The 288,358-nt window shown below is 39.9% G+C and overlaps 2 protein-coding genes across 4 annotated transcripts; both read right to left on the bottom strand.

Annotated features, from left to right (window-relative positions):
- Window positions 1-16,417: 16,417 nt before the first annotated feature.
- Window positions 16,418-23,104, bottom strand: C1H11orf87 (chromosome 1 C11orf87 homolog). 3 transcript variants are annotated; one of them, XM_038153787.1, is made up of 2 exons: window positions 23,084-23,104; window positions 16,418-22,297 (listed from the first exon to the last, which is right to left on the bottom strand). In XM_038153787.1, exon 2 carries the CDS (start codon window positions 22,147-22,149, stop codon window positions 21,673-21,675), a length of 477 nt encoding a protein of 158 aa, XP_038009715.1. In that variant the 5' UTR covers window positions 22,150-22,297; window positions 23,084-23,104; the 3' UTR covers window positions 16,418-21,672. The 3 variants fall into 3 exon arrangements, with proteins under 3 accessions (XP_038009715.1, XP_038009708.1, XP_038009699.1); XM_038153780.1 differs by lacking the exon at window positions 23,084-23,104 and adding an exon at window positions 22,973-23,079; XM_038153771.1 differs by lacking the exon at window positions 23,084-23,104 and adding an exon at window positions 22,652-22,793.
- Window positions 23,105-126,092: 102,988 nt separating this feature from the next.
- On the bottom strand, window positions 126,093-280,807 carry DDX10 (DEAD-box helicase 10). Its single transcript, XM_038163386.1, has 18 exons — window positions 280,569-280,807; window positions 276,188-276,248; window positions 275,821-275,951; window positions 274,033-274,191; window positions 273,458-273,578; window positions 272,140-272,329; window positions 270,003-270,129; window positions 268,557-268,719; window positions 267,203-267,287; window positions 254,580-254,681; window positions 247,762-247,849; window positions 242,040-242,128; window positions 233,389-233,863; window positions 182,338-182,451; window positions 180,001-180,162; window positions 166,229-166,285; window positions 136,032-136,165; window positions 126,093-126,782 (listed from the first exon to the last, which is right to left on the bottom strand). The coding sequence occupies exons 1-18, from the start codon at window positions 280,752-280,754 to the stop codon at window positions 126,593-126,595; spliced, it is 2,634 nt and encodes an 877-aa protein (XP_038019314.1). The 5' UTR covers window positions 280,755-280,807; the 3' UTR covers window positions 126,093-126,592.
- Between the last annotated feature and the right edge of the window lie 7,551 nt (window positions 280,808-288,358).

Raw genomic sequence — 288,358 nt, 5'->3', positions numbered from 1 at the left:
AATAGCAGGTGCAAATTGACCCTAAAATCTGAGTAAAACAGAATATCAAACAACTTGCAAAGTTTTTTAAAACTAGTTTATTTTACAAATCTGCTCAAGGTATATCTGATGATCTAGGTATACCTATTAGATTTTCATTTCAGGAGTATCCCTGCCACAGCTTCTGCCAATGCACTTCGTTCTCACTTCTTGTCTCATGCAAAGCTTGGGTGAAGCTCAGTAGGTGCAGACATAAGAAAGAAATTAAGTACCACACCACTCAGAGAAAGAATGGAGTTCTACGTAGTAAAATCAGAAAAAGAGTGTGTGTATTTTCCACATTTTAAAATAAGTTCATTTTGTAGTTTACTGTAGGTATTCTATATTATTTTTTACACTATTTTAAATTACTTTACCATGAGTATCTAGCTGTGTAGTTGAGTAACTTCCCTGATTATTACAAAAAAAATCACAACCAAGAAATGAAGTTCAGCTTTTCAATGTAAGGCATAGCAGATGCCAGGATTCTAGTGATGCCATGGTCCTTAGAAGCCAGGTGATGCACAGTTAATTTTTAGACAGTTACCAGGCAACAGTTGGGACTAACAGAAGGCCACGAACAACTTCTTAATTTTCTTTCCTGAATCTGAGCTGCTGGATTTATATTTCAACTATTTTTCCATCAGAGGTCTTAGCCATTGAAAAAAAGATCATGCAGTACATTGGTTAGATTAGATAAGTGATTTTCTTTCGCAGGTCTAAGTACTCAATAAATCTGTTCCTTTGTAAGTGTAATATAAAATTTCTCTTTCCATTTTCATGTGCTTAGAGCTAAGAAATTCTACCTGAAAGAAAGGAGTCAAGAAAAATCTCCGAGCCATTCTGTGATATTGCAAAAAATATAAGCCTGCGATTTTGCTTTTTGTTTGCATTTTCTTTTACCTGTCATTTCTGTCTTGACAGGTTTCCCAAACTGCTGCTATCAACCTTTCTAATAATTAACATTAAAACATGAATGATGGTTTAACACATAATGAAACATTCAGCTATGCTACAGTTTTTTCTAATTCTCCCCCTTGTTTTCACCAACAAACAACTGAGTTTGATATGCTTACAAAAGAGAAAAAATTGCATGTTTGCCTGAAGTAGGAGAGAACTCAACTTGAGGATCAAGATGTACTTTCCTCTATTATTGTTCTATAGTAGCACCAATTTGTCAAACTGTCTTTTACATGCCAAAAACCACACTTCTTACTCCAAGTCATCCAGAGTCTGACTCAACATACAGAAGAAAAAATTAAATAGGAACAAATGGAGGTTTCCTTCTATTTTAGCATTTCATGATTTTTAAAAATGATGTTTCATGCAATCTAATTGCTCTTGTGCTTTTAGTATATAATCATCATAATATCTCTCTCAGAGCACTGTCAACAACTGCAGATCCTCACCTGATGAAGTTTCTATATCCAGCAGTGTGATCTCATCTCTGAGAGGAACTGCATTAAACCACTGCCACAAAAAACTGTGAGCCCAGTGTTTCAGATGAAAGACATGAAAATCTATATCATTTTTCCTCTTGAGGAAAATGGAAGATAGGAACAAGGAAAGGCTCTAACTTCCCTACTTCACATACTGTGTATTACCACTCTGCTACGTGTCACTGTCTGCAGGTCCTCGGTATCGTTATTATTTATGACTGTTACTGCACTAGCTTCTACACATAAGCTACCCTGTTCAATTGCAAACCCAGTGTGTTCAGCACTGCAGGAACACAAAATATCACATTGTGAACTTGTGGGGTTGAGTCATTGCAAAGGACTTAGAGAGCCTGTACCTACCTCCCAGAGGTTCTTTGGAACGTTTCTGTCATTAGAGTCACTGTAAAGCATAACCTGCTGTACAATACATGGGTTGCTTGAAAAGCTTGAGTGCTACAATACATAGGAATTGGGTGCTTTGCTAGGCATCTTATTCAAAGCTAAGCTGAGATGATGCCTCTTACTCCAGTTTTCTGTAGCATCTGGCATTTTACAAAGATTGATCAACTACGCCTAACATTTCCCTTATATAGGGATGTGTTAGTAACTGACCCTATATGGGATGTGTGGGGACAAAACTGAAATAGGCAGTGGTTGAAAAAAATATTTTACTGCCTGGAAGTCAACACCCATGAAGCTGACCATGAGTCCTTGAAGATCAAGCTCTGACTTCATAACTGGTTTGAGCTGACCTAAATCTGGGCTGTTATTTAAAGGGATAGCTCTACCTTCTGCTCTCTGGCCCCAGCCACATTTTCTCACTTGTGCCAACACAAGATGTTGTGTGGATGTACAGAAGGTTGGATCAGGGTATCTACCTAACTGAAAATACAGAAAAAAAACCATTGGGCAGATGGTTTAGTCACCTCAAACGGACCATGGAACTGAACACTCAGGTTCATTGCCCTTGCATTCTGATTTGGAAGAGCTGCACTTGAGGTAGTTGGGGGAGAAAAAACTGAGAGGATTCTTAGCTCTGCTGTGCCTGTTCAACATGGGTTTGATGAGCAAAACCCTTACTGTGCACAGAGGGCTTGGGCTCTCCCTGCCAGAGTGGTCCAAAGCTCATGCACAGTGCACACTGGAGAGTTCCCTTGTGCACTCTCAGCAGGAGCACAGGCTCAAACTTGGCTAACAGCAGCAGTATAGGGGCCACTGGTTGCACATTGAAGTGGGGGAGAGGCCTGGGGTAAGCAGCCCTCCATCTTGGCTGGAATGGTAAAGAGATCCTTTTGCCTGCTCTACTCTTATGCTCTGTAAGTGCTTCCTCCTGCTCTGTAAGTGAGATGGTGTAGTTTTCTCACTTCTCCTGCTTCAGTCCATCAGCACTGAGGTGACACTCTGTCATCTGTTCTCAAGTAATCCATGCTTCCCATCACTCCCCACCTTCCTTCCTCTGGTACAAGTATTACAGATTTTCTCCTTTGCCACAAATACCCCCTAAGCTTCTACCTCTTCACTCCTTCTTACCAAGGCCCCACAAGCTTCTTTGCCTGGGGATGCTCAGCATTCTCCACCTCCAGGCCATGTTTTTAAACTGCCAAACTCAGTCAGGGCAAACCCACAGCACCCTCCAAATCCTTCTATCTATGTTGACTTGAATGTGCTCAAAATGCTTGCCATCATTTTGACTCAAACTCTAAATGGCCACCAAGAATGGAAGGGGTCTTCAGCCCCCCCATAAGTCACAAAGAAAGATGACAACTTGAATAAAACTTCTATGGAAAAAATAGCTTTGTCCTATTAAAGCAGATTTCAACTAATTGGAAGCAATACACTGTGGGGTTTTTAAAATAGTTTAACCAAAATGTTCCCCTTTGGCTATGTTTATCATTGAAACACAGCCATTTTATGAAACAAAAAGACAGCACTTGCCCTGGTTTGCAGCCAATATGCTGAAGGCTTCAGAAACAGTTTTATCATCATTTAAATCAAATGACAATGCTGAACATTTTAAGAAAACAAAGGGGTGCTATGTAGGACCCTTTCAGTGGCTGAGTCCCCTGACCAGTTCACAAAATTTTTTATACCCAAATGGATCTGAACTAGTTGGTTGTTTCTTTTGTTCTTATACTACTAAGGAAGGACAACAACTTGAAGGGGAAAAAAAAGATGTCATCGATCTTCAATTTTTTTTTCTCTTACTTGTATAGAATGCCAATGAATATATTTCATTTCTATCAGTCTTTTACACTCTATTGTGATAAGCATCTATTAGTTTTTGGAAGTGGTCATCTCTCTCCTCACAGTGCAGAGATGCAAAGCATCCTTCTTAGGACAGAGGCCATATTCACCTTTCCTAAATTGTAACATTTACTTAAGTTGCCTCCCATCTGAGCCTGAATCATCCTTCTGATGGTTATCTCCTTCCATTAACTACAAAGAAAACACAGGTCAAAAGCAATCAAAACAGAGATCTCACTGCAGCACTTCCTTAGGTAGGAGGCACCAGTGTCTGTGGGTACTCTCTTCGGGCTTTGTGCTCTTGTTTTTGTGTGCTTGTGTTAGGTAGTTGAGGCCTTGGAATTTGATGGTAAAATGGCAAAGTCTGAGTTGGGGGAAATATAAGGATCTAAGGGGTCTGGGAAATTATTTTCCGGCAGAAAAATCTTTTTTAAAATGTACTTGATGTTTATTCATCTTCAGAAGCCTTGGAAGCCATTCAGCGTCACCTACACACTAGGAAAGGATCTTATTCTTTTATTCCCAGTTGTAGCACTGATCATTTGTGTGACCTTGGACAGATAACTTCCCAATTCTATGTCCTGTTCACCCTTTATCTCTTCTGTCTGTTTAGATTATGGGCTTTCTGCTACAAGGACTGCAGTGTTATACGACAATAAAATGTGACAAGACGAATCTATGTCATGAAAACCAGGGTTCTTCCGAAGAATTGCCCTTTGCCAAGAGAGGATGTAGACACAGAAGGTTGGTTGGGAATGATCTCAGCAGTAACAGAACAAGAGTTAGAAGGAATTCAAGACTGAAAGCTCTCTGTGGCCTGAAGGTGACTTGGAGGCAAGGCAAACTTTGGGTAAAGGTACTGTAGAGGATTAGGGGCATGTATTGTACAACATCTCATAGAGTCCCAATGGAACCTATGCTACAGGACTAGGAAGCAATAAACACCTACTGATTTGCAGAGGAAAAGTCAAGAACTGAGGTCTTGTGAAGAGTGGCCATATTAAGCCTTCAGATTCAGTTAATGCTTTTAGAGCCTACCATGGGACACATCATGCATTCTGTGTGTGTGTCATGCACAGACTGAGGCATCATACCTGATCAGAGCAATTCCATTTACATTAAGAGTCTTTACACCTCTAGCATTACCCATTAAAGCAACACAAATCCAATTTTCAGTCCGGTCCCCTGAAATTCTGAAATGTCTTATTCTGAATAGTCTTATTCAGACTGGTTTTGGAGACCTAAATATCAGTGCCCACCTCTCATAATCTACAATAAAGTGAGATGATGCCACCAGTTTTCCTTTCCCTTCCCCTCCAAAGCTATGCAAAATCTATCACTTTTCTGGTGATCCAGACTTTGGAAATTCAGAAACTGAAATGAGAAATCATTTTTAAACCCTTCCAGGCTATCAGGAGCTGCACTGATCCCAGACTACAATAGGAAAGTCTTACAGCTGTGCTGACCAGCTCTGACAAGAGCCTGTAACACTTTACTCTGAAATTGCTTTCAGTTCCCCAGGGACAATTCCATAAAAGCTGAGTGCCATTTGCAAACACAGACTCTTTCATTGTCCTTGAAAAAGGCACATGGAAATACACCTCAAAACTTTATGAAGCACTACAGTTTGCTCACATTAATTTTTGAAAAATTTATGCATGGCATAAGAATGACCAAACGTGATAGGATGTGTGATCAGTGATTAATGAACTGCTCACCAATGAAAGATAGGTTCTTCATTCTGGTGCAGCAGAAGTCAGAGACACGGGCTTGATGAATTAATGATATTTCTTCCAGATCTGTTTTCTGTTATTGCATGGTCATAACACTCTATCATATATGGAAAACTCATGCATACAGAAAAATTCCATGAGCACTCACCCTCATAACAGTTGTCCTTTTAAAACGTTTTTTTTAAAGTGCCTGAAACAAGTTCACTTGTTTATCACTCAGATTTTAAATTTGGCAGTTAGTTTTATAATTTTACAGCTTGTCTTCATGAATAAGTTAATACCATGATCATCCAGAACCGTAGCTGCATTAACATTGTACTGAAATTCAGCAACTCAAGTTCTTGTCTTTTAGATTAGTTTTCCTGTAAAAATGATCTAAAAATCTCCTTGAATATGTTTCCTCCATTAACTGCCCACATTTCAAAAAAGACAATACAAAGTACTTGAATTTTAAACTGTCCAATTAATTTAATAGAAAAGCATGCTATTTCCTATTAATATTCTACATGCCTACCTTCTCTAATAAGCAATCCAAAGCACTGCAGGGGCAGTTAGGAAGAAGAAGCCTCGGTACACTGGATCCTTTGAAATGAGCAGATTATTCTGACATGCTCAAATTTTACATGATGCACTTAAAAGCTTGTTTGTAAGAAGCTTTCGGCACAGTGCTCAGTGAAACAGAAAAATTGTCATCAAAATTAGAATAAAACAGTAGTATTTAGCATTACATAAGAAACCATAATTATTGCATCAGCCTCTGGTTTTAATTACAATGTCTTTGCTAGAAGAAGCTTGTTGGCCATTTGCTCATCCTACCTGCATTTCTTCCCATCCCTGTCTCTACTGTGACTACCTTCACTTCTCTCCCTCTTCTTTCAGGCACACAATTTCATGGTGGCACAGATGCCACATGGCTAAAGCTTGCCCAAGCACTTCAGCATGCAATAATAATGCAAGTCAAGAAGGGAAATTGAACTTTAACCTTTCAAAGTTTCAAAAACTGTTCTTTGAAGCTGTAATTATATAATTTTTCCTAACATTGCTTCAATCACTGATTGCTGTGGGTGACCAAATGAAGTAGCAAGGAACAAAGGAAACAGGATCAGGGTAAAAAAATATGGCCTTGACACACTGGGTCCCATCTCTTCAACCCCTTATAACCACACAGTAATTATCCAGGTCAAAAGCAAGTACCAAACTCCTCTCCATGGCACAGATCCCAGAATACTCTCTACCACATTGTCAGCCTTAAGCTGCAGTTACACAGAGGAGCAAGTGTGTCACCAGTGACATAGAATAATTAGGGGGTGGGGAGGGGAAGGGGAAAGACTTGCTAGTGGCTAAATAGAACTGCTAGTCAGGCTTTAAGAGCTGTGCTGAATAGAACAAGGACAAAGAACTCTGACAATGTGATGGTCTCACCTAGAAAAAAAATTCCTCTCTGACCCCAATCTGGTAATCATTTTATTCACAAGTGCAGGACACGGTATGCCTAAAGAATGCCAGAGGAGATCAGTTCCCTTTGGACATAAATCCTGCTTATAGCTGTGATCAATGTCAAATGCATTAGAGAGAGACAAAAAGATTTTTTTAAAGCCCAAATATTCATCAAAGGAGAAACCTGGTGGTTCTTATGGAGTGCAGATAAGTGTTAGAAGTTCTAACATGGATTGATACAGCAGTAATGTATCACAAACACAGAGCCCACCAGGTCAGTTTCAGATCCCTCAGATGTCTCCAGAACCACTAGTAGATTATCTCCAGCAATCTCTCACAAACCTGATAGTGTCCCTCATTTTTTACTTCATACCTGCCTTACAGGACCTCTACTAATAATTAACATCTCTGCCTATGGTTACCAACAGATATTTTGTAAGGGACACTCAATGCTTCACTTCAGCCCAGGTAAATAAAGCCCCCCACAGTCTACCTACCTAGCACAACCCATTAGCTCTCAGAAGAAGTCGCACTGAAAAGAGAGCAGGACTCATGCAAACAATAAAATACTCTGTTTGGATTTCCATTCCAGGTCAGCAAATATGAAATTAATCCATGCTAGATAAGGAACCATCAGCCAAAAAAAGCTGATAAAAAACCATCCCAGCACAGCATTAGACACGATAGTTATTTTTCTGACTGGAGGGTTAATATTACAATAGACTGGGGAAGAATTTAAACTCAGCTGTCCAACATCAGAGGATTCTTTTCCACTGTTCAAGGCTGATGAATCTCTTCCAACATCTGAGGAGAAGCCAATGCATGTGAGTCCCAGGCACAAAAAGTCATCAGGTCCCCAAGGATTTCTGCTTAGGTTAAATAATTGATTTTACCTAGCTTTAAACTCTTCTTATTAACTGCAACTAAATAGCTTGGGAAATCTCACCCAGCTCAACAGTTCTTACAGCACCCATTCTCATTCTTGTCACCATTCTGCCAGGTGACCAATGCTAAAACATGAGGCCAAATAGAGCAGTACCAAAGCTTAATGAGTCAGTGGTGCTAGACCTCCACAGCGGATTCAAGACCAGGGCAACAGTGGGTGCAGAGGATTTGTTGGGAGGTGAATCTCAGAGATAAATAAGAAATCTGGAAACCCAAACTGGCCTTAAGCAGAATATCTGGACTTTTTCTTCATCCACACAAATGAGTCTCCTGGTATGGTACCAGATGTGCTGGCAGCTGGTTTCCAGCTAAAATATGCAGCAGCCAAAGTGAACTGACCAGAGACTTCAGTCTCCTGAGTTGTGAATGCATACCATCTGCATTCAGTTCACACTAAAATGTGTGGGTTTTTACATTTATAAGTGATTTACAGGCCAGTGTCACCATTACTCTGTGTCTTGGAGAACAACACATCATGTGTTTCTACATCCAAGTACAGAATAGTTTTGCCACTGCTGGTAACTCTGCAGCAGACGTACCACTTGTAAGCTGTGTCATTTGTGAGCAGTGACAAAATTGAGGGCACTCTCATTACAGAAAGGAATCTTTAAAAAAGCATATCACTGTCCCACAGATGACATTTACAAGTGTTTTGCTGTTTCTAGTGAGCAAAAAACATCACATATACTGGTAATATTGTCATGGAAATACACTGCTGCTGGAAAAGCAAAATGCAAGACAATACAGCCTCTTCCATGAGGCTTACAGCAATACGTCATCACACATGAGTTTCATGCCCAATAAATCCACTGGAAATTAAACACAGCTGACAGTATTTCAACAAGTGTTCTAATTCTCTCATAATCAAGTATATTAACAACACACCATATTCATTTTCAGTGGCTTCAGCTTCTCAGCCTCGCATATTAGAACAATTCAACACATCTGGGACTGAATTAATGTCACAGACAATTTCATACACTTAGAATGATCTTCTCACTTTGCATTACATAGAAGACAGTTCTCAGAGCCAATGGTCAGTATTACAACAGCCGGGGGCTCAGCCACTTAGGCCATGGGATTCACTTGGAGAAACCTGGTCCTGGGGGCTGGGGGGGTCCATCTGTTGGAGAAGGGGAAGAGCCTCTTTGTTCATAGACTTGCCAAGTTGGTGAAGAAGGCTTTAAATCAAGGTTAGAGGTCCCTTCCAAACTAAGTTATTCTATGAATACTCTCTCCCTTGTTTCAGTCACCCTTAGAACTGAAAACAGTTTTTGTTAATTAGAGGGGCATATCCTCTGTGTTTTTACAGCATCATTTTTGTGCGTGGTATATGTGAACATAATCACTACCCCACAGAGCTGATAGTTTAAATTGTGCAGATAGCAGACCACATCTTCATGAAATCATTATCGATAATAATAGGAAAAAAAGAAAGGCAGAGCAAGACAAAACCATGAGGAGTAAATACATCTGTTTTGCAATGGAATCTGGGATAGGATATGAGACAATACAAGGCTATAGCTGCTCTTTTAATAAGTCTATCAACTGTAATACAGAATTGGGTGGGGGTAGAGTAGGTTTTCACTAGATCAAATGCTGAGGAGATGTATATCCTACTTCCAGTAAAAGATCTGGACACTGCAACTTTTGAGTCTTGCCCCCTAATGCATTAATTAGGCTTCATCCAACAAAGGATTTATGTGGCTAAAGCAGGCAATGGTCCTAAAGGCCGACCCAAATTCCCACACCTAGTTGCTGCTTAACTCTGGACAAATTTAAGAATCACGATGATGCCTTATGTTTCCTAAGTACCCAGAGTTTGCTGCTCCTTCTTTCTTCCCATAACCATGAGACACTATCAGTGGCTCAGAGTTCATCAGGAAAGCAAAGCCTGGAAGGGGTTTTCCCACCATTTTTGCTTGTATTGTTCATTTCACAGCTTCCTTTTTACTTATCACTACACCCTGCCCTGCACAAAGGCTTTGACTCTTTCAGTAACTTCTACCTTTCCTCCAAAATGCAAGTGCTTTAGCTGTTTGAACCTGACCTGCACCCCTCAGGAGTTAGGAAGGAATTTCTGTATCCATCCATGAGGTTACCTGATGGAGCAGATATTGCAAGAGTACTAAATGCCTTTCTTCCAACTACTGAATTTCATTCCCATGAATCTATCTATACTAACACATCTCTTTTCTGGAACAGGTGACCATTTTCCTCCAGTTGATGCTCTTTTTCTCTCTGTACAACAAACTGTAAATGAAGAATGCAGATTCCTTGGGCTCATACAATTGTCAGGACAATTGCATTTAAACTTCAGGCTGTACATGTACACATCCTGCTGCTCTGTGACATTTCCAAAACCACACAGAGAGCTACTAGAGGACTTTTTAGAGCACTATGATCCTGTTTCTACCCAATAATTTGTTAAGTTTGGTCTTTGATCTATAGAAACGTTGTTTGTGAATCTCACAATATTTTTAGCTTATCACCAACCTTAATTGTAGTTTATAACCCTGAGTTAATTCACTAATATTCTCCTTCCTGAAATTGCCTTCTTTGCACACTTCTTAACCTTTCAGTTGATCTCTTGAAATGAAGTATGCAGGTGAGGAGACTGAAGTACTTTTTGAGGCAGCCTGTACCCTTATGCAGCTAACAGCTCTTGTCAAGTGCATTGCAAGACTTCTGTCAGTCAAATGTGTCATGCAGTAGTGAAGGTGTGCTATGAGAAAGCAAAGAGAAACCCTCACCTCTGGGAAATGCTAGCCTTGTATTTCCATAAAAGTATGGAAATTGTTTTCTTTCACTTGTCAGTTTCTGTGCAATATTTCAGCAAAATAAATATTTTCCTTTACAAAAAAAATATATTTCATGGTGAAAAATTTCTTTTTCAGGTCAATAGATTGAAGCCTAAAGGAAAGCGATAAAATCATCTTGTCCAATCTCCTGTAGAAATCCATCTGAGGAATGTCATTAACTAAAAACTTTGTGTCAGCCTTCTAACTTCTTTAAAAGTAATGACATTTCAGAGTAAGAGTTTGAATGACAAGAATCTGCCACAGCTTAATTATCTCTACTATCCATATTATACAGCATCAGCTACTGCACTGTCACATCAGGATATTCTATTCAATTCTGACCAATTAATTCCCATGAAAAACATCTTTCCATGTAGGATTGTGCACAAATCACCTTTCAGATTTTTCTTGGGTAAACAGAAAACAGATTGAGTTTTTTAGGTTCTCACTAGAAGGCATATTCTCTGCACTATCCTGTGGCTGTTTTGTGAATTATTTATCAAGTGAAAAAAATATGTCAACTTGCTTCAGTACTTTGTCTTGTTACTATCTGCATACCCTAGGAAACACTCATTGCTAAGCATGAATGTTATTCTCTTTCTCTTAGGGCAAATCAAAATGAAAATTCCTTCTGAGATGAGGCTGGAAGATAATTGTTTTGGTGCCACTTCCTTATCCTCTTATAAATATCCACAAGTTTCAATAACTGAGGATAATTTTTTTTTTTTTTACTAACACAAATGAAGCAGTTAGAAAAGAACAAATAACCCCAAACTTTTAGGAAAGCCTCATTAACCTGAAAGTTAAATGTTGGACTTCAAGAAGAGTCATCAGACCAAAACCTGTGTGAGAGAATTTGTATATGGATTATAAGCATACATACACATACATCTATATCTATGAATATATTTATACAAACACAAAAAAAATGGAGCCCATATTTGCCCTGTGTCTTTGTTGGCAGCTCACTAAGGCAGACATTTGAGCAGAGAAATATTTGGAGGCACAGCATAAGATTTTTTTGTTGTTGTTAAAGACATATTGGAGTAAGGGGGAAACTGTGAAGGGAGGCAAGGGTAAGCCTATAAAAATAGGTGGGGAACTTTTTGTGAGGCAAAATTCCATAGTGACTACAAACATCTCATTTATTTCAGCTGACACCTTCTGAGTAAGTACATGGTTGCATATGTAACACTTCCTTATAGTTTTCTCCCAGGACACAGTTTTGTTTGCACTCCCAGTGCTGTGAATTTATAACTGAGGCATCATTTGGGTTATTGTATGTCATAGGAACTGTATTCTCACAGATGGCTCACCTTCCTTGCCAGCTGTCTGTTCTTTTTACAGTGTCCTAATAACTACCGCATATGCTAACTTCATTCTGTATATTATAAAATATTGCCTTTAAGGGACAAATCTTGCATTTTCTGGCTATTTTTGTAATTACTGAAAAACTTACAAAAGCATGAATTGGATTCACCCAGCACTTGCAAGCTGGAAATCAGCTACCCCTCCTAAAAATGAATGCTTCTGGGCCACTGGACCTGAAGCAGTGGAAGAGGCAGGCAGGAGATGTGAATTACTGGATTATGTATTTCTGTTTATGACAGACTGTAGATAATTTTGCAGCTATATGCCTCCAGATCCCATTTTAGTCTTAGAAATCTATGATTCACCTTCTGAACAACTTTCACACAAACATCACAATTATCAAACAAACCCTTAATTTATTGCTTCAAATGATTTCAGCCTGGAAAACCAAAGGAAACAGACAATGCCTGGGGGGCTGAAGAAAGAGCGTGTAAACAGCACAGATGGGCTTCAGAGATATTGTTGAGCAGCATTGCCAAATCCAAACATTTCAAAACTCTGAGTCAGGCATCAAAAAAAGCCTTGAAATTTACTTACAATTCACGAGATGGGAAAAATAACTTCTTTCACTAATGCCTGCATTATAGTGCAGGCATATTCCCTGTCCAAGTGCCTGTCAGTTGTCCTCCCTCAGCAGTTTTTGGGTCCATTGGCTAATATCAACCATGTTTGAGGGAAGAGCAGAGAGCTGAATGTTGTTGCCTCCTTAGAATATAGGTGGGTGGCTGGGCTGGGGATCAAGAAGAGAAAGGCAGGATAACCGGGGGTTTGTTGGCACTGGCCAATTTGCCCTCATCTGTGCAGCTCAGCACATCCCACCTGAAAGCCAGGCAGGTCAGGATGGGAGCTGCAGACCTTGTGTGGAGCTGGACATACAGAGGAGCAATGGGATATTTGGGGAAATATGAAGGATCTCATTCAAAAGGCAGAGGAAGGATGCAAGCCAATGCAGCTTTATACCACAGGGTATGAAGAAAGCTGTGGCCATTGTGGCAGTGAGGTGTGCTAGAGCCCAAGAGCCAGCTGGAGCTCCACAGCCACAGAAGGCTATCAATATTTTAGTCCCAGATGTGCATGACAGGGATCAAAGCACACGGTCTCATTAGCCCTTCCTCACGCAACTGTTCTGCAGAGTTTAGTGCCCCTGCACCCCTTCCCAGGCTGTTGGATGCCTCCTCCACAGCACACCCAGAGGTTGTCTCTGCATTGTGATTCACTAGCTCATTTGACGCACATTCTTGCAGCTGTAACAAACTTGCTTCAGAGTAAAATAAGTTAGTGACGGTGAAGTAGTCTGAAAGAGTGGTAGAAGAGGGCAGGAGACAGGGAGGCAAATGGAAACCTCCTCATGCTGAGATGTTACTTGAGCCAAGGTACCGTGAAGTAAATCCTGGAGATATTCCTTAACAAACCACCAGTTCTAACCCAGCACAATCTTTGTTTCTGAAATGTGTGTTTTCCCCATGCCTTCCATGATGGGAGGTGAGTGTTTTCTCTTTGTTCTCCTGCTGACAGCTCATGCCATTGCAAGTTCACCAGCTCCACCAGCCTGAGGAAATCTGAATACCTCCTCCTGGCCCCCCACTGCAACAACCAGTGCACAGCAGCAGACAAGAAACACGGTTCTCTGATGGTGAAGTCCCCAGGCTATGAACACATAAAGATTCGTCAGCCTGGTGTCTTTCAGCAGCACACCTTTCTCACACGGATTACAGCATCCTGTTGCTTACTTTATTTTGATATTTTGAGTTTCTGTTTTCCAGAGCATTTGAAAAAACTTTTTGAAAAGACACAAAAGAGGCCTAACTGGAGCATAGCAATCTCAAGAGCTTCTCTGGAAGCTGTAAAAAGTTTTCACTTATAAAAGGCATTATGTACAGATCTGATACCAAGAGTTGTGTAATGCTGTTATGTTTTCTCACTTGCAAGTATAGGGGCTGAGGAATCTGCCCTTAGACCTGCAGTATGGCTACAGTGCTATGCAAACAGTCCTACTAACACCCGTCTGTCACACATCACCCACCTTTTCCACTCCTACACTAGGCTCATCCTCATCCCTTTATCTCGGGGAGAACTGACCTCAGAAAAGCTCTGTCAGATAGGTAGTGGCTCATAGTCAGCTCAGTTCCAGCAGCAGTACATAAATCCAAAATAACTCAAGCAGTGAGCAGAGATGTTTTGAACTTCCTTCATTGTAGACAGGCAAAAAGTCATGGCCATCTGAGGATTTAATAGGTATCTTGCTTTCAGTTTGGATGCAATCATTGTTTACAGACTTTTGCAGTGACCCCATATGATCACCGGGACTGTTGTCCTCCTTTATACATCATGTTTACCAGATTGAACAAGCTGAGAATTGTGCTGGAAGCGAAGGCTCCCCTATGCTACTGCTGAGGCCTGTTCAAAAGATTTAATAGAAACTCTATTTCTATAATGAAAACAAATGGACTTTAAAGAGTTTAACTGGAGTTCATAAACAAGTACAGGCTCACTGACAGCAGCAAAGTAAAAGGATGTGTCTAAAAGCATTCAAGACCATATGTAATGGGATGGATTGTGATAATCTGATTTAAAAGAAGAAAATGTGGACTGAGTGGCTAGCGATTACTAGACATTCAGTTGATCTTGTCTGTCTCACAGGTTTTACACATATTTGTATATTAATACTCATAACCATATCCTCTCCCTTATTTTGTCTCCTTTTTTACAGTAACTGATGCTTTTCCTTACAGTAGTGTTCCTGTAAATGATAGAAAGATAGAAATTATAGATATAAAAGAATGATGATTTCTCAGCAGCTCCAGCCTGTGGTCTTGGGTTGGCAGCTCAAGCAGGAAATGTGATGCTGTTCTAATGCCAGTAGACTATGCTGGGAATTGTGCTGGTATTTCTCAGGCTATTTTGAAGTCTAGCACTTTCTCAAAAACTTGTGTCTTGCTGCAGAGTGGTTGGGCGGTGGGTAAATGTATGACAAGCTGGACCAAGATGACAGCAAAGTCCTACAGAATCTTTGCAGAAATCAAACCAAGTGATGACTTACAGTGAGGAATTTCCTAATGTCAGACATAGGCTGAGATTACCCATTAGGAGGAAGAGACAAGCTGGCCAACATGGCCTATCCCTGATGGAAAGGGCAAACAGGCTCTCTAGTGGAAAGTCAGACAGCAGGATGCAACGAAAACAAAAGAAAAGTGAGCAAAAGCATGTCACATGTAGGTAATCCCATGTGAGCCTTCACTGTATGGACGGTGAGTGAAAAAACAGGAAAAATCCATGTGACCTAGAAATACTGAGAAATCAAGAGTCCGATGACACTGGCAAGGGATAGACAGCCAGCAGAGACTGAGACCTGGTATTTTCTTGGGCATAGTCAAGGCCCCACTGTATTCAAGGAGATTGTGTCATAAATTTCATTAGTGATGGGTTTACTCCCAAGAATTATCTTTTCCTATATTCCTATTACCTTAGTCAGCACTCTGTTTAAAACCATACAAAGCTGTTTTCTGCACTGAGAAAAGAAGTGCTATGTGTGATGAAATGGTAAAATAAACATTAGTTTTCTTGGCTCTCCTCCATAATACGTATTCCACTTCAAATTAAAAATTAAATTGAGCCTCTCGGTGTGACTGTTCAAGCATCTTGCCCAGCCATCCGCCTCCCAGCTGCACAGTGTGCCACTTGGATCTCTCTGCCAAGTGTAAGCACTTGAACAATCCAAGCCAGGTGATTACAGCATAAAGACTCTTCTAATTTGTATTATGCTCTGAGTATTCTTTTATGTAGATGATGCTCAATTTATTCATTCCAGGGCTGTATATTTGCAGGCTCCAACTCTGTTTAATAGATTAGTTACATTATTATATAAAGAGCTTGGAAGCCGAGAGCCTCACAATGTGAGTGACAGAGCCAGGAACAAAATTAAGGCACTCCTTTAGAATCCTAAATTCACCCCACAGCCCTTCCTGCTTTTACTATATTATAGAGCTAATATTTTCACCTTAAAAGCTACTATACTGTCCCCTTGTTTACAGCACTTCTAATCCCCTGGGATACCGTTTGAAAAGTTTTAACCTGTACTTGGTCACTGACTGTGTAGTAAGGAAAGGTAAAACCATAAAAGCAAAGCATGTGTTTTATGTAAGTCCTTTCTAAGATTTTAGATTAAAAATTTCCTTGATTGGAGGTGGTATGAGAAACAGAGGTAAAAGAATTACTGTGAAACAACAACAAAAAAGTCTACATTATTTCATTCTGCTATACAATGTCAAAATTTTTCCTGGTTTTATGTCTGTATTTTGCAGTATTTGCTTTAAAGTCTTTGTCCTCTTAGAAAAGTAAGATAATGAACAGATTATATTGCTCCATTTCAAGGAAGGAAACAACAAAGAAAAGCCAACTGGAACACCGTATTATATGAATAAAGGCAATATTTACTGACAGGGTTCTGATCCAAATATTTATTTATTTCCTAACTCATACAAAATCGATGCTTGTAGAGGTATTAGGTTAAAAGGGTTGGAAAATTAATTCTTCTAATTATCCACAGAGAACATATAGTACTGATGAAGCAATGAAAACCTCTTTGACTTGAATAAGAAATACATTACACATAATTTACAGAAATGAGATCTAGTGTCATAGAGAAAATGACATTTTAGAGCAACAGGATCAGCAAGGACAGCGATACTTGTCTCTGCTGTGGCTGGAACAGGTCGCCCTTCATCCAGGCCCATCCAGTGGAAGGGGAGGCTTCCCTTCTACAGCTCCACTCAGGAAAGCCAACTATTTCCACTGCCAGGCATTTCACCTGTTTGCTTGCCAGTCACCTCTCTCCTCAAGGCTCATACACCATCCAGTTCTTGCAAGATTGTAACACATTTTCTACACTAATGAATCTGGCTGGATTCAGACCAGAGACCTACATGTAAAAGACTAAAAACAGAAGGAGGCTCTGTTCTACTAGAAATTTATTTTGCAATCAGATGGAAAACTTGGCTTAGGGGAAAAAATGTTGGATACCCGAAAGAGATGAGTAAGTCAATCCTGGATAAAAGTAGTTCTAACTTTTAACACAAATGAAAGTGCTATTAAAGATTTGTATATGTGTCATGCCAAATTCTACAGAGATGAGAAATGTAATGAAACAGTATCTAAGTCATTATAAATTTTGCTATTTACACAAAAGAGGAAAAAGAATATTTCCTACATAATTTGTCATGTTTCCCTTCGTATCTTGCATACCTATTAAAATGTAGGGTTTCAAGTACCCATAGAAAAAATATGAACGTGCAGAGAGAATAACCACAAGAAAGGCAAAAAAAGCAACCAAATTCCATAACTGGATTTAAAATAATTCAGTCCTATATAAAGAGTCAAATCCTGTTCTTTTTTCTCCCTACATTAAAGTTGCACTGATATTCATAAGAACAGAAGAAAAAAAGCACAGTTGCTTCAAAACACTGGACACGGCTTTCCAGAAACAGGATAGCAATTACTCAGAAATGCTATGGAAAACATTAATCACAGAGTAACTTGCTATTTACATTAAAGATGCAGCCTCTAAAATTAATTTTAAATTTAAAAAAAAAGCTTTTTTTGTCATAGGACAGTTTTGCCAGTTTAACATGAAATCTCTGTTCTTTGCTTTTTGTCCAGCATTTCCTTTGAGATATATATCTATAAACTTACAGATATACATCTGAGAGAGATGTATCAAAAGTTAAAACATGTCTGGATGGAGAGCCCGGCAAATTTTATCTGAAGCTACATTTGTGGTAGACAAACTCCCAAAGAAAAAAATGCCGGAATGATATATTTGAATGAAATGACATTCCCTGTCCGTGATCCACGCAGGAACCTAAGGGCCTCAGTCCACAGAAGCAGAGCTAACAGTAGCAGTGCAGGTTCCCCAGTGCCACCAGGCTCCCTCGTGGGAGGCAGTGGTTTCCATCCCCGTGAAGACTGCTAGGACAGGAGCAGAGCAGGGTCAGCAGTGGTGATGTGGAGAGCTGCACCCTCCATGCGGGCTACAGATGGGATCCCAGTTCCTCGGCAGTTGGTGCCAGCCACTCCTGTCGATGCCAGCGGGAGCTGGATGAATCCCCAGGGCAGCAGCCAGCTCTGAGGACAGGAGTGCAGCAGCGAGGCATCGCTGATGCTCCAGTGCAGTCCCAGCATGGCCATCACATTGCCCATCAGCTCTGCTCTCACTAGGCTCTACAAAAGGAGTCACTGCTGCCGTGCTTCTTCCACGGAACAACGGCTGAACTGGACAGGAACTGTTGAGCCCCACAGCACTTCTTATTCTTACACATGCGGGATGCTAGTGGCCAACCAGTTCCAGTTCAGAACCAGGAGAATCCATCTGGAGGATTTGCCCCCTAACGGAGCGAAGTCAGTCTGTGCTTCCATCAGTCAGCACTCAGCTGCTCAGTCGTCACTGTCACTCGTTGAAACCAGTGCAAATTCACAGGAAAAAGAATGTCCGCATTGAGAGGGTAAAAATCCTTCCTCGTGTTCAAGAAAGGTACAAGCATTTACCCAGCATCTCTATCAAATATCGTATAAAAGGTTACACAAAAATATTTAAATATATGGATACAGATACATAGATATTACACTTGCATAAAATATGTATATTCAAAACCCTTTGGGCAGTTTCACATTTAGCTGAAAATGTATGCTTTAGAAATATGAACAATTTTCTACTCTTTTCTAGTTTAAGTAGGAGGGGAAAGAAGCATCAGCCTTATTAATACTGAATGCTAAGTGCAGAAGTTTAGCTGTAGCTGTAGGGTTTTGAAGCAATTGATTTGACAGAACCTCCAAGCATAAACTCTGTTTTAAAAATCCACATCTATTCCCTAGATTGCTTATTGTTTCATGAAAATTAAAACCTACGTGTCCTGTTTGTATCAGCTAGATCTCCTGAGACCGTTCAATTAAACCTCATAAGCCTGCTATACCTCAAGATAGGGCTGTGTACTGGGAATACGCATGAACCTTATTGCAGTAATTCTGTGTGATAATAGGAATTTACAACTTCTCATATCTTGTCTAATTTAACTTTAGAAATAAAAAACCTTAGATGACACCACAAGAAGCTCACAGTTCTGCAAAAATTAAAGTCAGTATGAAATTTTACTAATAGACCATATAATTTACACAGATTTACATAAATACAGAGATATTAAAATATTAAATCAAAGCTAATTAACAAAGGGTAGAGTTTTACATGATAATATTTTAACTCTAGTCACACTTTCGCAACTACTTTCAGTGGCATGAGATTATATAAATAATACGTATACCTGTATATCCATAATATATATATAAAGATATATATATATCTATCTCTCCATCCTTCTTTTTTTCTTCAAAAATAGGGCAATTTTATAACTGCAATGAGATGTGACAAGCAGTACACTTCTGGGGAATTATTGCATGCCTTGAGTGCATAAGGCAGAAGGAAGAGTGTCTGACTTCAGACACTAAAGAAGTGGAATCATCAACCAGAAATGCACTGGAGTGACTTGGAACATCTTATTGCTTTTATAAAACTTGAAATTATACACTGTTGGTTTGGGATGGGGTGGGGGGTGGTTTAAAGGCACAAAATAAAGGGGAAAGTAATACCTCTCTATTTAGTGGAGTTCAGCGGTCAGGAAGCTCAATTAGTGCTCACTGAACACTCCTCATTGTCCTAAATCTATTCCCTGTGGTGCAATACTGTGCCGCAGTTGCATAAGGAGGTTAAATACAAAAGTTCATGCATCCTTTATTAGGGGGAAACAAAACAAAGCCAATTTCCTTGCCCAGCAACAACGAAGTACCCATTATCAGCAAGAGCCAGCCGTGGCTCCCGCAAACACCCCTCGCTCAGTCGCACGCACGGCAGCTCTCCACACTAACCTCAGCGGGTGGAGCGGCTCCTTGGGCTCCCTGGTACAGCTCTTCCCTAAAACGATGGAGGCACGGGTCCAAACTTAACAGCAATTTCCCATCACACCAGGAAAGATCAGGAAGCGAGAAAACTGGGTGACAGAAATACTGCCCTGAAATCTCTGCATTTTGGGGGTATTATAGGAGTAGGGAGGACTTCTGCCACTCTCTTTCCCAGTTTTAAACTGGTTAATGACATTCACTCACAGATTACAGCTCCAGACCTCCTGGTCTACGTGTCTGGGATTTTTCAGTCAGCCACCCTGGCAGACAGAGCATGTCAGAGAAGACATACGAAGGATACAGATTATTAAAAACCGTGGGCTATTACTATATCCTCGAATCACTTTAAATGATGGAACAGAAATTAAAAAAAAAAAGAATAAATCCCTTGGGATCATTTTTTCTTTGCTGCAATTTTAGATGCTAGTATGCACAGTAGAGGGCTGCCTCTGCTACGATATCACACTATATGTTTCAAAGTTTGGATACGGCATGCTGTCAAGGCACCTTCAAGTAATGGTCATTGATTTGATCACTAAGCAAAGACCCATTTTCTGTAAACCACACTGCATTCCCCAACACACAGAGTACCGGCAGCCACTCACACCCGCCATCCAGAGTCAACACAACTCTCTGTGCTTGCTAGGGATAAACTACACCACTTCACAGCAGCCACTTCAAAAAGAAATATCTGCCAGGGTTTGGGAGAGGACGTTTTCAACGGAATTATTTGTTTCCCAAGAGAGGACATATGATAAAATTAAGTGTTGTCTGTCCCTAATTGTCTACGAGATTAGGAGGGTTGAAAATACACATCAGCCTAAAAAAGGAGATGCAAGATCTGTACTGCTGCAGGATTCCTTGCTGGAGACAAAGCTGTAAATGCAGGCATTCAGTGCAGGGTGCCTGGTGCAGAACTGGATTGTTTCAGGACCACCAGGAGGTACAAAGACAACCTCCCCTGGGAGGGCACAGGCAAGTTACTGCACATTACCCCTCCCTCACACACAGAACAGTACTGGGTTTGGGTTTCATGGTTCATGGCATGGGGAAGGGGGTGCTTTTTCAAGATGAAGGGAGCTGATGGGAGAGGAAAGCTCAGGCACCACTCTATGGAGACAGCTGACTCCATCCTCCAAACAGTGAGTGGGTCACTCAGTGCTGCAGCTGGGGGCACAGGGCCATGGGGTCGGAGGGTGCTTGCAGTTCAGCCTAACTAGGGATGGCCATTCCTACACCAAGCAATCTCCAGTTCTGGAAAGGAGTGAGGGGGTGGGACAGGAGCACAGATCCCAGCACAAAAGGAGAGACCACAGTGTACCACCAGTCTGCTCCGACAGAAGGGTCCCAAGGCACCCACCAGACCTGTCTCTCCCCCCACACCCCAACCCACACCATGTAACAATGACACAGGGCGCAGTGGGAATCCCAAGAGCAGTGGGAAACCTGCTGTACTTGGGGTAATAATGTCCAGAGAAAAGGGACCCCCTACCCCTGACCCTCTCGTGCAGGTGGATGACTTGATATTTAGTAGCTGTGTGCAGCTTCTTCTCCAGTAAAAGGATGCATCCTTTCCTCACACAGTCAATGAGAAACGCAATGTGATCTGTCATGCGCTTGGATCATGGGCTTGTTCGTTCGTTCGAATTAGCAATGTTTTCTTCTTCTTCGGGGACTAGAGTAATCACTCAGATATTTACAAACATCAATCAGTGCCTTCGTGAGGTCTCCCCCAAACCATCATGACAAAATCACCGTCTGCAGGAGCCCCACGCCAGCTGTGTCCAAACAAGCCTGTGGTTGCTGAGAGCTGGGGGCTGCCGAGGGAGAGGAGCGCTGGATCTCTGAGTCCTGGGGGGGTCTTCCCAGTCGGCTGTCTCTTCCTTGGGATGCCTCTCCCTGCACCAGTGTCCCAGGGTGCTGGCTGCTGCTATTGCTGCTGCGGGCACAGTGGTCCCGTTCATACTCCTCCTGAGCCTTTTGCATTTTCCGCTTCTTCATCTTCCTCTTGTGGATGTGGAAGGTGGTGAGGGAGAGGAGGATCAGGCAGAAGATGAGGGTGACCAGGACAATTAAAACCAGGGTGGATGAGAAGGACTGAAAGAGTTGACCCACTTGCGTGATGCAGGTGCTGCTGCTATTTAAGGTGGCAGATGTCCTGTTCAGAAGACAAGGCGGCAGGGACAGCCTCAACTCTTTGGAGAGCTTGGCACTCATTGAGGAGGCTACGGAAGATGAGGATCTTCCTCCCCTCTCTGAAGACGTCTAAATTTCAGTCGGTGTCGGGCTGCTGGCGGGCGCTTGCTGGAAATGCCCGGGATGCTGCCGGCTCAGCCTCTCGCTCGCTCTGAAGTGCCCGAGCAGCCTGCAAAGGGAGCCGGACACATCAGCGCCCCGAGGCACCCATCCTGCGCAGCTCCTCCCGCCCCAAACCCGGCTGCGGCAGCCTCCGCCCTGCGCCCCGCTCCGAGCGGCCCCGGCTCCCTGCCGGGGGGCGGCGGAAGGGTGCCGGGACGGGGCACCTCGCCGCCGCTCCGACTTCGCCAATTCCTCGGCACCCCGGGCAGCACCGCCCGGCCGCTCCCCCAACTAGTTGCCGCGGGAAGGAAGCGGCGGCCGGGTGTCAGAGCCCCGCGCCGCGGCGGCTCCGGGCTGCCGGAGCCGAGCGGGTCCTGCCCCGCCGTGCCGGAGCCGCCGCCCGCCCCGGACCCCCCGTTACCTGCGCGGCGAGGGAGCGCCCGGGCGCCGCGGGCGCTGGGGGCTGCGGCAGCGCGGAGTGAGCGCAGGAGCGGAGCCGCCGCCGCTTCGGGGAGCGCCGCCCGCAGCTGCAGCCGCCCCGGCCGCTGACGTCAGGGCCCGGCCCGCCGGCCGCCGCCCCGCACGGCCCCGCGGCAGCGGCACCGCCCGCGCCCCCGGCCCAACGCCGCCCGCCGCCCGGCCCCGCCGCTCCCGGGGCCGCGCAACGCCGGCCCTCGCTGCTCCCCTCCGCCGCCACGCTGAGAGCGGCCCGCAGCCCCCTCCCCAAAACAGCTGGACGTACCGCCATAGGCACCGGCTGCAGACGCGGCGCGGCCGGAGCGCCCGCACCGAGCCACCCCCGGCGCCTTCAGCCCGTGGCTGCCGTGTGCCCACCCGCCAGCCGCGTTCGCACCCGGTAGCGAGCCCCCGCCGGTACCGAAACCCCGTCCCTCCGCACAGCCCGTCCTTGCTCGGGGAGGCTGGTGTCAATCTGTGGGAGCGAAGCAATGCCAGGGACTCCTGGTGGGAATATGTGTAAAAACTTGCCTTACCGAGGCTAAGTGCATCGCAGGCGTTTTAGTCAAGAACAAAGGTATGAGCTGCCCATTAATGCACTTAAGCCAAAAACCGGATGATTTCTAAACATAAGAAAATCTGTTATTGGAAAAGTTCTTTCAGAAGTGCTAACAGGGCAGAAAAAAATAATTACCATTAGGATGGAGCTCTTCACATTTCCAAAAGGAAAAAACTGGTGTGGTAGTGTCTGGCAACACGGGACAAGATCTGATGGCCAGGAGGTTCCATTGGTTCCATGTTGTGTGCTCTAGACTAATCCATGTGCTGGAAGGAGAGCTGCTATAAAGCTCTCCTTTCTTCTCTATAAGGAGAAACAGAAAGTATCCATCCTTTCTAGTGGCTTAAAAGCCTGGAGGAAAATCTGTACAGGGTAAGCTGTGACATGAGTTGGAAAAGTCTTCAGTCAAGAACAAAGATCCGTTAGATCTGCTGACCCTGATAGCCAAGAACCTTTCACAGGGGTGGACAGACAGAAGCTTGCTAGCTGAGCATTTAAGCACTTTGCTGCTTCAAGGCAGATTTCTTCTGTACTGTCTTTTGTCTCTGATAAGTAAATGCACCACGGCTTGTGAAATTTGGCCAGGCACTGTTAACTCTGTGATTGTTCTGGAGAAAGATTTACACCGCACAGAATGAACTACATTCAAGATGGCTGGGGAAATCCCAATCATTTCCAACTTAATGCTTCCTCTAAAACCAGAGGAATAGGGGTTTCCATTACTCCTTCCCCTCCCCAGAATAATACAGCTTGATGCTGGATGGGTGCTGCAAGGAGAGGGAAGACGTTCCAGTACTGAGAGACAAGCCCTTACCCAGTCATTTGCCCACTGCTCCTCTCACTCATCTCCCTCAGGTGCAGAGCTGGTGTCATTGCTGAAACACCCCTCCCCATGCACTGGGATTGGACTCAGTGAGTGTTAAAAGTCCATTCCAACCCAAATTATTATATGATTCTATGATTGTCAGCTCAGCATTCCTTGCACACGTGTTGAACCCCTCTCTCACACACACACATCCATAGCCTCACTGGCATTCTGCCTGCACTTTTTTCCTTTCTCCTTGCCTTCCTCCAACATGCACGTCTGAGGTCTGCATTAATCAGTGCTTTATACTCGCTGCCTTAGAGGAGAAAACAACCACCACGGGCTGAAACAGCACATCAATCCTCAGGCCATTCCCTCTTTCCTCCTGCTATTCTTTGCAAAGCTGCAGCTGAATAGGGGGCTGGAAAACAGGGTGAGGGACATGGGGACCACTCATCATGGCCTGTGCCATGGAGGAGAACACTTCTGATCCCACACAGAAGCAACCAAGGTATAGACCAGTAGTGCTGTGCTCCCTGAGCAGGCTCCCCTGAATCCTTTAGCATAAACTGAAAGTGGGAAGAGGTTAGCATTTAATCCCAAAAGCATGTGTGAGTTTGTGAAGGTGCAGCAGTTGATCTGAGACTGCTGTTCAGAAGTTACCAGATGAATAGAAATAATTAATTTTAAAAAACACAAACAACACCGTAAGAATGGCTTTTTTGCACAGAAAACAGCATAAGGAGATATAATAAAGGTATGAAGATACCTTAGAATGTTAGCCCTGTTTATGGCAGAAATAAACAAATTTGGGATTGGATAAAGTTCAAAACCAAAGAATTTACTAACTTGAGATGTCTTTATTGCAAAGCTGAATAGCTAGGACTACTTATTTATTGCACTAGAATATATGACTGTGTCTTCAGGTTTTATGTGTTGGCAGAGGCAACACAAAGCTACTGCAAGTTAAATTTCCTTAAATAAATTAAAAATCCTTTGTGTACTAATTTTACCTGTTGTCAATTGCCTTCAATTATTCACATCATACCTTGCTTTTAGGATTAGAAAATAGTGAAAATGTGTCTTGTGTATTATTATGATAATTATACCAGTGTTTTTCCTAAACTGTAGAGAGTGAAAAATGCATTCAGGGAGTGGACAGTAGTGTAGACCTCAGAAAATGTTTAACTCCTTCCCTACTGTCCCAGCCCCTTCTCTGTGTGTTCATGTACAATTTTGCACTATTTCTGATTTAGCTAAAATGAATGAAAAGCAGGGATTGTTCTTGCTCTTTCTGGCAACTAATTTTACCATGTTTAACAAGAGGCAGAAAAGAAGCATTGTAAACTAAAAGGGAAATAACTCTGCCTGATTTTACACATACCTTGATATTCTGGTTCACATTGGCTGTGAGCCAAGCAAATGGAATGACCATGAGCAGAATACAAAAAGTTTCAGAAATCAAGGGGGGAAAACCTGTGCTGTTATTGTGCATTATTCCTTTGCTCTGATTAACTATTATAAATATATTTGAATATATAAATAAAAAATATCAGTGATGTGGTCATGAAAAACCCTTACTTTGTCTGGCATGAAAATAAAGGACATGATATCTTCAAAGAGTGCCCTCTTTCAAGAATAAATTGGTCATTAGTTATAGTGAATTCAAGCATACCATATAAACAGTATGACATTTATGGGGATTAGGTTTCTTGCTCAAACAGGATTGGCCACTGTGTGAGAGAGGACATTATACTAAGGAGATAGATTTTGAATTTTACAACAAGGTTTATACTCATTAGAACCTTGATAACTCCCAGTTTTCTCTTGATTCCCATTGTTAAGAAGCAGACAGCTTACATACTTCTAAATCCCACAAATGGACTTTCATACATGAATTTTTTTTAGTCTATAATTAGAAAAGTTCTTCTTGCAGATACTAATTCCTCAATCCCTGTATTACAAGGCCCTTTTTTCAGTAAGGCAGTTGCCTAATAAGATAACCTCTGTGAGCAAAGGCTGTTCAAGTAAGTAAAGGTTTGATGGTTCAGGCCCTTGCCTATTAATGACCCTTCTTGCAAAAAATTTATTGTCCCATCAGTGTTTAAATTTAGCACTTGATTGCATATAGAATAATGCATGATCCCTTTTTCACCAAGATTGATGTCATCATTTGCCAGCCAGACCAAGCACTCCATGAATGCCAATAACCCTGGTAATAATCTGCTATCTCCCCATGAGATTAAGGCCATCTATGTGGAAGTCTTCCAGGACTTTACATGCTCCCACTACAATAGGTGAAACCCAGTGATTTAAACATGGCTTGAAAACCTAGTACTGTAGATAGAATGGATTTTACTACAAAAATAAAATAATTAATTTTTGTTTCATATGCACTGGTAGGTGAGTTAAGATCCTGCAAAGATACTAGAGGTGTCCTTCAGAGATTCTGAGCTGGAATAGCTCTACTATGGCTGACAATTCTGCTTTCCTGGCTACCCAGCTCACAGATAGATGGTGCTTCTCACCCAGAAGCAGATACTCTTTTTCTTTCTTTCTCCCACACTATTTAGAAGAAGGTAGTCTGGGTGATATGGACTCACAATTATTTCAGTTTCAGGAGATGATTTTTTATGAAGCTTAAGGAAAATTTTACATATTCATTTTCTAGTCTTACTTTTGAAAAATATTCTTTTCTTGTTCTGGTAAAGAAGGAACCTCCCACATGTGATGGTGAGAATTTAAAAAAAGAAAAAAAAAAAGGATGCCTGTCATGCCAACTGAGGAAGGTTACTAGGCTTTGCTGAATTCAACAGGGTGTTAAATGGTACTAGGAGTAGAACATAGATCCAGACTATGAAGAAATAAGTAGACAACCTTGAGCTTGCCTGACCAAATACACAGATCTAATTATAACATCAGAATTCTAAAGCTGCACATGCGTACATTTACTAATGCAAAGTGGATCTGAGTAAAATTATTGAAAGGGAGGAAAGAAGGACAATATTTTAACTGTAACTATGCACTAAAAATTCACTAAAATTGACTTTATTCATTAGCCAATACATTTTAGAACAGCAGGGTCAGAGTAATGACCTTCCACATTTAATATTTTTGCTTTTCTTAACAGTTTACAGAGTTTTCAGGGAATTTAGAGGAACAGACTTAGATTATATTTTTAAATAGAGAGCATGGCTAGTGGTTGGTGAAACATCAACTAACTGTAGCGGCGGGTATCACCGAGAGAGAAAAAAGAAATTTTTACCGCTTAGTTGGAATGAGGTTTAAGCATAACAATCCACAATTTCAATCTGATCACATGTTAACAGACCCTCACATGCTTCCTCTAACACAGTTGGAATGCATTTCAGAGCCAATTCCATACCACAGTCACTCCAGCTTTTGCTATGGAATAAAGCACTTGTTCAGCCAAACCCTGTGACTGGGTCAGACCCAGCCCTGGAGGACGGTGGGCTCGTGCAGCCTCAAGCCTGCATCCCTTTGTGTGAGCCAGGGCACCCTGCCATCCCACCAGTGGGTGCTAAGGGGGAACCTCCAAGTGAGAGGAAGAAACAACCTCACTTTCCCTAGGTCATCCCATGGGCCAAAGGCAGAACAGTCCTCACATATGTTCATGTGATCCATCTGTATATTTACAGAGTGTAGAACAGCAACACTACGAAAGGGATGCAGGGTAACAGCCTGGCAGCTGCTGTCTGCAGACAGGAGGCTGGAAGTGAGGGGACTTGAATTTGGGTCTTTCAGATCCAGGCAGCACGTCTCAGCCTGAGACAGGAGAATTTCTTGTTCATTCCATGCACATAACAACCCTCCCGCTCCCCATAATGTCCTGGCTTTGTTCCAGGGAGGAAATCTAAGAAAGCTGGGAAAGCGTAATGGATGACAAAGCCATTTACCTCTAGCTCTACTAGAAAAAAATCCATGCTCAGTCAACTCCAGCTCACTGTGCTGTTCATCAGCACATCAGCAACGTACAAATTTTGCCCAGGGCCTTTGTGTATATATAGATATGTATATATATTATTTTTTTTTGTCAACTACTATGTGATGAAGGAAGGTAGCAGCACTCATTATTATTCTGCTCTGCTGTTATATCCTGGGCCCTGAACATCCAAGGGACCTTGATTTTATCCCCACTTTTCCACTATTGCAATAGTAGAAGAAATCCTGATACTAGCTTACCAGCTGCTGGAAATGCATTTTTCTTGCATTGTTGCATAGCTGAAAGTCTTTGTGGACAGCCTTGTTCTCTCAATTTGTCTGTCACCCTGCTTGTGGCCAGGATTTTAACCACTTCTCTTACAGAATTTTGAATTAAGTTTAGAAATTTTATTTAAAAATAAAATTAGTTTTTACTAGCTTTGTAGTACTTCAGCCTTTTTCTTCTGAGGCTGTAGTTTGAGGTGAGGAGTGAGAATATTAATTTTTAGTTGGAGTATCATCCCAGAAGTTCATAAGCACAAAATTTCTTCATGCCCATACCTTCTAAACTAGGACCAGAAATGTGACGGTCCTATTCCATGAGGTGCTGAGCCCTGCAGTCAAATCCAACCCAGGATACAAGCATCTGCTCACGGGAAAGGTAAAGTTAAGGATGTTAGTAACTGCCTCTTGGATTGGATCACACACCTTGCAGCAGCAGGTGCTTCTTCCCCTCCTTCCCAAAAACCCTTGTGGTAAACAGAGCTGCCCAAGGTGCAAAGCTGATGGCCTCTGCCATGGCAAGAGCCCTCCATGCTATGAGCTGCATGCTCACCTTGTAAAACAGAAAAGGCTCTGACAGACAGATGAGCTCAAGGTTTTCCCTCCGTTGTTCCTGGCATTTACCTGCTATCACGTACGATGTGCTTGTGAATAATCCTTTTGTACAAAAATAGCATTGTTTCAGAAGGGCTTATTTTACCAGGGGTAATCAGCAAGAAAGCAGTTGTTTACTGTGATTTCATTTTAAACTTGCTTCACCACTGTGTTTATTAGACTCTGCTGGAGAACCATGTAATCTTTTATTACCGGGCTCTTTGGTTTTCTCTCTGTATCTTTCTGCTAAGTTTTATTATACTCTTTGCCATGTCAAGTCTGAAATTAGACTGAAAACACATTGGGAAAGCAACCGAATGATCTGATTTTAATCAAGAGGTGCTCTGAGAGAACATAAAACTTTCTCCAAAATAAAATAAAACCAACTGGAGCATCTGGAAATAAGGAGAAAATATCAATGCAATAAACACTCAACAAAGTTGGCCAGTTTTTTTAAAGCTCTACAGGAACATGTTTGGATGTAGTAATGCCCTTGCATGATAGCAGGAGGCTGATTAGCTGTTTTGTACTCAAAAAAAGTATTGATACCATAACTTTTCTTTGTGTGCTTAGGTAAGACTATGCCAAGAAATCCTGTTTCCTACTTCTTCTGACCTTCACACTTCAGCAGTTAAAATTAGGTCTCTAAATAATTGCTATGATACAAATATTTTTTCCTTGCCTTGAGGAGCCCAGGAGTAAAGCTCAGCTAATCTACCTCTCACCACCTTTGTGGGTCACGCTGGAGAAACATCAGCGTAAAAAGGAAAAGCTTGGAAAGCAAAGGGAAAACTGAGTTGACAGAACAGGGAAGACTGAGTTTACAGGATGGGAAAAATCTGGCAAAAATTCATGTTTTTGTAGAAGAATGTGTTTTGTAGAACTAAGTGCAGGTGGAACATAGGAGGTACAGGGTAGAAGTGACAATCATAAATAGGTATTATTTGAGGAGAAACACAAAAGTGAGAAGAGAGATTTCAAGAAATTGAAATTGCATAACTGAAAATTATACAACATAAAAATATCATTTGTCATTTCAATCACAGGCCTATGCAGACATAGTGCTATATGTGGTTTCAGCTGCTCTAGTTAGAGAAATATGTAATAATTCTTATAAGAATACACATTTAAAAATTCCATAAACTGTGATAGCATGAAAAAACAGAGAAATGTTAGAGTGTTTCTCAGGTAGGCAGGTATCATCTGCCACTTTAAATCCTATCTCTGTCATATTTACTCCACAAGTTTGAGGAAGAGAAGGACATTTACCACAAAGTGTGTGTTAAAGTAGGGCATAAACTCTCAGGAACACGCACCAGGAGAAAAGAATGTCTCCCCTATGAGGGGAAATGTAGAGACACAGCTGATATGGACTAAAAAGCTGTATTATGTGAAGTTTTTTAGGAAAAGAATAATAGGGGGAAGGGAAGGGAAGGGAAGGGAAGGGAAGGGAAGGGAAGGGAAGGGAAGGGAAGGGAAGGGAAGGGATAGGCTGTAACTTGTCTAATAAAGTGATTGGGAGACATGGAGATCTGGTTTATGAGCAAATGAATAGGTCATTAGAGAAGAATTAATTAAAGATCGGAGTGTAAAGTGCCAACATGGCGTAGAACAGATGCTGGGAATTGTAACCTTGTCAGTACAGAAAACTATGAAAAAAATTGCACAGCTAGGTTCTCTTCTCCTTGGTTGTCAGGTGTAAAAAGACTGTACATGACTGCTGAATCCACAAAATACAGCATTCAAATCACCTTGAAAGAGATCTTGTTTGTTGAAATCAACAAGCATTTTTTGTTCTATAATTTGGGCAAGTTGAAGGGAGCAAACTGGGCTTTGTACTTTAATTTGAGGGATCTATTCCCTTTGGAAGATAGACCTTTAAGGCAGTATGTATTTCTATGATAATTCACCAAGAACCAAGTTTCGCACCTGAAGGTAAGCAGACCACTGACAGAGAACAAGACTTTTACAGTGTAGCTAAAGGAATGACAAGATATCCTGTTAGTTAAAAGAAGGAGGAGGAAAAGGAGAAGAATAATGAACAAGGAAGAAAAAGGGCAATACACTATTTCTAAACAATCATGTTGCAATATCGAGTGTCTTACACTTCTCTTATGGGAGGACCGTGCTTTCACTTCTCAGGGCATCTTCAGTTTCTCATAGGACTGCACCTTGTGGTCTTCTGAGTAACCACTCATGGAAATCTTTATTTTTTAATTCTATTTCTTACAACATCTGATGACAGAGAAACAAAGGAGTGGGGTGCTGTCAGTGGGATGTTTTGAAGCTAAGCCATTGTTTGAGCCAATGCAATAGTTAAATTGCCTTTCCAGATTAAAACAGTCCTGGAAAAGGAGAAAATGAGGTTAACTGTCTAGTTTCAACTGAACACATTTGTGTATTTCATACCAACTAAAATCTTCTGACTAAAAAAAATTGACAAATGGCTTTATCTTAATTTAGTAATTACATATGGTATTTTCACATTAAAAGAAAAGACTAATTAATAACAACTGTTGTTTGAAACCCAGCTATTTTACAAAAGTACATTTCTCCATAGATTTCCATCATGGTTTTTACTATGACTAGATTAGGACACAACATCAATACCTAAATACTTCATTGCTCGATAGACTAAGCTTCATTTGAGCTGTTCCAGTCTATTATTCAAATTGCATAATATTAAAATTTATTGATAGGTATTTAACTGGAAGATGACAGTATCTCTTGTTAGCTACTTAAACCGAGACCAGCAGCTGAAAAATATCAAAAAGAAAGCTATACAAACAAAAATCTTGCAAACCAAAGAATCATGCTTATTTGCTGAGACCTTACACTGAACAAAATCACTTCAACCCACAAATAACAATCATGTTAGTGAGTAATTAAAGCAAGGGACAAAGTCAGGACTACAATATTCTATTCTCAATTCAGCTACTGACTCACAGTGTGATTTTGCTCATTTACCACCTATAAAATGGAAGATGTGATAATGATAATGACAGGGATAATAATGCCTACATAAAAGAAGTGCTAGGAGCCTTAATGTTTGAAAAGAGCTTTGAGATAGGGCTGCTATATAAACACAGATTATAATTAACAAGGGACTGCAAGCTTGCACAACTGGTATGTTCTTTGGGCTTTCAGAAGCAAAGATAGGTGAACTCTGTATATCTGAGATACCATGAATCCTCTGTTGTAAGAGCTTATTTGGGAAATTATGTTTCACAGCTGCCATTACACGGTATTGGAGCCAGGCTTTTAAGAGGTCCTAACTATTTGCCAGTCATTAACACAAGAAACTTTAAAGGCAGTTCAAAATAATCTCATCACTGTGACTACTGGCTCCAGCTTGTCTTATTGTATTCTCTTCTTAGTAGATATGTGTAACAATGCATTTGTATGAAAGACAGCAGAACATGAGCACATGAACCTGGAGAAGAGGTTCAGTGCCTTAGTGAATGCTGAGTGCCTGAGGCATAGGTGAGCTTGGAGATTTTCTCATACTATAAATCCATGCTGCCAAAGTCTCTGAAAATGGTCAAACACAACCCCAACAATCATTTTCCTGACCAGTTCAGACATCTGCTCTGAGCACGGTGATATTCTTCTGTTGTTGAAAGCCTTTGAAAATAATAGGTTGTATTAGAACAGAAACCTAGAAAAAATATGAATAAGATACGTAGGAAAGGTGAAGTCTCCCTTGCTGAAAGGCAAATCAAACAGTAGCTTTGGAAAGATAATATACTCAACAAAAGTTAGAACAATAATGAGAAGCAGATGTATGGATTGTAGAATTTTGTAGAGCACAGCACAGTATCACTCTGTAAAACAAGTCAAAGGCATCTGCAAAGGTACATTGGTCTCTTTTTCTTATATAATCAATTAGATATTTTTAAGAAACTAAATCAGCTAAGAAAAAGAACAGTCTGTAAGTAATCTTTGTGTGCAAACAAATTATTCTTGCAGAGGAGCAGCAAAAACATCTTTTAATAGCTTGTTTTGTAAGGAAAAATTGTACAGGACTAGATTTGTGTAAGGCTAGCAGACTACAGGAATATTAGGCGATACTAAAGGGGTATTGTAGGTATACATTTTTCTGAAAGATATTCCAGTGCATAACATTACCAATCCATTTCTATTTTACCCCCAAAACATGGAATTCTCTCAGAATTTCATGAAATTAAAAATCTTCTAAATAAAGGCTATAAGAAAATGGTTTGACTCTTCTCAGCTAGTTATGTTTTATTATCAATAATTAGGCTACAATGTTAGAAGTCCCCATCAAGTCAATATCATGATATTTACAAGAGCACAATTTGATTAAAGGTAACAAAAAGGTAAAATGATTAAGCTAAGGCCACAGAGTCAGTGGCAGAAGAAGAGCAGCCCCTGGATTGCAACATTTGCAATGTACATATGGAGCATAAAGACAATGCTTCCAGCATAAGTTGGTAGGCCACTGCCAACTTGAAGAACTTAAAAAGCTGTAAATAACTTTCATCCAATCTAGCTGCCCTGCCATGTTAGCGTTCATTGCCCCACTTATCTCTGTTTAGCCACGTCTCTGGAGCTGCATCCTCCTCATTTCATATCTCCATTTTGTTATTTACCGTTTCAGAGTTGAAGAACAGTTAGCTGGTGACAGAAATAACCACAGGGTCCCAAGAAAAGTTATGGGGAAGAAAGAACAGGATGGGAACGAAACATGTCACTTAGTGTTGCAAGATTTCTTGCTGCTGAAAGACTTCATTTTGTGACAAAGAGTCCAGAAAACACTAACATCTCTGTGGAAGTGAAAAAAAACATAGAATGCTGCAGTTTTTCTCTTAAAACAAAATTGAATAAATGATCATGTGTCACTGAGTAAGAAAGATTGGGAGGAAATGCATTTCATGAAAATTCTCTTCTGTTGCTGCCTTTTAGTCTTTACTGAACATCTATCTGAAATGCTCGGCACCATTCTCAGCAATAGCCTAGATACTGCTTGTGTGAGGGTTGTTTTTCTGTCCTTAATTGAGCAGAAAGTATGGTGCATCTCTGATTTGTTAGTCACATTACTGGGGAGCAGGAACTTGGGAGAGATTTTGAGGACAACAAGTGGGATAAACCCAGACAGAACTGACATAAAACATGTCATGTAAAACACAAAACTTCTGTGGATGGAAAAGAGCCAATTGTGCTGTTGTACTAAACACAATGTTTGCCAGGATTTTTGCCTATGGAACACTGAGAACTATGAGGATCCCAAAGCCACAGTGATAAGAGCAACTACTCCCTTATTTGTACCCTTATTTGCAATGAGGGATCACATCATTTGCCCCTCAGAACCCCTTTGCCACCTTTTTTTTTCCTACATTAAAATAACTATGATGGGCATTGCTTGCAAAAAGAAGGAAATTGTTTCTTCTCTTTCAGAGATGTTCCAAAACCACAAAGAGCTGCAATGAAGGCTTTAGAGAATGTGGTTAGGCTGTGTCCAATGCTTGTTTCATGCTGTATTGATCCTGGCACTGCTCTTCTCAGCTTAGAAAATGGTAGATTTCCTATTTTTCAGCCTCATTTTGCCATGACCCTCCTGAGGGAAGCTGAGTAGGAGGCAGAGACGTGTGTGTCAATGGAGAGTGTTCATTTGTGAGAGTGGCTGGGCAGCATCCAAATGAGCAATATTTTATGATATTTTATATATTTTACTTTAAATATTTTATAATATTTTAATTTAAAATAGTCAGTATTTTATTTTTAAAAGCCTTACAGAAGATTCACTGCCTCTTCTTTCTATCCAGACTGATGCTCTCCTTTTGCCTTACCAGACCTCAGCCATTAATACTTATCTTGCTTTAAGCTTCATTCACTTTCTTCATATTTGTTTTGCTTCAAGTTTCATTCACATTCTTCCTAGTGTCCTCAGCAGGCAGCTGGCCTGCTTCCATCCTCTTTTTCAGTGTCAATCTCCCCAGGAGTTTCCAGGCCCTGTGTCTGATCCCAAGTCCCTGTAATGTGGATGGGAGAGCTTTGTAGGCTGGATGTGTCATGTGTCCATCACTGGATCTCACACACTTCAGTGGTGATCTCTCCATTCTGGAAATTTTGTATCTGACACACTTCAGATTTGGGCTGTAGAGAAATAAGGTCTTTGGTTTCAAGACAGTGGAGTCAGGAAGTGGGGAACACGATTCATGTAAATGGCATAAATGCACTCAAGAGAATCTCTACAGCTGAACAATGTATACATGGTATTTTGTGTATGGTTTGGTATAGGTGAAAAATGTCCTAAGGTTCAAGGAGAAGCACTGAAAGCATTAGCTACACAATTTCTAATTCCCATGGTGGCTGGCTGAAATATGTTCTTGGCTTCTTGTTGGGTATCAATGCCAGCTGCCTGGGGGGCTGCTGAGCCTCCAGTGCTGCTCTTGCACTTTTCATTACCATTGCCACCACGGAAAAACTATTTGGCATACTACTGCATAAGTGACTAAGGACTCCAAGAATGTTCACACATTTATTCTTCAAATCTAGCAACTTTCTTTATTGTGTGAAAACTAAAGCATTTCTCCTATTTTTAGCTCTTTGCAAATGTGTCCTGGGGATCTGTTCTGGCCCGGGCTTTTCTCCCTCAGTGACCCCCTCTGGCTTCTGAGTCATTGCCCTGCAACAATATCAAGATTTCAAATGAGCAAATGTTCTGGTTTCTCCATCTTTGGTTTGCACTGCCTGCTCATCCCTCATATCCTACACATAAGGCAGATTTCTCAGCATCTTCGACTTACTTCCTTTATGGATGGCATTTCTCAGGTTGTCAGTTCCACATCGTCTCCAAATCTGCACATCTTGTTCCACATTTCCTTCTGTAAGATAACCGCTACCTCCTATATATAGCAGAAACAGAACAGCTCAACATATTGCCACTTGTCACTCTTATCCCACTGTCTCTCTCTACCCCTCTGTCCCATTTGCCATCTCTGGTTTCTGTTAGCAAACCAACTGAGCATTTCATCACCAGTGTTCCTTTCTTAACCTTACAGATTACTCTGTCAGTGGGCACTGAAAGCTATCCAGAAGTCCTTGTGAAGGATGCCCACACATTCACCTCGTTTCATTCCCATTTTCTTCACTTGGGTAAGATGAGCCAACATGGACAAGTTTGAACTTCCTTTTTTCCTGCCTGTGCTGAAAGTCTCTAACTAAACTGTGCCTGTCCAAGTGTTCACTATTTGCCCCTCACCAGCTTTGCTGAGTCTTAGAACAAAAGCCAGAAAAAGCTTGTGTAGTTACCATTTCTTTTGATCTTTTTTTTTTTATTATTATTTTAGAAGCCTAAGTAGATATCTGTTCTCTAAGTGCAATAGGCTCAATCTTCAGCTGGCATCAGATCAATAGAGCTACACAGTTTTTAGCCCAGTAGAAGTTCTCTGCGTCTTCAGCTTCTAGTACACCTATCGCTGCATAATCTGAGATCTGTGAGCAGTTCATGTCACTTTAACAGGTACCACTTGTTACTGAGACACACATGCTCATGGCTGAGCTGAAATCCAACGTGCACCAGCTTCAGTTCTGTGAAGGTGGTTTAAGTTAACACATTTTTTCTCCTACAGCCAGGAAGGGCTAGGAGCATGCACCCACACACTTAAGAAGCCTCAGCATATGAGTGGTTATTTATTAAGTGGCAGGACCCAATCACTTTCAGTTAGTGCCAATATTTTAGAAGCAAACTATTCTCTCTTCTATTTCCATTGGGAAGGTCTGTACAAAGTGCCCTCTTGGAGGTTTCTTTGACTCTGGCTGTGTTTCTAATCCTTCAGACTTTTACTACGCAGGTTTCCTGAAGCACACATAGCAGACAGCAAAAATCTTCTGTTCTGCTTTGCTTTAAATATGCTCCTCTTGTACTGCTTTCTTAGTAAAACCTTCTACTTTTGGGTACTGGAAGATACACATGAACACCTCTCTCTGAAGTGTCAATGTCTATGCTTGACTGCGTTGAGGAGGTGACAGGAACAGGACAGATTTGCTTCCTTTTCTGTCTGCAAAGGTCAGAGATTCCACAGGTGATTGTCTATAGTGGAACTGCAGAGCACATCCACTGTGTGTTGATAAACACATTTACTTAGATTTCGTGGTTTTGCTTATTGTAGGTGAGCACTTACCTTCTCCCAATAACAGAGAACAGGATAGCACAGGAGCCCTCCTTCTCTGCACCTGCTCCCCCAGCAAGTCTGGAGGAAACTGCTTGGGAAACATTTTGACTGAACACATTTTGGATGCCCAGAGAATGTACGGGAAACAGGATCCTCTCCATGATGGATAGGCAAGTCAGACCATACCCCATGGCAGAGTGAGGCAGGGGGACACTTTTTTGGCCTCTCCAAATCTGACCTTGCTGGAGACAAACTTGGTTTGATGCCTCTCAGTGTGAGACCTGTCCACTCAAAGCAGAGCCTGAGCACCACCTCCAGATACAACAGAGGGACAAATGGTTGAACAAGCACCAGCTGTGCTCAGATCTGCATTTCCAGCAAGCTTAAGCTGTGGAGCACTTCTTGTATGCCCTGCTACAGGATTCTCACCTTCCTTGTTCTGGGAGTAATGTTAACTCACCTGGTAATACTCTTGTCAATGTTCTGATAGTAATTTTACCAGAAACCTTTCATCCTTGTTCTAGTCACCAGCTAAAACCAAAAATCTCTATTAGATTTCAGAGGTTTGATGGGATTTACTAGGAAATACAATCATGTCAGGAGACCATGCTACCTGATTTTCCCTACAGAATTTTTGGGATCTTCCCCTACACGTGTACACATGTGATCTCAGTTATCTCCATTTAAAGCCACTTCTGGAGGCTCTATATTAACTCACAGTCCTCTAGCTGTTTTCTTAATTGTTTGAATCAGTGTCCATATTTGTGGAGCCTAAAAAAAAAAAAGGCTTTTTTTTTGTTTTCACTTCTGAATATGATTTGGAAGTTATTTCCAAATGTTTGTTTTGTAAGCTGCTGTTATACACTCATCTTAAAACATATCCTATTTTATGCACTGTTGTTTATAACCTCTTTGGAAGCTGAAACTTCAATATATTTGCTGTATGTATTTCTTTCTGATGGTAAAATACATATTGTTTTATGATGCGAGGATTACTGACATCTGTTGGGCTCTAAGCAACTTAGCAAGATCAAAGGAAGATTCAGATTCTTATTTGCACAACAAGTATAGCCAGGGCTACAGCAGTTAATGCTAACAACATTAGCAGGGGGTATCTTAAATGTCATGTCTTTAAACAATCTAGCTTTCAGAGATTAGAATGATATCAAAAGTGTGGGCCATATAATCTGCCCACTGATAGCACTGATGTCTGAATCACATCTTCCCAGTTTTTGTGAGGATCCATCTAGTTTTCTCTCTGGAGAAAACCATACATGCAAAAACACAGTGTGAGCAACTTCTGCTCTTAACGCATTTGGCCCTCTACTCTGCAGCACAATCCACTTAGCTGCAAGTGGACAAATAGGGGCCAGAAAAAACTCCCAAGCAGACTTTCAGACTGAGGTAGGATCTGGGTATGACTCTGTATTTCACCTGTAAGATTATTTTGCAAGGGTATCTGTGGTTAATATGCGCTAAGGTAGCAAAGAGAGTTTTATTTCTGATTTGGAAGGAGCCCTTTGAACTGCCAATTGATAATGCAAAGGAAATGTTATAGCCAGTTAGTTAACTTCCTCCAACCTTCGTTTCAACGCAGGGGAACATATCTGTGTTTGATCAGCCAAAAATTACACACCCTGAGCTCAGATTCTGCTTTGATCTTCCTTTGATCATACACTTCCCAGGAAAAAGGAACTTACTTGCATTTACGGTTTGACTGCAGAACAAGGGAGCAGACACAATGAACAGGAGGCAGACAACACATTGTATTGATTCTAATTAGTAAGTAGTTCAGTTCAGATAAATATAAATATGTATGTATAAATGTATGTATATATACATGTATATATATACACACACATATATGTGTAAGTGGAAATAAACATATATAATTGAAAGACCATGAAGACAAAAAGGGGATATTTTCTAATATTTTTGAAATCCAGTGTTCTACTGTGCTTTGGTTTACAGTTAGTGGTATATTTAGAGAGTATTGTTGCAGTGGTTTCTTTTCTTAGTTGTATGCCTCATCTTTCCCACCTGAAGGTACAACTGAGCAAGATGTAAATTCACTTGTGGATGATCAAACATTGTAATGTGAAGTAAAGCCATCCCCTTCTCCATCCTAGATGAAGCTACTATTAAATGTGGCTTCTCAGCCTGGAGTTGTCTGTGAGCTCAGTAGTGGCCAACTGCATTTTTTGCAGTGATAGTCCTTATTTTATGGAACACTAGAAAGAAAAAAATAATTTAGGAATACAACAGTGTCTTCCTGGTTGGATGGTGAGGCAAATGAGAAGCCATGCTTCAGAGAACATCTGCCATGTCTAGAACCCAAACCGAAACACAGCATATTCACAGGCACATGACTCCAGCAGAGCCCTTGTCCTTTCCCAGCTGCAGCTTGCACAGCTGGGGACATCAGCGCAAAGCTCTTCTCAGCACTGTGGAGCAAGAGCAGCAACAAAATAGATGTCTAAGTTACTTATGCTGCAGGTCAGTGAATTAGTTAAAAACCTAGTTTTTCAAAGTAAATCTTGATTTTTCAGGTGAGTACACAGATGAGTCCATAACATCTCACACTAAGATTCTAGGACATGTAGCTCTGGATGAGCTTGCTCTCCAGGCAATATCCTAATATTTATTTCTCTTAGGAGAAGAGAATGATGTACTTCTTTATCCAAGTTCAAACCAGTTGAGGGAGTCAACTGTGCCCCTTAGATAACTTCACCTTCCTACCTCAAGGCAACCCAACTTTACTTTCTTAAATGTCAGGCTAATATCTTTCACCAGAAATGAGATTGTGTTTGCTGATACTTGTTAGTGGCCAAATGCACAGGGCAGCAGAGGAACGGAACAATGTGAGTATTGCTCTTGTGGAAATAAAACACAAAGTACTTTCAGAAGCATAATGTACCTTTCAAACTTAGACACAGCTGTAGAATTAGTCAGGAAGAAATTATGGGGCAATTCTAGCAGTGTTTAAACCACATATACCCTGATCATCTTCTGATACAGGCATACAGGCTTAAAATAGTTACCCTCTGGTAGAACATCCTTTGGGGACCTTTAATACTTCCTGACAAAAATCTGTTGGCCATCAGAAACTGAAAAAAAAAAAACCAAAAAACAAAAAACCAAAAACAAAAACAAACCAACCAACCAAAAAAAAAACCCCAAAAAACCCAATAAACCAAACCTAAGAAAACAAACATATGATACAATACATTCTTTCTGGATTCTCTTAAAGCTACTGTAACATTCCTCATAAATTATCTTGCAAAATCTTGAGATTTAGAAGCAGCAGTGATGGCCACATTCCACCACATCTCCTGCACCATCAAGTGGTTAGAATCACACACCACAGGTGTGCAGAGGTGCTAAGAGGAGAAGGAGACAGCCGTGCCTTTATCTGTCCTCCTTCTGCCAATGCTGAACAGAAAAGCAAATGTGGTACTGTCTCAGCATTCATAAAAGAATGAAGAAAGTTCTTACTAATTACAAAGATATACATTTAACTTCTAGTGCTGGAAAAAGACAAAAAACAATAGGAAAAGTCTTCTTAAGAAATAATCACTTCATTTGCAGAGAATAATGCAATGATGAGCAATAAGAGGCAGGATTTATAAAGAATAGATCTTGCCTGACAAAGACAATACTTTTTTAAGGAATTACCGAATCAATGGATGAGTGGAACAGAATAAATTTAATACTCTTGGATTCAAGCCATTTTTTAAACAATTGGTCTGATCATCCTCTGACTCAAAGCCAGGCAGCTACACTGACATAAAACTGGAGAGCATGAGAATGGAAGATTGACTCCAATGCTTCCCAAAATCATTCTTAAAAAGCTTGACTGAACTTGCTTGTGAAAAAAAATATCTCATTTGGTCCAAAGTCTGGAATGAAGAACCAAAACAAGGCTAACAAAGAAAATAACACCAGTTTATAGGGAGGACAGGTAAACATTTAAGGATCAGTGTTTGGTTTTGCCTGATATAATACTTCCAGTAATCACAGAATTACAGAACAATCTGAGTTGGAATGAGCTAGAAAGAGGCATAAACAACATATTAATAATATTCATAGGTGTTATGCTAAATTGAGAAGGGACAAGAAAAACAGAGGCCAACAACATGGGACAGAGAGATTACTTAGTAACAGGCCAAAACTAACAGAACAAGAATCACCTTGGAAAAATACCGTAAAGGACAGGCACTAGAGAATGGAAAATTAGCTTGGAAGATGATTTCTATCAGAGGAAGGTTCTTTGATGACAGAATGATGACAGGAATGTCATAAGGACTAAGAGGATAAAACCCAGCAAGTTTTACTTTCAAGCGTCAAAGAAATATGGTAGTAGAAAAGGTCAATGTAGCTTGTGCGTGTGTATGCAAAGATGCAGCAGCTAAGAGAAGCAAGAATCATTCTCTGCAAGACTGAGATGAAAAGTATAGGGAATAGTGCTTCATTTCTTGTGAGATTTTCACAGACTATAGGGCTGTTTAAAGAACCACAGCACAAATAAGAGCACTGAGAGGAGCTGGTGCCCAAGGAGTGATTAAATTAGAAATGCATAGATTGAGCAGTGACCAAGTATGTGACATTAACATTGAAAAGGTGCAATTAACAAGCAAGAAAAGAACAGAAATAGAGGCAGCAACAGGAACAAAAAGTCAGCAAGAACAGGTTTGCAAGAGAGACCCAGAGGACTTTTCTCTCTTTACTGATTTTACGATAGGTATAACAGACTTAACAGCTACACAGCCTGGGCTTGGCTAGAGATCCGTTCCAGACTTGATGTGCTGAATATTATTATTTCCCTTACTCTTTTGGACCTTGGGCTCAGTTCTCAGTGTCCTGCCTCTTGCTCTGATTGCCCTGGCCTTGTTCCCAATCAGGTCTCTCTTGGCATTAAACCAGATGTGCATATTCTTTGTTTGAGATACTATCCTATAACATGCAAGTCAGACCTCACTCCCATCAGGACATATTTCCACAGTACCTGGTTCCTTCCTACCAACATAGTACTTAGAATGGTTTCTGCATTGGTATTATTTTGAGATCTCAAGAGACTTGTCTGGATATTTCTCATGTAGTCCTAATTGAGATTCTCTCCAAGCCTATTCCCGGCACGAAAGAAGATGCAGAATTTGCAGGAAAAATTGTGTTCCTAATGAAATAAGGAATGAGAGTTTGGAGTGAAAAGAAAAGAGTGAAAAATCAGAATTATATTAAAATCTCTCAGAGAATACACTGGGGTAAAAGAGAAATTGTCCATAAGGAGGCCGCCTATGGAATGTTTGGCACAAGTCACTGAACATAAACATAGAAAAGATGACCAAAGCATCTAGATGGAGCCAAGGTTAAAGGAGACATAGAGAGTTTTCTAAAGGGTTAGGTCTATCATTGGTAGGTCATACAAAGAAAGATGAAGAAAATGCTTACTCCTCATCCTAAAATACCTGAACATTGTCTTATCTTACTCCCTCTGTCTCAAGACACAGCCTTTATGGTCACAGTACGCATGAAAGGTTAAAGATTTCTGCTGCAAAACCACAAGAAACTTCTCTTAAACATTTTTTCACTGGAAATATCTCCCTACATCCACAATCCTCCTTTTATAGAATGAATTTTAATAGGTATCTTTTTTCTTTTGTTCCTCCTGACTGCTTCAGCTTTATTGTGGCTTTGCCTCTGTTTTCATTTTCATGCTCTTTCCCTTCTACTGCATTATGAATTCTCATTTTACTTGCTGAAAGTTAGAGCTACTGTACATATATTTAGAATACATGGGGGTGTATGTGGATACAGATATTAATAGATACATAAGCATTACATAGCTCTCATTACTGTTCCAATATTATCAATTTTATTCACCATATGTCATGCTATGCAGTTCTCACCTTCACTAAATTTATATGGCTGTTTGCACATGGTCCATGAAAAACACATACAAACATCTAGTATTTCAGTATTCAGGATACCTTTTGATTATGTTTCTTGGCTCAAATGTGATACAAAGAACCTGGTAACAAAAGAATATCAGACTAATGTGACTGACATTTGCCCTGAAGAGGGAATTTTAGGATAACTAAAGCAGCATCAGCATAAAGCTGTTTTATCACATTTAAACAATGGGCAAAGACATCAGCATAGACAATCAGAAAACAGGTTACATCCTGTTCATCAAAGAGAATTCATGTTCATTTTCATTCCACAGCATTTGTCCTCATTTTTACATCAAAAGGCCAAGGAAAAAAACAGTCTAGTGCCATCCAGTACTTTATAAATCATAGCATTTGAATATTTTGTTCTGTATGAATGGCTGATGTACCTAAAACTAGCACATCTTTTTGTATTTTAAAACTTCATTTTACATGAAGACACTGGACAGAACACGGCATACTGCCATAATAGGCAGGAACTGATGTTTTAAGAATTCAGCTCTGCAGGTAACAAGAAGTTAAAAAGCAGGAATAAATTCCCTTTTGATATAATTCAAAATCTCACAGCCAGATACTATGTTTCATTTTGATCTCTATACACTGCACTTTCAGCTTCATTTTCTAAGGTATTATAATCATTCAGCCATTAATATTTCTCATCCCTTTCTAAACCTCACACCAGATAGAATCAGCCCCTGGGGAACATCTCCAGCAAAGGAGATGCTGTGGCAGCACAGAGCAAAGAGGTTTCCCCGTAGCACCATGCATGGTCGTAAAAGGAGGGAGGAACCAGCAGTTCTTAACCCACATCTTCCAGCAGCTGCATACACGTACCTTGCTCTGCAGGATACAATCACAGCCATGTATCACCCCCATTAGGATCCAGACTGCATCTCTCTGATTGTCATGGAGACTGTTTCAAAGTCTTGCCGTGCTCCAGCAGCAGCAGCAGCAGAGGACAATAGCACTTGGTCTTAAATGGCTGAAAAGAAAGCAACAAAGCACAGTGTAAAAGGGAAGGACCTGTGGCTGAAATAGATATGAGTACAGCAAGACACTCTTCCCACTGCTGCAGAGGGCTAGAGGTGTAGGTTAGAGCAACCTTCCAGAGGAGTATAGCTGTGCCTTCAAGATAAGCAGAGGAAGAGCGTTCTCAAGGATAGCACATTTTCCCTCCTTCTTTCTCCCCCTCAAGCTAAGTTGCTGGGGTGTTTAGATTAAATGTGTTAATTAGGAAACTATTTAGTTTATGAGGTCTTCTGCTTTTTCATTCCCGTGGGCACTGTAAACATACTGAGTTTTGGAGTAAGTGATATACAGTGTCTCGGAACGAGAGACAGGCAGAGGCACAGGCAAGTGCAAGGAATTAATAGAGTTGGTAGTTTGCAAGACCTGAGGCAAAGAAGTGATTTTCAGAAGAGTGAGGGGACAGTTTTGTGTCAAATAGCAAATTTGCTAAGAACTGCAACTTACGACCATCCATAAGCTATTTTTAAGTCGGGTCAGTTCTCTAGAAGAGATCGGAGTAAAAGGTACAACTGAGCAGCATAAAATGCAAGCAAACATAAAATGCAAAATTCAAATGCAAAACCAACTGGGTTTAATCCCATCTCAGAAAAAAAATCTTAAGACCAAACAGTCACTTTAAGTGTACTTAATAAAATAGACGTATAAACCTCTGAAAAATTGGTTGGTGACCTACCTGTCAAGATGTTCATATTACCAAAAAAAAAAGGTCACAGAATTTTTCCAAGGACTGAGCAAAGCATTATGGATAATTCTAAAGTTTTGATCTGAATCAGTGCTTTGAAAATGTGAAGGACACTAGGACTCACAAAAGGGGAGTAAAAGGTTACACTGAAATCAGAGAAATAGTAGAGCTAAAGATGCTTTAAAAGCTAAACTAGCTTCTTCCACTGCATTTAGAGCAAACTTGATGTAAGAAGCAGATCTGCTGTGGAACAAACCAGTACACTGGAAAATCATGCTCAGAGTAAAAATGAAATATTTTCCTTTGGAAAATGAAAAAGATGAGTCTAATAAGCATGATTGCAATGTCATGGTAATAAGCAAAGCAGGCTTCAAATCTCCTGGGAATATTCTAGGCAAAATTCTGCACCATGAACAAGAGTACAATTCTTTGGGCTGAGAAAATTCCTGTAACAGATCCTTTCTCGAGGAAGACATGGAGGAACAGGAGCATGAGATAAAACAATTGCTAATGTCTACCAAGAGAAAAAACACACAGAAATTATGAGAGTGACAACAGAGTGACGTTTCTAAGAAAAATGTTCAGATGAAGGCACCCTGCACAAACCCAACAGCTTTTCAAGCTTGCTTGGAAAAGCAGTTGACTGTGAGCAAAGTGAAAGGAAAAAAGTTGAAGAAAATTAATTTAGGTGCTATTTAGGAGTCTAGGAGCCACATGGATTTAGGAGCTGTTTGGGCCTCTCAGTTTGAGGTGCTGGAACAGCCTGCAAAGCAATCACTCTGCTCCTAGGGGCCAGTAGAACCAGCAGAACACCACCCACACCAGCACAAACTTTAGGTGATGATGCTGTACTGTGCCTGTGCTTATATGGAATGATTAATTCAGCTGAGAGAGAGGATTCCACCTAATGAACATACAGCTCATGATTAAGGTCCACTGCCTTGAGCAGGAACACTCCAGCTGGTATCTGCAGACTTCTGCTGGTTGCAGGACTACTGTGTTTTATTTGCACACAGAGGAAGAGTGTGAACTTGTAGGTAAGAAGCAGTTCTGGGGTGCTGAATTTTGCACTGTGCATTTTCCTTTCTCTGTGCTAGGTCAAGCAGCTGAAAGTAGGTTGTCATGTTTGAAAACTCAAAAACTCACTTATTTACCACTCTGCTGTACAGGTTTCCATCCCTGGGAGCAATGCCTGAGAGAAGACACTGCAGATCACAGAGTGTGATGGGCAGAAAAACCACTATATGTGAGGGTTAGGTTTTCCATGTGAGATATTTCATATAATTCTGAGGTAGATTTTTCACTTTGTGGGCCTCTTCCTAAGAGATCATTTTATATATACAACAGAACACAAATTCCCCTAATTTCTCTTGTATGTATGAGGTGCCCTGTAAAATAAGTATCAGTTACACAGCAAATTGCCTTTACTATACTGTGCACAACTCTTTTTTTAATCTAGTCAATTACCTGGCTTCATGTAGAGAAAATTAGCAATAGAATTATTTCCTCTGTCTCTCATGGGCAGAATTATACTGTCATTTACATGTCAGACACCTGTGGGGTGCCCAGGAATGCTGTGAAGCTTTCAATGCCTGTCTGTTCCCAAGAATTTTGACCCAAGCACAGAGCTGCAGCCATTTTCAGGAATAACACACCTCCCACATGGTCATAGCCTTCATTAACATGTAATATATAATGTTACAAGAAAAAAAAATTAATTTTATTCTCTCTATTCATAAAGCATAACTGCTCAGACAGAAAGAGATTATCAATAAAGATTTTGGCACCTCTTCTCTGGGGAAAGGGTAAGAGAATTGGGATTGTTCAGCCTGGAGAAGAGAAGGCTTTGGGGTGACTTGATTTGGCCTTCCAGTGCCCGAAGAGAGGCTGAGGAGGCTCTTCAGTGCCTGAAGAGAAGAAAGATGGAGAGAGACTATTTCCAAGGGCATGTAGTGACAGGAGAAGGAGGGTAGGTTTAATTAGATATTAGGAAGAAATTCTTTACTGTGAGGGTGAGGGTGGTGAGGCACTGGAACAGGGTGGCCAGAGAAGCTGTGGATGCCCCATCCCTGGAAGTGTTCAAGGCCAAGTTGAATGGAGCTCTGAGCAATGTCAGCTGGTGGAAGGTATTGCTGTCCACAGCAGTCAGGTTGGAGCTAGGTGATCTTTAAGGTCCCTTCCAATGCAAGCTGTGCTATGGTTCTATGATATAAAAACTCTGAAGGACAGCACAAGAAGGCTACTGGACATCAAACAAATCCATGTGAAGCAAATGTCATCAGCAAGATACTGAAAAAGACAATATAAGCTGATCAAAATGAGATTTGCAGATAAGCAGTGTGATAATGTGATCAGATGCACAAAATACTGAGGATTTTATGGGTTTTCCATTGAATTTTTCTGAGAAAATCAGCAAAAAAATCAGTTTTCTTATGCATTAAAATCTGTATTTTTGCAGCCACCACAAAGCTCAAACCCCACTTAACTCTGAGATTTCCTCAGACAAGGACAATATATGTCACTCAGTCACATTTCTGAGAAAAAAAAAATCTTAGCTTTATCCCCAATGTGAGCAGTTTTGAGCAAGCCCTCTCCAGGAGTTTACACATACCAGAGGTGCCTCTGCAGCCAAGCTAGGTCTGTGCAAGAGCTGCCTGCTCCTGGAGTTCTGGTGTGCTTACAGTGGCCAACACACACATTCCAGGAGAGGGAGATGACTGAATCAAGCGACAGGGATGCAGAAGGAGGTGCATTAATCTTCAGTCCAGAGAGATTCACAGGCCATTGTCCCCAAAAATGGAAGAGCTTTTAGAAGTTTTTCAGCACTGAAGGCAATTATAATTACATTCCTACCTCCAGCATGGTTTGGAAAGGGACTAATTGTCTGCTGTACTGCCTTGGGGTAATACAACAACAGCAAATAAACTTGAAGAATTCTGGTTTTCCTTTTTAGCATGCACCACACACACTGGCTGCTCAGGACTCATAGTAGAAGGTCTGCTGACTGACTCAGGAATCAGTGTTTTGTCTCCATAAAATATCCATGGCAAGTAAATATCACTGTCCATGTGCAGCAGATGTGCAATGTGAAGGCTGGCATAGCCCCACTGTGGTCAGCAAGGCTGGAGAAGGAAAGCAGAAACCCTCTTGAGCCAGGCCAGGCTGGGCACTGCTGCCTGGTGCTGGGGACAGATGCTCCCTCCCACTACAGCCAGGCTGTCCCTTTCCCTTACCTGGCCACTGCTGTGGGCATTGCACATTTCAACCTTGGCTCTGACAGATTGGTGGCGCTTGGTTTGGATGAGCAGGTCTGCAGAAGCAGACCTTCCTCTTTAGAGTTTGCACAGCAACTTCTTGAAAGCAAAACATAAAAACTGCTTTGCAAATTACTCACAGTAACTTTTTTCTTCTTCTTTTTTTTCTTTTTTTTAGTTCAGTTCTTGGCACATTTCACCTCTGTAATCCTGACAATATTTTTAAAACCCAGAGCTTTTGAGATTTCACTGCACACACCAACCCTTATCTTCTTCCCCCAAATAAACAGATTTATGATGAAACACAGCAGCTGTTAAAATGTTATGCACAATTAGCAATACTGGAAGCTTGTTTTCCACCATATTTCAAATCAATTGAGATACAGGGCAGGGCAGATTTCTAGGTTGTTAATAGCCCGGCTGCAGCACAAGGGGAAAAACTGTTATGATTCCTTCAGGTAGACTTTTTTTTAACTTTGGTTTTGCAGTGATCATCAGTGAAAATAAGATGTACGCTCTATGGTCTCTGTAACCTAATGCCATTAAATAAAGCACTGGAGCATGTTTTCATTATAAACTACTTTCGACTCTGGTCAGCTCTAGCTTGAAAATCACACAGAAAGTTAACTGAAAGACAGAAAAACAACAAAAGGATTAGTTAAGGAAAGATTTTAGGACTTTTTAATTTCTCTTGGGGAGAGATTAATAGTATCAGGACCTTCTGGGCAGCACTTCTGCTAGAGGGGACACATGGAAAGAGGCGCTGCTGGTAGGCAGCCCGCAGGCCACTTAGGATTTATTGCATAGGTCAAACCAAACTGTAAACACCACGAGACTAATAGGGAGACAGCTTAGGGCTGTGCAGCAGTGGTGTCTTGGTGTTGATTAGATTAATTCCTAAGTATGTGGGCTGCTGTTTTGAGCCAATTTTTTTCCTAAGGTGGAAGCCTGAAGAAAAAAATTTGAACACAGGGAAAAGCCATGTGTCCCAAAGCAAAAGAGGTGGTGAGAAGGTGTAAGCAGAGTGCAGATACAGAGGCTGCAGCCTCCCTCATTCTATATAATCAGGCAAGGGACTGTGTCCCAGAGCTGGAGCACTGCTGACAACCAGTGGGATCCTTCTCCCTACCACATAGCTGGCGGACATCCCCACCACACCTCCCAGGGGACACAGCAAGCTGAGCCATGGCCTGGGCTAGGGAGGTCTAATGTACACACCTTGAGGGGGGGTAAACAGTTTAAAGCAAGAAAACAAAGTCCCTTGATATAGTAGACATCCAGCCCAAAGTATGAAGCATTTTTTGGTGATAAATATTTTCATGATGTTTCAATTGGTGCTGAAACCAGAAGGAACTGGCATTGTGTGAGGGTGCTTAGATATGAACGATGACTAGCAGGGGTTTCTGGGGTTTCTGCTGGCCAGGGAAAATCCCTGGAATCTCCATCATCACTATCACTTGAAGGCAGCCACTGAGGCACCACACTGCCACAAGGCCATGCTGCTTAAGAGCATCTCTCGCATTTTCACATTTGTGTTTACTCCCACTGCAAAGAGGACTGATAGAGATGTGAAACATCTGTACAGCTCCCTAGCCCAAATGCATCACCGCCTCACTGAGCAGCAGGGCTGGCCAGTGCCCAGGGAAGGGGCCGAATTCAGACAAAGCCAGATGCCAAGCTCTGATGAAACACCCAAAGCTTGTACTTGAAAACATGCAAATTAAAAGTTCAATCTTCTTTCTAAGCTTTCCTCCCATTGCCTCTCTGGAAAAGCTCTCAGTCCACTGACAACTGTCACTTAATCTACTTCAGTAATTGCATTGATGTTCATTTCTGGCATTTGCAGCTTCTTGTGGCCATTGTTTGCTGCTGGCTTCACAGATTTATTTTTTTTTTCTCCCATTCATCTTTTTCCCTAGTTCCACTTCATAGTCACAGTCTGGCAGGACTTGTCTTTTCCAGACTCTGCCTTCACTTCCATCTTGTTCTTTATTATTTCACACCATCACAAATCCTGCATTTGCATCTTGCAGGCAATGAGATTGTTATGGATAACTGGCTTTGCTGCTCCACAGGCAGAACTTCTTTTAACTGCTCCTTTCTCCTTTTGTTCTGCCATGCAGATGACGTGGTTTTTAACACTGTCCTTCTAGACTTTATCACTGTGAATAAGAAAACTCTAGTTAGAGTTGAGGATTACCATGGTGACAGCTTTTTTACTAACCCATTTGGATTCAGGTTATCCTGGCAATTTTTGGCACATGTTAGTAAATCTATGCTGATGTTAATTACTTTTTTGTTGGGATATGTTTGAAAGTACAGCATCCATGGGGAAGTAAGGAAAATAATGTCCTTTCGTAGCAGCAAAAAATGCAGACTGGGATCTAGTTTTTAACAAATATGCTGCGGGGTGAACAAGCCATGGAGGCAGAAGTTCTGAGCTGATTTGCTGGCTGTGACACAAATTGTATAGACAAGATTTTTCTCTATTTGTATGTTAAATATTCCATTTCAAATAGAGATGGTGCTGGCAGGATTATGATCTAGACTGCTAGCATTATCACACCGAAAACACCAGTATTATCACACTTCATATCACCTGTTTTTTTCTTTACTGTGCCTCTCTTATATTCTGACAGCAGCAGGCCAAACATTTTAACATCTTCCTATTCAGTCAGCTGGGTTCATTTTGCAAGAAGATTGGTTGATACACTCTACAACTTCACACCAAAGATGTGTAGAAGCTCTAGCTACATGATGCCCAGCCTGAGGCCAGAAATAAATTGTCAGCTCTCTAATACAGCCCTTCTGTGGAAATCCCCAGCTGATCCTCTGCTGTCTTACCCCTCATCTCATCTGTACCTATCCCATTCCCTCTCGGTCACACCCATCTCTGGGAAGTTCCTGGTGCGACATGACCTCCCAGAAGCTCCGCTGTCATGTTGGTGTATACGTGACAATTCTTGGTCACAAAGCCAGTGTGAAGAATGCAAGGCCTTTAATCTGAGCCCCTCTACCACAGCAGGCCCAAGAGTGCCAGCGTACCTGTTTGTCTGTGTGGGATCTCTCTGCCTCAAGTAGAATGCTGAACACCACCTCTTTTGGGTCTCATTGTCCATGTTTTCTTTGTCAGGACATTAAAACCTGAGGTCTGTGCTCAAATCTGTCTGGAAGTGAAAGCAATGGTCCAAGGAATGAGAGTATCATACTGTCCATCAGATTTAATGTCCCCATGGAGATGACTTACATTTGCATCTCCTCTCAATATCTGAAACTGGTCTCAGGTGCCTGTTTCCCTCTGGCTTGTGCACCTTCTCCTCTATCCACTGCTGATAAAGTCAGCAAGTTTCCCTTCCTTATGCTGTGCCAGATGCAGTCACAGTTTACAAGCCCTCATTTACTCTAGAACAAAAAGACACTGTGGAATATTTTGGATTAGACAGAAATATGCCTTTCCCTGGATGTTATGATCACCTTGAAGATATTTATCTTTGCCAATTACCTTTGTGCATTTTGCCCTTTGACTTAGGATGGTGGGGAAAAAAATCCTCTGGGGTGAAATGAAAATAAATTGAAATAGTTTACAGATTTTTCTTTAACAGAATCTTAACAAGATCTTGCTTTACAAAATTTCTAAAGAGTCTTTCCATTATTTGATAATTGCAATTATAGTATGGAGATTGATTAGTTGTAGAAAAATAATTATACACCCAATTAAAGCAAATTGAAATAGACTGAAAATGTTGGCACCCATTCCTGCTGTCTCCAGTAGTAAGAATTAATTTGACCAGGATGGTTATATTACAAAAATGCTTGACTTTAGATTAAAAAACCCATGTAATTCATTTTTTGGCATTGCAACAATGAATTTTCTTGAAAGACTTAATTGTGGGGCAGAGCTGACTGGACAAAAGGCAATATATGATATCTGATTGCAAAAATCAATAGTTAAAAATAAAAGAGAATTGATAAATCCTCAGAAAGATCATTTGGCCCATTTGCATAGCTCAAAGATCTGCTGCTTAAATCTAGCAAGCAAGGCTGGACCTCAGGATGAAGCACTCTTCAGACCCCTAGAACAGGAAATCTTTATTAAAGGCACTGGCCCCCTAACACAGCAGTAGTTTTATGCAGGTGTGCTCAGGGCTGACACAAGAGATGTTATATGCATTAGCATTTGAGCCGGAAACGTGTGGTCTGATCAAAGTGTGCGGGAATTAAACAGAAAGATGCCAAAGAAATGTCAGTCAGACCACACACACCCCAACTCCAGAGTGCAGGAGTACAGTGTCTTAAATAGTAGCCCCTCTGACTGTGCCAAGAACCTTCTATCAGTTATGTGCCAGATCAAAGGACAGGAAAAGCACAAAGGTAAAATCCTTAACCCTCTCTCTCCTGGTTCTTGCCTTCAGCCATTATAAAGTACGACTCAATCTCATTGATATTCCCTATTGCAGATCACAGGGGTGCTGGGGGACAGAGCACCCTGGGCACAGCTTACCCATCCTGTTGACACCCAGGAGCCATGCAGTGACACGTGTCTCTGAGCTGCATGAGGTAAGTGACAAATACCCATTTTAGAGCTGGTATCTTTCAAAAGAAATCAGCATAAACCCCACCACTGCAGTGCAATCCAAAACAAATTACACTCTGACTGCAAGGCAGAAACAGCTTAAAATAAAGCAGTAAAGTAATATGCAGAGCTTGCCTGATGCAAACACCAGCAGTGGGCTTCACATTGAGAACCTAAACCCCTTCTCTCCTGCACAGAACCATGTGGCAGCTGAAGCAGCTTTTGACCCTTCCACCTTGCCATTTGCCACCAAACACCACTATTTGCTCACGCTCTTATCTTAATAAAGAAACCAAGAATAAGGTCCCAGCTGCTACTTGCCTTTCACACCTCCAACCTCCTTCTAAATAAGTATATACACACTTGAATCAAGGTTCCCTTTCTGTTAAACACCTTGGCAGAACTTAAAATACCCTCTTAAGAATATCCCTCTGGTTTACATTCTTCTCCTTCCATTATCAGATACAGAATCATGCAGCAGCTAGCTCTGCTACATGTTCCAGTTCAATGAATTTTAAAGGGCTTTGAGAGTAATGGGTGATTTGGCCCCAGTGACCTAGCTAAACTACAGATGCATAAAAAACAGCAGTGACCAAAGTACCAACAAAACAAGTGTATAATAACTACTTTCTACACTAAAACCAAATGTTATTTCAGCTCTGGTTTATCAGCAATTAAAATAAATTATTAGAGAAATTAATGAAGTATTCAAAGCTCCAATGTGTTGACAGACTTTGACTGAATTATTTTATTAGTTCATCACAAGCATGGCAAATAACACCTGCAAATTAGAGCTACTCTGGATTGCTAGGTGCAAGCAGAAAAAAAAATTGCAGAGATACATTAACTTATTAAAGTATGCTATTAAATGTCAAGGAGAATATTAAAAAATATTTAATTTTTTGAATAACTGTATTTGCTGAAGGGCATCAACATGATAACATTAGCGTTTTACACAAAATTCATCCTGCAATATAGTAGCTTTACCTCTAAAGCCTATTATAGCTCTACTCTCTAGGGCAGAGGCTGGAGAACTGCCATTTAATTGCCAGGGTTATAAATTAAAGGAGTGCTTGAGTCAGATGTCATCCAGAGCTTATAGACTGAGCAGAGTGGGTAGGAGATGCTGACAAGAAGCTTCCCAGTGGCTCTTCCAGCACTCTGAACATAATTAATTCTGCTGATCTTTTATGTGCATGTGCATTTGCATTGTATTTAAATTAAATACAGCTGTGTGCACTGAGCTGGGCAAAGCCTGGATAGCTAGGAAACAAAAAGCATGAAAGAAAAAGCAGCAATTCTTGTTTTTTGGCTATTGTTTAGCACATTACAGGGGAAATGTAAGTCTAACAGCTTACAGAGTGCTACAATTCCCCCAGGTGTTAAGAATTACGTTACAACCCAAAGCAGGGAATCATTTCTAGGAAATACGTGAAGACAGGATTGCCCAGCACATGGAAGTCAAAATCCTAATTGTCAGAAGCAAAACAGATCAAATTCCCTGCTAATGACAGAAATCATCCTGGAATGTCAGCTCTGTGTCTTGTAGCTACAGACAGGGAATAGTGACAAGCTGAAGGCATTGGTTGGAGCCCATCATATTCACCCACAGGAACCAGTTTATACATATTCAGCTGCCTGTTCCTATGATTTAAGCTGTTTGCTTGCATTTTTTTTCCTATCAAAAAATAAAGGAATAAGAGAGCACAGCACAGTCACCAGAGCCCCAGTTTTCTATTTACAGGTTACACTCAGAGAGGCAGTGTTAATAAACACAGCATTCCTGCTGCAGATGTCACCTCACCTTTCCCTTTTTACTTACACCCTTGTCATAACATGAGCTTTTCTCCTTCTTTTTTATAAAAGAAACAGTATTTTAATCTAACAAAGTACACAAATGGCAAGCTTAGGGATGGAAGTCAAGGTTTGTCAGTGGTGAGTGTTCAATGAGGCATCTGATTACAAGGCTGTTTGTTTCATTATGAAATCAAATGGTATAACAGCACCTAAGTCAGAAACCAAGGACATCTACCATTCATTTACTTCCATTTGTTTCCACACACTTCCATTTGTGTTGGGTGCTGGGTGGCCCTGTTCACAAGAGGAGCTTTGTTCCAGCAAGGCTGAAGGTTCCTTCGGAGACGGTTATTTTATGCTGAGAGTGCATCACCAGTGAGAGCAATTTGCCATTTCTTTCCCAATGTCATAATTGCAATTTTATTTCTGAGAGTCAAATACAAGATTTAAGAGCTTCCTTCCATTCAAGTTCACCTGGGCCACTTGCAGAAAACAGCCATAAATCAACATTTTTTTAAAATTCTGAATCATGCTGATGAGCAGTGACAAATTATATGAAAACATATAAAAAAAAAAATAAAAAATTCAGTATGGCTGGGGAAAAGCTGCCTCCACTTGCTACTAGGTTTGTGGGAATTGGATACAAAATAAAAACTGAACATGCACAGATTAACATGGTCACAAACTTAAAAATTATAGTATATTTTCATTAATCTGCATTTAAAAAAATGAAAAAACAAACCATCAGTAATTAACTAAACTCACATAAGTGCTAAGGACTATTTCCACAGGTCTCTGTCACTGCCACGTTCCTGTTTGCCACATGTAAATAGGAGGCATCTGCACTCAGGAGTGGCAAACACAACCCTGAGCTCTCAGGCTCCAGCAGAGGAGGTGGAGGAGACTCCAAGGAACTACTACGAGTCAGCACCTGACATTACGGATGGATAAATCCACCAAAGAGAAATATTGCAGAGCACAAGTTATGGTATTTCTCTTCAGAGATGAGACTCCATCTTTGCATCCGGAGTGATGTGTGGGAGATCAGGTATCACAACCTACAGAACCAAACTAAACTGTGGCAATGACATTCCCTATGGGAAAACAGCTCAACAACTGGGGCGCTGGTGACCAGGGGCAATGTCCTCTTTGGTCTGAAATATTCAAACCCTCAGATCCCGTCACGGGACAGCTCCAGACATTGTTCTGGGGTAGCCCATTTTGAGTACGATGGCATGAAAGTCCACACAGTGCCCAGGAGCTGTTGTTCCACGTGTGATGATACATCTCTGGTCATGTGGGGAAAAGTGCAGGTTTGCAAAAATAAAAATCAAGGACTTTCTACATAGCCAAGATTAAAAACTAAGGCCAGCAATGCTGATGCTTGCACTTCCTGATGGCCAGGGTAAGCTAGCACATAGCCAACTCTTCATTTCACCAATCCTAGGACAAAAAAAGACTGAAACATCTCCCAGTGTTTTCATACCCTTGTAAAGCTTGCCAGGGAAGGATTTGATCTGTGGCAGAACATCCTAAGTGACCTTCAGTTCACTAATGGCAGCTCTGGTTGCTTCTTCAAAGAGTGCAATGTTATAATCAGTACTAAAATTTACTGAGAAATATAAGCTATTTCCAAATGTAGTGAATGAAATAACTCAATAATTAAAAACAAGATGCAAGCAAATACAGTAATAGACAAAGGGTAAAGGCTACAGTTTCAGTCAATAATTCAGAAACAGCAGTTTTATCTCTTTCAGAAATTAAGCTAACCCATAGAAATTAGGAAAAGATGAGGGAATCCTGTCCTCCTTCATGAAAGTATGGGAAACCTTACAGTATCGCAAAATATGCAAAAATACTGAAAGCCTCATTTTTTCCATAACAACTAGAGGATATGAATTGTGGGAAATCAATGGTGCAGACAGTTAGAAAATTGAAGTTTCTGCACTGTGGCAGACAAAGAATCCTGGTTATATCAATCAAAGACAAAATCTAAGCACGAGGAAACCAGAAGGTGCTGAGGAAGCAAAGTTGCCGGAAGGATGTAACAGATGCTGAGTGGAGCAGCACCAGTATGCAGAGTTACCAATGAGACAAGGAGATTTCAAAAAGTTTAGCTGAGATAGCACTGGTGCTTAGTTGTGGGTAAATGGAATTTGACTAGCAAGTACTGATCAAAATTTTGCTGCTTTGTTGCAGGAGCTGGCAAGGATTATTCAAGCAAGCTCTGAGCTTGTGAATTGCCAAGATACACCATAGGATGCACACCCTACAGTCCCCCAGACACCCAAACCATGCTGCAGTAGTCCAGTCAAAACATTTCCCATAACTATAGGCACTGGTTGGAAGGGACCTTAAAGATCATCTATTTACAGCTTCCCTGCCACGTACAGGGGACACCTTCCACTACCTCCCTCCAATCTGGCCTTGAACGCTTCCAGGGATGGGCATCCATGACATCTGCTGAGCCCATGCAGATGTTTTGAGCAAACTGAGGGAAATTGCTCTGAATGGCTGCGAGCCAACATGCACTTTTTGTAGGCTCTGAAGCAGCCTTGATACATAGCCTGATACATTCACCCGTGGTAGGAGAGGTTCTAACATGCTCTAAAGCCTGCCAGATGCATCTCAGCTTCATCAGCCTCTCCAAGGCCAAGAGGGAGTAGGAGGGAATCTGGAGGGGGCGGATGGCACTGCTCTGCTGCCTCTGGCTCAGAATCAGGGCAGCTGGCACATGAATGCAAACCAGCTGCTATAGGATGAATGTATATGGATGCCTGCATATGGAAGCGTGCACACAAGTGGGATTTTGCTTATAGGATGAAAGCTATTTTGCTTCCCGTTATGACAAAATGTTTTTCTGCACACAAGACTATTACTTTTCACTTGTTGTTCACCATTTACCCATTTAAAAACTTCCAGTTCTCTAGTCAGGCAATAGAAGCACTGTGGCATAACAGCTCTGTAAAACCATATGAATAATGAATTGTTGAGGTTTACCAGACATCAGCAGGTTCCTCCAGACTACCAACCACATACAAATACCAACCACATTTGCAGAAATCCCTGCTGATTCAAAACTATTTTCAAATAGGAGCTGGCACATTCGTCAGATTTTATATTCCCAGTAAATAATTTATTCAGCTTCAGCATCTGGCAAACAACAGAAGAGAGTACTAAAAGTCAGCAAAAGGAAAAAGAACTGTAAAAGACTTTTTCTTTCTTTTCTTTTTTTTTTTCTTTTTTCTTTTTTTTTTTTTTTTTTTACTGGAAATAAGATGAAGCAACCAAAGAGACATTTGGTAGCCAAAAGATATTGTTACTTGCTGAAAGGTATTTGATTAACCAGCAATAATGATTTGCAATTCTATAGCATTTCTCACAAAATAACCACCAGAGAGAATTTTAATGAGCTTCATCTCTGGGCTGGCCACCAAACAAAAATGATGAACAGCTCAGTGGTGTTTTATCAGTCAAAGGAGGGATGCAGCTGGCAGAAGCAGGTTTAATTTCTGATTGAGAGAAATGACAGAGTTGAAACCTGAATTTATATTTTTACAGTGTTAGCTGTACAAGGTAACTCCAAGAATGCACCACTAAGTAAACTGTAGTCTATCCTCTATCTGTGCCCATTTTCTCTCTGTCCCGTTTAAGTACAAAAGTACAAACCCAAAAGTACAAGTAAAAGTTGCTAACTTTTTCAGTAAAAGCATCCTGGGCAAATCACTGAGGAATGGTTTTTGCTGCTGTCCTTATTAGACAGCATGAACATTAGCTGTGAACAAGTTCAGAATTTTCCTTGGGACTGAAATAAACCAGACCAGAAGGGGTTTAGAGGTCATCCAGCTCATCACAATGCACCAAGCAGGATTGGCTCTGTCTCTGCCTCTTGAAAGCCTCCAGTGATGAAGAAGCCCAGACCCCACAGCAGCCTTCTCCAGACTGCAGCAAGCCAAATGGGTAGCAAATGCAGTCTAACTTTCACTTAAATGTCCCTTGTTGGAATTTTAGGTAATTATTTCATCTTTGTAATGGATATGGATTGCATTCGACTGCCATTAGTGCAGTTCTGACTTACATATTTGAAGATTATTTGGCCTCACTTCAGTAACTTCTCTAATTCCTTTTATCCAACCTAGTTCTTCCAGCCTTGCCTCAGAATTCATGGGTTAAGATTTCAGGCATTTTATTACTTTCCCTTGCCTTCTTTGCAGCTGCTCCACTCTGACCTTGTAGAATGGTACTTGAAACAGGACACAGACATCAAAATGGAGCTGAGCAAAGTTTTTCTTCTTATGGCCTATGGCACTCTGTTTATATGTCATTGTTTGGTGTGAGCTGTTTTCTTGTAGTTTCAACAATATAATATTTTTCCACTCATTTAAGTTTAAATTAATATTGATGGATTGATTGATTGACTAATTGATTGCAAGAATGCAGGTTATCAGCATTCTTCACAGCTTGCTTTTCCACAGGGTCATTCTAATCAGTTTTTGAACAGAAATCCAGATGTACACACCTAAGAATATACAGCCCAGCCTGCCTCCCTCAACGCACAAAGTGATATTATAAAACTTTCTTATCAGATACATCTCAGCTGACATCATTAAAGGAACTCTTAAAGCACAGGCAATCAGAAGAACTGAAATATTCAGGTTAGCGAGTTGCAGAAATCTGCACACATAAACCTCATGTACAAGAGCTACTGAAACACTGTTCACTGAAAGAACTGGAAGTCTGAATAAGGAATGGAAGATTCAGACTGGCCTAGAACTGGCAGCACAATACAGTAGTGAGTAAAAAGTGGAACAAAAAAATTACAGATAATATGACAGTGAAATCATGTGAGCTGGTGAAAGAGCGGAAACCATCCTGCTTTTATTTTCCTCTCAGTCCAGCTCAAAAATAGCGGAAATTGCTACATGAAAATAACCGGTAATTATTTTAAGTGAAAAAGTATGCATAGCCAATGTCCATTCCCTAAAATGGCAATTTTCAGACAAGGTAAAGCAAAAAGTGAATGCACAGCGCATTTTCCAGGGTAGTAAAATTTTAGCTCAGTCAGCTTATTATAGACAAAAAAAAAAAAGGCATTAGGCAATGCTCTCACACTTCCAGTTCTGTTCTGTAATAAATGTCTTCCAAGGGAAGTGCATTAGCAAATTCTGTCATGTAATCCCAGCAAATAGCCCTGATAGGGATTTTTTGCGGAGGTGCCGGTACAGCCCTGGCAGCGAGCTGCTGATGCCCTCGAGGGCTCTTTGCTGTGGCTCTGCCAGGGCACTGCAGGAAACACTTGCATCTCATTGTTTGGGGGGTAGTGAGTGATGCAGAGTAATGAGACATGACACCGAATAAATTAATGGAATGAGATACAACAGGAAGAGTGGGACTGAGCCCTACAGACGAGACCTTTGTGTTGGTTAATCTGAACCTTTGATTTAATTAGATTTACGTACAATGACAGCAGGGCATGAGGGCACAGTCAATCTCTGAGCTGGTTTCTGGGAGACACTGCTCTCCCAAGATGAAATAAAATAATGTAAAAAGGTCTTTTATGTAGGGCATGTGGCAAGTTTCTTTATTGCACTTTTTATTACTATTTTATACACTGTTCCTGATAAGTACAGGGCCTCACTCTGGGAAGCAGTAGAGGACAACCCTCAACCCTGGAAGCAAGCAAGAATATCACCTTGATTTGTCAGAGACACACAAATAAAGATTTGACCCAATCATTATAGCGCTTAAAATAGACACTGGCATCAGGTTCAAAAGAGTGATGAGCAGTTGCATCTGTTCATCAGCCAGTGTAGCCTGGCCCTGGCTGTGCCTGGGGACAGTGGGGACATTTGCTGCCCGTGCTCAGACCACAGGTGACCAGCAGCTGCTAAAGGCAGCCCTTGCTACACAGCAGGCTGAAGCACTCCACTTTGGTGTTGTACTTCAAGCCCACACCAGGCACTGAAAGGTCTCACATGGGGTCAAACATTGCCCACCACACTTGAGTGGCCCTGAAAATCTGACAACTATTCCTTTTGTCCACTCCTTTTTCCTCACACAAGAATAAGGTGGCTACTGTGAATCGTGTTGCAATTCCCTTTTAACTTCTATTTAAAGAAAAGGTTTTAAGGATTAATGTTAACCCTTGCATTTTTGTGCAGAGCAAACAGACATCCCCACTGCACTGGTGGGAACTTGGAACAGCTCTGAGGCTGTCCCCACCTACCTTCTGGAGCTGAAATTCAGCACGTGGAGACTAAGCAGATGTGGTACCATGCCTGAAAAGTGATGGATAAAAGGAGATGCAAACAAACAATACCAGTTTATCACCATATCTTGATTGAAGTAATGTCAGAAACATCCTTCTTAATTGATTTGGAAATCCAAGTCAAAAACCATGCAATGACACTCTTGTTCATATAGGGTAGAAAAGAGCTTCTCTTCTGCTAAAGCTCCTTTGTGGTCTAGGTTGGACCCAGATCTAATACCCTACAATGGCACATTGCCAGCGTGCTCACCCATATTCCTCTGAGTAGAAGGAGGTTTGCCTCTCTACTGAGATGACCTTGGCCAGCTGTAGAGGTGGAAGAGAATGGGACTTGTGAAGTCAGCACAGGAAAAAGAGGCTAAAACCCAACACTATTCAGTTAAAGTCATCCTGGGACTGTAAGATGGAGGGAAAATCAAGAAGTCTTTGCCACCACTTGGGAGGTGTTTACATCCAGTGTGTATCTTCTTTCCTTACAGGAAAGGGAGCACATGGTCTATACATGAATCCAAACATATGTGGAGCCTTTGGATTTGACATTTTAGTTTGGATCTCTTCTTCATTTGCTCCTTACAATGCTCTTGAAACTACTGAGCTGAATCTGACAGGCTGGAATTTGGTCTTGCAAGTGGTGCATTTGATCCTTTCAGCTCATACCGTTCAAACCTTCACAGACAAATGCCTGTTCTCCCTCCCAAGACACCTTGCATGCAAGGCTTGTACCAAAGCGTAGTGCCTCGGGAGCATTTGAGCAGAACCTGTTTGCAGAAATGTGTCAGCAGGCAAGATTCACAGCTCCCACGTTACCCTGGTAAAGCTGATTTCTGAACTGTGGCACAGATTTCACATGAACCAACACATAAGACCATAACAGCCTGGACCCCAGACCTTCCCATCCCAAAGCAGGGCGGGTGAATTGCCCTTTTAATCTTTTCTGTGCACTCATCTCTACAGCAATCAAATATATTTTCTCCTTATTTTCTGAATAATCTTCAATTTATACAGGGTTTCTGCTCTTGCAGATCCCTGGGCTTTGTTGTTACTACTTAGCATGCCTAATGTTTTATTTCAGTTCATTATTCTCTGCTTAAATTTCTAGTATGTCTAGATCCCTTTGTAACATTTATCTCCATTTATTCTCTGGTCTCAATAACACTGCTACTTTCATTATCATGCAGCTTCCTCTCTCTTTAAGATCATTAAGGAAAATATTCAATGAAATTGGATCAAATAAAATCCCATAGAAGCTTCTCAATAATTGAATCCCTTTTGATTCATTAGAGCACACATTTTTATTTTCATATTATGCCATTGTCTTCATAGTAAAGTTAATCCAAACTATTTTTAACTGCAAAAATCCAGAACATACTGCATAAAATTATTCAAATCCAAATACCTTGCAATTGTTGCTGATTCATTAACTAATTTTACAACTTCTTAAAATTAAAGGAGATTGCAAGACTTCTGCATTGTAAACCCAGGTAACTACTTGTTCATAGGTCTATTATTGTCGAAATGTTTCATGAAAGCAATTAAGTTCCCATTTTCTGCCAGGTCTGGTTTTATCACCAAACAGAGACATCTAATTAGCATAGAGCAAGACAGATTCAATAATTTAGGAGGAATGTCATAACAAATCTTCATCACCCAGATTGCTATACCACACCCCTCACCGATGTCTCTGAGCACATCAGTAAAAGGATCTGTTCATTCATGTTTAAATCACAAAATGCAAATATGTCAGGATACTCATTGATGTTAATGTGAACTTGCAGCTCTGTAAAGAAAAATCACAGAATAAGCAAGTGCAGAAAAAGCCTCTGCACAAGCCAGAACACTCAAGCACATGTGCAATAGTGTCATAAAAAACCAAGTACCTGCTGCAAATGACAAAAGTGAAAAAGGGAAGAAAAAATAATTAGAAACCTAATGGCAAACAAACTTAATCAACAGCCAATGTAGTGTTGCAGAACATATGGTTGAAGTCTTCATTTCAGGCAAAATTGGAAGCATTCAGGCATCCTGACGTATTCTGCAAGTGTCTATCACTCAGAGATGTTCCCTGCTGCACTTCACAAGGGCCACCTAAGGGCCTTCTCAGTCCAGCTCATTTCAGCACCAGAGGCACCCCATTTCTTTTGCTATATGTGGCACCTCCCCACTGCCACACCAAGATGGCAAGAGAAGTATCCACTCCAGTGGCATCTCCCTAGCACTGCTGGGGCAAGAGAAGTGGAGACAGCAGTTGAGGTATCACATGCTTGGGGTCTGAAAGTCTGGCTAGGGCAAAAGAGGGGAGGAGATGGAGAAAAATAACTTGTCATGGTAAGAGAAAAAACTTTGGTCAGAGAAATGACTTTTTACATGGTAATTAATATGTTCTGTTAAAACAGTAACGCATTCTGTTTATACACCATATAAAAATAGTTTTGTATTATGAGACTTGGCCAGACCAAACATTTCTGTCATTCCCCATAGATCTCCATCCTTCCTGCTAGTCAAGACAGGAACTGTACATCAAAAGAGGATAGAAGTTCAAAAGGTAGCAGAGATCCTGGGAAGTTGGACAGGCATCCAGAATTGAGCAATTGAGGACTTCCCACAATATAAGGAACAGGAGTAATCAGGAAGAGATGAGATATGCATTCAGAGCTCTTTATCTTCCTGAAGATACTCTTTTCTGAAAATACATTTGTCCTAAACAACAAATACAACACTTTAAGGATGTTATTTGGTCACATAACTACTACTGTTGCCTGTGATGAAAAAGAATTGCACATTTGAATGTAAGTAAGTTTGACCTAATGAGGTAATCATGGGTTGATACAAATATGACTGCAACTCTGGGATGAGTTGAGGAAGAATTGCCTGGTTCTGTGGCCTGAAAGGAGAGAGCTGGAATAGGTGTGTCACATGGCCATCAGATGCAGTGCAATGTCATGCATTTACCCTTTGCTAGACAGATATTACTGTTATGGGCCAGAGGTTTACTCAGCTTCCCAATGAGACCTTGTGATGGCCTAAAGCATCTGGAGTCACTTAACCTTAGCATTAACTTCAGCAGTCCAGCTGTACCAAAAAAATAGAGACGAGTCCATATAAGAAGAAAGATCTTCTGTAGCATTTTTACTACTGCCTGGGCTGCTCAAAAACCAGCATGCCATAAGGTAGCATGACCCAGAAGAAGAGCCATGGGTTGTGTACAAATCACTCTGTGGATCCTTGCAGCTACAGGGTGCAGTACTGCAGAAAGCAAAACTAGCTAAACATTATCATCAGTACATGAACAGCCAAAATACCAGTGCAAGAGCCACAGCTCGTTACCTCTGTAAATTGCTGCTCCAGAGAAATATCACAGAGTAAGCATAAAAATAACTGATCATGGTTTTCCTGAGGTCACTCACTTGTATTGCCCTAGCACAGAGGAAAAAAGGAAAAAAAAAAAAAACATCTATTTGCAAATCCTCCAAAACACTGCACAGAATCATCTTTACAGTACCTGACTTGGTTATGACTGGAACCTAGCACAGAAATTCCAGCTTCCTAGCTGGATTTAGGTAGCAACACGATTTAGGTTCAAATGTATCAAGTAACAGTAGGAAAAGAGATGGACCTTATTTTTTTTTTAATTTAGATTTATGGCCAGGTTCTTTACTGTGCACTCTTAAAAAGAGGATACAAAGCAGAGGACAGATTTGTCTACTGGTTTTTCAGCAACACCTATTGTTGAAAAATTTATCTGAGTCCAGTTGAGACAGAGATAATTTGACTGTTCTTCCTCTCTATTTTAGCACATCAGATTTGACAGGACACGAGGAAATGGCCTCGAGGCATGCCAGGGTAAGTTTAGATTAGATATTAGAAATTTTTTTTCATGGAAATGGTTGTGAACCATTGTGACAAACTTCCCAGGGAATTGGTGGAGTCTCCATCCCTGGAGGTGTTAAAGAAATGTGTGAATATAGCACTTGAGTCCATGGTTTAATAGTGAATATGGTGGTAGTGCCCAATTGATGACTGGACTTGATGATCCTAAAGGTGTTTTCCAACATTAACAATTCTATGATTCTAAATTATGTTGGTGCCTAGATGCAGAACTGAAAACCACTGAGGTAAATGTATGGTTTTTTTCTTTTCCTGAAGTATTTCTATATCCAGCCTAATTTCAGAATTCTGGGGCGGTTGGATTTATTTTCTTTAAAACTACCTAATCTCTGTAAGACCTCTGGTAATTTTTGCAGGAAGATTCAGATATCTATTTCTCATTTCTATGTTTCCTTGCTTATCTGAAAACAAGAGACTTCTTAATGATCACAAAGTGCCCTTCCAGATCTAATGTAATAAAGACATCTCTCTTTCAGGAAAGGAGACACTTTTTCCTTTTCTCTTATCTAAATAGCCTCTCTAACATTTGTCTTTATTGAGTATTAGCTGCTCACAGTTGTCTCTCCATTCATTTCTCTCTCTAAAATCTGGTTAGGTATGCTCTCTATAGCTTGGTTGCCATTTCAATCACAGGGCCCAGTGGGCATGTTGTGTCAATACAGTGATATTTGCAGTCTTCTCTATCTGTGTGTGTTTTATTGAACAATTTGATACCAATTGCACAAGTTAGGCCTCCGTGCCTTATGAATGTTTTATTCTTCGTCCCCCACCAAGTGACATAACTTTGGGATTACAGAATGAACATATACAGACATTTTTGCCTCTCTTTTGCATTTCATTTCTAGTTGAACAAATAGGAGGAATAGTTCACTGAATACAGCAGTAAGAAAAGTGGTCTTTTGGAGGAGTTCCATTATTGGCACTGCCAAAACAATTCTGGGGATTTATCTGCCTTGCCCAAGGGCATGTGATGTAGAGGTCCTTGATTCAGTGGTCCTTGATCAAGCTAATTCCTAAAGCAAACCTCTAGAGCTGGCCCAGAATAACAATCATCCTCGACTGCCAGATCTCTGTTGCTGCGTGCTGTGCTGAGCAGCTGAAGGTGTGGCTGAAGTGTCCTGTCACACTTTCTCTGAGGGATTCCCATTCTCACACACGTCCTTATTCACAAGTAGGGAAACACATTTTTATTGTGATGGTGAGCAAGCACCAGCACAGGCTGTCCAGGGAGGTGGTAGAGTCTGCATCCTTGAGAACACACAAAAGCTAGACGACATGATCTTGAGCAACCAGCTTTACATGTCCCTGCTTGAACATGGGGGTTGGACTAGATGACCTTTGGAGGTCCATTCAACCCCAAACATTCCATGATTCATCGAAGAGCCAATAGTTATCAACTTTAGCATGAAGATAACTCCTCTCCAGGCTCTATGGGGTTGATGAACTAGATCTCCATCAACAGTAACAGGAGTCTAGATACCCTCCTGACACTGAGTCAGCAATATGAATGAATGTGTACCTTTGAATATGGAGCTGAAATTCAACTCATGTACCTCAGCTGTGTGTCACTGAGATAGTGACAATACATTGTCCCTTTCTGACAAAAGTGTTGTTAGAGAAAAATGTTTAGTACTGGAAGAGCTGTATCACTGCTAAAGAAGCTCATGACATTTACCTAACATTAGCTGAAGTCCCATCATTTCTAACTAATTCTGAACAATTGAGGGTGAACACTTCATCAAATACAGATACGCAAAGCCAATATATGCAAGTTTTGGTGTGAGCTGGAACAGCTGTAACACTACTTCCACGATGTCATTTAGAAAGGGTTAAGAGAAGCTGAATCTTATCTAAAACCAGACAGAGTGTGACTAATGCAGACAAGCCACACTTGGGATCTCAGCCAGGTGGAGTGAGTCCATGGGAGGCTTCAAAATGCAGTTTCGTGAGCATTGGTGTGCAGCCTGAGCAAGTCTTGTGGCAGGGAGTAAAGGAGTGCTATCTCCTTTTTTTTTCTTTTACATTTGATGAAAGACAAGGCTTCTCCAAAGCTTAATATTGCTCTGTTAATTAACTAATATATGAGCAGATGTTAACTGCTTCAGAAGTGCCAAACATTTCTGTTGTTATTCACTTCAGAATCAGATGTGTCTAGATGGTTTTTTTTCAGAGCAACGGGCAGGGATTGAATGCTTGGAGGTGCAACTGTAACTGGCTTGAACTGCAGCTATGTGGTGAAATCTCCATACCAGGCTTCAAAAGTTGCCCTCAAGGCAGAGCTGTATTCTGCCACTTCTGTGTGTATAGAAAAGACAGCACTCACAGAGTGCTGCAGAATATGGACCACTGCTAATTAATGCTGCCTCATTAATCTCATCCAGCTGAGAAAAGGGACTGGTTCCTATCCCATTTTCAAGTGATCATAGAATCATAGAATGATTTAGCTTGGAAAAGACCTCTAAAATCATTGAGTCCAACCATAAGTCTGATACTGCCCGGTGCAACATCTACACATCTTTTAAATACCTCCTGGGATGTGACTCCGCCACTTCCTTGCGCAGCCTATTCCTGTTCTTGACAATGTTTTCCATGGAGAAATTTTTCCTGATGTCCAATCTAAACCTCTCCTGGCACAATTTCAAGTCGTTTTGTCTTGTTGCCTGGAAGAAGAGACCGATACCGACCCCCCCCAGCTACACCCTCCCTTCAGACACTTGCAGAGACTGATGAGGTCCCCCTGGGCCTCCTTGTCTCCAGGCTGAACACCCCCAGCTCCCTCAGCTGCTCCTCACAGCACTTGTGCTCCAGACCCTTCCCCAGCTCCGTTGCCCTTCTCTGGACACGCTCCAGCCCCTCAATGTCTCTCTTACAGTGAGGGGCCCAGAACTGAGCACAGGATTGCAGGTGTGGCCTCACCAGTGCTGAGTACAGGGGGACGGTCACTGCCCTGCTCCTGCTGGCCACACCCTGGCTGATCCAGGCTGTTGGCCTGCAGTAAAAGTCATCAAAAGGGGACTAAAGACACAGAGTTTGAAAGTCTGTGACTGATGTAAGCTGAAGCCCCAGAATCAAATGGAAGTCACAGAAAAATGAAAATCTAAATCTTACTGAATAGATGAAAGGAAGAAAACTTTGAAGCATCACACTAACAGGGCTGCATTTTGTAAATTGCTGTCAGTTTGGTCTGAAAGGATTAGGGCTGATTTCTCGCTTCAAGTGATGACAGTACCACAGAGCTACATTTTGTTGGATGATTTCTGAAAAATATCTTTCCCTCTAATCAAGCACTGCCATAAACAGCAGTCTCTGACCTACCACTTCTACAGTTTGAATACAGATCTCCACATACACATCTGAAATGCCATGTGATATTTACCTAATTTCTTATTCTATTATAAAATATTCTGCATGAAAAAAAAAAAAAGAGCATCTAAATGACCAAGCAGGCAGTAACCTGGCACAAAGTGATCTGCTACAGCTCCCTCATCCCTTGACTTCTTCTGGTTGTGCTGCTGAGGGACTAAATGTCAAATGTGATTTTTGATAGGCAACTACCCAAAGTGCCCTACAAAGTTTATAACTCCAATGCAGAGAAGCTTTCAAATCAATGCAAGTCCTGCTGTTCCACTCCCACAGGCTATGTACTTGCAGCATGGGATAAACCAAGCAGCAGTAGATGCATTTGGGTTGGGACCTGCAATTAAAACCCAGTTTCTTTAAAAAGTACAGTAGTAGTGACTTCATGACATGAGCTGTGCCTCTTTCCAAAAGGAGAGATAAAAGCAGGTTCTAATTAAAGTCTCCTCTTTCTTAAATATGCTGTATCACTCTGTGGTAGTTGCACTGCTCAGAATCCAAAAGGAATACATGAATTCTGCCTAATAAAGTTTTCCCTTTGGATCTTCTTAAACTGTGTTTGGGCTTCTGTAAAACCCCAGTTTGTAATTCAGGAACTTGCTGTGTGTCACTACTCTCTCCATATCTTTGCAAAGCACTTGTGCACCTTCTGATGATCCACACAGCCTGCAATAAATCCAGAGGTGCATGAGGAACAACCCTAGGCCTAAAACACTATTGAATACACTGGAACATAAAGAATTTACTCAGAGATTCAGTCATAATTTTTTTTTACTAGTTGATCCAACCAAGGAGGCAAAAAAGGAAAAAATAAATCATTTCACAAATGTTTTTGGGACACTACAATAAAAAAGTCTTACTTTTTTATTCTATTGCTACAATAAAAAACAAACAAAAACCAAACCAAAACTACCCATGAACAAACAAATCCCAGTTCACATGTCAATTCCAGTGAGTAAAAAAGTTAATGCTGCATTTGACTCTCCTAACTCACAAAGCAGCTGCCAAATTGACTCCAGAGGCTGGTCCAGACATGGCGCAAAAAAGAGCCCTGACTAATGGAGCCCGTCAATTCCCAGTCAAGACTTTCCCTTGTCTACCATCAGTTCCAGAATATGATTGTTATAATCCCAACTGCCAAAATGCTCTGGAACTCTTAAAGCTGTGTCCAGAGATTTGCAAGTATTTTTTATCCTGCTGCAAAATGCAGAAGATAAATGACCCTTCTGAGCTCCTCTAATAACATTTTCCCTCTGACCTTTAATCAGCAAAAGATGCTCAACTTAACACTCTTTTTTCCAATTTAAGAATCTGAAGTGGTTTTAGGGAATGTCGCCCAGATATGTATTTGAAATGCAGGGTGCAGAGGTGTTCAGGAAAGCTCAGTATGGCATATGCAAGATCCCAAGACAGTATCACATTTTTTATGGAGTAAGCATCGTATTAATGAAATCTTGAGAGACATCTTGTGTTACCCACAATAGAACATAACCCAGCTTTCCACAAGCCTAGGGAAGAGAAAGCTGTTTGGTACTCAGTGTTTTTTATAAAATCTGGACTAATAAAAGTCAGCCTTTAATCCAAATTTTTGGGATTTACTTTATGTTACAGTAGAACCAAAATGTAATAGTTACTAACGAAACCCCCAAGACAAGTCAATTCTTGCCTTTAGGCAAGAAGAAAAGTTCTCTTTTTAAAGAAACTTTGGAATTATTACCATATAACTATTGGCTGTGAGTGAAGCTACTGGGAATCTGCTGCTGGAGGCAGAGACCTCTGTCAGGAGCACGAGGCATTGAGTTGTGCTGGCTGCTGGTTTATTTCCCAGTAGAATTTAATCCTTAAAGCTCTCTTTTGCCAAACACCTGCGCATCCAAATGACCACTTTTATATCATCTTCCCCCATTCCCTCAACAGCCACGGATCCCTCAGCCTTGCCCTTCTAAACCTCAGTGGAGCTGATTGGGGCACAAAATCCCAGGTAAGCTTTATGAAAGAATAACAGCAACACCAACAAGAACTCCTGATGAATGCCTGAAATAAATTGAAATGGTGTCTCTCCTGACCTCTAATATTTTATATTTGTCATGCTACTCCTGAACTTTCAATCCTAGAGTCAAATCCAGTCCTGATCAGATAGCATAGGTATTGGACTTACCTGACTTAAGCTCTCAGAAAGAGCACTAACCATATGCCACAGAGACACATTCTGGTTCCACCTCACTGCTTTTTCAGAAATTGTTCTTCTAAATCACCTGGATCCTCTTGCTCCAGTGACTCCCCAACCTTTCTGAACTTGCCATAGCTTATGGTGATCCATCATCACTTGCTGGACCCCACAAGGTGCAACCAAACAAACTGTGAGGTATCACAGATGTATCACCCTGAAATAATCCTCTCCCACCTCTTTTGTTATCACCCAGACCAAATGCCCGAGCACCACAGTTCTTGCTCTGGATCAGACTTCTCTTACTGAGGCTGACTGTTTGTGCCAAAGTTCTCCCCAGATGTCTCCAAGCCAATAATGAGAAATATCATCATTTTCTCACCTTATTCTTAAACTCAAAATCATTAGTTCTTCTGCAAACCTTAGCCTAATTGTTGGCAATCAGTCATCCCTATTAAGTAGTGCCAGGAAATGTTCCCAAGCAGTGGAACTGAATTTGAACTGTTAATCTGTTACAGTGCTCCTTGAGAAAATTTTGCTTCAGGTCATCTAGAAACTTCCCAAATATTCCCTGGTACAGTACAGTCAGCAACTGGCCGCCCTGTGCTGGACGGGTGAGAATTTAATGCCGTGGATATGGACCACCCCCTACCGGGACATATTCCAGGCATGTTTCATTTCCTTACACAGACATAACCCCAGGGTCTTCCACAGAAAATTAGATGAGATTCAAAAGTAAACATAGGAGAAGCCATTTGGGGTAAAACAAAAGAAGGAGAAAATATTGGTGATGAGATCCTCACCAGAAATACCATCCCTTTTCCATCCACAAAGGCAGTTACCCAAGATCCCTCAGCATCATACTATGAGAAGCAAGTTCACCACTAAGATGCAAACTATCTTAAGTTGAAAATTAACACCTTGAACTTCATCCAGAACCAAACTGAAAGCCAGGAAGATTCAAAAGCATAAATGCTACCAAGTCCCCTGAGGAAAGCACAGCCGAGCTGGGAAGCAGCAGCTTCATTCCCCAGGCAGAACACATTGCAAGGATTGAAACCTTGCAGAGCACTTGCAAGGACTGAAAAGGGCACTGCCTGGATCACTGCAGCATTGCTTGCATCTAAAAAAAAAAGTGACAATTCTGTAGATAAGAACAGGTAGAAGAATGGATGGGGCCTGTTCAGTTCTGGCTTTGATAGAGGAACTGACACTCACTTACATAATTTATTTTCTATTTTTGTCCACAAGAAATTTTAATTTCACCTAAGTTAGAAGTATCAATATGATCTCTCTTTCCCCATAGGGAAGCCTGTCTTGTGGCTCTATCCCTTCCTCAAGGAAGAGGAGGGGTACGCCTCTTCCCAGCTTGCTGGTCAGAGCTCATGCTGGATGAGTGGCTACAGTGATAGACAGTGGTCATTGGAGAGGTGTGAAAATAGTGGGTGTCAGGCTGGGTCCCCAAATGCAGTGCTAGTAGGCCCTCAGCTTTGTACTGCCATGGTTGGGGGCTTAGCTGGCAAGCAGCAATTCTGCATCCACTCGGCAAACTCTGCAGCCATGGTCTCCTCACCATCCTGAATTGTAAACTGTGAATCATAACCCACATTGCCTCACTACCTAAAGAAACCAAATCAAACCTTCTTTCTGCAATATTCATGATGTCACTGTGGAACTCACCGGCACAGAACACTCTGAAGGCTGAAGGGTTGAGCAAGTGTGAGAATTCCAGGATGATCAGTAACTCATGGCCATTAAACTCAGCAGTATGCATGGCACCTTACCACACCATATGGACAGGACCATATCCAGAAAGTCCAAAACCGGAGTGCTGGGATCAGGGTGGTACTTGAGGGCAGTGATCATTCTTACCTGCTTCATCCAAGCATGCACTGCTGGCTCTTGGTGGAGACAGTGTCCTGAGCAAGATGGTCCTGAGGCAGCAAGGCCATTGCTTTGGTAAGAACTGGGATGTGCCACTGTGTACATGGAAAGGGCCTGGTACAAAGGAGGACTGACAATACCCACAGGAAGCACTAAGGCTTACAGAGTGTCATCCAAACATTTTTCCATGAGTTGTTTGAGAAAGAGAGCAACCCTTTCTCTCCTTGACTATTTGAAAGGCATCCAGATGTCAGATCTTTTGCTAAGTAATAGCAAAAACAGTCAATAGGTATAGCCAAGAAGCTGTTCAGAGATGGTCTTCCTATTGGAGTTGGGTGAATGTGCACTCACAATATGAAATTTGCTCTGTGTTGCAGCACTGCAGCAAACTCAATCCACTTTCCTGCTCCAAAGAGTAACTGATGAGGGCTATGGAATGGTACAGGACTGCAGAGGGCTTGAGTTTTCTCAGTGAGATAAACAACTAGAAGGTGCTTCACAAATGAAATGCCCTTTGATTCCAGCCTCCTGACTCATAATCCTCTGCAAGCGCAGTCTGCTCAACAGCCTGCTCTGCTGACTTGCTTGTGTCTTCCCCACGGACACTCCAGAGTCCAGCAGCCTTGCACATGTCAGAGGGTCCTTCTGCACCTAGCTTACCCCAGCAACAGAAGAAGGGGCATGTGGACACGGGCTGCCAGAGAGCACAGCGGTCTCACTTTAACTTTTGTTAAAGGGCACCATTCATATGGCTGACTATGACAGGACAAAAATTTGAGAAATGAAGAAGTATGCCTTGTCACAGAAGTAAGCTTGACACAGGCCAGTACTCCCCAAGAGTTAAAGATGTTACCCATCTAACTCCTGAACATCATACTTTATGGCACCTAATTTTGACAATTACAGCAAAGAATGTAAAGAAAAAGTCTGAACGAAGGGGACCAGAATATTGTAGATAAAATGAAAAACTAATCACTTTTACCAAATGGGCCCAGTTACTGCATGTTAACACTTCAGGCCCTGGTTTGATTTGCTGAAATTTCAAGCACTTAACCTCTTGTGATGCACAAACTATTTCATTAACTTCTTACTAACAAGGCATAACAAATTCATTTAAGTAGGCAAATTAAAAGAGGAAAGACCATGGCTGCATCTAAGCTGGACAGTCAGCTGCTTTCACCTAATCTCCTATTTCCAGGCCATTTTCTAGTTCCCTTTTAACCCAAAAGGTGTAAAATAAAATATTTTTCAAAACACTCTACCAAGAAAAACACTTTCTAGTTACCTAAGCTTGCTTAAGCTGCCAAGGACTGTGAGAGACACCTAGATCCAGTACCGACTGCTGTCAGTTTATGACCTTTCCTTGACTTCAGGCAGGCTTCAGGCAGAAGGTAGTGTTCTTTCTCAAAAAAAATATGGATCCTCTGGGGGGAAGAAGGGCTACAGAAAGTGTTTTGAAAAGAGAACTGAAACAGACCTGTGCAGGGCTGTACGAGCTCTGAGCTCTGGGGCATTTTCTCTTACATGTAAATAGTTTTTGAAGTGCATTTATCAGAATAAAAAAAGCAGATATCTGAAGGTTTCTGGCATCTTAAAGTCCCAGCTGTTTACAAACAAACAAAAGAAAGGAAAAGAATAAACCAGTCATCATTGTTCCAACATTAACCTGGAAGCAGCAGAAACTTCCTTTTCACCCATGGTACCATCAGAATACATAACATCCCACCATTAAAACAAGACTGATGATACTTTTCTAGGTTAATAACCAGAGCAGGAATGATGAAAATAGTCTCCAAAAGAAGCTAAAGATGGCAGACAGGCCTCCATTGTAGTTTGAGGAAACAGAAAAATGGTAGGGGACAAAAGTATGTTTCCTGGGCACAGGAAAGGTCACTTTCATTAGAACTGGCCATTAGCCACAAGTCCATCCAAATGTAACATGTGGAGAGTCCTTGAGGTCTGAGGGATAATCAAATTATTTTTAGAAGTACGACAAGATACGAAAGAAAATTCTCCTTATTAAGGTCTGCAACTGGATCCCTAACTGAAGGAAAACAGGGACAGCTGGAGGATAATAGCAATCCTCTAAAAGACAAGAGATAAGGAACATTTGCTCTCAGGGACCTGAGTGAAAAAAGACCTGTCTGTGAATGGACATAAAATATTAATATTCCCATATCTAAGTTCTTCTAGACAATAGAAGAAATAAAGAGCAAACCTTGAACAAACAAGAGTTTTGCAACAGCTGTTCTGTGAAATTTAAAACCCGATTTCACAGCATGTCATGATTCACAGGATGCCTCTTCACTATTGCACTTCCCGAGAGGAAGCACAACACAGAGCCCTGGAGACTGTGACACCACCAGTCCCCAGGCAGAAAGGACTAGATTTCAGTGCACTGATTGTCTGTTGGTTGCCTGCTAGCTTCTTTTTGTTTCCCCATGTCATTTTAATTCTGTCTGTAATCTGTGTACATATTACACTTAAGTGGCCAGATCAACAGGGACTTCAGCAAGCCACTGAACACGCTTCCCAAAAAGGCTAATGCACCCCTTGACACTTTGCTGATGCAGACTTTGCCTGTGTGCCATGTTTTCTCATGGTGGCTATCTTCCCTTGGAGAGGAGAATAACTGGAACTTACAGCAATTTTAGCAACTGGATATATAAAGGAATATAATTCCTCATGATAGATGTCTGCCACTAGCATCATACTGTATGAAACTGTTCCAAACAAAGCCAAAACAAGCTTCATTTTGGAAGCAAGAGCTATGTATTGTTTGGAAGGCTCTTCCTTGTCTGCTGTAATGATGAGGAGACACCTTTCCTATTTTAGCTTGATTTTCCTCCTGGCCCATTTATATATCTTCAGTTCTCACGTGATTTTGTCTGTTTTCAGAATATCCTTGCTCTTCCCACCAGCATTTTCACAGACAGCAGCTGCATCACCTCCAGCCTCCATTTAGCTAAGCTAAACAAGGGAAGCTCCTTTATTTTTTTTTCTGATATGACAAGCTCTTCCTTCTCTTGTTACACACAGTAATTCTTCTCCTGACCTTTTCCAGTCCAAAGGCAGAGCTGCACATGTGGTCCCAGACACACTCTGGAGAAGACCTTGCAATGAATCTTACCATCTCTCCACTTTTACATACCTGCAGTGCTGCTAGCATCACAATTGGATCAGTCAATACACCAAGAAGTTTCCTCTGGAAAAGAAGCCCAATCCTCAGCTCACAGAACAGTTGGCTCAGGTGGCTCCCCCTTCCTGCTGCCTATTGAAGGGACTCAAGCAGGACACACAGAGCAAAACCATTTGTATGAGGAATTAAGATGCAGCCTTAATACTATATAGCTAAAGCTAAAATGGATAGCTGGACATCAGGCCTGTGTTATCTACGTGCAGCAAAGTCCACATTGCCAAATTTTTCTGAGTCCTTCTCTATTCAACCTGAGGTTTGATGCGCACCCAAATCTGCTGACGTTTCTCTCCCGGCAGAGAGATGCCCAGCTACTGAGCATTTTTGGAGATACTGACTAAATTTGAAGCCACACAGGTGAAGATTTTTCCAGGTGTGCTGCAAGATTTGCAGTGCATTTGTTCTGACAGTAGAGAACAAAACCGTGATAAAGCATCGATGTCTGGGTGAGCCTGCAAATACACCTAAAAGACAGCAGCGTCCCAGCTGATGTGAGTCACTGCACATCCACAGACACTCCTCAGCACTTGCCTACAGCTTGGTGAAAGTCTTATAACAGTGCACATGTCCTTCCTTTTGCAGTGTGATGGAGAACCTAATAGAACTTGTTGGCAGAAGTTTGAGTCATCAAAGATATGGAGAAGACTGAAGCTCGGCTGCAGCGGGAATCAAGTGTTCCCTGTGCAGGAGAACCACACACTTGGGTAGGCACAGCAGGGCAGATGAACTGGAAGGGAGATGAAACTCAATGTCAGACATCCCATCAAACTCCCTGTGCTGCCTGCAAAAACGTGCTGCAGTAAAGAGCTGCAGACCTTGCAGATGTGCAAAGCTCTTCCCAGACTATTTGAGAGGAGGCAAAAGCCATTGGATTTGGCCAAGGGATGAATCTGAACGCATCAAAAGAACAAGGAAGAAAGGCCTGGTGCGTCTCAAGCACACCTAGCTGAGGAACCTGTCATCAAGAGCAAGGCTGGAGAATGCCTGGGACTGAGCTGTGCCTGCATGAGGGTGAGTGAGGAGAGCAGCTCCCAAAAGGAACAGTGAGTCAGTCTCAGCAGCTCTCCAGTGGCTTTACTTCACAAGGGGTACAGCAATGCCAAGCCAATCTCAGGTGACAGAGAATATTTCATCAGCAGATACCCAGAATGCTGTACGATAGAGATCCCTGACATGTAAGACATTCTCCTGTTCTAAAAAGAGAAGTGCACAAGCAGCAATACAGGAGCCAAAGCCAAATGATCAGCCAGGAACAATTGTACTCATAAAACTTGTACTCATCATGAGAACTGGGAGGCAAGGGCTATAAGCAACCAGTACCATGAAGAGGAAGCCCTATATGCAGCATGCTCCCTAGGCATTAATCAATACTCAAGCACCTGGGACTGAAGCTATTTACTTATTTATTTTACAGCTTTACAAAATTGTTCTAAAGTGCTTCTCTTTGCCTTCTATTTTCCCACAGATGATTCAATATAAATTATAGTAATTATGTATGGTGAAGAGAGTAATTTGCTTTAACAATTGTGTGTAGTTTAATTGTTATCAGTTTCATGAGATTTCTGTCCTGTCCAATTGTCCACATAGCTTGAATGATCTGTACATCACGGATGTGTGGATATAGAGATTATGCTCAAAGGATAAATTTTCCATATGCATTCTACTCAATTTGACTTGGAGCTTTGGAACCAAACTGAATTTTCTGGAGGAATTAGAAAGAAGAGGTGCTGGAAAATACTTTCTAGAGGCAGGCAACAATAGAGAGAAAAAAACCTGTAACTTATCCTCATAACATTCTCACATAACAGACAATCAACAGAGGTCAAAAATGCCACCACTGATTTCTATCTTTAACAAAAATGACAGGAAAAGAAGAATTTTAGCTGAAATTTTCTAAGGTGTGCAAGACCACTTACCAACACAACTTTCTGGAGCTGGAGTTAGAGATTTTCAGCAAGGCATTTGGAAAAGAACCTAAACCATTCATCTCCCATTGTAATGCCTTAAATGGGACTCTAAAGAAATATAAGAAAGGCTCAGTTTAAAGCTAATTTAAACGTGTTTTGTATTTTTAGGCACCATCTCCAGGGCTCTCACCCCATTGAGTCCCACCAGAACAGAAATGTTACAGTACATATGACTGGTTTTGCTCAAGTTTCTACTGTGGCTAAGCCAGTTAAAATACAGAAGATCTGCATGTCCTTATGCATTTGGATTCCTCATTTCCTCTATGTCCTCACAATCCCTTTTTAGTAATGTCATACAGATGTGAGTTCAGAGATCAACAATTTCACTTCTTAGCATTCACTTGTCCCTTAAGGAAACAGAAACTGGAGGAAGCCAAAGAGAACCTCTGTATTTGAGTGCTCCTCACTGAGGACTGAAGGACCCCCACTTCATGAAGATACTGCATTATAGCATTTATTTTCCAGTAACTTCTAGCAGCTGTTTTTAAAAAGTTTGATTTTGCTACTTTTTTTTTTTTTTTTTTTTTGTCCCTGCTGCCTGGAAAGTTGATAGCAAATGTGATTGCTGTGATGTATACATAATACCTTTTGACTTCAACTCTTCAGTTATTATGACAAGCATAAGTCCAGCTATTATTGTGTGACCATGGCCTTTTGCAATAAATATTTCTTCTTTCTCTGTGGTGCTTAAATCTCCCCTTCATACACTGCATACATTTTTTAGATAGAACTTTCAGCCTACCCTGCAGGATTGGAACTCTAGGACCCCTCTCATCCCTGTGACACCTCTCTGCACTCTGAATTCATCTCCTATGAATCACTCAAGCACAGATCAGCTGAGGTGGGAAAGCCTTTACAGAGGTCAGCTAGTCCAATCCCCTGCTCAAAGTAGGGTCACCTGGACTGGGTTACTGAAAACTATGCCTGGGTTGGTTTTGAATATGTGCAAGCATGGAGACTCCACAAACTCTCTGGGAAACCTGTTTCAGTGCTCAGTCACTATCAAAGGAAAAAATGTTCCTTTTCATGTTTAGATGGAATTTCATGTTTCAGTTTGTGCCCATTGCCTCTTGTCCCACCACTAGGACACCACTAAGAAAAGCCTGGGTCCATCTTCTTTACTCCTCTCATCGTATATACATTGAATAAATCCCCCTGAGCTTTCTCAGGCTGAACAGTCCCAGTTCTCTCTGCCTTTCCCCATATATCAGACACTCCAAGCATTTAATAATTTTCATGGTCCTTCAATAGACTTGCTCCAGCATGTCCACTATTGCCTCTCTTGTACTGGGGAGCCCAGAACTGGACACAGCACTCCAGGTGTCTGCTAAGACTGAGCAGGAGGGAGGGATCAACACCCTGCTTAATGCAGCCTGGGATGCTAGAGCTGGGATGGGTGTTTCTGGCATACCTCATGGAATGGCACTGATGCTCTCCTAGCACCACTCCTGACAGCTAGCCTAGTTGAACAACCTTTTCCCAGACACATAATTATGGATACTTACAGCAACTCTGACCTGCCAATTCCTTCAGAAGCTTTTCCTCCTCTGTCATTTACAGCTGCTAAGATCCCAGTTTGTAATAAAGGTTTTGTTATTAGATAGCAAGTACCTGACCTTTCATTTTGTACTGTTAAATTTCAGTCCCTTTCAATTATTGCAGTCCTCAAGGTCACCCAGTTCTTTCTGAAGATGGTTTGAATATCTCACATTTGTCCAACACATAACCTTTCTCTTTGTAAGTTCTGATTACCTTTTATAAGTCTCTCTAGTTGGAAAGCCTCTGAAGTATTACATTCTTTATTCATTTTCCTGCCCTTTTTAAAACTTTTATTATTTCTCCTTTGTCGTTCATCTTACCTGCAGTTATGCACCCTGGCAAAGCCCTCCATCATCCTCTGATATCGAGAGGACTGCTTGGCACCACCCATTAATTTTCCACTCACTAGGAACAAGGTGTATGCACCTTGCAGCAGGAATAACCTAGGTAGGTACTGGAGGTACTTCCAAAATTACCGACCTAGATCAAACCAAACTTTCAGTCTGGGCTGTTGAAACCACTTAAGAATCATTCTTGTGCTTATGGTGTAGAGTAAGTTCAAAACTAAGGCAGGTAGCTGCTATTTACATGTGAAATGCTAGCATGGTTCTATCAATGTAAGATGTAGCATTTAAACTACACGCTGTGCTTGCCAGAGATCTTCACTGAGCTACAAATGATGACTGAGTGACTTCCTAAGGTCTTACAAATAAATCAGAGCCTAAAACCTCTATATACAGAATGGACAATGTTGTCTGCCATGGATATATTATTGCTAATGGATTGCAGCTGTGATTTCTTTCCTTCCTTTGAGAACCTCTTCAACTGATTTAGACATCAGTATGTAGGACATGCGCAGGCCAAATAAAAAAAAATAACATTCATAACAAAATGCTGGTTAGATTATTTATCAAACTTAAAGACAATTCAAAACCTTTTAAAATCTTAATTATTTACAATTTAATTCTTTGTCTCGGGCAATAACATGTCTAGATATTGGATAATATGATAAACACCATATATGCTCTTCAGGAGTGGGGCCAAATGCAAGGACAATTGTTACAAGCTATACATTTTTAGCAATTGAGAGGAATGTGGCATAGCCTTGCTCTACATAGTTTGCATGTGAGCCTTAAAGCATTGCAGTATGGTTTTGTCTCTTTAAACTTATTTGTAGCTCTGTGGTCAACTTGGGAAAGTAATCTTTCATTAAGTAGTTGGTAGATATTTTTTTTTCTCCAATTTTCCATCTTTAAACATTTTTTGAAAAACTGAAAGGCCTTTAACTCAAAAACATATTGAAGTATCAATGTATGAAAACACATTTGAGTTTTGAATAGTTATCAATAGCCAGTAAAGTAAATCAAGACTTCTAAATTAAAATGGAAAAGTATTAACCTTGAGAGCCTTTTTAGGGAAAAATAAAACAGCATAAAGGGCAACATTTGCTTAGTTCTATAAAATCTGAAGACAGATTTTTAAGCACTCGGGAATCTTACAGTCTGTCCACACTGAAAACAGCTCTGTTTCTCCTGCAAAAAAACCCATAACTTTGCCTTTTAGGTTACATTTCTGATTTTATGAGTACTCAAAGAATAAAGCAGAAGAAAGATGTGGCCCTGTTAATTGTTTTAGAAGGAACCCTACTCAATCAAGCAGCCTGTGAGCATTAAACACTATCAGCCATTACCAGGTGGCCAAGGGGCAGATTAAGGGCTGGCTGGCAATTGTCTCACTCCACAGGGGCTGGCCACCAGAAACCCTCCATTAACTCCTACACTAGGAGAAGTGATTAAATATGCAAGACGTGGTGAAATGAGGAGCGGGTAAAGCTGCTCTTGTGGCAGCGTGCTCAGCACAGCCAGGCAGCAGCGTGCAGCCTGCCCGAGGTGGGGAGCAGAGAAGACACCTGGTCTGTCAGCGCAGCCCAGGGCAGTAGAAGGAGGGTGCCACCAGAGAGCAAACTAGAGGTGAAGAGACTGAAGAGAGAGTAGGAAACCAACCAAGGGAAAGTAAGGGAGGAAGGGTGCTCAGAGACCCTCCTGATCTTGCAGGGTTGCTGTTTCTCCTTGGGCCAGTGCCACCAGGCTACCTCTTGCTCCGGGAGCGTCTCCTCCACGGCGCTGTTTGGTACCACCCTCAGCCCACCTTCCGCCCAAGCCCAGATGCCGTAATATAAAAATGCCTTACCACCAAATGAAGAGCAGGAGGGCTTCTTGCGCGCTCAATCCAGAGAGGTTTATTGAGGGAGGCAATGAAGAGTAGCAGGGACACAGCCTTCCCTGAAGGGGAGCAGAGGCAAAAAGGCCCCAACCCTGGCAGGGGTCCGGGTATATATACTCAGGGAGGTAGGCGGGGTTTGGGGCGGAGCTAGGGCGGGGTAACACAACACGAACCAATAGGAAAAGGAGGTAGGGGTGGTTCCAACCTAGGGACCAATGGGGAACAGAGAAGCAAGGAACCTTCTAGAACAGGGGAGTGGGGAGTGGGTGACTGACATGGTGATTGACACGGTGATTGACATGGGAGCTTGCATAACACACATGTTGTCTCCCAAGGCATTCCCAAACTTTCTTCTTTCAGGCCGCCTCCCACATGATCTGGGGGAAGACCTCCCTGGAAAGTCTTTAGAAAGGCCACATTTGGGGAAAAAACAGTTTAACAAAACCAAACCAAAGGAGAAAAGAATAAATGAACTTGAAATTATCTGGTCACCTCTGTGAACACCCATACCTGCAGTACCCCAGCACCAGCACCAGGAACATTGCAGATAGTCCCATTCTCAGCAAATGGGAGGTACAGGAGGTTGGTTGTAAGAAAAGGGAAAAACAGAGTCTGGCATTTACCTTGACATGTCATGAGATGAGAATGTACTTACGGGTTGCTACCATCCTGCAGCTGACACACAGAAACATGATCACAAGTAATTTGCAGTGATCATGTATTTCACTTTTTTTTTCTTGGTACAGAATCACAGGATGGGTAAGGCAGGAAGAGGTGTCAGGGGGTTATCTGGTACAATCTCCCTGTTCAAGCAAGGTCATCCTAAAGTACATTGCACACATGGCATCCAAACAGCTCTTGAATATCTCCAGTGAGGGAGACTCCACAACTTCTCTGGGCAATCTGTTCCAGTGTTCAGTCACCTGCATAGTAATGAAGTTCCTCCTCATGTTCAGCTGGAACTTCTGTGCATCAGTTTCTACCCATTCCCCCTTGTCCTATTGCTTGGCACCAGTGAGAAGAGCCTGGCTCCATCCCTTGGCACCCACCCTGTAGATACTTCTAGATGTTGATGAGGTCCCTTCTCAGCCATCTCTTCTCAAGGCTGAACAGGCCCAGCTCCCTCAGCTTTTTCTTATAAGAGAGATGCTCCAGTCCCTTCATCATCTTTGTTGCACTCTGCGGGGCCTGCTCCAGGAGCTCCATGTCTCTCTTGTCCTGAGGAGTCCAGAACTGGATACAGCACTCTGGACAAGCTGACAAGAGATGAGGTCACCTGGTGATGTTCTAGCAGCTAGCATCACAAAAAAGAAGCACAGTAAGGCCTGGAAGGACTCATCCCAAACTGCAGATAGTATGAGCTTGGAGCAGACTACAACAGAGAGGAGTCCAGTATGTAGAAAGCAGTCGTGGCCATCTTTTAGGAAGTGAAGGAATCAGGACAGATCCAACTCACGTGAAAGTGACAAAAATACCATCTCCTTGAAAGAGCTGAAAAAGGACACTACTGGGATAGCAGTGTCAAGTACGGAAGAGGCAGCCACCCTCACAGCAAATCTACTTTATCACAAAAACAGCACTTCAGTGACTGGCTTCACAAAGAGCTGCTGGAGCAAAATTGTTCCAGTGGGGAACAAATGCAAACAAAACAACGCAGATCATTCTGGGACCAAAGAGGAACAGTTTTCCTTTGACCCTGAAAGCCAGAAGTTTGATCAACATGTGCACAACACCACAGATTACTAATAATGACTGCAACAGGTATCAAATCTCCTGAGAATATTCTTTGGTGAAGTCTGGCTCCTTTACCAGCAAGATTTCAGTACATCACCTCATAGTTACAAAATACCATTAAAAAGAAAAGAAAAGTCTTGTAACAGATTCTTTCTCACATAATGCTAAAGAGAAGGGAGAATTGAGAACAGAAACACATGATATTATAACAGTCAGCAAAGGTCATGAGAGAAAGATGAAATTATGATTCAAGTGAAACTTCTAAGAAAATAGGTGTCATCAGGCCAGTCTGCACAGGAACAACAAGCTCCCTGCCACATTTATTAATTTGGGGTTAGAAAAGCAGCTCTGTGTGAATAATGAGCATAGCTAGAATTGATTAATTGACCTCAGGAAATTTTAATTCTTAAGGAAACAGTGGACAGAAAAGATTATAAGGGCATTTTGTGCAAAAAACCCAATCCAACAACAACAAAAGCCAACAGTCGAACAAATTAAAAAAAAACCAAGAAAACACGTACTTTTCTAGCCTTACATGAATTCAGGAAACAGGACACGTGTTTGGAATTTGCTGCATTTGTTTAAAAGTGCAAGGAGCTGCTGATAATTTGTGGTACTCCTCATGGAGTCTGGCAGAAATTGGCAACTGATTTGTTTGAGCAGAGCAAAGCTCTGTGCAGTGATAGCTGGTTATTACTGTCATTTTTTACCAAGTAATTCAGCTAAGCTTCACATTATCCAGCATAGTAGTGAATGACATAATGCAATATTTGCCAAACTTCTGATGAGCTTGTTTTGAACACAGTACAAGACACTTCCAAGACTGCAGAGGATCATGCTTCATACAGAAGTTGCAATCTATATCAAATGCCTAAGCAAAATCAGATGTAAAAAGCCAAGAACAAGAGTCCCAAAAGAGCCAGTCATAGGGTTCAAAATCTTCACATATGCATGTTGAAGAGGATTTTGAACTGTGTTCATCTTCAATGGAACCAGCTGAGCACAAGTCTGTAGTGGGTACAGCCCCTTTCAGTTTTCCAAGGAGCAGTACTGTCCATCAGAAACACTTAAATGTTGACTACAGCCCCAAATTCCACTTCTACAGAGTTTCTGGCCAATATAAGCTTGGAGATCACACAACCACACTCATATGCTGAAAATTTCATGCCTCCCCTCTGACCAGACATGTCTTAATCACAGAAAGCACCCTCTACCCCCCTCCCATTAATTGAACAGGTCAGTGAAAACAACTGCAATATTAATTGCACAAATTGAAAAACACACAATCATAGAATGGCTTGGGTTGGAAGGAACCTTAAAAGCCATCTAGTTCCAACCCCCCCTGCTGTGGACAGCAACACCTTCCACTAGACCGCAGTATTCAGAGCCCCATCCAACCTGGCCTTGGATACTTCCAGAGACGGGGCATCCCCGGCTTCTTTGGGCAATCTGTTCTAGTGCCTCACCACCCTCACAGTAAAGAATTTCTTCCTAATATCTACAATAACTTTTTCAGTTAGTGTAACACTATCTTTTTTTCAGTTTAAAGCCATTTCCCCTTGTCCTGTCACTACATGCTCTTGTAAATAGCCTCTCACCATCTTTCTTGTAGCCTCCCTTCAGGTACTGGAAAGCCACAGTCACCCTGAAGCCTTCTCTTTTGCAAATGAAGCTGCAAAGGTAAAGCCACCTTGCAGAATAATATTTTAGTTACTATGTTATATGGTCTCATGGACTATGCTGTATGTGCTAAATTCATTCTAGATGAAGCTGATGTGGGTTGGAAGATAGTGTTTGTTCTTGAAATTTGAGTATATCAAGGCCAAAGTGAAGGCATAACAGTGAGCAGGCTTAACAGCCAGCAGAGAGAAGATCCCCATTACCAGATGAGCATCCATGCAAGGATTGAGCACCCCTTCATCAGGCCTTTCCCACAGCTCAGCATATGAGCATATTAATTACATACATTAACAGGGATGTGTTATTGAGAAGTGCCTAGCACAAGGGAAGTACTGGCATTTGTCAGTGTTTCGTTAATTTTCTTTAACAGAAGAAGCACCAGAAGTGAGTCGTTTTCTGCCCTACTCACGCTGCACCAGGTGTGGTGTGAAAGCAGAGCAAGCAGCTTTCTTTATTTTGGTTACACAGCTATGAAAAGAGAGTAGCTCAGTTGGTCAGAGCATGATGTTACTAGTGCAAATCCTCCTTTAGTTTAAAACCACTTGTCCTACCACTACAGGCCCAGCTGAAAAGCCTGTCCCCATCTTTCTTATAAGCCTCCTTTAGGAAGTGGAAGGTTGCTTTGGGGTCTCCTCAGAGCTGTCTCTTCTCCAGCCTGAACAGCCCCAGGTCTCTCAGCCTGTCTTCACTGGAAAGATGCTCCAGCTCTCTGATCATCTTTGCAGCCTCCTTTGGACTCACTCCAAGGGATGCACATCTTTCCTCTGCTGGGACTCCAGAGCTGATGCAGCATTGCAGGTGGGTCTGAGCAGAGCAGAGCAGAGGGACAGAATCCCTTCTCTATTCGCCACACTGCTTTGGATGCAGCCCAGGACACCATTGGCTTTCTGGGCTGTGAGAGCACATTGACAGCTCATGTCCAGCTTTATCATGTCATCACTGAGGTACAGATTATCAGAGCCAAGCCATCTATTGCAAGGATTATGGCACTATTTATTACTCAATGAAAAATTTAAAAAAAAAATTAAAAAAAAGAGAGAAGAAAAAATGAACTTTTTTTTTTTTTCAAAAATACCTCCAAATCACCCCAGAGCAAAGGTAAGCTGTCACACAAGCCTTAAAAAATGAGCTCACACAGTGCTCAGTTTCAAAAGCTAGGCCATCTTTTAGCCTATAGACACATCAGCATTAACAGTAGGGAAAGGAGAATTGTACCAAAAGGAACAGAGATCCAAAGAGGCTTAAGCCAAAAACCTTGCAGGACTGCCAGCAGGGAGACTGTCTCAAAAAGAACCTCCTTGCTGAAGATGAATAGTGATAACTTCATGTATTTATCAGGTTAATCCTCTTTCAATAACTGAGCAGTGGGTGGGCATATATTTCATTGAAATGGCAAAGGCTTTCGCCTACCATAAACCAAAAATGCAAACATGAATATGAAAGGCCATGAATTATGCACTCTGCTGTCTTTGATCATCAAGTAGGAGGAGAGCTTTAAAAATTACATTCAGGAATCAGCTCATTACCAGAACACCTCAACATCACAAGCATCACGTAGGAGTTGATCTCATACTTGATCAAAAGCTGATTTGTTGCCTGCCTTTACAGTAAATACTTGCAACATATCAACCTATCTATAAGATGTGCACATTTCTCAGTAATCAGCTACAAAGAATAGCTTATCCATACCTATAGAAAAAAACCCTCCAAATTAACAAGTAAGTTTTGGATTAATAAAAGAAAAATTATTTTGCATTTACTGATTAAGAAATAAAGAGACAGAAGAGCTACTGCCTGCTGGTAGTGATCTCAGTGCAGGAATCCTTCTACCATACCTCAACCACCCACATGAAGCCATGCTAACCCTTGCTTGGATCGTCCTTTGTAAAGCAAAGAGTCATCTCTTGGGCCAGCCATTGCTCTAGCACCATGCTGTCAGGTTGGGGGTTTTTGTGCAGTCAATTCAGCCAGCACCAGGAGGCTTCTTCACTTGCCAGTGGAAACACACCATTACACAGAGGTAGCTGTTTGCAAATGCAGTTGGAGGAGAAAACCAAATGTCATATAGCCTCTCACTTTAGTCTTGTACCTGAAGACCCATGATTCCCCTCATCACTCACCTGGGGTGTTCCCTACATGCAGCCTCATGGTCCCCAGGGAAATCCACTGTGTTGACACTGGTGCCACAACCACTGCCCACCTCCCTTCTCTCTCACCACTGCAAACTGTGATGAGGGAGGAAGCCTGTGAGCTTCCAAGCACTAAAGCATCCTGCCAAATCTGCTGACTTCACCGACAGCCATGGTCATTTACTCAATAATTCACTAAATGCATCAGGTGGGCAACAGGACCATACATCAGCTCCAGCTGTCAGCTTCCTGCACTGATTGTCCCCAGTGAGCTGCCAGGCTCCCGTGCTCCTTCTACATTTGTGTCTGCAGGCTCCTGCACAGGGTCAGTCTCAGACCTACACATGGGGGAACCATCAGTCACTGGAAAAGCAGCAAGGCTCTGACATTCACATAGAAACAGGCAATTTCAGTGAGCCAGCAACACAGACACGACAGCCTGTGCCCACATTATTTAGAGTTGAGAAGGGCCTGCCTGCCAGTCTTGGTGCTGGGCAGCAGCTGCCAACTTCTCACTCACACATGGGGCTCTTTAGATGCAATATTTAGATGTAGATGTAATAATGTTTTTCACCTTTTGTAAGCAGGTGAATCACTTTCTATTTAAAGGTGAGAGATCTCTTTTATTTTATACCTCTGAGCTTTCAAGTGTTTTTCTTCTCTAGAATAGGAATCAGTGAGGGTTGAGGACAAGCAGAAGCTTGCCAGAGAGGCACTGCCCCAGACAGCATTGAACCCCATGGAGGGAAAAGGCATCGGGCCTCACTGCCCAGCTCAGCTGCAGGACAGACATGGTGCAGGAAGAGCCAAAGAATGGGAATTTCATGGAGAACAGGCAGCTGCTGCAACAGGGCAAATCACATTGTTTCTTGCATACTCTGTGCAAATGCCAGACATCACGGTTCTGCAGCTGACTGGCTTCTGCCTGTGATGAACAAAAAACTGAGTTTCCATGGGACTCTGCCAGTTCTTTTCCCAAATGATGCTCTGCCTTCTTCCCTCTCCAGACTCTGGAAAAAGTAGATGCAGGCAGCCCTGAGCACTGTGGTGGGTTTCAGGTAGGAGAGGAAAAGAGGAATAGATGAGCTGGCTCATTTTGGGGACCTGGCTGAGTACAGCTGTTAGAAAAGGACTCATTCAGTTCAATCTTCTCATTGTGGGAGTGTTGAGACAGAGGGAGGTGTGTGGGCTGAGGGGATTTATGAGGGTGGTGCTTGCAAGCTGGGAAGACAGCAGCCCGCCAGTGTCTGTACATGGAAACTGTGTATGGTGGAAGGCATGACAACTAACTTGAAGTTACTAGTTAGAACAACAAAGAAGACAAAGGGCAGATAATATCTTTGTTTAGACTTCTACCTACTGTGATCAAAACACTCCCACTTCTCACACCCCAACAGCAGAGCCCCCAGGCCTTCCATACAGCCCTCTGCAGCCTTCTGCAAAGCTCTGCTCCCCAGATCCAGCCCTGCCTTTGCCCTGCCCTGTGAAAGCCCTGCAGCCCAAGCAATGCCTTATGTGTCCCTGACCATGCTTCTACAAGGAAACATATTCCAGAAGAAAGCTCTGCCATACATGTGTGTGGCAAGAAGTGAGGGAGGAAGAGGAAGATCTTCTTTGAGGTTGTGCTTGATGAAAGCACATGGAAGAGATGGAGGAGAAAACGCCCTCTTAAACTTCTCCCTCTTGCTATGCACAAACATGCCATCTATCTCCACAGCCTGAGGAATGAGAGAGTAAGAAAAACTGAGGGACAAAAAACACAAATAGAGAAGATTTCTGAGCCTAAGAGCAGCACATTCAAGTGGACCAATTGGGAATAAGGGATTTTTAACATCTGGAAATTGTTTAGATCACAGAAGGAACACCATAAAATGTCTAGGTTAGAGACAATAAAAAAACAGGATGAGAGAAGTCACTCTATTTCTTACATCTGAGAAAACTGTTCATATATGGTCCAAGTCGAGCACTTTCTCCACCAGGAAACTGTAGAACCCAAAAACATTGATACATTTAAAACTGGCTGAATAAGTGCAGAAGAAAAATGTACGCAGGGGTTTTAATACTAAATGTGCCACCTTTGGTTCCTTCTGTTCTTCAGCTACAGATTGCTGCATCTGGGGACTTAGAGACAGTATCACTACATGTTTGACCTCTTCTCCTGCTCTTGTTATTGATCAATGTCAGATACAGGTCTTGATCTGAACAGAGCTTTGCCTGACCTGGCCCAGGATCAGACAAGATCTTGGAAAATCCAGTGTGGAAATTCCAATCTTGGAAAATCCCCAGCAGATCAGACAAGATCTTGGAAAATCCGGTATGTTCCTCTTTCTGCTCTTCCTCCTCGTTTTGCTCTAACCAAGGTAACTTTCCACCAGAATATATTTGGAAGTGATAGATCAGTATGATGTCAATTTGGACAAAATGGCTGATTGATGTGCTTGTCAAATGCCAGGGGATTAACTCATTTGTGATAAATGTTAGGGCAAAAACGCAGGGTCTCAGATGAGAAAACCAGGTCATTGTTCCAGACACAGAGTACAGAGCAGCATGGTCACAGCTCTGTGACCATTCCACAACCAAAGCAGCTCAAAAGCAGAGCACCATAGAGAAAAGCACAGATGTAAAATGACAGAGAAACCCCACCAACATTTTTGCAAAAGCCTATTCAGAAGTGTGAGGAGAATGGGATGTAAAAGAGCCTCCACTTTCATAATGCTAACAAGCCAGTTCTCCAATACATCTGCACTGGACTAAATACAGGGACTCTCTCTTTGAAATAATAAATTAGCTAATTAAAAAAAGGTTGGCTTCATCTGCCATGATCTTTGCCCTGCTGTTCTGAAGGAGAAGCCAGCCTCATAAGGAAGCAGGCAGGGAACCTGCCACATTCCCTCCAGGACACAGACAATGCATTGGCATTACTACCATGATCCCACAGCCTCACGAGGGCTTCAGGGCTATAGGCAAGGTTTCACTGTGACAGAAAGCTGATCTGCCACTAATGATGTGAAACACAGCAACAAAGTTTGGTCCATGACAGAGAAATATTTCAATATATACTCCTCATCAGAAGCAAAGAACAAGAACACTATTAACTAAAAAGGAAGATATAACCCTTCTGCCCTTGACTGACAAAACTGCTGGATGTACCCCTAGGCAACCACTTGGATATTGTCTTTGGAGTTGGTAATTTCCACGGGAAAAATTAATTCTGTTTACTCCTTAAAAATGTCATTATAAGTGTTAATTTGTACATCTCCTGGGCTGTATTTTCATCTGCATATTGCACTGAAAAGTCTCTACAATAATGGCACAAGCCTAATGACAGGAGACTATTAAATGAGGCAGCCCTCCATGGAATATAAACTTCCTTAAACAATTATTTCAATCCCACCAAGCAAGTTTGTCTCTTTGGGGGAAATATGCTTTTGCTGGAAAGAAGGCCTGCAAGACCAATGTTCTAAGGCCCAGAGCTGCTCCACAGGCCCACGGCAAGTGGACGGTGTTGCTCTGTGCCTCTCCCAGTAGCCATGGCTTGCAAACATCCCTCTCTCCCTGCAGCACTCCATTGGCCTACCAGGAGTTCCTCTGAGCCCCTTCCAAACAGTCACCAAATGCTGACACACCAGTGGAGGAATGAGCTGAAATATCACTGCAAACTCAAATTCATTTAATTTAGTTGCAGAGAGAAATTCAACAAGGCTTTCTGTAGTCATCACAGGCTGAGACAACAACATCTCAAGGTTCCTAAATAATGTATTAAAATCAGAAGAGTTAGGTTTCCCTTTAGTTTCTGTGGTTCTTTTGTCAGCATTTAACATTGCAGATCACAGCTCCTCTCTTTTCAGCCATGGAAGGTGCATTGTAGGATTTTCACACAGAAAGGACTGTTCAAAGTTGTTCCAGGACAGACAGACAGATGTTCTGCTAGGTGCTCTGGTGAGACCCTGCAGCAGAGGCATCATCCCCTGGTGTGATGCCAGTTTGGCCCTCTGGGACATGAGGGGCTTTTAGCATGACTGGAATGTACTCCATGTGCTGCCTTTGTGCTCAAGGTGGGTTTCTGACAAATACACACCAAGAAGCAGCAACTTCCCTGAGACTGGCCATCAAAAATAACTCAGGCAGCATTATGTGTTTTGATGCACCATTCCTGTACCCATGTGTGGGTTACAAGTAGGAATATCATTTTTTGCCCTGGTCCCAGTCATATCTTGTTAGATCAAAGCTGAGATCACTTACCTTAGTTCCAGTGCCAGCTACTGTGGCCTTATGTTTTCTGGTTTGCCTTCTCATTGGTCCTTTCACTTCAGCTCAACGTGAGCAGGGTAATTCCATTCGCTTTTCCCATAAGATGATGAATTTTCACACTACTGCAGCAACATCTAAGAAGTGTCCTTAACTAGTCCTTATCCCCAAGAGAAGTGGTCATCTTCTTGGGCAGCTATGAGCATTCTTAATTTCCTCAAAGTAAGCACAACCAACCCAAACTTGTGCAGACATGACTGTCCTTCATGGGTGTCATAACTGGAGTTTTCCACCTTGGTAATATCTTCCAGTGTACTGGCACTTTTGTTCTGGGGAGGTTAATAGGGGTCATCACCAGGCAGTGGCAACAAAGAGGACAACAGCCAGCACAGGATCCAGAGACAGGTCTGTGGAGAGTGGGCCGACCCCATAATGTCAGTAAATCATTTTTCAGAACAGCAGTTTCTCCCTGGCCAACATCACTTCCTATTTATCATGACTTGCTCAGCCCAGAGGAACAGACAGCCACCTGGAGTCTCTTGGCTGTTGCTAGAGCTTATTACTGGATGCACATCAGAAACAGTTTAATCTCCTCAAAAAACAAGACCTAGGATTAATGTGGTGTGGGTTTATTTTTAGGCTCCACTTTCCATCAAGAAGCCCTTGCCTGTAGTGACAGAAATTATGTAGACATCCTTTTGGTTTCAGTGATCATATGTATGTGTGTAGCTGTATTTTTAAATAAAATCAGTTTAAAAACTCTTGGCGCTGATTGTTTTCTTGGAGGGTAATTTGTCCCTGCATAATTGCGTCTTCTCGATGAATGGCAGCAGGTTGATGCAAACAAACCTTGCTGCCTCAAGGCTCTCGAGGCCCCAGCACTGCTGTCTCTGCAGGTCTATACATCCCAGGTTTTTCTGCAGAGGCCTGTAGTAACACACAATTTATTGATCTGCAAATAGCTCAGAAATTCAAATTACAACCATTGCAGTGGAAAAAAAAAAAAACAAAACCAAAAACCAACCCATGAAGTTCTCTTTAACTCCTGTGCTAAAAGAAAAATCGTGAAGTTTAGTAGGAGAGAGGTGCCTGCTGAAGAGATGCCTGCCTTCTTTTGTGTTTGTTGAATATGACTTTCCATGCCATATTTCATCATGAGCAATGATGGCCGATTTATGAAAACTGCAGAGAAGTTTGAATATTTCCTTGCATTCCTGGCAAGTTCTGACACAGGCAGAATTTCTTGTTTTACTGAGGAGGTAATGCCACAAATAACCAAAAAGGACAGGGAGGACTGGCCTTGTACTTCAGGGGTTGGGTAATCACAAAAATAATCAGCAACAAAAACCAAACCAAACCAAACCAAACAACACCATGGACAAGTCAATAAATAAGTAATACTCAGGTGCCCAGCCAGTTGCCTGTAGTGCCTGAGCATCTGCTCAGGGCTGTGCTGGTCCCCAGACGTCTGTCCAGGACAGAGTCCCTGCTGTGCACCTCAACCAGAAAAATGAATCTCTGGGCAGGAGATGGAGCATTGGGCAGGCAGACCTGAGGCTGTGGATGAGCTCCCATGAGCCATTACAAACCATATCACTTTGCAAATTGTGGCACAACACACCCCTTGTTTTTGCCTTTTCTAGCATACAGCAAGGTATATAATAAGACAAACTAATTTCTCCTCCATTCCCTAAATCCTTAATTTCTACACTGCACACTGATTTAGAGACTGAGCAAGCTTCATCCACCAGATATTAATGAGGCCCTCATCACATATTGCTGCCGTATTTCCAGGTGTTCTAGGAGGCCAGTGAAATACCAGAAGCCACAGAGAACAGAGTACAAAAGGCTTCATGACCTTGGTTTTCATCCCTTAGTATCACTTCACCATAAACTCAGTATTCCCCTTTAGAGAGCAGATGTTTTAACATTGATTTGCAATATTGAGTTGTATTTATCCCGAAGGTCACAAAACAAATAAATTCAGGAAGATGAGTTGATACAGAAAGACAGTTAAGTTATCCTATTTGGAACCAGAGTAGAAACAGGAAAATTGTTTTACTTTTATGTTGAAATAATATTTCTGTCACAGTCTGGTTAATACCACCCTTCTCCTTCCTGCTGCCAGGGCTCCCCTGGATGAAGAAGAGTGGGGACCATTACTCCATCCTGCTCTTCAAGAAGCAAGCTGTAGATATCCCAGGGGGGATCTGCCAGCCTTCCTTTCACAGGAGCATACTACTTGATTGATAGGGAGTATGGGTCCATGAATAAGGGCATCAATGTGGGAAAGGATCTGGTATTATTCTTATCTGTGAGGTGGTAACATGCACCTTGCTTGTTAGAGGTTGTTAGAGCCTCTAACTCCCCTCTCATACTTTGCTCTGTGTCCCACACAGATCCTACTTACGCATCAAAGACAGCAAAAATAGTGGTCATGACCTACATCTCCAGTCCTCATGCTTTTTCTTCCTGTTAAATTCGTGTTTCCTTTCCTCCTGAGCAGCTGCCTCTAATCTTGTTCTCTGCTGCTACCTGCATGTCCTGAGGCTCAGCTTCACTCTTACATCTGCATCTCTCCATTGTCTTCCAAAGCCTTTTCTTCTGGATCAGATATTAATCTAAATTGTGTATTCCAAAATGGTGGACTTGAACTCAGGGAGGGACAGAGAGAGAAAGTGGGAGAAAGAAAAAGAAAAGAAAGAAGGGGATATGCACAAGACCTGAGGCTCATCACAGCCCATCTCCATGTGCATGTTTCTTCCAGAGGCATTTATTCTTTGCAACTGATGGTTTCATTTTTTTTGCATAAAGTGCTGTGCAGTATTATGGCATTATGGAATTAATAATGAATAATGCAATCTCTCACCTTCCCACTGGAATAAAATCATCATTTGATTTGTGAATAATTTACTTGAACTCCCACTAAAAGACTTCTGTCAGAGATTGAACATTTTTTTTTTTAATTATTAGTGGTTCTTCCCATTAAAATAAATAAAACAGTAAGTTGAATTTCTAAATGACTTAGTGTTATTCAGAGACAAGTGCAGAGCAAGTTATTTGATGAGGTTGGTAATCACAAATAAATTAATCAAATTTTATTCTTATAAATTATAAACATTTTCTAGAGAACACACCAGAAATATCTTAAATAAGAGCTTTAAGATCATAGAACAGCAGAGACTTCTTTTCCTTCTCTCTGACATTTCTTATATTGGAAAATGTTACTTACCAAAGGATCCAGATTCATTCCATTATAAGGTGAATGGATGTTTCTATTTCATCTCAGCCGTGTTGAATGAGATGTGGAGTCCTCATTCAAGCCACAGCAGCTGCAGCTGGACACGTCTGTTCCTTCCCTCTTCCTCCAGGCAAATTGCCAGGAATTTGCTGTTTGGACATGTGATTTCTTTTTTCTTCTCTTTTTCTTCTCTCAATAATATAAATTTAAGTTGTAAATTTTACATGATAAAATTCTCAGGTCAGTAAGCAAATCAGTTCAATTAGGTACTTCCAGCTGGAAACAACAAAGAAGTGGTGATAGAAGAGCTGCAAGTAACCAGAGATGTTTAGGAGAAGAGTGTGGCAATATGTTATAATTTTGATAAGCTGAAGAAACAGTCTGAAATTAATAATGTTCATTAGGATAAATATAAATCTGTTCATGTCAGAAAACTTTTTCCTGGATGCAGAACGACTAATACTATTAAGAGATCTCCAGAAATGTACTGCCAAGCTCTATTGGTAGTGTTCTCATGAGGATGATGTTGAGATAGCAGGAAACAGCTACATAATCTGATCAGAGTTTTCATAAATTACCTGTTAAAAAATAACTTTAAGTCTTCCCTGAACAGCAGAAGAAAGGCCACTTGCCTCACTAGTTTTCATTCTCCTTTATCTTGTCCCAGAGTGCTATAAAATCCACAGTAATTAAGTTTAAGTCCTATAATTGAGGATCTTGAAGGAGGATATATGAGAGAGTATAAGCAGCCATAACTCTGGTGCCACCACTGTGACAGTCACAGGCAAAGAGGAGCCAGAAAGAGAGCACAGTGTGATTCTCCAAAAACCTTGTATGATCTCCAAATCCCTTGGACACCTGTCAAACAACAAACACATGTGGCAAAACATGCCTGCTCCTATCTGAGCCCCATCTCCAGTCATACAGAGTCTATTGCAAATAGAGCAAAGACCTTTTCCTCCCAAATAGATGACAGCTTCTGGCTGAGCTGGAGTAAGCCAAAACAAATCACTTAGGGATAAGAAGTGCAGTAAATACACCAACACTTGGCTCGCCTCACCGAGCACTCACAGGGAGAGGGGAAAGGTGGGGGGTGTGATCCTTCTGTACACTGAAGTCTTCTGGTTGCCCTTCTGCATAGTTTTGTGCAATTTTCCTGTTCAAGCCCATTCTTTTAACCCTCCAAAATTAATTGTGAAAATATGTACATGTTGTCCTCCTTCTAGGAAAAAGACATTCTGTAGTCTCATCGCAGCCAAAAAAAGGTCTCAATTCAAAACCTACATCCAGCCAGGCAAGGGCTCCTAAAGGCTGGTTTGTTTTATACTTCATTAGTCAGGTTCAGTCAGGGGACTTCTACAGATGTGGCTCAGGGAGGACTCTGTGGTCTCTGCCGGAGGCTGATTTGACACCACCTACAGCAGAGAGCTCTGATTCCCTTCATCTCCTGTGTTAGACCTGTCCCAGTCCAGTGCTCTTTGCTTTGGTCCTCAAGGTCTTTTCCACAAGCAGCCACATCTCTCCTCCTACACAGACCCCATGTGCCAACCACCACTCCATCGGATGCTGGCAGCTGCCCCTGGCCTACACCTCACCTGGGTTTCCCTGGCTAAGGAATCCTCCATCTCTGCAGAGCTCCTCAGGGGCCCATGAGCTGCCTCTCTCTCTTCTGAGTTTGTCTAAGAGCAACCAAGAGGTTAAAAACTTTTCATAGACGTGTGAAGAAGCAAACATCAAGGTGGGTAGGATAGCTGCAGAAATTTTGTCCCCCAGAGAGGAAGGTTTGTTTGGAAGGGGCTAAGCCTTTCCTAAAATACCCAAGAGACTTCAAATATGACTTTCAAATTTTTATTAATCATATACTTTTCAAAGGTTTTCCAGAAATATGTAGAAGTACTTTTTCTTAGTGGTGATTTCTTCTCTGCAAAATCATAACAACATCACAAATCATTTCAACAGTCTGAAAGATTATTTTTTTAAAGTAGAAAATAAAGTTTTCCCTACGCTTATAACTTCAAAAGCAACAGTTTATACATCCAGAGAGACACAGCTTAAGCTAAAAACCAGGTACTAATGTGTACTCAAGACCCTGTAAAATCAGAATATAATAGAAATTCAAGTGGCAATGTTACTGCATCAATCAAATATTAGTGCTAGTGACCCTCTTTTTCCCAGAGGGCTTGACACTTCAGATCTGAAAAAGTTTATGAAAAGATCACAGGGATAAATCTGGAAATATATTTAAACTGTGGAAGAACAGCAATTTAAATTATGATAATATGACCTATTAAAGAAAGAAATTAAAATTTCCCAATTGATTATGTTAAAAGAAGCTCAATTCCACAAGGGCTTGAAACACCAGTTATGTCTCAGTTTTGAAGAGGTGGAGAGAATATGGATATCTTTTCCATGACTATTCTCTGGCTATTTACAGAAGTGATCCTGTGGCTGTCAACCTTCTCTGATTTTCAGACCCCTAAAAATTTACAGCAGAGTGTCCCGTGAAAGAAAACACAAAGCTGCTCACAAGAGGCTTGTTTACTTTCACAGACGTGTCAGAAACAGTTTTTGGGAATTAAGGCTTTAAGGAGCAGTAGTCCAGCCCTGCTGAGGACAGACGCTGCTTCAATGCTGAAGTAGCTGGCTGTCAGCTCTTGGCATGCCCAAAGTGTCACCTGTATTTGGATTTGTACTCACATTCAGGCACAGGTCCTGGTGAGCCCGTGAGTGGGAGGAGAAGCTCATCACCAGCAGATGTAATTAGCAGAATGCTTCACCCATAGGAACAGCTTAATGGCAGGATACGGCAGCATGTGCTACAGGGAAACTTTTGCTAAGGAAAGGACAAAGGCAGTAAAAGGGAATGGGCCAGTCTGTGCTATAGCAGGACTGAACTGAGGGACCATACTGCCAGATTTTCTCTAGACACTCATTCAAGTTCCCATAAATCAATGTTTCTTTGGAGAGGGATGTCCATCTGTCCTGTGCTTCCTGCTCTGCTCCTGACAGCTTGGCCCGTCGTTGGCACCTCCTCTTTCCCTTCACCCTCTGCTGATGGATGGAGAAGTACAGCGCAGCCAACAGCCTCAGGCAGCCTCTTAATCTCACCTGAGCAATTAGTTCTACTTCATATAAGCAGATAAATATTTCATTCTCTCCCTGGCACAAGGTAGCAGAGGCAAGGGCCTGCCATGAGGGGATGGTGGGACTCAAGCCTTTCTTTCACCTGCTAATTCCACTCTCAGACACAGTGTCAGTTTGGCCCTTCTCCTCCCAAACTGCTAATTGTTTTAGATGCTGTCTTCATGAGTTTTTACACAAACTAAGTTGTATTTACTTGTGAAATTCTAAAACTTCCATACTACTCACAAACCAGAATTTTTACATTCTGGCCAGCAAAGTCAAATCTTCTGCTGCAGGGACCAGGACAAGCAAGGAGATTTTGTCACCATTGTTATCCCTGATATTCACCATCCCTTTTTAGGATCACCTCATGCATTTATAGCAGCATGACACCACTGAGGACATATTGTCATGTTCGTGTCATATTCTTCACTGAGGCAGGACATATGCCAATCATTCTTCACCTCTCTTTTACAAAGAACAGGTAGAAAGCAGGAGTTACAATTCTCTTCTCTTCACTTTCACAGTTTCCTGAAACTTTTTGCTTATTGTTGTAATTTTAAATATTGCATGATCATCTAAGCACTCGAAAACCAGAACTAGAAGGTTACATAGACATTAAACAAGTAACAAATACATTAATGATTCAGACTAGGGAAAGTTGTTCAAAACTTGTCCTTTAACTGAATAAACACGTGTAGAAGGCATGCTCCTGCTGGAAAGAGTGTCGATTTCCATAGCACTGGATATCAGCTGTGTCCTGTGTGCCCCCAAATTAATGTATCCATTGGCATATGACTAGAAATTACAAGAGTAGGCCTGCACTGCAGAAAAGAAAAGGGTTATGTAAAGAATTAAATCAGTATGACTCATCCTGAACATTGGGTTTGAAGAATGTTAATAGTAGTATTGAGTATAAAGCTGGCTGTTACAGTTAAGATTGCACTTGGAATTTCCATTATAAATCCTATTTTCGAGGGTTTATAACTTGGCTGTAGTATAAATTCAATCACAGCTGAAACTCAACATCCAGAGTCTCATCACTGGAAGCAAAAGGTTTTTTAGAGAAAAATCCTTCTGGTTGTTTGAGGTCAAGGGAAATAAAAAAAAAATTAAAAAAACAGTGGAATCATTAAGGGAGAGTTGACGCTTTTTCTGCCCTCCAGTAAATTACAAATGACCTCTGTATTTAAACTCAGGATTTCACAGGTCATTAATTCAGAATGGAGAATGCTACCTCCGTGTGTATGGAAATACAATTAATTAAAAACACTTGATCTGTTACCTTGAAATATCTACTAGGAGGCACATTCAGCAACTTTTTCAAAGTTTCAGTAGAAGTTTTGACATTCAGAGTACCAAATTTCAAAATCGGCATTAACTGAAGAGCTTCCATCAATTTCTGAGCTACTAATGATGCCACATATCAAGCATGGAGCTGCCTCCAAGTACTTTTGGCAAAGTCATCCTGTTGGCACTAGGATGGATCCCAGAGAGGCAGGCAAACAATCCAGACTTCACAAGTCAGCTCAGGTACATTCATGTGTCAAACTCTGGCTGCACCAGAAGCTTCCTGTGACCCCCATCCTTTCTATGTAAGTTGATGTTGGTGTGTAACCCCAGCCAGGAACCAAGCCCCACTTGCTCCCCTGCCAGCAAGATCAGGGAGAAGATCAGGAGAGTAAAAGCAAGAGAACTCATGGGTTGAAATAAAGACAGTGTAAAAGGGAAAACAGAAGCCATGCATGCAAGCAAATCAAAACAAGGGATTTGACTGACTGCGGGCAGTCAGGTGTTCAGCCATCCTCAGGAGAGCAGGGACCCATCACACACAATGGTTACCTGAGGAGACAAACATCATCACTCCAAATGTTTCCCCCTTCCTCTTTCTTCCCCCCACTTTATGCACAGAGCATGATGTCAGATGATCTGGAATGTCCTTTGATCAGCTGGGGTCACCTCTCCTGGCTGTGTCCCCTCCCAACCTCACGAGCACCCCCAGCCCCCTCCCCAGCATGGCAGTACAAAAGCAGAAAAGGCCTTGGCTCTGTGTAAGCCCTGCTCAGCACTAACAAAAAATCTCTGTGTTATCAGCCCTCTGCTCAGCACAAATCCAAACCACAGCCCCACACCAGCCACTGTGAAGGAAACTAACTGTACCCCAGCCAAAACCAGCAGGTTTGACAAGACCTGCTCAGGTGCTTAAGCAGTAATTTAGACATGGTCAGTGTCTCCTGGATGTGAAACAACAGAACACATCCCAAGGGGTCTCTTGCTCAAGCCATCTGGACTCTTACTCCCTTCCCCTCCCCTCATTTCACGCAGCCTTTAATAATAAGCATTTCAGCCATTTGTCAAGAGTGCATTTTCAGTTCCATAATCACACACTTTCTCTACTTTAGTTGAGAAAAGACCACCGCTCCCACCAACTTCCTCAAGATACACCTTTGAGCTAGTCTTTCACTGAAGTCTGTTTCTACCCACCTTATATGCAAGGCAAAGTGCAGGGATCCATTAAAAACCAAACATGTACCAGTTCAGGCCAGCAGAGAGGGAAAAACTCTGCCCAAAGGGGTGGTATTAAATCAGAGAAGTCACTTGTGTGTTTGTAAAAGCGGGATCATGAGAGGTATCTGAGGCTCCAAGCATTTCTAAAAGGACCGGAGGCTTGGGAAGGACAGTGCTGGCAAGGCCAGAAGGGTGACACTGTGCTGCAGGATGTGGCACTGTGCAAGGAAACCCAGGCTAGGTCTGGAACAGGTTTCCCACCAGCCAGTGATTAGTGGGGCTCCCAAACAGCTCAGCAGCTCTGGCCTGTGGATGGGCTCACCACTGGCTGGTCCTGCTTGCAATGCAAAGCACTTCCATGTGCCACTGTACAAATTATCTACTTTGGAAAGAAAAAAAAAGAAGAAAAATGTTCACATTGGCATCAGGCTTGCCTTAGGTGAGCTACTTTCATTTCAGATCAAACTATTTAATCATTCCTTCTCACACCTTGAGCATCAATAGCAGTGGTTTGGAGGGTTAGTAGCACTTTAATGGTGTACTGTGCAACCTAATTGGAAGCTTCTAATTGAGTGTTTCCAAATGGAAGGAATTAATTGCATCTATGAAAATTTGATAGGGGTCTTGTCAGGTGTCCATCTAGATTGAAAGTATTTTCCCAGAGCTGCTGAGTTAATAAGTTTCTTAATTTCATTGAGGGAGATTTTGTTTCATTACCTTTCCTCACTCACATATTTCTAGACTTGTCAAAACAACTCCACCTGAATATCAGAACACCTCGATGCTTCTCACACATAACTCCTACAAGGACCCTGATCGCAGGCCCTTGAGACAAAACCTACAAACCTCCCCAGTAGTGGTTCTGATCTTCAAATTCACAAGGTGTTTTCTTCCTGGCTTTTTCCCCTTCAGGTGAAATAAGATTTGGCTAATGAGCAATGCTTACCATTGTCCACTGGAACCACAGGGTTCAGGTGGTGGAAATGGCTGCTTGGCCCCCTGCAGGGACAGTCTCAGGACCTGGAATGGTTGGCATTTGGCAGGCTGCATCACAGCTCTGATTTTTCTCTCTGTTTGGAATGATTTCAAACCACTCAAAATCTATTTGTTTGGGGTTTTTTTCCCCCCTGCATTGAAACAGTGTTGAGGAGTGTTCAGTGGGTTCTACAACATATGACAGCACGGCAGAGCCAGTGCATCACTTCACCTCCTATTTGGTAGGCAATATTTCTGCCCATACATCATGAAACAGTGCAATAAAGCAGAAGGGTCCCATCCTGCAACATCAGAAGAGTCTATCTGACTGAAACTTAATGATCCCTTTAAAAAACTAGTGATGAGGAAGACATATGAGGGGTAGTTTATGAGAAAATTGAGGAGCCCACTGCAAAACTTGTATTGCTGGCAATATAGTGAAGGACTGCAGTACTCTCTCCTTGCATTGGAGACAATAAATACAGACAAGCAGAAAATATTTTTCCTCAGTGTCTGTGCCAGTAAAAGATACTGGCTTAGGCATTTGCTCCCCCCTCAAAACACAGGAGCTGGGAGCTTTGCAGCCTTTCTGAAATTTAAGAACAGGATGTCAAGGTCAACCATACAGTGCAACATTGACTTCAGAGCAGGGCAAAGAGGAGAGGGGAAAGCACAGCTGCCAAGGACAAGCAAGGGCTTAAGAGCAGCAGAGACCAGGTTCAGAAAATAATCCAGAGACCTGATTACATTGGTTGGACCAAATTGTGGTTTCAACATTCAAGAGACAACACTGATAGCTGCCCTGAGGCTGGGGAGGTGGAAGAGTCTCCAGGATGAGTGGAGAACAGGTGAAAAAAATGGTTTTAGCCCAAAATCTAAGCACTCTACAGTGGGAAAAAATGCGTGGGAAAGCCAGGGTTTAGGAATATAAATCCAATATCCTGACTTTTGACCAAGGACCATAACCATTAGCAACACTAGCACTGCCAGATGGAGGAAAAAAGGTTCTGTTTGGGCCCCTACTTCTCTAGAAATACCTTTCTAAAGCCAAAGGAGAGGGACAAAGGAGGGGTTGGGTGTCTTTTGACTCTGAAGGGAAATACGGGTCTGAACAAAATGTACAAATAAGACTTTGCAAAGTGACAGCAAAGTTAAGTCACTGGTCATCAGTAGGTAAAATAGATTCATGATCAAAACTAGGGTGAACTATTTCTGCTTACTTAGGATCACAGTCCATTATTCCTATAAGGTGGAATCAAGGCCTGGCAAATGCCTCATACACAACTGTTTTGACTCATGTAATAATACACAAGATATTATAAACAGAGAAGCTAATTTGCTGAACAATCTTGTCCCCATGTCACAGAGATTCGAGTGACAGAGCAGAGAAGGACATCAGAGACAGTCAAATGGACAGAAGTGCATTCATGGGTGTTTAGGAGCAAAACTGCCTTGTTTTCTTTAAATTCAAACTGGCACAAGCCCACTGCTGGGACTGGACTTCCTCCATCTTAAAATAGAAGGGGAAATCTACAGGAAGTAAACACATGCACTGAGCCACAAGGAGAGATGGGAATCTCCTAATGATTTTCCAGATTAGAAAAGGTGCAGCTCAGCAAAAAGCAAGCATCAAAATTAGCTCCAGCTTGGCACAGAGCCAAGAGGTACCACTGCCTGCAGTGGATGAAGCTGGGGAGCCACATGGAGGAGTGACAGACAGTGCAAGAGCTGGTTCGCGACCTGTTGGGCCAGGGACATCCAGAGGTGCTGAGTTGGTAGACAGAAAACAGAGAAATGTCTTTGCTTGGGTAGAGGAACACTTCTACACCAAAACATCTAAAAGGGAGGCCTTGCATATCCTCCTCAGAACATTTGGCTTGGTAGCATATTTGGTCACTTCGTTGCTGGTCCTCCTCTGGTCATGGAGCTGCTTGGTGACAAAGCAGGTTCCCAATCCTCAGTGGGGTGAAAGAGTGTCATCTTCTGAACCGAGCCACACACACGATCCTTTTCAAATTAATTATGGTGGCAACACGTGTGGAGTACAGTGTACAGTGCTAATCAACATAAACAACACTGTCAAAATAAAAGAAGGAACAATTGACTGAGTTCTTAACTTATTTTTAAAAGAAATCAGGAAACTGTTTATTTTTTAAGCTTGGATACTTTGATTCTACTGTAATTGTATTGTAATTGTACAATAATTGATGCATTGTACAATTTTTCTAAGCAGAAACATTTAATTTTTTTTTAATTAACAGAAAAGATGGTTTCAAAGGACTTAAAAGACACATTGTTTTAAGGGTGAGCAAACAAAAATAAAAATGTTGAAACCCTTGTACCTAAAACTTTGTGGCAGGAAGTCAGCCATCTATTTAGGTAGTTGTGAAACAAAATACTTTGCAATTGTACGCTCCATGATTAATCTATCTGTGATAGAAGAGAAAGGAAAACGCATGTTACACCAGAAAAAATAAAATTATTTAAATCAATGGCTGCTATAGCACATAAATTGCCACATTCTGGTGGCCTGCCCCCACCATCTTTGCTGTCCTGTAGAAATGCATGTACCTTAGTGATACACTGGATAAGTGCCATAATAGAGAAACAGGAAATTTCCCCCATAATATTTAATTGCATAAGGGTATTTTAAACAGAAAACATCACTATCCTTTTTCTATCTGTGAAAAATGTGAAGCTATTCCAAACAAGGGGAAGTAAAATTTAATTAAGCCTAATTCAGATCTATTCCCTATCTCCCAGTGGAAAAGCCTTATCTACAAGTGCCCAGCTGCCAGGCTTGCTGAGAGGGGCATATTCAGGGTGGTTCATGTCAAGCAGACATTGCATTAACGTATAGAGCATTCATATAGCCAAAACAGGAACCCAGATCTTTCAAGTGAAAATACAAGTGTCACTGGCATTCACTTGTGTGCTCTCTCATCCCATGAGTTTTTCATGCACAGGACAAAAACCCCCCATTGATTATGAAGATAAATAGACCAAGTTTCATCAGGCAAGGATAAGTTTGGCCTTGGTTCTCTGCAGAACAGAAAGAGCATCTCATCCCACATACTGGGTTGTAAAATAAAGTAAAAAATTGATCTCTTCCCCTTTTATTTTTGCAGTAGTAGCCTTCAGGAAAAGCTATCAACTGTAAATCCAGACTGATAAATGTGCTTCCCTTAGCTCTGAGGAAAGATCTAAACCCCAGAGAAGGCAACAATTTAAAACATGTCCCCATCTGAAGGGACCTTTGTTAAGTGGCAAAGCTACTGCCTGTTCAGCATGCTGCCTCCTGCTCCTGCCCATCCATGCTTCAATCTTCCCCTACACCTTGCAGACAGACAGGACCCTGACCTGGGGCTCTGGAGTGAGCTGCCAAAGCATAGCGAGTAAAACCACAAAACACACAAAAACATCATGGCACACAAGTCCTTTTTTGGACAGCGATTCTTGCCTTAAGGATCACACACACTGCACCTCAGGTCATCAGCCCCATGAGACCTGGGTGGAGCAGTCCAAGGGCACAGGACACCCCTCTGACCAGCCAGCCTGCAGGTCTGCAGGGCACAGCTGGGCTCCTACACTTTGTGACTCATCCCCTTGGGCTTCATCTTCTACACAGTGCAGCACTGATTCTTCAGTCAAGGCCTCTTCTACAAACAGATCAGCGTTCCAGTCACAATACCAGGAAGTGACACTGGGAGGATCAAAAGAGGGAAATTCTTAATAATCTCTCCTTAATCACGTGCCTTCTCAAAACTCTCTGCCTTCTACATCACTTCAAGATCTTAAGCCTATAAAAGTGTATGTATGTAACAGAAGCACAGAGCCTTACCTACTTCTCATTATAAAACTTGTCTTTTTTTTGTCTTCTTTCTATGATGTGTAATGCTCTCACCCCTCTTCACATGTCTAGATTAGAGTATAAGGTCTCTAGTACAAGGTATAGCTGTTGTTTGTTTGTTTGTTTGCACTCTGAAGGGACTAGCACATTTTTGTTTCTTTATAAATAAATGACAGACAATGAACTTCACCTCACATATCCTAACTTTGATAACATTCCAGCTAACTTTACAAAGGCACTCTACATAGTAAGCATTACAGTATCTGGACCAGAACAGTAGTGCAAGTACCAGTTTGACTAATGAATTTAAGCTGAGTTTATGGAGGTATTCATTCAAATTTATTCATTCAATTTGTGGTAACAAATCCTTAATTATTATTGTCTGTTGATTACTCTTGCATCCTCTTTCTTTCTATCCTTGGACATTCTGCAATAATCAAGAGCATTAAAAACATGCCAACTGGTCATTTCTAAGGCACTACAAAAAATTGCTCTCACTGAAAAGATAGGTTTCTACAGAAATCATGAGCATTTGCATTTATAGAAACAAAGCTTTGATCAATATTCAATACGAAAACTGCGAATACATTTTGTACCTTGTGGGAATTCCTAAAGGTCTGAAGGGAAAAATTCAGCAGATAGCCTCCTATGGGAGGCTTGTAGATTAGAGAGACAACTTCACTGGGCACAATACTCATTAGACAGATTTTAAATTCATTTCACATAGCATCATTCCAACATTTAAGTGTTTATATAGGATCTAACCGGGACAAAATACACTCTTACATTGACTGTGAATCTCTCAGCTCCTTTAAGTTTATTTTGCTGTCTGTCCACTAAGGACCTCTGTCTCTGACAGGTTCCATCACGTGTTTGTTCACTTGCATTCAGAGGTGATCTCTGCTTTCTCATTATCCTGCCTGATCTACTCTATTCGATTCAGCTGCAGCTGAGTGTCTACAGCTGAGCCTACTGCAGACCTCGCTCAAGAGCCACAGATGTTCTCTAGATCTTCCTGGGATACCCTGGCTGCATTGCAAGGAAATTCAGTAAAGTAGGACTCAAACTGGACAATAGAATTGACCCTGTCCTGGCACAGCAGCCTCTGTCAATCCTGTACAAAGCTCTGCCCTGGAGCGGCACTGACTCAACCTCGTCCAAAGAGCACAATATACTTGCACAATAATATATCCCAACACAGTAATATAACCCAGCCAAGTACAAACAACATAATGGAGCTGGTTGAAAAATTTGTTTGGTATTTTATGGCATTTTTTACCCATTTTATTTGTTCACCCTGCCAGAAGCTATAGGTGGCCTAAAGCCATTAGAACAAGATGTTCAGGACACAATGTATAAGGCAGGAGAACAAGAGCAATTTATTTCATATCTAAACCAGGACAAATAATTCAGTGTAACATAGAGGAACAAGGAGAGACACATTTATAAGCATCCTGGGGATTTCCTTTGCAAAGCCCTTTCTGCAGTTACTTTGCCTGCTACCAGCATGTCACCCTTCCTGAGAGGCAGCCAGGCTTGTCCTGCCACCTGAAGGCTTGGAGTGTGGAGCATCATTGTCTGAGGTGAGAGCTGGGGACATCCCCCTTTGCATTCCCACTTCACATCCCACACAGTCTCCGTGCAGCACTGGAGGCACAAGGGACACGAGCAGAGAGCATGGTCCCTGCAGCCACTGCAGGGATGCCAGTGGGAGGCAGGAGAAGGCTTGCCTGTATCCTCCTGTGGAGGCTGAGGGATCTGATGGAGGCAATCACAGCAGCACATCTGATTCCACCAAAAGGGTGGAGTAGGAGTAATTGGAGTTGAGTTTATCTTGCATCCCCTGCTCAGCATTTCAGGATAAGACCTTGAACTTCACTTTGCTACTCTGTCTGAGCAGCACTTCGGACTTATCCAGAGGATTTGCCAACCCACAAAACACATTGCACCAGAGAGGAGGAACACAGCGGGACCTGGAAAGCACAAAGATGGGGTATAAAAACCAACTGCTTAGGGGACCAGTCTGTCACTCCTAATTCCTCAACCATTTTAATGTCTTGGTGTGACACCGGAACGCACCCAAAGCTGCTCAGGTTACAACTGCCTTCTTCCTCTTTCATAGCATTTCAATTAAATGCAGGTGTATTAAAGAAAAAGGGAGTTTGACATGGTTTTCAAAGGGCCCCTAAACTCACAGGAGTTATTGAAATTGAAAGGATATTTTGAGTCACCTCTCCTTGTTTAATTGCCTATTCAGACAGATGCTTTCATTGTCTCATTTGTGCCAACATTGAGATTGAACTTAAGATTCACATCTCATAACTCCTAATTTTATCACATTAGGGTTCAAACAAGTTACAGCAGCCAGACCCTTTCCAAATCATAGCCCCTAGGACTCCTTTATGAATTGGGTTAAAAAAGACCTTTGATACTTTCCTAATAGATGGCCTTCATTATTTACAGATTTCAGAATGACAAAAAAGATTCACTGCAGAGCTAAAGCAAGCTGACAGGCTAAGCAAGCTGACTTTTGAGGTGCATTAATAGATAAGGAGACATTGCAGTACAATAGATTTTAAATATTTCTGCAGCTCTACTCTTCAACATTTTTTAGCACATGGAGAATTTACTGCCCTCCTCTGCTGGAATTTTGATCAAAAAGAGGGTATCTTCTGGTGCAATTCCTTTTCCCATGTGTTCCAGACTTGGTCTACAGTGGAGGTGTTTTAAAATAATTTAGAAGGATAAACAGGAATTTTCTGAAAATGTCTCTTCTTCTGATGGCTAACAAGGCAAGAACAACGGGGGCCTCGCAGGACTATTTTCTATTGAAACCCAGTGTGTGTCACATCCAGTCACAACCCACTGCTCTTTTGATATGACACAATATGCTGTCCAATGGACTGAGAGCAAATACTGGACCACAAGTTGGGGGACATTTTTCCTGCTTTTTCCATCAGGAGTTAAACAAGCAAGGAGGCCAGTGGCTGATTCCATGCTACCAAGGGTTACCCATTTCTCTGGTCATCAGCTATAATTAACTGTGCAGTTATACAGTTTGCTGTTTTATGCTTCCTGGCAGACTAACATCTTTTTATCTGGAGCAGAGGGTGCAAAGTGGGAAATTTAACTGCAGAGACTTTTGTCAAACAGTTGTGATTTCTTCTATATGCACAGTCTTTGGGATATAGTAAATCCAGTTTTTTCTCCACGTAAACCAGAGAATAAATGTAACCAATGCCATCTCTTCTGGTGCTTATGCACCAAAATTAGAGTTGGTAACCAAAAGCTGAAGAGGGATCTTTACTTCATTAGCACCTGGAAACCTCAGCCAAAGTGCATGTGCCTCATGTGAGTGAGGTCCTCACCAAACAAATAAATAAACCTCAGTCTTCAAGCATGCACAGCTTAGACAGCCTGGACAGTGAACAGAAGGTAGACTGGGACCAAAAAGTGCATGGCAAATACTTTCTATTTCATTATACCTCCACCAGACTCTCTGTTTGCTCCTGTTGTACTGATTTCTTGCTCATTAAACATGAAGAATATAATTTTAAAACATGTCCCTTTATCTAAGGTTCCCAAGACCCATTTATAAAGGGGATTCTTTAAATACTTGTGGCAGACAGCTGTTTGCCCAGGTCACTGAGACACTTTGAGCATTTCTACCCAGACACTTACCTAACCCAAGAGGTGCCACACTGACATTGCAGCCTTCCTCTACTTCACCCTACTGCTGGCCCTCAGGCTTTGATCAGAGAAGACCGGGCTCAGGTGCACAGCACCACAATTATCACCAGACAAATCCAGCTGAGAGCTGCTAACCACAGAGGAGACCATCCGAATCCTGCTGGGGGCCACAAGGGTTGGTGGTAACCTGGGGTGTGGAGGGCTGCAGCAAAACCAGAAGTGATGCTCAGACAGCTCAGGCTCTTGCTCACCTTCCCTTGCCTTACTGGAGCAGGGCTCCTCTCACCTGGGGAGAACACTTCTCAGACAATACCTCCTCTGAAATAGTCTTTGGCACTATTTTTCCTGGACACTTGATTACTCCTGTTTACCCACCAGCACAGTAAGGAGTTGTGTTAAGCCCCATTGCCTAACACATTTTTTAGTGCAATACCCTTATGGCCTTGCACCCTTCTACTATTTTAATGCCCAAAAGATATCAGGGCAGAGCACCAACACAAAACATAAAGATCCTAGCAGGGCAACAGAAGCTGACTAGACAGAAGCTGAATAACCCTGGAGCCCTTTTTACTGCTTCTGTAGGAGAAACCAAGCAAACTGTTCCTCATCCATCCCCTTTGTGCCATTACACAGGCAGCCTGGCTCACCAGAACGGGTCACATTTACGCCTTTGCAGTCATGCTCTAAAAACTTGGGCACCACTGTGTCTAAAAAGTGGGGAAAGAAACCTGTTAGGTCCTTGTGCATAAAGACAGCTGTAGGATGAAATGGTTAAGTGAACTACAGCCACTCTGTGGAGCATTTATGATAATCAGGAGGGGGTCTACCTCTGCTCTGAAGTTGCATAGTGGTTGTTATTGTCACAGGCACATGCAGTGGGAACAGGGGGATAAAAGTACACATAACCTCCATTTCCCATTGCTCTCCATGCCTCAGGAATCCTCAGAGAGCTGCCATGCACTGTGCTTTGCAGGAATCAAAAGAGCTATCTCGTTCTTAACCTACGTGCCACAGCTTGGCTCTTGCATACATCATGGCCTTATCTGTCTCCTTGTATAAGGACAGAGATAACATCCTCCTCCAGCTCATCAGCACCAGTGTGTCCCCAGATAAATTAACTACAGCAACCACTTTTGGTTTTCTCAAACAAATTAAGATTTTGTTCTTAAACTAGGCTAAAGGAAGAACATGTACAACATAGGGACAGAGAGATTATGGGCTTCATTCTCAGGCTGCTTATTGCTGCTCTGCTCCAATGTCGTTTCAAAGGATTTTCTCTCCATTTCCAACAACATGACAGTGATCAGAATCTCAATGTGTCCCAGTTCTCCTCCTGGAGAAGGTCAATGAGCTTCTGTCCTAACCTCTGCTACACAAGAAAGAAGATGATGCTTCACTCCTGTGATGATAAATCGTTCCTATAGAGTCATTCAGGGTTTGATCCTTAGAGTCAGAGCTGGCATTAATTTCCTCAGATACAGAGCATGACCCTTACCCTTAGTTGTGCAAACATGAGACCTCTATATAGTAGAGATGATGCAATGGTTAAGTATTTGAAATTCACTTCTAAATAAGGCTGCCTAAAGCTTAAAAATTGCCATGCTTTCCTGTTAGTTCAATAGCATAAGGAATGCTCCTGGGTTAAATGGAGTGCTTTGTGTCACTAGATAAGCAAAATATTTATGGACACTGTTATCCTGGAGAGCTGAGGTCACTGCTCACTGCACTGTCCTGTTGTTATGAGGTGGTTTTCACTTCTCTCTTTGTATGCTTTTGCCTGCTGCCTTCCTTGAGCAGTGAGGCTGGGCAATCTCCATCCTTGGAGATGTCTGAAACTCAACTGGACTGAGCAACCTAACCTAACTGGAACCCCTTCAAGAAGGGGATAGGACTGGCTGATCTCCAGAGGCCCCATTAAATTTTTCTGTGATTTGTTCACAAGCATGTGGAACAAGAGTTGCCAGTTCTTTAATTTGTCAACGCTCAACTAACTGGTCATTTATTGACCCCAAAGTCAGGTAGTTTTCTTCTGCTGTCTCAATGTCATGGGTGTAAGAACAAAAAGGTAAATGAAAGAGTTTTTTCAGGGTATACACACTGCACAGTACATGAAGCAAACAATACGTATCAGTTTTACTGACATTAAAAACAATAAGGCTCATAGAAGCAAGAAAATTACGGACTATGAAAATGGATTCCATCTGCCAAACCAAATAATTTTGTTGGACATATTACCTGCAGCACTAGACACTGTTCCCAGTTTTGCCAAAAGGCAAAACTTCACCTGAGCCACAGCCCTGGGTCAGCACTGTGGAAAGTACCATGGGTTGATCTGTAAAAGACAATCTTCCTCCAGGTGAATGCTGAGCTACAAATGATAGAATGCTATGAGCCCTGCATTATAGTTTCCACTTTTGCAGAGCTGTCCTATGTCTCCTTGTACTCAGATTGATTCACCTCAGCTAACTTCAGATATCTAAATTTAGTCACCTATTTTTCCAGGCTCTACCTGTACCAAATGGAGAGTGAAACACCTTCAGATTCCTCCCTCAGCTTGGCTGAATTTTCCCACTGATGGTGCCTACCTCTCACCCTTCACCTCCTCATTTCTGCTCTGGGTATGGGAGGTGTGTGCTAACCCTGCCCATTGTGTTTGCAGCCCCCTGTACTGGTCACTTCTTGTCCAGTTTCAGTGTGGCACACAGAGGAGCCTTTGTCCTTGGCTGGACACAGCAGGCACACAGCACTGCCATGACCACGAGCAGTGACCAGACCCACAGCACTGTCAACTCTGTCAGCAACAGCACAAACCCCCAGGAGAAGCACCAGAGACCCAGCAAGAAGAGGAGGCACACACCCAGCATCCCACAGCTCCTGGGCCTGCACGCTTGTGCTGTAGAAGTGAGAGCTAGCTAAAGCTTTACTGGCAAAAGGACTGGTCTAATTCTATTTTATGTTCAATTACTTTGCTCTCAAAAAAAAAAAAAAAAGAGAGAGAAAATGCTGGAGTAGAAGACATTTTGATGTTCAGCCTGAAATGGTGCTTTATCATAAATTCCCTGCACAGTACCAGAAATGTGGGATCTGCACTTTGAATAAATATTTAACACCTAAAATGGGGACTCCAATTTTGATCAGGGACCACACTTGGGAATAAATTGTCATTGCTTTTAAATTGCTGCAGTTTAGCTATAGCAGGTTATATACAGCTGTTATATAAAGCTATATACAAGGAACCGTTTCTAATGCCACCACACCAGGAGCAGAGTATGAGTTACACAACACTTAAACTGAGACACTCTGTCCAAGAGAAACCATATTGCTCACTCTGGGATTTCACACTGGACATTTATATCCTGGGTAAGAAAATGGAAATACATATTTTTATGGAAATACATACTTGTATTCTTGTATTCTTATTCAAACAGAACATAAAAATGTACAAAGTATTTTTAAAGCCAAATTACAATGGAATTGCCTTAACTGTTCTGTTTCTCTGAAAAACCCAAACATATCCACAATAGTATGGGGTTTCAAATGTTCCAATTAATCCACTGCTTTTAATTGAGGATATGCCAAAGTAGCCATAGTGTTTATCATTTAAAGAGCTCTGGCAACTGGCAATGAATACCAACATCATGGTCACTGACTCTGGGTCCTTTCATGACAGTAACTCCCAAAAAAACCTCCTTTCAAACTCTCTTACACACGTGTGAAAATAACCAGTGGGAGGGAAAAAAACAAAACAACTATGATGTTGCATCAAAACAAGTGTTGTGCATCACAGAACTCCTACATGTGTTGGCAGTCCTACCTCCCAACCTGCCCCAGCACCATTTCTCCTGGAAAACTTCAAGAAGGAGAGAAAGAAATGAGTAAACATACTTCTCTCTCTCTCCTAACAGAAAACAGGCACTAACTGAGGGCACAGTGCTACTTGATGCCTAGCAGCTCAGGAGTGACAGAAATCCCTCAAGACATTTCCAGAGAGGGAGATGGAGGCATGATTTAGTCCACCTGCCCCCATTCCAGGGACAGAGCCCCACAGCACCCAAAGCCACCTCACTGGGACTGGCTGGGGCACCCTGCTCACCTCCAGGCTCTGCTCTGGCAGAGGCTTCCTGTGAGTCCCATCAGCCAAGGAGGATGGAGCCATTTGGGAGTGCCACTGGTACCATATTCCAGCTCAGGGGCTACAAGCATAAGAGGAGCCCTAGGTCTCGGAGGACTTTGGAAAGGCACTGAGAAGCTAAAAAGCTTTTCATCTCCAGGCCGAAAAGGAGGAAACTCCACAGGTTACCCACACCAGGAACTTGTCAAAGCTGGATGGCTGTAAGTCTGTGCTCATGGTCACATGGGAAGCCACTGGGAAAGGAATGATAGTATCGGCTTCATGAGGATTTACCAAAAGAGAGCATTGCCAGGAAAAAACATAAATCCAGTTTCACAAACAAATTCCTTGCCCAGACAAAGAGAACCAAAATCTTTTCTTAATGGCTTTTTGCTGTTGGGCAGAAGCAGAAAATCTTTCTGTAAATATTGAGGAGATTCTCTCTCCTCTTGCAGCTGCTCAATTGTGACGAGATTACATGTGAGAGGGAGAAGAGGTTAAGTATTAGCAGCAACTAAGGAGCAATGTCTCAGGAGGATGCTGCAGCTACCTGTATGGGACTGATCCAGTGGTTGGTGATGTCCTGTGCAAGACAGTTCTGCTCTTTCAGACTCCCTCTCCAACAGCAGCTCCTGGAGGCACAACTGGAATTCATCAAAATCAACAGGGCTACAGCAGAAGCAATCCTGAAATGAAGATAAACTCAGCTCCTAGGAAGGTAACCAAGCTTGCAGGAGCCAGTGAGCACTTCCTTTGGTGCCTGCTAAGCACCAGGGTGTGACCTTATTAGAGTAGTAAGAGATGCAGAAGATCACCCTGGGAGCCTGGAATTACCTTCTGCAGGTAAGCTGACTGGGAACTGAGACACTCATCCAGGATCAGAGACACTTGCAGGCTCTCCAGTCTGCTCCAGGCGCTGTTTGCCCCAGCACAGGAGCAAGGCACGATGGTACAAAATGGAATGAAGGAATCCCAGCAAAGCTGGCATGGTGCACAGTACAGGGGTGTCCCAGGGAGCAGAGGAAGCGCGGGCAGTGGCCAGGATGCTGCAGGCAGGCACTGACAGCTGGGCAGAGGCAGCTGCTGCACAGGCAGAGCTCCAGCGACTGCAGACACTGACAGAGCTCTGCAGAGCACAAAGCTCATCCAAAGGCAGGTGGAAAGAAATAAGAACAGGAATCAATTACAGAAAAACAGATAGAGCTCATACCTGCCACAAATGAAAGAAAATTGGAAAACAGTCACAGCCTTCAATAGTAATAAAAAGCAAATGGTTTGGTCTCTGGATGAGAGGCTGAGAGCAGACCTTGCAGAAGCACACAAGGATAAGGCAGGTCTGCTTGACTTTCCTCTTTGCAGGAGAATGGACATGCTGTGGGTAAAGCTCACCTGCAATTTTCAACGAAATCCTTTAACCTTGCCATCAAGAACACCTCCCCTCTAGAGAAATCAAATAAAAGCTCCAACATAATAAACTGAAAATACAGGGAATTCTTTGCCCGAGTCATCCAAAGCACTGGAGGAAATTTGGAGAGATAATTCTTCATATAGCAAATTGGGAGGCAGACAGATAAAAGATCAGACAGCACAAAATTAGCGTTTGGATCCATCTGATGAGATGCAGATGTCTACACCTGAGCTAATCACCCCAGGTGCTCTGTGTGTTCACTGGTGAGTTTTCATGGCAACAGGTTCTCCTGTCATTCCCTCTTTGCCTCTCCTGTGAGCAGCGCAAAGCATATGCATAGAGGAGATTGCATATATGAGTTATGGGGGAATAAATTGATGCTTTATTTTATAAGGTGAGAAGCATGATCATATCAGGGAAGCTGCACTGTAAGATACCATGAGTGGAAGAGTTTAGGTTTCCTGATTCACTTGTACTTATCTGTGGGACTTGAATTCCTTCTGCAGAGAGTTTCCAGACGAGGCTGCACATGGCACATGCACACACACGTGTCTGTGCTGGTTAGAGGGTGATTGACACTGAATAATTAAAGTGCTGCAACCTCTCTCCAGACACTTCACTGGCTGAGAGATAGGCAGAGAGGTGTGTGTATGTGACAGAGCACAAAGGGATTACACACATCTCGGTCTTCACTCTTTCTGGTCTCGGCTTCTTGGCACTTTCCTCAAGTGGTCTATGTCTCTAGCCAAGTTTTAATCACTGTTAAATCACACCATATGACTTCTGCTTTGGAGCACTTTGTCAGCATCAAAAATAAATATTATTCCCCCAAGGAATCCGGCTGGCCTCTAATTAGCTTTCAGAATATATCAATTAAAGTATAATGTGCTGTCCAGTGATAAAAGCCTCTGTCTCACCAGCTTCTGGAAGATCAATACAACTGTATGTATGAAATATCCACCAATTTATTTCCATGGAAAATTAATAAATATGGCAATTTTAATGGGACCAGTCATCAAATAAATATTATTAGTCCCAAAGAAGTCCCAAAACTGAACAACATCAGTTGTATACATTCAAGCAATATTTTTCTTTCTGGTACTTCAATTATTGAAGAAAAATTACACTTTCTTTGGCAGCAGCAAAAGCACTAATGTAGATAATCACTGTCCTGAGCTTCAGTCTGTGCAATACATGGCAAAGCTGTCTATTTTTCTGAGAAACTCTCTTCCAGTGCTACTTTGGTGACAAAGAGATCTGCTTGTAATACCAGGGAAAAAAAGGAAAAAGACAAAAGGTTGCATCTGCCCCACTTCGCTCCAGGAGTAACCATACTTCTGATAAGAGAGTGACTATTAAAGTTCACTTCTTTTGGCCATCTGCATCTGAGCAGCATCTGAAACTCCTTGAAGCCAGGTTTGCAGCATTTGCACTTTGTTTTGAGGCTCACCTGGGTCTGTTCCATATGTATGTTCCTGTCAGAGCAGGCATGAGCTCAGCACAGAAGAGCCTTGCTCTCAGAATGACACCATCCAGGATGTGCAATTAGGGATCAACCAAAAGGTTGTTGCCCACTAAAAATATCTCACACAAATGTTTCTACCACTAAAGGAAAATCCTGGAAAAAATCTCTTATCAGGCTCAAAAACAGATCACGAGTCAGCTCAACTAAACTGAGTCAAAACACTGCAGCAGCGAGTTGGCTGTGTCAGGGCCTGTTATCACCTGCTATGAAGTACTTGTCAAACCAAAAGAAAAGCTGAGACAACAGCAGATTTCTCATATTTCTGGTAAGAACACATTTGCATTACTGCTAGCAATGAGGGATCATTAGTGTGAAGTGTTTGGATACATGCTGAGAAACAGCAGCAAGTGCACAGGCAGGGCAGTAACATCACAGATCACAGGAATACGAGGGCTTCAGAGTGTGCAAATCCCAGCATCCACTACAGGGCATCCCATTCCCCATCTCTCCTTCCTCCCTGGTCATCTGTTCTCCTGTCAATCTGTTTTGATTTCAGTCCCTTCATCTCCTGCATGTAAGACTCCAGTTTTTTCCTAATGTTTCACATTAATGTGTTGAGCAGAAAAACCCATGTCTGGTCTAAACTGACACAGCTCCATTTGGGGTGATGATGGTAGACACCAGCTACACTTCTGGATGGAGAAGAAACAACACAGAAGTTTCCTGGCCCAGGCAAACAGGGTTTGTTCCTTTGTTGATCTTTTCAAATGGCCTTCTTTGCAGCCAGTTCCTCAGAGGCTGCAAATACCCTTCTGGGGACATGGCCACCAGTGCCACCTGCCTTGCAACTTTCATCTAGGTGGAGAATGAGCCCAGAAACAGCCTGACTAGATTCATGTCCTCTGTTTGGCAGAGACTCTCTTATGTTTAATAGAGAAAAATGAAGACCAGCAGCAGAATGGGGATTAGGACAGGTTTTTCACATCTGAGCTCAGGTTTTTCAAAGGCAAAACCAATCCCTTGTCTCATTCCAAGAGTTTCTGCATCCTTGTCTTGCCAGGCATCTGCTTCAATGATAAACCTGCTGTTTGCTCCAGGAGAGAAAGAAAAATTAACTTGGAGTGAGCTCAGGGTCTACATTCAACTCTAATGTAGGCTGCTACTCCCTACAGTAGCTTCAGAGCAAGGTCCTGCTATGAATATTTTCAGACCATGAGCTAATCTGCTTCATAAACAAAGAAACTTTCTGTTTTCTCTCCTGAATATAAGGCACCTTTGAATAGCTTCTCATTTTTAACATTACAATGAGTTATAACCCCTTTGTGACTCCATGTAATTACTTTTGCAGTTGAATTGCATATGTATCGAGTGTAAGTTCCTGAATGAGTAACAAATACAGAAACTGTTCCTAAGCAAAAGGTACAGGCAGGTAAATTTAACCAGTCAACTTCACATTTCCAAGGTACAGTCAATGTGTGCCAGAAACAAATGTGTGCCAAAAACAGCCAAGTACTTTTCCCTAATTTAAAAACCATTTTCCCACCAAATTCAGAAAATTACTTTGACAGATCACCAATAAGTGATGAGAAAGGAATCAATGGTGTCCCTAATGATTTACGGGTTCTTTTGGTCACTGGCCATATATTGCTGAATTCTTGCAAGGCATTCAGAAACTTCAAAGCATTTCAGCACACAGCTTGACCTGAGCACACTCACCTCCTAATTTGTTTTACACAGCAAATGGTTTCCTTCCCAACAGCCTTCAAACAGCCTATCACAACGTGGCTGATGCTGCTGCTCAGATCAATACATTAAACTGAGAAGCGTTATTCAAGCAGAATTTGGTTTATAAAATAAAATTCTTGTAATGAAAGCTGAAATCCTGCTCCCTCCTCCATCTGGGCCTTCCCACCGTTGCTGATACAACTGAACCCTTGCCAAGAAAACAAAATCAGCTCCCCAAAGCTGCCCCCTAGACAGCCTCACTGGCTGTTTTTGACTAAAATATTTTGGCTAAATATAGATCCTCGAAGGCAGCTCAAACCAGTAAGTGCTGCTCCTCGTGAGCACAGGTGACAGGCCACAAGCTGGGAGATCATTTCTATGGAGTTGGGGTCAAATGTGAGATCTTTTTTTCAGCAACATCAGCCCTGAGGCCACCTCTGCTCTTAACAAATCAGCCGGAATTTTATCACTGACCTTGAGGCGCAGGAAGTACCGAGCATTTCAGAGGCCACCCAGTCCCTTTCAGATGCTCCAAGCAGTAGTTGAAGCCCTATTTAAATACACAGAGAGCTCCTCTTTCATCCTGCAGGTTCAAACAAGGGTACTAGGCTGATGCCAGCACTTCTCCAGGCATGATGTGCCCAAAAGGGAATTATCAGCGGACTCTCCCAAGGCAACAGACCTGATGTCTTCTTTTGGAACAAAAGGCAGAGGCACCTGCAGGCTGTGCCCCTAAAAGACCACAGCACAAAGACCCGTGTTCTCTTCCCAGCTCTGTCACTAGCTCAGCATTCACCTGGGGGCAACAGCCCTGCCCATACCATCCTTAAAACCCTCAGCAGAGACACAGAATGCACTTTCCTTAGCCACAGCTGAGTCCCAGATTGGCAAACAGCAGCTGAAACACCTATTTTTAATTGAAATTATGCGGCAACTCAATTAAACCCATTTCATAAAGTGAAAACTTCTCTTCTTTCTCCAAGTGATGGCTGCTCATTAACATTCTTTGTAATCTTTCTCACACTGTGCATAACATCAGCCCCTTAAGAATGCAGGTCATTTTCTTGAGGCTTGTCCAGGGGTCTCAGCATTCATGTAGGACGCCACTTGTCCGAGAGCACCTGTTGCGCCAGGGATACACTGTGGAATTGCAAAATAAATCCAGGATGTTCTCTTGACAGTTCTCACAGTGGACCAGAGATCACCCAAGGACAGTGGTCCTGCTGGAGGGGACGCTGTGTGTTAGGGAGCACATCTGCTCCTCTGCTCATTAGCTGCTGCTTCACTGAGTCTTACACACTTTTCAGATGACATATGATGGGCAACAGTGAGAGCTGGCAGTGAAGAGGTGACACGTTTCTCATGAGCCATGATGAGCCTGCAGAGTTTCCTGTTGTTATAAATTGAACACACAGATAACCAAAGCCACTCTCCACAGGCAGCCAATTAACCCTTTGCAGACAGACCACGAGCTGCCTGGAGACCGATCCTGTCACTGAAGCATGCAAGGACTAAGGTGGGGGAAGATTTGCCTCTGGTGAAAAAAGAATTCACACCCCTGACCTGGGAGGCAGCAACCCCACATTTCAGGAAAGGTCATCCTTTCTCAGGCACACATATACAGGAGCACTGCAGAGGTTTTCAGCATCAGCCTCTGCCCTGGACAGCTCCAGTCCTACTCAGAGGGACCCCTCAGCCTGGCTTAGAATGGTTGCACTTGGATGGGGAGCCAGCACTTCCTCAAGGAACAAATCCAGACAGCCGACAGGAGCCAGGGCAGTGGTGAACATGCTGGTGGCTGGCAGCCACCAGCCCCTCACTAGAGAGGACCGTAGGCAATTTTTTGGGCTGTCACTGAGCAGGTATTTCCTGTCAAATGGGCAGTAATGCTCAGTAACGCATAGAAGATTAGAAAATGGGGAGATATGGGGCTGAGAAGAGGGGAGAGGGTATTTTAGAAGACTTAACATAGGGGATCAAACACTGAGCTTTGCATTTCCTTAATAAAACACTCAGCATGTGATTTTGTGGTGCTGCTTGTTCCAGCAGAATCTGTGCCTGCTGCAGCCACATACATTAACTGAACACAGAATGAATGCTAACATCTCTGCAGAGCTAAATAGACAAGCTCATATTTTCACTTAGTGGAGAAAAACTGCCCCTCTTAATGCTTTATGACTTGAGTGACAGAAAGGAAATTTTAGTGTCTGTGCAGGCAGACAGGAATAGATGGGGAAAATAATGAATATTTACAATACAGAGGAGAGTATTTAGGTGAGATATTATCCAACAGAAATGTGAGTGGAATTGTTGTTAAATGTATAAAATCTTATATTACCACAGAGGGAGTTGTATTTTGAAAATTCAAAATAATTCTGATTAGCTTATTCAATAAAACAGCTCTTGCAAAATGGCATAGCTGGCCAATCACAGTCATCAAAAAAAACCAGAGAGGATTTGATTGAATTTTGGAAAAGACTAAGTGACCGGATTGGCACTGCAATAATTGCAAAAGGCCTGTCCCCATGGCTGCACCCACAGCTACAGCCACCCCAGAGCAGGCAATCCCTGGCAGCCAGGAGAGGGATGTCCCCATGGCCAAACCTAATCAAGCCATCTCTTAGGGGCCCAGTCAGGTTTCTGCAGGTAGGAGACAGACGCCACCTCCCACCCCAACATCTCCCTGCTTGCAGCTTCCCTCTCCTTGGTGTTTCCTTACTCTTTGTCCCCCCAAGGGTTTTCCCAGCGCTTGAGATTTTCCTGTGCTGTTTGTCTGTGTGCAGACCCCACATTGCTGCCAACACCACTGGTAGGAGCTTGGGCACGTGCCTGGTGCTGTCCCTTGGCACAGCAGTGCTACTGCCAAGGTCCCACCACAGTGGGATTGTGGCAGCTGCTCAGTCCTGGGCAGAGCGGGTTGGCAGGAAGCTGAAGGTGGCCAAGATCTGCCCTCCTTTGCTTCCACATCAAACAGAGATGTGGAAACTACAACCTCAGATGGCAGGGAAAAAAAAAAAAAAAAAAAAAAAAGAGAGCTGAATGCAGAATTTCACCCTCCCTTGATTCTATTTAGCAAGTTTATGGAGGAGAGCTGTTCTTTTAGCCAAGGGAATTCTGCATCACTAACAGCTTGGCATTGTTTATGCTGAAATTGGGTGCTGAAGAAGCAAATCAGTTTGCAAAAAAATGTATCAGCATCTACAAGAAACAACAGAAAGAGTAAATAGGCTTAATTAGTCATTAGACAAGGAACTGGATTAGCGTGTTCTTACATATATTTAAGAAATACAAGCTCTTAATCCTACCCAGTGCACTTTATTCCTTGTGCTGGATAACTCATCTTTATAAACAGTCTCTTTGAACAGCTGCGTAGGTCAAGGACCATCTCTCCCAGCAGCCACAGCCACTGAGCAGATGCTGGACACGAGCTTAGCCTGAGGGAAGGCAGCAGTGGAACTGCCCTGCACACCAAGCTTCCCCTGCATGCTGGTCCTTTGCAATCCACTTTGCTGCCTCTCCGCTAGGCATTGCAACAAATTATAGAGTTTTTTTTTTTAAAAAGCTGTCAGTGAGAGGCTTGGAAAAAAAGCTCCTGGGCCAGCCCCCGACAGCTGACATCCTCATGTCACCTCATCACTGCCTTACACTGCGGCACACTGATTTGCCAAGGGACATCAGCCAGAGCACTGTGCTTCTGCCTGGGACTGCTTCTCCCCTGTGACAGGTGAGGAAAGGTTTTGGCAAGAAAATGCCAAAGCCAATCTTGGTAGCTCCCCACAATGTTCTTTTGAATGTTCTTATTTTCCTGATGGAGGATGGAGAGATTTACAAAGCTAAAGTCCAAAAATAGTCAGATAAAGAGAAGTATCATTCTTTATCTCTCAGAGGACAAAAAAGGGCTCATGTGCACTGCCCTGTGCATTCCAGACAGTGTTAAACAGGATGATTGCTGCTCACAGTAACCTCACTGCTAATTCAATATTCTGATTCTCAGCCATGTCCCAGATCTTCACCAACAAACCATCCCCACAGGTCAGGACTACCGAGGACAAGCTTACAGCATCCATGCAGAAACTGGGCCATTTACCTGGGATTTGAGAGCAGGACATCTGTTTTCCCTTTGGAAACAGGGTCCATCTGCAAGCTGACCTGCCATGATTTGAGTGTGTGATATTGAGTGGGGTGACACCAAATCATTTACTTAATTCCAAGCATTTCTCTTCTTTCTCTGCACACACTAATGAACACTTCAGTCAAATTGATCAGGTTATGTTTGCACAGACACTCTAGGTGTTTGATTAAAGAAAAAAACCCTGCATTTTTAGGAAACGGGTGCAGGGTAGCACTCACATGGGGAATCACATCTCCCAACTGGATGATTATCCACTTTCTGGTGGCAACAAGTGTCTCCATAGCAAGGGTCCTTGTGGCAGCCTCTTCCCACCCATGGGGAGCTTTTATTGGCAAGCAGGGCACCAGTGTGAAGCACACTGGCACCTTTCTGAGTGCAACTGAGAGTGTACTGGAGTAGACCCTCCCCACTGCTAGGGAAAGGATTCACACTAGCATCAACTTTAAGAAGTGGAAAAAGTCCTCTCAAAACCAAATTCCACAAAGGACTGGTAGGCTCTTCAAATAGATAACAACTGTACTCAAAGAAAAGGCATAAAAAGCCTGTAACCTGCTGAAGTGTGATTTGTTAAGACATTTGTGATGACTAGCAAGCTCAAATTAAGCCATACTCATTAGCTTTCACTGAGCTCATGGGATAAAAACAAGTTGCATTTCAGTACAATCAAATGCATTTGGTGGGAAGGATCACATGAGCATGGCCATTAACCATCCAGACCAGAGGCACTGTTTCACTTCCTTAGGAAGTGCAGCACAATGTATATATGATAGACTTGCAAAAAACTGAGCTATATTCAATATCACCTTAAGAGTGACAAGTTCAAGCACATCAACATGCTTAACAGCAAGTTCAATTTATAACAAGTTCAATTTACAGCCTGTACTTACACATTGCTTTTTTTTTGTAGAAGCTTAGGTTTAGCATCAGAGGGACAAGCTGTGCATGACAGAGAAGACTCCTGTAGTCCCAGAGAGGCCATAGCCAGGAATATTATCTTCCTCCAGGACCCCATACGTGATTAGGAGAACAATGCTCATTAGTTTCTTCTTAACAGTTCTCTGTTTTTCTGAAATCTCAGCACAGCTACATCTCAGCACGAAAGGATTTCAAAAACTGCTCAACAAAACTAATTTAGTTTAATTAAACTTATCTACGTTTTATAGACAAAGCACATCTCAGACAATGTGCAAAACTTACAGATAGCATTGACCCAAGAGATTCCACTCCTGGGTAAAGCTGCTAGCTGATAGCTCAGTGTAATTTAAGCAATCATTTTTACATGACTGAATCTGATGAATAGTTTTCTTTGTGAAAAATGGCTTCTGGCCAGACATGGACAAAAATAGACAATGAAAAAGGCATTCTTGGAACAGATCAACTTCTCTCTACTGATTTAATCGTAGCAATACCTCCTAACAGACCTGAAAAGAGTGTTCTTCTGCATTAGGCTTTCTAATTCCTTGATGGTTTTGACTGACTGATTTGCCTTTGAAGTTGGGGGAGCATTTCATTATAAAAGTGTGCACTACTTTATGATAAAATGTCCACATGGTATAAACTAATGCCTTGATAGCAATTTTTATGACTTACAGAGATGATGGAAATGCATTTTTCTGGCATCTACTTCCACCTTTAAAGATAAAATTTGCAGATCCTTCTGAGAAAAACCCATCAATTTAGAAGGGTAAGACTAAATTCAGAGGAGCTACTAACACCAGAGAGCAGTATAACAAACAAATCTTAATGAAATGTGGTCCAAAAGTGAAGGTAAGTATTTTCTCACTAGAACTGTTTATTGTAAATTGCATCTCTCTTGTAGTTACATTAACTGTGTTCTGGATCTTGTAGCTTGAAGCACACTGGGTGCAAGGTTTGGCTCCACTCTGCACGGGGTCCCTCTCAAATCAGCAGCAGAAGTGGCTGCTGCACAAGTGTTACTGTCCTTCAGCTGCCTGTCACAAGCCTTCTGCCCACTTCCCAAAACTGGCAGCGTAAGGAGTCATCTCTTCCAGGACAGAACCAACCACCTTATTTTAAACCTCAGGTTATTTGCCACAGGAAGGTTACAGCTGGGGCAGTGACCTGCAGCATAAAAGCAGCAGCACCCTGAGTCACAGTGGCCATTTCTGCAGCAGCTGCAGCCTACCACAGCTCAGCATCCCTGCTCCAAGGCATACTCCATCTCTCATAGGATATAAGCATCAATCAGGTCAAACTAGAGAGCAGCACGACAAAAAAAATTACCCATTAGCAGCCTTTACTAAGAGACATTTTCTTCTTGTATTTAGTAGCAGTTTAGTCATATATATCCAGGATTACAGGAACCCACAGGGTCACTTCAGTATCTTCAGATCTTGCACTATGTTTTATAGCCTGAAATGAATGTTCTCTACCACAGTTCTCTGGTTTTTAATGTGTTGCTTCAGGCATTTCTCTCTCTTTATGAGTATGGCCAGACGGCAGGACACACCAATCAATGCTCCAGCTGAACTCAGTCAGCAGCAGGAGGAATTATTTTTTATTTCTATTCATATAATATTTAAGGAAAAATACCCATGTAAAATGTTTAATATTAATTTGCAATCTCTTATGTTAGAGCCTAAATTTCTTATACTCTTCACAGAGTTTAATGTGCAGCATCAATATGGTTAAGGTCTTTACAAAGTGAACACTGAACAGAAACTTTTATGATGCTGAGGTTAACACTACCTCTGCTATGACACACTTTATGTGCCCCATGAAAATACTGCAAGAGGGGGGTCTTCAGTAGCTAGCACATCCAGTGTCAGTCTATTTAACTGATCCAAAAAACCCAAACTTCAATGCTCTCCTGACTTTCACCTGACTTCCAGTTTTCATCCAAAGAGGCTTCAAACGAATTGCAATAAATTATCTGGCAAACAAAAGTCTTTGTTATTTTGTACACAACAAAGAGAAAAATTGATTCTGAATAAAAGCTGACTAAACGATGCCATTAGATAAATGCCTAATGTATATCTTGAGAATTAACTACATGTAATAGATCTTAATACTATACCCAGCTATAAATCAACACCCTTAGAACCATTGTAGCAGCAGAAGGAAATCAACCACTATTAATATAATACAAAAATGCAAATGGATCTGAAAATGCATTAATTAAAACAAGACTTCCTGCTTGGCAGTTTAAGAATGTCTCCTGGCCAATGGCCTGGGAAAATACTCAGCACCTTACTCAGACTCTTCTACCCCTCCTGAAGGAGTCTCCGAAGGGGATTTTCCATAGGCTGCAACTTACAGAGGTGAAGAAGCCTGAAACCCATCCCAGCAGACAATGCAACACCTGAAGGTTTAAATTCTGCACAGGAAGCAGTTCAGATGCCAGGTGGGAGGCTGCTCTTGGTAAACCTAAAGTGATTTGGGAGCTGTAGATAACTCTGTATCAGGGAAGCCTTTGGCTACGAGTTCCCCGCTTCCACTTCTCCTGTGTAAAACTGGGACTATAATGCTTATGAAGTAGAACCTTGCAAAAGCCTGGGATTTATTCTGATGCTACAGTGGCATGCCTGGGACCAGAAGAGAAGGAGATAGATGATGGGTGGCATGCCCAGCCAGCCCTGCTCCACTTGCCCATTAGCCCTGGACACACATACCAGGTTTTTTGACATCGGATTGAGAGGTCCCCACGTGTGAATTGAAACAGGCTCCCTGGAAAATATCCTTCACTTAAGTCAGTCCTGAGACTGGTATTTTGGCTATTTGTGCATTTTTTCTTAGGCCAGAAAAACACTGCTAAAAGCAGGGCTGGTGAGGAGCCCCTTAAAGCAGACCTATAGGTGACAGGAATGATAACCCAGAACAGCTGCTTCCCAAAAATGCTGAATGCTGTCTTACCATTTCTAACATATGCAGCAGTTACCTGTTCTCTTACATACACTCGTGGCATGGAGCATCTACCTTATGCCCCTTCCCACTTCTTTTTCACATGGCTTCATTCTTTATATACACAGCATACCCTCAAGGACGGACACATTTGAAGTAGATGGGCAAATTCATAAGGATTCAAGAAACACTGGCTCTGTATCGAACAACACAAATACATTAGAAACTTCATTATACAGAAATACAAAAGTAAAAGCACTTGAAAAATTATTTGTATGCAGACAATTAAAAAATCATCACAAGAAGTGCACCACAATACTTCCAACATGTATAATTTAAATTTTAGTCTTACTGTTTAGTAGGTAAGAACATCTCTCTCCCACTTCAGAATACAAATTAGAATGTTCTAGTCAGAAGTATTTTGGTTTTATATTATACAGTAAGTATTTTGGTTTTTTACTTGCTTGCCTCAACAACAACTGTTCATGCTTCTTAGAGCAAAGCTTTGATCTGAGAGACATCAGGTGATGTACAAGACAACTGACCACCACCAAGTACAGATCTCTGAATATCTCCAGGAAGTACACACCACTGTTATGTATTGTCGTCCATACCCAAATCATCTTTGAGCAGTTTTCTGCTCGTGAAGCTCTCTGCACTGCAGTTTTCTGTCTTCCTCCACAGCTACAGGAGCAGGAGTTCTGCTATCCAAGCACAGACAGATATTTTGCTGAGGCTGCTCATTACATTCACTGCAGCCATTCACACAATGGCACATGGGACACGCGCACCAGTCGCAGCAGCACCACAGCAGATCCTTCTTCATTAACAGATTCATCAGTGATGCTGGTCCCAGATCACAACATTTTCCAGGCCCGCTGTGGCACTGTAGACTAAACAAACACTGTACATCAGCTGCCAAGCAGGTCCCATCTTTCATGTTTAGCTGTTTGTGAAACTCAGTCATTTCTTCTCATTTCACATTGTCAGGAAGGAGCAGATGGCAGATGTGCTCTGCCTATAATATTGTTTTTATGATACCCTGCCTGCTGGCAGAAGAGTGGAAGAAACATTTGGAGGCAAGAATTTGCAGTATATTTTCAGTTTTGGGTAACTGAGCTAAAAGATAGCATAGAGTATAGGGAGAGGGGGAAAGGGTTGTACTGAATAGGTGATGATAGATTCCTATGACAAAAAAAGTGATATTGACAAAAAAGGAGTACTTAATATGTTCATTTGGACATACGGAAAGACCAAACAGATACATCTATGAGACAATGTGTTCTCACTCATATGGGATTCAAAGACAAGACTCAGTTTTAGCTTCTAAACGTTGTTTTCTGAATTGCCTAACACCAGCGACAGAATCGTAACAGAAGGGATACCTGAAGGATAAATATAAGCTTTCACAACAAAGCTGAAAGAGACACAGTTAAGTTTACATCACAGCTCTAGAAATTTTTATTAAAATAGTCTTAAAATATGTGCCTTATACACAGAAGAAAGTACATATTTTATTTTTAAGTAATATGATCTGAGCTGCCAAAAGTATTTCTTGCTTAAAAATTTTAGTATACATATATCTTCCAAAATAACAGACCTGGCATGGTCAAGAAAGGAACATCCCATTTTCATTTAAAGCAAGATGAAAATAAAAGAAGGCAACTATTTCAAAACTTGGAGATTTAAAATTATGAACATGCTACTGCAAAATGACACCTGGGGATTCAGGTTGAAAAGTTCATTTAGAAAGCTTTATAAATCAAACTATATATTGTCTATAACCTATGAGCCAATCTAAGGCAATCCCATTGCATGTGGAACTCATTTATCTACATTCAGGGGGATCCAGCTGCCCAGATGCCAGATTCATTTTGTGTAAACTACTGACAAAATTGTGGAAATGTCCCAGAGAAGAAAACCTGCAGAAAAAATAATTAGCTGCGACTGTTGAGCAGATGCAGTACAAGCTCTTCATCCTCTGCCAGAGAAAGCCCAGTATCTAATGGCAAATAGGGGTCCTCCTCTTGGCTGAAATGCATCTTTTTTCTTTTCAGTGGCATTTCTTCTGCTGTGGCACTGTTGCTATAGCTTCTCTTCTTTCTTCCAGTCTTCTCCTCAAGTTCACTGCAGAAAAAAATCAATTAGTCTTTTTAACAACTGTAGTAATCAATATCATCATGTAATCTAACAATTCCTTTTAAACAAGGCAAATTTGTGTCAAGATAAGAGCAAACAAAATTACAATTCAAAAGAGTGAAGCAATGGAAGCTGATGAACTCTGAATGTCTGAATTAGAGCTGCTCTCAGACCGAGGTGGTGGTGGATGTTCTGCTGTCTTAATTGATTACAGTGTATCAAGATATTGCTATAAGTCTTATCTAATATTTGCTGCCTAATACAGCAACAGATGACTTGATAAAACTGATTTAGTGATGTGTCAGTGGACCTTGACATGCATTCAAGATATTGCCTAAAATAAATATGCACCAAAAATAAAAATGTAAGAACTGTCCTTTCATTGCCAAATCCTACACCTAATACAGTTTTGATCTGGGATGATCTCATTCAATCACTCTTTCCCCTTCTTTCAGACATTTCTATTGGAAGCTACTAAACACCTCTTTGCCATGAGAGGAAGAGAAAAACCTAGCAATTTTCCCAGATGAATTCCTATTTCTTCTGCTGTTTTTTAAAGACTTGAATTAACTGCCTTTTGCAGCCTTCAATCTGGATGAAACAGCTGCCAATCTGTTTTATCACTCTGGCTTCTACCACATGGCCATGTGACAACAATGGGAAAGACAGAGAAAGACAGAGCTTTCATGTATCTTCATGTGTTTTTTGTCCAAAATATAGAAAAAATGCTATAAATCTTCTTATCTAAGTTGAAAACAATCTAATAAAATCTATTCTAAGATATATCTGTGAACCAGATTATGGAGAGCTGGTTGTTGTATGCTGTAGGGTAGAATTCATACCCCAAAACTAGTAAGATGCAAAACTCCACACCCCAAATATTTCCATCCAAACAAAACTAACTGGAACAAAACAGCATTTTCTGCTTTTCATGCCTGTATTTTTTTTTAAATATAACAAAAAATGAAATGGAACTTCAGGAACTGTGTTGGGGTTTTTCTAATAGAGTTGGTTAAATTCAGATTTTGAATTGAAATTTGTCTAATTTCTACTCAGAAAATTCAGTTTGCTTAAAAAAAGTTTCAACAATAATTTTTTTCATGTCCATAGTTTTTACAATTGCTTAAATGTAAATGTAATGCTTGTGAATGGTTCCACTCAGAAATGCTGTTTAGACATTTAACAATTATAAACAGCAGTTACAACAAATAGCTCTAATTGGGGAATACTGTCCTTAGAATCAACACAGCAAAGGAACCCAAAGCTCAATTCAACCCACTTTCAGCTGCCCACCTTATTTTTCTTCATTAATAGGGCTACTTAACAGTCTGTGAAATGCTGGTTTCACCACTCACTAGAAACCAGCCTAACCCAAACATTAACCCCAAACACGGCAGTTTTCAGCAACTTCCCAAATGCTCTCTGAGAGGGATCAGCAGCACAATGCAGCTTGTACACTGTGCTTTCTGGCTGCCCCTCCACAGAGATGAAGGAATTATTACAGGAGATCTGACAGCCTTGTACTGGTGGGCTGCACAAGTATGACCTGCCTCCCTCTCTTGTCCATCCCAGCTTTCACAGAAGAAAGGTGCCACCTCCTGCCTACTCATCACAGCCCAGAGGAAGGAGGGAAATCCTAGAAGAAACACCCTGCATTTCCACAATTTAGGCAAATGAAATACCCTACATTTATATTGTTCTTCCCTGCCTACCCAAGAGAAAAGAAGAAAAGAGTGTAAAGAAACATGGTCTAGTGAAAGGCGTCCTTGCCCATGGCAGGGACTGCTGGACCTAGATGATACAGAAGGTCCCTTCCAACCAAAAAAAAAATCAGTGATTCCATGAATAGATGATGACTGCTCCAAATACTCACTCTTCATGTAATTCACAGGATATAGCAACTTTGCTGGCTTTGAGCTGTCATTTGCATGGGGGTGGCTTTTCAGGGCTTGCTACCAACATTTTTTTCCTTTTCTGGGGAAAGGAATATTTCTCTCTGTAGTGCATAAGATATTCCATAAATGCTGAAGCTATACTGACAGGATATGAAAATATGCTGAAGCAGAAAGAATTCTCACTTTTCCAAGTGGACAGTGTGGGTCTGGGCTGGAGTTTCATGGTGTTCACTTTGATGAGGACAGACTGTAGGGGTTCACTTTAAAAGCTTGAGAAAGGCCTCATTAAGTAAAAGCATTTTAGCTTGTTTGCAAAAGAGCCAATTATTTCCAGTCTTTGAACGGACTCTGAAGCCCAGTTTGCATTCATAATTGACTAATGCTTCATCTAGGACATTAGTTAAAAACATCTTAGCAATTAAAACACTGCAGAAACCTCACAAGCTATGAAACAGTCTGTAAACAGACTTTAAACACCAAAACTTATAGTCTCTTCTGGAGTTTCAGAGACCCATAGGCATAGACATCTATAAGGTAAAACATTTAAATATAAAACACGTTCACAGAAGGAACTGAACTGTGAGATTCCTCAGCTTTTTCCACAAACAAAAGCACATCAGCACAATTATGAATAATTGTCATCATAAGTTTTGAGGGATAATTTTGCTGAGTCAAGCTGCTCCTTGCAGCTTGATTAGCAGTGTAAACAGAAGATGCATCTACACACAGGCAAGTGTATTTTCATACTAATTTGACCCCAGCTGGGCTGTGAACTGGACAGGAGAATAAAGAGGAATGTGTAACACAGGAAGCAACAAAAGCAACAAGCAATGAAGAGAGCAAAATAGTTCTGTTTTCATGATGCACAAAAAGTAGATACAAAACAGTATTTGATAACAACCACTTCGGTCAGTAAACAGAGAATCACGTGAAACGTGCAAACAAGATGTTCCTAATTTTCAGATGCAGAAGACAGACAGACTGACTGTCCACAGAATGATTTGCGTTAGAAAGAGACCTTTGAAAAACAGCAAGTCTAACCCCCATCCCTGTTCCTCCAGGATGGATTTTTATCAGCACTGGTTTGGGTGGTGTGGAAAGGGGCTCTGAAGGACCAGTCAGAGTTGTAGCTTTCACAAAAGGTGATAGTGGCAATTTTAAAAGGGAGATGAAAAATGTGTGGCATCATCATGCTCAGAGATATCCTGTGCTCATTCAGGGTGCTTTTCCTTAGCTGTATGGACAGAAAGCTCTTTGGAGGAGTTGTAACAGGCGTAACTCTCAGCTCCACATGTGAAAGGACTCAGGGTGCAAAAGCAGCTACAAGGGAATAACTTCTGCGCTTACTGTCAAATGAATTCCTCCTCAGTCTCCATTAACTGAAGGCCTGTCACCCTGCAGAGCCAGTCCTTTCATCGTTTCCATGGGCATAAATGGCCCCTCATTCCTCACAAACACACAAACTGATGTACTACTACCAGTGCTCACAAACAGCCAACACAAAGTTATGCTAAGGTAAATTATTTTGTAGCTGAAAAACTCAGTTAGAAAGCTTCCCCCAATTCAGATCCAAACCAAGGCCAGTGCATCCTTTTGTCTTCTACTAATAACATCTCAAAAGTGGCATTTGCATTTGGCTTACAATTCCTTCTTTTTACCATCTGGTGAAATTAAGCTTTTCAGCTGCCTGAACAATCCATGCAGTCTGAGGCTGCCTGATGAAAGGACTTATTTTGTGTTTACACAGGTGAGGAGCTATCAATAGCCAACTTATCAACAGGCACAGTAATTTCTGTGGCCGCTATTTGCTCAGCTGTAACACCTAAGTAGGATGCTATCATTTGGTACAAAACATTTATTACTCAAAACATTAAAGTACAGTTTATGAATCCTGTATCTGAAACAAACACCAGTGCATCTGAATGGCATCTGGGAAACGGGATCTAACTACAATCCTGACAGCTATACACCAAGAAACTCTAATTTTAAACTACCACAAAATAAACTCACAAGTATGTTTTCAGGTTATACCAGGGAAAAATAGAAAGCTTTAATTGTTAGTATTTAACTTGCTTCTGGGCTTTAAGCAATGTCTTAACAAGCTGTAACATTTAGATTTTAAATTCTTGAGAATCAGCCATTTGAAATGTGCAGTCACACAGCCAAGTAGCTGTTGTTTAAACAACGTGATCCTGGCAAGATCTCTAGACAGGCTCTGCTTCACTTAACATTTATCAGAGGATGCTTTGGAGCATAGGTTTACCAGCATTCCTCTGGAAACAAACCACCCTTGCCACTGAACTACAAGCCATGAGTCAAGTTTCCAGGCTGCAATAAAGCACACAAGCTCTTTTCCAAACAAATGTACAGGAATAATGAATGAATCTGCTAGTAAAATACAGTTCAGAAAAGTTAGGAATAACTTATCCCATAAATATTGGCATTTTGCTAATCAAACATGCTGTGCCCAAAACTTTTTCCATGTAATAAATTTTAATTCACAAGGCCATGGCAGCAATCCTAATGAAGATTAATTACTGCAGTCCCTTCCATAAAGCCCAGTGCAGCTTCTTCCTTACTTGCTGTCAGAATGCTACAACACATAAAAATGGTAATTAAAATATATTGTGCTGTGTTATTTTCTAGATCTGGACAGGCTGGATGAATGGGCCAAGGCCACCTCCAGGAGGTTCAGCAAGGCCAAGGTCGGGTCCTGCACGGAAGTCACAACAACCCCAGTCAGTGCTGCAGGCTGGGGGCAGTGGCTGGGAAGCTGCCTGGTGGAAAAGGGCCTGGAGTGCTGGTCAACAGTGGCTGAACATGATCCAGTGTGTGCCCAGATGGCCAAGAAGGCCCATGGCATCCTGGCCTGGATCAGCCAGGGTGTGGCCAGCAGGAGCAGGGCAGTGACCGTCCCCCTGTACTCAGCACTGCTGAGGCCACACCTGCAATCCTGTGCTCAGTTCTGGGCCCCTCACTGCAAGAGAGACATTGAGGGGCTGGAGCGTGTCCAGAGAAGGGCAACGGAGCTGGGGAAGGGTCTGGAGCACAAGTAGAGGTTTAGATTGGATAAGAGGAAATATTTCTTCACCAAAAGGCTTGCTGTCAAGTCCTGGAACAGGTTGCCCAGGAAAGTGGTTAAGTCACCATTCCTGGAGGTATTTAAAAGACGTGCATATGTGGCACTGAGGGACATGGTTTAGTGGGACTTGGCAGTGCTGGATTAACATATTGATCTTAAAGGTCTTTTTCACCCTAAATGACTCTATGACTCCCTTACTGGCCATTCCACTAATAAAAATCAAAACACCTCTAAAATTGAATATATAAGCCTCTATCAAGAGCAATTCAATATCTCAGCGTCCAGATTTGCAGCAATTCAGAATGACCAAGGCTTTTAAACTGAGACCTTTTATAATGTCTCTCCTATGGTGCTTTTCTGGCCATCACAACATTAAGTTCTGGCTTTCACAAAGTCACAGATGTGACCTGAATAATCCATTTCAAAAGGAGCACCATGATTTTCTCATAAATCATCTCAAAAGACAATGTAATGTCAACCTCATCAAGAATGACCTAAAACTTAGCAGGTCAACATCAGCAACCTGCTGTAAGAAGAAGCTGTAAGAAACTGCAATTTGCTCATAATTTTCATAAATGAAGGAAAGCACACAACAAAGTAGCACTGACTACTAACTTGCACACTTGTCACCTGGTGACTGTCCATAAAGTCACAAACAAAACAGTATCAGAACTAAGATGTTTCCCCTCATGTCCAAGATCTTCTCCATGCTGATCTAGGAGTTAATGTCATCAGTCACACCCACTAAAGATTTAAAGAAGATAATGATGAGGTCAATCGGAACTTTGCTCTTCCTCAACACTTTTATTTAAAGAGGTTGAAGAATTAGAAATACCAAAACCTCAGTCTGAGTGCAAAATGAATATTTAAGAAATCCAGCTGCTTTTCTTTCGCCCTGTTCTATATTCTTAGATTTTTCACCTCATTAACAATTTACATTTGATAGCCTTAAACCAAATATGATGAATGTTGCTAGATATACAAAAATTAATCTCATATTACATGCTTGAAGTCATTAATTACTCTGCTTATAGAGGTATGGCTGGAAGGGAATTTTTATGCAAAGGCAAATTTAACTCATGATTTGTACAGCTCCCCCAGTTTAAAAAAAATTCTGTGGGAGGACAGAGAGAAGATTAACAATGGTTTTGACATCTGAAACCATGGACAGATCTTTTTAAAGAGTCTTGAATGAAGACACCCTAGGTATTATACTTACTATGAATTATCTCTTTTAGAAGTTTTCCCTCCTCCTTAAAGCAAGGAGCAGCTAGTGTAGCCCGACATATTTTTATTTTAATCCAATTCTTTGAGCAAAATCTCCAGATTTTGGAAATATAAAACAGAATGGAGTTGTGTTTTCTAATCTCAAAGCCCAATTTGACTGTCTGCTACTCTCAGCTGATTTGTTTTTGTTAAAATCATTAGGTCAATATTTCCCAGCCCCAAAAGCAACTCATTATAAAATTCCATAGCAATTCTAAGAGAGCTGCATGAGGTATGACTGTTGATTTAACATCCTCAAATTAATTTCCTTCACTGTATCTTGCTCTTTCTCAAAAGTCTTCTACAGGGTGCTCAGAGTACCTCACCAGACATATCCACACGAAGCACCAAAGCTGACTTTGGAGCAGCTGCAAACAGCCTTCCTATTTCTAAAGGTGCCTGAGCAGGATGTGTTGGAAGGCAGCACCCTTGATGACTCTGGTGACAGTGCAGCACATGATGGATAATCCTGTGCTGGCCATGGCCTGCCCAGGGACTATCAGTCATGTTGTTACAGGCTAAATGGATTTGGGCACGGTGTGGGTACAAGTATTGGCATGAAATTGTCCACAACTCCTGCGACTTCACATGGTGCCAACTAAAGCTCTTCTGGGCAATGTCTCAGTATTTTGGTGCAGTAAGACAAGCTGCTGTTTCCAGTAAGCAGTGTTGATGAAACCACATTTCTTCAATGTGTGTAGTGGTCTGTTCTCCAGCTCCAAAGGCAACTTTGATGCTCAGTGTAGGTACGTCAAGAGATACACTAAAGGAAACCTCCCTGTTTTCCTTCAGTGTATGTTCTTTCCTAATCTGCTCCACAGGAATGGAAGATTATCAAGGACCTTGACTTTCTTTGACTCCTTGCTCTCCTGAAGAGCACATGACCTGACTCTAGGGGGGCCAGATTAGCCACTGATCCAACAAAAGTCTGCACTTACTACCACTGCCAAAAATCTGTCCATCTCTGTCAACTTTTATTTTTAAAGCACAGCTAATCTTGAGTCTAGCTGACATTCTGAGGAAAGGATCAATAAAAAACATGATGTACGAATACATACTCCCCTCACACAAAGGAGAGATTTACTGCTGCTCAGAAAAAGCAATGCTTTTCCCCATCCTTGTCAGTTCTATTGGCATTCACTGGTGAACAGGCTCCAAGGGACATGGCCACCAGCCTGTTAACTTAGGGCTATCTAGTCTTTAAATCCATGTCCCACACCTAGTCCTGCATACTGACTCCAAAACACACAGTGACACAAGGGTAAGGACAATCAAGGCCCTAGGATTCCCTCAAGTCAGATGTGAAAAGCAAGAGCTTTATGAACTTAGACGTCTATGCTCCCATTTAGGTGTCAAGATCATCCTTCTCAATCTGTTACATGATACACTATTTGTCAGAAACACACAAGTAGCCTTCTTGTTGCAGTGAACCACACAGGACTTCATGTTGTATCCCTTCATCTTCCCACAGGATATTTGCATCAACTACAGACCCTCATTCCCACCCTTTGCTTTTTTTTGCTACATGAAACAAATTATTCTGCTTCATACAATTATAAACACTGATTTGAATTAATTTTATTATTATGCATTTACTTCTACTCGGAGTCTACTTCACTTGACTCTTGAAGAGTCTGGACAATACTAAATCATAGAACTTATCAATTTTTACCCTGCACAAATTTATTTAATACAGTACAGGTGCAAAGGGATCATGAAATCCTTAAATTACTTCAACATTTTTCCTTCCACCCAGAAAGAACCTGCAATGTGACAGAAGAGAAATACATTTCTGAAACAGGACAGATGCACTGCTGGCCAAGGCTGAGCCCATCAGTGATAGTGGGAGTGCCCCTGGGACAGCACAGTTAAGAAGAAGAAAAAAAACAGCGCAAAAGGGAGAGCGGTGAGAATACGTGAGAAGAACAGCCCTGCAGACCCCCAGGTCAGTGCAGAAGGAGGGGCAGGAGGTGCTCCAGAGGCCAGAGCTGAGATTCCCCCACAGCCCATGGTACAGCCCATGGTGAGGCAGCCATGTGTGCCCCTGCAGCCCATGGAGCCCCAGAATGCTGCGATCCCTTGGGAAGCCCGCACTGCAGCAGGCTCCTGGCAGGATCTGTGGCCCCATGGAGAGAGAAGCCCATGCTGGAGCACGTTCACATTTGCTGGCAGGACTTATGTCCCTATTGGAGGAATCTGTTCCTGAAGGACTTTATGCCATGGAAGGGACCCACACCGGAATAGTTTACAAAGAATTGCAGCCTACAGAAAAGAGCTGAAGAAGTCTCCTGTGGGAGAGACCCACATAGGAGCAGGGAAAGGATCCTCTCCAGAGGAGAAAAGAGTGGCAGAAACAACACGTGAGGAACTGACTGCAACCTCCATTCCCTATCCTTCTGTGCTGCTGAGGATGAGGATGTGGAAGAAATTTTAAGTTCATCCTGGGAAGAAGAGAGATGTGGGGAAAAGGTGTTTTAAGATTTGGGTTTATTTCTCATTACCCTACTGTCATGTGACTGACAATAAATAAATTCATTTTTTCACAAGTCAAGTCTGCTTCACCCATGACAGTAGCTGGTGAGGAATCTCTCCTGGTGTTATCTCAACCCCTGAGGTGTTCACTACATCTTTCTCTTCCCTGCCCAGCTGAGGAGGTCAGTGATAGAGTGGCTTTGGTGGGCACTGGGCATCCAGAGAGGGTAAAACCACCAAAGCAACACATGAAATCTCTAGGATATTAGTTAAGATTTTTGCATGTGAAACAGTCTCACCAAGATCCCTTCAATACGGACTCAAAAATCATTCTTATACAACTTCACAAAAGAAAATAACAGCCTTTAGCTCAGATTTCTGTTTAGTACCCAACACACAAACTTTTGTAAGTCAAATGCTAAATCCCGTGAGAAAGAGGACTGTAAGACGAATTCTTAACATGTAAACAAAACCATTTATAAAAGCCATCATTTTAAAATGAACGTGGAAGATGGTGCATACCTATAGCTGTCTTCACTTTCTGAATCCTGCTCTGCATCAGAGTCTTTGTATTTATCAGGATCTGGGAGAGTGCTTGGATCAAACTCTTCTTCACTTCCACTGTGATCAAGAAAGGCCACTGTTTCCTCTTCAGCCTGCGAGGTGACAAATGGAGAGTTACAAGAAAAGCAAATAAGTCCATGTTACATGTCATAACCCCATTAATAGGGAGGCTGTAACAAAAAACATTGCCCCCGAATGCAGTCAAACACCACCAGGATTATAGCCAGGAAAAGAGAATCATTTCTGTCATCATCAGTACTATCCTCCAAGGCTGTTTGGTAAAGGTTGAAGAAACATTATTAAAAAGGAAGCACAAGGATTTATGTTCAAATTCTACTTTCCAATATTGTAATCTTAAATCTACAAAATCTAGGAGAGATCCGGGCAGCAACTAATCAACAGCCATCTGAGAGCAAGTGTCTAAGTAATATGCAGCTTTACTGTCCCTCAGAAACATACTGGCAAAGAGACACTCACAGGTGGACACATAAATCACTGCTGTTAGGTGAATTTAATGAAATAGTCTGATTTAAAACTCATCTGGGTGTCCTTGCAGTTAAAAACCAAAAAGCTGCTTAAGCTGAATGAACCGCTCTAAGGGAGTTTCAACCATCCTCTGCAAGAGATCCATGTTCTTCAGGCATCTTCCCAGATCCCCTCATCTCTCCTCTCTGGGACTCAGCTTTCCTCTGTCCCCATAGCACATCTCAGATGGGCTGATGGCATTGGCAAGTTCCCCAGGGTGCGGCAGTGCCTCACTAATTCCTTAACGAAGAGAGCACAGAAGATGCTGCTCCACAAAAGTACTGGGTAATATAAAAACCCTGGCTAATTTTGCAGATACAGGTTCTACTCTGCTTAATCCTGAACTGATGGTACCACTTTTGTAAATTTTTGCTTGTAGGCACAAAGCAACCAGATACTCTGTAGGGCACATGCAATTGTATGTCCACACAGAAATGCAGACAGCAAGCTTATAGGCATTTCTGAGCAACGTGAGCCCTAGATCCATGCATATTTATGCTGGAAAGCAAAAACTAATTCCAAGAAATTACAATTAAAGACATTGCTACCTTTTGTTTATACATCTAATCAACATGCACACAGCTGAGTTTCTAAAACAGTACACATTTAAATGATCTTTCATTCTATGAATAACTTCACATCATTATATATTTAAAGTTAATTTTTGTTTTGCTTTTTCACCATTTCAATCATCAAGTTTTTAAAGAACAGTCTTTATGTGCATGTACCTTCCTGCAATAAAAATAAATTTAAAAGTCAAACAGAAACCATACCAATAGTCTCTTTTATTTCTGCATATAAGTGAGTGAAAGGCAATGAGCTGGTGAAGGGTAAGATTAGTCACCACTGCAAGAGTCCATTCTTGCTTGACTAGTGGCACTTCTGCAGTGTACTGAAAGCAAGGAGAAGAAAGGGACAAAAGCCAGACTTGCAATTTGGCAGAGGAAGGCAGAGGAAAAACACACTGAACACACATTTTGTTCTTCACTACTTTAAATACCAGTAAAAGTATATATATAGCTGGGTGTATAAAATGATTAAAAGTATTGTCAGACTCCAGCACTGTAAGCTTCCTAAGGTAACAACCACCAACAGAAAAGCATGTTGATTCTCAGGAACTTCAGGTATCACTCCACATGAAAGTTGGTTTTGGTTTTGCAGGGTTTTGCTTACAAAAAAAATGTCTTCAAGCTCATCTCTTAGTACAGTATTACAGAGCATTACTAACTCCACAGAAAACTATTTTGAAGGTCACCTTTTTGCTAATGAATTTTCTTATTTGAAAATCGTTCTGCATTAAATTATAGCTTATTTTAATTTCTTACAACATCAAATATTTGCTCTTTACTTGTCCTTCCAATTGCACCTATTCTTTTGATATAGCTGGTGCATACCAATCTTATATTGAAAAAGAAAAGAAAAAGAGAAGTAGCATTCAAAGCTCTTGTACGAAACAATGTATTTTAATATGTATGCGTGACACCATGCAACAGAGCTCTGTACTACTAACTAATTTTTTGGCAGTCATCTTTTAAAACTTGGGCTGTTCATTAATATTCTCCATTATGACACATAGACCAAACCCTCACTTTAATTACACATTCATATTAATTTTGTCCAGCAGAAAATATACAGAGAAGTGTTAAACATAATGCTTGCTACAGCAAAAGAAATAATTGGCAAAGATGCCTCTTTCACTCATCAGGAATCATGAGGCTGTATTTCTTATAAGTATCACTGCTTATATATTCATTAAAATATTTCTAAGACCCTGAAAATGTTAAGAACCTGAGCAGGAACATTTATCATCCACAGCTGAACAACAGAAACTCATTATTTTTCCTCTCTCACTTCAAATTTATATCAGCCAGTCAGGAAGAAGAAATCTGTGACTTCACATTACTCACCACAAGAGCTGGAGAAAAGAAGTAAAATCATAGTTCAAAATGACACGCATAAAAGTTCTTCAGACGCAACTAGGATGCAATTTACAGACTCAGGACTAGACTTGTCCTAAGGCAATTGCCATCAAAAGAGATTAGAAGAAGAGATTTTGATGGCCTGTACTTCATGTCTAAGGCTGGCTGCAATGTAACACCCAGTTTGGAGTGTATATTTATTGTGAAGCTCAACTGTGGAAGGAAACTTGCCATGCTTGACATCAAAGACATCAAATCAGGCTGGCCACGAGAACTGAATTTGGTGGCAATCATCTTTTGACTCTGCTCAGGGATGACAAGGTCTCTCTTTGTATCAAACCAGCTCATGTATTTTGTAATTCTAGTTCCAAAGAAACCTGCACAAAGAGTTTAAGTTTGAACATGACACTGAGATGCAATCATTTTTGCATTCACAGAGTCTCCCTCTGAAGAAGAAATTCTTCTTAGGCAAACTCAACATTTCAGAAAAATTCAGCAAAATTCTTGTGCTGTAAGTTTTGGAAACCTTGTTGCCTTCAATATTCCACATTGTACCAACCCAGCAATCACATTTGACCTTACTGCACTCATTTTGAAAACATACACCCTGTGACACAGACAGGACAGGCTCCTCTAGACCTTTTGCCATGTTTATCCACAGAATACTTCCAATTCATTTTCTGTCTTTGTTGCAAGATGTAATGACAACTTCCCCTCCTTCCTAAGGGGGCCTGAATGGCTGATGGAGCTCAGGTAAATGAGTTAGGCAGGCTAAGAGAAACTTAAAATTAAGAAACTGATGTACCTCAGACACCCAAGGGGCTTGAACATTCAAAAAAGCCAGAATGATGTCTCATTTGTACCAGGCAATAGGCACTCAGTTGGCAATTATCTGACTATCATCAGAAGAAAAAAAAAAGGAGAACTGAAAAAAAACACTATGAAGACCTGTAAATAGAAAAATACTGTATTTACCAATATTTCATTTCTGAAATACATATTTATTATAATATTAAATTTATATCTGATTTAAGAATGTTTTTTTCCCTCCAATTAAATTGTCTAGAGTTGCACTTTTGATGTTCAACACTTCAGGCAATTTATCAGTTTCTAGCAACCAGGTTGAGAGGGGAGAAATAATTGCTTAAGCACTATCACTTCTGTTGATAGTACTTTACAAAGCACAGTGGGAAAATATTTCCAATTAGCTGGCAACAAAACTCTTAAGGTTTGTTTAGAATTTGATCACACTTCATTTGAATCCATCACACTTACTCAATACTCTGTCCTTTTTGAGCTATGCCACCCTTCAGTTTTTGCTACTATGGCCTCTCCCAATAAGTGATGCAATTGTATTGCCAAGAAAAGCTAAGTTCTAAACCCTGCTAGGAAGTTACCCAACACAGGTACACAACTTTCAAAAGTTCAGCATATTACGGCTCATATAACGGGATATTTAAAAATAAAGTATCTTGTAAGATCTGACAGCATTCCAAATTTTCTCAATTTTCTTCTTTTTGACAATTATTTTTTAGATGAAAACAGAAGTTGCTTTTCCATCATGTTTATGATGGAAGCCATTAATATACACAGAGAGGTTTAAGCATTTTCTTTAAAATGTCTTCCTGTGGGTTCACCTGATCACCTCACATGTTTGTCTTCTTTTCACAGCCTGTACCCCAACTCAACACACTGTACCCAGCTGATGAATGATTGTTCTGATACTTCAATCATCTACATTGCCCCAGAGGAATACAGCTTTTCTGGCAGTTCAAAAATGAAATACAGCCTTTGATGTTGCTAATGTGTTTGATCCAACAGTTGTTTTGAAGATCAAGACAAAAGCCTTAGCATAAACTGAAAACTCACTGGGAGACAGCAGAGCAAACTACGCACAGTCTGACAAACACAGAGCTGCCCAAGCTGTGTCAAAACTCACAGCTCCCCTCTTCACTATCTAAGGTGCATCCATGTTCCATGGCTCAGGCCAGATAGGCTGGTATCCAAAAGCTGAGGAAACCAAGGTTCCAGGTTAATCAGCCAGACACGATCCTTGCACTAAGACAATCTCACTGATCTTTGGGCTCTGGAATGAGTCGGTCATAGTTCCTGGTTTTTACAACACTTCAGAAAATTTGATTCTTGGCTTTCACTAGAAGGGACAGATAACTCTTAGCTTCATCTTCAATCATTCACCATTCCTCATCATCAGTCACATCAACGTTCAATTTCATGCAGTCATTTTTTATTTCTTTTAAGCCATTGGAGATCTCAAACAATACAGTATGCCTCTTTAGCCAGCAGAATCTTATTTTTACCAGTGCTCTTACATAATGAGAACACTTAATTTTCTTTCTTGGCTTTCCTAAATGCCCCACATTTTATGGTTAGTGCATGGGTAAGCCTGTGTTCCAAACTAGCAGACATTGATGCATGTATTCTGACATTCAAATTCCTGTGTAACTATAGCAAAGCAATTTGTGCTGGAAATGGCTCCTGCCAACAAGCACAGCTCAGAAGCACTGAAAACACGAAACTCATAGAAATTGGTGAGAAGTTCTAAATCTACTCAGAGACCTTTTGTTTTAATATATTTGGATTTAAATTATAATGAATATGTCTCAGAACTAGACCTTACACTTTCCCTTTTCTAATTTGTTCTTCTACTACACATATAGAATACTTATTGTAAAGATAAGTTTCTTCAAGTTGTTATTAGCCACAATTATTAACATCATTTTAGCAATAGGGAAGACAAGTAACAGGATAAAACAACTACACTGTTACCTGAAATGTAATTCATGTTACAGACATGAAAATACAACAGAAAAGAAACTAAGTTGCTATGTAGGTAGCACTAGAAGCAAAATACACACTGAAATACGTTATATTCTGGAAAGTAGCATCGTTAAAAGAAATTACTGAAGTCTGAGAGAATTAAACATGGCAGCATACTTGTCCAAAAGCCTATGGCCGTGTCAAAAAAACACCAAACCAAAACCACCAGCTAAACTCCAACCAGAAAACTACAGTGCAGGACAATGTTTTTGAACTTATATTCTCAACACATAACCCTTGGACTGTCTTTACACTCCTCCTTTCTCTCTGCTTTCAGGTTCACAGCGGTCATGGCTGTCAGCTCAAATACACAAAGTCTCCAAAGTAGTGTCTGTGTTCAAACATTTCAACACATCCGCCTTCTCCAGGGAACCTCGGCATATGTCCAGAGATGGTACCTACCTGAGAGAATCTTCTCTGTATCACTTCCCAGCACTTTTGCACAAGCCTGGGGGAGCTGCAGCCCTGCTGTGACACAGTAGAGTCCCACCACCAGCACTACTCACAGCAGAGGAGTAGGCAGGAACCACTCTTTGCTTAGTGATGGATATTTTTCAAAAAGGAACAGATCAACAGCAGCACTGACATGAAATAATTAGAAGGGAAGCCTTTTAAGTCACGTAATTCTGTAAACTGGTTAGTTCTGCTCTTTTCTTGAAACAACTGATTTGTATTCAGTACACAACAAAGAACTACACTGCCATTAAGTGTTTGTCCAACGACACCATTTTTATGCTTTCACTGTACTGCTGAAGTCACGTACTCTAAACGCTTGTACAAAATACGCATATAAAATAGCATACTTACAGGGAGAAAAATATGAATCAAATTAATTCCAGGCAGTGAATGTTATTTTAACTCGTTCTGGTGGTTTGACATGAATTAAGGAAAAGAAATACAGAAGAGGTGTCGCTGCTCATGGAACTGACTCAATTGCTTGCTGTGAGAACACGACCTGGTGTGCCTTTGTTCCAGACCTATGTAGAAGCTGCAACAGTTTCATATTTGTTCAAATTTCAAAACAAATAACCAGTAAATCTGAAAGCACTGGCTGATGCTGCAGAATTGCAGGGTCATTTATCATTAATTGCTTTTGCTGTTGTTGAATTCACCTTCTTAAGCCATGAATCTCTTTCTACAAAATTTTGCAAAAGACAACTGCTGGCACAAAAAGTGTAAGCACTACATAGAAGCCACAAGAGAACAGATGAATCCAGACTGATGAATGACAAGGAAGTAAGCTGCCTGGGGAAGATTTGAGCAACGGACATGACACGGCAGAGAGACCTGCCCTCTGGTATTTCTACAATCATTTCGGCAAAGGGGAACCTCAATGAGGAAACTGAAAAAGATTCTGAGGTAGACTGGCAGCCATCCACCAGCAGACAGAAAATTATAATATCCCTTGATAACAATTTTATCTACATGAAAAAGTATGACAGGCATGTCATAAAAATGACAAGCATGAAGAACATGAAAGATTTACATGAGGCAACTAATGTAGGCAACTAAGATTTACATTTAGGCCAACTAATTGAAAGAAACAAATTTTGAGGTCTAAAATAATGTAAAGCAACTTCAAAGCAAAAAATTCAACCCAAATTAAGAATAATTGCAGAGTCAGTGTTACTCGAGGAATTGAGGAAAATGTCATAATATATGTGCAGCAGGCTTGGGGAATGCTAGTACAGGGACAACCAACAGGAGAACTTTCAGGAAGGAGAGAACAGATTTGTCATCTGTGGTAAATGAAAAGACAAATGGAGAATTAGGAAGGATTTAGATAAGCACCAGGAAGTGACCATGGCAATGATAAGGCATAGGCTGAAGTGAGATGAAGTGGTCATACATAAAATGACTGTGAAAGAAGGTAGCAAAGAAGCTCCAACTTTTTTCTTGAGTATTGCCTAATCCATGAAATCCATCAGCTAAGATTTTAATTTAGGCAGAAACGTACAACTGGAGTAGAGAAACTGAAATAAGACTCCTGAGTACAGACAAGAATTTGTATTTTTCTCCATGAGTAACAGAAGGGAAAAAAGCAAAAGCCTGTGCAAAACATCATCACAGGAGACTAAATATTGTAAGATTTCAGAAATTACAAAGGAGGAGGTAGTAGAGAAGAGAGACACCAGAACAGAGTGTGGACACATTTGCAAACCCCCTAAAACTGGAGTGGATATGGAAAGGCCAAGTGAATGACCAACAAGTGAGAGATGGCTGATTAATGTTTGTTGAGTAGAACTGAAACATGTGTATGTTGCAAATGAACAGAAGGGCATGAAGAAATGTGGCAGCTCAAAAAGTACAAAAGACCAGTGTGGGAAATGGGAATCAAAGACAAACAGGGAAGAATTGTGAGGCAAAAGTGAGCGGGGTCTAAGAGAGGAAGACTACCAAGAGAAGAGCTGATGGAGGTGACAGGGATGACAAATGGAGCCAAGGGGGAGAGAAGAGTATCTGTTTTAAAAATGGAAGAGAGTAAGAAATGGGGAGAGTAAGAAGGCATGAGAATGGTACAAGAGCTGACTGCATGACTGCAAATGATGTAGAAAAACAGCCAAGAGCAAGAAGTCCCAGGTATAGAAGAATGAAATCAACAGCAACAGAACTAGAGAATGCATGGTGAAGTACACGAAGGCACCTCTTCTCTTTACCAAAGCCATGAATGCTTCCCTGAAGTATTCAGGAGTTTACATGGGCTCAAAAAGTAGGTAGGTAACAGTAATAAAATATATCAAGGCATGGTAAGGAACAGCAGCACTTTGCCAATAACTCTGGAAGTCTCTCAGCTTCAGAATTCTTCAGCCACATAGGGGTAATGATCACAATTTGAAAATCACTCTACATACAGGTATAACTGCAAATTTCCCTTCAATCCAACCAAAATATCTGACAGGGAGAAGGGAAGCAGGTCACCCTCATTTCATGGAAGCCATTATTTTTTCCACCACTGTTCTGTTTTCTATCAGTCTTTTAGGGCTTCTCATACAAATACAACAGCTTATTAAATGAATCTGGTGAAGATGACTATTTCGTTCTCAGCAAAACCAAAGCGTTTGGAACAATGCAGTGAGGGAAAAATTGAAAGCTGAGACAATTTTCCATCAAAAGCCTGTGCCTAATTATACCCTATGCAATGGCTCGCTGAAGAACCTAAACTGTGCTATCTCTCTAACAGTCTCTGGGTTTTGTACTGCTTCCAAAAGTTTTACCCTATTTCCAGTGACTGAGTAACAACTCTTCAATTTAGTAAGAAATACAAGTGGTATACAAATACTCATCTGTAGATACAACTGACACACTACAGACTTCTAACAGAATTTTTGCTGCTCCCCAGAAGTCAACACTTGCAGCAAATCAGTTTCTAACTTGCTGCAAGCATTGAAGGCATCTACACAAATTTTAACCTATGAAATTGCAATTTTCAGCTCATGTAACTTATTACAACCTCGAGCTGTCATGTGCTAGCCTGTTCATTTCAACAGCATCTAAAAAAAATCTTTATACCGCATAAATAATGTACTATATCCATAACAACAGGATCCAGTACACTGTATGATTGATTACCTTGGCATTTAGCTCCTGTGGGGACAGCTTTTGTGAAACACAGCTCTATCTAACTCCCTGAAAATTACCTTTTGGTAAAACTGTCTGAATGATCAAACTTAGGTATGGTTAGACATAATGTCATTAACATTGCACAGGCAGGTACAAACTTTCCCTCTTCATACTGTACTAAAGCAATGCTATTTTACATCTGTTTCTCAAGGAATCAGAGAGGGCAACATCAGTGGGATCAATTTAAAGCAGTGATTTGAATCACTAATTATAAACCCCATGAAAATCAGGACATTTTTAATTCTCATAGTTTGTTTCACATGTAATCACTGCTACTTTTTTTTTAATGCCAGTATTCTGGGGCACAGTTGTTTTACACTGGACTTAATAGAAAATGTGTACCACTATTTTATGCTAATCATTTAAATTCCTAGTTTTTCCTTTTGCATTAGCAATTGGAAGAGCCATCACTTTTTTGCCAGTTGATTATTACTAATTTTTTAATCACTGATAGTGTCAAGCTGACTCCTATTCCATCTGAAATTGAAACTGATTCCAACCAGAATTTTAATTATTTTCTAAAATATGTGTATTATATGCATGTTATTTAAAAGTTACTAATTAAACAGGACCATCTAAAATATAGCACATACATGTAGGCAAAATTAAGTTGATTCAAGCAGATGCTGTATTGTAAGTTTAATATTTATGTCTACATTCTCTGCTGCTAGCAGAATTCACTACTTCTAAGCATTGTATCTTACAAGATTTTGGTAAGGCTAAAAGACTCAAACCTAATTTACATTTACCAGCTGAAAGAGGATGGTTAGAATAAACAAAGATAACCAGTTCCTCTGATCCTAATATGTTTTTCAACTTTTAATGGCACCTTGAGTTTAACTTATCAAATATATCAAATAAATAAAGTATTGCAGAATGAGGAAAGGATACAAGTTGATATGAAAAAGCAGTTAATTTCCCCTGTTACTGACTGTTCTCTAAATCACATCTCTATCTGAAACTTAATTAGCAACTTTATTTCTTGAATAATTTTTTAGATTTTTCTAGCAATTTTTTTCATAGGTCATTCCTTAATATCTTCATTTTAGCCACCATTTTAAAGTTCTCAAAAATAAAAAATGTACTTAACAATTTAAAATATGCATTTCAATAACTATTTTTGCTATTGTTATTGAGTCAATGATTTTTCATCTATCCTGTTATTAATAAATATAAGATTTTTTTCTCCATTTCCCCAAATATTTGCAACATATATAGATAGACTATGTGAAGGAAATGAAAACAAGGATGACTATTAATCTCTCTGATTTGAAAATAGATCACAACATGCTTAGAAAGCTGTCAGAAGAAGTCATTTTAGCCTAACTTTACTGCTCATTCTGAACTCCAGGGCGAACAGCTCAACTGCTCTTCTGATCTTCTGGTGTTACACAATCTGCTTGCAATCACCATTTGCCATCCATCAGTAAGTACTGGGAACAGCAGCCACTGGCTGGAGTGTAGACAGTGCCACATACTGCCCTGCCAGGATGTTCCACCTCTGGCAGAAATCCATGCTTAAACTTCTTGTGCTTAGTATTTCCTGAACTGCAGAGGGGTCAGCCACGGCTTCCCGCAGCCACATCAACTCTTCCCTGAGACCTATCCTCAAGGATCATTTAGAGTCATTGGTCCTTAGTATTTCAATCTTGATGAAAATCTGAAGGGAGCAACCACAACACACCCCACACACAGAAATTATATTCAAATGCTACTTTCTCCACTACCTGTGGTGGATGATTTATATTTGTGTAATCCTTCAATTCTTGACCTAATATGAAAGCCAACACTTTTTTGTCTTAGAAACCTTTTTGCATCTGTTATGTTAAATAAAGACAGTCAAACAAAAGAACCGTGGCTTTTAAACTGATTTCAGAGACATTCCAGTATTTCTCCACTGAGAAATGGTGGGCCCTTAGTGCCTGGTTCTCTTTGCACAGTCACACACCTTTGCAAGGGGAACATTTTATTTTCAAAGTAGGATTTTTGCTTTCTTCAGGACTACAAGTCTTTGCCACAGAGAAGTGTAGGGTTTCAGCATTATGGAGTCACTAAAATTATTTCTGCCTCAGAAGAGTAACCTGATTATAAAATCCAATTATGATTTGATTGCATCCACAAACCTATCCGCTCACGCATGTATCTTAAATGGCTTACGCTTCCTTTTTAAGTTCTTGCAAATTCACAAAATTTTGAGGATAAAATTTAATGATCTATTGAAAATAAATAAATAATTTGCTATACCACATTGTACTTGGCATACAACATTAGCACAGAGAACATTTGCTAGAGGTACTGCTAACTGAATATCCTTGTTACATTATGCATGACTTCCCAAAGCACTGAGTACATAATATCCATCATGAAATTCAGAATATATAACTAAATTTAGAAAGAAGTATATTCAGACCTATGATCAGCATTCTGACATCTCCAGTTAGGAGTTTTAATTAAAACTTGCTTTTGTATTAATTCTATTTTTATTAAATAAGTACAGAATCCTGCTTTATACATTATGTATAAGTAAAAAAATATTTAAAAAGTAATTTGTAGATGCCTTTTCTTAAAGGCATAATTCAAGTCACTGTTGCATAACTCCTCTTCACAGCTGTGATGAAGAGGCACCACTGCTGAAGGTGATCAGTTTCTTTGAGAGCTTCAGCACCTCGCTGGCAATCCATTTTAGCACCCCAAATGCTGCTTCCAGTGACAACAAGCTGATAAATGAGATCAGTGGGTAACAGAGGGCACAGATTATTTGTAAATTTTGAAATATCTGAGACAGGCTGTGCTTCCAACCATTCTTTCTTTGAAAGCACCTAGGACAGAGGAGACCTGTGCTCTTCTGTTGTTTAAATGTTTCTAGCTGCACACTAATTAAAACTAAATCTAAATTAAATCACTCCTATTAAGTGGTCTGTGATTTAAGACTCAAAAAATATGTTTAAAATACAAGGATATTTTACTTTATCTTAAGGAATCTTAAGCCTTAGTCAGACACCATGTGACCTAGTCAGTGGTGTCAGGTTCAAGCTTTTCTGCTAGGAAGTCCACTGTGTCTCACTGAAGAGGCAGCTACAAGAATCAGCTGAAGTAAAATTTAATTTAAAATGTTGCAACACTCCAAGAAATATATTACAGAGCGGGTTTTTTTATGAACACCTCATGTAAGTAAAATAAATTAAAAACTGTTACCAGCATACAACTATTTTAGTGCAGTTACAATTAACAAAGCTGCCATAAGGGCATATGCAAAAACCAGTTTAATTTGTTAAAAAATTATTCAGGACAACATTTGGATGACTGGAGGCCAGAGCAACACCTTCAACTAAATGCATTTGCATCAAGCCACTTGCTTGTCAACTATGTTTTCTCTTTATTTCTATGAAGTGCTACCCTGTAGACTGATGGTTGTGCATTCTTTTCAACTGCAGCTGAATTTAAATAGGCAAGGTCACAACTACAGAAGAAATAAACCATTTCAGAGTGCTAGCGCTTTTAACATCAACAAGAAATCACCTACCAGTACACAAAAATAATAACAGGATTAACCATTTCAGCATTTTTCTTGTCTGATTTTATATTTATATATAATTGGATAAGTGAGAAATTAGAACACCTACTCCAATCATGATTTCAGGTAATTGAGATTAAAATACAGAATATATGATGAAACTGGTTGTATTTTTAGTTAAACTCTGATACCACTGAAACACTGAGTATGACATCCAGAGCAAGAATATTTATAAGCAGTACCATGTCAGAAGTGCCACTGCCATCAACAACATCTTTATCTTTTACTATGTAGAAACAACTCAATTGCTTGAAACAAAATCTAGATAGCATCAAAATTCAACTGACACAGGAATGGAAGGCACAGACAGGCACTCCCTAACAACCCAGCTGCCACATGCTACAACACTTAGCAAAACTTTGCAAGGGAAGCCTCAGATCCTGCACAAGTACCTGAAAACACAACTATGAAATGCCTCAGAAAGATTTTTTCCTAGTTCTCATGAAAGCAAGGAATTTGTAGAGGGACATTTTCAGAGGGTGCTGTTTCTCTAATTACAGAGCAAAACAAAAAGAAATCCTCAATCCTCGTGATTCAGACAGAAAGAAACAGATATATAAAATATCTGGTGACAGGTTGAATCCTGAACCCAAGAGCAAAATGTACCCCTGAGGTATGTCTAAAAGACTTTTAGGTTCTCCTCAGCATTATATTCCAACTTCAGTTTCCAGAGGAAGCAGAAAGTCACAAGCAAAATTTAACACTGGAATGTATCACTATAACATTAATGTGAAAGAGAAACAAATAACTTGCTTTTAACTTTAGCCCTAACTTAATGACCTGATCATGGAAGTCAAACCAATGTATCTCATCCTGATTCCTTTAAATGCACTTTACTCATGCAGTTTTTGACAGCCTCTCTAACCACTTGACCATGGAAATACATGCTATTGTTATGAATCATTTTAATTACTTTTTAAGGCCATTTTCAGCTAATAAATCAGTATCGTTGTTCAGAGACAGCTGTATTAACTACTATTAAGCTACTTGAAAATATTTTTTGTACAAGAACGTATAATACAAGAAGATTTTTATTTGGAAAAAACCCAGCCTGTTACTGTCCAAGTTAATACTTTCTGCTTATTTTGGTAAAATTAAAGTTTATCATCGGATATTTAAAAAAAAGTAAAACTATATTCCAGCTCTCCATTCAAAAATCATTTAAAAAGAACTTCCATAAAGTCAAGGCCTTACCTCCATTAGTGTGTTAGGACAGAATTTTTCATCTTAAATAGCTTTCAAAGCTACAAGACAGGGCAGATGAATAAACTTACAAAATAGATACACAATGGCCAAAATTTTTTTAAATTTCCAGTTGTTCCTCAAGCTACTACAAAGATGATGACTATAAAGAATACTCCTAGGTAATCTATCCCATTGCCTTTTAAAAACCATTCCCAGAAAAGATGACTCATGAAGATGCTTCACAAACAAGACTGCATCAAAATTTCAAGTGGTCTGACTTCCCTGAAGCGTTCCAAAGAATCCTCATCCAAATGAAGAGTTCAGAACAATTCAGGCAAAACAGTAAAATCCTCTATCCTCTCCTTCGTATGTACTACCGAAGATGCCTTTCTGTATCCAGATTTATCCAAAGCCTGGAGATTTCTTCAAGATTGCAGTAGCATTTTCTATACCTTTGCAATCTGACTCTCTAAATGAGAGTACAATCTATTACTGACCTTGAGTACCATGTTTTTTCTGTTTTGCTGGACTGGCGCTGTGATAAGCAAACTTTACTGCCATAATTCAGGGAATAGTGCCATAAAACACTGGCAGTCAATTAATGAAAAGCTAAGATGGCTATACAGTATTCTAACTGGAAAGGATAACACATTTACAAAAACACTTCCTGTTTTCAAGAAGCCACCATAATCCATACCTACATTTTGAATTGTAATCTGTGCACATCTGACAGTTTGTATGCTTCACTGCCAAATACGTGACAAAGCTGTTGAAATTCCGATGCCCTCAGTGTAACAATATGGCCTGGAAAACACCTTTGGAAATACCTCCCAACAGGAAGGTGATGCCACCAACAAGAGATACAGACAGCAGTGGAAACCTGACTTACCCACAGTTACTGGAAGAAAAGCTTGTACCATCTTCACATCACGTATACATTGCAATTTCTTTTTAACTCCATCTTTCTATTGTTTCTCTTTTTAAAAGCCCTTCAGGTAAGAGAGAGGAAGGATTGTCTAACATGCAAGCAACTAGCATGACAAAAGTGGGAAAACTTACTCAAATCCCTGCTCCAGCCCCAAGTCAAAAAAAAAAAAGTCTAAGGAATTCGCTCAATATGTCCCACTGCTCTTGCCTGCACATGTGAACAGAAGTAAATCCTGATTAGAGACTGCTGCGAGGAAAAACACGCTGAAAGATCACAAGGCACTTAGTACTAGTTACAAGGTCAGCAAAATTTAAAGAGTCTAACACAATGGACAACAATTTATTAACTTGTCATGGTAGCACGCAAGGAAAAGCTTTTCAGAATTCAAAGCTAAGTGGCAATTTAAAAACTCAGTCCACAAAGACTTACATAACATTATTTTAAATAACACTTGCATTCACCAGCAATGAGTGTTCTAGAAATACCTTCAGTTAGACTTATGGAAGACTCATTCAGTTTAGAAGCTCCTTACAATAAGAAAGCTTTTCTAAGGGCAGCCTGGAAAATATGACTAGAATTACAGAGGGCATTTCCTGCTCCTTCATTAAGTTAGATGGTTGTTGGTATTACAATACAGAAATAGTTATTCATCCACCTTTGACACAATTTTCCAACAGGCAACTTGTTATCTTTGCTTACAAATACCATACTTAAAGTTCATGTATTTTAATTACAGTAAAGTCACATCTATAGTGGATGGACAAAGAGACTTCTGTGCTGGCATTTTCATCATTTTACAGCAGCCTAAAAGCAAAAACTGACTGAAAATATTTCCACTGAATGATGAGGGTAACAGATGAATAGCTCTAGCAGCTATAGATCTACCGGGTGTTTCAAGCTACCAATCAAGAGCCTGGAAGAGAGCAAAAGGTTCTGGAAAGATGCTGTGTGCTTTCTTTTATAGTGAAACACATCAGGGCAAAAATATCAGGACAAGTAGATCATTCTTTTTAATACTGTTTATGACACTATTTCATTATAGTATTGAGCTTGTGACTCAAATATCTGAAAAATGTTTGAGCTAAAAGTGTCTTTCTGAGGACAGTACTATATTAAGACAACTTCAAACACGCTAAACATCTTACTGCAAAAGGTAATTTCAGATATCAATATGCAGAGGGACAAAGCAAAAGTCCTACTCAACATCACCGCAAAGCAGAATAAACAAGCAAATAAAAAAGCTAAACTTGAAAATTGCAATTTCTCACTGTGTGTTTGAAACTATTCTCTTGTGCATATTCTGGAGATACTATTGAAAACAACTGCAGTTTGCTTTGAAGTCTACATGATATACACTAAGAAAAATTACAGAACTGGTGAAAAATTTATGTACAACACAGATTTTTCACTATGGCCAAATCATCTTTGTCCAACAGCACACATAATTAAAAAATACTCTTCTTTTTGGAATACTTCCAGACTTACTAGGAGATGTTTCTAGAGAAGTTGTGGATTCCCCATGGCTGGAAGTGTTCCCCAAGGCAAGGGTGGATGGGGCTCTGAGCAACCTGGTCTAGTGGAAGGTGCCTCTGCTCATGGCAGTAAAGTTAGAACTAGATGATCTTTAAAGTCCCTTCCAACCCAAACCATTCTTTCATTCCAGGAAACTGGGAAAGCCTAACTGCAACCAGGGAAAGCCTAACTGCCACTACCTACTGAAGAAATAGCTTGCTCTTCCTCCTGGGACCCTGCTGCTCAGGCTGTAGCCAGAAGACACCCAGAATGCATGAAACCAGTAGTCTATGGCAGCATTTCTCACATACAGCGAAAGTAGAGTGTTTATGAGAATTGGTATTTTATCAGTACTATGATTAATATTATAACTTCAGGCTTAAAATGAGACAGGAAACAACAGAATGATCAGAAGGAGTCACTGTACTTAGAGAAGGAACTGAAACTCACTATACAACAACTCAAGCTGGCTAGAAAGCTTACACTGTACTTTAACTTTCTCTGGAAGTTACTACAAGAGAACATCAACAAGGATTAAGTGAATCACTCTCCTAGTTTATACTTGTCAATTAGAAATGCTTCAGCAGATCTATTCAGACCAAAGCTGCTTATCTTCTACCCCAGCCAGGGGCACTCTCTGTGCACCTGTAAAGTCACTTTGATCTACCTCAGAGGGACTTACAGACCTCCTCCAAAACTGACATACCATTTACAGTCTGGAAAAGGCTTCACTAGGTATTATCCATAAGTGAACAATGGGTTACTGAGTCAGCCATTATCTTTGTTCTGGCTATCAAGAAGCAGAACTGAACAAGATTTTTCTGATTCCCCTTGCTAACATAAAAAGCTAAAAACTGGAAGCAGAAAGAGAATCCTTTAACACAGAAATCCATCCTTATATTCATAAACTTCAAGATGGAAAGTCTCTAGAATAATATAGGTCTCAGATGGCCACAAAATGATCCTTACATTAAGTCAATACCTGCTTATGGAGACAGATCAGAGCCTTGGATTATACAGTAATTTATCTATCTAATATTCTTTTAACCACTTTTTAACAGGTGCAATGATATTTATACATATTTTAGGCAGTTTTACAAAGGGATATCTTTCCAGAAGTCTAGAATATTTTGATGCTACTGTGAATGCTCTTAGTGACAGAAAAAAAATCCCCAAGCACTTCTATATATGCAGGCTGCATTAATCTTTTTAATGCTTTTTATGTTCCTACCAAGAAGCCTTCCGTGTCTGACACTCAAATGCAGTTAGCAATTTGTAAAATTACAGAATCTGTAAAAATCTGAAAACAATTTCAACTGAAGACTGGATTTGAAATGCAATGCCTAATGAATTACATAGGGAATTGTCTTTCAAATGCCTTTCAGAACAAACAATACAGGATATTTTCTTTAGCACCTGAAAAACTAATCTCATCAATCTGTAGTAATGAATTAAGTACGTCAACTCATTTTAAGCAGAGCAAATTAACAGAATTCATATTTCAGTTGGTGAATCAGATATCTGAACTAATCTCTTGCTCTCTGTCATTTAGATGTTATCTGAATTTTTTCAGTACCACTGGCATTATTATGAGAACAGAGTCACTAAAAAACAGTTCAAGATGAACTACAGCAGGAACTCACTATGATCCCTCACTGACTATGTAGAAAGTGCCTTAAACCCATAGCAGTCAGAGCAGCCCAGTCTCAGAAGAGCAATGACTGCCTAACTTTTAATGAATAAACATGCAGACAGTGAAGCCAGCATCCTGCAAAGTACGGCTCCAAGCTTACTCCTCACCTGTGTCCACATATCAACTCTGAAAAAGGGAAAACATATACAGGACCTGTCTTTCTGCCATGGTACAGACCAACTCTGCATTCACTGGCAACAGAGGGAACGGGATGGAATTCCATCACACGAAAATTCCTTTTTGTGATGCAATACTATGACATCAAAAGTCCTTTCACGAACTGCATCATACAGTTGAATACTTCTGATAATCTTCTAAGTAAACTACCTTCAAAGTTAATAAATATTAATTTGTCTTCCTGTCTTGAGGCTGAAACAATGATCTGGTCCTTCTGCCACATGATAAATCTGAACAGCTTGGCCATATCAACCAATTTTAAAGACATATCAATTTTTTACAGACTTCAAAACAAATTTTAAATGAATGTTTTTCAGCATGACATCTTTTGCTTTTCTGTGAACTTTGTCTGAGACACAGTCTGACCTAACAAATACAGCAAACCTGAGAGAATTAAGCATAAATATGTTGCTTGTAAGATCAATCAGACCGCTTCCCATCTTCTATTTTTACCTCTTCTAATTTTAGCTCTTTCTTTGCTTTACATCTGTCAGCTGATCCCTGTCTTGGGTTTGCATTACAAGGTTTTGGTAGCAGAGGGAAGCTACTGTGGTGGCTTCTGAGAGAAGCCAGCAGAAGCTCCGCACCCTGTTTGACAGAGCCAATGCCAGCCAGCTGCAAGAAAGATCCACCACTGCACAAAATCAAGCCCATCAGCAATGGTGGCAGTGCCTCTGGGATAACAAGAGTTAAAGGAAGGAAGAAAAACTGCACAGCTGCAGCTGAAGAGGAGTGAGAAAATGTGAGAAAAACAGCCCTGCAGATAGTGAGCACAGAAGGATGGGGAAGAAGTGTCCTGACACCAGAGAAGGGTGCTATTCCATGGTACCAACCATGTGAGTCCACCTGCAGCCCATGGAGCTCCATGGGGGAGCAGAGACCCACCTGTAGCCTGTGGAGAACACCAGGTCACAGCAGATGGATGCCTGAAGGAGGCTGTAAACCCTGTGGGAAGTCCACACTCCAGTAGGCTCCTGGCAGATGTTGCAGGGCTCTTGGAATGTGGTCAAACAACTCAAACAATGCCCTGTTTTGCAAGCTATCAGTGGTGAGCTGGAGGCACCATGAGCTGGGTTTGGTACTGAATTATGCTAAAACCAGTCTGTCTCACCAACCCCAAACTAAAACCCTGACAGCAAGCCAAAGACTTGGCAGGTAAGTCCCTAAGATGACCTGAAGACATATGACCGGCAGTCAATCACTTTACACTCTAACAGTCCAGTCCACTTCTATACGTTGGGTTCTTTTAACATATTCCTTCTTGGAGTGTGTATATGAAGCTCCCTTCTTTGAAATGGGAATGTTCCTTCACAAATACTCCTTGTGGCTGAGTGAAAGAGATCTGCCCACAACTATTGTTATGGTGACTTACATCAATCTCTATTTAATGACTGCTTCCTTTTGCTAGCTTTAATAAAATTGCTTTGACATAGAGCACTATACTGTACTAAATGGTACTAGTACTTTTAGCTTTTTAACTGTGTAGTAAATAATTCTGATGAAAATCTTTTATATAATCATTTGTCATAATAAATAATTCATTTTACATAAATATACCTGATTTGCCATCTTTATCCTGTAGAACAAAGTAACTTACAGCACTGACAGTCTGGGGCTAAGATAAGATCCAGCCTCACCAAGGCTTCTCTCTTCAAAGGAGTTCAGAAAGGAAGGGAGTCCTCTCTGCACCACATGACTCAGTGGGATGGATTGTCTAATAAACTTTGTCTGAAGATCCCATTCTCACCCACGACAACAGGACCTGTGGCCCCACGGAGAGACGAGCCCACACTGGAGCAAGTTTGTTGGCAGGACTTGTGACTCCGTGGGGGATCCACACTGCAGCATTCTTTTTTCTGAAGGACTGCACCCTGTGGAAGGAACCCACTTTGGAGCACTTTGTGAGGAACTGCAGACTGGGGAAGGATTCATGCTGGAGAAGTCCATGGAGGACTGTATCCCCTGGGAGGAAACCCATGCTGGAGCAGGGGAAGAGGGTGAGGAGTCGTTCTGCTAAGGAGGAAGGAGCAGCAGAGTCAATGTCTGATGAACTGACCACAGCCACATTAACAGCCCACTCATCCCGCCTGGGGTAGAGAACACAGAATTGAAGTTAAGCCCAGAAGTTGCGATGGGCAGGGAGAAAGTGTTTAAAGATGTGTTAATTTTCTCATTATCCTACTCTGATTTGGTTGGCTGTGACTTAAATTAATTCATAAACAGAAAGCTTCAGTTTTATTCATAGAGTTATGCTGTACAGGTACCTAGGAAGGATGAATTTCATAAATTCCATGCATTTCTTAAGTTAGTAAATACCTTGAATAGTTATAATGACCCTTAGCACTACTTTTGTAGATACATAGTCTGCTAGAATATAAGGTGATGGGAAATTAAAAATGCTAATAACTTTTGGCATTTTTAACAGCATATGAATTAGCAAAGAAAATGGACCAAGATTGCCATTTATTATGAAACTTAATGATCTTTATGAGCTTTCACCTTAAACAGCCTCTCATGTACATCATGTAAATGTTCACTTACTGTGACTGTAATTAATCAATCACCTTCCCTTGCCTACCCAGAATTTTTCTTGCTGAAAATTTCAAAGCCTTTGCAGATTGTCCAAAAAGAATGAAGAGAGGAGAGTAACATACTTGTATAAACCAGGTCTAATCCTATTACATGCTGCTGACTGCCTTACTGACATATGCTCAACTTATCTTATTATCAGTCATAACAGTTTGCTTTGCAAAGCTGCTTATAAGAAAATTCTACTTATTTGTAAGTATTTTCCTTAAAGTATGAGGAAGGATCAGCTGTCAATCTACCAAAATTCCCACCATGGCAAACTGTAAGAAAGGAAGCAATTCCTTACACATATGCAGCTCCAGCTGTAGGAACGCATCTACATTCTGTGCAAACCTGGGACCTGGACACTGTAAAAATGGTGCCTCCGTAAGAGCACTCCCAGGAGCCCCACCACAGAGAAGACCAGAAGAAAAAGGGCCAGCAGGACACTGCAGGACCCATATGGTGGTGACTTTACTTATCTCTCTCTCTCTTCACCCCACCCCCCCCCCCACCTCCCTGTACCTCACATATACTGTTAAATAAAATCTGTACTCTTGACTTTGGCATATGGTCTCATTTGGACAAGGCATCTTTTAAAACATGAATCCTAGCAACAGCCCAGCAAAATATTACCACTATGTATTCATTTGAAGGAATGTCAGAAAAATATGAGACCTTACATTATGAAGAAAAAAAACCTAACAAAAAAAGCTCCTCAAAACTTTTCTCTGAAATTACTTAGCACATTTCCTAAGGCTTTGCTACTAGATGATGCTGTTATCTTTCTTCCTGTTATTCCCCTTTGCTACTGCTCTTAGTTTCCCCACAGCAGAAAGTAACCAAATAGAAGCAATAGCAACTTGAAGTTAGCTCCTTCAAAAGAAACAGAAAACAGGATAAGGAAACAGCAAGAGATAAGAAATCTGTAAGTCCACAACAAATTTCATGAAAGAGCAGAGGGAAAACCAAAACAAAACAATACAAAAAGGAAACACTAGGCCTTAAAGAAAAGGAACATTGAGGGAACCAACACAGAAAGACCCAGGTAGTAATGGACCCCATATATAAGATGAGCTTCATTTGGGGGAAGTATGGGCTTACCAGATTTCCCATGAGGTATTAAACAACCATGTGTTAGTTACTAGCTTGGCATTTCTTATTAACAAACCGCTTGGTTTATCAATGCAGCTGATAGTGTGAAAGAACAGAAAACTTATTAAAATCTCTGCACACTGTGGTAAAACAAGGGATATTGCACTACTCCTGATCTAATATATTTGGCATGAGAGGACTGACAAAACACTAAATTTTTAAAAACTCTGGAAAGAAATATATTTGAGATAATAGCCAAAAACTTTTTTTTTCTTTTTAAATGCTCATTTAAGATTCAGCATAAAGCAACTGGAATCCTGGTGAGTGCATGACCCCAGAGCATTCTGAAAAAACAACCATCAGAAGAATTTTAAGATGTTGGTAACTGCAGCATTATCAGTCAGAATGCAGATAATGGTTTTCTGATTGCCCAAATCAATTTTCATCACTAGTAGCAATTACAACTGCTATAGCAGACTATGTACAATACTGCAAGTAACACATTCCAAGAATATAAACAGGGGGAATGCTGAGAAAACAGAACTGCTTAATTTAAAACTAAATACCACTGCGTGCTGCATGAAGATGTCATCAAAACACATCTGAAAGATTACCCCTGCTCATCAGCCAATTAACTCATTCTGAAGTTCACATCTGAGATATGCAGCAAAGTCAAACTCTTGCATCTGAAGTCAATGATCTAAGAAAGTTTCAAACACATAAGGAAAGCTGCAAAGCAGCTCAGAGTACACCAAGAACAAACCAAGAACAAACCAGAACAAACCAAGGTGAAAAATAAACAAGTTTGAACAATCTGATAGAGCTTACTTGCGAAATGCAATCACCTGCACAATACTTCTACAGATAGAACTGAGGAATGTGAATACACCTGGCTTGTCACAATGGAAGAGGAAAAGACCTCTCAATCCAGAGAAAATACCTACTTTCCAAATAAAAGCTTTGTGTGAAGGCTGCTGTAAGCCTAAGGTCATTATGTCTGCTTTGGCCGGTGTTTCCCACTTCTTCTGGATTATGAGCAGAGGTGGAAAAGAGGGTGAAGATCTCCAGAAGGTCAGTTCCAGGCAATTCTTCTCTACTGTGTTGATTATGGCATCAAAGGACTGTTATGAGCCAAAGATAAGAACTCCACACTAATATACAACAATTTGCTGCTCCACTCATGTATGGAACACAGCAAATGAGCTCGGAGTGACAGCTTTAAATTTTGTGCTTTAGAGGGAGAGAAATTTCAAATACTGGTTATATACACTGTTCAGGAGTAATGCAGAGCAGATAAATAAATAAAGTATCATTACAACTAATTTCATATAGTGGTGTATTTACTAAGAAGAAAATGCTCAAAGAAAGGTTTATAACATTATAGAACAGCTTTTTTTTTTTTTTTCCTTCTTCTTTTCATGGATCTGCTGCTCCAGTACTGTCTATTGCCTCTTATTCCATGGCCAGAGTCAGGGAGGGACAAAATAATGTTCCATGTGCTGTTCACACAGAGACTGTTGAGGAGGGTGTTAAATCAGTGAAGAAACTGAACAAAAAATTTTGGAAGCCATGAAGAAAGTATGCCACTGTGCAAGGCTAGCAGAGCTCTTGAATTGCTTTCCCTGTGCTCCACCACACTGCCATATGCAGGCAGAAACCTGATGGTGGAATCCTGCTCCTAATATCCACAGAGACAGACAAAGAGTAAAAATGAAGGAGAGTAATATATACCTCCTTTGCTCTAAAGAGGGATGGATCTGAAGCAGCAACTCAAGTAAACATTCACTTCTTTGCTGAGCCCCATGCAAGAGCTTTGGTGGAATGGCGCCAAAGCATTCCTCAATTCTACAACTACCAAGGGTTACTTGTAACTATATGATACAAATAAATGATTACAAACCCACATAAGTCATGAGGAAGAGTGAAATGCATACTTACTCAGTTTGCAATTTTTAAAGCCTAACCTTTCAATAAGAAAACATAAGTGTTTCTTTTCCCCCTCAAAATGCCAATTTATTGTTGATTCTGAAATAAATAAAATTGAATAGTCTTTAACACATTGAAAGCTCTGAAGCTCAGCAGTTGTCTCCAAAACCTCTGTTCCAATCAAACTTACACAGACATTCTAAAAACAAAAGGTTTTCCTGAAGAACAATGAATTAGACAGTGTAATATTCCTGGAGCCTACTGGAGAAATTTCATCAATATTGCCCTAGAAATTTTTAACAATCATTTACAATCAAGTATAACTATAACCTTTGTGCTCCCTAACATGCAAGAAATTCTGTTACTCTGCTCTTAAAAATCCATATTACATATTTCATCAAAAGCTTCCCCAGAACTGCAAGCCACCAGTATTAGAAAAAAACCCAAAAAGTTTGAAGAAAAAAGAAGCTTCCTCTCTTCACCATAAATGTGCAAGTGAACACAAAACAAGAAATAAGGTATAGGTATATCAGACATGGTAATGAAGATGCACTTGTGTTGATGCACTGTGCATCAACCTCATCCCAGCAGACCTTCAGGGAATAAGAGAGTATTTGCAAAGTCCGCAGTCCCACTACTATGCTTCTGTGCCAGGTCTATGAAGAAATCACCTCAGTGACTGGTAAAACATCAGCTTCTGGCATGTAGAGCAGCAAATTCTCATCACATACCACATATGATTAAAAATAACAGTTGTGAATATTATACTCACAAAATTCAATTGCTATAGCCATGGTCAATTAGCTTAAATGGTCAATCTGATAAATATGTTTGAAATCCTCAGTGTGCTGTTGGATGCAATGAAAAGGTTTACAGAAGCATGGGTAATTGGCAAATCAATCCACCAGAATCCTTACTTGTAACTTGTTCAGGGTCACAACACCGAAAGATTGGTTTAATCATATAAATTCTTAATTGCAGAAAATACAGGACTTATTACAGCTCTACTTAAAGCAATTAAATTGTTATATTAACTGGAATAAATGTTATTTTCAAAAAGAACTGGAATCAATGTTCTTTTCAAAAAGCAAAATACATGTAATATTTCCATACATGCACAAAATACCCATTTTCAAATTTTAACTTAAAATATTGCAGAATACCTTGATTTTAAAAAATGTTTCAGCATACAAGTAGTTCAGAATCAGGAATTCATTTTCCATTTCACAACTTGACTTTGAAATGAAATTACTAAATTAGTATGTTAAGATGTTGATATCCCAAATTACTCTGTTTATTCTCAGAGCTTCTCAAGGAAATTCAAAACACTCAAACCTCGCATTGAATAAATAAAATACTTACAGCTTTTGGATATGCATCCAGAACACAAGAGTTAACAGACCAGAACTACTTCTAAACTAAGGTTAATGAAATTGTTTTAAGAAAGAAGTTTGTTTAAGAAAGAAGTTATTAAAAAGGATCAAATTGACATGGTAATTTCAGCTGTAAGCTCCTCACACTAAACATACTCCAAGGTTTTGTAGATGAACATGACCTCATTTTTTGCTGTTCTTTGTGGTTTTCAGAATCAAAAATAATTACTGATGAAGAATAATGTTAAGTCCTTCACAGTGATTGTCAAACACTTGTGACAAGACATAGCCTGTCCTGAGGCTACACCAGCACAACACAACTCTCTCCTCCTTAAGAATCACAAACTCCACAATCTCAACATCCTCCAGACCATCAGAATGATCTGACCCTGAAACTCTGCTCCAGCTCCAGAAATGACAGGGACCTAAAGCAATGCCTCCTCAATACCATCCATGAGAGGGTCATGAGAAGTGACCAGAACAATGCATCCTCATCATTAACCACCATAAGACTTTCACAAGAAAAGTCAGTGACTTCAGTGATCAAGGGGATTTGGGAACCTGGATTCACTGGAGAGACAGACCAAATTCCTCCTTTACTCCTGTAAACCTCCTTTCCACACTGAAAACACTGTTCACATTCACACTGAATCCAGTGTCTTCAGCCTAAGCACTAGGCCATGGGCTAGATGTCAAGGAAAAGGAAATTCAAGGCAGAAGCAGAGGTGATATAAACCCAGTAACTACAGGAATAATCCACAATGGATGAAGAATTTTCACAATATTCTGAAGTGTGTATTTCTATGAGTGGATTACCAGCCACACCTACTCAAGGGATTTGACTTCCCATTTCCTGTTTAAATTTTCCCACATGGTGCAAAGATTTCTTGAGCTACATTTGGCAAGTGTATCTCAAATTCCATGAGGGGTGCTGGAGATTAAAACAAAATGGTGGCTTTAAGCATTTTTCTGGTTAAAATCTCAACAGAGTATGAGACAAGGCACAGAAAAGAGAATGCTATATTGAGCATTATAGCTTGCAGAGATGTGATACAGGCTGGTATCAATGCCTGAATCTGCCATATCTTTGAGTATATGCCCCTTGCTCACCCACATGTATTTTGTAGATGTGCTCACAGCAGAAACATTGTGACTCTGAAAAATCTTAAATTATATATATAGCATATATTTTGTAAAATCTCATATGCAAGCACTAGTTCCTGTGGGAACAGCAAAATATATTAGAGGAGAGGGAGGGAGGAGAGAAGTTAAAGCATATTTATTATCCTGCTGTTGCTGTTGATCTTTTAATGTTCTATAATTATTCAGCAAGCATTCATTCCCGAGAAAAAGCACCCCTGACAACTGAGCTCTTGGATTTCTTCCACAAGTCAGTTTTCCAGCTGGGTAAGAATCCCCATCCTCAATTTCGTCCAGTGAAAATAGGAAAAAATATCTCAGTAAGGAAAATGTATTCAAGCTGGATTTCTCTATGTTTTCAGCAGGCTACATTTTTCTTATGGACCTTGGATAAACAGCTTTTGCTCTGCTAGTCAGAGCTTTTTCAGGTTTTTGTTTTGCTTTGGACACCAGCATGGTGTAACTGCTACAGGACTGCCAAAACCTGAATCAATGCACCCGACTGTCATGACTGAGCAAATTTTACCTCCTGACACTGCTTACAGATGACGTCCAAATTATTTCTAGCAGACAGCAATCAATGCCTTCTTTTAGGGACCAGGTATCACTTCCCGCATGATGCTGGGAGCTGATAGTTGAGGATCACCTAGCACATCAGTGCTGGGCAGGGAACAGCACCTTCTCCTGACTCCTGCTCTGCTCTCCACCCATGAAGCACAGACCTGTTTAGCTGCTCCCAGAAAATTCCTTTCCTACAAAACCAATTTTTTTTAAAAAAGGAATCAAAATCTTCCTCACCCCATAATTTTCAACACATCAGTGGTGCTCTAAGGCATCAGGGTAGCAAAAGACTAAAATCACTAAAGCAGAAATACAGTCCAGTTCAGCTTCATTGCAGCTAACAGTTGCTAGCAGGGCAAGGACTTTTAAATACTGGTTGAAACCTGAAAGTACTTTAAACAGATTAGGAAATCAGTATGTGTAGATTCTAGAAGAAAAAGTGGAAAAGCCATGAGCACAAGAATGTCCTTCTTGGGGCCAGGAGCTGGCTTCACCAAGTAACACCCAGCTCCTGTCCTGGGGCAGCTCCCTGCTGCGGCTGCTCAGTGCTTTACTTCTTGCTCAAAAGACTATTTCTTGCCTCATTATCTCCAGACTCTCTTCAAGTAAACAGTAATGAAATTTGTTGGAGGGTTTGAGAACTATAATTTAATCAGTACTGAGTGAGGACAAAGTATGTGCTTCTTTTCATCTTAAAACATTTCATTTGTACATATCACATCAAATTCTCATAAAATGGGAGACAAACATCTTAAGATTTTAAAAAAATACAATAAAACCCTAAATTTCCAGTTTTTCTTCAATAAGAATATATGAGAAGACTTCTTTTATCTGTTTTCACAGCCTTTTGCATGAAAATTTAATTAATGGTCATAAATACCTAGAAATACTTTCTCCAAAGCATCCTTTAAGAGTCTTCACTTCTTACTTAGTTTATTTATTACATGGAGATTTATCCAAGGTGGAGTCAATAACACTGCAGCTACCTACTCATCTAATCTCCTGCTCAGGCACACTCAGCAGAGCGTGCCAAAATCTGGTTAGTCAGTTCCAGTTGCAGCAAGCCTGGCCTGTCCCAGCATGACAAAGGCTGAGCAAAATCTTCCCAGCAATTGCTCCTGCAGCACCAGAGGAAAAGAGAGGACATCCTTCTCTCCTGTAATTTTTCTTCTCTTTTTTTTCCCCCTAAATTCACAAAGAATTATTATTTAATATTAAGAATGGGAAAGTAAATTTCTGGTTTGGTCATGTCAGACCTGGTGGGATGTGTACTAGTGAAAGATAGCAAAATACTTTGTAACCCAAGGAGTTTGTAACCTGAGGGAGACAGCTAATAAAACAAACAGGATAAAGCAGATATGGATAAAGCTGCTCTGAAGTGACTGGCTACTCATAATCGTTGATCTAGTCCTTTTCTCCACCTGCTAAACTGAATTAACATGGCTAAAAATACCTTTTCTACTTTTTTTGGCTCTCCTTATTGCTTTCCCTTTCAAGAAAACATTACTAATTACCAAAGGAGGTAGTGCACAGCAGAGTAAGTGGGTCACAAGCCATATTATGAAAGCACTAGTAAAAATGTTAACATTTTCTAACTCCTGATTTAGGGAGCATATGTTTTCTAAACTGGTTTACATTCCAATAGTTTCTGTGCTTTACCATTCCCTCCTCCTTTATTCCCCTGGGTATCTTGTACAAGCTGTTTGAGTCATATCCCACACAGACTATGGAGAACTTTAACTACTACGGCCTCATGTCTAAGATCCTGAGAAGCAGGCAGTGTTCTTAATTAATTCCTCAGACACCCAGCAGACAGAAACTGGCACCTTTATCTACTGTCTACTGCTCCCTTCCACTTCCAGGCGTGAACAGCCCAGGTCCAAGCTGGCAGCCTTTCCCAGTGGAAGCATTTTCCCTGAAATGAGCCACACTGAAAATGACAGGACTTGGCTGCACATAGTTCTGGCAAGAATAGCCTCTAAACAACAGAAAAAGCCCAACAGTTTTCATCAAGGAGACATGTCAACTCCTGAAGCTTGCACCTTACTGCAGAGAGTGAGCTAAGTGCTTCCAGAATAAAATGAAGTCAAAAGCAATTGCAGCTATGCACAGCTGGTACCCTCAAGGAGAGCATGTGCCAATCTCACACCAGACCAGCACTAGTAAATCAGCCTTACAAATGCAAGTGCTGCAAAGAAGAGAGGCAAGAGTGCACAAAATTGTGTGCTTGGGGCTAAGGCTCCACATTTAACCCATACCATGCCCACGGACACACAACCCCCCCCACACAAATCATTCCTCAACAGGGATCAACTTCATTCACTTTCCAATAGCATGGACAGATTCATTTGCCTGGCCAAGAACAGGATAGGAGATGTACATCAGCAAGCAGATAATTTTGAAAGAAATGTATTTCTTTCCACAGCTGCTGAATAACATTTTATTCCCTAAAAAGAGGCAAAATTAACAAGCAGTATTCATGAATGTGATACAGCCTGATTTGATCAATGTTTTCTCCCTTTATTAAGATGTTTGTTAATTATTCATTCCATAATTTTCCTAAAATGCTTGCTAAATGCATTAAAAAGTATGCATCTTTATACATTCAATTACAGGCAGAAAAATTCTATTGCTTGATTGGGGAGTCAGGATGCCAACAGCTCTCATGGCTTGCCATCTTTGAAGACAGAATCATACTTAAAACTGAGCATAACTAGGCTTTTCATCTGAAACTGTAATTACTTTCCACTTCAGAGTTACACAATGGAGCATCTTCCTATACTTAAGCCTCCCAGAGCACAGCCAGCTTGCAAAAATCAGACAAAGAACATTATTGATTTTCTCAAGGGAGTAAGATAGTTGCCAACTGTCAAGAAGAAACAGTAACTCTTCATGGGTGGCAAAAGTAGATGCAGTGTCACACATCACCATGTCCATATTCCAGAAATCACTGCAGCTGAATGAAACCTCAGTTTATTGTAAACTAAGCAACACAAAAAACTACAACAGCCTTTAGGAAATTAGCAACGTACGCATGAAGAAAAGGGTAACAAAGGTTCTGTTTGGAGTAATGAGGGGAAGGAATGCACTTCAATGTAAATACTTGCTGTTTAAAAAGCAGTTCAGCAGAAAAAGGTCGGAGCAAGATTTGGCACACAAAAAAATAATCTCACTGCCTACAAATCATAAACATGACCCAAGTCAGAGGAAAAAATCAGTACTTCAGCTGAAATTGCAACTCACCTGATACACATAATGAAGAGGATGAAATTCCAAAAGACTTCCACACAATTTATGTATTTATACACACACAAACATATATATTCATGCTTTATCAGAATCTTTCTATGCCAAGTAATTACAACCACATCAGAGGAAGGGAGTAAGAAAAGACAAGCAAACAGAAAATGCCCTTAAAGAGCATTTAATCACAACACTTTAATAAAGAAAGGAATGAAAGAATTTAAAAAGCATTTCAAACCTCAACCAGTAGCTTGATCAAAAGAACAAAACCCCTTACCTGTGCATTCTTATTCCTGGCTTCTCTCCTTGCTGCTTTTTCTTTTAGCCTCTTCTCCTGAAATAAACAAGATGAACAGTTTTAAAGCAAACTGCTGCAGTGTTTTGATTTTTTCTTTAATATTTTTTCTTTAATATTTTAAGATTAATGTTGAGCCATCCAGGTATTTTTAATGTACACGTTAGACTTGTGGTATTCACCCTACACGTTATTGAAAACAATAAAGGAAAGATCTGAATGAGACACCATTCTTCTTGATCTTAAAGGAAACCACAAAACTACAAGAATGACTGAAGCTCATATTTCATCAAGATTTATTACTCTTAAAGGAATAATGCAGCTGAGTAATTTAACAGAGCTAGTATTTGTCTTTAAAATAAGGTAGTTAAAATGATACTAAGAGATCCAATTTTCTTATTTCTCACTGACTTAAAATGAAATCAAATTCACTTTAGGAAAATTTTCATTTTAGTTTCTAACTTCACAGCTGCTTAAGTAACTGGGAAGTGAAAGCTAAAACGTCTTCTGTCTTTCATATCTCCATTACCAACAAACACTTTACAAAAGCATTTGCTTAGTAATTGCATCGATTCAGACACCATAACAAAGCTCTCTTAACCAAAACAATTCTGCTACAGGAAAATGACCTAAATGCAAATAAAACTCATCCAAAGCTGCCTGCTAGATCTGTCAGCATACAGAAGTGCCCAAGATATTTAAATCAAATGACATTTATTGCTGCTTGTTTTGTTTATTCTTACACCAACTAAAGTATTATCTCTATATTTATACTGCCAGGTCCTTGTAATTGAACATCCCTTAAATTCTTTCTTTCATGAGGAAAAGACAAAAATTCAACTGAGAGCACATTCTCTCGAAAAGCACATGGCTCCCTCTTCTTATCTTAGTGATCCTGATGACACTGGTATTGAAATTCTTTTATGATAGCATAAAAATATTTCTGAAATACAACTCGGTTTCTCTGAGCAATACAGGCCACCCTGGCATCAGCACATTTAGACTCAAGTCCACATAAAAGGAGACATTAACATCAGTCCAGGGTCAGCACTTCAGCACAGAGAAGGCTGAACTGCAGTTACATATCAGCTCACTCATGGGAGTGAGGAGAAAGCTACAGCTTCAGCAGACCTGGTGCCATTTCATCACAATGATGCTGCCAAAACATATTGGTAGGTATCACACAAAGTTGTTCAGAAAAACAGTGTTTGACTGCAGACATGGGAAAAAGAGAACACAGCCACCAAGATTTTCAAAGTTGGTGTCTAAATTCAGGGCCTTTTGAGACATTTGCCAGGTATATGTCATTTTCTATTCCCCCAATTGCCCACACTACAGAGGTGTTAGCTTATTTTCAAAATCCTTTTCGGTGTAAGTCAACCTCTTTTCTCCAAATAAAAATGAAACAATTCCCCAATGCTTTGTGCAAAGCTGTCTGACTCAAACAACTCAATACACTCAGGGTTACATACAAGGGCCTTTAAGGCATGCTGTGAAACAAAAAAAAAGAAAAAAAAAAAACAACCCATCCAAATCCACACCACTGTAGACAGACACAGGACAGTTGTCTTACTTCGGGTATGTTAAAGTGTAAAAAAGAAAAAAAAAAAGAGAGAAAAAAATACATTTAAGATTTAAGGCCACAAGTGCACCATATGGGACAACAAAAACCACCAGGACCAAGTAATGTCTGGTCTACATGCAGTTCCTCCAACAAAGTAGTCCTATGCATCATGGTCGTAACATGATCATCCATGTTAGAATTCCTTTTCTTCAAGTCAAATTTATATGTGTTTCTGATCCCTTTTACTTATGCTTTTCTAATTATTTACTTAAGTTTTCCATTTCCTCCACTTTACATGGTTTAGCTGCACATTCTCCACTCTTCGGGGTAACCACTGGGGCTCTCTCCTTTTTCTGCTAAAACTGTGGCAATATTCAAACTTAACTCCTCAATAGCAGAGAGAACATAGGTAGAAAGTAATACACCATATGTTACAAAGCAGCTTTTGACTTGGACAGCTTAGAAAATTTTGGACAGAGAAATTCTGATAGAAAAATTCTATGGTGTATGAAATGTCAGTTTTTTAACTACAGCTACAGGCTTGAGCAAATATAGCAGCAAAGTTCCTGCTCAAGGGATTTATAACAGAGCACTGAGAAGACAGCTATGAAAGCAGAAGATTGACATAAGGACACAGAAGAGGAGTACCCAGGCAGCATTATAAGCTGTAGTCTCTGAAGGACAGTGAAGACACAAAAAGATTCTAAAGTTAATAGGTCCAGAGACTGAAATAAGAAGCACAAGAGAAAAACAAGACAGAGAAGCAATCACCAGGAGATGCTGTCAAGACCTGCTTTTTTTTTTTTTCCCCAAGCATGGGGGAGAAACGGTTTGGATCTCTGTCAGTGAAAAACAAAAGCAGATTTTGCAGAGGGTGCATGTATGTTGGCACTGAGCTGGAACTAGGAGTGCATTTCAGAAGCCAATGTCCTAATCAGGCTGCTTCTGCTGCTTGACACTAACACTCTGAACAACACTGGGCATTCACAAGGTCACAGGATCATTCCAACTGCAAAGAACATCAGGAGGTCTCCTGCTCACAGAAGAGTCAGCGCTGAGGTGAGGTCATGCTGCACAGGGCTTCATCCAGCCATGCCAAAATCCCAAGGCTGGAGACTGCACATCATCTCTGGTCAGCCTGTGCCACAGCCTGACTGCTCTCACACAGAAAAATTCCCCATAAATCCATGCTGAATCTCTTGTTTTAACTTATGGCCATTGTCAGAGGTTTTGGTCCATGTAATTTGTGACATGTTAATTTACTAATTTGAACACTCAAGAGAAAAGCCATGTAGAAACTTCAGTGTATTCCACAGATGTATTTACAAGGTTCTGCTCTGACAAAAATATATAAATATAACTCACTATACATCTAGTTTCCACAAACCCATACTGGCTAGTATTATATTCTTTTCATTTAGTTTTTCATTAATAGTATTATATAGCTCAGAGATCTTCTTGGGCAGCTTTTAAAATTTACTGCAAATTATCACTTTTTCTTCACTCTTATAAAGCTACTTTAAAAGGACGGTTATAACCTCAGTAATCAAAGGGATGAAAAATTTTAGTCATCAACATGTAATATGGCTAAATGACTTGGCTTTAAAGAAGAGTTGCAAACCTTTTACCTTTTTTTGCACTAGAACTGACAACAGAAACAGCTCTGCCTAAAAGAAGCCCAAACCATGGATAAAGCTGTGTCTCATATATGGAAGAACTACTCATTGTTCTTAACCATGAAGTTAAGAAGTCTGACACTGGCTTCTTTTCACATTTAATCTCCTCCTCCTTCTACTGTTGGGTTTTAAAACAAAAACTCATTTAATTCTTAAAACTTCAACACAAATAAATATTTTAACATTTACATTTCATGTTCTCAACTTGAGACAAAAAATAATTTGTAAGAATAATTTGGCAGCTCTCTCTAGCTGGTGAGGTCAGGAATATGTGAAAGACACATTAATAGCTTAAATCCCAAATTTTTAGTTATAAAAAAATTAAGTCCAGCAATTTTGAGACTTCTTTCCTCTCAAAGGAAATCGCCTTCTCCCTGGACTCTCTTCTTTTTACATTTAAGAATTCATTTTACATTGTACAGGGGGTTTACTGCAATATAAAAAAATACAGTGTTTATTTCTGTTATTTCTATTATAAATAGTTTTGTTTCATACAGAAACTTTTCTTTTAGCTTTTCTGAGGTGTAAAAAATTTGTACAATGAAAGTCTCCTTTCTTTCTTTTAAAGAACTTATGAATAGGTCAGATTTACATTCAATAAATTCTTTCAGCTGGTGACAAGCTGCTGTTTTTCCATCCTAAAATTTCACTGACCTCTTATATTTCCTTACCTGAAGGCAAATAAAAGTTTCACTCAACAAAACTAATGCATATTATGGCATATTTAGCTCTGAGAGCATTAAAAAAGCCTGTGGCAAATCTATTTCCTGGAAAAATTTCATGCTCATCTGGGTCCTCTGAAGTATTTTTATTAAAATACTCAAGAACTCACTCAGGTTTTGATCCATCATTTAACACTAGATTTTTAATAACTATTCCTTTACATACTGTTGCCATAATTTGGAGCTACCAACCCATTCTATTTAACAGCGGAGGAAATGGTCTACCACACAACAGATCTTCACAGGTGACCAAGCCCTGGAACAAATCACTCCATTGCCTGGAAAAATCTGGCTGTCATTTGCAAATACATGTTGGTGAATACTGGAACCTTGTCTTGGTATCTGACTATCTCTTGTTATTTTAGTGGGACACAGCTAAATTCAGTCAGTTGTGCTGCAGAAAACACAGAGCTGTTCAGAAGTTCAGAGCAGCTCTCATACAGCAGCACTGCCATAGTCAAGAGCTGGTTTCCACCAAAATTTTGAAGCACAAATGTGCTCTGAAAACTGACTTAATAAACGGGTTTCCCACATTTTTCTTCTCCAAGATTTCACACCAAGCCTGAATTGTTTACAGGCTCATGGCTCACTGCTATATTTATATTGCTATGTAGCTTAATATTTCTCCTTACAGAGTCTAGAAAACAATCTACATGCAAGCACTTCTCCAACTAACATTCCCAACAAACATTCCAAAACAAACTAACATTCCTAAGTCAAACAAGAAACTGAATAAACTTATTAGTATTTCTTTGAATATTATTTTTTTAAAAAAATCTGGAAATACAGTACAATTTTGGTACCTATTAAATAAATCTTAAGACATTCAGGAAAAAAAGCAAAAGCATTTTTATTGTTTTGTGTTTGTTTTGTTGTGAGGTTTTTGAATCTCAATGTTTGGTTTTAGAAACCTATTAAATAATCTCTTCAAGCAACAAGGTACATAAACATAATGATGTAAAGCTTTACTTCATCTGTAAAGCTGATGTTTATTTAAAGGCAGGGAAACTGAAACACCGAGTAATCACCAATTTAAGGCAACACAGAGTAGGCATCAAAGGCATGTGAAAAACAGCACAGGGACAATCTTAAACATTAAACAAGGATGGAAAAAGTCTTAGAGGCAGTGGCAAAAAGGCATTCTCATTAAAAAGAAGAAAACAGAAGCTAGCAGAAACTGACCCTCAAAAGGACATTCTTGGAACAAAACCAATACAAGAAACCAGTGGACAAAGATCAAAATGATTCCTTTCCCACTTAGACCTGAACACAATGAGTGGGCTTTAAGGATAGGAAACTTTTTCTAAAGCTTTTAAGTGAGTTGGTTTAAACATTTACATGGATGAGAGGCTGGCCATGAGCTGTCAGTGCGCTCTCACATCCCAGACAGCCAAACTGGGCTGCATCCAATGGTGGGCAGCAGGGCCAGGGAGGGGATTCTGCCCCTCTGCTCTGCTCAGACCCCTCCTGCAGGGCTGCATCCAGTGCTGGGGTTCCAGAACAGGGAGGACATGGACCTGTTGGAGTTGGTAGAGAGGAGGGCAATGAAGGTGATCTGAGGGCTGGAACACCTCTCATATGAAGACAGGCTTAGAGAGTTCAGTGTGTTCAGTCTGGAGAAGAGAAGGATCTGGGAAGACCTAATTGTGGCCTTCCAGTCAGTCAGCTGGAAAGGAACTTTTTACAATGGCATGTATTGGGCAAGACAAAGGGTAAAGGCTTTAAATCGAATGAGATTTAGATTAGTTTAGATTGAAGATTATAAAGAAATTCTTTACTGTGAGAGTGGTGGGACTGAACCTACAGATATACAAATACATGCAGCGCAAGATAAAGGTAACACTAATTCAAAATACAGTTTCAACAGAATTACATGATGAATGAAGTTAGTTAACAATGTTTATAAGTAATGATTAAAGCTGTGGACTAAAATCTTAACAAGAAAGCAATGGAAGTTACACTGCAAACCATGCTAATATATTCTAGAGAAAAGTAGAGGAAAATGGGCAATGATGCCCTTCATCTCATTTTGTGGCTGCTTTAGCTTTGAAGGGATGATGCCAGTGGAAATTCATTACCTACAGAGGCCACAGGCTCCCGAGCTGTCTTAATGCAGCCACCCATAAGGAAACATCCAGCTCAGACACCATGTCTGAGGGAAGGCAGAAGAGCCCTGCAAGCATCTGTGCCTGTTCATGCAGGCACACAGGATCCTCAGCAAGCAAAGGGTGTAGCTCCTGCCAGAAGCTGCAAGGGTGCCTCACAGAGCCTGACACACAGAGGTCAGCATTTGGGCAGTTGTTCCAGCACATCCTCCAGCAGGACAAGCAGCCTGCCATGGAAGCTCCCTTACAGCACTAGGGCTGGTAAAGGCCCACTTTAAGGTTATGCCTGAACTACTTCAGCCTCCACCCACAGCTGTGTCCTCCTGGCATTCATGTGACTAATGTGCACACAAACGTGTACACAAACCAGCTGGTTGGAACCTGGGGCTAGTAACATCAAGGTTGTGGGATCAATTGCCATATGGGCCATTCAATTCAGAGCTGGATTCAATAGTCCTTGTTGGTCCCTTTCAACTCAGAATATTCTGTCACCTGTGATCTCATTTTCTTATTTTTCACATCAATAAGATGAGGTCAAGAACTCTGATTTTGCTGCAAGACTCTTAGAAAACATCCAAGGACACTTCAAGCTCTAAGTGTAGCCTATTCAGCTGTTGAAGTGAAAGATAAACAAGCAAGCCCTTGCCTCCACTGGCACCACAGGGAGACCAGATGGATGCTGCTGCTAAGGCTGAAACAGGATGCTTGTCAACCCACTTCTCAGTGTCCATCCCCCTTATCTTAATAGCTGTGCATCTGGAGCATAACAGCAGCACTGCCTGCGCACAAAAGCTATGGAAGGGCTCAGACAGGCTTTCTAATAAAGTAATACTCCCTGATTTATTTTACACATCTATCTATCTATACTTTGCTGTTCAGCTGAGTGCTCCTCTCAGCAGTAACCTCCTTCCCTTTATATTTTGCTCCTACGCTGGCATACTCATTACGTGAGTGAATTTTATCATTCTCACCCAGCACCACATTAAACCAACTGTACACATGGTAATCTGACAAATTCCACCTCAAAGCGCAGGACTATTCAGGTGCTTTATTTAATAAAGAGCATAATCCTGCATTGCAATTTTTTTACCCCTTCATATTACTTCCTTGGAAATATGATGCAACTTTCTTTAAGAATTAATCTAATTACTGATTTCAAGCTAAAAATACTGTTTTTCATGGGAGCATTTATCTTCAAACATACTGAACAGCTTGTGCTATATAACTTCTATTTTATAAAATAAAAAAATCCCTGGGGAGTCTTTTCCATTTCTTGAGCATGATATATGGTATTCAATGATTTATTACAATCCACTACAACTTTTAGAATTATTTTATAAAACTATAAACTGAACATGTTTAAATCATAACTACTCAGTCATCAACAGAAATCACATACAAAAGCAGGGAGGTGGAGCCTAAAAGTTCCATTTGGAATGGGGCTGCCAAAGGAAGGAGTAAGTCCTAGGGATACATTGGTGCTTGGGATGCCCTGAATATAGAAGTGCGGTTTGCAATGATATCCTCTTACAACTGAGACAAAGACAAGAAGGAGAAAAAGTACTAAAATGAATATGAAATACACTAACCCTAATGAGCAGTAAGGCAGACAGTAGCAAAAGATGTGAACTCGTAAGTCACTGACAGATGAACACTAAAGGAACCACACAAGCACAACCTTGGGAAGGTTCACACAGAACTTTGTAACTGCTAAGAAAAAGAGAAAACAGGTTATCTCTGCTTATCAGCCTCATGGGAATGAGCAAACTTAAAATGGAGTATTTGAAAGGCACTATGAGACTGAGCAGAAAGACCAGCATATGGAAAAACCCAAGGTCAGTGACTACACAAGGGCCCTATGATGTTGGTACAAAATGAAACATATTTAGGATCCACTCTACTATTTAATGTGTTGGTGTTTGTGCTTTTCAATCAAAGGAGTGAGATCTTAGTCCTGCTGGTAAACATCAGCCCTTATCAGCCAACAAGAAGAAATAAGCTTGTGCTGCCTGCTCTGTGCATGTTTATGTGAGTGCAGCCTCTCTTTTCTCTGTGGATATCCACAGAGTGTCTTGTGTGCGCCCCTCTGTGCAACACACGTGCAGGGGGCTCATCTGCAGCCTGGAACAGCAGCAGGCTTCATCAAAAACACCTGCAGATGAAACTGCCTGAGTTCAAACTCAAGGGATTTGGGCCCCTTACCGTCTGCAATCTCCCATTTTCAAAAATGAATTTTAATCAGAATTCAATACACTCTTTGTGAAAATGAAAGCTATTTATTTTATGATAGTCCTTACCTAAGTCTGGTACAAAGGATTGTCTTGTTTAGCCTTGGAAACAGTTAACAGAGTAATAATGTTTGGGAGAGCAAACACACAAAGGGTGAAACATTGCAGTGTTTCCTCCTGATTAAAATTATGCACTATGTCACTAACAAATGCATTTAGGGCGCAAGAGACAAACCAAAGAGAGGTATTCTGTTTCAGTACAGTTTCTAAAGTAATTCTGTATTTTCTACTGAACTAAGAACAGCATAAGCAAAACTTTGAGAACATATAGCCCCAAACATCAAGTGGTACAAATCAAGATCATTTCCGAGGCACAAGGGCCACAAAATATCTCCAGATTCCTTAGAGCAACATCAGTATCCCAGGAAGACTGTGCAAGGAGTCTCAAAAATACAAAGTATATATTACATTTAAAATACAGACTTGTGGTACAGGGCAGCACCTTCTGAAAGATCCCCCCATCACCCGCAGTCTAACTGAGTCATCTCTCTAAAAATATATTTGTTTAAGGTCTTCCAGGGAGGTACAGAACTACTGCATCTTGCAGTATCAGACCCCTGAAGACAGTCTTAGCTTGATTGTTACTAATACTACCCAAATAAAACTATATTTTAAAAAATATTCTAATGTTCTTCCTACATTGATCATTCAAAATTCACAGTGTATCTTAGTGGTGGGAAAGAGAAGTAAGAAATAAGGCTCCTATTCATTTTTCCTTCATCGCCAACGGCATTTTTCTGAGCTTGCGTTAGTATAGGGAAAGAGAGGTTATTAAGAAGTGAGATGAATCCCTCTCTGCCACTATTTTCCTCCTAACAACACTGCATTTTCAGTTGAAAACTTGAAAAATGGAGTGCCAAAGCATGTTCTGAATAGTTTATTCACTTTTCCCTTTATTGTTGTTTATAACATTTTACACATTTCAAATGGCTTTCATTAAACAGCCATTAATGCAGAATTCTTTTCACATCATCTTGATCAGAGTTACTGTCCTTCCCTTGTGCTCAACCACTAAAATTTACTTTGCTTCCAAAACTTCAGTAAGCATTAATTAAACTACAATTATACCTCAGAGTTTTATTTACTTCTATCCATCTGATTTTCAGTTCTTCTATATTTGCAGAGCAAGGAGAGGATAATAAAACGTGAGACTCATGAAGGAAACCTAATTATAGTGTAGATGCTTTGCAAGTTGCCACAAGCCTTAAGGCACTGCAACACACAACTCTTCTAATCCGAGCATCTCATGAATGCATCAAAACATTTTTCTGCTCATACAGGAAACTGTGCTCATTTAAATTACATTCACAAATGGATTTAAAAGCAATGGCCTGTGGATACTTCTGAATAGTTTTGTTCTTCATCAGAAACAGTTTTGCAAGGAAAGTTCATAATAAGCTTATGCACCATATTCCCTTAAAAAAAAAAAAAGCTATTTTGGAGATGTTTTGATTTTAAAAAGTTCACTTTTTCCCCCAGAGACCTCTAATCTTCAAGATTATACTGCAGAAACCATAAGAAAGGGATTCTCAATTGAAGACGACGTATAAAAGTACAAGTTTTATGAAAACACTGCTTTTTCCACATCCACTCATTACCTAAATCAAAACCTGAACCTACCTGTAGATAAAAAAATCTGGATCAAATAACATCTACATTTATAGCCTTCTGTAAATTGTTTTGTTGTTGTAAGTCACCATTTCAAAGCCAATGTAGTGACTTCAGGATTTAACACACATTTAGCTTGAGGGGACTTTATGATTACATGTACATAACCGAGTACCAGACTGCTACATTTGATTTATACAGAATGAAAATGCGTTTGTCTCTAGTGGTCTGCTAATCTTAATAACTTTAATAGATTTAGTAGGTTTCAAAACTGTAAGTGAAGGAACAGAAGAAAGTTAAGTTGATGATGTTAAGCAAAAGCAGAAAGGAAAGATTCAGCCACAGCTTTTTCAAAAAGCTAGGAAAAAGAGAGTTGTAGGAGAATTCAGCAGCCGAGGCAGAAAACCAAGAAACAGAGAGTTGTCACATCTGATATTGGAACATGCCAAATGGACAGATATCTTCAGCAGTCTGCTTGCAGGAAGGAAATTTAAACAAAGATGGGAATTAAATAATTAGCATTACTGCAGAAAGGACAGGTCAGATAACAGAGTTCATGTTACGACATGATGTATTTTGGCTCACAGTGAAGCACAGAGGATTTAAAAAGAAGCAATGACAGTCACAAGTGATGGATTTAGGACTTTGTATAAAGGGTTCTGCTGAATGCCAGCAAAGGGATATATAAGATGGGATTAAAGTATGTGACTTTAAAAAGCTCCTCTTTCAATGACACAAGAAAGGGCACTAAGACATCAACACTTACAAGAAATCCAAAGTCATGAAAATAAAGTCTCCTAGTCTTTTTACTGCTCTCACATCCTTTACTGGTAACACACTTGAATATTCATCTTTTGGGTTTCACCCTCTCATTCCAAATGAGGGCAATAAATAACTTGGACCACTTGCAGGTCAGGCTTACATAAACAACCAAACTTTTAATAACAAATTCAGACAATCACGAGGCACCTGATCAGGCTTCTGCAGCATAGTCATGATATATAGACTTGCATAGTTCTTCTTCTTTCAGATCACTGAGATGTAAGCCAAAGATTCAAACTCAACTAGTATCTGCTGCTGAGCAATTATCTTTTGGGAAGGGAAACCTTATGAGGTGGGAGAATTTTTAAATACCATTGGGAAGTCACTGTGAAAATGGCCACATAACTCGCTTTTCTTGTGAGGCACTTCAAATTTTCCCCTGGCATTCTGTTGTTAATGAAGGACAGATGACTTGCCCCATCAACAACACAATAAATTCCAAAAATATCAGTGAAAAAACAATTGCTGAAATGGCTAAAATAATGTTTATCTATGGCACTTACCTATGATTTCTGAATTATGCCATAGAACTTCCCCCTACACTGTGAATTTTAAAAATTACACATTTTCTGGTAATGAAAAAGTTGAGTAATATCTTTGCCACCTAGTAACTATGTAACTTCTTCATGAATTACTGGAAGAAGGCATCTTCTGATCACAGGACCAGTTTAAAATGACCCAAAAGGAAGGAGGTATGCCTGTCTCTCCTTGGATGAGACAGAAGAGCAGGGCTCAGCATATTTTCCCTATAATTACTATTCCAGCTGTTTCCTAAGCAGCAACAGTTGACTGTCAAGAATCTCAAACATAAATGGATGACTTAGTAATAAGGAAGAGCAAGAGAATCAATCTGTACGTCAGCCTTACCTTATACAACCTGTATTAATTAATACCTGAAATGAATTGGTATCCTGAATACCTTTTGTAGTGGGGAGAGAGATGCATCTTTAACCACAAAGTTTAGTGAGACAATGGGAGGGCAAATGAGGTTCTATCAGAGTAAAACCTATCACCTTCCTGCCCTTTCTTTCTTTGCAAGTTTCATCTCATTTAAATTTGGATGTTGATATTCTAAACTGTTATAAGACTATTCCAAAAATTAAATGACAATCAGGTAACTGAATACTTCATTGTGTGCAGAGAAGTTACATATGAAGCATTTTTCACCTCAAACTGTAACGTTTCAAATAAAAAATCTGAACAATGTCAGATGTGTGTCAGTCATGCAATGACTGAATGGCAGCCCTTAATACTTGACAATCATTTCACAGGATGTCAAAAAAAAGTCTTCTTCTTCTTTTTTGTTTTTTAATCTATTTCCTTCTTTTTTATAAACTATCATTTATTTATTTTATTTCATTTCATAAAGGATAACGCATGGAGTGTGAAAAATACTCACGCACTAATCTCCAAGAAGCTTCACATATGACACTTTCCATAATTAAAAAAAACCCCAATGACACTGATGTGGCCAGTGTGTTAATTTTGTCTGTATCAGTTTTGAAAAGAGACATTCTCTTTTCATAGTATCTCCACAGTTGAAGCATTTTTCTTCAATTCAGGGAAATATCTGGTCAACATAATTTGTTCTCCTCAGCACTATAGCAATGAAGCTGTGTTAACAGACCAAGAGATGGGAGTATTTTATCACTGAAGTCTGATGTCAAGCCTACAACAGTGTTACTCGAAGTGTATGAACCTGCTAGTGAATAAGTGATTGATTGCGAAGTCATAGAATCAGTCTCTCCTTCCCTGTTCATTAAGTGCATCCTTGAAATCTGATGGCATTGTTTTCTGTAAACTTGACTATTATTTCACTTAGAGCACAGCAAACATGATTTCTTTTCACCTCCTATCAACTGGAACTCTTTGCTAAAAATGATGTGAGTTTTTTTGTATTTGTCAAATGACTGCAACAGGACTAGAGGAGCGGACTCAAATTAAATGTGTGAAGTATGGTTTGACATCAGCTAGGACACTTCATAGCCAAAACACGACTTGAAGCTTTCACAAATTCCTTCCAAATTTTGTTCAAATTCAAATTTGTTCACAAACACTTGAAGATCTTGCATTAACTACTTACAATCAGTGGAAAGTCAAACTGAATTAAGTCCGCATTTACAGAACAGGACAATAAAACAACGATTTCTAACACTTTGGAAATTTGAAGCTTTAAGTATAAATCAGGCCTTTAACAACACATAGTCCTGGGATCTTACAACTATCCATTATCTGGAGAATGTCATACCCATCCCACAATTGCTAACAGAACGACCTCTGAGCTCAAAGACATACAGCTGTGTCCTATATGACAGGTACACAGCAAGGTCAGAAAACCCTGCTTTCGTCCATAATAAATAATAGAGAAGTAGTTAGAAAACTTGTGGTCAGCAACTTTTAAAGGTTTTTAAACACCAGAGAGAATCCAGACTGCAGATACTGATCTTTTCAAGTCACAGCCAGATTCATATCATGTAGTTTGAGTAATTCATTGAGTAAATTCTGATAGCCCTAAGCACACTAACACAAAAAGTTAACACTTTGGCCTAGCTGAAATATAACACTAAATGTGACACTAAATGTTGAGCAAATGGTAGTCTGAAGACATTTCAGAGATACTCTTTCACTGCCAGCAGGTTTTAGAGCACATATGCCTAATAATACTTTCTTTTGGTGAAACAAACCCTTCCAGTGACCACTGCTTAAAAAAAAATACTCCCACTAAATTCACCAAACTTTAAAGCTGTAAATAAAATTCCACCGTTACCAACACTTAATGCTGAGTAAGGCTTTGTGCTATCCAGCTATTAAAAGTTTTCCTGTGAGCAGTGTAGTCCTGAAGAAAACGGAAGAACTTAAATGAACTTGTACTACACTTACTTCACAATGTATTGAAGTATTTTACCTCACTGAGCAATCCACAGCACAGTACTTCTGTACTTCAGTAACTGAGGTAGAAATCAACTTACCCTATGTTTTTCCTTTACTTTCTTCCTGTATTCTTCTTTGTCAAATTTGTCTTCTTCACGCAGGATTTCTTTTGCTTTATCTAGGTTGATACCAGTGGCATCATCTTCCGCATCTGCTTGTGCCAAATTGGATTTCTGCACAGGTGGCCACTGCTGCACTAACTGAATTAGAGATGCCAGCAAGAAAAATAATGGTTAGAATAATTTTTTCCACATCACACTTTTGGTACCTTAAATATTCCGATACATTATTGTTCCACACCAAATAAAAAAGTCGTCTGCAAAGGAAACAAATTAACAAACCTTATTTAACACCACATTTGGTTTAAAATTATTATTTTAAAGTAATTGTCTCCATTATATCACATTATTGTTTCGTGAACTCACTTCAATCTCTTCCCTTATTTTGTCCTCTTTCCTGATTAGAACAAGTCATTTTTAATCCTGCTATTCATTTGGGGAGAAAAAACTACTTGCTCTCAAGAAATGACTCTCAGAAAAAAATGTGAGTAAATCTAAACAGTACCTTTCATGTAAACAACCAAGATTCCAACATATTAACCAAGACAAAAATTAGACAAGCCAGAGTACACAAAACAGAGTACACATGACTGCAGGTTCATGTTTTGAGGGAAGCAAGAAGAACAGGCATGGAAGGGTTTTTTGATTATTGTACTAAGACTGTATTGGAAATGTTTTATGACTCATGCTGAAGAAATGTTTGATGGATGACACACTGAACATATCCAGCTTCCCTTAAATATCTGAAACTCTGAATTCAAGACAAAGACTACACGTTAACTGAAAAATATCCCCATCTATCTTATGACCCAGTAGTTTATACCTTGTAGTATGAGCACACAGCTTCAAGGGAAAGTCTTTGCAAAATCATTCTTGCTCATGGTTTGGTAGAGTACCAACTCTTGAAAGGAAAGTACATGGCAGAAAATATAGAATGTCTTTCAGTACAAATACCAAACACATTTAGGACTCCCTAATGTACACAGGCTGTTTATTTAACAGGAACAGATAAATCCAACTCATTGTTTCACATCCTTTTGTAAAATTGAGTTTGTCCAGTTGTGTTTTCTAGAAAGATACATTTTTAGAGGACTTTGTATCAAAGATAAGCATGTGGAATAGAACAAAATTTCAATGCACAATTTTTAATAGCTCAGGGAAAAAAAAGCAAGAACAACATCCACAAATGAAAATTTTGTGTTTCCTTAAATGACACCCCTTTTCTCTTGTATTGCTTTTCAAACTGCAATCTTTGTGATTGTTTTTCTCTCCACTCTTCCTCCTTTTTACTTCATTGCATAGATACCTCAAACATTTACATATGAATTTTAAGTTGAGACAACAGCTTCTGAATATCTAAAAATATCTAATGCGGTTTTCAGTCAATGGGGCAACCTCTAAAACCTTTTACATTCTGCCTAATGTTAGTAATTATGCATATGGCTACACTCCCTTCACCTGTAATATAAAATGCTTCATTTTGTCAGGAAAAAAAAGCAAATTATATACTTGTAAAGGTGACCTCTCTTTCAGTTTATGCCTTACTGAAATTATTATGAAGACAGGAAAAAAAACCCACCCTACTTTTACCTTAGTGCTGGAAATGGAAGAACAACATGCACAGCATCTGAAGCTGTGAAATCAAATTATAGAAAAGTTCATGGAATGTGGACACTTGCTAGTTGAGCTTATTTCCACAGGGAAACCCTAGAGTGACTAGCATCCACAACAGTTCCTTTCAGTATAAAGTCAATAAATTTTTCTGTTAAAAGAATAAATCAAATAACTGGCAAATGTCCAAGCACTGCTACGTCAGCACCAGTAAGCCAAAATTTGGTACTTCCTTAGCTTTTCTAACAAAACTTTTAATCTAGAAATAGTGAATGCTGGGAACAAAATCAGGGTCTTCTTTTAATTCCAGTGCATTAACTCAAGACTTTGGGGAGCTTTGGCAAACAGCTACAGGAAAATTGTTTTACATTTCTGTAAGGAAAAAAACCAAGCTCTTGATTCCACCTGAAATTGAAGATAATAGGCAGAAAAGAGATACAGTTCTATACATCCACTTACAGCTCTCATACAAGTATCTTACACATACAAAAACGAAAAGAGGTCAGTGCTCAACATTTCTCTTTTTCTCACTGGAACTGAATTCTAAATGGAAGCTGAACTCTTTTGCAAAATGTAAGCCAATTACAAATACCACACATTTTTTAGAATTGTGTCTCTTTATACAGATATAAAGCATGTTTTTGACTTTATGGAAACTACAACTTCACTTCCGATCAAAATACAATTACTTTTAAGCGATCTTACCTCTCCATCTTCAGTAAAGACTATTTTTGTGTTAACTTTAAATTTCTTCTTCAAGATTTTTTTGGCTTCTTGGGTCTTAGTTGCTTTTTTCTTCATCTTTAATTTTGATGTGGTCTGCATAAAAGACAGTAAGTTTTCTTATGAGTTTTTTACTAGTCATGGAGTATATACTTCAAACTTTTTAAAAAGTAATTAGATGTATGAAAATTTAATTCCTAAAACATGCGTAGGACTAATTTCCAGTAAAAATCAGGCAGTGAACCTTTTCATAAAAGTGTTTTAAGCAGGATGCATCATCAGAAATTCATTTAGTCTAATAAAAATTTAGCATAATTTAAAACCTGCCAGTGCCAGGACACCTGGCTCATTCAAATCTCACTAACCTTTTAAAGACAAGGACACTAGATTCACCAGCTTATGCTGCTAGCAAGCCTCATCAGACAAGAAGTACAGTATAAATGACTTCAAGTCAGTAACTGATCAGACACCAGTTTCATCTCACTTGTCATCACATTGTTCCAGGCACCACAGTAAACCAGTCTGAGCTATCTGTGGGTCAATGAATACCACAAGTGGCCATGCAAGAATACTCCTACTTCATAACTTTTGTCTCTTGCAGAACATCCAGGAGGTGTTTAGGATTAAATACCATTTAAATATTGCAAAAGTTACTAGCATCATAAAAGAAAATAGTGAAAAAAAGTGGTGAAGACTCCAGAGCAACTAATGAACGAATCCACAGAAATTGTGAAATTCACAGAAAGCCTATCTTTGTTGCCCCAAGGCACTCATCTAGCGGCAACATCACTGAACTAAAGAATGTGGAGATTCACCACCCTCAACTCTTTTCCCAAGAAATCTCCTTTCAAGAACAAAGGCTGAATGTGTTCTAACATCTACCAGGGCACAATACACAGAGGACATTTTAAGCAGTAACTGACATTACAAAACTATTTTATAGTTTTGTATAGAAAACTATTCTGAAGGAATATGTGGAGACTCCATAGGAGGAGGCCCACAACTCATTCATCATCCCATAAAGACTGCAATCTCTCCACTACTCAGAAGAAAAGTGCCTGAAAAACAGTCACTAAACTGTCTCAACTTCTAATAAATAACAGAAAGCAGTCAAAGCAACAAGAAAGAAAAAGGAAAAAAACTGAACTTTTTCTCACTTTCATTTTTTATTTTGGTCATTGTAATCAGTTTCCACTTTCTATACTAAATCCACCATAAAAAGAAGCAAAAAAACATTAACTCAGAAAGTCACTGTCATTATGGTCAGCACACTAATGCACTAAAATATCAACTATAAAAGAGAAAAATTACAGTCCTTCTAACAGGAAAAATGGCTTGTGACAGCTCCTGTGCTGTGATATGGAGTAATGACCATATCTATTATAGAAAATAGTAACAGTAGCAGCACTTTTGTCCTCAGTATTGTCAAATGATTTTTGCTGCACTGTGCAGCTACCACAGGTTAGGTACATCTGTAACAGCTCAGAAAGCTGCGCTCATCACTGCTGCTTACCCTACAAACAAATTGTTTCACAAGCTGCATTAGCACAAAACCCTCACCTCAAAATACAGACTACTTAGTCTGTAGTCTGTCTACAGGACCTGTGCAGAGGAAGAATTTCAAGAGAGATGTACTTCAAGGTGGTGGGACAATACTATTCATCTCCACAGCATTTTCTGCCAGCAGCTGCTTTTGGCTTTCCTTTTTTAATAAACAGTCTTTTATTTCTCCACTGCTAATATTATTGGTACCAGTCTAGTATGCTACGATTAAAAATTTACTGTAAGATTGAAATTGGTACACCAGTATTTTGCAAAATTGTATTTAACTGTGAATTTCAGCTGTTTACATTTCTTAAAAAGGGTTTTCCCAGCTAAGGAGCACAAATATCCAATGAGCTGTCTTTACATGCACATGTAGGCAACATTTCCAGTTGTACCTTGTTCCTCTCTCCTTCCTCTGAATTTGATACAGTCCAATTGCATGGGAAAAAATGGGATAGTACAAAATTTCCAAACAAATAGATAGAACAAGAGGAGGAGAAGAAAAAAAAAAGGGAAGCTAAATTCCTTCACTATACTTCAAAAAGCATAGTGTAGGATCAGTGGGTGAATCTGGCAGATTTGTAATATTCCTTGTGTAGCATTACACAAAGGGATCCAAATTTTTTTAAACTTACAGGAAAACAAGCATGAGTATAAAACACTACACACTCTCTAGATAATTAAACTGTGGTTTTTATTAGGATACTGCATTGGGTTTGCATGGCCAGCTTTTAGTACCGGGGGGCCACAAGAGTGGCTTCTGTGAGAAGCTGCCAGAAGCTTCCCCCATGCCCAGCAGGGTCAATGCCAGCTGGCTCCAAGATGAACGTGCTGCCGGCCAAGGGCCCATCAGAAGCGATGGTAAAGCCTCTGTGATAACATATTCCAGTAGAGGAAAAAGAAAGTTACTGCACAGATGTAACTGCAGCCAGAGGAGAGTGCAGTGAGAATACGTGAGGAACAGCCCTGCAGACACCAAGGTCAGGGCAGAAGGAGGGACTGGAGGTGCTCCAGGCACTGGAGCTGAGATTCCCCTGCAGCCCATGGCACAGACCACAGGGAGGCAGCTGTGCCCCTGCAGCCCCTAGAGGACCATGGGATGCAGAAATCCACCTGGAGCCCATGAAGGAGATCCACACCAGAGCAGGGGGATGCCTGACAGAGGGCTGTGACCCCATGGGAGGCCCGTGCTGAACAGGCTCCTTGCAGGGACCTGCAGACCTGTGGAGAGAGGAGCCCACACTGGAGCAGGTTTCCTGGCAGGACTTGTGACCCATGCTGGAGCAGCCTGTCCTTGAAGGACTGACTCATACTGCAGCAGTTCTCAGAGAACTGTTACCCATGGGATGGATTCACATCGGACAAGCTCATGGAGAACTCTCTCCCACGGGAGGGAACCCACACAGGAGCAAAGGAAGGACTCCTTTCCCTAAGCAGTGGCAGGAACAACATGTGATGAACTGACCACAATCCCCATTCCCTGTCTCTCTGTGCCACTGGGGAGGAGGAGGTAGAGCTGAGAAAGAGGGGTACAGGGAAGGTGTTTTAAAGGTCTGATATTACTACTCATTCTCCTGCTCTGATTTTGTTAACAATAACTTTAATTAATATCTCTAATTCAAGTCTGTTTTGCCTGTGGTATTTGTTGGGCGATCTCTCCTGGTCCTTATCCCAACCCACAAACCATTCGTTGTACCTTCTCTTCCCTGTCCAGCTGCAGAAGGGCGTGATAGAGAGGTTTCAGTGGGTGCCAGGCATCCAGTCAGGGTCCACCCACTACACTGGTAGTTTAGCTTTGTGAGCACACTTCAGAGTTGATGGCTATCAAGGCTCCTTCAGCTTCAGAGACACTCCCCTGACTGACTCATAGTTTAAGACCAGATGGGCTCAGATATCAAAACAGATATCAAAACATTTTCATCACAGATGTAGGCACAATTTTCCAAACTACATGACTTCAGTACTCAGCAGTAGAAGTGGGGACCTTTGATGTGTTAGGGCAGTGGTTTCTGACACAGCTTCCCTGTTCTGAGGGGGAGAATACATAGTCCAGGGTAAGAGACAGGCTGATCAGCCATGGAGTGTATAGAATCCTGGGGCTACCGTGTGGTCCCATACATGCTGCTTTAGTTCCCTTCTGGGGATCTCTCTCACATTCTTCTGAAGTCCCTACATAATCCTGAATTGTCCTTCTTCTGTCACTTAACCCTCTCCCTCCATGTGTCTCCAGTAGCATCTTTCAGAGGATCTATTCCCCACACTCCAAGAGCCTCTTGCCCTACTATCTACTGCTTTATATTGAGCATACCTGTGCCAGATGTTTCTCCAAGTGGCTTAAGTCTCGATGCAGGATGGTTTGCTTAAATCCATCTCAGTTCATGGCCTTCCCAACAATCCATGACACCCTGTGACCCCCTCAATCCAAATTTCTAATGCTACTGCCTGTCTTTGCTTTCACCTCACATTTGAACAGCTACACTGAAACATCAACTTCCATCGACCAGGAGTCTGATTCATCTATTTTAAAAGTGCAACACCACTGGATGTGAGACCTCAGGCTAACACTCAGTTGCCTTTTTTTTCCAAGTCACTCTGCTTACTCATTTCACATTTTCATCTTTTGTACTAGGAGATACCTGAGCAGGGAGAAGCAGCAGGCTGACATTCTCTACAGCTTCATCTCTTTTCTTCACTAAGAGCTCACCACAGCAGCACACACCACCAACTGCTGCAGGATGCCAGAAGATCCCTGCCATGTGTTAACCTTAAGTTCTGTAGAGAATACAAAGGTAGCAGGAGTCCTGACTCCTCTCTGCCCAGTGAACACTGGAGTCTGGGGTCACAGGTTGTGCAGGCAGAAGTATGATCATATCAGCAGATCTAAGTGAACAGAGGGTTTCTGCTGACAACTGGACCCTGCTTCTAGTGCCAGAGCAAGCCATGGGCCTGAGCATTTTAAAGTGAGCTGAGAGGGCACAGCTGTTGTCCACACTGATCAGCTCATTGCAGGTCCTGCTCAACTACTATTTACCTCAGTAAATCCCTTTCTAAAGCTGAATTATTCCATCAGATCCAAACAAAACAGCATGGGTGATCTGGGCACAGGTCTTCACGTTGCTGTTAAGATACCAAAGGAATTCTGCATTTGAACTCAAGTTGCAAACAGCAGTTTAAGCACCAGCTGGTGCACACACCCCTCTCTGTCAATGAGAAGAGGCTACCTGCTGCTCACCAGCAGGTACGTTTTGCCCTTTGCCCAATACAACAGGCCAACAGGCCTTCAAATCTCATCTTTTCTTCGATAAAGATGTGGCAATAGTTAAACTAAACAAACAAAACCAGGGCAACAATTAACCTCTTTAAAATTATATATAACACTTAACCATTATAAATAAAGAGTCACTCAAGTTTATAAAAAATTCCATAAAATGTAGGATCAGCTGCAGAATTGGAGGATTTTCTACTGTTACTAATCTAAAGCCAAAATTTCTTTTTCCTTTTGTACATGCCAGATAGCTTGCTGGATTATTTAATGAGTAACAATAAAGCCTAGCTCTTATAGGCACAGAAAATTCAAACACTTTGATATAGAATCTGTAACAATACAGCTAATATGGAAGTTCTTTTCTATTTTTTTTCCAAAAAGGAGTGGGCTTTTGATTTCTGGTTTAAAATATCTGATATTCTTAAGCTGACTCAACAACAAAATGTTCTCTAAATGAAGATACTGACAAGTTTAAGAAATAAGATTTACTATTTTTCCAATTATAATATTTTCTGAAGAGACAGGGTAAAGAAATACAGCCATCAAATTTTGCTATGGTAATATTTTTTCTTATTAGTACTGTTTTAAAGTCAATAGATAGATTTGAGCATGTAATCCTCAGTAACTCAGGATTTAACAACAGTATCTTACTTACCACAAACAAGACAAAACACAAGTACTTTGAGCTTTGGAGCATTTCTCATCATCAACTTAAAGTTACTTTGTTTCTAACTACAATTTTCTTTTTCATTTCACCTCAACACACCTCTGAAAGCAAGCACAGAACACTCACTACAAAAGCTGTCTAAAGACAGGACTACATTATTGTGGCAGGGTAAAATATCAGCAGGGGAAAAAAAATAGTTAAAATCAATTCTCCAATCCTGCAAGCTAAAACAAGCATTACTGCATTTCTAGAGGGTTTGTGGGCTTTTCTTCTCCCTCCTGCTTGTATCATACAATTCCTAGCAAGAATGGTGCCATACCTGGAAGTATTTTCCAGTCTCTCCCGACATTACCAAGAATTTAACAGCAACTGCCTCTGAGGAATAAAAATCAATGTGGGACTCAATTTCACAGACTTGTTTTGTGTTTCTTGAAGAAACTGCCCACAAGAGGAGCAAGCATTATCTAATTTGCAGTATCACCAAGTACATCAGTCCGTCTGCCGAGCTAGTGCATTCAGACTTGCATGCCTATTGCATTCGCAGGGAATGCCCCGACGAAGGCAGGAATGATGCATCTGACTCCATGTTCTCAGAAGGCTAATTTATTACTTTATAATACTATATTATATTAAAGAATACTATACTATGCTCAAGAATACAGAAAGGACACTTACTGAATGCTAAAAAGATGATAATGAAAACTCACAACTCTTTCCAGAGTCTCAACAGAGCTTGGCCCCAATTGGATAATGAGTCAAAACAACTCACACCAGAATCCAATTAAACAATCACCTGTGGGTAAACAATCTCCAAACACATTCCACATGAGCAAAACACAGGAGAAGCAAATGAGATAAGAATTGTTTTCATTTTCTCTGAGGCTTCTCAGCTTTCCAGGAGAAAAATCCTGGGTGAAGGAATTTTTTCAGAGAATGTGAATGTCACAAATGTCATTCCCCGCAGAAGGCTTGCAGACTGAAGCTACCAAACTTTAGACAAAGAAGAGCACTGGGTTCCTCTTTGTGCCATGGAAAGCTGAAATGGTTTTCATCCAGCAGGCACCACAGAACTTTGAAAATACTAACTATCCTCCTGTCACTAATCCAAAGCAGCCTCACCATAAAGCATTACCTCCCAAACCCATAAACTTCCCCAATTCAGACTATAAGGCTTTGATTATCTATGATGGAGGAGAGAGGAGTTTAGAGGGAAGAAAAGTTTTTACTTCTCCTGAAAAATATTTAAAATATCACAGAAGCAGCAGTGAGTTACGAACTCCACTCCTCACATGTAATTGCTACAGATAAGACAGAAAACATTAACAGAATCAAAACAGACAGACTCTGAAGTCCTGTCCATTTTACTTCAAGCATCTACAAAACATTAAACACCAAAAGCTTCCTATTGATAACACAATTTGATTCCTATTGAGTACAGAGGACCAAAGAGGCAAAAATCCTAGGATGGGGCATGACTACAAGGGGATGCAAGGATGCTGCTTTTCTTCATGATCTGTGGTAGCTAGGTGGTCTTTATTTTGATTTCCAGTCCACTTCTCGAAACAACAGCTATTTCTGTCCTTCCTAACTTCTGCTGACTGCTCATGAATCTTGGCCCACTTTGCACTCTTGTGAACACCACAACAAGCCAAAGCCACTGAGAAGGAGCAGGACAAAGCTGCTTCCACAAAAGAACTCCCGCAATCCTCCCTAGGAGAACAAGCTTCTTTAGTTAGCCTGTGTTGTTGTTCTGCTTTTTATGTAATACAAGTGCAGCTAACTGCTTTGGTGAAGTATTCTAAGTTTTTACTTTTTAATTAAATGCTAAAAATTAGGAAGCTTAAGTTCACAGACACTATCCAAACAACTTGCACAGCATTGGTAGAAGTCACAGAGACAGCATTTACTAAAGCAGTTATGAAAATCTGGAAATAGGTAGACATACTCAAAAGAAAAAAACAACACTCCTTACATATTTTCTACTTGCTCCTCTATGAACTCTTATTGCACATTAACCAAGCATGAAGATCAACATGATCTTCCATTTTTCAAGTGGTGGCTTAAATTAAAAGGCTGGACTGATGTGGGTCTTGTTGGTTTGAGGTGTTTTTTCTTCAGGGTGTTAGTGTGTGTTATTTTGGTTTTTCTCAACTAATATCATGCGAGATTTCAAGCAAGATACTAAAAAAGCAAGAAGCTGAAGTTATTGGTTGGTAATTCTTTACATAATACCACAGTTTGATCAGGGAAATTCCAGACAGCTAAATTACCTAGTACATCTATTAATTATTTCCTTTCTAAACCTAGTGACATAATGTTGATTTTAAAAAGAGACCATTTATTTAGGAGAGAAAAACTTACATCAACAACTGCATATGGCTTTTGCAGTAAGAGTTATGAAGGAAAGATCCAGGTCAGTATTCAAAAGAAAAACAGCACTCTTAGCACAAAGAATAGCATAGACATGAATTATTTTAAAATCATAGCAACAGGAGAAACAAAAGTCATGTAAATAACAAAACATTCTAATAACCACTATTCAGTATTGCTAACCGCATGTCGTGACTTAACCTCAGTCAGCAACAAACCACAATGCAGCCACTCACTCACTCCCCCTGCACCAGCATGGGGGAGAAAATCAAGAAGTATAGAAATGAAAAAGCTCCCGGGTTGAGATAAACACCATTTAATAATTAATAGCTAAAGCAAAGGCTATACATGCAAGCAAAGCAAACAAAAGAATTCGTTCACCACCTCTCATGGGCAGGCAGGTGTTCAGCCATCTCCAGGACAGCAGAGCTCCACCATGCATAATGGTGACTTGGGAAGACAAACACCATCACTCCGAACGTCCCAACCCCTTCCTTCTTCTTCCCCCAGCTTTATATGCTGTGCATGATGCCAGAAGGTCTGGAATGCCCCTTGGATCAGCTGGGGCCAGCTGTCCCAGCTGTGTCCCCTCCCAGCTCCTTGGGCACCCTCAGCCTCCTCACTGGTGGGGCGGGGCAAGGAGCAGAAAAGCCTTGGCTTAGTGAAAGCCCTGCTCAGCAGTAATGAAAACATCCCTGTACTAGCCACAGTTTCCAGCTCAAATCCAAAACGCAGCCCCATACTCAGTATTATGAAGAAAATTAACTCCATCCCAGCCAAAACCAGCACATCACATTACAAAGACCACCAGCAGCTCATCACACTACTGTGTTCCACTTTAAATTCCCTTTCAGATCAAAGAAAGACACACAGATGAAATAAGCCACAGCAAAGACAGACCTGTACTATGGCAACCACACTCTTACACGATGTTTTTGATTACTGTTAGCACAAGAGATTACATCTGAATCCGAGTTTCATTACAGTTTTGTGTTTGGGTGCAAGGGTTTGGTGAGAATTGATTTCTTATTACACAATATACTACTACTCTCCAAAACAGTTTAAATTAAGCCAGGAAAGTAGAAAATAACTAAATTTAAGATTAAAATATCAGTGTTCAACATAAAATGCAGCAGGTAGGATCAGAAAACCTTGCCACTTGCTAGAACAACTGGAATATTTTGCAACATATTTACATTATGACCTTGGCACTGTGTTTAGACAGGAATTTGCTATAATTCCTTCTATTTTAAAAAGGTATTTATTTAGGAGATTGTTTTTACTTGTATATAGACTATGAGAGCAGAAAAGAAGGAAAAACAGGCACCAGTAAATGGGTCCCTGTCCAGTATTTATCTCTAGCCGCAGACAAGAGCCAAGCTTAGGTACAGAAATCCTTATTAAATGGTTCTCCAGTGATAAATCTTACTCCCATTTCTGATGCCACATAGCAGCATTTCTCTAGAATACTTCTAAAACACAGAAAACAACTAAAATCATCTCCCACTGAATTGTTACACTTTTCCTAGGAATGAACGCATACTCCATGTGATACAAGACTCTTCATTCCAGCAGGTGGTATCAAGACTTAAAAATGGGAGTTTTGGCAAAGGATAAACAGAGATGGAGGATGAAGTTTCTCTAACAAGTAGGTAAAAAGAGCAAACATTAAGAAAACTATGTTGATATTGCAAGATTTACTGTAACTTACTGAACTTATTTTGTCAATTATGACTTAAAATCATAACTACTTATTCACCAGTAAAGAAACAACACTTTCAACAAAAACTATTCTTTCAGGATATTGGAGATTCCATCAGTATCTCTGCACTTCCAACTATGAATTTAGATGAGAGAAAGGATTTGTTTTCCACACACTCTCATACCTCTGCATTCATTCTAAGAAGTTTAATTCTGCTTTAACCATTTCCTCTCATTCCTTTACAGGTACTTCAAAAATGCCTGGTTACAGTTCCTAATCCTGAAATACAATTCCTGCATCCTCACAGCAGCATTCAACAGCTACAAAATTTAAACCAAATCATGAAAATGTATTTTTAAGTGCATTTTCATCCCTACATTTATGAGAAAACTTTCATGTTTTCATGTTCTATACTGAATAATAGAATGTTAATGTTTTACCCTGATATAAAATCCAAGAATACCAGAAGGAACCATGAATGAGCAGCATTGCACAATCAATTTTTCATACTTTTTTTCTTCCCCTATCTTACCCTCTCCCTCTGTTTTGGTTTTTTTTAATTATTTTTATATTACATATTTCCAACTCCTCCACAGAACAGGAAATGCTTTGGTGAAGAGCCAAGCTCCCCCCAGCCCTCAAAACAAACATTTGATTTACAGACTATAAATTATGTAATTGTAAACACAACTCTATCTGTATACACCAACAGTTTTTATCATTTATCTGCAAAACCACTGCAGCTCATTTTCCAAATCTTTAAGTATAAAACTATTATACAAGAAATACAGACCGAAAAAAAATACCCTACATTTATAATTATACGATCTAACATGAAAATAAATCCACTACTTGAGAAATTTGTGAGTTAAAATAATTAGATAATATCTCACTCTGAAAGATATCTCTATTTAATGCCCTGGAACACAGAATTTTTCAGTATAGCTATTGCATTAGGCTGAAAACTTCCATTATCTGGGAGCATAACCAGCAACAACATCCCTTTCTAAAGTATTAGCCCTTTAGCAACACATGGTCATCACTTCTCATGCAGCTTACTTAAGTGAGGTTTAATAAAGAACACAGAACCATTCACATATTTCTAGGCAAAAACTAAATTAAGTTATAATCAAGTATGCATGACTAAATGAAGATAAAGACATTCCAGAACATTGTAATTCAAAACCAAACACATTAACACAGCTTTTGTTGATATTCAGCATCTGGGTTGGTAGAAAAATGTATTTCCAAAGAAACACGTATAAATCAAGATATTCTAATAACTCAGACTGCCTCAGACTGCAAATATCAAAGAAGTATACAAAAATGATTAATCCCATTAGTAACTGCAGTGCCAGATCAAGGTACAAAATGCCTTCATTCCACTCCTCTCTGCCATCACAAAGTATGCACCCTTACAACAAAATCTTCTTTTGACAAAATCCAAAATGAGCACACCAATTCTCCAGAACCTCTACAGCCAAGAGAAGTAGATGCAACATCAATGAACAAGCAAATCCCATTATTTTGTTGACTGCTATTTCCCCTCCAGAACTTCCATTTTTGCAAGCAAGAAAAGGCTATCATGAAGATGCTATTCCCAGCACAAATGGAAATGGCAAATCAGGAGAGCATGATCATGTATTTGATATTGGACAAAATTACAAATTACTTCAAACCTAGGCATCTCCTGTCTGTCACTTCTAAAAAAAGACCTAAATCAAACAAAACTACACTCAACCCAAACCCCATACCAGGTTAAGGTGGAGCTGAGGAGCTAAGAAAATTGCACTTTCTTTGCAACTTTTGTTCTATTATGGATCTCCAACAACGATGATGTTGAGATACTTTTAAAGTTTTCAGCAAGTGAAAGATTCTGCTTATTCATCCCCCATCAATCTTCCACATGAAAGGCCCACACTCAAAATGGGAGTGAGGGGAGACAAGCAGGAAGGGAAAGGGAAGGCTGTCCTTCCCTTAAAGATGAAAAGAATCCTTAAGTCCTGATGTATGCTGAGTACATACTATGTTCTGGACCTCATAAACTTTTAGTTTTGCTGAAAATTGCTCCTTCTCTCAAAGTCCACACTTAACATCTTACTGCAAGACAGTTAAATTGAAATATTCTGAGAAACGTAATCACTGGATGATAGAGCCAGAAGGCAATACTAAGCTGACATTTAATGAACTGATTAATTAGGGGGTTTTTTAGTTAAATAAAGATTGTTGCATTTAATGTGACTATTTTCTAGGAGTTAGGACACAGTTATTCTAAGGAAAAAGAGGAAAAAATACTTTTCTGCATAATCATTAAGGCAGCCAAGGCTTAAACAAATGTCAAAACATAGTTAAAATTATGGCTTAAAAATACTCTGCAGAAGAAACTTAGATCAAAAGGTGCGAAGAGAAGACCAAACTTTCCTGCTGTTTTTCTTTAAGGCTGAATATATTTTATTGTGTGTGATGAGCATGACCTTCCTTGCTCCCCAAAAAGCCACAGGCCTGCCCCCAGGAACACAGCAGCAGTCAAGGCTGAAGCTTCTCAAAACATTTTTTTTTGCTACATTCTCCTGATCTGTCATCAAAAAGTAACAAAAACATTACTTTGCAAAGAGAAATATATTATCTCAACTCCCTCTCTCCCTCCTTTTGCACAAGCTAAAATCACAACCGATGCCCACTTAATTGCCACCCACAAAAATATTCTCCACAGGCTGTGACCACAAATAAGCCAAGACTGCAGATGTTTTGAGAAAAAACCCTGAGTTTTGTTTATTTGACCAGTGTGTATTTTTCATCAGTAATCAGTGTGATAACCACCACTGTCTTTCAGAGATCTTCATTTCCTCTTCTGATTGACCCACATGGCACATCCTCCTCCCCTTCCCCTTCCCAGGCCTCTGAAGGCGATGCTCCTCTCTGTGCACAGGAGCAGACACAAGTGAAGCCATTCCCCTGCCTCCACCCAGACACAGCACTACTACAGAGAGCAAGAAGAGCCAACACTGCTTGGTGGTCTGAGAGGGTTTATCTTTGACACAAGGCTTGGTTGAATTTTGCTCCCAAACAAGGAGAGCAGAGTCCAAGTGCACCAGGGCCTCCTCAGTAACCCCACAGGGAACCGGAGGAAAGAACAGGAGATCAGCTGAGGGAGCAGCTCACTGCTGCCAAGAGACCCGAGAAGAATGGAGCTGGCTTCTCTCAACAAATGTCATCAAGGATTATCTGAATAGACAGAAACTCTTCCCAACTAAAGGCAGGAACCACAATAATAACCAGGAAATATATTTCACATCTATTATTTCTCTTCTTTAAAAAGGTTGAGTATTTTGATTTCTTTTTCCATATATTCTATACAGACTTAAAATGCTGCCAGAAGTGGTCCTGCAGCTCTTTTACACAACTCCACAGCTGCCCTTCACTAGCACTGGTCATTCCCCAAAGAGGAAAGCTGCTGCTCCAAGGATGTAGAACTGGCAGAAAGCTGGCACTAAGACTAGAAGGGCAAAGGCAACTGAGCTTCCAGCAAAGAGGATATGAAAACTGGCCACTCATTTGGACAGAAAAAAAATAAGTCATTTTCCCCCCAATTCAGGCATTAAATGATCAGGTAATCCCCATTAACAGAGAATCTTCTAGCAGTTACTTTTTTTAAAATGAATCTTTCTTACTGGATGTAACAGTTGATTCAGAAGTGGAAATAACACTTAGAAGAAACAGGGAAGGGGAAGGAAATCGGGCTACTCCAGCCCATGATAGGCCCTCAGACTGAACTCAAAAGGATGCAAAGCAGAAAAGCCATTTTTAGAGGAATGATGGATTACAAAAATGAAATGGAAATTGGAATAAGAAATACCTTACAGCACAAGAATGCCAAAGGCACATTTGCAAAAAAAAATGTTTCTTGACTCTTTAGACAAAGGCAATATAACAGGAGTACCCAATTTAACTTTCTGTGGAACACTTAAAAGAATGCATGCTAGAAAGTACTAACTAAAGTTTAAAAAATGGTCAAAGAGAGTTAAGAGACGTCAAGGATTAGAACTGCTACAGTGACTACAATGATCTGTGCTGAAAAACAAATTATTGGGATGCTACTGATTGTCCTCAGGCAGGCCCATGGTTCCTGCTCTGTGTGCACTAGGAGGCCAAGTTTCTCAGGCCAAGTCAAGATCAATTAGTTTATGACAGTTGTTCTGAAAGTGGAACAAGCATCTGTCATTAATAATACACAATGTCTTAAAGTTTATGGAAGTCAATTAATTGCACTCTAACACTGTATTTCTCCTCCTGAGCTGCATGTACGACTTTGCTAGCAGCTTTTTTATGAAAACTTATGTTCTGGTTAGCCTATCTGAGCCATAATACTCACATTTTAAAGATACTTGGAAGAAAGTCAAGCTGAAATCAAATTAGTAATTTTTTCTAGAGAAATACACTGGACTTTAGAAATGTTAAGAAATTAACATAATCTACTTGTTATAGTTATTTAAGCATCATAAATTAACTTTGTAGGACATTACATACTCTTCTTCTCCCTTAAATTTAACTGCACTAGTTTTGAATAAATGTGGATTTTATATTCTGCATAGACAGAAAAATAAGTCTGCAGGGACAACACATGAAAAAATGCCTTGTTAGCTATTCACCAAAATATATAACTTAGACCTAGACATTTCTTGCACTTACTGAAAATCCATAAAATTTTACAATGAAGTTTTACAAACCAGAGTCAATGGAAATGCATCACTGATTTTAGCAAAAAATGCTCCGAACCCACCAAAGGGAAGGCACGTGGCAGTGATCAGTCATCCCTGCCTCTTCTCATTGTAACACCAAGGCCAGCACTGCAGGAAAGCTGCATGAAAGCACAAGCAAAGAGAACAGGAATGGCATTATGACTGGAGCTCTAAGTGCCAGACATTCACAAGAAAAGGTTCAACAGCTGGAGATGGAAGATATTTCTGCCATCCAAAGAGAAGTCTTGATCCTCCCCACTGAGAGCACAGCAAATTGCTGTGAAGTCTGTTGCAGGACACCCTGTGTTCCAAGGTCAAGAGCTGGACCAATACAATTCAAGTAACAGAAACTAAACAACACATTCCCATTCCTGAAGCGTTTTTATGAGCGCTGACAAATAAGCTCCAATTTGCTGATTTTCAGGCTTAAATCCCATCCTTGCAATTCACAGAACATGATCTCCTGAGAAATTTCTCTAAATTAAGAAATCTCTGTTGAAAGACTGTCTCTTGGCTCAAGTGCATGTCTGTACCACCAAAGAATTATCCCATTTGAGCATTAGCTAAACTCCTGGGCACACACACAAATTGCTACATTGCCTGAAGTGAGGAAGTAAGCTGGAGCTTACAGGCACACCACAGAAAACAGCCTGAAGCCAACAATATAGTGGGGACACAGCAGCTTATGTTAGCACAAGTGCAATGAAGTCATGAACCCCACCCCCAGTCTGTCCTACGCTCATTCTCACACCAGCAAGATGGAAAAGCTCATCTTGCTCACCTGGAACAACTTCACACACACTACTTCAAGCAAAGTGGTGTAGTGAAAAGCCACAAGTTTGAAAAAGTAAATTGAAATGGATGAAAGAAAAGGAAGAAAAAAATGTATTTAGGACTATGAATCTGTCATCACTACTTAAAAAAATACGGGGTAGCTGCTGACAGGTCTCCATTACAAATAAATTTAGATAGCTAGCTTAAGAAATAAGGGAAACACTAATCTCTTTCAAAAAGCAGTTTCTGAAGCAGTTTCAGAGAATGCATGGGTCATGTGTAGCAGATGACATTTGTTCAGTTAAGAATAATCTGCCTGAAAGTCGACATTTCTAGCATGGTGAGAAATATTTCCCATTTTAACTGCAAGTGTTTTCACTTTGTGCCAAGAGCCACCCAGTGACCATAGCTGGAAGAAACCCAAATGCTGCTTCACTTACCCAGAATGTCAAGGCAGCTGGAGAGAATTTTAACAGCAAAAGTTAGGAAGAGCAATAAAACCAAGAATAGACTGCCAATGTGGAAACTGGATTTCAAACATGTGCATTCACACTGACACATCTTATTCTAGATTAAACAAAAACATCCTCTTAAAACCTTTCAGCACAAAAAAGATTCTACATAAGAAACGCTACTGAGTGGGAAGATAACCATGTACTTCACATTGCTAGTGATCTTCTTCTATCCAAAACAGTAATCCAATGGAACCAAATAAAGACATAACAGAGCAATTTCAATCCCTTTTCTCCAGAGCAAGTATTTTCTCAAACTCTGTAAGAGTGATAATGTAATAGAATACAGTTGTTGCAGACAGACCAGTTTGTAAGAACACACAAATTTACCCTCTGCACAAACCACTCAATTTAAAACTACAAAGGTACATTACTTTGAGGTTATGCTTTTTTTGTATACATTTCTTGCACAGATTGATTTCCGAGATTATGAAAGTTCATATATAGATACACAAAGATACATATGTAAGTAATTTTTCCTACTAAATCTACAGAAACAGATGTTATCCCTTTGTATTGCTGCATTTGATTGCTTTGATTTTTCTCAAAAGAGAGAACATACTGAGAAGATATGACTTACACATAACTCTGGCAGGGGAAAAGCTTCTGAAATGCTTTTACAAGCACTTTTTACAGTGCTTCCATGCTTGAACAATACAGCTTTTTTATGTTGTAGTAACTTTTTATCATGCATTCAATAGATTTTATTCCTGTAGCCATTTATAGAAATGTGGGTAAGATTCTTTTTATCTACCATTTTCAACTGCTCTGAGGAAAAAAAACCATAAAAAAGCATATCCAAGTTTAGGCTAACACAGACAGGCAGAATATGAGAGACCATATGGATAAAATGTCTTTTGTTTCAGTCTAGTGTGGAACGCTCTCTTAGGCTTTGTCTAACATGGAGTTTTTTTTACAGTAAGGGTTATTTGACTGATTTGCTTATAAGTGAAAAAAAGCTGCTGAGGGTATTCAGTGGTCAATAACCAGGAGAAGACAAGAAGCCTGATAAGAAGTTCACACTACATTGAAACAGCCAGTTTCTTCCAAGGACATAACCATAATACATTTTCTATCAGTTTAGCAGCTTGCAGAAGAGAACTGCCATAATTTATTACCTTATTTATCTACTTTGCTGTTTAGAACATCAGTAGGTTTCAGTATTTAGTAGAGCTATGGGAAAAATAATGAGTCAGCTATGGGCCATCAGTGCAAAGAGATCAATATCTTAGCTACGATAAAACTGGAATGTTTAGTAATCAAAACTACCTACCACACAGAGACAGTCCAGAGCAAGTATTTCTTCTCAATAAATTTTATACCTACATTTAATACATGCAAAACAAATTATTAATATTCAAAGCCATCTGCTTATTTATTTACACTGCTTTAATAAAATCCACTCTCACTGCTTAAAATAGAATATATGCAACAAAAATGTCATACTTTTTTTTTTTAATCACCCAGTAGGCTGCTTTTTAAAAAAAGAAGGAAATATTTCTTTTCCTCCTGGGAAAGAAAAATAATGAAAATGGCAGGAGATATTTCCCATTAAAAACATCTTGACTTTGAATATTCCAATTGAAAATGTGAGCACACTTCCCAGAGCACCAACTCACTCCTTCTCAATGAATATTTGCTTAGCCAGACTTTACTTCTTCCTATTTTCATGGACTGCTCCCTTGCAAGGACTGTGGTCCAGACAGATCCCTTTGTTTTATCTTTTTATCTTTTTGAAATTTGGGGCTATTAAGTCCTTCACTTGCAAAATTGTAGCATTCAGTTTTTCAAAGAAGCCACCATGAGTTTGTTTTCTGGTATGTGATCTACCAGAAAATTATCACCAAAAAAAATAATAAAAATATATAAATAAATTTATAAATTTATAAAAAATTATCACAAGGATGTTAAAATTCTGTAAGGATAGTATGATTTTCAACTGTTTGGGTGGCTTGGTAAATAAACTCAATTTTAATGGGAATAAGACATGAGACTTTCAAACCTTCTAAAAATCTTATCTGGAAAACAACTACATTTCTAAGAAGATAGGAAATAGAAGGAAACATAATTATTATTTTTCTTCCAAAGGTGAACTTGCAAAAAAAACCCTACTTAGAATTTTAAGATCTGCAATACAAAACTATTTTCATCATTACTACGTTCCAAATTCAGGTCACACTGGTCCTCCAGCTATAAACAACTCTTACTGACGCAAGCAAGCCAAAACCACAGGGGTGAGCAGTGGACCGACCAGCAGGTCCCTATGTGATAGTTATGAATTCTGCCATCTGGATCACTTATTATGAGGTCAGTTTGGTCCAAGACATTACCAGGAGATTTCAGATCAGATCCTGTAAAAAACTGCAATCATGTCCCTTCCACATCTAAGGGAACACTGATTCACCAATCCTTTTGGCTAAATGTTTTCCGTAGCAGAAGTTCAACAGCTATACAGCAAAATGCTCCATTAGTGGGTTGGCCCATTCACTCCACAAAATCCAGCACTGTTCCATGTTAGTTTCCAGGTGCAAAGGAGCTGTTTTCACTATGAAGATACTGCTACAATGCAGTACAAATATCAACAGGGCCAACATATTACAAAGATCTTCTTCCTCCAAACATTCTATGGAGCAAGGAGCAGGAATTCTGCAGAGAGCAGAGCTCTACTTTACAGACTTGGGTGCTTTTCTTAACTAAGTGCAGAATACAAGAGACTCTCAAACAAAGCAAACAGGAGGAGCAGAGAAGCATGCAAAGAAACAAAGGAAAACTATTTTCTCCTTACTACCTCTGCAAACCAAGGGAGTGATTTTAAGCAGGAGGTAAAACATCAGGGACTTTGAATCAACTCCTGAAATCACTGAATCCTAGGATCACAAAATAGTTTGAGTTGGAAAGACCTTTAAAGGTCACCTAGTCCAATCTGCCTGAAATAAGCAGGAACCTTCCACTGCATCAGGTTGCTCAGAGCCCCATCCAAGCCTGACCTTCAAAGCTTACAGGAATGAGGCATCTACCAAGTCTCCAGGCAACCTATTTGAGTGTTTTACCACATTCACTGTAAAAATGTTCTTCTTTGTATTTAATCTAAAGCATTATCTTCCTTCTCCACTACAGGAGTAACCTTGGATGACTGGCCTACACAAGCAAAAATTGTAATTACCCTTATGGTCAGTCTTATCCACTCTTCAAGATGTGCTCTATCAGTTTTCACCTGGACTTCCTCAAAATGCACCAGCTCCTTGTTAAACACTCTCTTCCCTAGAAACCTTCATACTCATTTCATGCCCTCTCCTAGTATATCCTCACCACGAAAAGGTGGTGTGATGATGGACTGTGGGGGATGGGGGTGGAAGAGCTGGCACGGAGATGCCTTGGGAAAGTTCTGTTGTCTAAATCAAACTGCGTTGGCATAGTAACCTCCCATAATCCTTCACAACTGTTATGCTAACGTGCAGAAGAATGACACGTGTTGTACACACCCCTTTTTCTAGAACATTCTTGGTGTTTTGATCTCCCATTGGTTGCTCTGTTGAAGCCACCCCTTCCTCATCCCCCACTGGATGGTTTTCAATCACCCCACCTCTGCTCCTCCTCCTGCACCCTTTCCCATTGGATCGTTCGTACTGTAACCCCTCCTACCTATGGCTGCTTGTATACCCTGGACCCTCCCTCAACTGTTGGACTCTTTCCCTGGTGCCCTCCTTTGTAATTGGCTCCCTGCCTTTTGGATCCTGCCTGTTCTTCTTCCCTACAATAAACGCATTGGAATTATCCAGGAAGAGTCACCTCCTTCACCCTGGAATATTATCCATCCGGGACTGGGCAGAAGGTGTGCTGAGGGGAAGCACTATAGGGCAAGGGCACACTCCTCGTCCCTCTGGCGTCCTGCCAGCACCAGCCCAGGGTTTTCCCTCCATGGCGGACGGAGTGAGAACCGAATCTCCCGCCACACTGGACTGCAACACCAGTTGTATTTCAAACGGCAGAACTTACCAGCATCAGTCTTTCCCCACAACTATCTTGATTCCTTACTATTTTTGTACCTTTCAGATTCAAAATCAAGCATTCCTTAGGTGAATTGAGTCAAGTTAGCCTACCAGGGCTTAAAGGATGATTTAGGCAAGAAAAACTAAACACGAGATAGATTTAAAACAAATTCACATGAATACTGCAATTTGGGCAAAACTTGGGAACACTATGTATAAGAGAAAAGTCCTCTTGTTTATGTCCCTAATACTCCCTTGCAAGAGTGGAAAAAATATTACTCGATTATTATTAGAGATCAACATTCACTGATATCCCCTTATATCAACTGTAATTTCAGCAAGATCCCAAGCACCCACAAATCAGGGTGTTGAACACACATGAAAGCTGAAGAACAACTCTTTGTCACTGTAATAATAATAATAATTTTTACCAACCAACACTGATGCATATAACACAGTCCATTTAACTATATATGGACATGCACAGCTACATCCTTAAGGAAAAATGAAAAAATAGTGCATGACAACAAGAAAATGGTATAACAAAATTTCTCTCTGTAGCTGGGCAGATGGTAAATGGCAACTGCAGCTTATTACAAGCCCCGTAACTGTCTTCATCACCTTGTGTTTCCCCATCTGTCTTCTGTGCCCACCTGTTTTCTCACCTTAAACCAGCAGCTCTGCTACAGTATCTATGTTGCATGTTAAGTGCCTAGTGTGATGAAGTCCCAGCCTTTAATTAGAGATTTTACAATCTATGTTAAACAAAATATAGATCACATTTAATCAGGACTGTGCATGGACCATTTAAAATGTACATTGTTAACATCCACAAATCATGTGTTATTTTTTTTTTAATTTAGTTAGCAACAGAAATAGGTATTTAGTGCTCCCTTGCCTTCAAATGCAAGTCTTTTACATTACTTTGTAGAAGAAGAACTACAAGATAGACAATTGTTTTCATTATTTTGCCTCTTCACTTTCTTCAACATTACTAAGTGTTCAGTTTGCCTCATTCCATAAACATGAGGGATTAGTGCTGGTTCACAGAACTCGGGAACCAGTAACTTGAATGTATTTTGGAGCTGAAATGTTTCACTACATTCTACTGGACTCAGCCCAAAGTATGTGTGGACAGAAGATTCCCTTAACTCGTAAGATAAAATGACAAAAGTCTCCAATGCTACAGTAATGGAAGGCCCAGTGAAGTATGAGGGGTTTATTTTTATCCTGTTGCTTCCCCCTTGTCAGTGTTGCAATTAGAGTAAGTGCTCATCGCCCACAGTTTCTGCACTGTTATTTGGCAGTAGCTGCAGTCTGCAGAGAAAATTCTCATTTACTGTGCCACTGGGTGAGCACCTCTGTAAAGTAGCACATCTCCTTTGTGTCCCAACCTCCTTTACTGTTTACAAGCCCTCATTAGCTGTGTCCTGGACCCTGTGCTATATGAGAAAACACAACATCAAATACTGAACCTTTACATCCAGATCAGACACTGCCTTATGGCTCATTGCTGAGCCATTATCAAAGCACTCTGCTAAATATCACTCTAAATTACTGAAATACATGCCTAAGACAGACGAAAGCAAGTAATAAATCTCATAGAATGCATTTGTTCAGTTGTTTTAATAAGCAGTTAAAAAGGAAACTGCAAGCGTTAAGCCTTTATATCAGTCTTTTTTTTTCAGCTGCAAACTGCTCACCTCTGACTGAGGCAGAGTCAATGCTGAAAAATCCATTACTGTCTTTGCCTGTACATCATTTAATGCAAGTTGAGATGGTGGGACTATTTACTCTAATACCTTTGATTTCTTTCAAATTATATCTGCAAAGCTATTTTTATTCCAACAGCAAATTTAATATCCTATTATTTCCATTCTCTGTAAATTTCTGTTAGACCAATAAATACTTTAGAAATACCAAAGCTTAAAAATTCTAGGGTATTGTTTCTTCTGGAGCCTCCAGCAATGTATTTCCTAAATAAATAGGTATTTTAATAAAGTTTTTCATTGACTCAAAATGTTTCTGAAAAATAATATATTCATGAAGGCAGAAATGCAAATTTTAGCAAATGGAGGTTACACAACACAGTAAATAAAAAGCACAGCAGACAAAAGCAACTTCTGAGAATAAAAGCCATCTGAAAAAAAAAACCAAAACAACTGAAGAGCATTAATCTTAACAAGCATATTCTGAAATCTCTTTTCATTCTCTAAAAATCAATTTACCCCAAGACATGCATTTGCTTGTTCACTGCTTCTATATATACTATTTGTAGTGTTATTATTTCTCAGACTCATGACTTTTTAAATTCTTTTAAGCAGGAGTTACCCCACTGGAACAGGGAAAAGATACAAAGTGATAGGAGAGATGAAAAATAAAAATAAAATAAAATCAATTTAACAGAGTCCAATCAGAAAGGGAACAAATTAAGATTTAGCACCACAGAGCAGTAGAACAGCTCAGAAGATGCCAAACTGACTTCCACAGACAGCAAATGTGGCAAGAAGAGAAAAAGGAACAGGAAAAAAATCCTCATTTTTTCAAAAGCAACACAGCAGTACAGAGCTAAACTGTAACACAACCTTTACTGAAAGACTTTCCAGTTTTATATACAGGAAGGCTATTTAAAAGAAAAAAAGCTAGGCTGGAGATAAACAAATGGGCAAACAAACATGAGATGCACCCAAAAGGTTAAAGGCACACCAACTGAGACAGAAACACAGAGTATAAGGAGACACACCAGAGGAGATAAACAGAAAGTTAAATATTTCTTCATTCATTTCCAACACAGAGATTCATGATCTGTTAAAAGCAGATTTGAATGTTTCTGTCTGTGTGTACACCAATGATGAAGATGCTTCCTTATTTACAGCAACTACAATGGTTGTTTCTTATGGTTTTATTTGCATAGTCTGACAAAAAAGAAAATAAGGTCCATGAGATCAAATGAACTTTTTAATGAGTAAATAATAAACAAAACCAGCCCAAAATTCCTACAGAATTTGGGATTAATATATTACTCTATTTCATGGCTAAGAAATAAAGATTGATTTATCACAAGAACTAAGATATTATAATTTTCCTACTGAATGTTCTTTTCTTGTTACTTGGGATTTTTTATTGCTATCCTTGGCCATTAATGATCAATAATGCCCGATATTACACAGACCTGAAAAAAAATCTCATTTTGTGCTCCCTAGGTGCTACAGAAAGCTCAAAGGAAAAGCAAGGCATACTCCTGTTGAAATATGCTAAAGAAATAAGATCCAAAAAAACCCAGAATCAAAATCTGTAAATTCGCACTTTAGGAAAGCAGTTTTTTGGGAATTGCAAATACTAGCCATGGAGTTAAATATGGCCTGAAGTCCCTGGAGATGGCACTTCATCCCCTCCATTCTCTCTGGACCTACATTCACTTCCCAGATGTGGACTATTAGTGTCACAAACTCCAGCACCTACTGCCTGGGATAGTCTGAGCATAAAGAACTGGCTGAGAAATTAAACAAGTGGAGACCAGCTGGAGGACAGGTCGGCTTCATTAGAGAAGATGATTTACAAGCAAGTGTAAAATTCTCAAAAATATAAATCTTAGCAAAACCAAGCCTGGTAGGACTATAGAGATTCCTAAATAAACAACCATTACAAGACAACTTACCAGGAACTCTGCAAGTAGCCAAAACAGGGATCCAAGTGAGAAAATAACATCATACAAGTCGGCTAATAGGACTGAAATCAAACTGATTCCTAAGACTGCACATCCAGTAAAAACAGTAATAGTGGAGTTGTTATGCAGGTAGAATATAGGATTACAGAATATCAGAATGTGCTTTCAAAGCAATACAGCATAGTCACATACAGAGCCCAGGAAAAATAAGAACAAGTATCAACAGCTGACTCAGTGGGATGAAAGGATCTGAAACAACATTTGGTGGAAACAGAAACAGAAGACATAAAAACGCAAAACAGGGCAAGATTCAACATGGGTTTACCAAAGATGCCAGGCCAAACCCCTACTCTTTAGCTATCAAAGATATTGTTTTAAGAAGAGAAATGCATAAAATACTTTTGTTCAATAAAGCTTTTGATACAACGCCACATGGAAAATCACTACTTAAATTGAAGAGACACTGGTGTAATCTAGCCACGAATCATCTAGCTGTACTGAAGACAGCACAGAGGTGTTACTGCAAGCTTGAGAGCAGGACTGTAGAGGAGGTTACACATCCCTTAAGCACACCCTAAAAAGATTTGTAGACAGCGCAAGCAAATGACAGCATAAGCAGCTTATGATTGAACCTCCTGAAACAACACCAGCAGTTGCCACTGTATGATTTGAGACTCCCTAAACATAATGTAAGAGAAGAAAAAAAAAAAAAAAAAAGCCAAAAATCATCTGTGGAAAGGTATGGAAACCTGAACAGTTGGAAGGACGAATGAACTGCTGACAAAATGAAGTCCTAACAGCTTGTTTTGTAGTAGAAAAGCACAAAAATATGGGAAATTGTACAAGGTGAGGAGCTGAACCTGCCTGGCAGGTTGATGCCCATCTTCAGGCTTTCACCTGGGGATTATCTGCCTCCAGGTAGGATTACTTGCCCCCAGTCTTGTTCAGTGAATTCCTGTCAAGAGGCTCCTCCCAGCCTGGCTTTTCCTGGCACAGCCCAGCACCCTCTTGCAGCTGCTTCCCTAAGAGGAGTCAGCATCTGCATCCTCCTGGCCCGCAGCTCAGCTGCCCACCACCCACATCCATCACATCGGCAACTGAAATATCAGTCGTGGCACTACTCTTCAAAATTCAAATTACTTGCTTTTGCACAAAGACTGTGTTATAACTACATTTGACGAGGAACAAAATCAGAGAGGCAGCAGCAGCTGGAAAGACCAGGAAAAACCATTATAGGATGAAAAACTGCAGAAGAAGAGGGCAGACCCCTTTATACACTCATAAAGCGTTAATTTATATAAGAGTGAAAGACACTTTTCACAAAGTGGGTTGTTAACAGGAACTGACAAAAATTTCAGTTAAGATTTATAATGCTCCACACATTCCCAAGAAATTTTGAAGCAGGGGTGAATAACTGGGTTAGAAAAATCTGTCAACAACAAATTTACTGAGAAGAGTCACAGTGATACTGAACTTGAAAACAGAATGATGTACTGAGTAACAGAAAACACAAAATAATACAGAAAAAATGGCTACGTAGCACTACTCACACACTAATGAACTTTACCTATATCACCCCTTAAAGATCTGTGCATAAATTTTCAAACATGAGCTAACCACTTACATGCAATTAAAAAGAAAAATAAATCAAGAACAAAACAGAAAACTAACCAATATTTTTATTCATCATACACTGCATTCTGATAGCTACAACTGCTCCAATCATCTTGCTTCAGAGTCATTGACACTTTGCAAGAAATACAGAATAAAGTAACACAGATAATCAGAAGTATGGAGCAACTCAAGTACAGTGCAACCATAAACAAATCCTATATATTAAACAGACCACAGGGATCAGGGAAAGATTATAAATCCTCTAAAAACTCTCACTCACACAATTTAGAATCAAACAATATGCCCCTAAAACTTAAAAAGTAAATAAGAAATTTCTGTTATTTAGATTTAAATATAAAGCCTGCACAGGAACAGGTAGATATAATTTACACATAAAAATAAAAAACAATTATGTTGTAAAGCAGAAAAAAGAGATTATGCTGATTCTATATGGAAACATAGAAACCTGAATCCTGAAAGCTGAGTTCATTCCAAGACTGTATTCCTAAAAAATTTCCAAGATGATAAAACTGTTTTGGATGCAACAGCCCATAACAAATACGCTGCAAATCCTTGAACTTTAACCAAAACACAGGAAGGAGTTAAAAGAAGTGACATGAATGAAAAAAGTTTGAAGGATTGTTTAGTGATAAGGTGACAGAGAATTTAGTGTGACCTTCCAGAGTAGAAATAACAGTTATATTCAGGAAGAGAGATAAGGATGTGAAGACTTGACAGACCCAGTATTGTTTCAACACAGATCTGATACTAGAATCTTCTTGCCTTCTAGCTGTATTCTAGAAATAAACCTTTTTTGTACAGTAAATTTAATTTGTAGAACTATTAAATTCAAACAATGTTATTTTCAAAACTGCATCATATAGCTAGTAACATTTGGAATGTTGTGTTGCTGTCCAGAACCAGAGATTTGATTTCTCCCTTCCCTTCAGTGGTGTACCTGTATTTCAAGAAGGAGAGAAGCGACATCATCTGCTCTATCCTTCCTGGAAAACCTGTAGCAGAATTTAGTGCTAAAGAAGACCTTAAGGAGCTCTCCAGATTCTTATTACTGCAATTGTTGTGTTGTCTGGAGCTACTGGCTGCAGAAACTCTTCCTGCTTTTTTCCCAATCACCAGCAAAGACAAATAGTCCTGAATAAAAGATCAAATGCTCAACCCAACCGGATAGTTGTATTTGAGCCTAACAAACCCTCAAGTGAGATGATGAAAACCAACTGCTTAGCACTCAGAATCCCATTACTGGCCAACCTTGCAGATAGATGATTGCCATTTGGCTGATACCACCAGACAGTGTCAGCTACACTCTTGGAAAGTCACATACACAGCTGGAGAAGTACAATAATTTCATATTGCTGTGGATGCTTAAATTCCATGAAATACACTGGTGTGGATTGTTCAAAGTTAACTGTATATTGTAAGCCCCACTTCTGGATGCACTGATTGCTGCTGGGCATGCTGTGAAATAATTTTTCATTCGTGATCCCAGTCTTTTGTTTTAAGAGCCTTGAAGAACAGAATTTCAACTGAATATCTAATAGGAGCTTTGGGTATTCAAATTATACATTTGAAGACTCATAAGCAAATTAGAGCAAACAATTATAAATCCTTGTCTCCTTTAAAGTAAAAGTCACATTTCAGTAGCATCTCAAGATCAAAAATGAGAACTGTATTACTAACTGCATAAACGTGCAGTGAAAAGACACTGACCTTGTAAGAGAGAACAGTATCCTTAGAAGACACCATATCCCACTGCCTGAAGTAATCTCATAAGGCAAGGACTAATGAAGAAATTCCCCCAGAGCCTGTCTAAGCAGGCTCTTAGGAGTGCACTCCTTTGTTTTCAGGGAAAGGGAAACAACCTGGTCCTGGGGAACGCAGTTACAACGCAGAGCTGAAGAAGACAACATTCAGAGTTGGTTTCAGTGCAAGAAAGACATTATCAAGTGTACACTGCCCATCAGTGATACTGGGACATCCCTCCATCCTGAATGCCTTCCTTAATCACTGCCAGGACTCTACTGGTTACACAGTGTAAGCGTATCAGACTACTGACATACAAACTGCTCACTGTAAGTACATACATGCATGTTTGTGGGCATCCATATACACATAACTCCTCTAATTTATACTCCGCTAAGAATGAAGGAAATTTGATATGGTACATCATGGCATTTTGCACTGAATGAACATCTGTGATAATAAGTAAAAAGAAGAGAAGAGAAAAACCAAAAAAAAAGTACTAAAAAAAGTAAGACCTAAAGTAAACAAAAAAATAGACCATCAGCATTACAGAGTGTGTCTGATCATTTCTATCTATTATGTTTTGGTGGGCACACTACAGCAGTCTCAGAGCACATGAAATGGATTCAATTTGGATGAAACAAGACTTTCAGATGTCCTTAGGAGTGCACCTTACATGCTCTGACTGCCTATGGGCAGGAATAGACTGGATCAGCCCCAGCGCCAAACCCCACACGAATGTGCTGTAAACATGGGGTTCCCTCTGCAGATCCGCCCTTACTGCATTACACTGCTTGCCTCTGCAGCCACAGCCACAGATTATTCTGTTCTTCCACTCTACCAGCAGGAAATAAGACAACAGATTTCACAGATTTTTAATGTCTTGCCAGTTCATACGTCCCCACTTGTCCCCTCACAGTGCCAGCTTGGTATACAGTTTTCAGCAGAACACAGCCTGCCTACGTGCTGTCACATATGGGAGAAAGTGTTAACATAGTGATCTATATTTTAGTGGAAACAATCATTTAAGGGCTGGAGACCACTGAAAGCATCACACACTATTTGCTAGCCAAATTCATGCACACACCAAAAAAAGCCTTGCAACCTGCTGACAAAGTTTATTCTTCCAACTGCACACTAGTTCCCACGAAACTAATCCATAATAACTTAGCTCATCACAAAATCCACCCCATGCACATGAATAAGTACTCCTGAAGTATCTGATACTGGATACCAAATAAAGTAGGATCAGAGTATTTTGGAGAACCAAAGACAATATACTAGAGATGGAATTTATTCACACATCAATAGGCTGCCCAGGGAGGTCATGCAGTGTCCCTCTCTGGAGACACAAGACATTCCAAATCCACCTGGATGTGTTCCTGTGTCACCTGCTCTACATGATCCTAGAGCCTTGCCAGAGGGATTGAACTAGATGATCTCCAGAGGTCTCTTTCAACCCTAACAACTCTGTGATGAAACACATAGGTGTTACTGGGGTGCCCTGCCAGAAAGGTTGATAGTGATATATCTAGAATTAACCAAACTATGTTAAGACGTGACCTTATTAGATCTCAATTAAGCAGGTTCCTGACACAGTAGATAATTCCCAAGAAAACAAAGCAGTCCTGGAATAGGTGGAGAGCAAGTATGAATGCTCCAAAATGGTCTGAAGGACTGGATGTTTAAAGATGACATTTTTCCTAATACAAAGTGAGAAGAGCACTCCAGATTATTAAAATTCCTGGTGTGTTTTTTATAGGCACAGTGTGCTTTGTCAGACTCCTACTCTTCCATTTATATTTTGCCTATATAAAACATGTCCTATGGTCAGAAGAAAAATAATTCAAATTAAATATTTTGAAGCTTAATTAGATTACACATGAGCATCCTGTAATGCAGAACAGCCAGGCAAGCACTAACCTCCAGAATCTGTTTATACAAACAGATGTCAGAAAGATCCCTTAGCTTTCATAACATATATATATATATATATATATATATATAAAAAATACACACATGCACGTATGGATTACAGTACTAATCATCTCCTCTTGACAAACAGCAAGAAGAAGAAGATGAAGATAAAGAACCCATTTTTCTTTGAAATTCATTAAAAGCTCCAGAGTGATGAGGGAAAACCAAGAATGTATATCAGAAGGTCCACAGTTTTTCCTTCAGCTTATAGTCTTTTTAAATATCAATAACTTCTATTCAAAACAATTTCCTTGTAAAGAAAGCACATTTTCATCTAATTAAGAAAACATAACAACTACCTTTAAGTTTCATTTTGCACTGTTAAACTTCCAAACATTTAATTTAATTTCAGCTAAGTTTTCAATATTTATGAGTGGAAAAGGTCCCAAATTAAACACATATTATACTACTCTGGCAGCAACTTGCTTGCAGTGACACAGGTTCAGGGGATGCAAGCTAGTATTTGTTTTCATTTATGCAAAAGATTTTTCTGCTACTTCTTAAATAGATACAGCTAAAGGCAATTTAAATAAACTGTCCCATTCATGTCTCTAGGTTCATTACTGGGGAGAGGAGAAGGTTTAAAAATGAGAATGGCATTTTAAGACAGTAGTTCTTGGTCTGCAATGAACTTATGGGTCTGGGAATTTCTCTAAGGACCCACCCTGGCTCTATCATTTAAATTCTATTAAAATAAAGGCACCATTTACAGGAACAGAAATTTCACTAGGCGCTCTGAAAATACAATCAAACCTGTGTGGTTCTACAGTAGCTCTAAGTATCTCTCTGTAACACTGAAGTACCACTTGAAAAACTCCTCAGAACAAATACAGCAGCACTTAAAAAGCACAATTTGCCTTCAAAGTTAAGTACAGTACAAGGCTCTTGACTTGGTTCTTAAGTTTGTTGACTCAATGCAGAGACAGGTAAGTGTTCCACAGAATCAACACATCATTGACCCAGCAAAACGCTTGGTTCTAATTGTTCTGTGGAGTAAAGGAAATCGAAGCAGACTAAGTTACACTGTTTAACATCAACAAAGGGAAGACTCATCATAAGCACAAGGAAAAATGTCTTCAGCCCCATTCCTTCAAGTAAATCAGTAGGCAAAATTAACCTCACAGATTTATCATCAGTACATCAGGTTTTTCCAACCACCCTTCTACAGTCATGTGTGTCACTTTACAGAATAAGCAAATCATTCCAGCTTGGTTCTAAAATCCATGCAATCTCAGGAAATCCTAAGAAAATCTCCTTTTTAAAAAAACTTCATTTGCACAAAAATATTTCAAAGCACTGTATTAAAAAAGAATAAAGTATGTACAGGTATGAAGACTCTTTAAAAAAGTGTCAACATTTATCTTACAGATCCTTTTAATTAACCAGCTTCAAAACAACTTTGAAATTTATTTACTCCTATCATTCCTGAACCTCTTTGAAAGAGCAGAAGTAATTTCTTTTTGTGTTTTCATTAAAAAATACAACACTTTGCACTCTATTTTAGGGGCAGCTCAGTAATTCTGAAGGCTTTGGGGAGACTTTTTTTAATATACTCACCACTTCCCCCCAGTGTCCTGAGAACAGCACAGTGGGGAAATGACAGCCTAAATAATCAAAGCTCTAGTCCCTAACTTTTAACTCTACAATCTCAACTCCGGCATTTGCACCTACAGCTAAACCAGTATGCACAGTTGTCTGCACCAGTTTGAATTTCTACTAGAAACTGGACACTAAGTCAAGAAAAAAAGAGCAACTCTGTAATCGTAAACCCCACCCCAGAACCCTTCTGAAAACAGCAGTAATATTTGCTTTTTGCCCGCATCCCTGCAATAGAGGAGATGAAGGATTAACAACTCCCGAGCAAGCCTGTGTGTCAGGCTTGCTCACTTTTTCTTGTCAGACCTCTAATGACTGGGGACAGTGGTGTCTCAGCTGAGGACAGCGTGAGGTTGGCTGTGCTGCCTGCCATGTTCATGCCACGATAATATATATACAGCACTTCAGTCATCAACTCGAGAATTTTTGCCAAGTGTAACCATATGGTTTTTGGCTTATCAAAGTGTCCTGCTTTATCCTGAAGTGCCAAACCAGAAATCAGAAGCTGACTGTCAAGCATGTGAGGCATCCAGCACTGATGGCTGTGCTGCAACCTGAAGTCATTCCACTGAAGAGCAGATGCCTGGGTGCACTCTACATTTTTGGATACTCCTGAAGCTCCTCAGTGTACATGCCTGTCCATAAGGAGTATTACCAATCTGCCACATAACCTCATCAAAAAAGAGTCAGGAAGGACTTCAAAAGATGATCTGGTCCAACCTCTTCTCATGGGAAAGGGAGCCAACATGAGATTATCTAGCACACTTTCCAGCCACCTCTTGAAAATATCCAGCTGTGGGGGATATCGTTCCAGGGACTGCTTGACCACCAAACTGACTGTTCTCAAAATACTTTAAAAAAGATTTTACCTTGATACTGTACATCCCTGAGAACTCCAGCAGAGATCAAGCAAATGCCTAACAGAATGACAGCCTTTGTCCCAACAATGCTTCCACTGAAGACAGCAGGCAAACCTTAGCTAGGCTGGCACACTGGCACAGTTGAGAGCTCCTCCTGCTGCAAGAATTTCCATGCTGAAACTAAAGCAGTCTCAAATGACAAACTACAATCCTATTGACTGCACTGCAACATCTAATCAAAGCTGCCAGCTTCACTGGCATGGAACTGAAAACTTGCTGCAACAATAACCTGATCTGTTAATTCTAGGCATAAAAGCACCACATTTTTAAACCAGAAAGTACTCAACAAATATACATTGTACTTGCTACAGATTTCTGTGACCCTTATGCAAATATTTCACAATGCATGAAAAGACCAAAGACAATTGTAGTTTGAGCCATTATCACAAAGTCAATACCTGCTACTACTGTTCCATAACACAAAAGAGCTTTCACTAATTTAAGTTGCAAGAAATAAGCAAAAGTCTAAGAAGTTATGCACACTTCCAGGCTGGATAAGCAGGTAAAATATATTATGGAATATATCAATAAAACTACCCCCAAATGCTGAGTTCTAATTTTCCATTTGCCATTTTAATTACACAGCATTAATAAAATAATAGTCTCAAACCCTAGGAACCCAATCCAGTGTTGACTTTGAATAACACTGTCTATTCTGCAAATTAAAATCTGCTTTTTAAGCTATGACAAATATTTTTTCAGAATAATGAAGAGGCTTAATACAGTACGAATCTTTTCTCTTCTCTAGACCTCAGTCAATGTTTTTACACCAGTCAATGTTTTTAAAAACTACTTGTACCAAAAACACTTTTACACATTTGAGTAAAGAGACAACAAATTGAACATTTACTCCTGATATGTCCTAGACAAACATTAAAGCTGTATTTGGAGCACATATTGTCATTCCCATTATCTGGGATACACTCATTTTACATCTCAGAACAAAGAGGGAGGATTTTGATATACTTATTCTAAACCTGTGCTTATCAACAAGTAATTTTTACTTTTGGGGGAGAGAATCACACAAACTTTGGCCAACCATACCATAGTGTCACCTTCTTTAATTGGTAAGGTAACACAAAGTGAGGACTTGTATAGGAAAAACCTAAATGAGAAACTAAAAACAGTAAACATTTAAAGAACAGTTAACTTCTATCTTTTCATACACTTTTACCAAATCAAGTTATTCTACAAGTCCCTTTTTAAATAGACAGCATACAGAAGCTTTCTATTTTACAAGGATGATGTAGCGAACTTTTTCAATATGCCACTCCAAGAAACATCACAGACTACAAAAGCATTTTTTCCTCTTCACAAATCTGAGTGGCTCCAATAAATGTTTGTTGTGAAACAGATTTAAACAAGCCAGTGCAAATAACATATGTTCAATTTCATTGTGATTCATTTTGTCTTGTTTCATGCAGAAAAACAAGCATCTGTATATTTTAGCTTAAAACAGATAGTCACATGGAATTTATACTGTGCTTATTAATCTCCTTCCGCCTGCATTTAAATCTCTGAAATTACCTTATTTTTCAAAAACTGTACTGGTATAGCTTGATTTTTCCATTCACTCCATACAACATACTAGACTGGGCACTCACTGCTCACAGAAGGACTCACATTTTTCTGTACCTTCCTGACCCTGCTGTGGCACAGCCACAAACCATTCCACCTTTTCCTTTCACTGGAATCCTTCTTAGTATCTAATTTTTAAATGGATCAACTGTCAGCACTGAAAACAGCATTAGAAATTACTGTTATTCCCCTTGAGAATACCACTTAATAGGCTTATGCAAATTATGTAACTTTTAGTTACTGCCCTAGACAAACCTAAAGGGAACAGGTTGTCAGTAACAGCTTTGTTCCCCAGTCACATGCTCAGCCCACTCATCAGGGATGGCTGAGCGCTGCAGTTAGATTGTCATTGAAGAAATAATAAAGGATCTCTTGGGACACATTGCCAAGACAAGTATACTCATGGAGTCTTCATAAACTACAAAACTACAAACTCCATTATTTCCTAAAAATCTGAACAAGCAAAGTGCTTTAAAACTTTTGGGTCATTTGAAGTACATCTTCACATTTAAGTGAATGCAAGGAAATGCACCCATAGCTGCTTCAAGCTGGCTGCTACCACAGCCATTGAGGAGCGCTTCTGAAGTGAGAATAATCACATTTTTGGTACTACTGTATTTAGATATCACCTTTAAACTTTCCTGTTTCACATGCAAGTACCAATTCTATTTCAAAATCATGAGACACAAGTCAAATGAGCTGAACAAGGCTAAGATGCAAGTTCATGCACCAAGAATAAACACCTCCTGAGAAAGCCCTGAGACCTTTTTGGGCAGTTGACACTGTCTAAAGAGAGAGAGAAGCTTTTGAATTTCAAGCTACTCACATTTGAGCATACTTTGAGATCTAAAGATTCTAGCAAAAGTCAGTGCACATGCAGCAGTCTGCCAGCCTCACCATTTAAGCATGTAAGATAAGACTGGTTTCCCAGTTTCTGAGTATTCCAGTTGCCAAGACCCATGTATTATTTTTTTTCCTATATAAGTTGCAGTACTGCAGCCTTTGTCACAGAGCTGATTTATGAACCTGATTTATAGAACCACAGAATCATTTAGGTTGGAAAAGACCTTGAACATTGAGTACAACCATTACCCAGAACTGGCAGGTCCACCACTAAACTATGTCCCCAGGTGCCACATTGAGATGTCTTCTAAATACCTCCAGGGACAGCAACTCCACCATTTCCCTGAGCAGCCTGTTCCAATGCTTAACAATCCTTTCCAGGAAGAATTTTTTCCTAATATCTAAACTCAACCTCCACTGGTGCAATTTGAGGCCACTACCTCTTGTCCATGGGCAGGACACCTTTCACTAGACCAGGTGGCTCAGAGCCCCCCTCAGCACAGCCTTGAACACATCCAGGGATAGGGCAGCCACAACTTCTCTGGAAAACCTCTTCCACTCTCCCACCTCCCACCACCTTGATGGTAAGGATTTTTTTCTCCTAATATCTAATCTAAATCTACCCTTTTTCAGTTTGAATCTATTCCCCCTTGTCCTGTCACTACATGCTCTGGTAAATAGTCTCTCTCCAGCTTTCTTGTAGGCCTCCTTTAGTTACTAGAAGCCCACAGTTAGGGCACCCCATTCCTTCTCTTCTCCAAGCTGAGCAAACCCAGTTCTCTCAGCCTTTCCTCACAGAAAAGGTCTTCATCCCTCTAATAATCTGTGAATCCACTTAGAGAAATAACCATCAAAGCATAAGCACTTACATTAAATACTTTGCAAAAGGGCCAGAAGGATTTGCTGACCTGCTCGATGCCACACAGAACGGCCTCTAACACTTCTTAAAGCAAATTTTCTCTACTTCTCAAGCAGTTATCTTTTTTCACCTCTGTGTCTAACAAAAAAATTTCATCCATCTTAACCTGTGTATCGCAATGCCTTTAAAACACTGAAAAAAGGTAAAAATCCCTTTTGTAGCTTCAAGAATTGAACAGTTCATCTCCCAAAAAACCACATTTAATGCAGCACCTGGATGCACCCAATTTGGCAATACCTGTGTGTAGAGTAAGGGATGCTGCTGTTGTATCAGCATTTCCTCATTCTGTGCTGAATAACCATTTTAAAAAATATTTTATGCACTCCCCCCCCCCCCACCCCAGACATTATCAAAAATTGTCTCTACAGCTCTGCCTCAGCTCTCTTGTCACTCTGCCTACAGCAGTCAGCTGTCAAATGCAGGTCTGGGACAGCTGGCACATTACTCTGACTACACAGCTGGGATTAGCAACACTTCTTGATTTGAAGCTCAAGAGGGAGTTCTTGGATAGGGTTTTTTGTTGTTGTTGTTGTTTGTTTGAAGATTCTTTCAACTAGAGTTTTAAGTGCTTTCATCAACAACCCATCTATTAGAACAACCTAATTAGTCTAGACCCAGTATTTAGAAGTGACGCCTGTTATGTGTGCAGCTAGCCACCAAAGCTTTCCAATACAAGCACAACCCATTCAGATCTTAAAATTCATTTATTCATTAACCATTTGGGGGGTTGCCAACTCAATATTAAAAGTGACAGATGTTCATAAAGTAATGTCTAACAACTGCAGCAGCTTTCTGATAAAACAGAAAGTAGGTTTTCACTGCCTTAACTGCCTTTAGCATATCCAACACTAAGTAAGGAATACAGTAAAAAGGTGAAGTATTAACAATTCACACTTTTTAAATTAGCTCATGTCCTCAAATACTAAAGAATTCTAACTGTAAGCTCCCATTTCTGTTTGAGTATCCGTGTGGTTTTATCTTCTCCCTTGAAGTCTATTACCCCTGCATACTTTTTCTTATATTATTACTGTATGTGCCTTTTGGTTATCAATACCTTCCCTGAAATTTGCCTTGAATAAAACAAAACCAAAAAACTCAAATCCCTTCCCTCCCTGTGAGTAATTAGAGCTAATGCTTAGCAACAGGTAGGTGACTTCTGCTGCTCCTCGCACACAGCGGGGATCATCAGAAGCTCCAGCTACTAACCATAACCACATATACTGAAGGAAATCACGTTGGTTGAATGGCCCAAAAGGGATGAGTTGGATTTCTTCAAGTCTAGCTACTCACTACTCCATACAGCCACATCCTCCATGTCTCAATGTACACCTGAAGGTAAGGTGGATTGCTTATGTTACAATGATTTGTGCAGAGTGGTTCAGGAACTCCTACCACTGTTCAGAATGAACAGGAAACCTTTGCATTCAGCCTTGCTTATGTGTAAAAACAAGCTCAGGATGATATCAACTCACTTTCTTTCCTGAAAAGCTGATAACGAACATTCCGACTAAATACAAGTCTGGCAAAATCCACAGATTTATCTTTCTGCACAAATAAGACAGACTGGTGAGAAATTCTCTCTCCCATGTCAGCTAATTCCTGCATTTGTGACCGAGTCAGCACTAGCAAAAACAACATAAAGGCAGTATGAGAGAAGGGAACACAAAGTGAGGCCCAGCTCGTGTACAAAAATAGGTTTATTTTATAACCACCAACAAGAGCAGTTTAGGGCTATCTGTCAGCCCCTGTCTGAACACAGGAGAACAGCAGAAGTTTGTCCAAGGACAGTGAATCTCAGTCATTAGTCATTGATTTAGGCAAGAGAGAAAGATTTCAGAGAACTCCAAAGATAAAACATAAAGCTTTTCCTTGTTATACACAAAAATAATAAATAAAAAGGTAAGTTTAAAAAGTCTGAATGCACTGTTCAGACTCAGATTATGGATTTCCATGAGACCTAAGCTTTCACCTTCAACAGTTTTCTGTCATTTTGCAAATGCAAAGACCCAGCTCACAAATACCAGACATTAAAGTACACAGAACTGCTCAATGAATTTTAAGTAACCTATGTGTAAACAAAAAAATATATTTTTGCACAGCACAGAAATTAAGCTCATAGAATTTTCTCAGAGTAAACAAACCAAATAGAGGAAAACAAACAAGTTACAGCTTTATAGTTAGAAATAACCTGGTTTCTCCCATCACCTTAAATGTCCTTTACTACTATGTAAGCTCTCATGACTGAAAACTTGAGTCACCATACATTAATATCATCACGCTCAAACAAGAGCTATACTTGTGAAAAACTTCAAGTCACCCCTATCTTAACAACTGGTTTATTCTTATGTTGAGCCACCTCATTAAACATTCTCAAGGTAAACCCTGGCCAGTGACATCTATAAAGGCAGTATTGAGCTCTGACAGCTTTGCACCTCTTTCCAAATGTATATACAGCTTTCAGCAACATATGGCACTTTTTGTGTGAATCACAAATGCCTGCCCACCACATGTCAAGGAGGATGGAATTCTAAGGGAATTGGTGAAAAGTGTAAGATAATTAAGAATATGAAGTTTGGGTTCACTCCTGAAACAGATTTAGTAGTTGTGGCTTTCAGAAATTAAAGACTCACTATTTCACTGATTTTGTGGCAACATTTTTAGCCTAGTGTGCTGCTTTTGACTGGAGTAGAATTCATTTTTTCCACGGTTGGTAGTATGGGGTTATTTTTACTGGAAACAGTGTTGTCAACACAGGGATGTTTTAGTTACTGCTGAGCATAGTTTGCAGAGAGTTAAGGTCTTTCCTGCCTCTCACCCCACCCCACCAATGACTGTGTTGGGAAAGCACAAGGAGTTGGGAGGGGAAACAGCCAGGACAGCTGACCCCAAGTGACCAAAGACATATTTCAAACCAGACAGCATCAAGTTCAGTATATAAAGCTGAGGGACCAAGAAGGAAGAGGGAACATTTGCAGCGATGGTCTTTGTCTTCCTAAGTGACTGGTATGCATTATGGAGCCCTGCTCTTCTGGAGATGGCTGAACACTTGCCTGCCCGTGGGAAGTGGTAAATGAATTCCTTGGTTTGCTTTACTTAGAAGCACAGCTTTTGTTTTACCTGTTAAACTATCTTCTATCTCAACACAGGAGGTTTTTTCACTTTAACTCTTCTGCTTCTCTCCCCTATTCCACTGAGGTGGAGTGGGCAAATGGCTATGAGGTGTTTAATTGTCAGCTGGGGTTAAACCATGAAATCAATAACTCAGTTTTAAAAGTTAGAATAGTTAATACAAGCATTAACCTCCCAAATATGCACTGAACATCCATATGAATTTATATTTAATCTTGCTAAAAATACCTTAATGTAGATTTGAGCTTTCCTGCTGCAAAAATGAGAACAAATTTAGTTGAGAATATGTCTTTTAGAAGAACTGCATTGCTCAGATGATAACTGAAAAGAAGAGCTAATGATTCTTCAGTTGTAAAATCTCTAGACACAGTTATACGTACAGAAAAAATTGGATTTGCTAATTTTTTTAATTTCACCTAGCTTCCTTATTACCTTCAGACTTGAGAGAAAGGAAGCAGCAGTACAAGTACTATTCCTCCACTTTAAATGCTTAACTCCTTGCCATTAATGCCCCTTTATCTCACAGGGTGCCTACCTTCAGAGTTACCATATAACCCACCAGGAATTAGGTAACAAAGTCACCTCTTCAGGAGAGAAGGGATGCTGCAGCATTTTATTCCTGAAAAAAAGCTAAAGCAGCAGACAGAGATGAGAGATGGGGAAGCAGAGATGTCTCCTGTCAGGTAGTTCGACCCCTTTAGTGCCACAGGGCAAGCACCAGTTTCAGCTCTTAGAGCCCAAGCCCCAAGTCACTGGGCAAAGCCCCAGCCCTGCCCAGAGCCTCTCACTGCAGCAGGAGCCTGCAGCCAGGACAGCACAGCTCTGGCAGCCCATTCCCCTCCTGCCTCCCACCACTTGCTGCATCAGCTTGGTAGCCAGCATCTCACACGAGCAAGGAAGTGTGACCTTTTCTAGATCCCCTCCTAAGCTCCAAACAGGCTGAAAATCTTAACATAAAATAAAATATCTTCCAATGTACTTCCCATGCTTTCTTCAAGAAAATAACCGAGGAACTGCCTGGCTCTAGATATTACAGTCCAGAAGTTCCAACACCAGAGAATATAATGCAAGGCAAAGGAAATCAGAGATGCCTGAACTGACACATAGGCAAGGAATTTATCAAGCTGAAGACCCACGGGAGCAGGACAAGTTGCAATCAGTTTTCAACTACATCCATTACTTCCCATCCCAACACCAGCACAGTGCGGATGCCATGACAGCTCTATCCATTTCAGAGACCACAGCACTCATGCTACACTAAGTTGAGCATGTAACAACAGCATAATTTGAAATACCTTTTAAGTGTTATTTCACTAACTAAAGAAAAAAATGAAAACAACATGCCACCATTTACATTTCAATGAGATGTTCACGCTTGATAAAAGACTCAAGCTAAATTTTCATTCCAATTCTCTGATATTTTTCCACTAGAAGAATTTAATGTTTCTCATACCACTATTTACCAGTTAGTCTCTTTTTGATTTACCCAGTAAATATTCCATTATAACCATCTTGGTTTTAATCACTAGCAGCTATTCTGCATTACATTGTTAAATATTTTAGAAGGGTATTGTTGGTTGTAAATGCTTCAAAAGTGTTCACAGGAATAATAAAATATGAATGTTATTTTTCCAAGTGCAAAAGAAGATTAGCAGTAATAGAGAAATTTCAAGATTGATTATCTTCAATGACCCACTGAAAAATTAATCTGCACTAAAAAGAATACTTCTTGAAAATGTAGAGAAGTCAAAGTAATTTATGTTTTAAATTTCCCATATTAAAAAAGGGATTGTGAAACTAGAGCCACAGGAACAAAACTGGTTAATGAAAACATAACATTTCCTTGGCTTACAGTACATCCTGATCTTACAACCAAAGAGAGAAAAATTACCTGCAGATGTGGTACATAAAATTTTTCGCTTTCTTTTAAGGCTTTCCTTGTTAAGATAATTATAATACTTGAACCAGCAAGGAGCAGATATTTGACTCAAGTTCACTCAGTCAAAACATAGATCTTCAACTCCCACACTGCCCTTTTCACACCTAAGGAACTATGGGAGGCCATCCAAAATACTTTTGCTAACATTCAGCAACAAATTGTCCATAAACTTGAAGCTGCCTTCATTTGCATTTGCACACTGCATTTTCAATTTATATCATGTCATTCACCTCCTCCATAACATTATCACATTTTCTTCTCACATTCTTCTCTGTGCTAAAATAAAGTCTCTCTTGTAGGCCAAAGGAGTATTTGCTAGAATATCTTTATTCTCCACTTCTGTCCTCTTATTATGTCCCTTGTTGTCTTTATCCTTCAATGCCATACCCACCTCTTCAATACAACATGAACATATGAGTTAAACCACTGGAAAAAGTAACTAGTTGTGGCAGATTTTACATCTTTTCATCTCTTCAGAACTAAAAAGGATGCCTTTTGAAAGGTACATTTATGCAAAATTCAATTTTTGCATTCAATACAGGAGTGATTGAGTAACAGAACATGGTCATAATATCCAGGGAAGTCAGACCAGATAACCACTTCCCTTTACATCTATATAAAATGCAACTACTTTAGCACTAAAAAGCTGTAGAAAAATAAACCACATATTAGTAGAACAGTCAAAACTGTTCTACTGTGGTAGTGAGCAACACTAACATATATTCAAATATGACTGCAAAAGAGGTGGTATAAGTTTTTATGAAACATGAGGAGAAAGAGGAACTTGCAGACAGTATCCTGTGGGCTCCCCAAGGGTCAGGTTCTATAGATGCCTCAGGGATTTGTCACACTCCCGTACAAAACCACTTCCTTTCAGCTCAGGTTTCTCACCTTATTCTCCTTTCTCCCTTCAATCCCCTCTTGACATTGGTCCCAATAGCTTCTCTGACAGCTACTTACAAAGCTTTCCTTCACAATGTGCCTCCATCTTCAAACACTGTTTCTCAACTGATGTAAGAGCTACATGTGCTAGAAACTCCCACTCAGAATGTGTTCCAAAGCTGGAGATGAGTATTTCTTTTCAATCCACTGATTAAAATACACACAAGATTTTAACTTTAGTCTGCAATTATGTTTCCCATCTCTGTGCCAAGCAAGTCTCAAATTTGAATCTGAAGTGGAAATTTCAAGAAACAGGACATGAAAAAACACAGTGAAGACTTGTCTTGCAAATACAGTACTCATCTGTGAGCCAGGACATGTAAACTTTCATGGAACTCCTTGGAAGTTGCTCTCTTCCCATGCTCAATCTCACACGAAGCAGACATCACAGGAAATGACAGCAACAGTTCACACCGAGTTCTTCAGCAGAAATGATGTGATTCTAGGTCAGCAGGTTAGTCTCAAAATATGCAAACTGATGAATTACCCATTTCTACAAGCCCACATCAGTGAGTTCCTGTGGTTGGAATAGAACAGAATCCAGCAGAATACATGCTTTTTGCTTTACAAGCATGTAAATAGCTATGGCTGAAGTACATTTTGGTATTCAGTGCATCTCAATGCAAACAAGCCTCAGATGCAGCTGTCAGTACACATTTTAGTATTATCAGCTTGTTCTTCTCTTCCCTTCCATTAAAAAAAAAAACCTACCCCTCCCCCCCCCCAAAAAAACAAACCACCAAACTTGGGAATAACACTGGGATTTGTTGCCTCCCCAAAAGGACCCCTAATGCTTTGCATTAGTGCAATCTGAAGTAACCAAATGCAAGATTATCTACCCACAAGAACAGACACCAAACTCAGACTAGAATTGTATGTATTTACAGCAGAGGAACAGTGATCTTTCCCCAAAGTAAGAGGTATATGCATTATAGGTATAAGCATACAGACCTGTGGAGAAAGAAACACATACTGTCATTTCATGCTCTGCAAGATGTGGTTTCTGTTGCAAAGCTGCTACCACACAGCTGGTGTTTCGTAACTCTCCCACTCTGATTCAGGTAAGAGTCAACAAAAAAAAAATATCAACTAACTTTAATTTTGCTCAATGTGGAGATTATGGAAACAAGAAAGGCGCTTTCAGCAACTTCAGTTTAAAATGAACTATGCCAGTACCAGCTGCTCTTTTAAATGGGAATTGTTTTGTGTTGCCTTCCCTGAGAACTCACAGCAAGATCTGCATTGCACAAGAACGTCAAACACATTCCTCTTCTACTCTGCTAGCAGGTAAAACTAATTTCAAAAAACACAATACTACTCGTTTCATGGCTTGACATTGGCTTTTTTCTCCAGTGGCCAGCCTGGCCACATGCACAGCCTCTCTGCAAAAAGCACAGACAATATTACCACAGAAAAATACCATGAAAGAGAGTTTTAAAAAATGCTTTGTGGTCTTGATCACACAAGGGACAAATCTGAGGGAAATTATACTCCCATTTAGCTCCTCAAAAAGCTACACGTGTCATTTTGTTTTCCCACTCAAGGTCACCCATCTATGCTTTTCTGAGAGATTTACTAATGCACCCCATTTTCTTGAGGCATGTTTGCCAGCCATCTCTCTTTGCAAGCACAACCCCGTTACTTCACAGAGGTCCATACAGAACATATGGGCCATAAGGAGCAGGCAAAGCAGTTTATCTTGATACACTGAGCATCAGCTAAATGGAGATTTCTAGCAAGATGAATAAACACACATGTAGCTCAGGCAAAGGAGAGAAACCACCCTGCACTGAAATACATGGAAAACTACCACAGGAAGAGTGTGGTAATGAAGAATGAGAAGACCTCTAAGACTTCCCCACCAGGCTAGCCCAAAGTCATTTATACTTAATTTGCTTTTTACCGAAATAAAGCTAGAGGCTGCAGTCTTAATTGGTTTCATTTCCTTTCATTCATTCAAAGTAATGTTCCTTTGAGAGAATTTTATCCCCAGAGGATGCAGCTGCTGCTTTATCCAAGATGGGGAGCAGAGAGACCAGGCTGCAAAAAGTGAGAGACTCCATCCCAGTTGGGATGCCAACAGTTCAACTCCTCACAGCTGGGACAAACCACAGCCTCATGGAAACATGGAATATCTGCTCCATGTAACTAAGCAGAATTCCTAGCTCCTGGTCAGTCAGCAGGTTGCTATTCCAAAACAGCATGCACATTTTTCCTTTTTAAAATAGCCATTAAATTACAATCTGCAGAATGTCAGTGATAGTGTAATGAATTACCCCAGGACTCACTTTGGTTAATAGCTGATGAATCATCACCCACAAATTTTATTTTCAAATTATCAAACGATTCCATCTGAAAATTACACAGCTCAGACACAAATTTAGAAATGTGCCTCAAAATATTGTTTAAAATGTGCATGGGTAGTTTTTTAAGCAATGCTTACAGTAGCAGATGTCTGTATCAGAGAAACAACTCTACAATAAAAAATAATTCTCAAAATTTTAACTTTGCTGACAGATAGTCAGAAGACTCCAGATACAAACTGGATAGCTGGTCTACATTATTACTATTTCAGGAAGCTCCTTTAAAAATTAGTGTTGTATAATTTCTGGTAGTATTTCACAATTTTAGCATTCAACTTCTAGAACACTTATACAAAGTTATGTCATAGTTATAAATATTTCCAATGCCATTGCTCAGCAACCATTCAGGGACTAATGATTTTAAAGGAAACTGTGACATTTTAATAGTTTACAAATCCTACGGATTTAGAGAATACTAGTCAAAACTAGGCAGATTTAATGCAGAGTATTTTGCTCATTCACCCTTATCTACGAAACTGCTGCAATATATTAAACAAGGCTATTAATCAGAGATAAAGAACAAATAAAACTGAGGGTGTTAGTGCAGGCTTGAGTAATCTACTAGAAGTATTAAATTAGTAATTAGTAAGATTTTAGTGAACTATTTCAAGTCATACAAATCATACTCTAATATTTCTTGACATACAATACCATGCATCTCTCTCATTCATTTCAGGTCTGTTCAATTGAGAGATAAAGCACACACCTCATTTCAGCCTGAATTTGCACCAGATGCTGAAACCTGAGCATGCAAATATTAGTTCAGCCTGTTCAGAGCACTCTCTACAGTGTGAATCATCAATAACCTGAAAAGATTACAGAATCACAGAATTTCCTGAGTTGGAAGGAACCCTCAAGGATCAGAATCCAATTCTTGGCCCTGCACAGGGGCCAAGAGTCACACTTTGCGCGTGAGAGTGCTGTCCAAATGCTTCTGGAACTCCGTCAGGCTGATGCTGTGACCATGCCGTGGGGAGCCTGTTCCAGTGCCCAAACACCCTCTGGGTGGAGAACCTTTCCCCAATAACCAAACTAAACCTCTCCGGAGACAGATTCAGGCCATTCACTGCTCACCACAGACAAGAGATCAGTGCCTGCCCCTCCTCTTCCCCTCACAAGGAAGCTGCAGATGCAATGGGGTCTCCCCTCAGTCTCCTCCAGGCTGAACACACCAAGTGATTTCAACTGCTCCTCATATGACTTCTCCTCAAGGCCCATCACCTTCGTTGCCCTCCTTTGGCCACTCTCTCTAGTTTAGTATCTTTTTTTATGTTGTGGCACCCAGAGCTGCCCCCAGCACTGGAGGTGAGGCCGCCCCAGTGCAGAGCAGGACAATCCCCTCCCTTGCCCAGTTGGCCATGCTGTGCCTGATGCTCCCATGACAGGCTTAGCCCTCCTGGCTGCCAGGGCACTGCTGGCTCATGTTCAACTTGCCACAGACCTGGACCCTCAGCTCCCTTTCTGCAGCATCTCATTTCCCAGTCTGCCCATACATCCAGGGTTGCCCCATCCCAGGTGCAGAACCCAGCACTTCCCCTTGTGGAACACTACTGCCCAGCCCTCTCATTTGTTGAGTTCTCTCTACATGGCCTCCCTGTCGCAGAGGGAGTCAGCGGCTCCTTCCAGTTTTGTACCATCTGGGAACTTGCTTAGTATACCTTCCAGACCAGGTTTAAAATTCAGATTGTTACACACAAGTTTCAAAGTACTTCTGTGAAGTCGGCCACAAACATGCTGCCAAACAGCCTCCTCTCCTCAGGGCAGTAAATGATGTGGTACTTCAGCAGGTCTCACAGAGTCAAGGCAACTTGTGAGGCTGCTTCAGGTGACATATGGAATTAAGGGGTTTAACTCATGGCTTCAGAAGCTGAAACAAAGAGGTGGCACTGCCTAGTTCAGAACTGTGCTACAGTGGCTACTAATTTGTTAACATCTCTTGATCTAGATGGCAAGCAGTACATTTCAGCCAGCTGGAAAAGCCACTGACTTGTGAACAAGTTCCACCAGACCTGGGAAAGCCTTTCCTGGCTCAAATCAGGCTCCTTTCAAATATCTTTAATATAAATATTCAAAGCAGGTTTCCTACTCATCTACTATCTTTCTACACCTTATTCCTATTTACAAGAGTAACAAATGCCAAGAGGATGGATTGTGGGCATAAAAGGTACCATTATTCACAGTGGTTCAAAAGCACCCCAACATGTTAAAGTTTCCACAGAAGCAAAGCCCAGCACATCTTTGTAGTAATGTAGTATTTTCCACACTAAAATTATGTACTCCCTAAGCTATGATACAGGAAGCTAGTATCTGTGACAGGGGCAGTTACATAAAATAAAATTCATAAATATTCATTAAAACTCCATATTTTTAACCAGGTTTTCAACATTATTAAAGTATTTAGGATGACAGTCTTGAACAGATATTGTTTAAGGGATATATGGCAGCCATTTATTTCAAATACACAGTTTACCAGTAACCCCAAGACTTCTAATTGTAGATTTTTTTAATTAACCTAAGCATCACAGGGATTAGCACAAATACCTGGAGTGCTCTCTTATAGGTAGGAGAAACCTAAAAACTTACAGAGATTTTTTTCATAAACTACAGAAGTTCTTAGTAAGCTGGTAAAAATGCAATTGAAATAGAAATCTTTAGAGAGAAATTTGAAGATTCATGTGGAGCCAAGAGAAGAGAGCTAAAGCAGCTAACCTGAGAAAGCAATCAACAAAGTCTAAACCAATGACTGATCTACACAGCTGGAGCTTATGTAGCTAATGGGTGTTTACAAGGGACTGCCTGAAAAGCCTGTGTTGCACAGTTTAATCTAGCAAGCAAGACTCTACACAAAAAATAGTAAAGCCAGGAGAATGAACTTTTCTGCAAATCCAAAAAGTAAAAGCTGTCCAAGAAGACAAGCAAATGGGTTTGCTCTGTCCTTTTCGTAGCTCACAGAAGGAGTCCTGACTAACAGGACTTTTAAAAACTACACAGAACATAAAACTGGACATCATAAACATACTTAAAAAAGCAAGTCTTAGTTGCATTGAAGTCACTGAAGTTGCTTTGAAAGAAAATGTGATTCCTTTAAAATTTTCTATGCATTTCACAGAATGTGTTCTGTGATGACTGCTGTGCATAAAGAGGCTTGAGGTACCATCAGCAGGCTTCATCTCTCATGGGTGATAACTTTTTCTAACATTGGAATCACTTTGGCTAATATCTAAATGTAAGCCTAATTCACTTATATGCAAATATTTTGTTCTTCATATAAAGTATTACTTGCTGTAATTCAACTAGAAATACATAAGCATTCTGTTACTGGGCTGAGAATCTAAAGCACTTACATTCTTTAGGAAGGAGACTTTATGGTATGTAATGCATCACAGTATTGACTTCTATTTAACTTACAAATAAGTAACTTCTCTATTTTCTCTGCCAGACTGCTCGCTTTGCAACATGTCTCCAAGGAATAATGCTCTCTTCAGAGCCAGCAGCCTGCTCCGAGCAGCTTTCTTCTCTTGGACACAACACATCACTACAGCAGGAGTAAAGCAGGCTACCCCTAAGGGAAATGCCACCGCCAGCCCAGCCAGCCAGCTTGTTTCCTTGCTTCTTCCATCCTTTGGGTATTTTTTACCTTGCTGTCCCCTGAAAAGCTTCAAGGAGACAAAGTCAACTGCTTAAAATATATTAATATGAAAGCATAAGAATAATAGCTAGTAAGAGGTAGTGAGAAGAAAGAGAAGATGTTTCATGCCAAAAAAAGCAGTATATAAACATATGAGTGGTGAAAAGCTCTCTCATAACATGCAACTGGAGGAAAGAAATCCCATTCAGAGAGAAAAGACAAAGAGAAGCAATCTAGATAAATCAACATCTCTGAAAATTAATTTCAACTTCTGTGGAGTGTAACAGGCTTTCTTCTCCATCACAGAAGAAAATTCCAGGGGACTATGTCCTCATTTTGGTGAATTTTATATGATATTTCCTTGATTTATGTCATATACAAAGTCCACATTACAAGGAGCTAACACTCTCTGTTTCTTGGTACAGACTCACCCATCAATGTAGTTAGGGAGATTTACCTTTGTCTCATTCTTTCCTGCTTTTATCAATATGTACATATCCAGATCATGATATGCCAGTTTACAGTGTTTTTTCATGTGTTTGAGAAGATAAGAAAATTTCACTGTATGTAATAATAATGGGTTGCAGGGCAAGCCAGATAGCTCAGACAGAATCCCAGCACATAAAATAATTTCCTTCCATAGCCACAATATTCAAACAGCATGCTCTTCAAGAGCCAGACTAACTCCAAGGAATCTGCAAGTACTGTTCAAGGCAGCCCCCTGTATGCTTTTGCTTGTTACAGTGTTCCAAGCAGCGACTGTTGAATACACCTGAGAAGTTTTAGGAGTCCATAAAACAAGGGATGAGGAAGCAGGGAGGAAGCCAGAGCAATTCTAAGAACTCAGTTATGTAGTATTTTCCACACTAAAACAGAAAATTCAAGAGCAGAAGAGAAGTCTGACAGTATGCAATATGTTTGACAAGTTGACTAAAATTAAAGTATAAACAAAACCAATAAAAATATTATAGGTTTAATCTTAGTTCTCAAAATAAATAATGATAGAAGTTGAACAAATATAGCCTTTGAATTGCCAAATGCAAAAAGCAATTTCATAAAATTAGCATTAGAAACAAAGTTTGTAACCAGGGAGTACTTACAGTCTTTGCAACATCAATATTGCTAATACTGTTAAATGCGCTTTAAAAGAATAATTTCCATAATGTTAACACAACAGCTAAATACTGCCTATCTGCTAATGGCTCTATGCATATAGCTGACCTTCTTTTTATGCATAAGAACACTGTACTTATCTAAATAAGTCCCATGAGTTAGACCACCAGCTAAAAATCCTGACATATCAAAGTAAAATTCATAAATAGAACAGCCAGTGACTATCTCTTAAAAAAATGAGCTACGAAGCTCACAACAAAATTGCAATATCTGTCAAGGTCTTTCAACTTATCCAAGGTTTCTCCTTTTATACAGCAATGCAGAAAACAGATTTTTCTTTCATATGTGTTATCACGAAATGACAAAGTACACATGCAGCCAAGGGACACACACCAAGAAAGGGAAAGAGTGAAACTGAGCCACAAGTCACACTGTTAGAAGGATTAACACTGGATGTGTCACACTTCACACCATAACCTCTTCTACAGTTAGGCTGGGTACCATTCATCAAAAGCAAACTGTTCTACAAAAATCCCACAAATCCCCTTTGAGTCCATCATCAGTTTAAATAACCCCTGCTCTTTTTGACCAGCTCCACCACCCTTGGTACAAAGATGGATGAGCCAACCCCACTTGTAACTAAGGGTCAGGGCTCTACCTCAGAGCCAGCCTAATACTTCCCCTTGCTCCTTCTTCCATTGGAGGGACTAGGGTAGAGACAAGGATGAAGAAGCAATGGTGTCTCTAAGAACAGCCATTCAAATAAACCTAATGTTTCCATTTACAAAAAAATGTCCTGGAGCTCAATAATCACAGCAGGACTGCTTTGGAACTGCTTTTAGGACAAGAAGCCTAAAGCAGGAAGAGTGAAATCGCACAATTATACACATTAAAAGCATAAATGCAAACTGAATTCAATCTTTGTGGGCATATTCCTAAACCCCAGATTAGATAGCCACATGCCAGTGTTTGCAAAGGACTCCTATCTTATTTAGCACACAGAACAGATTTTCTAAAAAATCCTCCTAACTAATGCAGCTGAGTATACACTCTATGCTCATACTCCTAGACTCTCTGCAGCCTTTCCTGCTACTAATTAATGCAGCAAACTGGTTCCTGAGTCCTTCCTAGAAGGACACTGCAACACACAGCACCAGAAAACTGCATTCACACTGCTCAGTGCTTCTCACACCCCAGAATACTAATGCTTTAAATATTAACTGATCTGTCTTAATGCAATAATAACCACTTCAGAACTTCTACCCAAGAAATAAAGAAATGGAAACAAAATATAAAAAAACTGTTGCACATTATCAATTTTGTCTTAATATTCAGAAAATGAGGTGCTGAGTTATGTCAAATAAAAAATGAACAATGCCCAAGTCTTTTAATGTAATTTCTACTATGTTGCATTTCTATAACAAAACCTTAAAAGTTAATATGGTTAGTGACAGAAACCTGTCACTATTATTCTCTTATTCTTACTAAAAACAGAATCCTTACATTTAAAGCATTCCGCAATTTATCAATAATATTCACAGTATCATATGGTAATAAAATCCCACACTACTGCATGCATTTATCAAGTTAAGCAGAGCATGCTCTGCACTTTGACTTTCTAAAAACCACGTATTTCACTACTATATGCATTTCTGCAGGAGTTTATTTAAATATAATTTAAGTTTTTAATGACACAGATCTTGAAACTTTCCATTTGTTTTATTCTCATCTGTTTAGAAGAGAAACTTAGTATTTCCTTATTATGCCTCCATATACCAGAGCTTTTAGGTGGTACAAGGTCTTCTGCACTTGCACACCAAACATGAACTATTAACCCTAACAACAGTTATTCCATGTTGTATCACAGAATGAGTTACCTGAACATAAACTAACCTATAAATGTTTAATGCTGGAAAACTCTTAAAGGGTTAGCTAGTGTGGTTACAAATTACTTTCTAAATCACTTATAGTTTTCATAAAATTTCTTCTGTTCATTTTTTTACCTCAAACTTTCACCTTTTACCATTTCCTGAACAAAACCTTGCAACATATTAAAAACAGCATTAAATTGTTTGTGTATTTCAGCATGAAAAATTGTAGAAGCAATAAGAAAGCCGTGAGATGATTATTCTTTAAATAAAGCACAGATGTTTTACTCCACTTTGCTTTTAAAGCACAAAGTTCTTTTCTACACAAAAATGAAATTTATTAATAAATGTAAGCTACTGCCAGGCAGGGGCCATGCCTGAGAAGAACCACTCAGGCTGAGAATAACAGGAACAGAAAGTTAACTATGTTTCCACAGTTCTCAGATGAGACTGCAACCTGTGTCAGCCTCAGAGCTCCTCACAGTAGAGAGGGCAGGCAGCAGTCAGATCACTGTGCAAGTGCTCATCTTTGACAATGACAACTGATAAAACTACTTCATATTTCACTACATACCAAAGGAAAGATGCTGCTTATTAATGCAGCTAGTAGGATGATTAGCTTCAAGGTCATGGTAAGTGCCCTGTGTTATTAAGTAATAGCCCAGAAAAAGAAAGATTTAAAATACCAGTTGGAAAAATAAATACTTTGCTTAACAGGAGGCTGCCCTTGAATGCATCTAAGTTCAGAAGAAAACCTTGCCAAACCAGATGGTTATTTTGCTTGTATCTTTTTACTACAGAAAAACAGTTGCTAGATAGCAAAGGATACACCAAAAAAAAAAAAAATCCCAATATGCACATACCAAATGTGCCTTACAGAAATCACAAAAAAAATTTTTAAATCCCAAAACTCCCCTTCCGGTAACACTGTATTTAAAGATTTCAAGAAATAAATATTTCTTGGAATATCAAGGACAAAGAAATTGAAATTATAAAGCTATGCACCAAGGAAATTAAAGCTTTACATGAATACTTTCCATAAACCACTATAGCCATGCCTCACAAGAAACATGTGCACTTCCTCTCTCTCTTTGATACTGGCTCAATTCTAATAGGAATGGTCCTGTTGAAAGTAAAAGTCATTGTCTGAAGGTTACATTCTTGTAAAGATCATTCTGCTATGATGTCTGTTGGGAAGCGTCTCATTGTGTATTGCAATTCAATTCCCAGTACTATAAACCATGGTTCAGCATCAAAATTATGACTGAAAGTGACAGCTATTTAGAGAGGTACAAACAGATTAGGAAGGGATAAGAATTAAAACTGTCAAAATTTCCCAGGTTTTTGAGTCACATCATTCATAAATTAAAGCAAGTACAAGGATATTCATTATGCAAGTGAAGTTATGCTAACAGCATAAAAGGATAAAAGCTCAGTCACACCACTGATCTTTTGGGAGTATTTATGACCTCTGATACATATGCACAACACGTCCAACTTCAAATGAGTTTTCTGCTAAGAGCAGAATTTCCTCTTTTCCTCTCCTCCTTCCTTGGAGCAAGTCCAATAAAAAATGATTAAGATTCACGAGCCTTACTATAAAGCACACTTACCGGTGCTGGATTATCTTTAGCTTCCACACCAAAAACGTCGCGTTGTTTCACTGTCAGCAAATCAAGACCTTCAGTATCATCCTCGTCATCATCATCATCGTCACCATCTTCAAAGAACTGCATGGAGTCTGAGTTTGGTCCCCTGTTAGGTACATGAGCTTCTTTTTCCTCCTCCTCAGACACCCCTTTCGATTCATCCTCAGACTCACCACTCTCCTCAGCATTTCCACTAGAAACAGAACATTCCTCAGCTTCTTTTATTCTCTGCTTTTCCTTTGTTTTGCTAACTGATGTTTTTCTACTGAAATTAGTTCCACATTTCTCCACTGTTTCCTCATTTACTAAGGCGAGGGCATTCTCATTTTGCTCTGTCTCCTCCAATGGGTCTGCCCCATTGGCTGCCTCATTTGCACACAGCTGCTTCCGAACTCTTTGAAGGAATCTCACACGAGGTGCCATTGCAAGACCAAGTGACCTAAAACATGGAATTAACCAAATAAATTTAAAAGGCCAATACACAAAATTTCACTAAATTAGAAGCTCTCATTGACGGCTCAAGTGATTCAATTCGAATTATCATTCATATTGATACATTTTGATCAACACATTTAGAAAAGTCTAAAATACAAGTGAACACTGGAAGACGAAGCAAGATGAAATAACTGAGAACTCTCAATAACAATTACAAGCCTCCCAGGAAAGAAAGCAAACAAAGAAGGTGGTAAGTTGCAGATAAGAGCAAATTAACTATCTATGATTCACAGTAAAACATGGTGGAAGAAACACCAATGTAATTTGGTATTGCAAATACATGGATTTCATGTCAAGGACTGAGATAACACTGATCTGTCAAGTGTCCTTCACTACTGGAAGTACACCCAGAACATTATCCCCCTGACCTCACAGTGACTGAGATCAGCAGAACAAACATGGTATGGATGAATGGCTAACTGCAGAAAAAGCTAGGGGAGAGACATCTCTCCCTTAAAGGCAATTTCACCTGCTTCCACCTCTCTACAGCAAGGCTTTACCTGCATGGCATACGTAACTAACAGTGCCAGCAAAGCTATTATTTTACCCAGTTATTCATGACAATTCAAAGTTATACTAATAAGCATTACATGAAGGGGCAAAAATTGCAGAAAAATCAAAAATCCTGTCTACCAAAAACAGTGGAGAGCACTGACTGGAAACAGATACCCTGACTCCAACAGCCCATCTGACTTTGCAACTATCCACTGTTATTACACCTGGCCGTGTCAAATCCAAATTGAAAAAGAAAAAAAAAAAAAAAAAAAAAAAGCAACTCTGATTTCAGAGCCATCTCATTAGGTGACTAAAAAATGTAACGGGGACACTGCTACTGGTGCAAGGAAGACATAGAGAACCCTTGATACAGAACTGAAAGTAGTACCTTGTGCTTGTACATACACTTAAAGGAATAAAGGATTTAACCAAATACAGTGGCTACAAAAATACACAGGCACCCACACCTGTAAAAGAGCAGCCTCTTTCAATTCAAAACATGCACAGCTATACACCGCCTCTCCTCTCAATGCTGTTCAAGTAGATAGCATAAGTTCTTCTTTTCACTACACAGCCTCTGAAAGGAACCCAAGTTACAGCACAGAAGAAATATCTAACCCATACTACCCAGCAGAAATGTCATTATAAACAGTTGATGAAGCACCCAAAAGATACTGCAGAGCAGCAAGAGTGCACTGTAGGCTCTGGAGAGCCTTGAACTTTTAATGGTAGCCAGTGGGAAAGGCTAGTCAAAAGGAGTGCCCTGCTTAAACAAAAAAAAAAAAAAACCCAATTGTAATCACATTTGTGGTTAAACAGGGCACTTTTGGTACCAGCCACAGGTTAAAAGTAGACACAAACCCAAACAGCAGTCCACAATGTTAGGATAAAGAACAAATCTTCCAACAAATAAAGGTTATTTTTAATGTAAAAATTTTGCTTTAGTGTATCTGATAATTCAGCACTGTTCTACATGTAATTAACAGCAATAACAAAGCAAACAGAATTTTATTTTAAAAGACCAAAGGAGGTTTTTATCCAATGTATTTTGCACGCTTACTGACAGTGCAGAGGATAACACCTTTGGGAACTGAAATTGGAGCAACTAGCGATCTTAAACTCGTTTTACTGTTTGACAGCAAACACTAATTACCTTTGCAATGAAATGATGTGTTAAAGTTTGGCCTATTGACTAACTGTAATGGAAATAACCAAACAGCAGATGCAATGCTTCACTGCAGCAGCTGGAAGCCATTCAAACCTGGAATTGGGCCTTAACACCAGGCACAGTAAAATACACATCAAGAGATTGCTGCATTCAATCTCTTCAGCAAGGAGATTGGAGTTGCAAAAATCAAATCTTTTGGAAGACAAACACACTTTTTTGCTTTCCCAGATTTCATATTATTCTACATAAAATATTGCTGTCAAGTGTTGACAAAGCAATGCAAGCAGCAATACTGTATGGCAGCTAGACAATCAATCCTCACTTCTCTTTCTCAAGCAGACAGGCACAAGGTACACAGGGTTGAAAACTCTGATTTTATCAGAGCTTTTCTTCTACACCTCCAGAGCTAGCATCAAAGATCAGGAATACACATACATACAAAAGTCTGACAAGGTGAAAAATTATTCTCTGTTCAGCAAAAGTTACAAAACAGAAAGAGCAGCCCATGATGTGGACAAGACTTCACATCACAGATTTTTTTTTCATTCAAGTATGAAATTCCACTTGCCAGACTGCTGTACTGCATTGATGTCTTACATTAATAATTGAATAAAACTAATTGTCAGTTAGTCTTGGCAATTTTTTCTACACTGCCTAGCAAGCCTACCAAAAAAAGACTAGTGCTATCAGAATTCAAATTACTTGCAAAAGAATACAGACCTGAGGCAGAAGGAAGAGACAAGGTCAAATTTATTTGGTAAGACAGTAGTAATAAAAAAGCTTAGAAAAAGTATATTAAATAATCCCCCAATACTTTTAATTACATAACTTTTTAAAGAAATGTCAGTGTTTTGGCTCATTACTGCCTCTTTTTCATAGTATATTCCAAATGGAGAAGAATATGGGACAAACAGTCTGGACATTCTACTGCTGCTAAAAGCTTCCCCATATTTTAAGATTTGACAATTTCTTTAGAAACTATTTCCTAATTATGCACCAAATCTATAGTTCAGTCATACTGAAACAACTCAATATATGAACCAGCCTTTCTTTTCATAAACTACAAAGGGCATTATTAGTTCTCAATAATTCATTAGATGCCACTCAGACCACAATCCTACTATGACTGAAGTGGCAGCTATTTTTTTACTTCAGTGCTACCATTTCACACACTTATCTGGAATAAGACATGTGCAGGGTTTTCTGATGAAGACAGTCAAAAAGCAAGTAAGTTATTTAGTGAGATTTCATAAATCCTAACAGACAACACTAAAAACACATTAACACCACAGTGTAGTCTTCAGATTATGGCAGCTTTTAAATGGCAACAACAATTCAGCTGACAAACCAAACAATCCTGTTTCGTACTTTGGTGTGAAATGTAATGACTTAAGAGCAAGCTCTTCAAGAAAGACATTTGAAATCAGTTTCTAAAGGCAATACTGAAACCAAGGGAGTGTTTCGCTACTCCTAAACGGAAGCCAAGGTGGCCAGACATCAGCATTCCCTAATACCGATTAGGGAATGCACAGAAGTAACTACACAAATGACCTATAATGCTCTACTACCTTTGTTAATGTAGTAGCAAGTTCACAAGGACTTTCAGGAAATAAATTAAAAGAGTAAAACTGCAAAGAAGTAACACTGTGTGGCTTTAAGGAGAATACCACTTTTGTTTCCAGTGAATAATGAAGATCAAGTGTCAATTAACTTTTTTTTTTAAATGAATTTAAATGAACGTTGTAACACACTTAAATACTGCCTTTCTAAGGTTTGTTGACTGTGCTTATACAAAGACCTGGAGTGTGTTTATATTCACATGGTAACTTTACTTTGCCTCTACTGGGATGAGAGAAAAACTTGACATCTCTCAACTCTTTAAAAAGACCAAATCTTAGACACTCGAAGCAAAATCTATCTTTGCAAAAAACAATTGTAAACTAGTAAAATCTCACAATTTCAAGTTTGACAAATGCTCCTAATTTACTCCTAGAAGATTACTAGTCCTTTTTAAAACATGAGCCAGCTGTAAAGAACTGCTTCAGAACAATTTTACACAAGTTACTGATTCAGTCTGATATTAACTTAGTACATTTACTAAATATAGACATATTCCATTAGTGAACTAGTTGAGAATGATATGAACATATAAAAACACAGCACAGAGATTACTTTCAGTGTAGAAGAGGTTCAGACAAAGACCTAAAATAGGTTGGAAAAGGTTAAATATCCCCAGAAGCTATTTCAAGAGAAGAAATATGTATTACTTGCCTAGCAATATATGCTACATCCACATTTAAAATGTTATCAGAAGAGAGGATGAGCAACCATTTGAAAACAGAAGAAATCACATCAACTGAAAAGACACAAATCTGAACCAAAAGGCTTTCCAGATGGTCTGATTAATAACCAAAATGAACAGAGAAATTGTGTTTGCTGTCCTATTTACTTTACCAGCTAGCTTTATTCCTCTCCATTAAGGAGTTTAAATGCCTGGTACTCAATTAATAATAAGGAGAGCCAAGCTATTCAAGACTTCATGGGTCAGGACCAAAGAGAAGGAGAACAAAGAAGATGTCATGGTTGCAATCCAACAATTCAAAAGACCAAGATGTAGACTTCTTTACAAAAGGAAAAGGAACCTCCACATTGCAGTTCCAAACCCTGGTGGAGCTCCTTGGTACCTGAGTCACCATGTCACCTGCTCAGAGGGCAACACAGCAGAGCACAAGCAACAAGGTTTTTCAGAGTGCATTAAAAACCCTTTATCCAAGTTAGCTGGCTTAGCCAACTCTGATAGGCACTCTACTGGAACTGCTACTCATGCATATGCAAGTACATTCACTTCCAAGGTGAGTGAAGGTCAATAGCCAGCTTGGCTGCAGAATGAGGAAAGATAGCTCAAGATCCTAGAAGAAATGAGGATGATGACTAAGAGAATAATGACCCTGGGCTTTGAAAGAGGAGACTGCAGCTTCTTCAGAAAGCTGTAGGCAAAAGTTTACAGAAGTAGTTACAGAAGCTCAGGAAGGGACAGCTGGATCCCAGGTGCCTGAGGGGGAGCTCAGTGAGGAAGGCCCAAACTCTTGCAAATGGCTCGAGGGAATGCTGGGGTCTGTATGAGCAATAGCATACAAGGCTGACATTAACCAAGTAACAGCATGAGAAATAGTAAGTCTGGTTACAGGTGCATGAAGACTGGAAACAACAGGGGAAAAGTAGTTAGGAGCTATCTTTTTAGTTAGGAGATTAGCATGTATAAAAATAAGTACAAGGAGAGCCAGAAGGAGGGCCAAGAACCAACAAAGGGATGACAAGCCATGCAAAGACTGCAATGGGCACTGCCCGAGGACGAGACAGACGGCCCTGAGCAAGGTAACAAATAAAACCTTCTGCCCTAACCATGAAGTAAGGGTCAGGCCAGAGGTGGTGATGAGAGTGCAGTGGGTGCTTTCCCTGATTAATGAAATGATCCTTTTCCTTTAGTGAAAGGACAGATAGATGTGGACAGATGGATCATGTATTCTGCTATCACCCACTTCAGTCCTGACAGCACCTACAGCTACCTACTGTTTTTCACTACTGATCTGCAAGCAATACTTGCAGAACTATCTTGATACTAAGGAGTGTGTATCTGACATTTTCCCAATAATTTAGCTTCAACTTTTTTTATTTATTCTCTATGTACCAATACAGGGAGAAACGGGAAAATATGCTGCACCTCTCCTGAAAGACATGACTACAGTCACAAAGGAAATTACCTTCCCTGGCAGCCCCTTAGAACTGTGACTAACCTGTCCATCCAGCACACTCAGCTGTTAAGATGTGCCCCTGGAGAACAGTGTATAGATATATGTATGTGTTAGCAGCTAGCAACATAAAGTGCCTGAGAAAGAAAATATTTCAAAACACTGCCTCCTCTCCAGGAGAAAAGACTATGTAATTATTCCTTTTCACCCTGTTGTTTGTTTACATTTTCTTATGCTTTCAAAGCTGTCCTCTGCAATCAAAAGACAAATTTCTCTTTTTAATGCAAGCATTGAGCTTCTCCTTCATCAGACTTAAAGGCCGCCTATGTTAACACAAGGCCTACACAAGTCTTCCTCCAGCAAATTATTCTTGATGGCAATTTATAATGAGAGAATACTGGAGAGAATAGTAATGCACCACAGCTTAAAGGTGATCAATCGCTAGAATAGATGTGTGTGTGTGTGTATGCATACATTTTTTATTTATTTTGTTTTATATATCTTATATATATATGATCTTATATAACATATAAAAATGAAAAATACTTGCTTTTCTGCAGACTCCATCAACAGAGCTTAAGAGAATCTCAGTGCACAGACATGCAAAGCAGGAGAGCTATGGGGAATGTGGGTAACAGCCTGCAATGCAAACCTGACAGGGGCATTAAGCAGCCTGTTTTCTCTGCAGGATTTTTAGTGGAGCAACATCTATCAAGCTAGCAGTAAATCTCCACTGAAAGGCTGAAGTACTTTCAGAAAATGCACACAGAAGGGAAGAAAGGATTCTCATTTCAGGTTTCGCTGTAAGTTTGTGTGCAGAACAGAAACCAAGGTCGGCTCTGGCTGCAAAATTCAAACATACCAGACTTTGAGGGACTTTCATATAAATGAAGATGACTGATCCATGTATCAGTGGCTGTGCACTGAACTGCAGGGAGTATTTTAGTTAGAACAGCAGTCTGGAGAGTGGGGAAGAAGAGTGCCAACAAACTAGAACAGAATCTCCAAATTATCTCCCAGATTTATTATCTTCTGGCTTTTTGATTATACTGCCACATATTTCACAGCCTTGACTAAAACTCTCCTACTCTCTCCAAACAACTGACTGGTTTCTTGCATTTTATTACAGGAATGACATTAGTAGCTTTCCAAAGCTGAGACTCGGAATTATTTTGAGGAAGGTCCAAATCCGGGCACACAGACCTGAGAAGAACAGAACTGTAGACTACTCCGTCTACAGATACTAGATGGCAAACCATGCTGAAATCCAGAAAGAGGCATTGGGATTCTGAAAATTCAGCACTACCACCATCTGCCAGTCTGTTTCTAACACTGGCTGAATTGTGTGGTTATCCCTTTTAGCCCTAATTTTCTGCCACTATTCCTTACATTCATAGCACACTAAGACCTACAACAGATTTTAAAGATGCTGACATACCACACAAGAGAAGGGTTAGGCACTGCATGTAGCAAAAATTTTTGAGCTTATGCTAGTTCTCCTTTTTCAAAATGTCTCAATCCATAAAGTTAAAAAGCATCTTTTCTAATAGGCTTACATATCTTCAAAAGCATAATCATGTTAATGGCAGCACAGCACAGAAAGACCAGGTGTTCCAGAGTCTAGTAATTTGTCACATTTTAGTTCATTATGCCATGTGCTGGCAAATTAGCCTTCTCTGTATGAAATTCCACACGTATCAAATTAATTTACTATGAACCTTTGAACACCTTGCTGCTCCCTTACAACTACCCTGTGTCCCCATGAGATTTCAAAAACTTCACATCTTAAAACAATTTCAAGGGGCTGTCATCGGTACAGTCAACCTGTCAAAATTAATTTCCCTCCCCTACAAAATATGGAATGATTCACATACGTGTACAAAAATAGACATAGCAAAATAGATGCTATTCAGTCTAGTGCAGATGCTTCATCTTTACCAAAGGCACTGAATCTTCTGAAAAGTAATTGATGGCCAAGGAGAAATGTCCAAACCGTACTCAAAAAGAGACTGCAATACATTGTCTTTAAATACATCCAATTTCTTTTTAAATAATACACTTTACAGGCTAGTATTTATCTATGAGGCTGAAGGGCAAATCTGGGGAGGGAAAAAACACCAAAGCATTATTCTCTATCCTTTTACTTAAGAAGTTATGTCTTCTAGTGTATATAGCAAATGTACCTTCCACCTTAAGTTATTTCTCTGTACAGCATATATTGCTTTTACACATAATTTTGATTTAGAATGCTCTTGAAAATATGCAAAAGCTCAACATGAATATGTGTCACCCTGATTTTCTAAGACTTTGTTAAGCCTTCTGATGTTTGCATTCTTATAACGAATTTTCTCACACACAGTTCTGTAAACAATTTATGTTTTGCATTCCTTTATGAAAGAGGAGAGAATTAATGGACTCTTAGTCTGTTCAGTGTTATTGGAGAGGTGGCACTGTCACCCTCCAATCCACTGTTACTTTTAGAAAACTATAAATGTTAGAGTCAGAAAATAAAGGTCCCTCTTTTTTATTCACCTAGAAAGCAGCAATATCCGTGTCATCTTTTCGTGTCGTATTACGACAAATATGAAACTAAAAACACTAGAAGACTAGAAGTCCAATTCTGTGTGTTAACACAACCAAAACAGCTATTTAAAGACTGCAAAACATCTCACTATACAGCTTTCATATTTTAAGTTGACCATACTTACAGAGCATATTCTGCTAGAGGCAATTTGAAAACATCGAATACTTCCTTGTTCTTCATTAAGTAAACTGAACGCAAGTAGGATACAAAACACTGAAAGAAAAATGAAAGTATTCAACAAAAAAGACACCATTCAATTACCAACAAAAGAAAAAAACATTATACTGTTGCTCTAAACACAAAATAGAATTTCACTATTAGGTAGTCTCACATTGATTTCAGACTGAAATTTTGAAGTACTCATCAGACAAAATTTATCGCTACTACAGAAGTGATGCAACTTCAAGTACTCAAATATTTCATTACATTCACATTGGCTGAACTGACTGAATTTCCCAACAGTATGTCATGTTATATTTTCCTAGAAAGAAAACAGATTAGTCAGAAGGAAACATCACTGATTCAATTTGATTTTTTTTCTCCTAGCTTTTCTGAATGTTGTTATGCTATTCCGATGTCTAATATCGGATAGATATAATAAATTATGTGGAACTTCAAACAGACTTTGTTGCCATCAATCTGAGGTGTCCTGACTTAATCTTAGCCATAAGCAGGAAGTTATTCAACTTAATATAGCTGCCTTTCACTGTGGTCTAAGGTGATTCATATTACCTTACATTTACCATCAGCTAATCACATGCACAATGAATGCAACTCAGCTGACCAAGACAAATTCACTATACAACACCTACTAAGACCAGTCCAAGGTTGAAGTATCAATTAATCACAGACTTTCTCCAAAAAAACTGGAAGCACCGCATAAGAGAATAACTTAATCTTGTACTGCATTTGCCTGACGTCCTTCCCAAAAGGAAAGATTCTTCTTCTTCTCATGCTTCTTTTACATAGTCTAGTTCTACCTAGCAGCAGCAGCATAAATACTGGAATATTTCAAGTATCAGAAAAGACCCTTGGATTTCCGTTGTTCATAACCTAATTTCTAACACATGCCAGAACTCCTACCATGAGGCTTAAACCATCAAACACTAATAACAACAGCAAGTTAAGCTCACAGAGTTGCATTCAAGCATCCTATAATCACACCCTTGTTCTGTTATGTACAGGCACCTATTGGAGAAAACTACTGTATTAATAATTCATGTGGAACTTAAAATTAAAAAATCTGTTTCTTGTTAACCTTAGATAGAGGAGCAAACACCCAACAGTCAGGAGCATTGATGTCTTACGGGGATTCTTTAAATGCTTGTAAGAGAAAAAGCACTTCAAAAGGTAAAATGAAAGATAAGACAGTAAATTAAGCAATATTATAAACTCATTATTTTCTCCTGAGTAAGTAGAAATAAAAACTATTGATTGCAAGGTATGCAGAGCTAAGAGATACACTTTGCAAGCTACACATTAATTCACTATAGAAGTAAATTTTTATTTGCTTGTTTTTCCTAATGATGAGGTGGTTTTGGGTGAAGTTTCCTTCCTGATTATGTCTTTCAATTAATTTTAGCTGTGGAAAGTGTGAGCTCAATTCATTCAGCTGCTACCAAGATGGAGATGTGGAATACTTACATCAAACATTTCTTTGCTCACATTGAATTATTAATCATTTTACAAAGGTAATTAGAATGTTTAGGAAAAGGCTTCAGATTTGACAGATCTCATTAATCTGCTGTCTAGCAAGTGACAAAAATCAATGAAAGCTTCTTTTTTCTCTGCAGTGACAGATGAAAAAAAAGTAGATTAAAAAAGAAGTATCCTTCCTATGAATCTGAGATTTGCAGATCTGACTATCTACATGAGTCACTACTTGCTACAGGGTTGAAATCTCATTAGGTCTGTTGGATAACTGATAAAGCCATCCACTTACCTTATTAGCATATATTTCGTACAGATGGTCTAGAAATTAACAAACTATAAAGGGCAGAAAGAACACACCTTTTGCATGCTTTTCAAGCCTCACAATAACTAAGAATGGAACACCAAACAAATGCACAGAAGACCTGTTCTACTTTACAAAAAGAGAAATCAAGCCATTTGCTTTGATTTTTTAATTTGATTTCAGTGTGTTGACTTCAACCTCTGTCTGAAACTCTGTCATCTCAGTTGGATTTTATTCAGTTATCCTGAGACTTCCTCAGCCTGCACACACACACTGGAGCTGAGGGAGAACAAGTTTAGTCAGTCTGAACTTTTTGCCTGCTATTTTACAGTTGCTGTTGTCCTCTGCCATATCTGCTGTTTGATATCACTTTCAAGGCTTTTTTAAAATAACTGAACACTGCAAAAATATTATATGCAGTGGATTTCCAATTTCTATGGAAAATGTTGTGGTTGGGCATCATTAACATGTTACAGTTTTACTACAATAGCAGCTATAGGTCTCCAAAAGCAGCAGAGATTACTGTACAAGTACTGGAAATACATAAGGAAAAACTACCATGCTCTAGGAATTTACTACCTCTAAATTTTGATTTAATGATCTATTTCCTGGATCACTGTTGTAAGTTTTAAAATGCACACAATTCAATTGATGTGCTGTTTTGACAGTAATTCAAAAGTAACAGGGTGTGGCTGGAATCTCAGGCTGTAATACCCTGCACATCCCTCTGGGTGTGATGAAGAATTTATTGGACAGACATCACTTCATAACATTCAAATAACATTCACTCAATAACATTCAAACTAGCAAGAAAAAAATATTCTTTTTTTAAACTGTTTTCCAGAACTGGCTGAACTGACATATTAAATATTAAAATTACAAGAAATGCCAAAAGGCAGCATCAGTCCATGAGAAGAACTGCAAAGATTTCAAAGAGGCCCCAATCTGATTCAAACTGTATTTCTAAGCAATAGCAGGGAAGCCATGTCTTACTAAATGAACCATTAAGTTTGTTGAAGCAATTAGTAATCCAGAAATATCTATTTTCAAAAAAAGTAAAGGCTCCTTGAAGTAAATCAACAAGCTTAGAGGACACAACAACTCAGCCCTCATGCCCTCAACACATGATGGTAGACTACCATCCTATCTGAACTCTGTGCATAGCTGTGCTGTTCCACTGCTATCTCATCCATTCAGGTTGGGAATTTATTTCTTACACTACAAATGTCAAGAACTTGGCAGCTTGCAACAGACAAGCTAGACAATGTAACACCCATGCCTCTGAGAAATCCAGCATTTCAGATAAGGATCCAAGGTCAGGATTTCATTTGCATGCATTTTATTGTTTTATTCACATTGACATGTAAGACTACTTGGGCACATTTGCATAGTTATGTCTGAACATTTATAGTTAAACCTTATTAAGGAGGGACACTTCTGTGATAAACCACTTGTCCATACTTCACATTTTTCAAAAATTGAATGTATTTACAGTTTGCCTGCAAGAATGACACTTCTCTGCTATCCATAAATTAAAAACTGCAACAAAAACGGCCTCAAAGGCTAATTACATGGCAATTAAAATTTTCAAAACAAATTTAAGTTTGTATCTGCAGTATTGACAGACAGCTCATGTTTGATTTTATTCTTGGGCTATTTTGAAATTTTGTCATTCCTTGGCTCAATTCAGAATGATCCTTCTCTGCTTTTTAAGAGATCTTAAAAAGCCAAAGGCAGAAACAGAGGTTTGTTGGTGTTTTCATTCCAAGCAAGATGATGCTGGATTACTCCTACTCTCAACCTCCCCAAGCCAGCTGCTCTGTCACTTCTGACATAAATTGGTGTAGCTGCAACTTTTCGTGGCAGCTCGAGGTGAATGTGACACCAGTGCCTCTGGCTTGTACAGTGCCAGGATGAAGCTTACACTGACATTCCACACTGCTTCAAGTAATGCTTTATGCACTACAAAAACCTGGAATACCTAAACGACAAAAATAGTTTTTAAAAGCATTCCCTTGGACATTGCCTTAGACATTTTATTCACAAAGCTCGAACTGAGCTCCTCAGGCACTTTTGATTTAAATCTCCTTGTTCAGGAAAGTAAGAATGGCATTCCTCTGACTAAGTGTCCCTACTGCAGGCCTCCAAGATGGGTCACATCACATAGCCTACCTCTGCAGCACAAAGAAACCACCATTCATCCATCCATCCCAAAGGGGTTTTAAGGTATCTGTGCCAGGAGGCATTGTAGAAGTGCTTATTCCACTTATATCAGCTATAAGACAAAGTTCAGGCAGACTACTCACAGAGGACATCTAAAGCTAGGTGAGATGAATCTCAGGTGTTTAAAATATTTCAACTTGACTCATTTTACATCCCAGTTCAACAGAAAGCTTAAAACTCTTGGTTTCTCTAAGCTTTCACAATCATCTTCTCATTTTACCCTACCACTCAGGTTTACCAGTATACCTTCAAGTGTCATTAATGCCCACACTAGCTCATGGAAATAAAAAAAAAAAAGTTATTAACACTAATCCAGAATCTCTGCAATCATGTATTTCTCAGGCTCTCAGGCTTTGGCATTTCTGGATTTCTCACCATGTGGCCTTTGGTGGCACTCATTTAATTTGACATATATATGTATATGTAGATATATATAAATAAGAAAAAAATGGCATGAAAGAGTTGCCTATTATCCTTCCAACTGTGTTTTCCTGCATCTCAATTTGAGCTTTTGATTTTGTATAGTTTTGAAGAGACTTGATACAACTACAGAATTCACAAGCTAATGATATACACAGATCAAAAACAAAAACAAACCAACCAGCCTCAGAAAACCAACATGTTGCAGTGCTTCAATAAAAAAAGTAGCAAGCTCCATTCCAAAGAGTTCACGGCCTAAAAATATTAAAAAATCAGGGAAAGGTTGGCAAACATGTTTAGTGATGGCAAGAGGCAGTGCAATTTCCAGAAATGTTTCACAGGTTACCTTTCAGAGAAAGTATCTTTTACAACCAAGCTCATTCTCATCCAGGAACCTACTTTAGTTATTTGAAGGGTCCCTACCTTCCCCAAACCCAATAAACATGTGGTGAAATGCACATACTGTCTGTCCATGAAGTCTCCCAGCGTTAACTAGCACAGCAAAGAAATCCCATTCATAAAACCATTCACATAATTCTCCATCTTACCCAGAAGAGCTATTCTAGGCTATTTTGCTGATCATTCAAATCCAAACAAAAGTTAAAATGCTTTATTCAATGCGTTAGATTTTAGCCTGAGAAAGGGGAAATTGTCATATATTCAGGATATATGACAATAAAAATTGATCAAGGTGGGCATGTTGAGGCCTACATGGCTTCACATTTCTAACTTTCCAAGTCAAGTAATGTGAACTATTTTTAAGTAACCTTTTTTAATAGTAGCATTATTTTGACATTTTCTGTATCAGCTTTCCAAGAAACTCGGAGTAGCTGAAGTCAAGAAGAGACTTCAGAGACAATCTAGTGCAAGCACCTGCTCAAAGCAAGATCAGCTAGGGCAGGCTGCTCAGGAAGGACTCCAGTTTTTAATAACCAGCATTTGGAAACTGCACAGCCTTGCTGTTCTAGTGTTCAACCTCTCTCACAGGAAAGGCTTTTTATGGGTTTAAATTGAGCTTTTTGTACAGAAATTTGTGCCTGTTGCCTCCTCTTCTGTCACTGGACATCACTCAGAAGACACTAGTTGTCTCTTATTTATGTTTCATTCCTAATACAAGTGCTCAATTATCTCTGGTGGTTCTTCAGTTCCAATCACTGCTTCTAGGGCATGTCTGAGCTGGTCAGTTATTCAAACTGCAGTTCTATTCAACCAATATGCCCCAAGAATTACGGTGGAGCAGATGACTTACCCTTTGAGCTTTCTCTTTTAACTCTTGATCTTGAGCTAAGAATGCTTGCAGCTTCTTTTGAATGTCTGTAAGTTTTTCAGGATTAATTCTAATTAAAAAAAAAAAAGAAAAACAAAAAAGAAAAAAAAACAAGCTTTAATTATTAGAACATTTCAAAATAAGTACCTGTTAGATTCTCAGGAGCATCTTCACATATTTTCATTGCTTTATTATGCACAGAGCTATTACCACTGAAATAGCACAAAATGGAACCATAGTAAGGATGAAGATTACACTCCTCAAACAAATAATGAAGGAAAGAAAAATGGCAGCTGTTTTATTCAGACAGTTTTCATGGAAGGTGGTGAAACTTATTCCAAACCAAAGCAGAAATCCGCAGAAAATAATTCATTCATTTTACAAAAATACTGCAAAAATACAGAAACAGCATAATGAATTACGGTACTACTTTATACCGAAATAAAAGTCTTCATAAGGAAATTGTCAGCATTTTTAAAAGCTTAAATAAGATTCATTGTGCCAGGAATACTGAAATTTAAGTACTTCATAGAAAAAAATCGCCAGGTGAGCAATAATAAAGGACATTGAGATTAAACAGATTTAAGAGCTTCTCAAGTAAATAAAGAATATTGACTGCACTATAGAAATTGCCATTAAACCTACTAAAAGATATCTGGTCCTCTCTCAGATTCTGAATTTTTAAACTTATTCCAGCAATACCTACATTATTGCAGATTTATTTGCCCAGATCTCATCTACTTTTAAACCCCTCTGCCACCCCGGTGTATCATAAAACCTAGCAAACATGGTGGGAAGTTATTCTTACTAAATATGAAAATAGATATTAAACTTCATTCCCTTACAATTTCAATTTCTTCAATCTGTTCAGATACAGCCAGGGGAAAACTACAGTGTACACAAGCACTATTAGCTACAGTTTTAGTGAAAGACCAAAAAACATGAGTTCTAGTTTCCAGACAACACATAATAGGCTTTAAAAATTTAAAAGCATAAGACAGAAAAAAAGAAGCGTAAAAATTGAGTGATGGACAAACTGACCAACAAATCTTTGAAATATAATGATACAGAAAGTAAAGAAGGGATAGCATGAGTTATAAAAAATTAATATGAACACCAGTAGTAAGACAGTCCAGAAAATGTTGGATTGCTGCTAAGTTATGGGAAAGCTATTAAGAGATGACCTCGAAGCCTTAAAATTAGCCAGTGCCTTTTTTCCTTGTCTTCACTCCAAGTGGCAGCTGCAATCAGTCAGCTAACAACAGCTACAGCACAGTGCAAGCTCACACCAGAATCACAAATCATGGGAGACCAAGTACTCTGATAAATCAGCTGGGTCAGAAGAAATTTGCTCCATAGCAACTAGAGAAAGTAAAAGCACTTGGAGTCACAGTTGTATCTAATCTTAACAACTCCTCGAGATGGAAGAAAAAAAGTCTTATCAAAAAGGCCATGTAAATACAGTGCTCATATTCAAAGGGGGCAAAAAGGAAGTTAAACAATTAGCTTTTTCTTGATACCAAAAAAAATCAATTTGTAAGGACCTAAAGAAAATAAGCAAATACACAACAGCTAACACAGCTTAGTAAGAAGCAAAATATGATTCATCAGTTTGATTATCCTCCATAGCAGCATTAGCAGGTTTTAAGAATGGCAAAGAAACAGTAGATGTCATATTTGCTGTTAGGAAAGCATCTGGCACTTGTACATTCTCATAAAATAGGGAAACATGGTCTATGTGAAATCTTTAAGTAATGAAAAAATGGCCATGGAGCACTTCTCAAAGAGTAGCTGAGACTGCCAACTACTCCCTGCTGCCACTGTCAAACTCAAAATGCTTATGAAGTTCCAATTTTCACCTGGACATGCTATTACTCATTATTTTCTATGACTTGATTATTGTAGGAATATGATTCATGATTCATAAGAGACTACGTGTCATTCAGGCTCCAAGCATAAAAGACAACAATTCGAGACAAAATACAGCCACATTTCATAGACTGAATTTTGAGTAATTTGATTGAAATTTGCAATAAAAGAGTTTGAAAAAGAAAAAAAACCCAAAACAACAAGAAGACACTTCACATTTAAAAGAATGACTAGATTATGTGGTATAAATCTAAGAATTGTCAACTAAGAACATGGTACCCCAGGCACATTTTGAGCTTATGTGTTTGTTAATGAATGAGCAAATTTGCAGCACTGACTACCAAAAAAAGAGAAGCAGTACTGAATTCTCTCTTCTCCAACACTGCATCATGACAGTCATCCACCGTCATCTTCCTCTCATGCTGAGAGTCAAAAAATGAGAAAGCTGGCCACTGTTAAACTGGCTTTCAGCTTTAATGAATTTGTATGTTATTCCTTTCTGAACAAATAAAACTCTTTACAATAAATTGTATATATGTGACTATTAGGAGAAGCAAACCTAAAAGCTAAACGCTGAAATTAGTTATCAGAATTTATATGCTTGCCTAAATGGCTAAGAACCAATTAGCTAAAAGAATTTTGCAAAGGCTAGAAGGGGATTTTATAAGATGGTCTGCCATTTTAAGTAGGCTGATTATTTCTTACTCTGTGATCACATATCTTACCTTTAAGGAGTAGTACAACTTTCTGAAGCTACAGTTTTGCCTACCAGTTGCATAAATGGCCACACTTGACTATGCCATGATGTAAACATGAACCCAGCTTGCCTGGGCTTATGTACTGATCAGACAGCAATCTCCAAATTTTCTGGTTGATACACATTTTGATTTTCTCTCATTTTCCCTGGTTTATGTACTAGGATACAAGCACTGTTTTAACTAGGCATTGTCCTTCCCTCACTCTTCTCCAAAACAGAATTTAAACAAAAAAGATCAACAACCACCTAAAAGACCCTGTTGCTCTGATGCAGCAGAACAGTTTCCAGATTTCCACCCAGCTTCCAAGCAGCAGCAGCAGGTTTTGCTCTGGGCTCTCAGTGTGCAACGTGGCTCCCTATGGTTACACTAGACAACCTGAAGGCTGGAGGGAGGGGGAAGGGCTGGCACTTAAAGAAGGCTCACCCAGCAGATCACACAGAGGTGCAGAACCACACTGAATAGTGACACCACTGTACTGTCTTCCAGTAACTATGGCAACTGGGAGGCAGGGAGTTTTAACAGATCCACTATATTAATACTACCAGCGTGGGGAATACACATCCAAATATTATCCACTGTGAGAAAGAAAAAAGAAGGAAAAAAATATGTTTTGTTGTTGTTATTGCTGTTTTCCTCAAAAAAACACCTTTTTTTTGCCATAAAATTAAACTAAGCGATAATACATCATGGGTATCTGTATACTCGCACTTACTTTGGTACAGTTTTCTAGACACAAAATCTGTTATGGTAACCCCTGAGAAAGCAGCTCTTGTCTTTTCACCCAACAAAGTTTGATGCAAGACAGTAACCTCGAAATACTATCAAAAATAATTTAAGTTTAGAGCTTGCATGGAAAACTTGGAGATTATAGACTCCTTTAAAAAATATATGAACCATTTAATACTTTCAGAGCACCTTTTTGCTATATTTAAATGCTGTAAGATATTGTATTTATTATTGCATATTTTGCACTTTCTCTTGCTCTTTTTGAAACATGAAGAAGTTATGTGCTGTTAAAAGCACTACCTGTAAACTGGCAGCTTGTGCTATTTAGAAGGGACTAGTTTACTGAAAACCTCTACTGGCAGCTGAGATCTAAAACTGAAAATTAAGGAAAGAGCCTAAACCCCAGTCCTTTGAACGGGTATCAGAGAAAGTTCTTCCTTTCTCTACTTTCAAATTATGGAACTGTTTTAAAAGGTCTGTATATATTAAATAAAACAACATCAAAAATAGTTTGCAAATCAAAATTACAAAATAAGAAAAGTAACAGCATTCTTACGACCACTATACCAAACAGGTTAATAAGAACAGCCAAACAAACAATTGAATATACATTTTAGTAACAAGCTTTTGAAAAAAAGCTTTCAGAACGAATTTCAGAAACTTGAACAGTTAAACTCTATTGGCAGTGAGCAATGCTCATTATCTTCTAATTCCCAAGTTAGAATTCTTAAGAATCTATAATTAGGTGAATAAGCACAAACAACAGGAGAAGACTTCACCGCAAGACCTGGAGCATGATCCATGGGTTCATGCAACTTCTTAAACAATTTATAAACTGACAAAACACACTGGGGTTGTTGTATTAATTGGGAAACTGGCTGGAAGTAAACAGCATGAGAAAATCTGTAGTTAAAAACTTCTAGAATTAAATTGGCTTGCAATCCACAAGTAATTACAAGAATAACTTCTTAAGGATTTTAGTTAGTCTTTTACAAGGACAATGCTACATCTTTTAAATCATAACACACTAGGCAGACAATCCTAAGTGAAAGCATTCCCCTTCATTATGATGCTATAAATTGTATTAAAGTTTGTTTTGCAGATTGAAAAACTGGATCTTGGGCAGGCTGTTAAAATATGCTATCAATCAAAACCCTTGACTTTTCTAATAATGATTCCAATTGACAATATTTCTTAAATGTATTTATAATGCGTATGTCCTAGTGGCTTGGTACAAGAATGAATTTCTGGGGTATTATTAAAAAAAAAAAAAAAAAAGAAGCAGAGTTTTCCATAAAAGTAGCATCAGATTAACAACAATATGTTAAGAGATGCAGCCATTAACATCTCTCCAGAGACACACCTAACTTGGATTATAAATATAATGTGCATTTATTGGGCTTGTAATATTTGCCCTATTAAAACTGGATTATTATCCCTGCACAAAAACATGGATTTCTATTTACATGGAAAAAATACAGCCTAAAGAGGTTTTTTTACCACTTCCTTTGATAAGCTGTCCAAACAATTAACACAATTACTTACCAAGTTAAAAGCTTAGCTGACAAAGAAACAGGAAAGGGGAATTATTTATAATGTGCATGAGATCAGACATTTATTTACTGAATATAAAAGAAAGATAAATTACTTCAATAACTGCCATTTTAAGAAGGAAAAAGATGAAGTCTGGAAAGAGAGAATTTACTGCAGTAGTTATACAACAGATCCTTTTAAAGCACTATGATGCTTAAGTGAAAAGAAAATGTCAGGCTTCAGTTCCTTTACTGATATTATTCACACTCAGTTGGTGAGGTTTTGTTTGGGTTGTAATTAAATAGTTGTTGGACTGCATTCTAGTTCTTATTTCACTGTTTTAGCAAAAATTATTTATGTTTGAAGTTCATCCACATCCTACATGGATTTGATAAGTGTTTAACCAGAAAAGGTGGATTTATTTCACCAGCTGCTGTGTACTCTGTTTGTTACACAGAAATAGCAGTCACAAGTACAGTTCAGAAGGGCTTTTGAAATGGCATATCCTACACAACAAGTATCCTAAAAATACTTTAAAAAATAAAATTAAACCTTAAATCCAGAAAGTGCTATATGTATTGTTTCTGTTCTCTGAAGAAATGTCAACTTGTAAATTTTGAGTAAACCTGAAGTTTAAGCAATGAGGTGTAAATAACCACCTAAGGTTTCATCCTAATTTGATTTCTTGTCAAAAAACAATTGTTCTACAGAGAAATTCAGTATAGTTAATTCCCTTCTTTGCTTAGATAGCTGTATCTTCACATGCAAACCACAGCTTTTCAAAGTAAAACAGGCCTAGCTTTGCTCATATCCACTCATACAGAAACTTACATCTTCTACCTTGTCATCCTTCTCTGATTTCTTTTATCTCTGCTGTACAATTTTTGGCATGGTGCAACCTGAACTTTTTAAGTGTTAAAAATTGAGTCAGGCTGATATCACATTTTCTGGCTTGTTTTCAATTCTTCTTCCACATTTCCTTCACATTCTCATTTCTCTCTTAATTCAACATCAGACTGACAGCCTCAGAAAACAGTCAACTCCTTCCTACCTATAACTGCTAAATAAGAAACTACCATCAATTTTTTTAGTGGTGGTCTTTTCTTTTATTATTTTTAGACTTAGGGTCTTTGTGTTTCCTACATATCCATTACTCTGCGTTTAACAGATAATGGAAACGTGCTTTTTTATTTTTACCTGGTATTGTTATATGCTTCTGCAACTCCTTCAAAGGCAGTTCTATCTGTACAGATAGCATAGCTTCTTACAGGCTTTCCTTGGAACCCTCTTTTTAGTATGTAAAATTGCTATCTTTTACTTCCTGTCCTTCAACTAACTGATTCAGAAAGGTCAGGACAAGCTGGAGAAATAGTCCAGAACTAAAGAAAAAAACAGATAAGAGAAACAAAAATGATAACAGCAAAAAAAAAATACAGGGACGGATTAAAGAAATTGTAATTGTTTAATCTGCAAAAGAGAAAGAGAGCATTATCATGTTCAATTACATAAAAAGAAACTGCAGAGAGTAAGAGAATACATCACTTTCCATATATTCTTGGCACAAGACAAAAGAAATATTTCATTTAAATTACTTACAAGTCTTATCAGACACTTGAAGAAAAAATGTTAATGGTAGTAACTGCTGAGTAGGGATGAGGTCTCTTTGGGAAACTGAATATATTAATTGGCATCTGATAAGAATGATTTGTGCAACTCATCCTGCCTTTGGGAACAGCAATAAAATAGGTAACCTCTCAAGGTCTTTTCCTTCTACAACACTACCAAAACTAATTCATTTCCTTGATTTGTCCAGCTTCAGGCAATTAAAGCACTTTATCAAGATTGTCATAGACTCATCACACATTACTCTTGCAGAAAGAAGGTTGAATAACAGGCAGGCCATTAGCCACTTACTTGATTTCACTGATAGGTACTTTCCTCTGTGCCAGCTGTTCCACCATCCCTTTTTCTTCTGAAGGAAGCAATACCAACAAAGCTTCACCACCTTCTTTGTACCTGATCAAAAGGGGAAAAAAAGAAACCTCAAGCAAACATGAAAAAAATTACTGTTTTTGCTGTTGTTTTCAATAGCCAATGAGAATTTACATTTTATTCCTTATAAGCAGTCCAAAGAACAAACAAAACCTCTCACTTAACAAAGGGAAAAGAAGAGGCAAACCAGTTAAGTGACTTGCCAATATCCCTACGTGAGCTGATTTTAAAACTATGCCTGGAGTTCTAAACATCTGGGGCTAAGACACGGATTCAGACCAGTGAATCTTTTCCTCTCTCGGTTTAAAGTATTAGTGGTAAACACATAGCACTTGATCAAAGTGTACTTTGACTACAGGATTAGAAAATCCAGCTACTTGCATTCAGCATTTGCCAATAGGTAAGGTTTAACACTTGGTAAAAACTGATTCTCTTTGCATATCCTGCAAGCCAAAGACAGGCAAAGGTTACAAAAGGATAAATGCCTTGGTCTCAAATAACAACCCCTTCTTACATGTTCAGTAAAGGCTAACAGGTCACAGTGACATCACAGAAAGAAAAGCATAACAATAGGAGCTCTTTCATTTATAGAAGCAGTTTCCAGATGCAAAAGAAAATATACAATCAGAGTGATCCCCATAAGAACATATCTAGCATTCACTCTTCAGTGCACTTAACAGCTGTATCAAATGTAGATGAGCTGGTAATTACTCAAGATACATGGTTAGCAAAGACATTAAAAAATCAGCTAATTTATGCTTAAAGCATCTTCTTGAGCATTTTCTCTTTGTGCAAGAAAATATCAGTTCTTGCTTTTGACACATTTACTGACTTCAGGACATTCATGTAGAAAAAAGTACCCAATAGCATTAGTAAGCGAACAACACAATGGGTTTAAGCTCTCCTGAAGAAGTGGGTAATGATGAGCTTGCAGGCACTAAGTTTGTATCTACTGTAGCACATACACTGTTTCCTTGTTTATATTTACGAATACTTCTTAAGAGTACAGATTGATAAGAAAATACTGCACAGTCCCTCAGTACAAAAACAAAATTTCAATTGAATTTCAGAAATATGCCAGAACTGGACAGAATTCAACTCATAACCAACTGATGAGAGCAATGTGGACAAAGCAATGTAGGACAAAGCAAAACAAGACTGGTAAGTTACTCTGTAGAGCAGCTTTAAAATCCCTTCTTTAGGGAGGCCAGGGAGCACAGAAGGATGTGTTCTCATGCACATCAAACATGAATCATACCATTATAACTGATAAAAATCATTTCTAGTGGAATACAGGGAGCCCACATTTCTCCAAGGATAAACAGTTATCACTTGGCAAAAACAGTACTGCAGAATTGTTTGAAAACTATAAACACTATCTGTCACAGCACAGTAAGCAATGCAAGTAGAAACAAAATCTGCAGTTAAAACAGTCTGACAGCTTTTATTACAGCTTTCTGCTTTCATTTGATGAATTTGAAAAATCACAACAAAATGCTCTTGGATGCCTGGGATTTTTTTTTCTTCAATGCTATGTATGATGGGTTTGGATACCAACTTCTGAAGATAATCTACAAATGTGTAGTAAATGCGTACATCATGAAATTTTAGGCTTTACATTCTAGATTTCGAAATTTTAGACATAAATAAAATTGATATAAGACAAGAAAGGAAATAAAATTGATATAAGAGAAGAATCTTGGTTACATGCCAGCATCATGTAAATTTACTGATTATACACAGATTGATAGGAGTACTTTGGTACTGTACAAAAACTATAATGATTTAAATCCATTTCTTAAGTGGACCTACAATGTTCTCAATACAAAAAAAATATCTCCTTGTACAATCTTTCAAAAAAAAAGAGTTCTAAAGCAATACATATGTTTGTCTTCATTTATTGTCTTCACTAAGCATGTTGTCCCAGCTGACCAAACGTCCCATGGAATATTTGCACCCTTTATACAATAATTAAGGTTGAAAAGAACTTGCTTACGTGGACCAAGTGCACCTTTTACAAAAGTTCTATATATTTAAACCCAACCAAATTACAAACTATATACCTGCAAGGTGGGCACCTGTTGGACACTGCTACCACCTGAACAAGCAATGAAATCCTGGAAAGCCACTGAACCAAGACAGCCAATTACTCATCAAAAGAACCTGAGTTCTCAGAGCACTGCTGGAAACAAGGATAAAAACATTCTCTTGTATCCATCAGACAGGAAGACAGAGATAATATTGCTGCCAATACCAGTCTCACCAATTTAGAGTACAGAATAATGCAGTTCTGCTTTTCTCTCCAAGGCAGATGATATGAAAGGATAAGACTCCAACAAGAGCTACGTGAATGATCTGGTATCTGCAAAAAATGTCTGTTAAATCTCTAACAATCTTTGTCATTTGTCAAGAAAAGTCTTGATTGCACTGTATAAACATACAAATGATGTTTTCAGATTCCTTCAAGTTAGCCAAAGGCATGGATTTGTGTAGTTTTGTTGCTCGTGGTATTTCTTATCCCAGAGTGCCTGACTTGGCATTATTAAATTGTTTCTTTATCATATCTCTTTTATTCAGTGTACAAAACACTGTGAAAGGCCAGTGTCATAGAAATTAAGAAGAAATACTCAAAGGGCAGAGAGTGCAGATATCCTCTCTACAAGCCACAAAACCAAAATCTGCAATGACACAGTACAGGAAAAACCATTCTATACTTGTTTTGTTTACATAGCTTTCCAGCAGTATCCATGAAGCCACACTGAAACAGGATGCAGGATCAGATAAACCTTCACTCTGACCCTTAAAAGTTGATTCTGTATTATTAGTGCTAAACTCATTGTATGCTGAGTCAGTAATTGCTTCATAAAGTACAAATCCTAAAGGCACATTCCATAGGTAATTCACCAAAAAAGTCAAGCATCATATCTGGTATCTATTGACACCAACTATTTCAATGTTTACATTAAGTCTTGCAAAGCCTTTATGTAGACAAAGTAGTACCACAGCTAAGTAAAGAAACAATCAATCACATGAAAATATAGATCTGGAAAAGAGAGTTTTTCAAGCACCTCTACTTTCTCATCTTTTGCCACCTATTAAGGAGAAAAAAAAAAGCAACATAGAAATATTTCTCAGAGCTAAGTCTTCAGAAATTCTAAAGGACTGAAAGACATCTAGTAACTACTGATGCAGTGCAGTCCTTTCCCATACATGTTTTAGAAACATTCTCTTTTAAATGCCAATAGTTTAAAAATATTTGAAGTTAAGGAGGAACAGTCTTTGCCCATTTTATACCATAATCATGACTTAATTAAAAACAAACAGTTTAATAACAATGCTGTTCTTCAAAGCTAAACACAAAAATGAAAACATCACAGAATTGATAAAGCTAAAAACCAAAGGATCTTAAAATACCATCTGGGAAAGTTTGTATCTGTTCAGTAAACATTCAGTTAAAGAAAGCAAAACGCAGCCTATAAAAAAGGAGGTTTAGTTGGGCAGAGTATTATCTTATTTCTCAAAAAAAACCCAACTTCATAATGTGCTAATCAGAAAAATATTGTGTTAAAGATCATCTCAAGAAGAGAGGCTTCAGTGGAAAATTTAACTTTTCCAAAGTGTTCCCTCTGCATATTTCAGACTAGAAGCTTCCATACTGGCAAACTAAGGACAAGCTACTTAAAACTGCCATAAACAGTAACAAGAAGAGTTAGACCTGCTCAAAATTTGTTTCCATTGCAATGCCTAAAACACAGGAGAAAGAAACACCCCTTATTATCATACAGGAATAAAGTTCTCCACTAAAGCAAACAAAGGAACATCTCTGTAATTATTTTCAGCACACAAACAGAATGCTTAAACCTTTAAAGATGATAAAGCAGTGAAGAAACAACCTTGGTTACTGTAATTCTTCAGCAGGAGGACTGCTTCTGCAGATGAGACAATATTAGAAGTTCTCCCTATTCTTGCCAACTGCAGCCTTCAAGTTGCCAATCATCACCAAAACCAAACATCTGTCCTAAAATGCTAATTTACTCTGGTGATTTATTATCCAATAAGTATGCACTTTGAATCTGCTGAAGAAAAGTAAATTAAAAACCTGAAAGTAATCAAACTTTCTTGGACTGTGTAATAATTGATGATATCCTGTCATCTCTTCAAGGTGATCAAGAAACCAGAGAAGGGACTCATCTTTGCACTGTAATCTTAACAGTCTCTAAGGGTATACGATTCATGCCAAGTCCATGGAAAATTTCATCTTACTTGCAGAAAGTCTTTGGGAGAAAAAAAATCACTTCTAGTTCCTATCTGCTTTGTTTTCTAGAGTCTACTGACTTCAGTATGTTTGAAAAAGGCAAATAACTTCTCTGCAACTCAATCACGACTTACAAGCAGGAAGCTGTGAAAATCATCATTAGTGCTATAAAGCAAAGGGTTATATTCACAGTGACTGCAGATGAGAAAAAGAAAGATGCCTACAACCAAGAGCAAGTGCCAAAGGCAGACAAAAAGGAAGTGGGATAAATTACTTACAACAATGTGGTAGTGGCTAATTACAAGTAGAGAAAAATGGCTTTAAAATGTTCACAACACCATTTCCTTAGCAAAGAAACACAAAGCGTTGCCAAATAGCTTCACTTGATTAAAAAAAACCAACAACAAAAAAACAAACCAAACACTAAAATTAAGAGGATAGTTTATGTACCATGACAGAATCTATCTTAAACTTCTAAAAATCACCCTGAGCTAACAGCCAACAGCTGGTATCAAGCATGAAGAAATAGAATGGCAATAGTCCAGTGAAGACGGGACGAGGAAAAAATGGTTTTCATGCAGGCCGAATAGACACTCAATTTTATTTTGCCTAATTTTAACCTGTCTTAACCCATCCTTGACAGATCCAGTAAACGGCTGCATATACCCCTAGGCAACACCATTAAAGCAAACATTACCATTATCACAAAGGCAATGAATGAAAGTATACTGATTGTTAATCAATTCCACCTGGCCAAGCAGCTAGACTTGAGCTTGTTGTAACTAAATTCAGAGTACTTCTACATCCTTGCCATGACCATTGTAACATACAGTTCAGTCAAATGCACCACATTTTAATTGTCAGTGACATATGAGTTGTGGTCATAACAGAATAAAACAGGAATGGGAACCATCTCATGATGGTTCCACTGGTGCTCATGAGGCACCAGTGTTCTGCTGTAAAAGCAAATATCCAGTAGGAAACAAGTTATAGAAAGGGAACCGTAAGGATAAGGTGCATGGATATGCAGACATTATAGGAAATGTTATACAGGTTGTCTCGAACAGATGTATTACAACATGTTTCCCTAACGTTTGTATTTCAGAAGACATAAGCTGATGCCAAATTTCCAGAGTTAAAGGCAGTATTTCTGCATTGCTTGGCAAGAAAAAAATCATCTATTTTAAAAACTGGCAAAGGAGAAAACAGAGGATGAGATAATCATAAAATTTGGGGGAGGAGGGTTACAGATATAAAGATACTTACATAACAGTTTCCTGAACTGGAGTATTTCCCATTACAGAAAATGCAATATACAGCAAGTGATAACGTTTTTGAAGATATTTACCACACATGAGCATGCAGGAAAAATAAGTAAAATTTTTTTATACTTTGGACGTCACACATTTACCACCATACTCAAAAACAAGTATTTTGTGTTGCCTTTTTTTTAATCTGTAACTTGAATAGAACTTTACCAGGCTGACTAGGTTAAAGATCTAATTTTAGCCTAACTGGGCCAGCATAAAAAGCAACATATGCTGTCATCTTATCTGTCAAAAGACATAGAAAGAAGTAAAGTATCATTGCAAAACTCGTGAGCTTAAATCAAAGCCCATTTCCGAAAGTATCACATTCCAAGCCAACAAGCCACCTTCCAATACCTTTAGCATTGCAGAAACTCTCCACAGTAAATCTTTTCAGTGAAAGGAAACTGGGCACTAGGGACGCCAGATCAACTGCTCAACCATCTCATTCTCACCCAGATCAAATCTGCTAGAGATTTACCAGACACGAGTAAGAGACTGCTCTCCTCAAAAGAATAAAGTCAGTAAGTTAAGCATTTAGAATAGCATCAAAACCAATCCCAATAAATGTGCCTGATTTTGCATGTGCATGATGATACACCCTAATTACATATTTTCACTCTTCTTCTAATGGACCCTTTGTTTATCATACATACTTGCAAAACTATAAATACAAAGCTATTGAATAATTACTTCCAGTGTGAAGCCAAGTTACTCACTATGTCAGACAATAATTTCTTCACTACACACCATTCACACCCTTCTCAGAAGAGAAATAATCTGGACAACTTGATTTTGCAAAAATAATGCTCTTTAAATCTTTGCATATAATTTTAGTTTCAATAAAGAATCAAGAACAAGACGACTTCATCATGCAGAAAAACTGGTGAGCAAAATACAAAAAGCAGCACAGACTCATGTTTCTCTAGCAAAGATTTCCCCCTGCAAAGACTGAAAGAAACAGCAGTGAATTATTACCTAACAGCCTAACAATCATGCTTAATACAAGATGGATTAGGAAGAGTGAGTCAAGTTCTACTATTTCTAGTATGTAATTTATATTTAACTTTGAAACTGTTTTCAATTTTTCAAAAAACAACTACAGAAGTGAAGGAAAAAGCATTCAATTGATGCAGGCATTTGTCTTTGTTACATTGTTACATTATACAAAAAAGTGCAAGACATCTATAAAAATATATCCAAAACATATCAGAATGGATAGTTTTATTCTGAGCAGATCTGTTTCAATCTGATACACATAACAAATAAATATGTTCACCCACACACTATTCTTTAACAAAGAGAAACTAATATCCATATCTACCCCCAAGGGCTTCTACAGAAATACAATAATTCATATTTTGCATTAAAACTCAACCATTAAATTTGACTATATAAGCTACTATTTCTAAACATATTTCTTAAACAGAGTAACAGTTTTAGGTCTCCAATACCAGGCTCAATTCAGGCAAAACTTTATTTCCAATCATAATACCTTCTGGGCCTTATGACGTAATGAGGACTGGTGAAATCTAAGCTTCAAACCAAGAAAACAGTATTTTTCCAGGCAGGAATAGGAAGAGTTTTACCTGCCATTTATTACAACTTCTACATTGCCAGGTTTCTTTCATAATATGGATTTGCTGTTTTTTTTTAAATGACAAACGAGCACAGAAAATAAATGCGTACTGGAATTTCTATCCCATCTACATGATCAATGGCCTCTTTCTGTAATATGCATTTCTGCTTAAAACAACAAATCTTTAATAAGAGATCTGTGTGCACTGCAATCTGAAACTGTGCTGTACCATCTACAGCAAGTCCTACCAAAGCAGCCCAATAAAAGTTACAGGAGACCAGAAAGTGTCTTGACTATCCACAGCTGACCCAATGCAGCAGACAGCCAGTGTTCACTGCTGAGTCCTCGATTCACCCAGGAAAAGAAGCTTCTTCCCATGTGTTGTGAACAGTCTAACATCCCACAAAGCATTTAAACAACAAAATGTGAACTGGCTTCCTTTTCTCATTTTGCTTTAGATAATTTCTATTCTCCATTGAATAGACCGTAGTTCAGTATGCCCAAAAAATTACCTGTAAATTTTGCTATGAAGTCAGAGATTAATTGATTGAGTTTATATTTTCTTTTCCACTGACCATTTAATGTCCTTTTTCTGTCTGGAAAGTAGTCCACTTATACGTACTGGCAAGTTTAGAGAACAATCTGGGTTCTACTCTCACCACAGAACCACAGTCCCCTTCATTCAATCATACTGGGTAAGTGTCCTTGCTTGCCAGATATGGTCACAAGAAATAATGGACAAGAATCATTATTGGTTCTTCTGGCTCACCAATCTTATCAAGTCTTAGTTAGTCTTAGAATAAACTGATTTCAAAAGGCCTTGGGAGGTTGTTGACTCCTCCAGCCTACACTGGAAGCAATCCATTACCCACAGCAGCTGGGTCCACTCTGCTGAGTTAAAATACTTGTGCTGAGTTAAAATATTCCAACTAACAGCATAGCTTCATGTCAGCAGGTAATAACCTTGGCCACTTAATCGTCCAGTGTACAGGAACATTCCTACCATTCCATTAGGAAGCAAATTTCTAGCAGATAACACACTGCCAGTCAGTACAAATGCAGCATCAGAGGCCACTGTCAAAAATGTAGCTAGGATACAGTGTTTAATTTTAGAGAATTTAATAAAGTGAATTCCAAGTTAAATGTGGTGTCAACAATGTCTTGTGACCTCCACTGGCAGCTATTTTTACTTAACTTGAGTTAGTGTGATGACTTGACTGCAATATAATATGAGAGGGTCTTAATACGGTATTTATTTTTAAACAACATTCAAAGTGCTTCAGTGGGTCTTAAAATAAAAATCAAAAAATAATCAAAACAAGAAGGTGTCATCATGGCTGTCCTGATTATTCAGCACCCAAGACATATCCCTGAAATATCTTTCCCAATTAAAAAGAGAAATAAAAATCAAGCTTCCACCATTGAAAAAGATACTATTAAGTCACTCTCATTTTTAAATGTTTTATTGTCACATTACTCTTAAGGCTTATTAGTCTCACTTTCACACATATAATGTGCAATTATTTAAGGAGAGCCCCAATGAGCATTAATGAGCTTCAAAGCTCATAACTGCATGACAGAGTAGGATCATTCTATCACCTTGCCCCTTTCACCTGTCCATAATTAGACAGGTGTGTGTGTGTGTTCACCAGTACTCACAAATTATCAAAATACACATTCCTCTTAAGAGAGTCTTTAGTCATACCTCTTTCCGTCTAATCATCATACCAGCCACTACAAAAATGGCACGTAACAGAATATTCTGCTTTGGGAAGATGGAGTTTTATTGCTCCATTTGTTCTCAGAAATATAATTTCCTAAAAGAAAAGAAGCATGCCTGTATGCACACTGTTTATTGACAACAACAAAATTACAATTACTTTCCTAAGTCAGTGTAAGCACCTAAGAAACCTAACCAGCTGGGCTGGATTAAATACCATCACAAGTCTGAGCCAGTCAGACCTAAATCTTACATAGCTCTGGACATACCACAAATAAAAACTGAAGAACAAGAATACTTATTCTGTTTAACATTCCAGTGCCAATGCCTTTAAGAAGACTCATGACATGAAAATCGTTGAACTCAAGCAGCAGTTTTTAATAGTTGCTTCTGAAGCAAAAAAAAAAAAAAAAAAAAAAATTAAACATTAAGTGGAGGGATGAATGCAATGCCAGAAAAAAAAGAAATTAATTACTGAGACTTGCTAGGATACAGGTACATCCAAACTTGAAGGTAGTTATGCATGAACAAAAAGATAAAATAAACTTTTTGGTGTCTTGTCTCACCAGTTCAATCATGACTGGAAGAAAAATATCCCTATAGACTTTTTTCATGCCATACAACCTAGAAATTATGTTTGGAAAAACAGCTGGAGAAAAAAATGAGCATCGGGGCGCTTCAAAAATTATTATTATCTTCTGCTGTCCCCTAGTGGCACTGTAACTTCTTCCACAAAATCCATCAAAGAATACTTTCAACTGTAGACTTCATAGGTTACAGAATAGAAGGCATTAATAGAAATTAAAAGCTAAGAAACAGGATTAAAAGCACAATTTCTTAGCTAATTTTAAGACATTTATTTTGTGGCAAAAATAACACCAAAAGTACTTATTGGACTGCCTATGATATTTTCAGTATTTTAGAAAGTCTGTCAGTGAACTATTTAAGACTTTGAAAGCAACTGGAAGAAACAGCTTCTAGTCACTCTAATTGTAGCATACCTTTCTAGTTTATTTAAAAAAACCATACTCAATATACATCAATTCCACTATAAAGCAAAAGCATTACTGGACTACACCCAGATTTTCTTGATCTTACTTAACCATAAATCAAAAATGCAGGAGTTGTAATTTATGTTCTTCAGCGGGGTAAAATGCAAATGAAATGCTTCTTAGGGAACACAGTGGTCTTATCCACTTAAAAATAAACTGTTACCTCTTCTCTAAGATCAATATTTGCAAAATTGTGAGATGTATGTGGGAACACATCCATGATTGTTAGTCAAAGATTTTCCAGCCCCTTCCCCAACGTATTTCTCTCCTTTTATATTTACTTTCATATCACAAAATAATTTGACTTCAAAAGTAAACAGTATTTGGCATCCCAGTTTTAATTACAGTTTAACACAGCCCCTTAATTAGATGAGATATTTAATTTAGCTTTCATTCTATGCAATCATATTCTCATAACCCATGAAAATTTGTAATTATCTCTAACCTCATTAATGAGGACTACTAAATTGCACTCCAGTTCATTTTTATCAAGTTTCTAGAAGAAACACGAGCTTCTCATATGAACTGTAGCTATTGAAAACAAATGAAGCCTCCTACTCAACACTCAGATTTCAATGAGAAGTACATTCTCAATTACCCCCATCAAAAACTGCATTAGCATATTTACTTCTTGCACAGTATTTACTTAAAATTATTAGACATCTCCCTTGTTTTATTTTCAAAGATTTATTTCATGCTATTAAGTTTCCTAAACAAATTTCCTTCCAGGACTGTTCTACCTTAAGGATGGAAACAGCCTGTATGTTTCTTCAAAATGAATGCCCAGTATAGGCAGAACCTGCTGATCCTTGCTTGAGATTAGGAAACAGAAAACACCCATTAAGTATTTTGACTTTTTTTTTTTCACTGTCAGTCAACACCCTTCAGCTCACACAACTTGCTGAGATATATTCCCAATTTCCCTAAGGTCTCCCTGCTGAAAAATTGATGTAGAAGGAAATGTAATCTACATCCCAGTAAGGCATCCAACACAGCCCACAGTCCCTGAGACAGACACCCTGCCCCAATTTTCTGTCCAAATCTGTCCCTCCAGCAATCACAGAAGGCTGTATTTAAGAGGCCTCTGAAGACAGACCCTTAAGGTTGCCAGGCTAAAGTCCTCTCAGAGGACATTTGAATGAAACCATTATGACAAAGAGGAGCTGTTTGACTTTGCACCTCTTTAGAGTTGTTTCCCCATGCTAAACTTAGTTAAAATTGCTCTTCTCAGCTCCTAATGAGAATAGGGAAAAGGCCTGAGGATTACAACTCCAGGAAGGCACTTTACCTGAGCGACTTTTTTAATGGCTCAGAAAGAGCTCAACCAGTATCCTAAACCCTGCCAATTAACAGTGCCAAATACATTGCTTTGCTTCCATGATGACAGTATGTCATAAAGACAAAATTACAAGCCTTCTGTGGAAGCCACACAGGATTAAAAAAAAAAAGAGAGAAAAAAGAAAATTTAACACAACTCTAACCAAGCCTATATGCTTTTCTCCCAATTGGTATGTATAAGATCATCTAAATTTTAAATTAGCAAAATAGCTATATGTTTTATCTAATTATATACAACACTCACTGACTTTGTTCACTGACAGTTTTTTTTCAAAAAAAAAATGACTTTTTCAAAGTCATTTGAAAATTTATCACTCCCTTCTACCATAGAAGACCAGAAAACAGAGCAGAGAGACAGAATGGGGCAGAATTGTTACAAATTGCAATGAAAACATGGCTAAAACAGCTACATTTTGAAAGAGTGCTGGAAGTGCATTCACATGGTACAGTCACCAAAATTTACAGCCTTCTGACCCAGGAATACAGATCTCAAATTCTTACAGTGTTGAAATCCTATTCTAAGCAACTGCTCTGTCATTAGGTTTGACGACTGCCTATATTGCAAGCTCTACTACAAACAAATTAAATTAGAGACAAGATATAATGCTAGGCTCGCATTTCATCCTTCAGGTAATTGCATGAGGTTTTTGATCTCCTGAATTATATGCAGTAACAGCTTCTGTTTCACTTAAAAATCTACTTCAGAGATGAAGGACCTGGTTCACAACAGTGTATCTGGGTAACTCCCATCATAAAGGCTTAGCCACAAATATTTTAACTAAAGCTATGCTTAAGTATATAATTCCACAAAATACTTAGAAAATTAAAAATTTAACCTGCAATTAACATGAGTCCTTCCTCCCAAATTAAAATAAGGAAGAAACTGTTCCATTCTTTTGAAGAGTCTTCACAAAGAAACTGGATCCACAGTCTAAAACATGATTTATCTGTAAATGTCAGTAGCAAAACAAGCTTTTCCACCACAAACACACTCAACTCATCCTTTGAGTAATCCTGCCAAGGGAAAAAGGTTTTCAATTTCCTCTATTAATTGTCCCTAATCAGATGGAACAATCAGGGATATTTTTGTCTGCTGTAACAAGTCTCTGAAGCTCACTAAGAAATTACAAAGTTAAATCATTACTCCTAATAATCAAAAGGTCTCTTAGTGATAACAGCCTTTTTTTTTCTAATTTATATCTTAATTTTTTTCAAGTGAGTCTTTAGCCAGTGATCTGTCCCTACAGATATCTTGTCTTAAACATTAAAATACTAATGAAAAGTGAAAACAAACCTTGCTGTTCTTCCCACTCTGTGGATATATGTGTTTGCATCTTCTGGACAATCAAACTGAATGACCCAATTCACTGCTGGAAAATCTGCGTGAAGAAAAAATTACAACAAGTACATTCACTGGACTCAAAACCCTCCTACGCAATAGCATTAATTCCTCTAAGAACCAAATGGACCCATTTACAGACATTAGGTGCAACCTCTGAAATGTAGCATGCATTAGCATACATAAACAATCATTCTCTTCATCAAAGAAAGTTAAATTAATTGTGTGTTCATGTCCTAAATTATGACAGTGCAATGAATGGAACATAATTTCACACTTGACAAGAATAGACATGCTTTGTGTCACACAGATGATAAAACACCCTATGGTTAGCAATTATATAACAATATCTGACCCACTTTTAATCCTCCCTGTTAATATGCTACACCACTGGGGTCTGAAGTTAGCTGTGGTGAGACTGCATCACTTCAGCTGTCACATACAGAAATTCAATAGCCCCTCTTAAAAGATGGGAGGGGGTGACCAAGCCTGATAAAAGTCAACCTTGACTGTGAATGCTATTAACAATAAGCATTTTCTAACTGCTGCACTTCACTCAGCAGCAGCATGCTTTGCACTGAAACCAAATCTGTAGCTATACTGTATTCCAGAATTATACCCACACTCTAAACCAAACTAACCATACCCAAATTAGATAGTCACTGGTGAGATTTCAGCAGTATGGAAGGTATGAGAACCAGTTTTCATTCCTGACTTCAGTTTTTAGACCACCTTCTTTCTTTTTGTAACATAGTGACAAAACCTCACATTTTGGACAACAGAGTTTGCTATCTCAAAGAATGTCTGGATTCCTGAAAGTCTTGTGTTATACTTAAATGCCTCCAAGAACTAAAAGAAAAAAAACTTCTTATCCTCATTTATTTTTCTGTCTCCTTATCAATACAGTTCTACAACGCCACTCATCTATCAGACATTAAAATGTCAGGTTTCCACTTCCACATACCAGTAGGTTAGCAATTTTTCATATTCTTTGAAATAACCCACAGGATACAAGTATATCAGAAGTACTTAAAACTGCTGGAATCTTGCCTTATAGCATGTAGTAAACAAATACATCACTGATACATCCCTGTTTACCTACCAGACATTTCTCTGGGATAAAAAGAAAATATAAGAACAGACAAAGTGGGCCACTTCAGTAAAGAAACAGCAGAACTCTAAGACGCATCTCTATTTTGAGCTCCTAAGCAAACTACAGCTTCATTTTTCAAAAACTGAGTCAGTCTTCAGAGTATAAAGTCTGATAAAGCCTCAACAGGTTTAGCTGCTGCTCCTGTTGAGTACCTACCCAGGCCACGAGCTGCGATATCTGTAGCGAAAAGCACTGCTGCCTTTTTCCGAACAAAACAAGTGTAGACTTCCATTCTCTTCATCTGCTGCTGCTTGCCATGGAGTGCCAGGACAGGAAGACCAGGCTGAAGCTTACAGAACACTCTGAACAGATACTGAACCTACCCAACAAATCAAGGGGAAAAAGAATTACCATGCGCTGTTAAACACGTTAAGATCATATACACTGTATATAGCAAATGAAATTGTACATCAAATTAAATAAACTTTTCTCCACATCAGAGAAAAAAGATGTTGAGACCTTGTTACACAAGAAGGTCGAAAGACAAAAACAACTGTGGAAAAAGACTGCCATGCCTTCTGACGGCATTTCCTAAAGGAAACCAGAGTAGGTAACAGCAAGAACAACTTGGGATGTGAGTACTTGGGCTGTATGCAAAGGACCAAAATATGAAAAGTCCATCAGAAGCACTTCATTTAGACTGTACTGGAGGGGTGCTGTGTTTAACACTTGCAACTCAAATAAGTCTACAGTCTCAGTTTACTATTTCAAGTTTCAACATGTTCTCTTATAAAATCAGCCTGTTTACTCTTACAGTACCCATGATGCAGCATTGTTTTACAGCAGGCAGCTACCTAGCATCTTTTTAAGAAAAAGGTAACATGAACAGTGTATCCTGCAGAACAGCTGCAGCTCTGAGAGTTTCTGTACAGCTAAGCTGACTATTTCAGTGTACTCACCAGTCAGCTGCAGAACAACAAAAATATTGCAACCTCTTGCACAGGTGAAAGAATTGCAATGAATATTTACTAGGTCATTGTAAAATGGTCTATTATTGTAAAATACTGGCCTTGTACTACACTAGTAAGCAATACCTACACTGTAAATTACTTGATACATGCAGTAGTTATAGATACAAATACCTGTGCCAAACAAACACATGCAAATAGCTTCAACAGAATGGTCCCATGACACTTACACAAGCAGGTATTTGAAGGATTACTTGCTATGTAAGAAAAACCTTTGCCAGTACTATTTCACAATCACACCTTCTCAAACAGGCACATTTAAAAGCTTGTAAGAAAAGCAAGTACAATTACTGAAATACTTTGTAAGCTAACTATAAAACATGTCGAAAGACAGAACTGAAATAGCTGGGCCTTACTGACATTAACTTTTAGCATTCATTTTTAACAGCAGAACACAAAAATGGCTGAGAATACTCAGGTCTCCACAACCTTCCTGCACTGAGCCTGGGTCACTGAACTGCCTTGAAGCCAGGTCCTGAATGACATACAGCAGTAGGTGATGCTTTGTTCCTCCAATTTCCTGCTCCAAACTAGTCCACAATCTCACCTCTCTGATGCATTGATACCTATATGAATATCTTCATTTTATCAGTTTTTAAATTCTGGGGCAGAAGGAGGGAGAGAAAAAACATACCTCTTTACAGCTTGCAAAAAACACAATGCTCTTCTTTTTCAAATGAGTTCTCAGGAAAGAGTATAACATGTTTACTTTTTGCTGAAGCTCACAGACAACATAGTTCTGATCCAAAGTTGCTGGGGTACTAAAGAAGTGAAAAAAAATCAAAAAAGTACATTTAGATAAATCACAGAAATGTCTCACCTTTCTTTTAAGCCAAGAGTGTCTTATACATACTCAGAAAAAGGAGAAAAGAAAAGGAATCAGGCTGGAAAGCTCTCCCACTTTGAGAAACAAGTCTTATCAGCTTCATTTGAAAGCTACATCAATTCCCTTATTAAAAGCCAGTGGGGAGGGACAGATAACTTTTGACGTTACTTCTAAATTCATTTACTTCCAGCAAGGCAAACTTTCCATGTCTAAGCAGCAACATTCAAATTGCCTTGACTTAAAATGCAATTTTCTCTATTAGTGCTATTAAAGCATCATTTGTGCTTAAGGCAATGTCAAAGCAGAGTCTAATCACGCACAAAAAGAGAGCATTGATGTACTTCTACTGATTACACTGAGATGCAAAGTGACTTTCTAAAGCTTTGAATTGCCATCTGAACTCACATTTCTGTTCTTAAAAGCAGAAATAAAACAAAAAAATATTGGGGATATTTGCCCTTGAAACACATCTAAATGATTGTCTCCTACAGTCCCTCTACTTCACCCTAAACAGACTACGGGTATTCAGAATTACCTTTGTAAAGGTGGTCACTTGGGAGGATGAAATTACAAGAGACTCCTCCAGCTTTTATTCTATTTAATTTGAATTACACCACAGCATCTCCTACTTTCTACGTCTTTCAGAGGAAATTGCTTTAATAAGGCCATAATCTAAGGTAGTAAACTCTAAAACAAATTAATACTTACCTTCCTTTTAATTTGGTTTGTTATCTAATTGCATTCTCCCAAATATTTAAAAAAATTGAATGTACTTTAAAATAGACTTCACCGAACATGGGAGATCTGTGAAACAGATAGTTGCCAAAAGGAAGACTGCATATGAGGCATGTACATTCTCTTCTGATAAGAGGGTATTAACCACACTTTTTTTTCAGGCAATCATGTTTATTTAAGATACCTTTGATAGTACTACTGATTAAAAAAAGGTATTTGAAGTGCAATACAAAGATAATCAAATCAATTAGTAAAAACTTCTTCAAGATTCAATGTGGTTCTGCCATGCATTTTCCTGATGATTTCTAGTTTGCTCCCAGGAAAGCCATTTTTATCTCTGTGCTTCACCTTTCTCCTGCATCTTACATATGGAAATATATGCCTATTTCACAGAAGAGCAGAAAAAGAATCATCCATGCTCATAAGTAATTTGACACTCAGATGATCAAGCCCACAGAAATGCAAAATAACATTCTTCATTTGGATTTCAAAAGAAAATTATGTGCCATTTAGTGATACATTACATTTTTTGAGCATGGCACATCACATACTTCCCTTCCAGCAAGGGCCTCCCATCCTACTCCAAACAGTAGGGCAGGACAAATCTATTTTGTGCACATAGGGCCAGAGCCCTAAACATGCATAGAAAATGCAGCACAGCAGGAAGCCACGGGAGTTACCGCATGCCAGCTACCAGCACATGCTTTCTTTCAGGCATCTAATACTGAATGCACAAGCAAGTCTGCCATTCTGCACTTTCCCAAGAGGAAAGCAACTCCTTGGAAAGTCAGATTTACAAATGGCACACAGACAAACTGTATCTGTGGTGGTTTTGCACAATAAGCACGCACATGAGGGAGGCAAGGATGCCAAACAGCAGAAAAGGAGTTACTCAGAACTGAGTGCTGCTACACCCAGCACACTGGCTATAATCCACTCTGCAGCTTTCTCCTGAGTAAAAAAATTTCCAGTCTGAAAGCTGCCTGAGGAGTCAAGACAAGCACAGGTTCACCCTCCCTGTAGTGATTCAGTCTGAACTAGTCCCTTCTCATTTGGAAATTCCTTGCTTTCAGGAAGGCACACAGCAGGATCAGACACTGATCCAGTGATGGATGAACAACGCAACCTCCGATTCAGGGAACTGTCAGAGAAGCAGCTAAATAGGATCACTATTTAACCCTTCCCAGGGGAAAAAAAATTCCCAACATACCTGAATTTGGCTTTCTCATGAACCCATACATATTCTGGATCTTTCAGACTCAGCCGTGCAAGATCCTTCACAGATTTTGTTTGTGTTGCAGAAAAAAGCAAGGTCTGGCGCTTCTTAGGTAGATTTTCTATGATTGCATTCATTGTATCAGCAAACCCCATGTCTAGAATTCTATCAGCTTCATCAAGAACTAGATTGAAAGATAAATTCGAGAAAAAACTGGGTTTAGATTTACTTATTAAAAAACTCTATGTGAAATCCACATAGCACAAAATTCTATCAATACTTAAAATGCAGAGATTAAATTAACTACTGTACATGACAGGGATCTCTTTAGATTTCCCTGTACTTCATTAAAAATGTTTTTAAAAATGCCAGCAACAAAAAACATAGCATTTCCTATAATCTATGCACTACAGCCCTCAGTTTCACATGCAGAAGGAAAAAAATCAGCATCTCAAGTGAACAGTTTGGCAATTTGCAAATAGACTCCCTGTCCTTTTACTGAAATAAAAGCACAGAACGTAAAACAGTGTTGTAGTATTTGTCACAGAGCAAAACACTCTCCTGTACCTAAACTGAATTTACCATTGAAATATAGGGTATAAACCAAGTGGCACAGAGACAAAGCTTTAAAAGAGCCTACATTTAATGCAGTTCTTGTCTAACTGCCATGAATTGTACTAAGTGCAGCAAGCATAATTTCACATTTTATCAGCTTCATTAGCTTCTTAATTGCTTTTAAGTTCCTCAAGCTATGCTAAAGATTATGCAGTTCCTAGAAGCAGGCAAACCTTTTCATTACACTGAAAATTTTTGTTCAGGCTGGAAAGATGAAAACAATGTTAACAATGCAAACAAAAGAAAAAAAAGAAGCAGAAATCTGTCTTAAAACACAAAGAAAATGTCTTCTAGAAGTAGTCCAAAACACACACGCTGCAATGGATATCCTATATAGCTAGTTAATTATCATGTCAGGAAAGACACAAGAGCCATAGCCAGAAAGGTAAGTTTAGCATTAGTAAGGACAAATGTAAAAGATTATCCGGGGCACTACATTGAGGTTTGGGTTCCTTACTAAATCCCCAGCTTCTTATCATCCTAGGGACAGCATGGTCGGCAACTGCTTCAGAGAAAGTACACACAATAAAGGGTTTCTTTTGCTGTTTTCTAATTTGATTTGAAGATGTGCAAGTTTAAATGCCTTGTCATCAACATAACATGACAAGAATAAACTTTTTATGCAAGGAAGTGCTGCACACCATTATGAGCTGTTACACTATATTCCCAAGTACTTTCAAGTACTTTAAAAACTTACTCAACATTTGCAGATCAGATGCATAGAAATATGATGTTTCATCCATGTGTTGTAAAAGCCGTCCAGGAGTGCAAATTAGCATATTTATGTGGTGGATTCTTTCAGACTCTTCTTTCAGATCCTGAAATTGAGTTAATCCATCTTAGCTCTAGTTGTTCAGACTAGAAGTCCAGTACCAGAGACAGTCAGGCCACTTTAACCTATTAATAGCTCTTAGAAAGAATAGTCAAGGAGCAGCTTTCCTCTTCCCACAGATATACCACCATTTCTTCAGTATATTCACATCTGTGGCTTGAGGAAAAGGTATTTCAGAGTAATCTAAATTAACAGAATAATTCTGGAAGACTTGGCAGAAAGGTCCACCCAGCCATCGACACTGCAAAGACTTTAAATATGCCGCAAAAAGCTTCAGAAAAGGCACAGAATGCACACAAGAAAATAGTGGGTCACTGATAGGTTCCCATTAACCACTCTCCTCCTTGACTTTTCAAGCCCAAGGTTTCCTTCTCTAACTAGCACTTAATACAGCACTCAACTATGCTTCCATACAGCAAACTCCAAGAGAGGACACGCACCTTTCCTCCAATGATAAGGCCAGCTGAGAACTCATGATTCTTCCCCACTTTGCGCAGAACCTTGAAGGTTTGATATGCCAGCTCCCGGGTAGGTGAGATTATCAAAACCCCCAGGCCATCAGCTGAAGTCCACTGCTGCCGATAGAGGAGTTCCAAAGCCTGAAAGAAGTGACCATGTTATCACCACAAAAAACTCAGAAGGAAAATTTGCAATAAGTTAGTATCAAAGTGTCATTAAAAAAAAAAAAAAAGACAAAGCAACAATAATTAAAATAATGATATGAAGAAACATCAGTGCACACTTTACATAGTTGATGATATATAATCTATATTAATGATATATAATTCTAACTAATGGTAATGATACTTGCTGTTAAGCAAAATTCTCCAGTACCAACCTAAGACAGTAATGACTGGAAAATCATAAACACTTCACTGCACAATTAATCCTACCCTGCTAAATTCTGGAAATTAAGCCATTTATATGATAATAGGAATCAGTACAGAATAATATGAGAAATTTCTCTGCTCATGAGGTTTTGTGGGAACCAGGAACAGAATGAGCACCTGGAAGAACGTTAATTATTGAAGTTTTAATTCTGGCTTATAGACTTGAAGCAGTATTATCCACACATTATATATAGAACATTCCAACTAAAGTTGCCATATAGCTCACAACAGGATTATTCCCCCTCTTATGAATTCATGCTGCAGAAACACTCGATTAGTCAGCTAATCCTAACACAAGGACTTTACAGGTATGAATATCTGAAGCCTTCTGAAATACTGAGAGCTGGTAAACATACTTGCACAATTAATTTTTTTCCACTCCTCAGCTCCTCTCTTAGCCCTCTTCTCTAAAACTGTTTTAAAATAAGGTTTGTAAAACTAAGTACATCTACTCTCACATTAAATAGTAAGAGTAATCTCACTTGTTCCTTAAATTCACAAGACTTTTGAAGCCACCTACATTTTTTTTATTCTCTACTAGTAAGATTTTTTTTTTTTAAAAACCACCATAAAGCATAAATCTTCTTTACTAGAGAGGGTATTCAAAGCACTTACTACTGTTCTCACAATAACAGGCTCCAAAGAAATTTATGCTTACAAAAATGCAAGTAATGTTCAACACAGAGTAACTCCATAAAAAAAATTTCTCCCCTTTGGGGTTTGTATCCACTTATATGTGCACTTTAAGCACACGTCTCAACTGAAGAAATGAAATGCAGATCACGATGCTTTGAGTAAAACTGTCAGACATGTACATCCATTCCAGGGATTTTCATCCCACTTTTCTGCCTGCATGTAGAAGTGATTTCAAGGAGTTGACAGGAAGTCCACAATCACTAATGTTAACTTTGTTACATAAGGTCCAAATTGTAACATTTTAAAGGAGTGAAAACCAGTCATTAAAAAAATCTAAGGAACTGAAAATTCACCATTCTGTTTCATACACCTGGTTTTCAAATGCCAGAAAAATTGGACAACTAGAGTTGCACCAGGAAAACATTCTTGAGAGAAGAACAAAGCACTTTCTAAATGACACAGGGTCTACTAATGTAAGGATCAAAATGAAACTTTTAGGTCACAGAATATTCCTGGCACAAAAAATACACTTCTTTCAGAAGCTCAAGCAGCTTTATTCAATTCCTAAGTATCTTGGCTTTCCTGAAACAGATCAGTTGAATTTCAACTTTTCTCTCAGGATCTACTAATGTAAGCTGAGTGACATCAGTATTTCAGAGATAACTTGGTTTGAGTAGAAATAAAAGGATGTAAATTACTTACTGGAACAATAAAAGCCAACGTTTTGCCCGATCCAGTCTTTGCAGCTCCAAGTACATCTTTACCTTGTAAAGCCAAACCTATGGTTTGCCTCTGTATCTCTGTCACCACACGATACTGAGATTCCTGCAGTCCTGGTGTTTGCAGAGTAGGAAGAGAGAGTGTGAGATGGGAAGAGGAATAAAAAGAATAAGAAAGAAAAAAAAGCTATTCAATTTTGTCTGGCCCCCAACTGCATTGCTCTGTTTAGAAAATGCTGTACATGGCAATACTTACCTAAAACTTAAAGGAAAAAAAAAGTTCAGATGCAGAAAAACAATGTATTCCCTTTTACTTATATTACTTTTCCAAAGAAAAGTTCTATACTCACCTTTTAGGGTTTTCTTTGACAATGGAAAATCTGAAAATCTTTGGATTTCACTTGCATTTATCTGAAACAAAATAATTTTAATCAATCTTACAATCCAACTGTAAGAGAAGAATTGAATAGCATTCTACAAGTTAGTGTTAACATTAATATATAGTTCAATATGACCTCATTCAAGTTAACTAGTCAGGCAATCTATACTAGTTTGACATAATCTAAACCACAGATTTACCATAAACTATTCAGTAAGTAATGATATACTTGAATAATGCAGGCTAATAGTACAATATAAAGCTCAGACCATCATGAAATCACTGAGCAATTTAGACTGAAGAGGACCTCAGGAGGCCCCTGGTCTCCACCTTACTAGAGCCCAGATGTCCTTTTCAGATCTGTGTTTTCAGATGCTAGCAGGGATCTGCTTGGGAATATATGCTCATTCTCACTGCAGGGTGTATTTGGGTACTCAGAGCTGCAGCAATGTTACATCTACCTGACCGAGAAGAGTTCACCTATGTTCTGAAGAGCACCAACCTCTAGCACTCGGTGTATTTAATTTTTTAAGCTGTCATACAGGGTTAAAAAAAATACTAAAAAAGTAATTCATTGTCCCAACACCTACTAGCTTAGTACTCTGTATGCACCCATATTTGAGTGCTGTAAATTACACACACACACACAGAGTCCCCGATAAAAGGTGTTTGAGTCCATGAGTTTGCTCAATGATTTACAAAGATGAGGTGTCAAGTGCAGCTGTTGGAAAAAATGTAGTATTTTCAAGGCTGTTCTAGCAGATGTGAACAGATTTCACTGGCAAAGTTCACAACTAATAGTAGCAGGACAAAAAAACCCACAAAATTTAAGAAAAAAAAAGAGACTACTGAATTTATAAAGCCTGAAAAAGAAGCTAGACTACACAGCTTTGAATGCATGCTGACTAAAATCCATAAACTGAGAGTTCTAAATGTCAAACTTGGACCTTACAACTCATGCATTTATAATAGGTATTGTTTATCTCTAACAAACTGCTGAACAGAAGTCTCCCAAAGCAAGGACCAAGCAAAACAGTCTTCAGACCCTCCTGACATCTTGCGTTAACAATTCCACAGAAGGCTTGAGACAAAGAGCTACTGAGCTGTCAGATCAGCCTTGTATCAAGTACCAAGCCTTTTACAGGCTCTGCCTGTTTTAGAAAACTGAGAGCTTAAAGCTGTTTAAAGCATCTAAATCACAACAGCACTCTTTTCAGCCTAGTTCTCTCCAGTAAAACCAAGACAACCAACCTAACACATGAATTTAATCTCTATAAATAAAAGATAAAAACAGGTAAAAAGTTATAATGCTGTTATTAAAACCTGGTTTTGACACATTTCAACGTAAAGCTCTTGCAAGGCAGATTTCAAGCTTTCACTGTGTCCTAACAGAGCAATTAAACTTTTGCCAAACATTATCTTGGAGGAGGGAAAAAAAATCTTACCAAAATCACCATAAAAAATGTCTTTTTTTGACCTTTATAAATTGGAATTCTTAACAAGTACTTGCAAATTCACTTGGTAATTCCCAGTCTTACTATTTCGCAGGCTAAATATTTACAACTCAGTGATATATACAGTTTCTGGTTAATTTCAGCCAAGAGACTCTCTGCATAGAAAAACAGTAGGCCTATAGGAGGGAAAAGCATTTTACTAACACAGAAAAAGAATTCACGCAATCGATTATGTGCAACTGAAGGGATAGTTTTTAACAAGTTTGTGATACATCAAATAGGCTATTGCAGCAATCTGAAATTGCTCTAAATAATCAAAAGTATTTCAGTAGTCAACTTCTTTTTAACTTTAGATGACTCAGTAAAAACAGATGTATTAATCAAAAAAGAAGACAAATATTGTTCCACTCTTCAACCCTCAACTTCTCTCAATCAATTTAAAAATCATTACATGCATAAGCCTAGTTCTTTCAAGGATGTCCAAGGAAAAAAAAAGTGAGTATTAAAAGAGCAAGGAATGTTCAGAAAGGCCATGTCACAAAGCTTTCTGTATTATTTCTCTGCCCTACATACTTCCAGGAGCTGAATGTTGTAGCACCCTTAAACTCCGAAGGTACTGATAAGTTTTTAAGTCATGCCCAAATGAAAGGCATAAGGACTGATGTCTGAGGTAGATCTTCTGATAATCCTATTCCACATCTACACGCACCAGTGGAAAACACCACCAGCTTCTACTTAGTTTGTTTCCCTGTCCAAAGTTACTACCTCTGCTCATCTGCCGGGAAGCTGTAACCGTGTGCTCTCTCCAGTCACCTCCATATGAGAGCAGCCAGCTCATTCCAAATACTTCCAACACTATTTTGATCTAACTCGACTAATTTGACACCAAGCAGACTAGAAATGATTTTTCACAAACAGCTCCCCAGCACATCAGTTAGGCTGTTAATGCTTTTCATGAGCACAGCTGTTTGGAAAAGACCGTGTTCATCAACGGCCTGACAGTCAGGCAACGAAGTCACGGAATCAACAGAAAGCATCTCATCTATGAACATGTAACACACAATATGGTCCCATGTTATGGACACACTGAAATTAAATTTCACATTTTCCATCTATGCTGCCACACGCTTGCCATCACATGTCAACAAATGGGAAAAAAAACCCACTAACAAAGTATAGTGGTTGAGTCTTCATTATTAATTTTGTCTTGCTTATCCACTGCAGTAATTCTCACACATGAAATCATGGACAGGAGGTCAAGCTGGATCATCTTGCATCCACCAACCATTTTACCACCATTCCACGCACACATAAATCTAACCCATGCACAGCCTGTGCGCCAGAGACCCCAGCCACTGCTCTTTACAGAGAGGAGCTCGCCCAAAAGCTTCCTACTTCCCTTCTCCCTAGGGGATCTGCATCATGCAGAACTCACTGGAGACTGCTGATGATCCAAGCACATGGCACTTCTTTTCAATTCCCACTCCTACTTTAACCAGATCCAGGGTAATATGGAAGAAACACTGGAGACCCAGTGGAAAACAGTGTCAGGAACCAGAAAAGACTATCTGAAGGACTGAAGACAGAAAGTTAGGTGGGCATTCAACCATATGTTCACAGGCAAGAGAATCCTGGAGCAAAAGGACAGCAAAGCCTCAGCAGAGGTGAGACCAAGAGCCCCCAGAACTTTCCTAATACAAGCATACGTGTACTCTTTCTTAATTCTGATGAAAACATGCCTGAACGTTACAAGACTCTTTTCTTCAACACCCAGAAGCACGCACAAACACAACCTTCCCCTATCCAACCCTCACCTATGCTGCCCCAAGCTGCACAATGGAACAGAACTATCACCCATGCCCAGAAACAGATGCATGTGCAGTCACATTAGTGACATGGAAGCATCCATAAACATTCACATAGCCAAGGCTAGGCTAGGAGTAGAGGAACATGCCATTTGTTTTCAAACAGCAAAGCAAATGATCCAGTGAAGCTCAAGAATACTAACTTGCTGAATCTTAACTAATGGAGCTAACATGACCTCTTTATGGTTACAGATGCATTTTTTCTATATCTCTTGTCATTACTTTCTGCTCAATCAAACTACAACCACCAAAAAGTCATTACCACCAGCTGTGCCGAGCGCTGCATAACCAAGTACAACTGCCCTGCAAACTCAGCAAAAGCTGGCAGGAGGCAGAGCAGCACCACAGGCAGCAGGCATCTAACCCGTTATTCACAACTACGCTGCTTTCCACTGATCAGTGTGACTCCAAAGCCGACAATGACCCGCAGGAATTCAAGGGGCTCTGAGAAACAAAACCAACACCACTCACTTCAGTCCTCGCATTCAAATACCTATTTCCTGACTTGAGGCTAAACATCACATGCATTCATACTGATGGTTTGCCCATCGTGCGCCTTCTGTGGAGACAAACTTGTGCTATCTCCAACACGGAGATATCAACGTTTCCTGGTGAGAAGGGCCAAGCGCCCCTGGTTACAGCCTGCTTCAGCCTCCTCCTCCTCCTCCTCCTCGCTGCCCTCCTAACCACAAACTCCCCCGCTCGAGGGTCCAGTCCCCTCCACCAAAACCCCTGGAACTGCAGCTGCTGGCCCCTCCTCCTCTGCTTGGGGAGAAAGAACACAGCCTCATGCCGACTTCGTGACAGTAAGAGCCCACTGCCGGCCGCAGAGCAGTGCCACCCAACACACCCCTTAGCTACGGGCACCCCCTACAGCCCTGCCGACCAGGGGGCTCCCCAACCCTGCCCAGGACCTACAGATACCATCCCTCCTCCTCCCGGTTCTATCCACACACAAGCCACACGAGGAAGGAACCCCTTTTTCACAGACCGCTATGCACGCCCGCCCCGCACAGCCCCGGCCCGGCCGTACCTCGGGGTAGCGCTGCACCAGGCGGGCGATGTTCTCCCGCTCCACCTGCCACTCGGGCCGCTTCCTCTCCTTGCGCTGCATGCGCAGCTTCTTCGTCCGCCGCGTGTATTTCTTCTTCCACCGCTCGAAGCTGCGCACGGGGTCCATGGCGGCCGCCGCGGCCCCGCCGCCGCCGGGCCGGCCCATGCTGCCCCGCCGCCCCGCGTGGGTCGCGCACGGCCGGGCCGGGCCGGGGCGGGGCGGGGCCGGGCGCAGCCGGAGCGCGTCACTCGGGCCGCGCCGCCCGGAGCCTCCGCCCGGAGCCTCCGCCCCGGCTCGGCTCGGCGCGGGCCCTGCTAGGGTGGGAAGTGTGGAATGTAACCCAAAGAAATGAGTTCGTGCCGCACCAAGGAAATCACTGCAAATTACTGATAGAGATCATGAAACGGAAAGGGAAAAAAAAATAAAGCTTTACTAGAAAAGGGGTATGTGCTTAGTGCTGGCATAAATTTGGTCCTCAGCAATGTGATGGTGTGGGGGAATCATAAAACCATAGAATGGATTTGGTTGGCAGGGACCTTAAAGATTATCCAGTTGCAGCCTCTCTGCTGTGGGCAGGGGCACCGTTCACTACACCAGGTTGTTCAAAGCCGCATCCAGCCTGGCCTCGGACAATTCCAGGGATTTGGCGTCACAGCTTCTCTGGGCAACCTGTTCCCATGCCTCACCGCACTGATAGTGAAGAATTTCTTCCAAGTGTCTAGTTTAAACTTGCCCTCTTTTAGTTTGAATCCATCCACCCTTGTTTTATCACTATCTGCTCTTGTGAAAAGTCCCTCTCCTGCTTTCTTGTAGGCCCCCACCAGGTACTGGAAGGCTACAGAGAGGTGACCACAAAGCCTTCTCTTTTCCAGACTAAACAATTCCAATTCTCTCTGCCTTTCTTCACAGGAGAGGTTCCTCATCCCTCTGACTATCTTGGTGTCCTGTAGTCGCTCCAACAGGTCCCTGTCCTCCCTGTGCTGGGACCCCAGAGCTGATGCAGCCCTGCAGGTGGGGTCTGAGCAGAGCAGAGGGGCAGAATCCCCTCCCTGGCTGCTGCCCGTGCTGCTTTGGATGCAGCCCAGGAGCCCAGGACACATTTGGCTTTCTGGGCTGTGAGAGCACATTGACAGCTCATATCCAGCCTCTTATCCATCATCACCGAGTCCTCTTCGGCAGGGCTGCTCTCCATCTGTTTCCAGCCTGTGTTCATACCGGGAGTTGTCCAGACCTATGTGGAGCACCTTACACTTTTGAATGCACACTTTAGGTGCATTTGAACCTCATAAGAAAGTCCCACAGGCCCAGCTCCCTCTGGATGGCATGCCACCCCTGAAGTGCATCAGCCTCCCCGCTCAGCTTGGTGTCATAAGCCACTTTTTATATACTGAAAGCTATTATAAGATCTCCCTGGAGCCTTCTGCAGGCTAAACAGCTCTCTCAGCCTGTCTTCATAGGAGAGGTGCTCTGTCACTCTGATCATCTTTCGTGGCCTCCTCTGGACTGGTTCAAACAGGTCCATGTCTTTCTTGTACTGAGGACCCCAGAGCTGGAGTGAGTACTCTGGTGCTGAAATCAGGAGGAAGAGTTCTGTGGCAAGGCTGTTAATGCTTTATTTGCTCATTCGTTACAGGGCAAAACTGACAAATTTGGAAAAATCAAAACTCAGCTGAAATGCATAGAGTGGGGCTTGTGTTTAAGGTGCTGGGTTTAAGCTCTGACATCGCTTTGACCCTTCATAATACAGCTGTAGTCAGTCTTAATGGCCTTGGCTCAGAGCCTTGAACTATGCAAAGGGTTGGCAGAAAGTCACAAGGAAAACTGCAAACAGACAGAGTTGTCTTACACTGCATGGTGTAAGGCTGGTGTCTATAAGGGGCACCTATCTCTCAACAAACTAGATTTAACCAACCTGCAGATTTATGTTACACTACCTTTAGGTTCATCAATTTTTTAACCCCTCCCTTAGGTTCACCAATTTTTTAACCCCTCCCAGTGGGAAGGTCTGCCTTGCTCTGAAGTTGTTCAATGGTCAGAAACAATTTGCTGAGTGAGCTTTAGCCCTTCATCAGCACACAGAATTAAAAACAAAAACAGGCTGTGGAATTATTGTGCCACATCAGGAAGAGAAAATTACATATTTATGCAATGGCATAAGACGGAAGTAAACACCTTGATGAGGGGAACAGTGAAAGACTCCCAAAATAATTGCTGTCTCTGATGAGGGTTTGGAATTCCATAAAGCCAAGGGAAAAGGGAGTGTCTCTTAATTAGCCCCACTTTTGCCATACATATGTTGAGTGTATCACTGAAGGATGTTTTCCCTCCTCTCTGAGATCAGGGAAACCTATGATCATAGAAATGTTTGGTTTCCCTTTAAAATCCAGGAAGCTACTAATTTCAGGAGGGAATGGAAAAATCTCCCTTAAATATGGCCCAGGGAGATCTCTCCTCCCAGGTACAGCTCTGAATGCAATGCTTTTTTCTAGGGGTTTATTACTGAGCTGATGAATAAGTAACAATACTGAAGGTTTTATTCTTGAAACAAAAATGGTGTTGGCGAAAACTACCTGATAAAAAGCTGTTTTCAGTAGATGCTGATCCACCCTGAAGGATGTGCTTTGGGGGACGGCTCATGTTTCCCACAGTTACAGCACATTACTGTGACATACAAAGTCCCAGTCTAGCACAGTCAGACTGTCACAGGGCTCAGCTGCCAGTTTAAGCATTTTATGTCTGCCTGTAATAGAAAAAACATACAGGCAAAACCCCTCCTGTGTAGACTTCCTGCTGTCCCAGCACTGGAGTAAGTTTACTCTTTTCCTGAGTAAATGTACAGTAGAAGTGCTGTGTTTGAACATGCTGTCTTTGCTCACCTGGTCTGTGTTTTGCCTGCAGGGCTCATCTCTTTCATAACAGAACAGCAGCAGAGGTCTGTGAGTCATGACAGACATAAAACCTCAATGAAAAAAAAAAAGTAAAATCATATCTTGCCATCCTGTTTCTAAAACAACTTTTTATGCTACTGTCAGGAATGCTTGGAAAAGGTTCTGAAAAGCATGAAACCATGCTGATGCTTTTTAATAATTAATTTGCTCATTAGCCAAGAGGTCCATATACCAGGAAAGGAAAACAGAAAGTCAAAAAGGCCTTGTCCTGTGTCCCACAATACAAGGTAAAATGCTGGATGGAGCTCCAGGCTGGAGGTCTGGGAGCTTGCAAGGGCTCTGGAACCATCCTTCTAATTTCTCTGGTGTCCTCTCACCCTGAGGGGCTTGCCTGAGAAACAGCCAGGGGTTTGTAAAAGTTTCCCCTTTATACAGGAACAAACGCTACAAACTCTCTGTTAGAATTGTGAAATTTCTAAGGCATTTAAAACTTCAGTTGTCTTGTAATAGTACTATTCCTAAAACTGTGGCAAAACCAGAGGTCCTTCTGAGAGAGATTAAGAGAGAGAAACGATAAATGATGGAAATAAATTATTAAAACACAATTGTTTTCTTGTAACTTGAAGAAATTGAGTATAGCTATAACACTAAAAGTAACAAGGCCCTATACATGACCACAGAGAAGGCAGCAATTTTTCACTTTAAACAATACCTATTTCAGCAACAGTCATTCTCCATAGATTTCACTTTCATGCATACTCAATCTTTCCTACTCATAAGTACAAACATCTGTGTGTTTCATAAGAGTTCTTTATGGTGAGGAGGACAAGGGGCACCAAGTATCAAGGTCAGGGCCCTGAGGGCACTCATAGACCTTAATGACCCTGACCAGCCTCACCTCAGTCCTCCTCCTACACCCTGGCACAGCTCCATCCTGCAGCTTCAGGCCCTTTCTGAGTTATGTCACATGTCATGTTGGTCCCCAGCTCAGCCACAGCCATGCCTGTCCTTGGCCTTAGATTCCACTGGCTGGGACTCAGAGCTACAGAATGACTTCCTGGCTTGACCTCGGTCCTGCTTAGTCAATGTGGACATGCCCAGTCACCAATGATTGTATGTGACCCTGATTATGGCCACCAGACCTCATACTGATCCTCATCCTTATCCTGTCCCTGACCAGGAATTGGTTTTTCCAGTTTGACCTTGGACCTGCTTCAGATGTGTTTGATGAGTTGGACTCTTGGTTGACCCAGCTGGCAGCTGTGAGCACGCCCTGCTCCCTCACTCAGGGGCTGTGTTACCAGGCTGAGATCCTGGCTCTTAGGCAGCAGCCAGTCCTTGCCATGCCCTGACAATCAAGCCCTCGTCACTTTGTCTGGGTTTATTCTGAATGGTGACAATGGTTCACAGTCTCTGGTATCCCTCATATACTCCCTTGAGAAAACCTCAGGGCCACACGGCTGTAGATCTGTGTTTCATGGGGCTTTCTTCACGCCAAAGATTTAGAACAGTTGGCCCAACACCCAGATGTTGCCAATTCTCCATTCTTACCCATATTCTTTCTTGCATTTTGTGGTTGGTCATAATCTGTTGCAAGTGCATCACTCCCTGCACTCCTGCTCTACCATTTCTCCTGGTGCAGCCACATAGACTCTCATTCACATACCACATGCCCCAGTTAAATAGTTCCTGTGCAAATCTCTACAGGAATTTAAGATAAGTAAAGGTTGATTTTATTTTATGATATTTTTTTTAATTATCACTGTGTTTAAGTTAAACCTTGGCATTCACATTAAATCCTTGATCACTTTATACTAACCTGCTTACTTTCCATTTTTCCACACAATTTTGATCATATACCTAAAGAAGTAGTCAGCAAACCAGAGGAAGTGATCCCCGAAGGACCATTTGTCAGTGAAATACCCCTAAAGCCCTTCTCAATAAAACAACCATTTGCTAGGAGAATTTCCTCAATGGCTTTCAATACCCTTATCTTCCAAGGCTTACTTGCTGTGCTTCAGGAGATTTGAGAGAAAGCACGTGAGAATATTCTGCCTGAGTGTTTCTGAATGAGACACCCACAGTGAAAGGGTGGATCTTCAATGTAATATTTGCACTACCATGATGTAGCTTCAGAGCAGTTTGCAAAACTATGGAAATGGCAGTCAGATTTGTAATGTTCCTATCAGACATTATTATGAAATTCTATCTGTCCAAAGGATGTACAATATGACATAGAAAAATTATAATCTCACTTGGAAAAAGAAAAATCATAAAATCATGTTAAAATGAGCATTATTAGGTGTGATGGACAGAATTGTTCAGAGAAGAAATGGATGTTAGAGTAGATGTCAGGGCCCTGAGGGCACTATTGGACATTATTGTCCCTGCTAAGCTTCCCCCAGGATCTCTCCCATCTCCTGCCCATGGTCTCAGGATTCCATTTCAGCTTAGCCAAGAAATATTAGTCTGCAGCTGAGGGGAAAAAAAAAAATCAGTGCTCTCAGTTTAAAACAGAAATTTCAATACTCTCATGCAGACCCAGGGTAAGCAACTCTAAGAAGGAGTCACAGTAGGTGTTTGGGATGGAGAGCAATGAATAAAAGAGACAGGGTAGAGGGGAAAAAATAAAGAAAACCCATAGAATTGTTTTTTCCTGTATTGGGTAGCCCTATAATAAAAGGCCACCAAGAAATTATATTTTTGAAGTTGAAAGTTACACTGGATTTTCAAAAACACAGTAGAAACACTGTTTCAGTAATTCCTGGTCTGAGAAAATGGGTTAGTTGTAATGGATAAACAGTCAGTTTTTACCAAGAATATCGTGTGGTGTACTTGAGAGCTTGTATTTTCCTCTTAGTAATGAACAGCTGTTTCCCAACAATGAAACAAATATAAATTTGCAGATGAATTTCTTCTTGGGGAAGTGATAAAACAAAAATGCTTTTACATTTTACATTACAAGCGTATAAATTATAGGAATTTGGGTTTAGGTAGACACTACAAAAGCTAACTAGTTATGCCATAACTAGAATGGCATAAACACATAACTCCTGGAATGCCAGAGGACTTTTTGTTTTCTATAGGACTGCTAATACTCATTATTTAGTTTGCAGGGCCCATAGAATGCACTTTTTGCCAATGAAAGCCCAACTGGACATTGGGAAAGCTGTGATGTAAACTCTGAGCAACAAGAACAATTCCATGGACAAGAAGAAAAGTTCTCACTCAGATTGTCAGACAAGATAACCTATAAAACAGAAAGCAGTTTTAAAAATTAATAACTTACTGTGTCATACTTTCAGTCTTTAAACTAAATCATCTGCCTCTTCAAGATGTTATGATACATAGATTCTTTTAATAAAAACACAAGATTAATGTTAAAACAAATACAAAATCAAAACATTTTTCCTTTAAGTCAACAAAAATATTTTTATTGAAAATTATAAGCATGACCAATCTTGCAAGAAATATATGATGGAATTTGCTGTAACTTGTTTTGGCTCACAGAGCTGTCGAACATGCCCAGGCTTCCCAGGCCCCATCACTTCACCCCTTCCCACAGTTTGCCCTGCAGCACTTCACCCTCCTCCGGGCTGCTGGTGCCAGGCCCACGGTGGTGTCTGGGTGTCTCTGAGCCACTAGGGGCCGTGACAGACCTGGAGAAATAAAAATGAGTAAGAAACCGGGATCACAACAGAGACACCACCCTGAGAAGGACCATTAAATCACCAAGCCTGCCTTTTCGTGACGGCTGGGATCTCTGTACAGTCCCAGGGCACAGGCAGTTATTCCAATGCAGGGAACTGCATAAATATGCATTTCATCTTGAACACACTTGACAGTTCTTTCACAACTGAGCTGATTTCCTGACTGAGATGCAGACTTGACAAATGAAATTACAAAAGATGAGTTAACCTTTCAGGTGATCACACATTTTGGAAGAATGCCATTTCCCCAAACAGAATAGTACACACTGTGATGCTACTGAAGCTTAATATAAAAATGACATGCTTAAATGTTGTCCTTTAATTATCAAGGCACTCTGTAGAAAAAAGCATTTTTATTTAGCACAGTTCATGGTCTTTCTGTATTTCAGAATAATTCCAGAAGACAATTAATGTATTGTTTTTCCCAGATCATTAGCATAGTACAATATATTTGGTTTGTCAGATATGTAAAAAAAGGCACAGCACCTTTATGCAACAGGCACTTATGCCTTATTATCTTTGTTTTTATGTGCTTGATTATTCTTGCATTTGGAGAAAGAGTCATAGTTTATTATTTTGAGCCTCTAGTTTATTTACCAGGTGTAATGCTCAGGTCTGAAGTGTACATTTCCTTCCTAGTTATGATGATTTAATAACACATCTTTTTGTGGCTGGGAAGTGTAAGCAACCCAGCCTGCCTTATCTATCTGCACGTTTCTGACTGTAGAAGTTAAATTTGTTTCAAAAGTTTAGACTCATTAGACTGATATTTTATAGTAATGGGTCATGAAACAAATTTGAGAGAAGAAATATAGGCTGGAAGTCAGTGACAGAGAGGCAATGTGGGAAGGCAAAGGAAACTGAAGATAAACTACCCTGGTAGTGCTTATTTATGCTACCAGAAGTGAGACTGGACCCAGGCTCATGTCCCTACCATTCAACCATTCCTGCTGATAATTCCCTGTACTTGTAGGAGTCCTGTGTGGACCTGTATGGGCAACAGCTGCATGAACTGTAAAGTTGTCAAACCTAATTCATCTCTTAGATAACTGAAAAGTCTCATAAAAAATAAATTCATCTTCATGCTTTGTTATTTCAGTCGCATTAGATTTCTGAAGTAGAAGGTGCTGACAAGGCTCAGGTGAAAAGGATACTGTCACCATAGCATGAG

Source organism: Motacilla alba, chromosome 1 (assembly GCF_015832195.1).
Source record: "Motacilla alba alba isolate MOTALB_02 chromosome 1, Motacilla_alba_V1.0_pri, whole genome shotgun sequence".
Taxonomy (NCBI): Eukaryota; Metazoa; Chordata; class Aves; order Passeriformes; family Motacillidae; genus Motacilla; species Motacilla alba.
Note: the sequence above shows the minus strand (reverse complement) of the source record. Positions and strands in the feature narration are given on the sequence as shown.

Coding starts and splice junctions, on each gene's coding strand:
- C1H11orf87 (XM_038153787.1), bottom strand. CDS start 22,149: ATGAGTGCCAAGCTCTCCAAAGAGTTGAGGCTGTCCCTGCCGCCTTGT.
- DDX10 (XM_038163386.1), bottom strand. CDS start 280,754: ATGGGCCGGCCCGGCGGCGGCGGGGCCGCGGCGGCCGCCATGGACCCC. Junction 182,452..233,388: donor CTAAAGATAATCCAGCACCG/GTAAGTGTGCTT, acceptor TCTTTTATGCAG/ACCACATCAAAATTAAAGAT. Junction 180,163..182,337: donor TCTTTACTGAAGATGGAGAG/GTAAGATCGCTT, acceptor TCTCTAATTCAG/TTAGTGCAGCAGTGGCCACC.